At 44.0% G+C, this 288,358-nt stretch overlaps 4 protein-coding genes across 6 annotated transcripts in view; 1 reads left to right on the top strand and 3 right to left on the bottom strand.

Moving 5' to 3' along the window:
- Positions 1 to 7,706: 7,706 nt before the first annotated feature.
- Positions 7,707 to 33,558, bottom strand: L2HGDH (L-2-hydroxyglutarate dehydrogenase). Its single transcript, XM_040333506.1, has 10 exons — positions 33,335 to 33,558; positions 29,001 to 29,116; positions 25,471 to 25,622; positions 24,157 to 24,288; positions 22,555 to 22,717; positions 19,742 to 19,776; positions 17,150 to 17,317; positions 15,078 to 15,235; positions 11,436 to 11,567; positions 7,707 to 8,230 (listed from the first exon to the last, which is right to left on the bottom strand). The coding sequence occupies exons 1-10, from the start codon at positions 33,418 to 33,420 to the stop codon at positions 8,035 to 8,037; spliced, it is 1,338 nt and encodes a 445-aa protein (XP_040189440.1). The 5' UTR covers positions 33,421 to 33,558; the 3' UTR covers positions 7,707 to 8,034.
- Positions 33,559 to 33,635: 77 nt separating this feature from the next.
- DMAC2L (distal membrane arm assembly component 2 like) lies at positions 33,636 to 63,385 on the top strand. The gene is made up of 5 exons (XM_040333507.1): positions 33,636 to 33,742; positions 46,412 to 46,528; positions 56,182 to 56,390; positions 58,355 to 58,526; positions 62,748 to 63,385. Exons 2-5 carry the CDS (start codon positions 46,422 to 46,424, stop codon positions 62,863 to 62,865), a joined length of 606 nt encoding a protein of 201 aa, XP_040189441.1. The 5' UTR covers positions 33,636 to 33,742; positions 46,412 to 46,421; the 3' UTR covers positions 62,866 to 63,385.
- A 9,465-nt stretch (positions 63,386 to 72,850) lies between these two features.
- Positions 72,851 to 152,153, bottom strand: CDKL1 (cyclin dependent kinase like 1). 2 transcript variants are annotated; one of them, XM_040332256.1, is made up of 10 exons: positions 152,050 to 152,153; positions 117,470 to 117,732; positions 105,802 to 105,923; positions 90,341 to 90,413; positions 82,420 to 82,510; positions 80,447 to 80,647; positions 79,037 to 79,119; positions 78,858 to 78,914; positions 76,053 to 76,208; positions 72,851 to 73,543 (listed from the first exon to the last, which is right to left on the bottom strand). In XM_040332256.1, exons 2-10 carry the CDS (start codon positions 117,635 to 117,637, stop codon positions 73,439 to 73,441), a joined length of 1,056 nt encoding a protein of 351 aa, XP_040188190.1. In that variant the 5' UTR covers positions 117,638 to 117,732; positions 152,050 to 152,153; the 3' UTR covers positions 72,851 to 73,438. The 2 variants fall into 2 exon arrangements, with proteins under 2 accessions (XP_040188190.1, XP_040188189.1); XM_040332255.1 differs by lacking the exon at positions 152,050 to 152,153 and adding an exon at positions 128,517 to 128,701.
- A 28,403-nt stretch (positions 152,154 to 180,556) lies between these two features.
- MAP4K5 (mitogen-activated protein kinase kinase kinase kinase 5) overlaps positions 180,557 to 288,358 on the bottom strand; it is a 144,282-nt gene continuing 36,480 nt past the window's right edge. Inside the window, exons 2-32 of one of the 2 annotated variants that reach the window (XM_040333686.1) lie at positions 270,551 to 270,608; positions 251,273 to 251,363; positions 242,111 to 242,175; positions 236,553 to 236,608; positions 233,291 to 233,338; positions 226,522 to 226,564; positions 223,225 to 223,297; positions 219,951 to 220,082; positions 219,247 to 219,309; positions 217,832 to 217,913; positions 217,639 to 217,755; positions 215,872 to 215,950; positions 210,952 to 211,007; positions 208,946 to 209,010; positions 207,938 to 207,980; positions 206,397 to 206,514; positions 201,994 to 202,076; positions 199,911 to 199,952; positions 198,105 to 198,189; positions 196,574 to 196,653; positions 196,239 to 196,299; positions 193,297 to 193,299; positions 192,696 to 192,810; positions 190,392 to 190,450; positions 189,980 to 190,083; positions 188,037 to 188,214; positions 186,463 to 186,531; positions 186,264 to 186,356; positions 186,079 to 186,149; positions 183,820 to 183,875; positions 180,557 to 181,232 (exon numbers count right to left, since the gene is read on the bottom strand). In XM_040333686.1, the coding sequence (XP_040189620.1) occupies positions 181,145 to 181,232; positions 183,820 to 183,875; positions 186,079 to 186,149; positions 186,264 to 186,356; positions 186,463 to 186,531; positions 188,037 to 188,214; positions 189,980 to 190,083; positions 190,392 to 190,450; positions 192,696 to 192,810; positions 193,297 to 193,299; positions 196,239 to 196,299; positions 196,574 to 196,653; positions 198,105 to 198,189; positions 199,911 to 199,952; positions 201,994 to 202,076; positions 206,397 to 206,514; positions 207,938 to 207,980; positions 208,946 to 209,010; positions 210,952 to 211,007; positions 215,872 to 215,950; positions 217,639 to 217,755; positions 217,832 to 217,913; positions 219,247 to 219,309; positions 219,951 to 220,082; positions 223,225 to 223,297; positions 226,522 to 226,564; positions 233,291 to 233,338; positions 236,553 to 236,608; positions 242,111 to 242,175; positions 251,273 to 251,363; positions 270,551 to 270,608 (2,376 nt within the window). In that variant the 3' untranslated portion in view covers positions 180,557 to 181,144. Of the gene's footprint in view, positions 181,233 to 183,819; positions 183,876 to 186,078; positions 186,150 to 186,263; positions 186,357 to 186,462; positions 186,532 to 188,036; positions 188,215 to 189,979; positions 190,084 to 190,391; positions 190,451 to 192,695; positions 192,811 to 193,296; positions 193,300 to 196,238; positions 196,300 to 196,573; positions 196,654 to 198,104; positions 198,190 to 199,910; positions 199,953 to 201,993; positions 202,077 to 206,306; positions 206,515 to 207,937; positions 207,981 to 208,945; positions 209,011 to 210,951; positions 211,008 to 215,871; positions 215,951 to 217,638; positions 217,756 to 217,831; positions 217,914 to 219,246; positions 219,310 to 219,950; positions 220,083 to 223,224; positions 223,298 to 226,521; positions 226,565 to 233,290; positions 233,339 to 236,552; positions 236,609 to 242,110; positions 242,176 to 251,272; positions 251,364 to 270,550; positions 270,609 to 288,358 lie in introns of both variants that reach the window. The other variant, XM_040333685.1, reaches the window with a different exon arrangement.

The raw sequence follows: 288,358 nt of genomic DNA on the forward strand, positions 1-288,358 counted from the left end.
CCAGCAACAGTTCTCGTTGCCACTCTTGCCAGAGTGGGTTCTGCGCACCCGGATAGGTTTCTCTCACTGGTCTAGCAGCCGGAATGGCGCACGGAATAAGGCAGGAGTCGACAAAATCCGGGCGCCAGGTCGCAATTGCGACAAGAAATTGTGACCTGGCGCCCACGGCGGCCGGTAATTGAGGCCGCGGCTGTGCGGCCTACAAGGCCGCGACCTCAATTACCGGCCGAGGTGGGGGCACAGGATCCTGTGTCTCCGTGCGCCCCCACCTCCCCTGCCGGGCGATCGCGACGGCCGGTAATTGAGGCCGCGGCTTTGCGGCCTTGTGAAGTCCCAAGCTCTTCCTTCTGTGAGCTGGCGCCATCTGGTGGTGGGCGTTGGCCTTACAAGTTAAACAGCTGTTCTAATGTGTAATCTTTCACTATTTTCACTGCCACCTTCTTCCCTCTAAGTAGAACCCCCAAACATTATATATATTTTTTATTCTAACACCCTAGGGAATAAAATGGTGATCGTTGCAATACTTTCTGTCATGCCGTATTTGCGCAGCGGTCTTACAAGCGCACTTTTTTGGTCCTCTCCAAGATAGGTCCTTCATCAAGCGGCTTCCTCCCTCCAGGACGGACAGCACAGGATCACCTCGCATACACAGACCCAGTCTGACTACCAGGCCTACTTAGACAGATCACAACCCCGGACCAACGTGGTCCCAGAGCCAGGATTACAGGAGCACACACCCCTGGCCGGGAGGGCCACGAGGTGGTGGGACGACAGACCAATGATCGACGACCTCGGTCCAGCTATGTCTGTTTCTTAAGTACCCATCCCCAGCATGCACAGCGGGATGATCACTCCCACTGACTCACTGCCGAGGGGAAACACCCAATATCACCTTGACTTAGCTGCTGCCACCCTTGGCCTGGGGTGGTAGCGACACCCCCAGGTGAACAATGGTGGTCACTCCCAGCACAGCCATGGTTGGAACAGAGGCCAAATTCAGCCAAAACCATATGTGTCTGAGTCAACTAACACTCAGACCCCCTTCTAAATTTATATAGCGCCAACAGTTTACACAGCGTTTTACAACATGGGGGGCAAGACAGTATAGTTTCAATACAGGAGGAATCAGACGGCCCTGCTCGTTAGAGCTCACAATCTAGAAGGGAGGTTCAGGTGGAACAAAAGGTAATAACTGTGGGGGATGAACTGATGGAGAAAATGAAAATACAGGACCAGATTCACAGAAGAAATACGCCGGAGTATCTACTGATACTCCGGCGTATTTTCAAATTTGCCGCGTCGTATCTTAATTTGTGATTCACAAACAAGATACGACGGCATTTGGCTAAGATCCGACAGGCTTACGGCTTCGTATGCCTTCGGATCTTAGGCTGCAATACTTTGGCCGCCGCTGGGTGGAGTTTGCGTCGTTTTCCAGCGTCGGGTATGCAAATTTGCTTTTCCAACGATCCACGAAGCTACTCGCGTGCTTTACGTCGTTTTTTCCTGTCGCAAAGTTAAGCCTGCCTTTTCATGGCTTAACTTTACACCAGCCATGTTAAAGTATGGCCGTCGTTCCCGCGTTGAATTTAAATTTTTTTTTTTCGCCGTAAGTACTTTACGCACGTCGCCATTCACAAACACGTCGAGGCGCCGTAATTTCGCGCAAAGCACGTCGGGAAATTTACTAACGGAGCATGCGCAGAACGTTCGGCGTGGGAGCGCGCCTAATTTAAATGGTACACGCCCCATTTGAATTAGGCGGGCTTGCGCCGGACGTCTTTATGTTACTCCGCCGCAAGTTTATACTTTGTGAATCAAGCACTTACGAGGAAAACTTGCGGCGGTGTAACGTAAAGACGATACGTTACGCCGCCGCATTTGTACCTGAATAGTTCTTAGGTGAGGGTAGGATAGGCTTCTGTGAAGAGAAGTGTTTTCAGGGATCGTCTAAAAGCCAATAGAGTAGGCGATAACCGGACAGATTGGGGTAGGGTGTTCCATAGGATTGGAGAGGCTCTGGAGAAATCTTGGAGGTGAGCATGGGAGGAGGTGACGAGGGAGCTAGAGAGCAGGAGGTCTTGAGAGGAACTAAGAGAACGAATAGGTTGATTTTTTGAGACTAGGTTAGTGATGTAGCTGGGGGCAAAGTTGTGGATGGCTTTGTAAGAAGTTTTTAGTATTTTGAATTTAATTTGTTGGGTGAGCGGAAGCCAGTGGAGGGATTGACAGATAGGAGTAGCAGACACCGAGCGATTGGTAAAGTAGTAGGTGAGAAGCTTCAGCAGAGTTCACTGTTAAAGCGGTGGTTCCCCTAAAAATAAAATTTTAACATTGCTTTTCCCAAATAAATTACGATTAGAATCCGCCGGTTTTATAAAAAAAAAAAAAAAGGTCCGTACATACCGTTTGTTGTTTTCGTTCCCACCGCCACTTCCGGGTACGATGCTGGCGGTGGGCGTTCCTAATTGATGGACAGGCATCCGACCGACGCATACATCGCGTCACGAGATGCCGAAAGAAGCCGAACGTCGGTGCGCATGCGCCGTATAGAGCCGCACCGACGTTCGGCTTCTTTCGGCATCTCGTGACGCGATGTATGCGTTGGTCGGATGCCTGTCCATCAATTAGGAACGCCCACCGCCAGCATCGTACCCGGAAGTGGAGGTGGGAACGAAAATAACAAACGGTATGTACGGACCTTTTTTTTTTTTATAAAACCGGCCGATTCTAATCGTAATTTATTTGGGAAAAGCAATGTTAAAATTTTATTTTTAGGGGAACCACCGCTTTAAGGACACAGGCCATCCCTACTGCTTCTCAGAAGGTCCAGGTACAGCTTTCCTAGTTGAAGATCAGCTATCCAGAAAGCTGCAGAATTTGCCCCTTTTTGCTATGCAGCCGCTTAAGAAACTTGCTGGGTAAAAATAAAATCTTGATAAAAAAAAAACTAAGAAAATATTTTTCTTCTCTCAGAGGTGACGCCTATTTTCCTAGGGCACTAGAAAAAAGAATCTGAAGCATTTTGGGAGTGGTAGAGATTAAATTGAGCGGTTCTTTTTTTTTTTGTAATGCCAATGTCCAATCTCCTGAAGGCAGTAGCATAACCCAATGTACCTTAAGCACTTAAGGACCGGACCAATATGCTGCTAAATGACCCAAGGGGTTTTTACAATTCGGCACTGCGTTGCTTTAACAGACAATTGCGTGGTCGTGTGACGTGGCTCCCAAACAAAATTGGCGTCCTTTTTTCCCCACAAATAGAGCTTTCTTTTGGTGGTATTTGATCATCTCTGCGGTTTTTATTTTTTGCGCGATAAACAAAAATAGAGCGACAATTTTGAAAAAAATTCAATATTTTTTACATTTTGCTATAATAAATATCCCCCAAAAATATATAAAAAAAATGTTTTTTCCTCAGTTTAGGCCGATACGTATTCTTCTACATATTTTTGGTAAAAAAAAAAATCGCAATAAGCGTTTATCGGTTGTTTTATTGCATTATAAAATTATAGCGTTTACAAAATAGGGGATAGTTTTATTGCATTTTTATTAATTTTTTTTTTTTTACTACTAATGGCGGCGATCAGCGATTTTTTTTCGTGACTGCAACATTATGGCGGACACTTCGGACAATTTTGACACATTTTTGGGACCATTGTCATTTTCACAGCAAAAAATGCATTTAAAATACATTGTTTACTGTGAAAATGACAATTGCAGTTTGGGAGTTAACCACAAGGGGGCGCGGAAGGGGTTATGTATGACCTCATCTGTGTTTCTAACTGTAGGGGGGGTGTGGCTGTAGATGTGACGTCATCGATCGTGTGTTCCCTTTTATAGGGAACCACAATCGATGACGGCACCACAGCGAAGAACGGGGAAGCTGTGTTTACACACAGCTCTCCCCGTTCTTCAGCTCCGGGGACCGATCGCGGGACTCCAGCGGCGATCGGGTCCGTGGGTCCCACAGTCACCCCGCGACCCACGGCTGGGCACTTAAAGAGGACGTACCTGTACGTGCTTGTGCCCAGCCGTGCCATTCTGCCGACGTATATGTGCAGGAGGCGGTCCTTAAGTGGTTAAAAAAAAAAAAAAAACAGCTCACAGAGCACAGTTTAAATCGATCATCCGAAAATGAAAAGCGCGCCCGCGACCCGTTCCGAAGCTCCGTGACCGCGGGACCCGATCGCCACTGGAGTCCCGCGATCGGTCCCCGGAGCTGACAAAAATAGGTAGAAGAATACGTATCGGCCTAAAATTAGGATTTTTTTTTTTTTATATATATAATTTTGGGGGATATTTATTATAGCAAAAAGTAAAAAATATTGCATTTTTTTCAAAATTGTCGCTCTATTTTTGCTTATAGCACAAAAAATAAAAACCCCAGGAGGTGATGAAATACCACCAAAGGAAAGCTCTATTTGTGGGGGAAAAAAAAAGGCAATTTTGTTTGGGAGCCACGTCGCACGACGGCGCAATTGTCAGTTAAAGCGACGCAGTGCTGAATCGCAAAAACTGGCCAGGTCCTTTAGCTGCCCAAAGGTCCGGGTCTTAAGTGGTTAAGCCTTAGAAAAGTACTGAAATCACCGAATCAGTATGACAGCTTGGACACTAGTATTTTTTGAGGGAACGCACGCAATCTCAGCATCCACACACAGCCACTCTCACTCACAACAGGTAAAAATAAAGTACAGGGCAGGGTAAAATTATAGATCAATAATCTTTACTTGGCAACTCTCAATCAGGTGGAAAATTATAGACATTTAATCTGGGCTTTACAGATATGAAACATCCCCATATGAGATTCCAGCAGCTGGACAGAGTATTTGGAACAGTTAACCCGGGTTCACACTTGTACGAACACAAACATTGCATATGATTCGCACCCGCACTGCGATGCCGATCACATGCGCGGTCTTTGCAATGCGAGTTCAGCCATACAGTTGTGCGTAGGGACCCTTTTCCCCGCACTGAAATCGGATCGCACAGGTGTTCTCATCCATATGATCAGATTCCTGTGCGAGCTCACAGTTCACACTGCGATCTGGGAACTGATCTGGGGGTGTCATTAACATTATACTGACACCCGCAGCAGCTCGCAGAGGGCAGTATGAACTGCCTGCGAGTGAGATGCAATGCAAGAACTGGCTCTGTAATCGCGCTGGTTCCCGCATCACTACAGTGTGAGCCTAGGCTTAGAGTCGGTTCACACTGGGGCGACTCGTCAGGTGACTCAGCCGCCTGACAAGTCGCGTCCCATTCTATTCAATAGAACCGTTCTAATAGGAGCGACGCAAGTCGCTCCAAAGGGTTCTTGTACAACTTTGGGGGCGACTTGCATTGACTTCTATACAGAAGTCATTTTGCAAGTCACCTCTGAAGTCGTCTTCAGGACGCCTTGCCGAGTCGCCCCCGAAGTCGTGCCACCCCAGAGTGAACCAGCTCTCACTGTTAGAATTTTAAAACTGGCAGTTTATGATTTCAGAACAGTAGCCACACATATAATATAAACATTCAACTGATCATTTGATGTGACTACTTTGATTAAATCAAATCGCAAACTATAGACCCTCCAATCGGTTTAGAGAGCCCTCAATTGATTCCAGATGCCCCACATCGATTGCCTACGGCAGTTTTCAGTCGTTATTAAGCGCTTAAACACCTGTGTGCCCCCCTAAGAAACAATTGTAATAGAGATCAACAGTACAATCAGTCTTTAATTGCCATTTTCAGTCGATGAATAATGCAAAGTGTTTTTTTTTTTGTCAATTGATATTTTAATCCTTTTGCTGCCACAGATGCAATTAATACATTGGTGGCAGCGCTGGCATGTAAACAAGCTATAGTGGTCGGAAGTTTGTTTACCTATCGACTGCCAGCCATGTAGTAGAAGTAAAGCTGGCCATACACCGTGCAGCTAACATATTCCGCCATCCACGCTAAACAGCATGGATAGAAGAATTCCTCCTGCCTCGGGCTATTTTCTGACACGTGTGGTTTTACAAATTTAAAAAAAAAAAAAAAAACACACACCACAGTATGTTTTGCTCAATAATTACTTAAAACCCCCAAACATTTTTTATTATATATATATATATATATATATATATATATATATATATATATATATATTATATATATATATATATATATATATATATATATATATATATATACATACACATACATACACACACACACATATACATATACACACACACACACACACACACACACACACACACACACACACATATATATATAAAAATACACACACTGTATTTTTTTTTTTTAGCACCGACCCTAAAGAATAAAATGGCGGTTGTTGGAATTTTTGCACTTTCACATGGTTTTTGCGCAGCGCCTTTTAAATGTATTTTTTTTTTTTTTACCAGTTGAGTCTCGGAGGAGATCTAGTGCTAGAATTATTGTTCTCACTCAGACGTTCACAGCGACACCTCACATGTGTGGTGCGAATTTATTTTAAAGTGTTGCCTATGGAAATTTTTAAGTACCGTAGTATGGTGCCATTCCACGAGCGCACGCAATTGTAAAGCATGGCATGTTATCCATTTACTCAGCGTAATATCTTTCATATTCTACAGAAAAAAATAATAATGGGGTGTATATATTTTTGTATTACTTTAAGTGTAAAAAGAAAAACCCATTAAAAAAAGAAAAGGCGCTACGCTAAAACCATGCGGAAATTTTTTTTTGCCATTTTATTCTTTAGGGTCTCTGCTAAATAAATACAGTGCGTGTGTAATATTTGATTATATATATATATATATATATATATATATATATATATATATATATATATATATATATATATATATATATATATATATATATCACACACACACTGTATATAAAGAGGACCTGTCATGATGTTATCACAAGGGATGTTTTCAAGGGAGGTGTACAAGGGACAGTGTAAAAAAAAAAAAAAGTAATTAAAAATTAAAGCGCCCCCGTCCCCATGTGTGGTGTGTGTGTGTGTGTGTGTGTGTATATATATATTTCACACACACACAGTGTGTGTAATTATATATATATATATATATATATATATATATATATATATATATATATATATATATATATATATATATAATTACACACACTGTGTGTGTGTGAAATATATATATACACACACACACACACACACACACACACACACCACACATGGGGACGGGGGCGCTTTAATTTTTAATTACTTTTTTTTTTTTACACTGTCCCTTGTACACCTCCCTTGAAAACCCTTGTGATAACAGCATGACAGGTCCTCTTTATGGAGAGATCTCGAGACATAAGACAAGAAATCTCTCCTCTACCCCTTCCACAAGTGACCCAGTGGCAAATCCGCTCCTCGGCGGCGTTTGAGGGGAAAAATTATATTGGAGCTATAATAATATCTAGACGCAGCCATAACCCTGATATTTAACATTAAAGTAATGATGTATTTTCCAACTTAGGTGGTCGACAAGTGGGCATTCTGGCGCTGGCAAAAGACCCACACAGAAGCTGCATCAGACCACTGGACGCAGGCACAGTTTGTCTGAAATTTTCCGCCCTGGAGGAGGGCTCACAGCTCCACCAACATAGCAAATTTTGATTGGTTCATCAGGAACCAGCCAACATTCACACAGTGTATATAGCCAGCTTTATTCAGGCAGCTTGTCAGCCCCTTACGATAGCAATAAAGTTGTTAAAATTTTTATTTTTTACATTTAACAAAATTTAAAAAAACACCCCAAAAATTAAAAAAGCCCACCCGTGTAGTTTTTCACCGCTTCACGAATGCGTACAATTTGGAGGCTTGACATATTTGGAATTTTTAATTCAACACATCCTAGTTTAATTTTTTTTTCTTTTAATTAAAACTAAAAATATAAAAACACATGGGAGTGCTTTTTTTTCAGTGATGTAGTCCATTCAAAATGAATGAGATCAAGTAATGCATTGCACTGTAATGCATTGCACTGTGGCAAGTCACATAGCATAGTGTGAAAAGGTCCTTTGTCTCTTTCACAGTCCAAACCGTTCTTCTGCTTCAGAGGTGATCATCTCCGCTATAGCGAGAGAGGAGGTGGCCGCTGGCGAAGGGGCGTTCCTCACATGTAGGATTCGGCTTGCAATATCACCAGACCCGCCATCAAACACAAAATCGTCCACTAGGTTCCCGTCTCTGTCCAGGGCCTGCGCTCGCACTCCTGAAGGGCCTCTGTGGGAGAAAGTGGGAGAAAGAGCTGGCTTTATAAGTCTGGTATCGGACATTTTTTTTACAAAGCCAAAAAAGTTTCAGTAATTCTAAGACACTTCTGCTCCTCCGTAAAGTACGGTGAGTGAGCACTGCCACCCTAGGACACAAGTGTGTTACTTGCAGGATCATCAGGTGAAAAAAAATAAAATATATATCATATATCATAGAGAAAACTAATGCAGCCGCCGCACTGAAAGACTAGTAAATTGCAATGTAAAATGTGGTTCTTGGGTTTTAACACACTTTATTTATGGCATTTTAGTGATCAGGCCCGTTATTGGCCGTCAAAGTGGATAAGGACCAGCCCTTCTTTTGCAGCCTATGATAATTGAGCCTATAAAAGGCTGCAGCTACCATCCACTTCAATTTTCTGCCTCGGACAGAGCGCCCTCTTGTGTTAGAATGTACACATCAAAAGGGAATGTAAAATCTATAGTCAGTAGCAGAAATGACTGTATTTATCGGGGTATTGCACGCTCCGGCGTATAGCGCGCACCCCTAAAGTGGACCCGTATTCCTGTAAAAAAAACATTTTAGTACTTACAGTTTTGTTGTCTTGCGCGGCGTCTATCGGCGGCCTCGTCGGGTCCGGCATCCGTCTGCGGCTTCAGTGGTGTCCTTCTCGTCGGGTCCGGCGTCCTTCTGCAGTGTCCTCCCTGCTCGATCCCCGCGCTGAGTTTGAACTACTGCGCCCGCATATACGGAGCGCAGTACACTTGTGTATAGTCGGGCAGGCTCGGCTCCTCTCGTGGTCACGTCCGGTGCGTCTTGTACGTCCAGGACGTGACTGCGAGAGGAGCCGAGCCTGCCCGACTATACACGAGTGTACTGCGCTCGGTATATGCCGGCGCAGTAGTTCAAACTCGGCGTGGGAAGCGGGTATCGGCGTATATCGCGCAACCACGATTTTGCCCTGAATTTCAGGGCAAAAAAGTGCGCGTATACGCCGATAAATACGGTATCTATTGCTCAGGTCAGCTATGGTGGGATTTTTTTTCCGGTCTCTAAGGTGCTTATATACAAGCCTGCTTTTTCTTATTCAGAAAAACAGGTTACACATTTGCAATTTTTTTTCTGTGATATCCAACAAGTTTGTTTGCAAATAATGCAAATACTAAAAACCAGACCGTGGCTCACTGCTCACTGTAAGACCCTCTCATATCCTTCAAATGTATTTCTGTGCATGAGGGGCTTAGTCGTAAAAGGCCACCAAGGCCCACATTGAAGGCAGAGAGCGATGTGGTCTGGCTTTGTGAGTTTGCATTACTTGCAATAAAGATTCATGAAAAAAAAAATAAAAAAAAAACTGTGAAAGTGTCCCGTTTGTATCTGGATACTTTGGGGAGGAATGAATGTCAGTAGGTATGAATCTAAGACTGATGTTCTTTAAGCCCCACTGGGGTAGTAATATCTTTATTAAGTTGCAGCAGCAGCTCACTCTCCTTTTCCTCTTCTCACAGGAGACAGAGGCAGCAGCGGGAGCCATTGGCTCTGCTGCGGTCAATCAAATCCTGTGAGGTGGGAGCAGGGGGCAGGGCCAAGCCACATTGTGTATGTCTATGGACGCACCTAGCCTGGCTCCAGAGTATGCCGGTGTTCCGTCAGAATTGGTAACGGAAGGGACGTTCCGTCGATACCATCTTGCTACACCCCACAGTAAGGATACACTGAGAAGGGGGCAGGCGGACATCTTGTTATACCCACCGGAGTTTCGCACTTCACACTTATTTTTAACAGTAAACGGAACTTATAAAGGTGTAATATAGTATTTAGAAATCCGACGGACTGTTTAGATGTTGAATTTTAAAAGCAGCTGCATATCTGCTGATCTCACAGGTTTGCTAATGTGACAGAACACCGCCGTTTTTATAATTCAACATGTAAACAGTCGATGGATTTCCAAATACTATATTTCACCATATATTCTCCGTTTCCTGTTAAAAATAACTGTGAAATGCAAAACTCCAGTGGGTGTAACAAGATGTCAGCTTGCCCGCTTCTCTGTGTATCATTACTGTGGAGGAGTACAGGGTGTAGCAACATTGAGGCGATGGAACGTCACTTCCGAAACAAATTCTGACGGGTCACCTAATCTGACGGAACACCTGCATGTCTGCCTCCATAGCAGCCGACTTGCTATTGGGGCACTCACAGAAGAGGAGCAGAGAGCACCAGCGAAAGACCCCAGATAAGGCAGCAATGATTGTGCCTGTGCAATAGCGGTGGCCACGCCGTCGGGTGCCACCAATTGCGGGGTGTCATCCTGATGGCTCAAGATCCTGTCCTCCCCTCCCTCCTCTCCTTGCAGAGCGGTGATCTCCGTGTGTCAGGGAGCTGAATTGCCCGGGCCGTAGTAACAATGTCCCGCCTCCTGTGATAGAGGGCACACTGATCCAACGCCGGGCCATTAAATCAGTGTGACATGATCACAGGAGGTGGGACATTGTTACTGCAACCCATGCAATTCAAATTCAGCTCCGTCACACAGCGGGAGATCGTTGCTCTGATCCAGGCACAGGCAGGCTGCATCCACAGGCACTGTCGAGGCTGCATTTGATGGACACTGGTGAGGCTGCATTGTTCTCTTGCATCTGGTCTGCAGTCTCTGACCATCGCCTGTATCATGTCTGCTAGAGGTGCACCAAATGGAAATTTTGCTAACACTATTAGCAGTGTGGACACGATACAAGAGATGGTTAGAGACTGAGGACACGATACAGGAGATGGTTAGAGACTGAGGACACCATACAAGAGATGGTTAGAGACTGAAGACACGATACAGGAGATGGTTAGAGACTGAAGACACGATACAAGAGATGGTTAGAGACTGAGGACACGACACAAGAGATGGTTAGAGACTGAAGACATGATACAAGAGATGGTTAGAGAATGAAGACACGATACAAGAGATGGTTAGAGACTGAAGACATGATACAAGAGATGGTTAGAGACTGCGGACTGCATTTTTCTTGAGCTTTTCTTGCACTAAAGGTGTCAATAATGGGCAACAATAAATTCATATTAAACTGATATTACCGTAATTAAAAAGTTGAATACAATACAATTATATATAAAACTATAAATATTTTTTAAAAACTGTCATTTTCGGTTTTCAGCAAAGTGCAGCCTGCATGTTCGGTTTTGGCACCAAATATCCAATATTTACCTGACAATATCACTAACAGAGAGCTCTGGGATGAATTTCTGAAGTCCCTTAAGCTGCGCTTTTAAAGAGAAAGACCGGTACATCTCTCCCATTCCATATACCAGATTCTTCAGCACCAACTTATGAAGCCCACTAGATAGAAAAAAAAAAATTAAGTTTTATAAAGTAATAAACACATCCAGAAAGGTTGAGATTTGACATAAGATCGAACAATTTGTATTTCTCAATTTTTACGTGATGGCATTTAAAAACTGTTAATATTTCACAGAGTCAAGCAATCTAATTTAAAGAGGAAGGTCACCCTCCCCAGAATAAATTATAATTAAAAGCGATATTAACCCCTTAGAGCCGTCGCCTGCAAGCCCCATAAGAGCTTAAGAATGCTGTGAGGCAGGGCGGAGCTTATGGTCATGGAACCATCACGATTGGCTTTCAAATGATTAGAAAGCTCCCGATCGCAATCAACAAATGAGAGCTTTCAGTTAGCCATGGGTAACTGTGCCAGGAGCGTGATATTGCACGCATATTTGCGCACACACAGGGGTAGAGGACGGCCTAGCCTACTCTTTTTAGGCTACACCGCCTTAAATTATTTAGGTTAAAAGTGATTCTCAAACCACTTACCTTCAAATTTTAGGCGGTGTAGCCTAAAAGGAGCGGGCGTAAGCGCGCCTAATTCAAATGACTGGGAGGGGGGCGTGTATTATTGAAATGAGGCTTGACCTCACGTTTGACGTTTTTTACACTGCGCATGCGCCGGGCGACTACATTTCCCAGTGCGCATTGCGGCTAAGTAGGCCGTACGGGCCTATTGATTTCGACGCGTACGTAAACGACGTAAATCCCGATTCGCGGACGACTTTCGCAAACGACGTAAAAAATTCGAACCTCGCGGGGGGAACGGCGGCCATACTTAACATTGTTATTTCACCTCATAGGTGGAATAACTTAAGGCGGCCTATCGCGTACGGAAACGACGTAACTCGACGGTGTAGGCCCGGCGTACGCTCGTAAATCGTCGGGAATCGGCGTAGCCCCTCATTTACATAATCTAGGCCGGCCACAATGGCAGCGCCATCTAGCGGGCAAAAGAAACATTGCAGCCTAAGATAGAATGGCGCAAGCCAGCCTATCTTAGGTATGTTTAAGTGTATCTGTTTGAGAATACACTTAAACATAGGCCGGCTTAGATTCAGAGTTAGGTCGGCTTATCTGTAGATAAGCCGGCCTAACTCTTTGTGAATCTACCTATCGGTGCCTAGGTGTTAAACCCCAAATCAAAACATGTAATATATTGCAGCTTAGCAGTCATTAGAGGTGCTGGCTTTTTCAAGCTTTCCCCTCCCCCTTCCTGGTGATCTGGCCAGTAAAACACCTCCTGTGCCTCCACTCTGGATGAAAGAGCACAGGGGGCACCTTTGGACAAAAAGCATTTTCAGTTTTGCAAGAGGAGATTGTACATTTAGCAAACAGATTTAGAAACACTAACAAACTAAAGCCAGGCTCCAGCTCACACTGCTATTACAGCAAACATTTTTTTTTAAATGAATAAATAACAGCTGATTGTTGCAAGCACCCGTCACTAGTAAATGGTTTGTCTCAACAATCTTAACTCATAGGTGTCAAACACAAGGCCCGCAAGCCGAATCCGGCCCTCCAGGCCATTTCATGTGGCCCTCGCACCTCCAGCCCTCCTCCAGACCCCTTACTTTCTGCTTTTAAGAAATGCATCCAGCTTCTTCCCAGCAGCAGCATAAGGAAAGGGGGGTACACTGGGATGTAAGGGAGAGTGGGGGGACTCAACTTCTGATGGTGGGGTGGCTCTTGACATCTAATGTAAGGGGAGGGGATGCGCTGGACATCTAATCTTACAGATACAACCGGCCCTTTTGAGGGCAATCATAATGCTGATGCGGCCCACAATAAAATTGAGTTTGACACCCCTGCCCTAACTGCTACATCTGCAGTAGAGCATGTTGTGTTGAACAGACTTACTAGCCAGATCGTGAATATAAAAAGGAAAGAAAGCCTAAAAAAGTAACGCTAATGCAGCCGTCACATTAAGAGCTGGAAAGTTGCAGTGCAATAAATATTTGCTTTTAGGTTTAATACTGCTTTAGTCTCCTATTCCACTTCTGCTGGGTTGACTCAAATAACATCAAGCAAATCCAGCATTGTCTGCAATATTCCACGAAAGCTGATGCATGCTGGGTCCCACACCATCATCTTCTTTGCTGACAGCATCAGGAGCCAGCTGTCTCTTCAGGGTCCTAGCAGCGAGCCCCCAGGTGATGCTCCACTGCACGTCTGCACTGTGTTCTACATACAGTGCCTTGCAAAAGTATTCACCCCCCTTGGCTTTTTACCTATTTTGTTACAGCCTTTAGTTCAATGTTTTTTTTTAATCTGAATTATATGCGATGGATCAGAACACAATAGTTTAAGTTGAAGTAAAATTAGAAAAATATATACATAAAACCATTTAAAAAAAAAAAAAAAAAAAAAAAAAACCTGATAATTGGCATGTACATATCCCCCCCCCCCCCCTTTGTTATAAAGCCCATAAAAAGCTCTGGTGCAACCAATTACCTTCAGAAGTCACATAATTAGTGAAATGATGTCCACCTGTGTGCAATCTAAGTGTCACATGATCTGTCATTACATATACACACCTTTTTGAAAGGCCCCAGAGGCTGCAACACCTAAGCAAGAGGCAGCACAGAGACCCAAGGTAACCCCGGAGGAGCTGCAGAGTTCCACAGTAGAGACTGGAGTATCTGTACATACCCCGTTTCCCCGAAAATAAGACCTAGCGTTATTTTCCAGGAGGGCTGCAAAATAAGCCCTAGTTTAAAATTCTTGTAAATTCCTATAATCTACTCTATTACAGTAGTATATAATGTACAATATGTGGGTTTCTGTAATATAATTGCGGGGGAAGAGAGCTCCGGCGGGTCACAGAAGCGCAGAGCGGCGCTATAAAGAAGGTATTTGGCACAATTATATTACAGAAACACACATTGTACATTATATAGTACTGTAATAGAGTGTATTATAGGATTTTACAAGCATTTTAACTCCGTTCACACTGGGGATTCCTGACAGGCAGGGAGGGAGAGGGGGGAGAGAAGACAGCACATTAAATGGTAAGACCTACCCCGAAAATAAGCCCTACTGTGTCTTTTTTTGCCAAAATTAATATAAGACCCGGGCTTATTTTCGGGGAAACACGGTAGGACGACAATAAGCCGTACGCTCCATAGAGTTGGGCTTTATTGCAGAGTAGCCAGAAGAAAGCTATTACTTTCAGCAAAAAACAAAAATGGCACGTTTTGAGTTTTTGCCAAAGGCATGTGGGATGCCTAAAAAAAAAAAAAAAAAATCCAACAGGATGGGTCACCTTTCCTAAATATAATTCACACAACAAAGCCTGCAACCTCAGGGCTATAGGGTGCTGCTGGGAGATGAGATGCTAAACACAATGGTAGAAGTAAACAGTTTTCTCACTTGACAAATAATTTTATATGCACCGTCTCTCCAGCATTAACTTGACCAAAAAAGTGGACATTTCATTGTCTCTGTATAAGAAATATGGTGTTTTTTCAGCCACCTCACAACCTTACAGAATGTTCCGTTCTTTACCTGTATGCAACAGCTTCAGTGAAATCTCTGGTATTGAAGTCACATAACTTGTAGCCTTCTCTTTTGAAAGCCAACACGGCATTTGGGCCGAGCCAAACGTTTCCATCCATCCGTGGAGTGAAATGGACCCCGAGGAAGGGAAATTGAGGGTTAGGAACCTACAGCCCAATAGAGAGACATATAAACACCTTTTATGTATGAAAAGAAACATGCCTTTCAAGCTTTAAAGGTTGTAAATCAGGATGTGAGAAGAAGGGATAGCGGAACCCGGGCTGGCCTGTGCAGCTGCCAATACACACGTGGGCAGTACAACAATGACAACGCCCAGTGCCCTCAGTGGTCCCTTGGGACTACAGGAATAGGTATGACCCGGAGGAATGCATCAGCCAGGCCAGTAGTAAAAATCGCATCAGTTTCATGTGGATGGCCACAACTTGTGACAGAAAGAGTAAAAAGATAAAAGCCAACGATACCAGGCTAACATCTCCAGGCATAGAAGGGATAAGGTCATCCAGTGCCACGGTGGGGGCTGCAGAGGAAGGTGCCGATCCAAAGCCCTAGACAGATGAACAGCCAACCGTTTGGGAAGCCAGATGAGGCGCTCCTCTGTGACATCACAGTGGGCCAACAGGCAGAAATGAGAAGACCAACAGGAAGCCTGGAGGAGCCAGCATGGAACGCAAGCGTGACTGTTGCCGTGGCAGCACATTTAGCGTGAATGCACTTGATCAAGCGCATGTGTGCGCAACGCGTTGTCATGACAAGAGTCAGGCTTACGTTCCATGCTGGCTCCTCCAGGCTTCCTGTTCTTCTCGTCTACGCCTGTTGGCCCATTGTGCCGCCACCCAGGTGCCGCCACCCTGGCTTCCTGAGCGACCAAGTGTTCATCTGTCTAGGGCTTTAGATCTGCACCCTCCTCAGGGCTCCCACTGTGGCACTGGGTGAACGTACCCCTACTATGCCTGGAGATGTTGGCCTGGTATCATTGGGTTTTAACTTTTACACTTAATTTCTATTACATGTTGACATCCACATAAATAAACTGATGACATTTTTTACTATTGGCCTGGCTGATCCATTCCTCTGGGTCATACCCATTCCTGTAGTCCCAAGTGAATAATAAGGGCACCGAGCGCCATCACCTTTTATGTATGACACACCATGGACACAGTTTGTGTTTAAAGCTAAAAACGTTGGGCATGAAAATGTATACATGTTTGCGTAAAGTGTAATGTACCCTAGTCTAGCCTTACTGTCCCTGGCCTGCCCCTTTCATTCATTGGGTTTTGTTATATCATTCAAGGAGGGTCAGTATCACATGTGGGCATGGTCTATGGTGGTCCGTTTTTAAATGCAATCTGTCTAGGAAGCTCCACTGAGGCCTCGTACACACGACCGAACATGTCCGCCGAAACTGGTCCGTCGGACCAGTTTCAACATACATGTTCGGTCATGTGTAGGGCCGACTGGACAATTTTCTGGCCGACTGGACAATTTTCCGGCCGACTGGACAGGTTTCCAGCGCACAAATGTTTCTTAGCATGCTAAGAAACATGTCCGCTGGAAGCCTGTTCGCCGGACATGTCCGATGGTCAGTACGACTCATCGGACATGTCCGCTGGCCCGAGAACCCGCGCATCGCGTCGAAGTATTGAACCTCCGGGTTCGCGCACGTCGCCGCGTATTCTGTTCACGCGGAATTTGGTCTGATGGCGTGTACAGCCATCAGACCAAATTCTCCCAGCGGACATGTCCGATGAAAACGGTCCGGCGGACCGTTTATCGGACAGTCCCGTCGTGTGTACGAGACCTGACTGACATCAACTCATCAAAGCATTTTGGCCAACAGCCAGACCACTGCTTGCATCAGGGCTGAGGGCTTTTGAGTGGAGTTCTGATGTTTTCAAGAAACCATGTGCAGCTCCCTACCAGACCCTCCCACCAGCCATGATCTGTCTGCACTGCATTGCATAGAGAAGCACAGGAACAGAAAGTTTTAAATGTACCCAGGCAGTTATGTTTTAACCAAGGACCAGTTAGAAATAAGTAATGATTTAAAAATGGATACTTACTGGGTAAATGTTCCCCTTCACGAGATAGCATTTCTCTGGCTTCAGGATCAAGTAATCACCACGAAAGGGAACAATGCGTGGTTCTGGGCTGCACCCGCTAATCTGGGATAGGCGGTCTGAAAACAGGCCACCACACGTCAACGCGTATTTACAAGAAACTTCTTCTCCCTGTCGCAAAAGGATACATTATATGTAAAATTACACTATTTATGCTCAGTTATGGCAATACAGATTCAAAAGGCATTAGAGACATTTGCAATTGGGAGAACCTTAAAGCGGAGCTCCAACCAAAAAGGGAAAGCTACGCTTGTTTGCTACCCCCCCCCTCTGCTGACACATTTTGCACCTTTTGGGGGGAGGGGTTACCCAATATCTGTCAAAACCAGGTACCCGCTCTCACTTCCGGGTAAAATCGCTGCAAGCCTTGTGTGGCGAGCAATGAAATTTCTGCCCCCCCCCCCCACAGCCTTGTGGGAGACACACAGGTCCTAGGAGACAGCGGGAAAGCGCAGTGTGACTTGCCCATGCGCAGTATGAAACAGGCTTCACTTCCTGTTTCCCTTAGTAAAGATGCCAGTGCCTCCAATTGGAGCCGACATCGAGGGATCCCTGGACAGGTAAGTATTTGTAGCTGCTGACTTTTTTTTTATAGGCTGGAACTCCTCTTAAAGGCCAATAAAGGTTCCTTGCTCTGGGCAGGTGGTGACTGATAATACAAACACCACTCAAAATAATGTACAAATTAACGAGGGACTGCAGTCTGCTCACATAATTTGTAATAAAAAAAACATCTTTGCCATTCTGAAGCTTCCCTTTCAACCACTTTGCATATTATTTTATATATACTGCGTGTAACGGAATGACCCGGGACAAACAGAGACTTTGGAAGGATGAGGGGTACTCCTGTGCCAGCTTCATTAATAACTCTTATGTCTAGGGTCACCTTATGTCCGATAGGGCCATAGGGTGTCTGAGAAATTATATCCTAAGTTACAGGACAGGGGAAATTACTGATAGCTCATATTGCAAAGTGTTGGTTTATTCTATGACTCATCTCTCTGTGTAGACTGTTGACATGCTAATTGAGTCTGGTCCAGCATCTCTCATTATGTATGCTAAATACTGTTGTGTGTGTGGAATGGAACTTGTCAAGCTGTATGCGGAGACAGAGCGTCTGTCTAAAGATGTGGATTGAGAAGAAATCATTGTGTGATGGTGTTTTGTTTGAATTCTGTTAATGAAGGAATGTGACTTCTCAGGTGGAGTGATTAGGACATGATAATTATAGACCGGCGCCGACATGTCTAGAATGTTTAGCAATCAGCCATCTGAAGGTGTATTGAAGCCCCCCCCCCAGTGTGTGGGTGGAGAATTTGACTGTTCCTGTGATCACTGAAGCATGCCTTGAAAACTGTATATAAACTTGAGAGCTAGCCATTAAAGTTGTCTTGCATTTGAAACCAGAACACAGAGCAAGTCTCGTTATTCTGGGGAAATGGGATGTCTGTCTGTTGGAGGGTTGGAGTGTCAGATGAGCCGTCGTGGGTTGATGGAAGGTCGTAAACGGTGGTGACCATTACACTGCGATTCTGTACTTGCCAAATATACTGCAGAAATCTCCCTCTACTGAGTCTAGCTGCTTCCATTTTAACTGTGGGCAGTTGAAGCTGCTGCCTGTTCACTTCATGGATTTATACAGATACACAGCACTCAGGTTGACATCCAAAATAATATTCCATTATTAAATACATGTACAGAGCTACGCATTTCGGACATTAGTCCTTAGTCATGGACCGAGTCATCCTGAGTGCCCAACCTTCCCTTTCCTTATTCATATACTAATAATTCTTTGTAAATGTGACGGGTCGATGTGTGGGCAAACCATTAATGATTTTGCACGGAAAAATATTTTTTCCTGAAATTATATTGATATTATGTGGTCAGTTTAGAATGCGATTTGTGCTTAGAGCCTTAGGGCTCATTCACACCATACGTGCCTGAAAACGGATGGGAAAACCGCACAGATTTCATTTGCAGATACATCAGTTTACATTAGTTTCACATCAGTTTTCATGCTCATTTCAGTGAGTTTTTATGCACATCGACATAAAACTTAATGCACTTCAGTTATGTGCCCTGTTCACACCAGTGTTGATGTCAGTTTTTATTTTACGTGCAGAAAACTGCATACACGTTGCAGATTCCTGCACAGAAAAATCTGCGTGTGATACCAGTGATGTGGTGTGAGCAGGGCACATAGAGACCAACTGTTTTATTTGTGCTCTTGCAGAATGCATGCAGTTGATGTCTCTGCACCATGGTGTGAATGAGATCTTAAGGCGAACTAAACCCTCTTATTTTTTAGCTAAGGAAGCTTCCATTTTAGTTTGATCTTTAACTACCATGATGCTGCACATGTGATGGTTTGACCGTCTGGATGAGAAAACAAGCAAATGTGACAGTTACATTCCTGGATTTTTTTTTAAACTATTAAAAAATAAAATTAAATCGATGGGTTTAGTTCCATTTTATTTAGAGGTTTAACTACGTGAAATACAACAGTTTGAAAAAAGTTAAAACGTATTACATTACCTTTGTGTTTCTAAGCATGACCGGGTAGTCCAAACCTAAATGAAGAATACAAAAGAGAAGTGCTTTCTTAATGCAAAGACATTTATCTTGAAAAACTTACTAAAAACTGTAGCCTTTATATAAAAAACAAATTCCTTAACCAATTCAATACCAGGCATTTTCACCACACACAATTTTTTACTTTTTGCTATAATAAATATTCCAAAAAAAATTTAAAAAACACACGTTATACGGGCCTACAAAATAGGTTATTGATTTATGGCATTTACTTTTTTTTTTCACTAGTAATGGCGGTAATCTGAGATTTTTATCGTGACATTGCGGCAGACAGATCGGACACTTTTGACACTATTTTGGGAATATTGACCTTTATACAGCGATCAATGATATAAATATGCACAGATTACTGTATAAAGGTCACTGGCAGGGAAGGAGTGAATACTAGGGGGTGATCAAGGGGTTAAATGTCTTACCTAGGGAGTGATTCTAACTGTGGGGGGAGAAGACAAATCAGCGTTCCTATATACTAGGAACTATATACTGTCACGAGCGATCGCGGGTGTCCGGCTGACATCGTGGCCACACGCATCGGCTCCTCAGTGATGTGGCAGGCGAGTCCTGTATACCGCCGGAAAGCCGAGGACGTAATGACGCCCGCCCAGGATGGGAGATCCCATCTGCGGACATCATATTACAATAGGCGAGCATTGAAGTGGTTAAAGAGATCCTGTCATGTCTCTTAATGAATATAAAAGCCAGAGAGAACAGGTAGTACATTCACTTTCCCAGCAGCCCATGATTCCTACCCTCCCTATGTTTCAGCACTGCAACCTCTAGTCTCGAATATTCAACACTTCCAAGAGAGTTGGATGCCCCTGTCCCCTACTGTGTGCCGGTTCCTTCCTCTCCTCACCTACATTACTACAGGACTTGACAATGATGTAGGGGTTGGAGGAAGGAACCACAGCACAAAGCAGGAGACACAAGCTGTGTATACTCCGGGTATTGCTGAATGCCAAAGAAGACAGCAGTACTGGAAAAGAAGGTAGGTAGGAGTCACAGGTCTCTTTAATACCAACTACTACCTACAAAGCCATCCACAACTCTGCCCCCAGCTACATCACTGTCCTAGTCTCTAAATACCAACCTAATCGTTCTCTTCGTTCTTCTCAAGACCTCCTGCTTGTCTCCAGGACTTTTCCAGAGCCTCTCCAAGCCTATGGAACTCCTTACCCCAATCTGTCCATCCATCTCCTTCTCTATTAGCTTTTAGAGGATCCCTGAAAACCCTCCTTTTCAGAGAAGCCTATCCTACCCACATCTAACAACTGTACTTTAATTTTGTCCATCTGATCACCCCCCACATCTACTACCCTTTGTTCCACTTGACCCTCCCTTCTAGATTGTAAGCTCTAATGAGCAGGGCCCTTTGATCCCTCCTGTATTGAATTGTATTGCAACTGTTCCGTCTTCCCTGATATTGTAAAGCGCTGCGCAAACTGTTGGCGCTATATAAATCCTGTATAATAATAATAATAATTATTAAAAGTGTCTGCAGGACAGTGCCTCTGGGGTGCTGGAAGGTGAGCTGTGCTGTTCCTCCCACCATCACCACCTACAAACTGGAAAACAACAATTCCATTGAGTTCTCTGAAGTGAAGGGCACATCGTTATTGTAAATCTTATGCACAAAAACTAAGTTGAGGGTTCGCTCTAGGCCTGCAACTAATGATTATTTTCATAATCGATTAGTTGGCCGATTATTGTTTCGATTAATCGGATAATAGCCTGAAAAAAAAAAAAAAAACACATTACATGCTTTTCTGCAGCTTCTCCATTGAAGTATATTGAACCAAAAAAAATATAGCACCGTCGTTTTCCGTTAAAAAGTCCTTGCCCTTTCCAAATAGGAAGCAGCGGAGAAAAAAAAAATCATGGATGTGAACGTGTCCCATAGGAAAACATGTAAATGAACTGTAGTGCGTTTCTGCAAAAAGCACCAAAAAACAGAGGTGTGACCCCAGGCCTGAGATGTTTAGTAACATAACGGGGTTAAAAAAACAGAAATAAGTACAAAAAGAGAAAATAATCGCTACTGTAAGGCAGTGGTCTCCAAACTGCGGCCCTAGGGCCAGATGTGGCCCTTTGCCTGCCTTTATCCGGCCCAGAAGACACTATTCTGCCAACTGACACCAGCAACGAAACACAATATCTCCCACTGACACCAATAATGGGACACTATTTCTCCCACTGATACTAATGATGGGGCATTATCACTTTCCAGTGATACGGATAATGGGGTATTATTCTTTTCCTCTCAATTATACCAATGAAGGGGCACTGTTCCTTCCAATTAAACCAATGACAGGGCAATATTCCTCCCAATGATACCAATGACGGGGCACTGCTTCTCCCCCAATACCAATTATGGCGATATTTACTCCCACCAATGCCCCCCTAAAGTCTGAAGGTCAATAAACTGGCCCTTTGTTTAGAAAGTTTGGAGACCCCTGCTGTAAGGGGGTTAATTTTTTTACTGTGGGACACTGAAAGTAATATTTACAGTAGCGATTTGCTTTTTTGTACTATAAAAAGGGCCAATTTTCGTTTTTTTAACCCCATTATGTTACTGGCAGATTAATCGATTAATTTCATAAATCGATTAATAGTTTCGGCCCTAGTTCGCTCATAGAAATTAAGTACATTATTGCACAGGAAACGTGGAAGCTGGAATCAGCATGGCTCTTAACACCTCCAACATTCCATCCTTTATTTACACCGACCCACAAGAGTGAAAGATGTAAGCAACTTACCTCCCTCTGACCCCGCTGGGCTTTCAGTGACCATTTTTAGATCGGATACCTCGAAGCCCGTGAGAACACTCCCTCCAGCATCACGGAAATCATCTGCGTATGCCTGGCACACCTGTTTATAATCCACAATACCGGTATGTGGAGAGTCCAGCGCCATCACCCCCTACAAGAGAAGTACAAATATAGGTGAAGAGCAGAGTGAGAAACTGTGCATACTGTGGTTAGGCTTTAAAAGGACAAAAAAAATAAATAAAAAAAATGTATAGGAATAATAAGAATTGCACTTTTTTTGCAGGTAACAAAAATTTGCATTTACTATTTTTTTCGTAGGCGCCTGGAAAGCATTGTACCCACAATCAGATTGCGGGTGCCATGCAGGACTCCTACAGACTGTCAGTGTAAGCCGTCTTTCAGTACATTTTATGGGCAGGCAGTTTAACACCGACAGGAAGAATCAATGAATTAACGCAGCGCTCAACAGCACCCTGGTAGTTCATTGAGAACTACAAGCCGACAACCGCAAAGGCTGTCGGTACTTGTAGTTTTCCCGTCCACAGAACACGTGCATGAATAATGCAGCCAGGTGGGTGGAGTCCTGCACAGCCGTGTTTTTATTTTATTGAGACTGCTAGCAGGGTGAAAAGATCCCCACTTGCTGTTACAGGGGGGGATAGTGGATGTTGCAGGGGGGCGATGCATTTGTAACAGGTCACACCTTGAATATGGGTGTTACAAAAAAAATCTCAGTTTAAAAAATAAAATAAAAAAATCATGTTAAAAAAAGGTTTGAATGCAAGGAAGATTCTGTGGACAGGTTTCTTTATACACATAACGAGTCGTCTTTAGAAGCACCTTCTTAAATTGACAGAACTAATCTGTGTACTACATACTGTAGCCAGTATTATTGTTGGTTAGTAGGGGGATCAAATACCTTTTTTACTGAATTGCAACTCAATTTATAGCATTTGTATCATGTGTTTTTTTCTTGATATTAGGTCTCTATAATTTAAGAATACACCCATGACAATTATTATAGACCCTTCTTTTTCTTTGTAAAATGGGCAAACATACAAAATCTGCAGGGGATCAAATAATTTCCCCCACTGGGTGCAAAACTTAAAAATAAAGTTTTGAGCCAATCAATATTTGAGATAAAATTTCCTAGATGGCAGAACTGATTTTATGTGAATTACTACTTGGTCCTTTAAGGGCTCTTGTTTGCCTATTTTACATTGCTTTCGTGCCATTTTACCACCATATCCATGTGTCTTCTGAAAATTTTGAGACACTGGGGGTTATTTAAGAAAGGCAAATCCACTTTGCACTACAAGTGCAAATTACAAGTACAAAGTGCACTTGAAAATGCACCGAAAGTGCACTTGGAAGTGCAGCCACTATAAATCTGAGGGGAAAATCTAAAATGAGGGGAAGCTCTGCTGATTTTATCATCCAATCATGTGCAAGCTAAAATGCTGTTTTTTATTCTCCTTGCATGTCCCCCTCGGATCTACAGTGACTGCACTTCCAAGAGGCAGGACCCCCTCCAATGGTCCTGCCTCTTTCTAAGCAAAGAGCTGGTATTGGTAGCTTTGGAGCACCTACCCGGCAATAGGGTTCTTTCTCCCTGATCTGCTTTGCATTGATGATTTGTAGACCCGGCACATTGTTCTGAAGGCCTCTTTCATACAAAGCTTGTAGTCTAGGGATTTCCTGGTGCTGTACAGCCACTATCAGCTGAAGAAAACAGAACATCATAATATTTTAAAGCCAGTTAACATATCATCCTTTCTCAAAACTTTACAACAAAGAGGAACCCTTAAAATAACTTTCCAGTTTCAGAGAAACCCTGCTAAAAAAAAAAAAAAAAAATGACTATACCTACAACATAAGATACATTGGAGGTTATTTACGAAAGGCAAATCCACTTTGCACTACAAGTGTAAACTACAAGTGCAAAGTGCACTTGAATATACACTGAAAGTGCAGTCGCTGTAAATCTGAGGGGTAGATCGGAAATGAGCGGAAGCTCTGCTGATTTTATCATCCAATCATGTACAAGCTAAAATGCGGTTTATTTTCCTTGCAGGTCCCCCTCAGATCTACAGCGACTGCACTTCCAAGTGCACTTTCAGTGCAATTTCAAGCGCACTTTGGACTTGTAGTGCAAAGTGGATTTGCCTTTAGTAAATAACCCCCATTGTGTGGTGGTCATTGGGAAGAATTACCCTCTTACAGGGACAGCAAAACCTTGGATTGCGAGCATAATTTGTTCCAGAAACATGCTTGTAATCCAAAGCACTTGTATATCAAAGCCAATCTAACCATATTGCTCTACTTAGAGGCTCCTCTCCTTTTTTATACTCAGTTGTGACATGACACTACTATTATATCAAAACATCACTTGTATATCAAGGCAAAATGTATTAAAACATTTTGCTTGTCTTGCAAAACGTTCTCAAACCAAGTTACTCTCAAACCAAGGTTTTACTGTAGCTAAAAAGATCAATGGTGTCCGTGTGAACATATCCGAGAAGCAGGAGTTGCTTATTGCTCAAGGAACCCTGCATTATATTTATATGTATTCTGATCAAAAAGTTCTACATTCTAGAGCTACATACTTAACATAACATTTTACTTTTCTCCTGCTGTCCTCTGAGAGCCACACTTTGATTTTTGAAGCTACTTTTTTTAATTTTGAATAGAGCGAGTAAACATTTCTGTTTTTTTGCGTTCATGGCCCCATTGGGGAGATTCCTCTCACTTCCTCCTCCTGTGACACCCAGACAAAATAAAAGAGATAGCAGTTGTTATTTATATGAAAATAACAGCAGTGTCTTGGTTATAACATGTACAGATCATTCTCACCATCTCATATTCATGCACCTTTGTCTGCACCTCTGAGAAGTGTTACTATACCTTCCCACACTGCTTGTAACGGATTCCCTTGCTGTCACAGTATTCGTAGAGAAGAGAGGAACCTCTGACACATAATCTGGCTTTCAGGGACCCTGGTGTGTAATATATTCCACTGTGTATAACGCCGCTGTTATGTCCACTTTGGTGAGTCGCTGAGGAAACAAACAATATGCGACATATAAATCTGGATGACAAAAGTAATACACAAATATCACTTAAAGCAGTTGTATACCCACACAAAAAAAAAGCAAAGGCATCTCAGCTCATTATGAAATACTTACCTTAGAACGAAGCCCCCCCGAGCCCTGTCCACGCTGAGAGAGCCGACATCTTCCCCTTGGCATTTCTTCCGGGTTCGTGGTTCTGGCGCTGCGAGTGGCCGGAGCCACAATGGCCGCCTTTTCCCCGGCATTCAGAGCGCATGCGCCACAGTCGTCAGCGGTTGCATGTAAAGGGAATATATCCTAAACCGTAGAGGTTTAGGCGATATTAATTTTACTTACCTACAGATAAGCCTCATTATAGGATTGCCTGTATGTAAAAATTACAAATTAGGGTATACATCCGCTTTAAGACAGAGTGGGGCAGATTCTCGTAGATCGCCGCATCTATGTGGCGGCGTAACGTATCTCATTTATGTTACGCCGCCGCAAGTTTTACGGGCAAGTGCTTGATTCACAAAGCACTTGCCTGTAAAGTTGCGGCGGCGTAGCGTAAATCCCCCGGCGCAAGCCCACCTAATTCAAATGATCCGGGTAGGGGGCGTGGATCATTTAAATTAGGCGCGTTCCCGCGCCGAACGTACTGTGCATGCGCCATCCCTAAAATTTCCCGACGTGCATTGCACTAAATGACGTCGCAAGGGCGGCATTGGTTTCGACGTGAACGTAAATGGCGTCCAGCTCTATTCACGGACGACTTAGGCAAACAACGTAAATTTTCAAATTTCGACACGGGAACGACGGCCATACTTAACATTGACTGCGCCTCATATACCCAAGGGCAACTTTACGCGTCGCAAATCTAACGTAAACGTCGTAACTTCACTGCGTCGACCGCGCGTACGTTCGGGAATTTGCGTATTTTGCGATGCGCCGTCGTAAGCCCTTTCAGAATCTGGGCCACAGTGTTCAGCTGCCTTAAAAAAAAAAAAAAGAGAAAATAAGGGCACCAGGTAGCGGTACATTTAAAAGGGATACCACAACTAACAGCCTTATACAACAACAGTCCCACTCCACAGCGCTGGCACTCACCTTTTCATAATGACCTCAACCAATGTACTTTAGTCAAATCAATCATGCGTGTACCCATTAAGGGTTATTAATTCACCAAGTTCTTATTGCATTACTGGCACGGTCTACGCCTGCAGATTTCCGTGAATTTCTTACCAGAGTGGTTCTACTAAATCAGCGATTCCATTCACATGTGCTGCTGGCTTCTGTGTTCACCTATGGCTGTTGCCTGCTCCAATGTGAATTTCTATCACCTTCTATCACACACCTTCTCATTCAAAGAGTTTTCTTTATTTTCACGACTATGAAAATTGTAGATTCACACTGAAGGCATCAAAACTATGAATGAACACATGCGGAATTATACATAACAAAAAAGTGTGAAACAACTGAAAATAAATTTCATATTCTAGGTTCTTCAAAGTAGCCATCTTTTGCTTTGATTACTGCTTGGCACACTCTTGGCATTCTCTTGATGAGCTTCAAGAGGTAGTCACCTGGCGCAGCACCCCATCACTCTCCTTCTTGGTGAAATAGCCCTTACACAGCCTGGAGGTGTGTGTGGGGTCATTGTCCTGTTGAAAAATAAATGATGGTCCAACTAAACGCAAACCGGATGGAATAGCATGCCGCTGCAAGATGCTGTGGTAGCCATGCTGGTTCAGTGTGCCTTCAATTTTGAATAAATCCCCAAACAGTGTCACCAGCAAAGCACCCCCACACCATCACACCTCCTCCTCCATGCTTCACGGTGGGAACCAGGCATGTAGAGTCCATCCGTTCACCTTTTCTGCGTCGCACAAAGACACGGGGGTTGGAACCAAAGATCTCAAGTTTGGACTCATCAGACCAAAGCACAGATTTCCACTGGTCTAATGTCCATTCCTTGTGTTCTTTATCCCAAACAAGTCTCTTCTGCTTGTTGCCTTTCTTTAGCAGTGGTTTCCTAGCAGATATTCTACCATGAAGGCCTGATTCACACAGTCTCCTCTTACCAGTTCTAGAGATGTGTCTGCTGCAAAAGGTGGAAGAACCTAGAATATGAAATATATTTTCAGTTGTTTCACACTTTTTTGTTATGTATAATTCCACATGTGTTAATTCAAAGTTTTGATGCCTTCAGTGTGAATCTACAATTTTCATAGTCATGAAAACTCTTTGATTGTGTATACAATATATATATATATATAATATCCTGAGATGTGTGCATACCTGGTAACTACAAGAATTGCCTTACCCCTGTACTTGCCAACAAGGGTTTCTCCACACCAAGTCATTATTTGCTTGGGGATCAAATACTTAATTTTTACTGACTGAATTACAACTTAATTTATAACATTTTTTATCATGCCTTTTTCTGTATTCTGGGTTGATATTCTGTCTCTATCGTTTAAAATACACCTATGATAAAAAAAAAAAAAAAAAAAAAAAATTTATAGACCCCCTCATTTCTTTGTAAGTGGGCAAATTTACATAATTGGAGGGGAGTAAAAAATAAATGTTCCCCACAGTGTGTGTGTGTGTATTATACATACACACACTGTATATTACAAGGGATAAAGTGACAAGTGCTTTTGCGCTAATACAAATCCTCAATGTGCAATACCCTAAACAAAATATATACAGTGCAGCAAAACCTAGTGGTGTTTACAATACACAAAACAGAACATCTTTGTGTTGTTATCCCTTGTAATATCAAAAGTGGATGTGATTCTGCGCAACGTATCTCACAGAAATGGTGACACACAAAAATATGACCACATGAGAACCCAAAAGTTGGGAACCAAAAAATTATTATGATGACTCTCTTATGATATTATATATATTGAATATATTTATCACTCATCACTTTTTTGTTCCCAACTTTTGGGTTCTCATGTGGTCATATTTTTGTGTGTCACCATTTCTGTGAGATACGTTGCGCAGAATCACATCCACTTTTGATATTACAAGGGATAACAACACAAAGATGGTGAACATCTAGGGGTTGATTTACTAAAGATAAATAGACTTCACTCTGCAAGGCAATTTTCCCCAGAGCTTAGTGAATGAGGCAAAGCTTTCCCGACTTCCATCATTCATTTGTGCGCAAACAAAATCATGTTTCTTATTTCCTTGCATGTGATTATTCTTTACAAAGAAAAAAAAAATCTTACCACATTCACTAAACTCTGGTCAAAATTCCCGTGCAAACTGAGCAACCCATTTGTAACTCCATAGTTTGCACGCCTGTTCCTATGGGCAGGGAAGAGGGTAAACAACCCCATCTCACAGAAAATAAATACCTGCCAGCCTTACCGATTTCATTCTCCTTCTCCAGGAGGGCGAATCGCAGGGTTGGGTAGCGAAGGATGAGCTGTCGTGCTGATGCCAGACCCACAATTCCACCGCCAATGATGACAACATCATAAGTGCTGAAATAAAGCAATTTATTATATAAAAAATTAAAAATAAATCAGCATGTTCTCCTTCTGTGTTCACATTAAGATCTTACAGCATCCTGCTGGCTCCTCCCACCAGACGCGATTTGCCGGTATTGCACAGAAAAGAATAGAGAGACCTTTTACAAACTTCAGAGGGAGAGCAATCATTCCAGAACCATAATCAATGACCTGTAAAAACCTTTGAACTGTTGTCTAAAGACAGTTTTCGGAGTCTGTTCACTGCATTGTTTTTTGGGATTTCATTGCTGCTCACAATTTTAAGGGTTGACATGTTTGGTATCCGCTTACTCAATGCAACCCTATCTTTAAGGGGGAATTCACACTCGCAATGCCCGGGTGTCGGCTGGGTTTTTCGGCCGCTAGCGGGGTGCTTTTAACCCCCGCTAGAGGCCGCAAAATGGTTAAAAGCACCAGAAAAGCGCCGCTGCAGCAGCGCTTTGCCGGCGGTGCTGCCCATCGATTTCAATGGGCAGGGGCACTTTAGAAAGCGAGGAGTTTACCGCTCCTAGGGCGCTGCAAAGAAGCTGCTGGCTATTTTTTTAACTGATCACTCTTTTGTTTAAGGCGCAATAAAAAACGCAGAGGTGATCAAATACCACCAAAAGAAAGCTCCATTTGTGGGGAATTTTTTTTATATAAAAATTTAATATGGGTACATTGTTGCATGACAGCGCAATTGTCGAACTGTTACAGTGCTGAAAACTGAAAATTGGCCTGGGCAGGAAGGGGGTGGAAATGCCCTGCATTGAAGTGGTTAAAATTACTGTAGGGTTGGAGATTGCGCTGGACTGACTCCGTTGGTTGCAAGTCGCTGGTTAGGTGATGGTGGGAGTAGGATGGAAGAGTTCTCTTCCAATGTTTTCTGCTCCATTATACCTGGAAGGAGATGGTGAGCCCCTTTTTTAGGAGCCTGGTCTGCTGCCTATAGGTACGGCCTTGAGGTTGTTTCCATATGTGCTAAAAGTAGTAGGAGAAAAGGGAGCCCACGATATCCAATAAAATGCAAAAAAAAGGGTGCAATTGGCATTTGTTTACTGAAAGTAGCAAAACATGGTCACGCCAACGTGTTTTGGGGGAAACGACTCCCCCTTCCTCAGCGCTGTCAGGAAAGTAGTAAGAAAATATACAGACACACATGCATATAAATATATATATATATAAAAAAAACTAAAGATGTAAAATAATATAATTACAATTTTTATATCTTACACCAATTACACTTTTTTTTTTTTTTTTGCATTTCATTGGATATATGGGTGCTCCTTCCTCTCCTCCGACTTTAAACATTGGGACACTTACCTATCCAGGAATCCAGTGTTGTCTTCACCCCAGCCGATTTTTCAATCTTGGCTCTCGGGTGCTGCCGCCACCATTTCTTGTAAGGGAAACCAGCTAGCTGCCATAATCCTGGAATTTTAAAGGAACCGCGTTCACCACAAGATCACTTTTATCGTGGTGGGAGAGGGCCACCCCCCTCCGCCACGCTTGGGTCGCCTCCACCGCTTACTGGAGCCGTCGGTAGCGGCGGAGATGATTGCGTCCGCTCCCCTCACTGCCTGGATGCCGAGTGAGGGAAAGATGGCCCCACTCAGCTCCATAGCATTGGAGGGCGGAAGCGACGTCAAACGTCACTTTTGCCCAATGGTCTTAAAAGGGGATTTTTTTTTTCTTAAATGTATTTATTTTACTGCATTTTAGTGTAGATTTGAGATCTGAGGTTTTTTGACCCCATATTTAAGGAGGACCTGTCATGCTTTCTTTTCTATTACAAGGGATGTTTACATTCCTTGTAATAGGAATAAAAGTGACCTAAATAAAAAATAAAAAAAATAAATAAATAAAAAAAAGAAGAACAGTGTAAAAATAAAATGTATTATAAATAATAAATAAGAAAACATTTTTGAAAATGGTGTTCAAACCACACATGTGAGATATCGCCACGATCATGAGAATGAGAGCAATAATTCTAGCACTAGATCTTCTCTAACTGGTAACCTGTAAAAAATAAAAATAAATGTTGCCTATGGAGATTTTTAAGTGCCAAAGTTCCACGAGCAGGCGCAATTTTGAAGCATGACATGTTGGATATCAATTTACTTGGCGTAACATTATCTTTCACAATAAAAAAAAATAATATATATATATATTATATATATATATATATATATATATATATATATATATATATATATATATATATATATATATATATATATATATATATATATATATATATACAGTGCTTTAAGTGGGCCAAAAGAGGTGCCGGTACTCTATTAGGCGCCGGCGCCGGTGCTCCCCCCCCCCCCAATACTGAACATGAAAATACCCTTGGCTGCGTGTGATGGGCACAGTGGCTGCATTAGATGGGCACAGTGGCGACAATTGATGGTGGCACAGTGGCTGCGTGTGGTGGCACAGTGGCTGCGTGTGGTGGCACAGTGGCTGCGTGTGGTGGCACAGTGGCTGCGTGTTATGGCACAGTGGCTGCGTTTGATGGGCACAGTGGCTGCATGTGATGGCACAGTGGCGACAATTGATGGCACAGTGGCAGTGTGAGTTGGCACAGTGGCTGCATGTGATGGCACAGTGGCGACAATTGATGGCACTGTGGCTGCGTGTGTTCGCACAGTGGCTGCATGTGATGGCACAGTGGCTGCGTTTGGTGGCACAGTGGCTGTGTGTGATGGGCAGAGTGGCGACAATTGATGGCACAGTGGCTGCGTTTGATGGGCACAGTGGCTGCGTTTGATGGGCACAGTGGCTGCGTTTGGTGGCACAGTGAGGCTGCAATTAATGGGGTTTTTTTTTAGTTAGAGAAGGCAAGCTCAAAATAACTCAAAAATATTTTTTTCTGACATTTTTTTATTAAAAAACTGATGGTCACCTCAGTCCAACCCCCCCTCCCTCCAATACAGTCAATTATTTTCTTACTTTCTTCTGTTGCAGTCCTGAGTCCAGGATCCAGACAGTAGCAGCACTAGGAACTGTAGACGCAGGCTGAGCTGAGGCTCCTCGTGACTTGGGCTTCTTTGCTTGCCACCGACACAGCTCCCTGCGCGAGTCCTCCTCTCACCTCGCACCTCGCCTCCGGCGTGACGTCACGCGGCGCACGCCGGGGAATGAACCAACTCTCCTCCATGGGGGGGGGGTCGAGGAAACGCACAGGACAGGAGTGACAGGACAGAGGAAAGGGAGCCAGGAGCGCACTCGGCAGCAGTGAGTCGGCTCTGGCGGGGCGGCATACAGTTTCTATTGTGACTGCGCTGCCTGTCTGACACACATTACCGGCCCGCAACTCGACAAGCCCACCGGCTGCGTTCCGGTACTGTAAACCCACGTACTGGGCGCACGGAGAGGTGCTGGTACTCTCCAGGGCCATTTTTGGAAGTGGCGGTACTGAGTACGGCCGCGTTCCGGCCCAGTTAAAGCACTGTGTGTATATATATATATATATATATATTATTATAATAATAATAATAATAATAATAATAATAATAATAATAATAATAATAAGTAGAAGAATATTTGGGGATATTTATTACAGCAAAAAAATAAATTGCATTTTTTTCAAAATTGTCGCTTTATTTTTGTTTACAGCGCAAAAAATAAAAACCCCAGAGGTGATCAAATACCACCAAAAGAAAGCTCTACTTGTGGGAAAAAAAAAAAAAAAGGACGCAAATTTTTTTTGGGAGCCACGTTGCACGACCACGCAATTTTCAGTTAAAGCGAAGCAGTGCCGAATCGCAAAAAGGGGCAAGGTCCTTAACCTGTATAATGGTCCGGGTCTTAACCGGTTACTAAAAAAAAAAAAAAAAAGAAGTGTAAAATTGCGCTTTAAGACCGCTGAACAAATACAGTTTGACAAAGTATTACAATGACCACCATTTTATTCTCTAGGGTGTCTGAATTTTATATATACACACACACACACACATATAAATAAATAGTTTGGGTGTTCTAAGTAATTTTCTAGCACAAAAACAAAAAAAAAAAAAAAGTTAAACTTGTAAGTTGTAAACAAGTGTCAAAAAGAGACTCGGGACTGAAGTGGTTAACATACGATAGATATATTCAGTGACAGCAACCCGTGTTTGCTATACTGCCCCCAGCGTCCGCCACAGGCACTGCAGTCCAAAGAGTGACCTGCGACCGTATAAATCCCCACCAGCAGCTCTTACTTACCTGAGAGCCCGCACTGTGTGGCCGCCCAGCCCGGAGCTTCTCCGTAGGAGGGCCCCGACAGCCCTCGCACAGTAAAGCCCGGACATTTCTCCGACCACCCCCCCCCCTGGCTGTCAACAAAGTCACACAGCTCCTAGTCCCTAGGTCTACCAAGCCAGCCACCAGCCAATCACAGCGCTCCTTTGCTCCAAAGCCAATCGCACGCAGCCTTGCAAAAACACAGCCCACATGGTCAAACCAGAGGAAGTACACACAGAGTTAGACCAATAAGAAGAAAGAGGCGGAGAGTCTCCAACCAATTGTATGGCACCTGGGTAATTTTCTTAGCCAATGGGCGTTTTGTAAGGAAGGTTGAAGGTAGAAGGGCGGGGCGTTGTAAAGACTAGACACTGACACTGGCCGATAGAGGTGAGCGAGTTATTATGGGAGCTGCATGCGCACTTGCTTGCTAATAATTTTGGCGTTTGTTGTAATTATACAATATGATATCCATGTGTTTGTGTCACACTCCCCTGTCTGTCTTCCACTCACAATCCTTGTTAATGATGCTGTGCACTGTACATACATCTCTGCTGTGTGAAGCACCCCCAGATCTCAACGTATGCCAGGGTAGGCAACACGGGGGCCCTCTGGTTGTTGCAGAACTACAAGCCACCCCCTCTCTTCTGCCACCTCTCTATCACCATAGATGGCGGTGTGTCCATAAGGGGCGCATGGGCACTGCCCCCTCTCCTGCCACCTCTATCACCATAGATGGCGGTGCGTCCATAAGGGGCGCACGGGCACCGCCCCCTCTCTTCTGCCACCTCTCTATCACCATAGATGGCTGTGCGTCCATAAGGGGCGCATAGGCTCTGCCACCTCTCTATCACCATAGATGGCTGTGTGTCCATAAGGGAAGCATGGGCGCTGCCCCCTCTCTCCTGCCACCCCTCTATCACCATAGATGGCGGTGCGTCCATAAGGGGCGCACGGGCACCGCCCCCTCTCTTCTGCCACCTCTCTATCACCATAGATGGCGGTGCGTCCATAAGGAGCGCACGGGCACCGCCCCCTCTCTCCTGCCACCTCTATCACCAAGAATGGCGGTGCGTCCATAAGGGGCGCATGGGCACTGCCCCCGATCTCCTGCCACCTCTCTATCACCATAGATGGCTGTGCGTCCATAAGGGGTGCATAGGCACTGCCCCTGATCTCCTGCCACCTCTCTACAACCATAGATGGCGGTGCGTCCATAAGGGGAGCATGGGCGCCTCCCCCTCTCTCCTGCCACCCCTCTATCACCATACATAGATTCATGCATTGAATCTATGTATGGTCGCCGCTGCCACCCCCTATTCAGGTGCCCACAGGGCCGGATTTGCCACAAGGCCACCGAGGCCAGGCCTGGGGGGGGGGGGGGCAGTGTTGCAGGGGCGGCGCGGCCGGCGCTGCTCCTGCGGCGACTTCTCGGCTTTTGTGGCCGCCCCCCACATATACATAGCCCCCGGGCCCAGCGGGGTGACACCATCCCAAGATCGCAAACGGATCAGAAGAGACTAGGGACTAGCAGAGCATCATGGGACTTGTAGTTCCAGAAGACTGGTAGCCCCAGTGTTATCAACGGAGCAGGCTACAGCCCCCAGAATGCACTCTGATGGGGGGAGAAATCCTGGAACCAGAGAAAAAGCTGAGGGAGTGAGTGCTACAGGAGACAGGAAAAAGAGAGGACTGCTGGGAGAAGCCAGAGAGAGCCACGCTGCCCAGCACCACCAGAGAGAGCCACGCTGCCCAGCACCACCAGAGAGAGCCACGCTGCCCAGCACCACCAGAGAGAGCCACGCTGCCCAGCACCACCAGAGAGAGCCATGCTATACCTGCACCACCAGAGAGAGAAAGCCACGCTGCCCAGCACCACCAGAGAAAGCCACGCTGCCCAGCACCACCAGAGAGAGACCCGCTGCCCAGCACCACCAGAGAGAGACCCGCTGCCCAGCACCACCAGAGAGAAAGCCACGCTGTACCCGCACCACCAGAGAGGGAGCCACGCTGTACCCGCACCACCAGAGAGGGAGCCACGCTGTACCACACCACCAAAGAGGGAGCCATGCTGCCCAGCACCACCAGAGGGAGAAAGACACTACTGACTAGAGTCAGCCCGGGCAACCCAGAGAGAGTGAACGTCCAGCCAGAGGGATCACTGCTTCAGTTTTGCTGGGTCTGGTAAGATGGCTTGTTGGCCATTATCCATTACTGTTCCTAGGGACTGAGCCATTAGGAAGTGCTTAACCTGCTATGCTTTAAGGCTGCTTTCACACTGGGATGGGCAGGCATTGACGGTAAAATGCTGCTAGTTTTAGTGGTGCTTTACCGTCATTTTAGCAGCGCTATTCGGCCACTAGCGGGGCACTTTTAACCCCACTAGCGGCAGAATAAAGGGTTAAATGTACCTGTGTAGCGCTGCCGAAGCACTTTGCAGGCGCTTTGGTAGCGGTGCCTATTCATTTCAATTGGCAGGTGTGGTGTATACACTGCTCCTCCACCGTCCCAAAGATGCTGCATGAAGGACTTTTTTTAAAGCGGTGGTTCACCCTGCAGAACAACTTTTTAGCATAAAATTTGGCATAGTAGCGCGAGCTACAGTATGCCTGTCTTAATTTTTTTATCCCCGTACTCACTGTGTAATCGTACATAGAAGATTCCGACTGCCCGCGGGGAATGGGCGTTCCTTTCAAGAGGGAGGGTGATTGACGGCCGGCTCTGGCACGTCACGCTCCCCGAAGACAGCCGGAGTAGGTCTCTGCTCTTCACGGCGCCTGCGCACAGACTATGCGCAGGCGCCGTGAAGAGCCAAGCCTATTTCGGCTATTTCCGGAGAAGCGTGACAGAGCCGGCCGTCAATCACCTTCCGTCTGGATTGGAACGCCCATTCCCCGCGGGCAGTCGGAATCTTCTATGTACGATTACACTGTGAGTACGGGGATAAAAAAATTAAGACAGGCATACTGTAGCTCGCGCTACTATGCCGAATTTTATGCTAGAAGAAAAAAAAATGTTGTTTTTTTTTTTTTTTTATAGGGTGAACCCCCGCTTTAACGTCTTGCCAGCGCACCGCCCCAGTGTGAAAGCTATCTGGCTTTCACACTGGGACTGGAGAGGAGGCGTTTTTCAGGCGCTTTACAGGCGCTATTTCTAGCCCAAAAGCACCTGAAAAACGCCTCCGTGTAAAAGGGGTCTAACCCTAATACTGCCTACAGGCCTTATTGACCGCCACAATGCACGGTAACGCTGGGATGTCAACTCAAAAATAGGGGGTGGGGGGTGACACCATTTTTTAGTGACACCAACCCTAGTGATGCCACTGGCGGTGATGACTACCTGGTGGGAAAAAAAAGGAACTGGCGAAGGCACCTGGAATCTAGTAGGTTAGTGACTGTGAAAACATCTTCATTATACTGTATCCTGCTGATTACCTGACACTTTTACACACAGCCATATAGATGGTATATGTATATGAGTGTCCAAAGGATCATCCACTGTAATGTGTCTGCAGTCTCTGACAATCTCCTATACCGTCTCCGACTGAACAGTTTAGCTTTACTTGCCATTGAGTCGGAACTTTTAAATACTTTGTCCTACGAAGATATTATTGATGAGTTTGCCAAAAGAAAAGTTAGAGCTAAAAAATTGTAGACAGTTTCTTTCTTACCGCTATAATCTTTAAAAGGCATTTTCAGCCTGTACAATTAAAGCCAGTTATTTTCAGTGTTCTTGTGTGTGGAAATATGTTTTTAATTGATCTATTGTAGCAGTCATCGATAAAAGCCGCGAATGATGGTGTGTGTGTGTGTGTGTGTGTGTGTGGGGGGGGGGGGGGGGCGGCATTGAAGGACTCGGCCTTGGGGCGGCAAAGGGAGCAAATCCGGGCCTGTGCCCATGGTATAGCTGCATAAAATAGCTATAGTGCAATGTCTCCCTGGGGCCAACATGCTGTGCTCTCCTGGCAGAGACAATGAAGTGTTGGGTATGCATGTAAAGAGGTAGCTATAAAAAAATACATATGCAGTATGGTTGAGGAGCGAGGGGGCAGACAGAGCGGGTATGCATGCATAGTATAGTCTGGGTGCAAAGAGGGCAGAGAGCAAGAGATACATACTCGGTATGGCCGGAGAGCAGGGACGCTGGAGGCAGATAGAGTGGGCATACATGCTTATTATGCTCTGAGTGAAAAGGAGGCAGAGCAGGCATAAACAGTATGGTTTGGGTGCAAGAAGGTAGAGCGGGTAAGCATGTTCAGTATGGTCTGGGTGCGTGCCCACAGGAGACAGAGCGAGCATGCATGCAGTGTTGTCTGGGTGCAACAATGCAGGAGTCAGGAAGAGCGGACATGCATGCACAGTATCGTCTGTGCAAGGAGGCAGATAGAGTGGGTACATGCACATTATAGTCAGGGTGCAAAGGAGGCAAATAGAGTGGACATGCACAGTATGGTTTAGGTGCAAGAATGCAGACGATAGATCGAGTGGGTAACCATGTCCAGTAAGGTCTAGGCGCATGGCCGCAAGAGACAGAGCAGGCATGCATGCACAATATGGTCTGGGTGCAACAATACAGAACGCAGGTAGAGTGGACACCCATGCACAGTATCGCCTGGGTGCAAGGAGACAGATAGAGAGGGATACATACTCAGTATGGCCGAGAGCAAAGGAGCAATAATGCATGCACAGTGTCTAGGGGGAGGGACACAGGCGGTAGTTAGAGTGGATATGCATGCACAGTATGATTTAGGTGCAAGAACACAGAAGGTAGAGTGGGTAAGCATGTTCAGTATGGTCTGGGTGCGGGTGTGTGGCCACAGGAGACAGAGCGGGCATGAATGCACAGTATGATCTGGGTGCAACTATGCAGGAGGCAGGTAGAGCGGTGTAACGGAATGGCCCGTGACACCCAAAGACTTTTGAAGGATGTGGGGTACTCCTGTGCCAGCTTCACCAATGACTCTTGGGTCATCCTATGTCCTTTTTGGGCATAGGATGACTGAGAACTGATATTGCGGATTACATGAGATGGGACATTAATAATTCATGTATTGCAGGATCTTGAAATATTACAGGTTGCTTATTCTGACCCCCAACAGGTCAATAAGAATGTCTCATAGACTGTTGAGATGCTAATTAAGGCTGCCTATTATGGGATGTTTAAGTGTCTTGCTGTGATTGCATTCTGTGTCCATTGTGCTAATTAGGTCTGTTTCTACAGACCTTTCATTGTGTATGCTAATGACACTGTATTGTGTGAAAGTCTATTGACGATAGATATGCGTTGGCAGTCTGAAAAGGTCAGATTTCTGATTCCTCAGGTTTAGTGGATTAGCATGTCAATTATGTTTAGTGGACCAGAATGCACCGGACCCCTGCTGTGAGCCGCATGCAGCTCATATGTGAACCAAGCCTAAGACTCTACTACACTAGTTCAGTAAAACTAATTATCCCTATAATCAGCATCTCTCACAGTGAAGTCCAGAGCAGCGCTGGTAACACAGGTGAACAGCTGTAGGGATCCCAGGTCTCAGGATGAAATGCCATCCCAATGATGCACAAGAAAGGACTCTCCACAATAGCTGGGTCTTCTGGAGAAGCTGAGTGCTATTAGGCTCTGGCCCCCTTTCCAGTTCTGACAGTGGAGGGCCTCTTGCCTGGCTGCAGATCACTTGCCCAGCTACCTCTGCCTCATCTTCTATGGATTCTCTACACTTCTGAGGGAGAGAAGCAGAGAAACGTATCTTCTGCGGGTGTGTCCAGGAACCCAGGGAGTTGTAGGAGTTTGAGGGGCGTGCGCCTGCATCGGATTATGGTGAATAAACGGGAACTCCGCCAAGAGCAATGATCTGTGGTATTGCGTGTTTTAACGTGTTGCTGGAATGCTACAATCTTCGCTTTGCGCTGAACTGACTGCAGAGTTTTGTAGCTCACTACTTAATTTTTGCAGCATTTGAAGGGTTTTACAGACTAGGCAGCTTCAGTAACGCTATCTATTCTTTTTTCCAATGCAGCTACAAACCATCATGGTACATTTGTGATTTGTTGTTCCATGGACAAGCATTGTACGTAAGGGGGCTAGAAAATCACCAGAAAAATCAATTTTTAGGTAATATCTGGGTTTCAAGGGCATTTGGGGCACACAAAGTGGATTTGTATCCTTTGTGGTTATTGGGGAATACAATGTCAATTTGTGAGGTCAGGCACTGATGTTGGACGAGAAGGCCTGGCTGACAGTCTCAAATTCATCCCAAAGGTGTTCTATGGGGTTGAGGTCAGGACTCTGTGCAGGCCAGTCAAGGTCTTCCACCCCAAACTCACTCACCTTTGTGCACTGGTCCAAAACATTTGGTGGAGGGGGGATTATGGTGTGGGGTTGTTTTTCAGGGGTTGGGCTTGGCCCCTTAGTTCCAGTGAAGGGAACTCTTAAGGCAGGGTTCGATAAATCCCGGTCGCCAGGTCGCCATGGCGACTAGAAATAGCCTCCCGGACACTTGGCTTGGAAGGTGGGCAAAAAAAAAAAAAAAAAGTTTTTTTTTTTTTTTTTGTGTGAAGTCCCCAGCTCTTCCTTGTGTGAGCTGGCGCCATCTGGTGGTGGCCGTTGGTATTACAAGTTAAGCATTACAAGTTAAAGCGGTTCTCCACCCTAAAGTGGAGTCCCGCTGATCGGAACCCTCCCCCCCTCCGGTGTCACATTTAAAAACCTTTCAGGGGGGAGGGGGGTGCAGATACCTGTCTAAAGACAGGTATTTGCACCCACTTCCGGCCACACGCTACGGGCAAAAGACGGGCATTCCGTCACATCCCGTCTTTCGCCCGATGTGTGCTGGGAACACTCGGCTCCCAGCACACAGCGTGTGAGCCAATCGGCGGGCGCAGCGCGACTCGCGCATGCGCCGTAGGGAACCGGGCAGTGAAGCCGCAGCGCTTCACTTCCTGGTTCCCTCAGCGTGGATGGCGGGGGGAGCAGCAGAGTGACGAGCGATCGCTCGTGCTCTGCTGCGATCGGCGCTGGACTCCAGGACAGGTAAGTGTCCTAATATTAAAAGTCAGCAGCTGCAGTATTTGTAGCTGCTGGCTTTTAATATTTTGTTCCCGTGGCACATCCGCTTTAAACAGCAATTCTAATGACATTTTTCACTATTTTCACTGCCATCTTTTTCCCTCTAATTGGAACCCCCAAACATTATATATATTTTTTATCCTAACACCCTAGAGAATAAAATGGCGAACGTTGCAATACTTTCTGTCACGCCGTATTTGCGCAGCGGTCTTACAAGCGCACTTTTTTGGGAAAAAATTACACTTTTTTTAATTAAAAATTAAGACAACAGTAAAGTTATCCCCATTTTTTTTTAATATTATGAAAGAATAATGTTACACCGAGTAAATTCATACCCAACATGTCACGCTTCAAAATTGCGTCCGCTCGTGGAATGCCGACAAACTTTTACCCTTTAAAATCTCCATAGGCGACGTTTACAAAATTCTACAGGTTGCATGTTTTGAGTTACAGAGGAGGTCTAGGGCTAGAATTATTGCTCTCGCTCTAACGATCGCGGCGATACCTCACATGTGTGGTTTGAACGCCGTTTACATATGCGGGCGCTGCTCACATATGTACGTCCAAACGGTTTGCACTAAGTATATATGTGAAAAAAAAAATATGGATTCACTTATGTCCACTGAAGGATTTATCGGTCATTACATGATGGCACTATTGTTTGCTTTCACGGCCAAATTTTAATTTTAATTTTTTAAATGGCTTTGAACGATTTTTCGTATAGTGTATGGCCAGCATTAGACTGGGATGCCATTAATGTGCATGTAACGGTAGGCGTCCCAATACTTTTGGTAATATATAGGTAGATTCAGGTACATTGTCCTAAACTTGCGGCGGCTTAGCTTAGCGTGTTTAGGCTACGCCGCCGTAAGTTGGCTAGGCAAGTACATGATTCACAATGTACTTGCCTGCTAAGTTACGGCGGCGTAGCCTAAAGCGGGCGGGCGTAAGGGCGCCTAATTCAAATGTGTGTAAGGGGGCGTGTTTTATGTCAATGGGGCTTGACCTTACGTTTTTGACATTTTTCTTTAACTGCGCATGCGCCGGGCGCCTACATTTCCCAGTGTGCATTGCGGCTAAGTACGCCGCACGGGCCTATTGATTTAGACGTGGACGTAAACGATGTAAATCCCGATTCACGGACAACTTGCGCAAACGACGTAAAAATTTTGAATTTCGACGCGGGAACAGCCGCCATACTTAACATTACTATTCCAACTAGGGCCTAGCTCTAACTTTAGGCGGCCTATCTCTAATGTAAACGGCGTAAAAGTACTGCGTCGGCCGGGCGTACGTTCGTGAATCAGCGTATCTACTAATTTACATATTCTACGCCGACCGCAATGGAAGCGCCACCTAGCGGCCATCCGAAATATTGCAACCTAAGATAGGACGGCGCAAGCCGTCGTATCTTAGATATGTTTAAGTGTATCTCTGATTGAGAATACACTTAGGCGCAGATTCTGAGTTAGGTCGGCTTATCTACTGATAAGCTGGCCTAACTCTTTCTGAACCTACCTAATAGTGTATCTTTGGCTAGCCTTATGTGCAGTTATTGTAATGGCCACTAGGTGTCAGTGTTTGGCTAATTTATATTTCCTTTATATTGAGACACTGTAACCAGACGGGTGAGTTTTTGTTGGGAATTGTCCTGTATTGTTTGGACACAAAAAAATCTGCTTATATTTTACCTTCCCTGGTTCCTCCTAACCCCCCCTCATCAACAATTAAATGTTTAAATAAACCTTTCTCTTTTTTATTTGTATTTTTTATTACATTCTTTATTTTAGACCAGTGGTTCTTAACCTTGTTGGAGGTACTGAACCCCACGAGTTTCATATGCGCATTCACCGAAACCTTCTTAATTGGAAAAATAAAATATGATTTTGCGTGTGATAGGCACAGTGGCTGCGTTTGATGGGCACAGTGGCTGCATGTGATGGGCACAGTGGCGACAATTGATGGCACAGAGGCTGCATGTGATGGCATAGTGAGGCTGCAATTCATATATATATATTTTTGCTAGTCAGAGAAGGCTCATTTTAAAATAACACAAAAACATTTTTTTTATCTGCCATTTTATATTAATAAAGTGCTGGTCACCTCACCTCAGTCAGCCTCCTCCCCTCCCCCCCAATCCAGCCATTTAATGATATGCTCTTAACAGGTTCTACTTACTTTTAAACAAGTTCAGTAGTCTTTTTTAGCACACTGTCTGCTGGGTTCAAATTCCACTAGTCAGGCAGGCTCCTCGAGACTAGTCCTTGCCTCTCTAGCTCATCGCAGGCAGCGCCGACACACAGCTCTCTGTGCAGCGCTCCGAGTCCCCCCCTTCCGGCCGTGAGTGGAGTGACGTCACGCCGCTGGAAGGGACCAAGAGACTCCTTCATAGGGGGAAAGGGAGCAGACAGAAAAGGGAGCCGGGAGGTGACGGTCCCAGATGCAGGAGTGCACTCGGCACACATTTTGTACAGTGCCGCTGGCGGCCGCGGCAGAGCTTCACCTGCAACTGCGCCCCCCCCCCTCCTATACGAAATGGTATCGCCCAGGGCACCCGTCCGCCCCTGCCTTGTACCGGCGGCCCTGTGTGACCTCCGCCGAACCCCCGAGACTCACTCACCGAACCCCTGGGGTTCGATCGAACCCAGGTTAAGAACCACTGTTTTAGACACTTTTTTGCATCTGTGTTTCTCTATGCAATGCAGGGAGATCATGGTGAGAGGGTGGTGCAGGGTGGTGTACATTGCTTCCTGAAAGCATCACAATGCCATGCTGCAGTACTTCTCTCACAAGCTCCCAGTCCCGATGCAAGCAGTTAGGATGAGTTCTGTGAATATCCAAATGTCTTGATGGGTGGATGTCAGTCTGGAGGAATTGATGTTCCGAAGCAGGCTGTATTTGTGTGCTACCCATGTGATGCCGAGCTTGGGTGACTAAAAGAACGGAAAAACAATGTACAATGGTAACACAGTGAGAAATAAAGTTTAGATCCCCAGTCAGCTTTTTATTGTTGTTTGCGTCCCTATTGGGGATTTTTCCCTCATTTCCTGTATGTTGTCACTGGAAAAGTGAGGAGAAATCCCACTAATTGAGCCCTTGATCAGGAAGGGCTGGTTTACATTTGCTTCACAATGTGGCATTGGACACGCTTTATTTAAAGCACTCTTAATGCCAATCAAAGCTCCTGTCACTAAATAAAATGGTTACCTTACAGTCCTGTTCACACGTTTTGCTTAAAAAATTATACCCTATGTCACATTGTTGGTGCTTCAAAGTGTCTTCAAAGCCTCCATAGAAGTCTGACAACACTTGATTACAGCACCTGCCGCTTTTGAGAGGCTTTTATTTAGTTAGCTTAGCTTTGCTTTGGAGGTATTGCAGATATGAGATATCCCAGGATGCACTAGGAAACCAACAAGCGAACCAGAAAGATATCATCCGCAGTCATTTCTGGTTCATGTGTATATATTCTGGGAAAATCTGGTGTGGAGCAGCAGGAAGGTGAGCAGGGACTGGAGTGGAGCAACTAGCAGGTGGCACATGTGGTGTGCAACACGGGAACCCTATAGTGGAAGGTGAATGGGACTGGAGAGTGAAGACTGGGCGGCAGAGAATCAGCAGAGCTGGGGAACCGGAGCAGTATGTGAGCAACATAGTGGGAGGTGAGCGGGGACCAGAGAGATTGAGGAGGATAAGAAAAATGGAGGGTCAGCAGAGCTGGGGGTTACTACTGAGTGGGTGATCAGCAGAGCTGGGGGTTACTGCTGAGTGGGTGATCAGCAGAGCTGGAGGTTATTACTAAGCAGGGATCAGCAGAGCTGGGGAACCGGAGCAGTATGTGAGCAACATAGCGGGAGGTGAGCGGGGACCAGAGAGATTGAGGAGGATCAGAAAAATGGAGGGTCAGCAGAGCTGGGGGGTTACTACTGAGCGGGTGATCAGCAGAGCTGGGGGTTATTACTAAGCAGGTATAAGCAGAGCTGGGCAATCGGAGAAGGAGAAACTAGCAGATGTCACATGTGATACGCAGCATGGGAGCAAGATTGCCGGAGGTAAGCAGGGACCAGAGAGAGGAGAATCAGAAAAGCAGGGGTATCAGCAGAGCTGGGGCCTACTACTGAGCACGGGGATCGGCAGAGCTGGGGGTTATTACTAAGCAGGGATCAGCAGAGCTGGAGCCTACTACTGTGCAGGGGGATCAGCAGAGCTGGGGCCTACTACTGAGCAGGGGGATCGGCAGAGCTGGTGCTTACTACTGAGCAGGGGGATCGGCAGAGTTATGCGCTTACTACTGAGCAGGGGTCATCGGCAGAGCTGGGGCCTACTACTGAATAGGGGGATCGGCAGAGCCGGGGCCTACTGCTAAGCAGGGGGATCGGCAGAGCTGGGGCTTGCTACTGAACAGGGGGATCGGCAGAGCTGGAACTTACTACTGAGCAGGGGGATCGGCAGAGCTGGGACTTACTACTGAGCAGGGGGATCGGCAGAGCTGGGGCCTACAACTGAGCAGGGGCATCGGCAGAGCTGGGGGTACCCTGCAGTACCAGGGTAATAATAAACTGGGGTTCTACTGGGGCCCGTTTGCCAAGCTCCACAGAAGCCTAAAAAAACCTGACGGGTCCTAATCCTTCCTCACTCTATGCAAAGTTATCGATCGTTGCACCATTCTCTGCACCACCTTCCTGCGAGTCCACAGCAGCTTGCATGGTGTTTCCATGTCTGGCTGGGCTCCCAGGAAGTTGGTAAATGATGCTGGCCATTTTACAGCTTAAAGGGGGAGCAGCAGTGCTGGACCACAGGACATAGAGTTTGCAAGGGACAGCACTGGAAATAGTGTGAGTATTGCAGCGACAGCTACTTTTTTTTTTTTTTGTATTATAACTAGTGCAATTTATTTTTTAAAGTGTATGTCAAGCCAAAAAACTTTTCTAGTTTTGGACAGGGTGGGGAAGGATAAGAAGTGCTGTTGGGTTTTTACTCCTCTCTGTGGCTTTGTTGGAGAGATTTACACTCACTGTCATGCTCATAATGTCCTGCAGAGGTTCTAACCTCCCTTTACTCTACCATGTAGAGTGCCAAAGGAGAGTCAAAAATGTATTTTATTAGTTCCGCTAATGGGGTAAAACGAGGCAGCCAACGCATTTCAGGGGCCAAGCAACCCCCCCTCATCGGGGCTTTGATGATATCCAATGGACTCTAAAAACCTACAATATATGTATCAATCAGCCAAGAGGGTGAACATTGTTGCTGATGGAGAGTTTCTTTTACTTCCCATCTAGCGCAAGATTGTAAGCAGAACAGTAAGTTTGGGGAAATCTCTCTAATGCAGTGTTTCTCAATTCCAGTCCTCAGGCCCCCCCAACAGGTCAGGTTTTCAGGATTTCCATTATTTTGCACAGGTGATTTGATCAGTTTCACTGCCTTAGTAATCACCACAGCCTTTTCATCTGAGGGAAATCCTGAAAACCTGACCTGTTGGGGGGGCCTGAGGACTGGAATTGAGAAACACTGCTCTAATGGAACCCTGGATAGCAGCAAAAACCCAACAAAGGTTCTAACCCTTTCCATCCAAAATGAAGAAAAATAAATAACTTGGCTGTATATGAGTGAGTGACTTGTATAGCACTACACATGCGAACTGAATCGCCTCTAGGCGCTTTTTGCAGCCAGTGTCTTCCTGGCTGTTGCGGTCATTTACCCCCTGGGGATCTCGACACGCTTGGGACACACAGTCGTACACACATATATATATATATATATACTGGGCCAATTTGGACAGGATCCAATTAACCTACCAGCATGTCTTTGGAGTCTACATCGTTGGGCGTAAACAGGACAGAAGGTCTCAAGTCTAGTTAATTGTCCTATCAATCATTCAAATGGATATCTGCAATACAATGTATCCTATTTGTAGATGCTACTCAGAGCCCCATCTGCTTGTACTGTATTTTAGGTTCATTGGATTGTTAACAGATTATTTGCTACATTCTCTTTTAGATCATAAGCTATGATGATCTTTCACGTTTTGCACCGATCTTTCCTGGCTAAGCAACGTCTTCCACCACTCTCTGGGCGCAGACAGTTTTGGGGCTGGTTAAATGCAGTTTTTAACAGGTATGTATTATTACTTATCATTCTCTTCCTGTATGGAGACATAGTGAGTACGGCCTCTTCCTGTATGGAGACATAGTGAGTACGGCCTCTTCCTGTATGGAGACATAGTGAGTACGGCCTCTTCCTGTATGGAGACCTAGTGAGTACGGCCTCTTCCTGTATGGAGACCTAGTGAGTACGGCCTCTTCCTGTATGGAGACATAGTGAGTACGGCCTCTTCCTGTATGGAGACATAGTGAGTACGGCCTCTTCCTGTATGGAGACATAGTGAGTTCGGCCTCTTCCTGTATGGAGACATAGTGAGTACGGCCTCTTCCTGTATGGAGACATAGTGAGTACGGCCTCTTCCTGTATGGAGACATAGTGAGTATGGCCTCTTCCTGTATGGAGACATAGTGAGTATGGCCTCTTCCTGTATGGAGACCTAGTGAGTACGGCCTCTTCCTGTATGGAGACCTAGTGAGTACGGCCTCTTCCTGTATGGAGACCTAGTGAGTACGGCCTCTTCCTGTATGGAGACATAGTGAGTACGGCCTCTTCCTGTATGGAGACATAGTGAGTACGGCCTCTTCCTGTATGGAGACATAGTGAGTACGGCCTCTTCCTGTATGGAGACATAGTGAGTACGGCCTCTTCCTGTATGGAGACATAGTGAGTACGGCCTCTTCCTGTATGGAGACATAGTGAGTACGGCCTCTTCCTGTATGGAGACATAGTGAGTACGGCCTCTTCCTGTATGGAGACATAGTGAGTACGGCCTCTTCCTGTATGGAGACATAGTGAGTACGGCCTCTTCCTGTATGGAGACATAGTGAGTACGGCCTCTTCCTGTATGGAGACATACGGAATACGGCCTCTTCCTGTATGGAGACATACGGAATACGGCCTCTTCCTGTATGGAGACATAGTGAGTACGGCCTCTTCCTGTATGGAGACATAGTGAGTACGGCCTCTTCCTGTATGGAGACATAGTGAGTACGGCCTCTTCCTGTATGGAGACATAGTGAGTACGGCCTCTTCCTGTATGGAGACATAGTGAGTACGGCCTCTTCCTGTATGGAGACATAGTGAGTACGGCCTCTTCCTGTATGGAGACTTACGGCCTCTTCCTGTATGGAGACATACGGAGTACAGATGGTCTCGGGCGTGTTTGAAATCCCACATGCCTGATCCCACCAGGAAGCCGACACTGCACAATGCTATTTACAGGCCGTGAGACATTTCACGGTCCACAGCTGAACGAATTGGGAAATGTCTCAATGCCTGTGATTAGCATTGTGCAGTGTCGGCTTCCTGACGGGGTTGGACATGTGGGACTTTGAAAACGCCTGAGCCCATCTCTAATACGGAGTACGGCAACTTCCTGTATGGCACAGGTGTCAAACACAAGGTCCGCTGGCCGAATCCGGCCCTCCAGGCCATTAAATGTGGCCCTCGCACCTCTCCTGCAGCTGCAGGAAAACTCCAGCCCTCCTCTGGTCCTCCTTCAGACCCTTACTTTCTGATTTCAAACAATGCATCCAGCTTCTTCCCAGTAGCAGCATAAGGAAAGGGGGGGGCGCACTGTGATGTTAGGGAGAGTGGGGCACTCAACTTCTGATTGTGGGGTGGCTCTTGACATCCAATGTAAGGGGAGGGGATGTGCTGGACATATAATCTTACAGATACAATCGGCCCTTTTGAGGCCAATCATAATGCCGATGCGGCCCACAATGAAATTGAGCTTGACACTGCTGTGTAGACACACGGCGTACGGCAACTTCCTGTAGGGACACATGCCGAGTACGGCAACTTCCTGTAGGGACACATGCCGAGTACGGCAACTTCCTGTAGGGACACATGCCGAGTACGGCAACTTCCTGTAGGGACACATGCCGAGTACGGCAACTTCCTGTAGGGACACATGCCAAGTACGGCAACTTCCTGTAGGGACACATGCCGAGTACGGCAACTTCCTGTAGGGACACATGCCGAGTACGGCAACTACCTGTAGGGACACATGCCGAGTACAGCAACTACCTGTAGGGACACATGCCGAGTACAGCAACTACCTGTAGGGACACATGCCGAGTACGGCAACTTCCTGTAGGGACACATGGGGAGGACGGCAACTTCCTGTAGGGACACATGCGGAGTACGTCAACTTCCTGTAGGGACACATACGGAGTAGAGATGAGCTCTGGCATGTTTGAAATCCCCACATGCCCGATCCCGACAGGAAGCCGACACTGCACACCGCTATTTACAGGCAATGAGACATTTCTAGGTCTGCAGCTGTACGGGTTGGGAAATGTCTCACCACCAGCTCCCCACTACGCATGCGCAAGGTCGTGCTGTGCTTTCACACTGATCCCACAGCCTTGTGGGACATGTCTCAGGGGATTGAGGGTGGGTGGCCCAAGCTTCCATAATTCTCATCTAGGTGAGTATTGCAGAAGTGGGAGCATGTACCTGTCAGGAAAAGGTACACCTTCCTAGGAAAAAACAAAAGCCTACCAATATGGTTACAGTAGAGAGGAGGAGGATGAGTGAAACTCACTTTTAAGTGAAATGTTGCTTTAGTTATTACACATTGAACTCTAGGTTCACCTATGTTTTTTTAGGCAAAACAAAATGAAGGATCACATTTTATTTTTGTGGATTTTTTTTTATTTTACTGAACTTTTTGGGGAATTTTTTAATAGAACAAAAGAAGTTAAAGCGGTACAAAAATGAAGTGTAAACAGAAAGTATCAATACACTTTGTAGTGGATTTATTTTATTTTTTTAAAGCCGTTATACAAGTCCTTATGTCTTGAGCCAGAGGGAAGACGGCAGACCTGGATGTGCTCCGCGATAAGGCATGCGCCATTTCATCCACGCCGTCATCGGCACAATACGACAGACACACAGCAGATACAATGGATTATTGTGTCGGCGGCTCATGTATAGGTCAGTCTTGTTATCTTTTATCTGGAGTCAGTCAGCTCTGGAAGCACCTGTAAGCTGCCCCTGTTTCCTCAGCGCAATAAGATACTCTGCGCCTGTTATCTGGAGTGCTGAGGTAATCAAATCTGAGTCTTATTCAGACTTTGTCTATAATCACTAAACTTAATCCGGGATACAGAGCAACAGCAGATAAACACAGTTACAGCTGACAGCACACTTGGTAATTAGGAATATAGAAGATTCAAAATCGGATATTGCTGGGTGTGTTCCCCGCAGCCTTAACCCTTCAGTTGCTGAAGACACCGATCGTTCCTTTAAGGCAGGGGTCCTCAAACTACGGCCCGCGGGCCAGATACGGCCCACCAAGTTCCTTTGCCCGGCCCTCCTGGCCTTTTGGGCACAGGTCAGGCTGCATAACTGGGCACAGGCCAGACTGCATTACTGTTCACTGGAGAGGCTGGCTGCATTACTTGGTACAGAAGAGGCTGCATTACTGGGCACAGGACAGGCTGAATTACTGGGAAATGGAAAGGCTGGATGCATTACTGGGCACAGGACAGGCTATATTACTGGGCACAAGACAGGCTATATTAATGGGCACAGGTCAGGCTGCATTACTGGGCACAGGTCAGGCTGCATTACTGGGCACAGGTCAGGCTGCATTACTGGGCACAGGTCAGGCTGCATTACTGGGCACAGGTCAGGCTGCATTACTGGGCACAGGTCAGGCTGCATTACTGGGCACAGGACAGGCTGCATTACTGGGCACAGGACAGGCTGCATTTCTGGGCACAGGACAGGCTGCATTTCTGGGCACAGGTCAGGCTGCATTTCTGGGCACAGGTCAGGCTGCATTACTGGGCACAGGTCAGGCTGCATTACTGGGCACAGGTCAGGCTGCATTACTGGGCACAGGACAGGCTGCATTACTGGGTCCTGGAGAGGCTGGCTGCATTACTGGGTACTGGAGAAACTGGCTGCATTACTGGGAACAGGTCAGACTGTATAGATGGGCATTGGTAAGGCTGCTTTGCTGGGCATTGGTAAGGCTGCATTGCTGGGCACTAGTCGGCCTCCATTGCTGGGCACTGGTAAAGCTGCATTACTGGTCAGGCTATATTGCTGGGCACTGGATAGGCTAGCTGTGCTGCTGGGCACTGGTCGGGCTGTGTTGCTGGGCACTGGTCGGGCTGTGCTGCTGGGCACTGGTCGGGCTGTGCTGCTGGGCACTGGTGAGGCTGTGTTGCTGGGCACTGGTGAGGGCTGCATTGTTGGGCATTTATGAGGCTGCATTGATCCGGCCCCCCAACAATCTCAGGGACAGTGAACTGGCCCCCTGTTTAAAAAGTTTGAGGACCCCTGCTTTAAGGGATGGTAATGGCAGCCGGTTGGTAGCCATATTTAACTTCTATTTCCTAAACCACTGCCAGTCATGTTCTTACAAACTGGTGGTCTTCATCAACCCTGAAAATCGCCCAAACTGTGCCTACAAACCAGCACCAGGTGCTTTAGGCCTGGTTCATACCTAAGCATTTTTTAGTGCGTTTATATTTTTGCAGAAACACACGACAGTCCGTTTACCATGGTTTCCTATGGATGTAGTTCACATCTGGGCATTTTATGGAAAGGGCCAGAGACTTTTTTTTCTGGTTTTGGTTCCATAGACTTCAATGGATGAAAAGAGTGTATTGCAATATGCAAACTGCAACCTGCATAGGTGTGAATCAGGCCTTGGCATCCAAGACGAGAAGACCATAGTGCACCTTACCCATGAGCTGTGGTTTACTTTAGCAGCATAGCTGGCCATTTCTCTCTGTATTTTTGTACCATCTGTTGCTGAATCTTTCAAGGTGGCCACCTCTTCCACCTACACTATATTGCCAAAAGTATTGGGACGCCTGCCTTTACACACACGTGAACTTTAATGGCATCCCAGTCTTAGGGGGTCATTTACTAAAGGCAAGTGCACTTATGTTCAACCCCTTGAATTAAAGCCGAAAGTCTGCACTTCACATTCCTTTGGATTGTTATGTTTTAATTTTATTCTGGTGGCATACAGAGCCAAACGTATGAAAATTGTGCCTGTGTCCAAATATATATGGACCTAACTGTATTCACCCAGCATGCAGCCAGTGACCTCACTGGTGCATGCGCTCTGAAGGTCCGGCATACCTTTCCGAAACTTCAGAGCTTCGTGCCGGAATGGAGGGCTCCCATCTCCATGCGAGAGACGTCATTGCGGCTTCGGACATTCACATAGCCGGAGAGCGAACCCGGAAGGAAGACGGGCAACATGTCGGCCCTCTCAGTGGTGACATTACAGCGCTGGAGGGCTTTGATTTAAGGTGAGTATTTCATAAGGTGCTAGTATGCAATACATATGTGCACATTATGCCATTGCCTTGCAACAAAAGTGAGTACACCCCTAAGAAGAAGAAAAAGGCCAAATGGGACCCAAAGTGTCAATGTATTGTGTGGCCACCATTATCTTTCAGCACTACCCTAACCCTCTTGGGCATGGAGTTCACCAGAGCTTCACAGGTGGCCACTGGAGTCCTCTTTGGCCCCGTACACACGACCAAACATGTATGCTGAAACTGGCCCGCGGACCAGTTTCAGAATACATGTTTGGTCGTGTGTAGGCGCGAGCGGGCAGATTTCCAGCAAACATTTGCCCGCCGGGCCTTTTCCCAGCAGACAAATATTCCTGGACGTGTTTTAAAACCGTCCGCTGGAATCCTGCCCGCTCGGACATGTACGGTCGTCAGTACAGACCTACCGTACATGTCCGAGCGCCCGCCGTCCCTCGCATGCGTCGAATGAGTTTGACGCATGCGTGGAAGCATTTAAATGGCAGGCCCGCCCACGTCGCCGGGTCATCGTCGCGGCGACGACGCGGCCACGCCCCGCGTATTGTTTGCGCGCGAACTTCTGTACGATGGTTAGTACAGCCATCGTACAGAAGTCCCCTGGCAGACATGTACGGTGAAAACGGTTCGACGGACGGGTTTCATCGTACATGTTTGCTCGTTAGTACCCGGCCTTCCACTCCTCCATGACGATATCACGGAGCTGGTGGATGTTGGAGACCTTGCGCTCCACCACCTTCCATTTGAGGATGCCCCACAGATGCTCAATAGGGTTTAGGTCAGGAGACATGCTTGGCCAGTCCATCACCTTTACCCTCAGCTTCTTTAGCAAGGCAGTGGTCATCTTAGGTCGCGTTCACACGATCGGTTAAACCGATGAGAATGGTCTGATGGACCGTTTTCATCGGTCAAAACCGATCGTGTGTGGGCCCCATAGGTTATTTAACCTTCGGTTAAAAAAAAGCAAACTTGCTTTAAAATTTAACCGATGGATTGCTAACCGATAGGTCAAAACCGATCGTTAGTATGCAAAACCATCGGTTAAAAACCCGCGCATGCTCAGAATCAAGTCGACGCATGCTTGGAAGCATTGAACTTTGTTTTTTTTCAGCACGTCGTTGTGTTTTACGTCATCGCGTTCTGATACGATCGGTTATTTAACCTATGGTGTATACGCGCGACGGACCATCAGTCAGCTTCATCGGTTAACCTAAGACAACTATCCTTCAGACCGTTTTCATCGGATGGACTGATCGTGTGTATGAGGCTTAAGAGGTGTGTTTGGGGTCATTATCATGTTGAAATACTGCCCTGCGGCCCAGTCTCCGAAGGGAGGGGATCATGCTCTGCTTCAGTATGTCACAGTACATGTTGGCATTCAATGAACTGTAGCTCCCCAGTGCCGGCAGCACTCATGCAGCCCCAGACCATGACACTCCCACCACCATGCTTGACTGTAGGCAAGGCACACTTGTCTTTGTACTCCTCACCTGGTTGCCGCCACACACGCTTGACACCATCTGAACCAAATACGTTTTATCTTGGTCTCATCAGACCACAGGACATGGTTCCAGTAATCCATGTCCTTAGTCTGCTTGTCTTCAGCAAACTGTTTGTGGGCTTTCTTGTGCATCATCTTTAGAAGAGGCTTCCTTCTGGGACAACAGCCATGCAGACCAATTTGATGCAGTGTACGGTGTATGGTCTGAGCACTGACAGGCTGACCTCCCACCCCTTCAACCTCTGCAGCAATGCTGGCAGCACTCATCCGTCTATTTCCCAAAGACAACCTCTGGATATGACGCTGAGCATGTGCACTCAACGTCTTTTACAAGGCCTGTTTTGAGTGGAACCTGTCCTGTTAAAGCGCTGTATGGTCTTGGCCACCGTGCTGCAGCTCAGTTTCAGGGTCTTGACAATCTTCTTATAGTCTAGGCCATCTTTATGTAGAGCAACAATTCTTTTTTTTCAGATCCTCAGAGTTCTTTGCCATGAGGTGCCATGTTAAACTTCCAGTGACCAGTATGAGAGAGTGAGAGCGATAACACCAAATTTACACACCTGCTCCCCATCACACCTAAGCCCTTCTAATACTAACGTGTCACATGACACCGGGGAGGGAAAATGGCTAATTGGACCCAATTTGGATATTTTCACTTAGGGGTGTACTCCCTTTTGTTGCCAGCGGCTTAGTCATTAATGGCTGTGTGTTGAGTTATTTTGAGGGGACAGCAAATTGACACTGTTATACAAGCTGTACACTCACTACTTTACATTGTAGCAAAGTGTAATTTCTTCTGTGTTGTCACATGAAAAGATATAATACAATATTTACAAAAATGTGAGGGGTGTACTCACTTTTGTGCGATACTGCACACCGTATTGTCAAAAGTATTGGGACACCTGCCTTTAGACGCACATTAACTTTAATGGCGTCTTAGTCCGTAGGGTTCAGTATTGCGTTTGTTCACTCTTTGAAGCTATACCAGCTTCATCTCTTCTGGGAAGGATGTCCACAAGGTTTAGGAGTGTCTATGGGAATGTTTGACCGTTCTTCCAGAAGCGCATTTGTGAAGTCCGGCATTGATGGTGAGCGAGAAGGCCTGGCTCTGGTTTTATCTCCCCCTGGCTGTGTGTGCAAGGACACTTCTAGTGATCCTTTTGCTTTCCCCTACATCAGTGGTTCTCAACTCCCGTCCTCAAGACCCACTAACAGGCCAGATTTTAAGTATTACCTTGGGGAGATGCAGACTAGAATACTGCAATCATTGAGCAGCAAAAGATATCACCTGTGATGTATTTCAGTTATCTTGCAAACCTGGCCTGTTAGGCTCCATTCACACTAATGCTTTTTTCTGTTGCATTTTGCAGAAATGCAAGGAAATTTTTTAACATGGTTTCCTATGGAACATGTTCACATCAATGCTTTTGTGTGCCTCTGCGTTTTTGGAAAGGGTCGGGGACTTTTTTTCCAGCAAAAAGCAGTGTTTTGCATGCAATAGAATTCAATGGACCTGCATCCAAAACGCATTTTGCCGCGATTTGCGTTTTTGTGTTTTTTTTTTCCAACCTGTTCATAGCTGGTTGTTAACCACTTAAGCCCCGGACCAATATGCTGCTAAATGCCCAGAGGCGTTTTTACAATTCGGCACTGCGTCGCTTTAACAGACAATTGCGCGGTCGTGCGACGTGGCTCCCAAACAAAATTTGCGTCCTTTTCTTCCCACAAATAGAGCTTTCTTTTGATGGTATTTGATTGCCTCTGCGATTTTTATTTTTTGCGCTATAAACAAAAATAGAGCGACATTTTTGAAAAACAATCGATATTTTCTACTTTTTGTTATAAGAAAAATTGAATAAACTAAATTTTAGTCAAACATTTAGGGCAACATTTATTCAGCCACAGGTCTTTAGTAAAAGAAAATCGCAATAAAAAAAAATTAGCTTCCTAGCGGCAACAGTGACACTAATACTGCGATCAGAAAAATGATCGCTTAGTGACACTGGCAATAGGGAGTGAAAGGGTTAACTAGGGCGGTGATCAAGGGGTTAAAACTTTATTAGGGGGGGTACGGGGCTACCCTGTACCTAACACTAACTGGCTGTCACACTAACTGTCACACTGACACTAAATGCAGTGATCAGTACATATATGATCACTGCATTCAGTGACAGGGGGGCGAGGGGGGGGCTGATCGGAAGGGGTTAAATGTGCCTATGTGTACTGGTGTCAGTGTAGTGTTGGGTGCGACTTACTGTGACTCTTCTCTCATCTCGGCGGTTTGAAAATACCGCCGAGATGAGAGCTGCATCACTTCCTCTGTCTATGTTTACATTTTACAGGCAGAGGAAGTGACACGGCGGCGGCTCACAGGATTGGCTGGAAGCGATCACGAGGGGGCGGACAGAAACGAACAGCCATCCCCTCGAGTCGGATCGCTCCCGGAGGTAAGCTATCCGATCGGACCCCCGACCCGCTAGAAGGCAGGGACGTATATATACGCCCATCTACCTGTACGTGCCATTCTGTGGACATAAATAGTCGTGCGGCGGGCGTTAAGTGGTTAAAGGAAATGTAAAAAAATAAAAATTACTGGCTAAAAAAGAAAAAAAAACGCAAATCGCGGTAAAAACACACGTCAAAAAACGCAGCAAGCACCGCAAAAAGCATTGCAAAAACGCTCGAAAGCAACATGCATAGGTGTGAATCGAGCCTTAGTGGGTCCTGAAGACAGGTGTTGAGAACCACTGCCCTACATGGGCAAAGCACAGGTTGGCATTAGAATCGCTTCATCGCTGAACTGTCATCATGTAATGCTGGGTCTGCTAATTAATTTTTTATTTTTTTTCTCCTAGAGTTGACTATGAACGTATAAAGGACATAGGACCAGACCGGGCGGCCTCAGAGTGGTTATTACGCTGCGGAGCCAAAGTTCGTTATGAAGGATTTGAGAAATGGCAACATGATTATAATGGCCTTCCCACTGGACCTCTGGGAAAATACAAGATCCAGGCCATTGACGCAACAGAGTCCTGCATTATGTACAGAGGATTTGACTACTTGGGTGAGAACATTTCATTTATCATGAAGACAGAAGCCCGGATTCAGATAGGAGATACGACGGCGTATCTATGCGCCTGATTCAGAGAATCCGTTACGCATAGATTTCCCCAAGATCTGACTGGTGTAAGTGTTTTACACCGTCGTATCTTAGGCTGCATATTTACGCTGGCCGCTAGGTGGCGCTTCCGTATATTTCCGCGAGGAATATGCAAATTAGGTAGTTACGCCGATTCAGAAACGTACGTCCGGCCGGCGCATTTTTTTACGTCGTTTACGTTCGGCTTTTTTCGGCGTATAGTTACCCCTGCTATATGAGGCGCATCCTATGTTAAGTATGGCCGTCGTTCCCGCTTCAAGTTTTGAAAATTTTACGTTGTTTGCGTAAGTCGTTCGTGAATAGGGCTGGACGTAATTTACGTTCACATCGAAAGCAATGACGTTTTGCAGCGGAATTTCGAGCATGCGCACTGGGATTTTTTCACGAACGGCGCATGCGCCTTTGACAAAAAACGTAAAATACGCGGGGTCAAGTGAATTTTAAATAAAACATGCCCCCAACATCCCCATTTGAATTAGGCGGGCTTACGCCGCCACACATACGTTACGCCGCCGTAACTAAGGGCGCAGACAGTTTTGCACTGAGCCTACATGGTATTATCTGGGGTGTATGAGTCCCGGTGACCAGCGCTGGATTATGCACAAGGCAAACTAGGCTGCAGACTGGTGCCCGATGGATATTCACGAGGCCCAACTGCAGCCCAGTAATCTGTGAGGTGCACTATATTACCAAAAGTATTGGGACGCCTGCCTTTACACGCACATGAACTTTAATGGCATCCCAGTCTTAGTCCGTAGGGTTCAATATTGAGTTGGCCCACCCTTTGCAGCTATAACAGCTTCAACTCTGGGACCATTCTTCCAGACCTGACCGGCTGACTGGGTTCAACACGGTACTAGCAAGGTGTACCTAATAAAGTGGCCAATGAGTGTATAGTGGCTACATTTTTTTTGGGGGGGGCTCGGTTTAGATATGCTTTAACTTTTCTTCTGAATAACCTTCATAACCTGAAACAGTCAGAGGTGGGAAGCAGTTTTTTGGGCTTGTTTGGATGTTATTGGTGTGTTGATGATCATTTGAATTCCAAAAAGCGGGCAGAAGGTGGGAAATTGACACAGTCCATATATACAACATGTACTGTGGCCCGAATTCAGAAAGGAGTTACGACGGTGTATCTCCAGATACGCCGTAGTAACTCTGAGTGTGAGGCGTCTCATCTCTGCGCCTGATTCATAGAATCAGATACGCCTCACTGTTGCCTAGATACGAGCGGCGTAAGTCTCCTACGCCGTCGTATCTCGGGATGCATATTTACGCTGGCCGCTAGGTGGCGCTTCCGTTGATTTCCATGTAGAATATGCAAATGAGCTAGATAAGCCTATTTAGAAACGTACGTGCGCCCGGCGCATTGATTTACGTAGTTTACGTAAGGCTTTTTTCGGCGTAAAGTTACCCCTGCTATATGAGGCGTAGCCAATGTTAAGTATGGACGTCGGGACAGCGTTGAATTTTGCGTCGTTTGCGTAAGTCGTACGCGAATAGGGCTGTGCGTAAGTTACGTTCACGTCTAAAGCATTGACTATTTGCGGCGTAATTTGGAGCATGCGCACTGGGATACTTTCACCGACGGCGCATGCGCCGTTCGTTAGGAGCGTCAATTACGTGGGGTCACGAGTCATTAGCATACAACACGCCCACTACATGGCTACTTTGAATTAGGCGCGCTTACGCCGGACCAGTTACACTACGCCGCCATAACTTAGAGCGTAAGTTCTTTCTGCCGTTCTGCCCGCCAAAACTTACGCAATTCTATCTGAATCTGGCCCTGTGTGTTTATTTACCTGTTTTCTAGAGATGCCCTATAATGGGTGTCTGATGAGTTATAATTAAATTATATTTGTTTTAAGATAAATTGGAGCACCTGGAGGAGCTGAAACTGTGTCAATGTATATATATTGAGGACACGTGTCTGGAGAGAATAAGCCAGACCGTCAACCTTCAAGAGAGTCTCAGAAGAATGGAAATCATCAGCTGTGGGAATGTGACTGATAAAGGTGTCATAGCTCTGCACTCCTTGAGGTGGGTCAATAGAAGCCTATTCTGCAGATTTGTTTTTTCTCCTTTTATCTTCCAAGACAGCCTCTGAGACATAGCGCACCCCCCCCCCCCCACCCCTCCGGGACAGGAAACATGTTCACCCAAAATGGAGGAGGAGGACCCTTTATCCAGATAGTATTCTGTGGGCCCGCCAAACACACAGGAAGAAAAGGACATTCAGTGCTGCTGGAGAGTTTGTAATGGATCATAGAGTGTGCCTGTCCACAGACTCCGTTGATAGGCACACATTCATAAAAATGAATCAGTCTTGGATCAGCAGCTACCAAGCGCCTGATGCTGATGTAACTGATTGAATTTTCTATGGATGTGGGATCCCTTGAAGACTGCCTATGCTGAGTGACTATCCTATTCCTCCTCAATCTTAATGATGCTAGCTTCTAAGAATATTTTTGGTTTAGGGCACCACCACCACTGCCTAAGGTTCAATTTTTCTGCACCTGTTTAACAGGGGCATGTACTTACAATTTTTGATCTAATATTTCACAGCAGGGCCCATTCCTGTGCCCACCAAGAGTATCTTTGAGGGCTTACAGTGTTTTGGTTCCACCAACACCTCTAAGGCCCAATTTTCTGCAGACTATATAGGACAGGCCGTATAGTGTATATATACTGCTGTTCAGAGTATATGGGGCCTGGGGGACACCACGGCATTTAAAAAAAAAAAAATGTTCCCCTTAATATGCATACCAGACCTAAAGGGACTGGGGAGGGGGGGGACCCATGCCATTTTTTCCTCAATGATTTTCATCTATATTTGCTAGGACCCGACAATACAATGTTCAGCTCATCCCTACTTTGGGAGCAGAGACTGCTGCCTGACCTCACAAATGCGCTTCTGGAAGAATGGTCAAACATTCCCATAGACATACTCCTAAACCTTGTGGACAGCCTTCCCATAAGAGGTGAAGCTGTTATACCTGCAAAGGGTGGGCCAACTCAATATTGAACCCAACGGGCTAAGACGCTATTAAAGTTCATGTGTGTGTAAAGGCAGGCGTCTCAATACTTTTGGTAATATAGTGCACCTCTTGGCCCAGTCATTAAAGTTAATGTGTGTGTAACACTGGTGTGAACACAGACGTTGCATATGAATTGCACCGCATTTCTGTGCAGATCACATGTGATGCAAATTCAGCCATACAAACCATATGGCTGAAATCTCATTCGCACCAAAATGGTGCTGGACCCTTTTTTGTTCCACACTGGAATTGGATCGCATAGGTGTGAATTCCTGTACCATTTGACAGTTCACACTGCGAACTGATCTGGGGGTGTCATTAACGTTCTATTGACCCTCACAGCGATTCGCAGAGGTCAGGGTGAAATGCCTGCGAGTGACATGCGATGCAGGAACCTGCACTGGAATATCGCTGGTTCCTGCATCGCATATGCGTGAACGCAGCCTAAAGGCTGGCGTCCCAATACTCTCTTTTTTTTTATTTTTATTATTATTATTTAATCTGCATGGTGAATGGAAAAGATTTAACAGATCCCTCCATTCATGATGGGTAAATCTTCCACTGCAGCTATCCCCCCCCAGCTGTCAAAATACCCAAATTGTGCCTACATCTGATTGGACACAGGTGCAGTTTGGTTGATGGTTTTCTGCCCAGCTCCTTCGATTTACCAATTGTGGGATGTTGGGCTAGAGGTGGCTAAATTTTATCAGGAATCGGACTACATTTGCTCTGTATATGGCTGCTTGTCGGGTGTCTCGCTTCTAAGTACAGCTCCTGTGCTCCGGAAAGGCGTGTCCCGTGTAAGTTTCTCGTACCGCAAATGAACGCACTGCCCTTGCATTTTTCATGTAGGTTGTAATGAATTGTTAATGGCACTCCAAACGCATCTCGCAAACACAGTGGCCCGGATTCAGATAGATTCGTCTATCTATCTGCGGGCGTAACGTATCTTAGATACGTTACGCCGCTGTAACTTTGGGCGCAAGTTCCGTATGCAGGAAGAACTTGCGCCCTTAGTTACGGCGGCGTAACGTATGTGTGGCGGCGTAAGCCCGCCTAATTCAAATGGGGATGTTGTGGGCGTGTTTTATCCAAATTTAAGATGACCCCGCGTATTTTACGTTTTTTGTGAACGGCGCATGCGCCGTCCGTGAAATATCCCAGTGTGCATTGCTCCAAAGTACGCCGCAAGGACGTATTGTATTCGACGTGAACGTAAATGACGTCCAGCCCTACTCGCGAACGACTTGTGCAAACGACGTAAACATTTTCAAAACTCGGCACGGGATTGATGTCCATACTTAACATTAGCTACGCCTCATATAGCAGGGGTAACTATACGCCGAAAAAAGCCTAACGTAAACGACGTAAAAAAATGCACCGGCGGGACGTACGTTTCTGAATCGGCGTAAATACCTAATTAGCATATTCCTCACGTAACTATACGGAAGCGCCACCTAGCGGCCAGCGTAAATATGCAGCCTAAGATACGACGGTGTAAGACACTTACGCCGGTCGGATCTTAGGGAAATCTATGCGTAACTGATTCTCTGAATCAGGCGCATAGATACGACGGCCCGCACTCAGAGATACGACGGCGTATCTTGGAGATATACCGTCGTATCTCGTATCTGAATCCGGCCCAGTGTGTTTAAGGCCACCAAATTGTTCGGTACCATGTGGTTTGGTGCTGTACATTTTAACCACTTAAGGACCGCCTCCTGCACATATACGTTGGCAGAATGGCACGGCTGGGCACAAGCACGTACAGGTACGTCCTCTTTAAGTGCCCAGCCGTGGGTCGCGCACCCGCGACCTGGTCCGAAGCTCCGTGACCGTGGGACCCGCGGACCCGATTGCCGCTGGAGTCCCACGATCAGTCCCCGGAGCTGAAGAACGGGGAGAATTGTGTGTAAACACAGCTTCCCCGTTCTTCACTGTGGCGTCGTCATCGATCGTGTGATCCCTTTTATAGGGAAACGCAATCAATGACGTCACACCTACAGCCACACCCCCCTACAGTTAGAAACACAAATGAGGTCACACTTAACCCCTTTAGCGCCCCCTTGAGGTTAACTCCCAAACTGCAATTTTAATTTTCACAGTAAACAATGCATTTTTAATGCATTTTTTGCTGTGAAAATGACAATGGTCCCAAAAATGTGTCAAAATTGTCCGCAGTGTCCGCCATAATGTCGCAGTCACGAAAAAAAACGTTGATCGCCGCCATTAGTAGTAAAAAAGAAAATTAATAAAAATGCAATAAAACTATCCGCTATTTTGTAAACGCTATAAATTTTGCGCAAACCAATCGATAAACGCTTATTAGGTAGAAGAATACATATCGGCCTAAACTGAGGACATTTTTTGGGGGGATATTTATTATAGCAAAAAGTAAAAAATATTGAATTTTTTTCAAAATTGTCGCTCTTTTTTTGTTCATAGCGCAAAAAATAAAAACAGCAGAGGTGATCAAATACCACCAAAAGAAAGCTCTATTTGTGGGAAAAAAAGGATGCCAATTTTGTTTGGGAGCCACGTCGCCCGACCGCGCAATTGTCAGTTAAAGCGACGCAGTGCCGAATGGCAAAAACTGGCCAGGTCCTTTAGCTGCCTAAGGCTGGGTTCACACTACTACACTACTTTCATCCTACTTTGCTCTGCTACATCGGTCCTACATTTATCCTACATTGGTCCTACATCCATCCTACTTTCATGAACAGGATACTACTTTGGTCCGACTTCAATGATATTCAATGGGCCTGAAGTAGGATCAATGTAGGACCAAAAGTAGTACAGGGAGCATTTTCAAAGTCGGACCGACTTGTGTAGGACGCTACAAGACGCTCTCATAGGGAAACATTGAACACAGAGCAAAGTAGGATGAAAGTAGTGTAGTAGTGTGAACCCAGCCTCAAGGTCCAGGTCTTAAGTGGTAAAAAAAGGTGCTATTATTTTTTCCCCCAACGTTCCACTGCATTTTGCAGCCCATTCAAATGAATATGCTGGCAAAACTGAACCACACTGGAACTGACCCTAAGGCCCCTCAGTGAGCAGAGAGGGACTTGTCATCCGCCGGCTCAGCGGAGAGATCTCGTGCTGAGCCGGCGGACTCTGTAGCGATGGAATCCGCCTGTGTGGAAGAGGTTTTAATCTGCACTTCTTTACTATACCAATAACGAGTAGTTCATATTTTCCCATTTTGTCTCCACTTCATTTTTAGGAACTTGGAATATTTATTTTTGCGCGATCTCCCTGGAATCAAGAAGAAGGAGATGATCCTGGAGCTTCTGCAGAAATCCCTCCCCTCATTACAGATCGAGTTGGATCTGAAGGATTGACCTTGTCGGTGTACCTGTACAGAGGTCTGGAGCAGCGAATCCCCAGCTCGCTCTTTAGGGTTGCAGCCATTTCAAAGGAAGTATTTAGACTGCGATTTAGACTTGGGTCCAGAAGGTATTTTTCTTTCCAGGAAATGGACATGTCACATGATGTTTTCTTGCCCTGATGGGCATGTGCTTTAAAGCTACTTGGTGTGCTTTCTATAATAAAGACCGCTCACTGCTGCCCTCTCCTTGTGCAGGGAGACTGGTCTTAACCCCGCCCCCTGGTAGTAGTTTTATTTTTGCAGGCAGCCTGTAGTGAGTGTGGCCTGCTGGGACCCTCCCACAGCTTTGCTCTCTGCACAGGATATGTACAGCAAATGGGATGATGTCACTGCTACTTTTACTAGGTCATTTTTGGATTTGAAAAGCTTGCGCACAAAGTGGATTTATATACTTTGAAGAATATATTTCAAGTTTTTGTACTTCAAAGTTCAGTTTTAATAACCAAAATAAATATGTAAATCTAAAGGAAAAATTGTCTATAGCTACTACTATGAAAGATTTTTTTTTTTGTGTGTAAATGTTGTTAAAGTGCTATCTGCAAAGAAAAAAGGTTAGTACTAGGGTTGTCCCGATACCACTTTTTTAGGACCGAGTACAAGTACCGATACTTTTTTTTCCAAGTACTCGCCGCTAGCGAATACTGATACTTTTTTTTAAATGTCTCCCACAGATGCAGCCAAGTCCCCCATACCTAGATGCCGCCGCGTTAATCAGCGTGCGGGGAACATTACAGCTTTCATTTGAGTAGCTGTCTGTTCCCCGCCGCGCCACGTATAGACACTCCCCCTTGCTCGGGATTGGACGGGTGATCTGCACTTTGATAGACATATCATCCGTCCAATCCCGAGCAAGGGGGAGTGTCTATACGCGGCGGGGAACAGACAGCTATTTAAATGAAAGCTGTAATGTTCCCCGCACGCTGATTAACTAGGCGGCGGGGGCGTTGCGGTATGCGGCGGCGGGGGGGCATAGTATCGGATCTGGCATCGGGGGCGTACAAGTACTCCCGCAAATGTTCAGTATCGGTACCGATACTGGTATCGGTACAACCCTAGTTAGTACTTACCTGTCCTGGCGCTTTTCTTCACTTTGTTTTTGACACACTGCCTTAAAGTGTTTGTTAACCCACAAAAAAAAAACCTGCTCCTTTAGGCTGGGTCCACACCTATGCAAATTAAGTGCAGGTTTTCCCCGCATTCAGTTCACATGGTAGGTGATTGTGACCGGATCACATATGCAGCTCCGGTGTGAATTTTGCACAGGGCTCCTGTGCATCTTTTGGTCTTTTTTAGCCCAAAAATTCAAGCTGAAATTGGACTTAAAACGGTGATTGGCGACACCTGCTGTGAGCTGCATGCGGCAAATAGTGTGAACCCAACCTTAAAGCATGTTATACATCACAGTGCTTGTGCTGTGTCATTTGGCCGCCTGTTTTACCTGGCTATGCCCACCCCCCTGTAAACTGACCGCGGTGTATCATGGCTGATGAGTCCCGACACTGTGGTCAGTTTACATACCTCCATTATCTGTCGCTCTCTTCCATCCTCTGTGTTCTCCTCTGTCCTCTCCCCCCTCCCTGCCTGTCTGCTCCCGTGTCAATGCCCACCTCCTTCCCTCCTGCTGCTAAAATAACTTCTATTGTCCTCCCTATATTCCTCTTTGTGTCCTAATGGCAAATGCTCCTGTCTATGTGATTTATAAAAAAGAAGAATGCCTTTAACGTTTTTTTCAGCATTTCCTGGTGATCATGTAACCGGCCGGCTCTCTCTCTGCCCCCTCTTGTCCTGACTGACATCAGCGGGGGAATCTTGGCCCTCTCCACTGCATCTGCCAGATGGGGAGAGGAGAGAGCAGGCTGGTCTTGTGATCGCTGGGAAACGCTCTGAAAAAAGGTTTTTATTTATTTTTGTATATATAAATCACAGACGGGAGCACTTATCATTAGGACACAGAGAGGATTATAAGAAATAGTCAAAGTGGGTTAAAAACCACTTTAAAGTGGAGCTCCACCCTAATTTCAAGATTACATTAATAGTACAGCCGATATTAAAAATGATTAAAATGGTTGTTTATATATTTCAGAAGTGTACAGTACCTTTACTGTCCAGATGCTTCCGGTCAGCACTAATGCGGGTTTTTCTGCGGGCATGAGGTCACTTCCTCTTCCCCGCAGTTTGCTATGGGACCTTCTCTCCTAGCTCCCTGTCTTCCTGTTTAGAGCTGTTTTCTCAAATATCGCGCTACTTCTCTAACAGGAAGTGACGTGCGACATAAACAAAGGAAGGGCGGGTGTTCCGGTCTAGTGTTGTGAGGCTGTGTCACAACGGGGCGGTAACTTTTAATTCCTACGCTTGCCGTTGTCATGGCAACACAGACGCTCAAGCCGCTACTCCGCCGTTGCTAGTGCACATGCGCGAGATCGAGCGGCCACCGGAACAAGGAAGTGCCTGCTTGTGGGCTTATGCCCACAGTTAAAATGGCAACGGAACAGAACGCACAATATAAGTATATGTTGCACAAAGAATGACAGCGCAGCGGCCGTGGGACACCAAAAACGTGAGTTTAGAAAATCAGTGCCATTAACCATTTAAATAGCCCTTAAAAAAAAAATAGTTTTTGCGTGGGAGATCCGCTTTAACTCTGTTTCCATCTGCCACCCTTAACCACTTGAGATCCGCGCTATAGACAAAATACGTCCGCAGCGCGGCTCTCAAGTGCCAAGTGGCCGTTTAAAAACGGCCTTTATGTGCATTACCCGCGCGCGCCACTGGGTGGCGCGCGGCGGGTAAAAACTGTCCCGACGCATCGCCGAAGACCCGATGCGTGTACCTGGCGGCCGCGATGTCCGCCGGGTACACGCGATCGTCGGTGACACGGCAGGTGACAGCAGGGACGTGGAGCTCTGTGTGTAAACACAGAGCTCCACGTGCTGTCAGAGGAGAGGAGACCGATCTGTGTCTCTTGTACATAGAGACACAGCATCGGTCACCTCCCCCAGTCACCCCCCTCCCCCCACACAGTTATAACACACCCAGGCTACACATTTAACCCCTTTCTCACCCCCCAGTGTTAACCCCTTCACTGCCAGTCACATTTATACAGTAATTTGTGCATTTTTATAGCACTGATCGCCGTATAAATGTGAATGGCGCCAAATTTGTGTCAAAAGTGTCCGATACGTCCGCCGCAATATCCCAGTCCCAATAAAAATCGCAGATCGCCGCCATTACTAGTAAAAAAAAAAAATAATAAAAAAAATCATAATTCTGTTCCCCATTTTGTAGGCGCTATAACTTTTGCGCAAACCAGTCGCTTATTGCGATTTTTTTTTTTTTTTTTACAAAAATACGTCGAAAAATACGTATCGGCCTTAATTTTTTAGTTTTTTAAAAAAAAATTGGGATATTTATTATAGCAACAAGTAAAAAAAATATATATTTTTTTTAAATTGTTGCTCTTTTTTTGTTTATAGCGCAAAAAATAAAAACCGCAGAGGTGATCAAATACCACCAAAAGAAAGCTCTATTTGTGGGGAAAAAAGGATGCCAATTTTGTTTGGGAGCCACGTCGCACGACCGCGCAATTGTCAGTTAAAGCGACGCAGTGCCGGACGCTGAGATTTCGCCTGGGAACGAAGGGGGTTTATGTGCCCAGTAAGCAAGTGGTTAACATCACTTACAGGACACAGTAATGAGGGGAGAGGTCAGCCGATGGCACTACAGTGTGCAGCAAAGGACCAGGTGTCCATGGCAGCCAAAGATAATTATTCAGTCAGCTAAGTTGTTCCAAGGAGGATAGATCGGTGATGTGGGACAGGCAAGTATTTGGCTCTTTCCAAGTAGCATTTAAAGCGATTTAAGGGAGACTTGAGGTCTATGAACCTGCATCAAAGTCGGACCAAAGTAGTGCAGGGACTACTTTGAAGTCGGACAAATATTAATGGTAGTCATTGGAAATCATGGGGAACGACTTTTCATGCTACTTTGCAGTCCCAAATCGTGGTACAAGTGTAAAAGGGGCCTTACTGGCACAAGCTGGATACTAGATGACCTCAGTGTAAGATGGTATGTTACCTTGTTTTACAAGCTGTGTGTCTGTACTTGTTAAAAAAAAAAAATCTTGAAAAATGAGAAGACAACTTCAGTAATAATCCGTTTCAGACCACAGAGACCCTTCTTACCAGAACCTGTACTGTAAACTGTTCATTGGGTCCTCTTCCAAACAAAGCAGGCTTTCCACACTCACTGCACAGATGATGACCAAAAGTCCCAAAGCAGTCCTATGCAGTTTATAATATATTTTTCTTTTGGGTACGGACATGTATAGGTAAAGTTGATCCAGGAATAAAAACAAATTTGCCACCCGGGGGGATCAGGAATTTTTTTTTCCTCTGCTGTAGCAAATGGGTGCATGCTTTGCCTTCCTCCGGATCAACTGTGGGTGAAGGCTTGTGTATATGAGATTGTATTTTTTTGGTTGAACTTGTGTCTTTTTTTTTTTTTTTTTCAACCTAACTGTGTAACAATAGCGCTATAATATTAGGCTATAACTGCACTATATACACATATGGCTGATAGAACATAAAACAATGAGCTGTGTGGCTCTGCACTGTCCTGAAATGAGGAATAATCCTCTTATATTTGGAATATGTTATTGAGAAATGAGACACATAAACCCCCCCTGTCCTAGGAAGGCTTTTACTGCACTACCCCAAACCAAACAGAAAAAACACTAAAAACCTTCCTGAGGTTTGTTCAGAAAGTCAAACTTCAAGGGGCAGATCCACAAAGAAATTACGCCGGCGTATCTCTTGATACGCCACGTATATTCAAATTTTGTGCGTCGTATCTTTGTTTTGGTATCCACAAAACAAGATACGACTAAATCCGAGAGGCGTACGTCTTAGTACGCCGTCGGATCTAAGCTGCAATTTTTCGGCGGCTGCTAGGTGGCGTTTCCGTCTAATTTCGAACGTTCGTCCGGCGCATTTTTTAACGTCGTTTGCGTTCGGCTTTTTCCGGCGTATAGTTAAAGCTGCTATTATGAGGCGTACTCAATGTTAAGTATGGCCGTCATTCCCGCGAACAATTTTGAATTTTTTACGTCGTTCGCGAATAGGAATTTGCGTAGAATGACGTCACCGTCGTAAGCATTGGCTGGTTCCGGTTTCATTTCGAGCATGTGAACTGGGATACCCCCACGGACGGCGCATGCGCAGTTAAAAAAAAAAAACGTTGTTTACGTCGGGTCACGATGTATTAACATAAAACACGCCCCCATTACATCCATTTGAATTCCGCGCCCTTACGCCGCCAGAGATACACTACGCCGCCGTAACTTACGGCGCAAATTCTTTCAGGATTCGAAAAAAAAAAAAGATAATTTACGGCGGCGTACCATATCTTAGATACGCTGCGCCCGGTGCAAAGGTACGTGGATCTGCCCCCAAATTTATTTTTAACAAGCAGAAGGGAACAAAGAAAATAGAAAAAATAAATAAATCTATGAACAGTTTTGAAAAATGTTGTGGACTACATGTAAAAAAAAACGCACACACATACTCACATTTTATACATATTTTATTAACATTTGTCCCCAAGTTGAGGAATGTCATCAGTACATAAAATATAAAACAAACAAAAGGTATTTTACCAAATATGCAGGAAGTTGTATTACAATATGAAAGATTTGTATATTCAGCGATCAGATTGTGTTTATGGGAAATCTCTACATAGGTTTAATAAGTAACCAGGATTTATTCTGGGTGGTCGAAGGCTCTGCATAATATATTGGAGAAAACACTGCATAATGTAAAACTGACCCATCTACCAACCAGATAATATTTTTTAATCACTGGCTGAAAGAGATTCAGCTTAATTCACCAAGATAAAACACGTTATTTTCACCTATATGATTGCTGTTGGCATCATTCTTTAGCTGTCTTAAACTGAAAATATAATTTAGGGCAAGTAGCCGTTGTTAGATCTTAGTGACCTGAGCCCAATATCACACCCTGCAACTAACAGACTTCTTACCCAGCCTGGAACCCTCATTAGGAGAAGTGTGCTTCATGCTGCAAAGGATCAGTGTGAGGCGCAAATCGCCCATCATATTACCCCATTACTTTTCTGCACTACTCTGACACAATAAAGATTCAAATTGTTTGCTGTTGGCAGCCTGGACTAATTATTTCTGATACCTTTCTCAGGGATCCTCCAGCTGTTGTAGAACTACATGTCCCATGAGTCATTGTAATACTCTGACATGACTAGGCATGGTGGAAATTGTAGTTCATGAACAACTGGAGGGCCGTAGTTTGAAGACCTATGCTAAATGTTCTCAGCCTATATCCTCTACATTTCAAATGTGTGAATGTGGAAAATACAGCATTATGGGTCACTGGATGGTGCCCTCATAGGAAATAACTACTCTCCTCAGCTCCATCTGGTGGCCATAATGTAAATGTGGTATTTTCTGCATTCACAGAGAATATAGCTTGAGAACATTCGATTTTTGCCCCATTCACTAAGAACAAATTTACATGAAGTTTTCATTGATGAATAGCTTTGTCATATTTTTATATATATGTGTGTGTATGTGTGTGTGTATATATATATATATATATATATACATATACATACCACCAACTGATCCGGATTTAAAATAAATACAGCAAGGGGCAGATCCACAAAGATCTGCCCCGGCACATCGTATCTGAGATACGCTACGCCGCCGTACCTTACCTGGCTTTGGTTAGATTCCATAAAGATTTTGCGCCGTAAGTAACGGGGGCACAGTGTATCTCAAGTGGCGTAACGGCGCAGAATTCAAGTTGGGGAAGTAGGGGGGCGTGTTTCATTTAAATAAAGCACGTCCCCGCGCTGAACGAACTGCACATGCGCCGTCCCTAAATTTCCCGCCGTGCATTGCGCGAAATGACGTCGCAAGGACGTCATTGTTTAGACTTGGACGTAAATTACGTCCATCCCGCGATTCACGGACGACTTGCGCAAACAAAAAAAAAATTCAAATTAAACGCGGGAACGACGGCCATACTTAACATGGCAAGTCAAACTATACGCCGCAAAACAGCAGCTTTAACTATATACCGGAAAAATCCGACTAGAGACGATGTAAGAGAATGCGACGGCCGCACGTATATTCGTGGATCGTCGGAAATAGCTCATTTGCATACTCAACGCGGAAAACGACGAGAACTCCACCCAGCGGACGCCGAAGTATTGCATCTAAGATCCGAAGGCGTACAAAGCTGTACACCTGTTGGATCTAACCCAGATGCCGTCGTAACTTGGTTTGAGGATTCAAACCAAAGATACGACGCCGGAAATTTGAAAGTACGCCGGCATACTCGCTCTGTGGATCTGCCCCCAAGTGTTTACATGACAGTGGCTGAAAATAGACCATCCAATAAAATATTTTAAGTGCTAGAAGCCTAGGACCTCATTGAGAATTCAGCTTATCCAAAACTAGACCAGTGACCTCAAAGAATGCAGCCTATCCATTCACAAGAAACATAGGATCTCACTGAAAATGCAGCCTATCCATAACTAGAGACCAGTGACATCACAAAGAATGAAAACTATCTATCTGACAACACACACAATTCAGCCTATCAAATCACAGTAAAGCCTCATACACACGATCGGACTTCAAACTTTTCCATGGATTTTTGTTTGACGGGAGTTGGCTGGGCACACCCATAGCATACACATGGCAGGACTTTTCTGCAAACTTTCCCAACATCACGTGGTTTTTCTGCTCTTTACCGCCACCCTTTGGTCAACTTCTGCTATTGTTGGTTGATTTAAACATTGGTTCTGGGCAAGCGTATTTGTACTTCGGACAAAAGGCAGATGGATTTCTGTACACGTGATAGGACTTTGCACCGTAGGACTTTTTTGCCGAAAAGTTTGTCCGTTTGCAGAGCGAACTTTTGTCTGATGAAAACTGAAAAAGTTTGTCTGATAGAGCGTACCCACGGTCAGATTTTTTGGAAAACTTGCTAATTTTGACTTTTTTTATCAAAAAGTCAGACCGTGTGTACGCGGCTTTACAGTGACACAACTAAGAATGTAGTGTATGCATTTACCTAAAGCAGTGGTCATCAATCCTGTCCTCAGGGCCCACTAACAGGCCAGGTTTTATGTATTACCTTGGGGAGATGAAGATTAGAATACCGCAATCACTGAGCAGCAAATGATATCACCTGTGATGTATTTCAGTTATCTTGCAAACCTGAAAGTTAGTGTGAATCCGCGCTACGGAGTATGTTTAGAAAATATATGCTGCAAGTAGTAGATGCTGGAAGTATAAAATGATGTTCAATAGTGGCTGCCCCTACATATGTACCCCACCTGGATGGAGTATAAAATGAATAAAAAATGGTTGTAGGTGATGGCGCCTACTAGTGGAGTGTGGAGATATATGTCCAAAGAAAAATGTGAATTTTGTGCTATAATTTCCCAGCTGTCTCCTTACAGTCAATATTACTCTTCTAAAAAGGAATGCACAGCACCTTTTTTAGAAGAGTAATATTGACTGTGAGGAGACAGCTGGGAAATTATAGCACAAAATTCACATATATTTTTCTTTGGACATATATCTCCACACTCCACTAGTAGGCGCCATCACCTACAACCATTTTTTATTCATCTTGCAAACCTGGCCTGTTAGTGGGCCCTAGGGTTGATGACCACTGCCCTAAAGAAGTGTGAGAGAGGAGCTATGTGACTCTGGACATGGCCCTGCAACCTCCCCTCCAACCCCATCATCCCCACATAGGTGCAGGCATTTTTAGCAGCACTGTCCTACTATAACTCATAGGGTGGCAACTGTGTGTGTGTGTGTGTGTGTGTGTGTGTGTGTGTGTGTGTATATATATATATATCCCTGGTGCCCAACGTGAGGCTTTACTATCACTCAATGAGGTCAGTACAGCTGAAGATGCCACCAGCCACATGAAGAGTGGTAGGGGCCATGTGTCGGTCACCAAGGCTAGTAAAAAGCACTGGTGATGAAGCCTATCCAGTCAGTAAGGCTGCTTTCACACTGAGGCGTGCGGTGACGGTATAGCCGCGCTATTTGTAGCGCGGCTATACCGTCGTATTTACCGCGATATTCGGGCGCTAGCGGTGAGGTTTTAACCCCCGCTAGCGGCCGAAAAAGGGTTAATACCGCCCGCGTTGATTTCAATGGGAAGGCGCGGTATAGGAGCGGTGAACACACCGCTCCTATACCGCGGTAAAGATGCGGCTAGCAGGACTTTTGGTGTGCTCCTGCTAGCGCACCGCTTCAATGTGAATGCCTTCGGCCTTTCACATTGAACACTACAGGGCATGATTTTTCATGCGGTATAGCAGCGCTATTTTTAGCGCTGTACCGCATGAAAAACGCCCCAGTGTGCAAGGGGCCTAAAGGTTAGTATCATCACTGAGAATAAAGCCTATTCAATAACTAGAGGCTGGGGACATCATTTAGCATGCTTCCTATCCATTTATTAGAGATTGGTGACATCTGTTAAAATGCAACCAATTCATTAACAAGAAACCGGTGACATCGCTGAGCATGCAGCCTCCTATCCATTCAGTAGAGACCAGTGACATCACTGAGCAGGCAGCCTATCCATTCACTGGTGACATCACTGAGCATGCAGCCTGTCCATACACTTGAGACCAGTGACATCACTGAGCATGCAACCTCCTATCCATTCAGTAGAGACCAGTGACATCACTGAGCTTGTAGCCTGTCCATTCACTAGAGACCAGTGACATCACTGAGTATGCAGCCTGTCCATACACTAGAGACCAGTGACATCACTGAGTATGCAGCCTGTCCATACACTAGAGACCAGTGACATCACTGAGCATGCAGCCTGTCCATACACTAGAGACCAGTGACATCACTGAGCATGCAGCCTGTCCATACACTAGAGACCAGTGACATCACTGAGCATGCAGCCTGTCCATACACTAGAGACCAGTGACATCACGGAGACTATAGCTTATCCATTCAGAAGAGACAGATGACATCTCTGACTGTGTAGCTTACTGAAATTACAGAGTTGCAGTTTAAAAAGCTCAGGCTGGGTAAGTTACCTTCATAGTTGGTGGCTGTAGCAGATCGGAACACGCTTCCTCCAAGAAAGCTCTTTGTACAGATAAATAACACAGTATATGAGATATAGTAGTCAGAAAAGTTGGGTGTCTGGATTCTATACATGGACTCAGCTTAGCTGAACCTGTCTGTTGCACAGGGGAGTGTACGGCATAATTCATTTGTCCATTTCCCGAATACAATTAGATCTTCTCCACTTCAGTGCCCATTATGCCACGGCGTGGTTTATTAGCCTTTAAATCAACCGGATCCTATAAATAACTTTCAAGGGCCGCGCCCGCTGTTTACCAGCATACAAGCTGCCTCTGGTTTTCTGCTCACACATTCCTGCCACTTTGTTCCGAGAATAATAAATATTTTACTAGTCTCTCTGTGCCCGACTTTCTCCCAGTTAGATGTTGGGGAAGCGGTAGTTGAATTTTCTGGTGTTGTAATATTTCTTACACTCCAGGGCCGGTAAGATGTTGCTGTTGGTAAGTTGTGGGAGATGCTGCAGCTGTAGAAAGAGAGAAAAAGGTCATTTATTGGAATTCACAGAAGAAGGGTAGTTGCCTGGCTTCAATACCAGATCAGAAAGACAGAGTCCTGACCTCAACCCAATAGAACACCTTTGGGATGAATCATGCCACGTACACACGACCATTTTTAATGGTCTAGAAAAAAATAATTTTTTTTCAACCCGATTCTTGTCAAGCCTGCCTTGCCTACACACCATCGTGAAAAAAAAATGCTCGACCAAAGCACGGTGACGTACGACGGCGCTATAAAGGGGAAGTTCCATTTCGGATGACGCCACCCTTTGGGCTGCTTTTGCTGATTTTGTGTTAGTAAAAGTTTGGTGAGAGACGATTCACGCTTTCCAGTCTTCGTGCTTTTCAGTCTGTTACAGTGTGATGAATGTGCTATCTCCATTTCAAATGCTAGTTTTACCAGAACGAGTGCTCCCCCGTCTCATAACTTGCTTCTGAGCATGCACGCTTTTTTCACGTCGTTAAAGCCTACACACAACCATTTTTTACGGCGTGAAAAACAACGCGAAAAATAGCATGTTCTAAATTTTTAATGGCCATTTTTCACGTCATTAAAAATGCTCTGGAGCCTACACACAATCGTTTTTAATGACATTAAAAAAAAATGGCATTATTAGAGTGGAGACTGCGAGACAGGCCTTCTCGTCCGACATCAGTGCCTGACCTCAAATGCGCTTCTGGAAGAATGATCAAACATTCCCATAGACACACTCCTAAACATTGTGGACAGCCTTCCCAGAAGAGCTGAAGCTGTTATAGCTCCCTTGTGACTATATCCCTGAGGGGAGACGCTGTGAACTGTAGTCCCAAGGGAGGCGGCGAGCATGCTGACTAACCCCCAGCCATAACGGCTCAGATGATGGGGGCAAGCTTACTGAGGAGAAACAGAAAGTGAGAAATTTAGAAGGGAAATGGAAGGAAAAGGTAAGTGAACCAACAATGCACTAGCTTAAAGGAATGGAAAAAACAAGGGCCTGGATTCAAGAAGCAATTGCGCCTGTGTAACCATAGGTTACACAGCGCAATTGCTTACTTGCCCCGGCGTAACGAATGCTCCCGATTCAGGAACCTCGTTACGCCGACTGCAGCCTAAGATATGCGCGGCATAAGGCTCTTATGCCCGCACATTTTGGGCTGCATTCTTGCGATGGCGGCTAGGTGGCGTTCCCGTTGTGCTCAGCGTATAGTATGCAAATTGTATACTAACGCCGATTCACAACGTTGCGCGAGCTCTGCGTACGCAATTTACGGCGGTTTTTGCGTAAGGCTGCTATTAGCAGGGGCAGCCAATGTTACGTATACCCGTCGTTCCCGCGTCGCGAAATTTGAAATTTACGTTGTTTGCGTAAGTGAATCGTGAATGGCGCTGGACGCCATTCACGTTCACTTTGAAGCAAATGACGTCCTTGCGACGTCATTTGCCGCAATGCACGTTGGGAAAGTTTCCAGACGGAGCATGCGCTCTACGATCGGCGCGGGAACGCGCCTAATTGGGTGCCCCAGGACGAAGTCTTCTAAGACGAAACGGCGTAGGGTAGCGGCGTGCTGACGTCTATAACCGCATACTGTGTCCCGGAGTGAACGGGTTGTGCTAGCCGGCCGGCTACATTATTCACAAGCAAATTTTATCTACATTTCTGTAAGTGTGATTTTAAATTTTTTACAATAAATTGCTATATGGGTTCACACTATGTCAGCTCTTTTCCTTCTCCATATTGGCTTTAAACTACACTGATCATCGGTCCACTTTGGGAGAAATTTCGGCTCTCGGATATCCTGCCACACAAGCCCTTGGCTGGGGAGCAAGCCATCTGCCGTCAGAAGGTCTCTAGTTGGGATCTTCCCTTATGGTAAGGGGCAGTGTGATTGAAAGGTGGAGGTGTCTTGTCTATCCGTGCACTATTCTGAGGTTTTCTTGCATTTGATGTCACCATTTGCTTGAAGGAGAACGATATTCAACTACTATCAATTACATCAGATGCACTTATAGTGTTTTGCACAAGAGACTAATTTTTCACTTTTGGTTTTCCTAATTGTTATTTTGTAATTAGCTGGACATTTTTCATCTCACCTATGGGGCAAATTATTTGTTCCATGCAAATTCAATTTGTATCATATCTCTTTGTGTCTAGCACATTAGAGTGTTCATATTAGTTGCGCAGCTTGTTTTTTCCCATTGCACTAATTTTTGTGGGTATCTCACATTGTAAGCTGCTTGCATTTTATATTTGTTTATTTACCAGACAGCGCAGTATCACTATACATTTTTCACTAGCTTAAAGGAACCTATTTAGAATAAAAAAAAAAAAAAAAACCTTTACAACCCCTTTAATAAGCACCATTTCTACTATAGCTTCTGAAGATCTCCCAACTGCCATTGTGTTCTACTGCAACTACTGATACAACAATAAAACTGTGTGTCAATGAAACCCTACTGCTAGACACCAGTGTTGGGGAAAATGTTGCTCTACGTACCCCTGGAAAGTATTTCCTGTGTAATCTGGTCTGTCTCCGGCTCACTCTCTCTGGATCCCTTGCGGCCTCCGTTTCCTCTCGGATGCTGTCAAAATACGGGTGTTCCAGCAACTGTTCACACTTTAGCCTCTCTGCAGGGTCCATGTGCAGGCAGCCCTGTAGGTGTAGAGGGGAATAAACAATAGTCACACTTGTAAATTGTTTGTGGGTTAAAAAATGTCACCATACAAAAGTGCCACCATTGGGTTGATCTAGTAATGGAGTGCAAAGAGTAATCATGATGTTTTCAAGATTTGTAAGCAACTGGGTTCCATTCTGACAGATCATTCAAAAGTTACTCAACACTACCATATGTAGTAATACAGACATAAGACATACCCAACAACCATGAGATCAGAACATATGTAGCTGGATTCAGAGAGACTGGCTTAATGTTGAGGCGGCGTAGCGTATCGCATATACGCTACGCCGCCGTAAGTCAGAGAGGCAAGTGCTGTATTCACAAAGCACTTGCCTCCTAAGTTACGGCGGCGTAGCGTAAATGGGCCGGCCTAAGCGCGCCTAATTCAAATGATGAACAGGGGGGCGTGTTTTATGTTAATGACTAGTGACCCGACGTGATTGATGTTTTTAACGAACGGCGCATACTTAACATTGGCTAGGCCAGCTATTTGTTCGACTAACTTTACGCCAGAAAAAGCCTTACGTAAACGATGTAAAAAAATGCGCCGGGCGCACGTACGTTTCTGAATCGGCATATCTAGTTCATTTGCATATTCTACGCCGAACTCAACGGAAGCGCCACCTAGCGGCCAGCGTAAATATGCACCCTATGATACGACGGCGTAGGAGACTTACGCCGCTCGTATCTTAGCCTAATTTAAGCGTATCTGGTTTCCAGAATATGCTTAAATTTACGGCGGCGTAGATTCAGAGTTACAACGGCATATCTACTGATACGCCGGCGTAACGGTCTCTAAATCTAGCTAATGGTCTTCACCATGGTGCCTGATCTATTTGCAGAAGACTAGCAAGGAAGCTGAATGCCCTAAACAATCCATTCTCAACCAGGTTTCCATGGAAGCCTAGTGTTCTTCCAGTGGTTGCTAGGGGCTCCTTGAACTGTGGGTGATTGACCTCTTATCTAATGGTGTCTGGATAGGTACAGATTTAATCCCACTTGCCAGGGCACCAATAATCTTTTTAGCTGTCTGGAAAGTAGGGAATTCTGACCACCACTGTAAGGTCATTGGTTTTCCCACTGGCCACCAATACAAAGGGCATTTTCCCCCACTAACTCCGGATTTTAGCAGGGGTTCCCTGCAGTGTTGCCAACCTACCAGATTGAAATTCACTGACATAACACCCAAAATTTACTGGCACAGCCAATTTTTTACTTCCATTTCCAAAAGTCTAAAAAATACTGGCCTAGATTCAGGTAGGGCTGCGCACTCTTACGGAGGCGCAGCGTACCGTTTTAACGATACGCCTCCGTAAATTACCTGCGCTCCGTAAAAATGGCCGGCGTAAGCGCGCGTAATTTAAATGATCCCGTAGGGGGCGTGGATCATTTAAATTAGGCGCGTTCCCGCGCCGAACGTAGTGCGCATGCTCCGTCGGGAAACTTTCCCGACGTGCATTGCGGCAAATGACGTCGCAAGGACGTCATTTGCTTTAACGTGAACGTAAATGGCGTCCAGCGCCATTCACGATTCACTTACGCAAACAACGTAATTTTCAAACATCGCAACGCGGGAACGACGGGTATACTTAGCATTGGCTGCCCCTGCTAATAGCAGGAGCAGCCTTACGCGGAACCCGACGAACGCAAACGACGTAAAATGCGAACGCCGGGCACGCGTAGGGTTGTGAATCGGCGTGAGTATGCAATTTGCATACTCTACGCTGACCACTACGGGAAAGCCACCTAGCGGCCATCGTAAGAATGCAGCCTACGATACGACGGCATAAGAGCCTTATGCCAGTCATATCTTAGGCTGCAGTCGGCGTAACGAGCTTTCTGAATACAGAAAAGTCGCTACGCCGGCGCAACTAAGCAATTGCGCTGCGTATCTATGGATACGCAGACGCAATTGCTTACTGAATCTACCCCACTGTTTTAAGTGCAAATTTCAGTATTTAGGCTACAAACAAGTAATATGATTTAAGGTAGATATTAATGAAAAAAACATATTTATTATTATTTTTCGATATAGTAAGTAAGTAGCTCAGGGACAGGACTCGGGAGGATAAGAAATTAGATTGGGTCAGCACACACATGAAACTGACTCTCACAATGACAGCAGTGTGCAGCACCACAGATCACCGACAACCTTTTACTGGCAGGAGAAAATTGCCTGTTTTTTACTGTCTGCCAGTAAAAATACTGACGGTTGGCAACACTGGTTCCCTGAGACATGAAAACTCTTTCAAGGGTTCCTCTTGGGTAAAAAGGAAGAGAAAGGCTGTCCATCCATAGGACATGGAAACAAGGCTAAGTGACTCAACTACGCACACTTTCCAGGATAAGCGCTCAAAGTTTGGGTGCTACAGCAACAACCAGCCGGATACTGGTTCAAGTCACAAGATAGATATTTGCCAGCACACCATGGATCGACAAAAAGTATTGTCCAAACAGGTAATTTATTGCATGATTACAACATAAGAAGAGTGCAACATTTCGGAGTCACGCAGGACCCCTTCGTCAGGCATGTTGATGATTATTATCCAAAACGTACAAAGTTTTTTTTTGAGTTTTCTCTTGTTAACAAAAATGAAATAAAAAAAATAGATAGACAGATTTACCTTCATGAGTCCCATTGCATTAGCGGAGATATTCGGAAATCTGTATTCCAGGGGCTCCTGAAAATAGAGTAGAGCATTAGCAACAGGAGGGATATGACAAAGCGTGATGGCATTCTGCAGGCATGGATTGCTGTTCTGCCTCCAGTTGGGGGGTGTGTGGGGGGGGGGGGGGCCCCCACCATTCTTTCAGGATCCGGGATGCTGACCCCACTGAAGAACAGATTGGTACTGAACACTTGCTGGTGCCGAGGAATAAGATCACCTGCAAGAGACAAACACCAGAAAAATACACAATCTTAATAAATAAAGTAGTACAAAAAGCAGTGGCAATGCAAAAGTGCACAGATATCATAGCAGCCAATCAGAAATCAGTTATATTGCATACTGCTGTGTATCTTGACAAAGCGTGTTAGTAGCATGACATACATTTAAGCAAAACTGTGCTTTTCTATATCAGGCAAAGCAGTGACTTTCCTTTAATTCCCCTCTCTAGCACCACATACCCAAATTGGCTTTGCTCCCCCATCACTCTGTTCAGCGCCAGGAGTCAACCCCATACTTCTGGGTATGAAGGAGCATGTGACCGTGCTGGGCCATTCATCGCTGTCACATGGGGAGTACACAGCCCTGTGCAAGCCACAACTGCAGCTTGTAAGCTTATACAGGACTATTCGTTTGCCCCGTCAGCTGAACGGAGCAGCTGGGAAATGAAAGGAAGGAAGCCAAGTATATGCAAGTGGCGAAGAACAGATTTATTTCAGACATTACTGCAGTAGCATGCTAAATCTTACATATCCTAAAGAAAAAACAAGGGCCCAGATTCTCGTATCTCCGCGTAAATCTCTGCGGGCGTAACGTATCTCGTTTACGTTACGCCGCCGCAAGTTTTACGGGCAAGTGCTTTATTCACAAAGAACTTGCCTGTAAAGTTGCGGCGGCGTAGCGTAAATCCTCCGGCGCAAGCCCGCCTAATTCAAATGATCCGGGTAGGGGGCGTGGATCATTTAAATTAGGCGCGTTCCCGCGCCGATCGTACTGCGCATGCGCCGTCCCTAAAATTTCCCGACGTGCATTGCTCTAAATGACATCATTGGTTTCGACGTTACCGTAAATGGCGTCCAGCAACATTCATGGACGACTTACGCAAACCACGTACATTTTTAAATTTCGACACGGGAACGACGGCCATACTTAACATTGGTTGCACCTCATATAGCAGGGGCAACTTTACGCGTCGCAAATCTAACGTGAACGTCATATCTTCACTGCGTCGACCGCGCGTACGTTCGGAATTCGCGTATTTTTCTAATTTGCATACTCGATCGGGAAAACGACATCGGCGACACCTAGCGGCGGAAAAAAAAATTGCATTTAAGATCCGACAGCGTAAGAGCCTTACGCCTGTCGAATCTAATGGTTATCTATGCGTAACTGATTCTAAGAATCAGTCGCATAGATACAACGTCCCAGATTAGGACTAACGACGGCGCACATGGCGTTGCGCCGTCGTAAGCCCTTTCAGAATCTGGGCCAAAAACTCATCCACCCTCGTCTTCATTTTTTAATACAACCACATCCATGTCACTCACCCAGAGCTCTCCTGATGAGGTATAACTGATCCACGTCAGATTTGCCCGGCCACAGAGGGATTCCAGATATGAGCTCAGCGAACACACAGCCGATAGCCCAGACATCCACAGGAGGGCCGTACTGGGTATCACCCACCAGCAGCTCCGGCGCTCGGTACCACCTTGTAGCCACATAATCTGTGTAGTAGTCGCTGGGTCCGGCTAATCAGTCACAGAGAACATAAAATGAAAATATAAATATTGCAGGGAACATTTAAAAAGAATGAAATTCTGAAAAAAAAATGTGCAAAGCTCAATAGCTCAAGCTTAATATTCCACCAACTCGATTAGGGAAATTAAAAAAGGATCCATTTGTGGGGTGCAGCACATCAACTTAGTAGATAGATCTATTTCAGGTCTCTCTACGCTACTCACACCAATTACTGTTTCAGGGAAAAATAGAAACCGTCAGTTACAGTAGGGATGCACCGAGTATTTTTCCTGCACTGCTCCTGTGTGAACCCAGGATGAAGTCACTATGACAAGCCTGGGTTCACACAGGAGCAGTGGGGAAACGCATGCCATTTAGACAGGAATCGCACCACATTCCTTTTCAAATCGCATGAGATTCTTTGCAGTGCCATTGATTTTTATGGATGCAAATCGTACCGCGAAAGTATCATTACTCGGTATCAGCAAGTACTTTACCAAAAGTATCCATACTCACTGATAAAAAAAAAACAGTATTTGTGCATCCCTAGTTTTCAGCATAGTAAACTATTACAGATCCCTGCCAGAGCAGACCCGGCATACAGGATGTGTACTGTCTACAGATAGCTCACAAGCTTCTCTGCCCGTGCAGTGATTGCAGTGCAGAAGCAAAGCCTGCAGCGTTAACAGCCCTCTCTTCTCTTTTCCACACAGATCTGAGCAAAGAGACTGGGGGAAGGGGGGCAGCAGAGGTCAGAGTAGCTCCAGGATCCATCTGAACTGCTCTATGTTGTGTCTGTCACAGACTCCGCATAGAATACAAAGAAAATCACTCCTAATTAAAGGGCCCCTTTGTTAGTTAGGAGCAGCATCTGCTCTGTTTTCTCAGGTTAGAAGAGTGGCGTAGGTGTAAATCTTGAGATAAAGATAAAAGGTCTGCGGTCACCGGTGATACACCTCCATCCCTATATGCATATGCAGAAAAAGAGTCGCCCGTGGGGCATCTGCATCCACCCCTGATGAGCAAGCAATGATCTCGCGAAACGTGCGTCGGGTTCTCTGATGCGTGCATTTGTATATACTGCATTGTATAACGTTTGTATCAATTTTAATTACCTTTTATTATGTGCAAATCCATTGGCTGAGCTACCATGCTGTATTATTCATGTATGTACATCTATTTTAATAAGAAATTGTATACTGTTACTATTTTTGTTACTCAGTGGCAAACTGTGACCACCTCATTTAAAGTCCAAAGGGCGACTCTTTTTCTGCATAGGTGTAAATCTTGCACCACTCTTTGTTAATTCCCCACGATGAGTCTGAGGAATGACTCCCCCCCCCCCCCCTTCTTCCCTTTCCAGACAAATATCTAGGCAGTTTAAATTACAGTGAGAAAGTCTAAAAAGTAAACAGCTTTTGCTGCAATCTCTCTGTTAAAGCACTTCATGAGTCCTGTGTCATGGGAGAACCTTTTATTACAGTGGTCTTCAAACCAAGGGCCGGATGTGGCTCTTTACTTGCCTTTATCCGAACCTTGGAGCAGTATCTCTTCCACTGATACGAGACACTATTCTGACATGTGACACCGACAGTGGAGCACCATTTCTCCCACTGACCCCACTAATGGGGCACTATTCCTCCCTATGATACCAACGATGGGGCACTATTTCTCCCCCTAATACCATATGTTTTGTCCCACTGATGCCAGGAAAATTTCCTGGCATCAGTGGCATTTCCTGATCCTTGGTGCAGAACTGTAGTTATGCTAGAAATGTACTCACTTAATATCCTGGCAAATCCAAAATCACACAACTTAATGACAAAGTGCTTGGTGATGAGAATATTCTCTGGCTTGACATCACGATGAATACACTGCAGAGATAGAAACAGAATTATCTTAAAGCATAATAAATAAAGAAGAAACAGATTTGGGTCGCTCTTAAATGGATGAAAAGCCTAGCCCAGCTGTTGTCGGTGATCCTTCCTCTCCCCTGAAGCAGCCAGCAATTGACAGACACGTGGGAGCCGGAGCAGTTGGATCACATAACCAGACTGGAGTGGATTAAGGCTCCATTCACACTTGTACGCCTCCAAAGTTGCTCCAACTTTGAATGGGTGCGACTTGGATAGGGCTTTGGCCTTGACCAGTGATAATGGACAACTGTTGCACTGTAGAACATTCAGGTACGAATTTTCATGCAACCTTTGAGGGTTAACATTGACGTCTATGGCCCTCAAGTTGCATGAAAGTCAGACCAGAGGAGTGCATGGACTACTTTGAAGTTGCTTTTATTGACACCATTGATGGGGAACAATTCGTTCCATTGATACCATCGATGGGGGCACAATTCCTTACATGGACACCATCGATGGGTCATAATTCCTTTCATTGACACCATTGATGGGCACTATTCCTTGTATGGACACCATCGATGGGGCGCAATTCCTTCCACTGACACCATCAATGGGCACAATTCCTTCCATTGACACTGTAACGGGCAGGGGTTAACACCGTTTACGATATTCCATTCCACCAACTCAAGACAGCTTATCCGACACTCCAACAATCCAGCAGACACGATCCATTGGATTTCCCCCAGAAACGAGACACACACAGCTCTGTCTCTGGTTCCAAAACGAATGAATACTTTAATGGTAAACTCTCAGGTTTTTATACAGTTAGAAGCCAAATATGGACAATTACTCAACTCCACCCACAACATGACACAATGGGTGCTCAATACACATTCCGTTAGATAATGACATTCAGATGAGCTAATTGCTAATCATTCCCCAGACATTCTGACTCTGCGATAAATTATTCTCAGCTGCTACATAAAACACATTCCTTTAGTAAACATAATTGACATGCTAATCCACTACACCTGAAAGGTCAGACATCGGACCTTTCAGACTGCCAACACATATATATCATCAATAGAACTTTCACACAATACAGTGTCATTAGCATCCCACATCGAGAGGTCCTTCAGAAGCCAGACTTAATTAGCACAATAGACAATGAACTATCTTAGGAGCCAGGTAGACCTAATTAGCACCTCAACAGTCTATGTTCCACATTGAAGGAGACACTCTATTGACCTGTTGTGTTCAGAAGGAACAACTTGTAATATTTAAAGATATCCTGCAATACATGAATTATGATTATTGTCCCATCTCATGTAATTCATGATATAATTTCTCAGTCATCCTATGCCCCTATTGGACATAGGATGACCCTAGACCCAAGAGTCATTAGTGAAGCTGGCACAGAAGTACCCTGCATCCTTCAAAAGTCTCTGGGTATCACAAGCCATTTCGTTACAGACCCCATCAATGGGCACAATTCCTTCCATTGACACTGTTGATGGTGGCACAATTCCTTCTATTGACACCTTCGATGGGGCACAATTCCTTCTATGGACACCATCGATGGGGCACAATTCCTTCTATGGACACCATCGATGGGGCACAATTCCTTCTATGGACACCATCGATGGGGCACACTTCTTTCCATTGACACCATAAATGGGCACAATTCCTTCCATTGACACCGTCAATGGGGCACAATTCCTTTCATTGACACAGTCAATGGGGCACAATTCCTTCTATGGACACCATCGATGGGGCATAATTCCTTCCATTGATACCAACGATGGGCCACTATTTATCTCACTGACAGGGCAAAGCTCTTCCCACTGACACCAACGATTGAGCAGAATTCTGTCTATTGACACCAACGATGGAGCTCTATTCCTCCACTCACACCACAGATAGGGAATTGTGTACTTCCACCTGATGCCAGGACATTTTCTACTCCCACTGTCCACAGTCCGGCCCCCTTAAAGTCTGTAGGACAGCAAAGAAGCCCTTTGTTTAGAAAGTTTGGAGAGCCCCAATTTAAACGGTGTGTTTTTTTAATGGTGCATTTTGGGTAGCTTATGTCACCAAGAATTTTTTTCTTGTTAAAATATTTTTTTTTTTATTGAAAATGCTGTAGCGTATACAAATCAGTAACATAAAAAGTCAAAACATGGCCAATCAAAACGCTGCACTGCACAGGGGGGATATAGGCTATTTTCCAAAAAACAAAGAAATTCATTTAGTGTTTTTTTTTTGTATTTCTTTTCCTTTTTTATTTATTTGGGCATAATTTGTACACAAATAATCAACAAAGTGTAGATAAAGGAAGCAAATACAGGGTTGTTTTAAGGAAACAGAATTCACTAAGAAAACAAAAAACATGTAAATTGGTTTTCAGTAACACAAAACTCGTAATTTGGGAATTATGGGTACAGCTGGGCAACAGAAAAAAAAAAAAAACCACAACGGTGATAAAAGCCGCTTTGTTGTGACTGCATGTGGATCAGAACAAACAGAAGCATAACAAGTCTTCATAGATAGGACACAGACACTCTTTATAGATATATAAACTGTTTTATGTGTTCTAGTTTGCATGAGAAATGGAAAGCAGATGGTGTGGAGTCTATAGTGTTATAAAGATCAGTTCTATAACAGCCTGGCAACTAGAAGAAGAAGAGTGCATTAAAGTCACAGACCCCGGCACACCATGCATGGTCACAAGTATGAGGTGTGAGTGATTTCCTCACATTTTGGGGAAGCACAAATTCTCTATCTCACCCATGTATCGGTCTAGGCAAAATTTGCATTCAATCTTTTTTTTTCTTTCCTTTTTTTGAACCAGTGGTTTCCAAAGTGTGGCCCGGGGGCCAGATGCCTTTTGCTTGCCTTTATCCAGCCCTTGGGGCACGATTTCATCCACTGACATCAACAATGGGGCATAATTCCTGTTGCTGACACCAACGGTGGGGTACTATTCCTCCCACTGATACCATCAAAAGGGCACAATTCCTTCCATTGACACCAAAGATGGGGCACAATTATTTTCATTGAAACCAATGATGGGGCACAATTCCTTTTATTGACACCAACGATGGGGCACAATTCCTTTTATTGACACCATTGATGGGGCACAATTCCTTCCATTAACACCATTGATGGGTCACAATTCCTTTTATTGACACCATTGATGGGGCACAATTCCTTATATGGACACCATCGATGGGTCACAATTCCTTTTATTGACACCATTGATGAGGCACAATTCCTTCCATTGACACCATCGATGGGGCACAATTCCTTCCATTGACACCATCGATGGGGCACAATTCCTTCCATTGACACCATCGATGGGTCACAATTCCTTCCATTGACACCATCGATGGGTCACAATTCCTTATATGGACACCATCGATGGGTCACAATTCCTTTTATTGACACCATTGATGAGGCACAATTCCTTCCATTGACACCATCGATGGGGCACAATTCCTTATATGGACACCATCGATGGGTCACAATTCCTTATATGGACACCATCGATGGGGCACAATTCCTTATATGGACACCATCGATGGGGCACAATTCCTTATATGGACACCATCGATGGGGCACAATTCCTTATATGGACACCATCAATGGGTCATAATTCCTTTTATTGACACCATTGATGAGGCACAATTCCTTCCATTGACACCATTGATGAGGCACAATTCCTTCCATTGACACCATTGATGAGGCACAATTCCTTCCATTGACACCATCGATGGGGCACAATTCCTTATATGGACACCATCGATGGGTCACAATTCCTTCCATTGACACCATTGATGAGGCACAATTCCTTCCATTGACACCATTGATCGGGCACAATTCCTTTTATTGACACCATTGATGAGGCACAATTCCTTCCATTGACACCATCGATGGGGCACAATTCCTTCCATTGACACCATCGATGGGGCACAATTCCTTATATGGACACCATCGATGGGTCACAATTCCTTATATGGACACCATCGATGGGGCACAATTCCTTATATGGACACCATCGATGGGGCACAATTCCTTATATGGACACCATCGATGGGGCACAATTCCTTATATGGACACCATCAATGGGTCATAATTCCTTTTATTGACACCATTGATGAGGCACAATTCCTTCCATTGACACCATTGATGAGGCACAATTCCTTCCATTGACACCATTGATGAGGCACAATTCCTTCCATTGACACCATCGATGGGGCACAATTCCTTATATGGACACCATCGATGGGTCACAATTCCTTCCATTGACACCATTGATGAGGCACAATTCCTTCCATTGACACCATTGATCGGGCACAATTCCTTCCATTGACACCATCGATGGGGCACAATTCCTTCCATTGACACCATCGATGGGGCACAATTCCTTCCATTGACACCATCGATGGGGCACAATTCCTTCCATTGACACCATCGATGGGGCACAATTCCCTCCATTGACACCATCGATGGGGCACAATTCCTTCCATTGACACCATCGATGGGGCACAATTCCTTCCATTGACACCATCGATGGGGCACAATTCCTTTCATTGACAACATTGATGGGGCAAGATTCATTCCATTGACACCATCGATGGGGCACAATTCCTTGCACTGTACATTGATCACCCAGAGGGATTTTATTTTTATTTTTTTATTTAAAAAAAGTGGAGTTACTATTTAAAGAATTTGTTACCCCAACACATATTCTTGATATGTGCCTGCTGTACCAAGTATGTGTATGAGAAAGCATCCTGTTCTCTTTGCATTGCTTGTGAAATCCCTGGTGTTCCTTCCAGTCCCCTTGCATTCCTAAAAACTGACCACACTATGCAGGAGAGCACATTGTGGTCAGTTCTCTAGCTATGCTCAGTGTACTCTCCTCCAATGATAATACTTGTCCTGACATGCCCATGCTGCACAGCCATTCACTGGCAAGCTCAGTGTGCTGCTGCTTCTCCTCCCCCCAGCTCTTATGCAGCTGAGAACAGAGGGAATGTGATCACCTTTAACCTCTTGACCACCGCCCCATGTCAAAAAGACGTCCTCTTTTTAAAGATGGATATCTCGGTAACGGCAGCAGCTGCTGCCACAACCGAGATGTCCATCTCTTCAGTGGGCGGTCCTGTACACGATAACGGCGGTCTCCGCGGCGGATTCGCCACGAGATCGCCGTTATCGGTGGCGGGAGAGGGCCCCCCCTCCCGCCGCTCTCCGTCGCTTACCGGAGCCGTCGGTAGCGGTGGAGGCGATCGGGTCCGTTCGGCAGCTGACTGGGGTTGCGAGTGAGGGAAAAATCGCCCCCACCCGTCCCCATAGCTCTGCTGGGCGGAAGTGACGTCAAAACGTCAGTCCCGCCCAGCGTCTTAAAGAAGCAAAAAAAACAGTTTTAGTCTCGTAAACACTGAATCTGAAGAAACAAGCCCGGTGGGAAAGAGGTTAAAAAAGTATTTGTTTTTTAATATCTATACTGTACCATTTTTTTTTTCCTTTCAATTATATTTTAAACTGAACGGGTTGTTTTACAAGGTGATTGTTTACAATCCCTTTAATTTTACCTCCCCTTATTGACTACAATGCATTTTGCCAATATGGTGAAATTTAGCCCAAAACTAATTTTTTTACAGAAATTTCAAGGAAATGAGAACTCTAAATTTCGCTCATCCCGGTTTAAAAGAAATGACCAGTGGCAGCTTTTATATTTCCTTTGTTAAGATTTGTTTTGTTATCTTGTATCAACCAAAGAGTTAATTAGTAACTGACAAACTAAAGAACAATTAGCTAAAACCTAAACCCTGGCACATGCAATGATCACAACAGGAGAGCAGGTGTCACAAGAGAGATTAGTGCAAGATGAGACGGGGGGGGGGGGGGGGGAGGACCGTGTAATCCAGCTAGAAATGCTAATTGCTTCTAAATTTGGCCTTTAATGGCTGCGGCAAGAAGAGAGAAGCAAACACAATTTGACAGTTAGGGAGCCTCCGGGTGCGTCACCTGAAGGACTTGTATGAATCACACAGTGACGCTGGCCATACACTAGTACAATTTTGTTTAACCACCTGCCTACTGGACACTTATACCCCCTTCCTGCCCAGACAAATTTTCATCTTTCAGCACTGACACACTTTGAATGACAATTGTGCGGTCATGCAACACTGTACCCAAGCTGAATTTTTATACATTTGTTTTCACACAAATAACGTTTTTTTGTTGTTGTGCTATTTAATCACCACAGCGTTTATTATTTTTGCTAAATAAAGACCGAAAATTTTGGAAAAAAAAACACTTTTCGTAGTTTGTTATAAAATTTTGCAAACAGGTAATTTTTCTCCTTCACTGATGTGCACTAATGAGGCTGCACCAATGGGCACTGATGAGGCGGCACTGATAGGCAGCACTGGTAGGAGGCACTGATAGGCTGCACTGATGAGGCGGCACTGGTGGGCACTGACAGGCACTGATAGGCGGCACTGATAAGGAGGCACTGGTAGGTGGCACTGATGAGCAGCATTGGTGGGCACTGTTATGACATGTCTCTTTAACTACTTCAGTCCCGGGCCATAGTAAAAAGACGACCTCCAGGTGGCTCTATAAATCCGGGAGGCCGTCTTTTTACGGCCTCGGGTCTTTCAGCCACTGGGGGGCGCGTCACCGCGATGCCGATGTGCGTGCCTGGCGGCCGCGATGTCCGCCAGGTACCCGCAATCGGCAGTTTTAGAGCAGGGACGTGGAGCTCTGTGTGTAAACACGGAGCTCCACGTCCTGTCAGGGAGAGAGGAGACTGATGCTGTGTCCCTTGTACATAGGGACACAGCATCGGTCACCTCCCCCAGTCAGTTCCCTCCCCCCACAGTAAGATTCACTCCCAGGATACACATTTAACCCCTTCCTCGCCTTCTAGTGTTAACCCCTTCCCTGCCAGTCACATTTATACAGTAATCAGTGCATTTTTATAGCACTGTTCGCTATATAAATGTGAATGGTCCCAAAAATGTGTCAAAAGTGTCCGATGTGTCCGCCATAATATCGCAGTCCTGACAAAATTCGCAGATCGCCGCATTACTAAAAAAATTAATTAAAAAAATGTCAGAATTCTACCCCTATTTTGTAGCCACTATAACTTTTGCGCAAACCAATCACTATACGCTTATTGCGATTTTTTTATTATTATTTTTTTTACCAAAAATATGTAGAATACATATCGGCCTAAACTGAGAAAAAAAAATGTTTATTTTTTTAAAAATTGGATATTTATTATAGCAAAAAGTAAAAAATAGTGTTTTTTTTTTTTAAATTGTCGCTCTTTTTTTGTTTATAGTGCAAAAAATAAAAACCGCAGAGGTGATCAAATACCACCAAAAGAAAGCTCTATTTGTGGGAAAAAAAGGATGTCAATTTTGTTTGGGAGGCACGTCGCACGACCGCGCAATTTTAATTTAAAGCGACGCAGTGCTGAAAGCTGAAATTTCGCCTGGGCAGGAAGGGGGTATATATGTGCCCACTGCCCAGTAAGCAAATGGTTAAGAGAAGCCAGTTATTGTCTCTCTTCTTTTCTTCCCATGCTGTCAGCATAAGGAAAGGAGTGCCGATAACTGGCTTCTGTTTATAGCCATGATCAGCTGTGATTGGACACAGATGATCACGTCATAAAGAACTGCGATCACAGAGCGCGCTGTAGCCATCATTTGGCTATAGCACAGTCAGCAAGTGGTTAAAAAAAAAAACTGTAGCAATGAAAACATTTAAAGGAATAAGATGGAATTTTTTTTTCAAATAAACCATACTCCCAAATATTGCTGTACTTACATTGTGTTTGTGGCAGAAGTTGACGGCTTGTAACGTTTGCCAGATTATGCTTTTTACAAGATGTTCTGGTACACTAAAGAAAACAGAAAGAAAATAAAACAAATCAGATCAGCCAAATGTCCTTTTTACAGAATGTGCCCAGCCAGCAAGTCAATGTTATGTTCCAGTATGTTCTATCATCGTCTCGTGTTATGTTTTTTTTTTTTTTTAAAGAGATCACACAAACACTTGCAAGTAAAATCAAATAGGTAGATTCAGGTACATGGGTTTAACTTTAGGGCGGCGTAGCGTAGCCTGTTTAGGCTACGCCGCTGTAAATTAGCTAGGCTAGTAATGATTCTAAATCAATTTACCTGCTAATTTACGGCAGGGTAGCCTAAAACGAGCGGGCATAAGGGTGCCTAATTCAAATTGGTTGGAGGGGGGCGTGTTGTATGGAAATGAGGCTTGACCTCACGTTTTTGACGTTTTTGTCAACACTGCGCATGCGCCGGGCGCCTACATTTCCCAGGGCGCATTGCGGCTAAGTACGCCGTACGGGCCTATTGATTTCGACGTGTACGTAAACAACGTAAATCCGGATTCGCGGACGACTTACGCAAACGACGTAAAAAATTCGAACCTCGCGGCGGGAACGGCGGCCATACTTTAACATTGTTATTCCACCTCATAGGTGGAATAACTTTAGGCCGCCTAAGGCCTTACGGAAACAACGTAATTTGACTGCGTCGGCCGGGCGTACGTTCGTGAATCGGCGTATCCCCTCATTTACATAATCTACGCCGGCCGCAATGGAAGCGCCACCTAGCGGCCACACGAAAAATTGCAATCTAAGATATGACGGCGGCGTAGATTCTGAGTTAGGCCGGCTTATCTACTGATAAGCCGGCCTAACTCTTTCTGAATCTACCTAAAACTATATATAACATTTAGGCCCCATGCACACGAGACGCTATTACAAACGCCTCTAATCTCAGCTTTTCAAAGGCAAAAACCGGCATTTAAAACGCCCGTTTTTGCCGCGAATTGCGCAGCGTTTTGCCGCGATTTGCGGCGTTTTACCGCGATTTGCGGCTGTCAGCGTTTATCCCCAAAACACTGTAGACCCTCCCCAAGCTCAGAATCAAACTATTTGTGCCGCGTTTTGCCGCGTTTAGCGGCGTTTTGCCACGATTTGCGTCTAAAACGCAAAAGCTGAAAGTTCTGAACCCCAAATTTTGGGTTTGGAAAAACGGCCCTAAACCCAACTGCTTTGAAACGCCAAAAAACGTGATCGTGTGCATGGACACATAGGATAACATTAAATGTGTTCAGGGGCAGTTGAAAAAAATGCCCAAATGCCTCTGAACTCGAGTTTAGCAGCGTCTCGTGTGCATGGGGCCTAAGGCTTCATGCACTAGTTACTAAAGCTGATAAACTGCAGTTTATTGACGTTTTGGCTTTTTTTTTTTAATGCCCATAAACTGAACTCTATGTTAGCCTATGTGCCCATGCACACCTGGGCGTTTTTTAGTGTTAATGAGCTTTGGAGTTTATTGGCTTTTTTCTGAACGCCCGAAATTTGCGTTCAAAGTGCCGTTTTTTGGTGGGGAAAAACGCTCAAAACCGCGGAAAAACGCTCAAAACCGCAGAAAAACGCTCAAAAGCGCCGGTGCCATCGTTTTTTTAGCGTTTTTTAATCCACTGAAAAAAAAAAAGCTACACTGAAAAATGCTGATTAAGGCTATTTCAAAAACGCTTAAAAACGTTGAAAGGCTCTCTGCAAAGCTACTGGCGTTTTTTTATAGCTTTTATCAGCTTCAGTGTGCATGGAGCCTTATGAAGTAATGATAGATTGAGATCACTAAGTAACAATATTGAAAAACAAGAACAAGAAATGTAGCTATACAGTATTACCTTGGATTACGAGTATAACTCGTTCCATGAGCATGCTTGTAATCCAAAGCACTTGTATATCAAAGCGAGTTTCCCCGGCAGCCCTGGTGAGAGACTAACCTATTCCAAGTTTTGGCTGTGGTATATACAGGAGTAATTGGTCGTATCGACCATTTGTAACCCCTGGAAAGTAGCATGATCTTTTAAAGTAGATTTCACACATTCCATTAGTCAGTTTGTAAAAATGACATTCCTGTAGCATTAGGACAGTCAAGGTAGAACCATCCCTATACCGGGCTTGGGATGCATTCTTATGTATTTATTAATGAGCCAAAATACAGGAAACAAAAGCAGATTTGTTCTAGAAGGATTTTTTTGGGGGAACGAGGATTTGTGCTATGGGGAGATTGGGGGGGGGGGCAGAGCTGGGAGGGGAGATTTGTGCTGGGAGGTGTTTTTTTATTAATTTTCTGAGGGGGTGGGGGTTGTGCTAGAAGGGGTGATTTGGGAGGGGAATATTTGTGTTAGGAGGGGAAACTTTGTCGGGGGGGGGGGGGGGGTTGTGTTAGGAAGGATAACTTGAGGGGGGGATCTGTACTAGTATGAATGATTGAGTGGGATTTTCTGCTCAGAGGGCTCTACTTAGGTAGGTGCTAGAGGTGAGATTTTGGGCAAGTGCAGGTACATTTAGGCAGAATCTAGGCCTGTTTGTTTTGCTCTGTGTGGGCTGGGAGTTGAATGATCATGATTACTGATCTTGGCTCCGTGTACTCGGAGCGGAGATCAGTGTCATGTGACACAGAGCCCCCCCCCCCCCCCTACAGTTAGAAACACAAGGCAGGGAACACTTAACCCCCTACAGCGCCACCTAGTGGTTAACCCCTTCACTGACAGTGTCATTTTCACAGTAACCAGTGCATTTTTATAGCTCTGATCGCTGTGAAAATGACAATGGTCCCAACAATGTGTCAAAAGTGTCCGCCATAATGTTGGAGTCACGAAAAAAATCGCTGATCGCCACCATTACTCGTAAAAAAAATGAATAAAAATGCCATAAAACTATCCCCTATATTGTAGATGCTTTAACTTTTGCGCAAATCAATCAATAAATGCATATTGCGATTTTTTTTTTAACCAAAAATATGTAGAATACGTATCAGCCTAAACTGAGGGAAAAAAATGTTGTTTTATATATTTTTGGGGAATATTTATTATAGCAAATAGTAAAAAATATTGCATTTTTTTCAAAAATGTCGCTCTATTTTTTCAAAAATAAAAACCGCAGAGGTGATCAAATACCACCAAAAGAAAGCTCTATTTGTGGGCAAAAAAGGATGTAAATTTTGTTTGGAAGTAACCTCGCACAACTGTCAGTTAAAGTGATGCAGTGCCGAATCGCAAAAAGTGGCCTGGTCTTTGACCACCCAAATGGTTCGGGGCTGAAGTGGTTAAAGCAGTTGTAAACCGCTGAAGAATAAAAAAAGAAAACCTGTAAGACAACATAATGTGCTAGTATGCATCACATACTAGCACATTATGAAGTACCTTAGAACAAAGCACTTGTAGTGGCAAGCGCTCACCACTAAAATGGCTGACATCTTCCCCCCTGGTGTTTGTTCTGGGTTTACACGTTCCGGCGCCGTTAGTCACCGCTCTCCACTCTGCTCCTGTAGCGCTCCCTTGAGCACCGGGCAGGAGAAGGGGTGGGCATAGCTGGCCCCGGCTCTCAGCTGCGTCCTGAAAGGTGGAGCCAGCTGTCAATCAGGCAGCTGAGTGGATCTCAACAATACTGTCGGGATACTTCGAAAGCCTGGAGCGGCTCCGCCATGTCAGTTGATAGTGGGAAATAGCTCAATATTAACTGATTCTGGGTCACAGGAGAAAAAAAAAAGTAAGGGCACTCCTGTGACCCACAAGGGAAATATGGCAAACAAGCATTGACCATACATCTCTTTTCATGATGTATTATTGATTACAGAGCTGTAATAATTTGTCATGTATGTCTGTTTAGTATTCACGTACAGGCACCTGAAGAGCGATAGCCCTTGACCTCTTTTTAGGTATTTGCTCACCAGAACAGGTATACTCAGTAGGGTAGATTCAGGTAGCAATTGCGCCTGCGTAACCATAGTTACGCAGCGCAATTGCTTACTTGCCCCGGCGTAACAACTTCTCCTGATTCAGAGAGCTCGTTATGCCGACTGCAGCCTAAGATATGCGTGGCATAAGGCTCTTATGCCCTCATATCTTAGGCTGCATTCTTACGATGGCCGCTAGGTGGCGTTCCGGTATGCAAATTGCATACTAACGTCGATTCACTACCCTACGCGAGCCCTGCGTACGCAGTTTACGTTGTTTGCGTACGTCGGTTTTTTGCGTAAGGCTGCCCCTTCTATAGCAGGGGCAGCCAATGCTAAAGTAAACCCGTCGTTCCCGCGTCGCAAAATTTGAAATTTACGTCGTTTGCGTAAGTGAATCGTGAATGGCGCTGGACGCCATTCACGTTTACTTTGAAGCAAATGACGTCCTTGCGACGTCATTTACCGCAATGCACGTCGGGAAAGTTTCCAGACGGAGCATGAGCACTACGCTCGGCGCGGGAACGCGCCTAATTTAAATGATTCCCGCCCCCTACGGGATCATTTAAATTGCGCGCGCTTACGCCGGGCATTTTGCCGGAGCGCCCACGCAATTTACGGAGCTACTGCTCCGTGAATCGTGGGTAGCGCAGAAAATTTGCGGGGGCGCAGGGCAAAAACCGTTCCCTGCGCCTACGTAAAAAAAGGGCAAATGTACCTAAATATACCCCCATGAAGCTAAATGAAACAGAATTGTATTTTCTCTGCTAAAACGTTACGATATTTAGAAAAAACCTATTCAATTTCGTAGTGGGGAAAAAAAACCTGAGAAAGCCGCCGACCATTACACGGAGGACTGCCAGTAATGTGATGAACAAATCTTCAAAGATCGCCGCTATTAACCGTTTCCTGACCTCCCCTGATCACTCAATGGATGGCGCTGCCACAGAAACAGACAAAGGGCCAAGCATTAATGAATTCCTTTCCCCTACATAGAGTCATAAAAACGCTGGCACACAGGATGGGCAGTAAAGCAGCTGTCAATTCAAACCCGGCCTCATAAAGAGCCAAATACTAGGAGCTCCTTTCACCATAGCAGACCGTACAGGCCCTGCTCCAAATTAACCTCTTCCATGCTGGGGGTTAATAGACATTCACATTTATTTTTTTATTTTTAGTGTCTGACACTAAATAGATAATAATATAATAAAAGCCCAGCATTGAAACAAGCTGAGTAGGGCGGTACGACTACAAAGAAAAAAAAACATTGAGCTCATCAACTTTCATTAGTGACAGATACAGAAGCCATATCCTATGCAGGAGCCATAAAGCAATATAACCTTTCAGGGTGTATCTAAACCCAAGAACAAACATTTAGTACACTGCAGCTTACCAGTCGTTACAAGTGTTTCAGTATTTTTGTTTTTATTTAGGACCAGTGGCGGCTGGTGCTCAACATTTTTGGGGGAGGCGCAAACAAACTGAAAAAAAAAACCCTATTAATTGCCGCCACTGTGCCCATCAATTGCCGCCACTGTGCCCATCAATTGCCGCCACTGTGCCCATCAAACGCAGTCACTATGCCCATCAATTGTCGCCACTGTGCCCAAATGCAGCCACTGTGCCCAAATGCAGCCACTGTGCCCATCAAACGCAGCCACTGTGCCCATCAAATGCAGCCACTGTTCCCATTAATTGCCGCCACTGTACCCATCAAACGCAGCCACTGTACCCATAAATTGCCACCACTGTGCCATCAAACGCAGCTACTGTACCCATCAATTGCTACCAGTATGCCCATCAATTGCTGCCACTGTGCCCATCAATTGCCGCCAGTGCGCCCATCAATTGCTACCACTGTGCCCATCAATTGCTGCCACTGTGCCCATCAACTGCCGCCAGTGTGCCCATCAATTGCTGCCAGTGTGCCCATCAATTGCCGCTACTGTGCCCATCAAATGCTGCCAGTGTGCATCGCCCGCCCAGAACTTACCTGTCTCGGTGGGGCAGAGGGTCACGACAACTATGTCCTCCACGCGCCTCAATGTTGTCTCCCGTCCTCTGCTATGATTGGATGCCTGATAGGCATCCAAACACAGCGCCTGTCGTTTCAGCCAATCAAGTGACAGGTAACAGACCCGAGCACCTGATTGGCTGAGAGGTGGTTCAGTGTAAGGAAAGCACTGAACACAACGCTGAGTGAACTGCGAGCGCCCAGCATGGCACCCGCTGTTCATCTTTTTGGATGCCTATTAGAGCGGTAGTGCTTCCAAAAAATACCCTGCTGCTGTAATTCAGGTGCCCGCTGCCCAAAAAGGGGCCGTGCACCTGAATAGGGGGTGGCAGCGGCGGCCATAGATAGATTCTTGCAATGCATGAATCTATCAATGGTGATAGACAGGTGGCAGGAGAGAGGGGGCGGTGCCCGTGTGCCCTTTATGGACGCACTGCCAAGAACATTTTCAGCAAGTACAGAAAATTGATCTGCCCAGAAATGCAGTGCCCTTTTCACTTCCAGCAGGCTGAACTGCAAGCACAAACAATCTTATCTTCTATCTATAAAATACTAATCTCGCCACTCCCCATGAAAAGGAGATGAAGAGAGGAAGATATGTTTGAAATCCAGCCTGGGTGACAACCATGGCTACCTTAAAGCGGAGCTCCACCCTAAAGTGGAACTCGCGCTGATCGGAACCCTCCCCCCTCCGGTGTCACATTTGACACCTTTCAGGGGGGAGGGGGGTGCAGATACCTGTCTAAAGACAGGTATTTGCACCCACTTCCAGCCACATGCCACGGGCAAAAGACGGGTTTTTCTGACTTCCCGTCTGTCCCCCGTTGTGTGCTGGGAACACTCGGCTCCCAGCACACAGCGTGTGAGCCAATCGGCGGGCGCAGCGCGACTTGCGCATGCGCCGTAGGGAACCGGGTAGTGAAGCCGGAGCGCTTCACTTCCTGGTTCCCTCACTGAGGATGGCGGGGGGAGCAGCAGAGAGACGAGCGATCGCTCATCCTCTGCTGCGGACGGCGCTGGACTCCAGGACAGGTAAGTGTCCTAATATTAAAAGTCAGCAGCTGCAGTATTTGTAGCTGCTGGCTTTTAATATTTTTTTTTAATGGCACATCCGCTTTAAAGATGCAATGGAGCGAGTGTAGCCACCCAGGGACAAGAAGTGTTTTTCTTTTTTGGAGGATCATCAGGTGAAAACAAAAGGGTGAAAAGCCTGAAATAAGACTAATGCAATCACATTCATTATACTTCCATCTCCCCCAAATTACAAACAATAATACTGTGCACCCCATAAATAAGGAACCTGGTTTGAATCCCAACCAGGACACTACCGGCATTGAGTGTGCATGCGTGGGTTTCCTCTGAGTACTCCAGTTTCCTCCCACACTCCAAAAACGTACTGGTAGGTGAATTGGATAGTATATGCATGCCGCTGCCAGACTCATCCACCTTACCAACCATTCAGTGTCCGCCACTCCTCTCTGCCAATTCCTCCACTGGCTTCCCATTGCCCAACAAATACAATTCAAAGCCTTGTACACACGACCGAGAAACTCGACGGGCGAAACACATCGTTTTGCTCGTCGAGTTCCTTGTTAGGCTGTCGAGGATCTCGGCGAGCCAAATTTCCCCATTCCCGTTGAGGAAAAAGAAGACACGCTCTCTTTTTGGCTCGACGAGATCCTCGACAGTTTCCTCGTCGAAAATTGTACACACGACCGGTTTCCTCGGCAAAAAAACAATTCTGCCCCGAGCTACATCACCAATCTTGTCTCCAAATATCACCCAAACCGTCCCCTCCACTCTTCCCAAGACCTTCTGCTCTCTAGCTCCACTGTCTCCTCCTCCCATGCTTGTCTACAGGACTTCTCCAGAGCCTCTCCCATCCTCTGGAACGCACTACCCCAATCTGTCTGGTTATCTCCTACTCTGTCCACTTTTAGGCAATCCCTGAAAACTCATCTCTTCAGGGGGGCCTATCCTGCCTCCAGCGAACAACCGAATCTTCTACTTCCCTCATCAGTTCATCCCTCACAGTCCCTACCTTTTGTTTCACAAGCCCCTCCCTCTTAGATTGTAAGCTCACAGGAGCAGAGCTTCTCAAACCCTCTTGTTTTGAATTGTACTGTTGGTGTATTGTCTCCCTGCATTGTAAAGCGATGCGCAAACTGTTGGCGCTATATAAATCCTGTATAATAATAATAATAGAATGCATGACCTTAGACTGTAAGCTCCTTGATGGCAGGGACAGGTGAAGGTAGAATATGTAAAACACTGCGTACATTTTCAGCGCTAGATTAGTAAAATCCCTTAAACGAATGAATAAATAGTAAACAGATTTTCCTGTCTTGACCTAAGGGTCAGTAGCCTTTGCCTAGTCTAAGCTCACATCAACTGTCCCAGTCACAGAAAATCCCACGCAACAACCGTGACGTCTGTGACAACGCTCCGTAATGCGGCTCTCGCTGGCAGTGACACACTATTTACATACACGAGAAGCTAGAGTGTTGCAATTGTTTTATTATGGTCAGATCAGAACAGTAAAATTGCGCAGAGATCTCCTTTCCCTGCATTACCTCTGTTTGTTTTGGCGACCGTTACTTCATATTAAAGATTAATGCGGCTTGCCTAACAAAGTTACAAGCACTTATCCTGCACTTAGCTGGTAACGGTGTCTGCTTATGACAAGGAATTTCAGGCCTTGGCCTTTTATTAAGGTGCACAAGAGACTAAATGTCACTCAGTCATATAATCTCACCAATAATAGCGTGGGATGGAGATAATCTTTTTAAGTTGCAGAATGGTCGTGTGTTGTGCATGACATGTAATTAGGGAACAGGGGCTATATTGTTTTTTAGATGGGTTGGGTTCCGAGACATGGAAGTAGAAACTACCAAAGCCAGAGATAAGCCTTATAAATATGGGAACAAATAAAATCTTTACTGGTTTTTAGGCCTTCTAGAATAATGGTTGTCATCCTCCGGGCCAAGGCCTGAGGCGGGCCATGGCCTCCTTCCTACTGTCTCTCCAGTTAGATGTAGATCCCCTAACCTCCGACAGTGCCTGTCAGCTTCTAAAATGTTTCCCAACCTTCCACAGTGGATTGCAGTTCCCCCAACCTCCCACAGTGCTCTCCAACCTTCCACAGTCCCACCCAGCTCCCTGCAGTGCCCCCCAGCATATTGAAGCGCCTCCAGCCTCCCCGTAGTGTTTCCAACCTACAAAAGCTGTCCCCTAGCCCCTGAAAACCACCATACCCCTGCAAACCACCAGACCTCTCATCTCCTACAGGGCCACCAAGTCTGCTGCAGAGTCCCATAACCCCCTGTGGAGGTATTACATTTTACAGTTGGTGCATGGAAAGTTTTGGAAGAATTTACTGTGCCTTGGTCTCAATAGGGTTGATACCCACTTTCCTAGAAGACCTCTGCCTGACTGACTGGGGCTTTACCACTGCTGGGCATGACTGGGGCTTTACCACTGATGGGCATGACAGGGGCTTTACCACTGATGGGCATGACAGGGGCTTTACCACTGATTAGCATGACTGGGGCTTTACCACTGATGAGCATGACTGGGGCTTTACCACTGATGAGCATGACTGGGGATTTACCACTGATGGGCATGACTGGGGCTTTACCACTGATGGGCATGACTGGGGCTTTACCACTGATGGGCATGACTGGGGCTTTACTGCTGATGAGCATGGCTGGAGCTTTACTGCTGATGAGCATGGCTGGGGCTTTTACCACTGATGGGCATGACTGGGGCCTTTACCACTGATGAGCATGACTGGGGCCTTTACCACTGATGAGCATGACTGGGGATTTACCACTGATGGGCATGACTGTGGCTTTACATAAATTTTATACTGAAGCTAAATTTCACTCAGTCATATAATCTTATGCCGCGTACACACGATCTGAAATTCCGGCAAGAAAACTGTGTGACACACGGTCACACAAAATTCCGACTGTCAAGAACGCAGTGACGTACAACACAACAACGAGACGAGAAAAATGAAGTTTAATGATTCCGAGAATGCGTTGAATTGATTCCGAGCACACCGACGCTCATAAATGGCTTTTGGGAGTTTGGGCTTTCTTTTTCTAAACAGCCCATAAACTCCCCCCTATGTTATCCTACGTGTCCATGCACACATGGAAGTTTTTGGACGTTTTTCAGCAGTGGAGTTTATGGGCTTATTTCTGAGCACCATAAAATCGAGTTCCGGAGTCAGTTTTCTGACCACAAAAAACGCCAAATGCTCATAAACGCTGATAAACATTGATGAACACTCAAAAATGTGTCTCGTCAGTGTTTTATAACGTTTTTTGATCCATTGAAAAAAAAAAAAAAAAAAAACGCTATTGCAAAAAGATTGAAAGACTCACTGCAAAGCTACTGCCGTTTTTATAGTGTTATTTTAATGTCCAGTGTGCATGGAGCCTTATTGTTCATTTATCAAACCTTTGGTTCAGCACTTCCCTATTTTTCCTCATTTGGTCTTCTGAGTCAGGGGGCAGTGGCCTTAGCTTGGTGATTATTTTTCCAATAAGACTTTCTTGGTTATCCATGTTAGCACCTGGTTTCTGTTGATTTTTTTGCTTCCCCACCCAAGCACATATTCCTCCCTCCAAGCTAAACAGTTCAGATGGGCTGTTGGATCTTTTACTGCTGGCCGGTATAGTGTCCAGCTGTGATCATTGCATTCTGCCATTGGGGAAGGCCCCCCACCAGCAGAACACAATAACACTGCTGGAGGAATTCCCCGATCAACACTGACTGTATTGATGGGGAAATCAAGCAATTTTCTTATTTTTTTTTAACACCTACATACATTTAGGTAGATTCGCGTAGATCGGCTTTTCTTTAGGACGGCCTAGCCTAGCCTTTTTAGGCTACACCGCCGTAAATTAGTTAGGCTAGTAGTGATTTTCAAACCACTTACCTGCTAATCTACGGCGGTGTAGCCTAAAACGAGCGGGCGTAAGGGCGCCTAATTCAAATGACTGGGAGGGGGGCGTGTTGTATTGAAATGAGGCTTGACCTCACGTTTTTTTAAGTTTTTTTTACACTGCGCATGCGCCGGGCGACTACATTTCCCAGGGCGCATTGCGACTAAGTACACCGTACGGGCCTATTGATTTCGACGTGGACGTAAACGACGTAACTCCTGATTCGCGGACGACTTGCGCAAACGACATAAAAAATTCGAACCTCGCGGCGGGAACGGCGGCCATACTTAACATTGTTATTCCACTAGAGCATAGCTCTAACTTTAGGCGGCCTATCCCTTACGGAAACGACGTAAATCGACGGCGTACGTTTGCGTTCGTTCGTGAATCGGCGTATCCCCTCATTTACATAATCTACGCCAGCCGTAATGGAAGCGCCATCTAGTGGCCAACAGAAACATTGCAATCTAAGATAGAATGGCGCAAGCCGGCCTATCTTAGATATGTTTAAGCTCATCTCTGTTTGAGCATACGCTTAAACATACGGTGGCATAGATTCAGAGTTAGGTCGGCTTATCTACTGATAAGCCGGCCTAACTCTTTGTGAATCTACCTAATTGATTTTCTTTTGCTGCTAAAAAAAACAGCGGGGAATCCTTCATGTCTTTTCAAATACTACAATTGGGGTGTGCAGCCTTCTTATGACTCTCACATATGTGTTATTTCATTAAAACACACAATTTTCTTTCCTTCAACTTGTGGTTGAAGGAAAGAAAATTGCATAATATGTATGGCCTGCCTAACACTGACATGAGCCTTACTAATTTATGAAGAGTGTAGAATTTAATGACAAGTCTATTTTACAGGGACACAAACCGCAAACATAAAATGTCAACCTGAAACAGGAAACAGAATGCGACTTTAGATCTGTTTTTCTAATCCTCATTATTTGTGATCAGCGAGGATTAAGTGGCACTCCCGCACCCCTTATCTTGTTCATTCATTCTGCCAATACTGTATGTCAACACGACGGATGGGCTCCTGTTTACACTAGGCCTCAATTAATCAGATCCAGGCGAGTCCTTCATCCAATACACAAGCCGCTCCAATGATTTATCAGATATTACCATGGCACCAAGTCGCTGTGCGGGACGAAGGCCAGTGCATTAAAATGAAATATAGCTTGCACAATGCTAAAAGTAAACAGCGATCGCTGACATCCAGGGCCTACAAAAAAAAACTTCTATGGAAGCAAGGGAGGGGAAGAGGTAGGGACATCCATCATTGTAGTGCAACACCCAACCACTCCCTGCTACACAGGAAGGACTTGTCATAAGAAAAGATCACATAGACTGATACATTACTAGCTTAGATACAGCATAGCTCCCAACTGTCCCTGATTTTGAGGGACTGTCCCCGATTTGGAGCAATGTCCTTCTGTCCCTCATTCCTCCTCATGTGTCCCTCATGTTGGTCTGATCTATATAGATGTACATAAAATGAACTTTTTATCTATCAAAATGTGTTTTCCAGCACTAAACCTTTCATCTAAACTGCTGCATCTGTAAATTCCAGAAGCCAATATAAAGGAATAGTAGTGGTAAATAAAGCATTTTTGGGTTTAACCAATCTTGTTTTTTTGTACAATTCTCCTTTAAGGGGGAGTGGCAAGGGGTGTGTCCTATGCCTGCTGATAGGTGTCACTCATTCGCATCTCAAAAAGTTGGGAGGTATGCAAGCATTAGACTGTAAACTACTGCAAGTTACATGTGTTTTCTTTAAAGCGGGAGTTCACCCGAATTTTTTTTTTTTACCCTTAGATTAATGCTCATTTTGTCAAGGGGAATCGGGTAGTTTTTTTAAAAACGAAGCAGTACTTACCGTTTTAGAGAGCGATCTTCTCCGCCGCTTCCGGATATGGTCTTCGGGACTGGGCGTTCCTATTTGATTGACAGTCTTCCGACACGACACGCTTCCGACGGTCGCATACATCGCATCACGAGTAGCCGAAAGAAGCCGAACGTCGGTGCGGCTCTATACGGCGCCTGCGCACCGACGTTCGGCTACTTTCGGAAAATCGTGACGCGATAGATGCGACCGTCGGAAGACTGTCAATCAAATAGGAACGCCCTGTCCCGCAGCCCATACCCGGAAGCGGCAGAGAAGATCGCTCTCTAAAACGGTAAGTACTGCTTCGTTTAAAAAAAAAATACCCGATTCCCCTAGACAAAATGAGCCTCAATCTAATGTTAAAAATTAACATTTCCGGGTGAACCTCCACTTTAAAGACAAATTTTAGGCAATCATCATATGTTAGATGCACTTACATTCATTCTTCCATTGCACACACATCACTGATGACACACAGAGATATCTGCTGATCCCCCCCCCCCCCCCACACGCACACATATCCTTCCTCTACACTCGACACCCTCAATTCCTTTTAATTTTTCATCTTTTTATTAAAAAAAATCCTTTTTTTAATGAGTCAATTTTTCCAAACAAAATGATTGTATCCATTTACTTCCCCCACCCCCCTTTTTTTTATTTTCCCCCCTTTTTATATTTTTCTGCATTTTCTTTTCCTCCTAGAGCCCGACATGTGTTTCATGGGTCTGCCTCTTCTAAGGCCATGTGCCGTGGTTCCTCGGCCCGCCCCTTGGCTGTTCTTGTCTGTGGCTCCCTCCCTGGTTCCCCTCAAGGTCCTGTGTGCCAACGTCCCAATCCATCTCGGGCAACTGCTGGGTCAATTATATATACATTTGGGCTATACCATAGGTAACATAAAAGTTCCCTCTTGCAGAGTACATGGTACACCCTTTAAGACTTGATGTATGTATCTCTCTATTTTACCCTTCAGCCAAAGTCTATGCATCCTACTCCTGATGAGTGGCTGTAATTGCCATGAAACGCGTTGAGTCTTTTGATTCAAGGATGCCAAACTTGTTTTAAAACTATAAATTTTGCTTATTTTATTGTATTATTATATTTATCATGATGATTATATATTATTGGACCTATACGTGTATCTAATCAATCTACTAAATCGCTTTTGTTTGTACAAATCATGTTTAATGACTATTAAATATGTCAATATGATTATTTATTATGTTTCTCTCTGTTGAAATCATGTATTACTTATATGATACATCACACATCACATTGGGTACTGTATTTATTAATCTCTCTTAATTGATTGAATGTTATAAAGTTTAACCAACCATCTAACAGTTACATGTTGCTCCCAACGGGAACTACAACATGTGACCCATTTAATAACTATATACTCTTCATTTTATCATTTATATACACTGATGAGTGATCTGCCGATTTTCTGATCGTTAGTTTGGTCAACAGCGGATTCCAAATCTTGGATGACAGAAACTGGATGTGCTTGCACACTGACACCGACCGTAACCGCCAATCAGCTCCCGCTGTGTCCAACCACAGCGAGAGCAGGCCGCCGGTGGCGCACACATGCGCCTCAGACCCGGAAGAGCAGGAATATGTACTAGGTACGTGATCCTGCACAGGAGAGCTACCTTGCCGCCGTGTATATACAGTATACGGCCGGCAAGCGGATAAAGGAATATGAAATGTTGGGTTTACATATTTTTTAATATTCATCACACTCTAAAGTTCTCTCTCAATGAAAAATCAGGCCACCTATGTTAGATGGGTCCATAGCAAAACCATTAACAAGGCACCTGCCTTTATACACATGGACTATTCCTCTACAAATCCAGAGCACCAATTCTTCCCTAACTATATACATTAATCTATTCCAAATATATTTGGAAAACTCTATTTGCTTCCTGCATAAATCACTGTGTAGCCAAAAAGCTTTGTTCACCCTTTGCTTCTGGACCCCAAAGCAGTCACATGCAGTGGCGTAGCGTGGGCTGTCACCCCCCGGGGCAAGGCAAGTAATTTGTGTCCCCTAACCTGTGGACTTTTAGCACCCAAGACCGGAGATGTAATTTCATTGCATGTCGGGTAGAGCTGGCGCCGCAGCGCCAGTGCCAGACTGGCTGCCACAATGGGGAAAGGGGAGATCCAGTCCAGAGTGGAGGAAGAGAAGACAGAGGCGGCTCACACATTGAGGCTGAGGTGGGATTCCCGGAGCAATCCAGCCCTGCTACCGCACGTGACCCCCATTCTTCCAATCACCGGGCAACTGCTGCCCATCCCTGAACCAGAATCTGGTGGCTGGAGCACAGCCAGTGACACCATCCATACACAGTTAGCATTTGGACAGAGTATCACAGGCACCGAATGCTGCGCCCCCAAAATCTTGCGCCTGTGGCCATGGGGCCCCCCCCCCCACTACGCCACTGGTCACATGGTCTGCTATAGTTATACCCAACCCAACCCAACTTGGGTTGCAAAGTGCCACATCTGTTCTAGATCCAGCCATTCATGACTAAAGGGTAAAAAACAGAGGGGCACCAGTGGTGAAGGTATCATAGTCATTAATAAAAGGAACAGATCCAAGTCATTTCACAGTGCTCCAGTAATACGTCTCCCCCAGTCACTCACCCTCGTGGATGTCGGTCCAGTTCATGAAGGACAGTGTGGTCACAATATTCAAAGACCAAATGTAATTTCCTCTTTCTTCTGAAGACTTCTAGCAGGTTAACGAGGTTTGGATGTTTTAATTGCTGTAAAATAAATGTTTACTATTTTACCAATGAAAGAACATACAGAGATGGTGAAAGACGTTTAAAATATTTTATCTAAAATTACCACATCGCATATTTCTGTAATAATTTAATTTAAAGTTCTACTCCAGGTGTTAGAAAACATATACAAATACACTGAAAGAAAAAAACACAGAGGGAGGCCAGACCAAATGCATCATGTTAATATAAAAATCAAAACAGAGGGCAACTCGCATCTTGAATGATCCAACAGGCATATGCCCGTTGGATCTTTTAAGGTTTAAGTTGCACCTTGTCTTGATTTTAATACATTTTATACTAACTGCACTTAGTCTGTGCTTTCTTTTTGTATGTCTACAGAGTTGTTTTCTTCACTCTACAGGGTGCTGCCGCTGGTGCTGCTCTTTATCATCTTCACTAAAATAAAAAAAAGGATATTGGGCAAAGGGTTCTACTTGTCCTGGGGGGGGTTATGAGTTGCGATTTATTTTGATCCGAGTTAACTTGATTTCACTGCTTTTGATTTGGTATGTGAACATTTGATGTATACTATTGCTGTCCCCCCTCTTTTCCCTTTTTTTTTTCTCCCCCCCCCCTTTTTTTTTTTTTAAACCGGTTTCTGTGTTTTGACCGGTAATTGTTGGTCGCATGTTGAGGCCTAGTATTGTATCTGTGTTGCAAAAATTGAATAAAAATAATTTTCCCAAAAAATAAATGAAAAAAAGGATACAGATGCAGCATTCCCACACAGGGGATATCAACAGTAGGCTCAAGACAAAACAATGTGTGGGCCCCATGGGATGTGTTTTTTGCCCCCTTTTTTTTTTAATGAATAAACTGTTGATCAACAGGGACCATCCGGCCAAGGCCGGGGGTCAACACAGGGTGCCTAAACCTTAATGCACAGGAGCTGGAGTGTGGAACAAACCACATGAATATATGGAAACAAAGCTTAAACTGGTAATTTAATGAGATAAGAAAATAGGGGGGGAGATGAAAAGAAAGAAGATGGAAGGAGAAAAAAGAAAGAAACACGAGGAGAAGTTTCCCACAGGCTGGGAGATGGATGGGGTCATTTAAACAGGCCCAAGCTGGTCGGGTGTAGAGTGACAAGAGCGCAAGTCTACCATGGCGCCCACACCTTGAGAAATTTGATGAGTCGGGGAGGACACTACTGATTTTTTCATTAATCATGAGAATCATCATGATGCTCTTCACCTCCACAAATGAGACAGACGTTTTTTTTTTTCCAGGCCCTGGCTATTGCAAGTTTAGTGGCAATAAATAGATAGGTGGCCAGCTTCTGTTGGTAGGTGGCCCGCTTCACTATATATTTTTAACAGTTTATGAACATTTGTACATTTTTTTGGACTTTTGATCTATGGACTTTTCAGATTTATGATTTTGTAATTATTATTTATTTCATTGTTTATAACGCATCCCTCTTTCTTTATAAAAATACACTGCCCTGCAGCAAGTATGATAATAAATAGTAGACATGTGCATTCGTTTTCGTCCGAATGCATTTTCGTCCAAATTTCGGGTATTTCGTTATCGTTTTAACAAACAAAAACGAATGCGCAGAATCCAAAATCTGAAATATCCGACCTAAAAAAATGCTTTATTTTAGTTTTTGTTGCTACAACAGTTCGATATAGATAGGAGATTCGACATGCCAGTGACAATAGCAATCTGTGTCTATAGAATCTGCGGTCGAATGTGCCTAACCTTAACTCCATTAGTCCAAGATTATTCTACATAGAGAGGAAAGATTCGACATAGAGAGAAACGATTTGACATTATAGAGACAGTGTTGGGGTAGACCATTCGACATGAACGACAAAGATTTGACGAAGTAGCGAAAACCATACAAACGTCAAATCTGTCATTGAAGGCTTATGGTGTCTGTCGAAAGTTCTAAGAAAATTCGACAAGCAGCTAAACTGTACGACGCCGCAATCGTACATTTCCGGTCAAATGCTCGGAACATAGGCTATAGAAGAATTTGAATGTTGGTTGACTAGTAATAATAATTTATACTAGTGTCATACAACATTAGAATTCTTCTATAGCTTGTAGTCGGAACACTCGACCGGAAATGTACAATTGCGGCGTCGTACAGTTTAGCTGCTTGTCGAATTTTCTTAGAACTTTCGACAGACCCCATAAGCCTTCAATGACAGATTTGACGTTTGTATGGTTTTCGCTACTTCGTCCAATCTTCGTCGTTCATGTCGAATGGTCTACCCCAACACTGTCTCCATTTCAAATCGTTTCTCTCTATGTCGAATCTTTGCCTCTCTATGTGTTTGACACCTGTGGCCTAGAGGTTAAAATGGTTGCCCAAGCTGGCCGTTCAATACTTTGTTTATGTTTTCCGTAGTATGTTCTAGTGTCCTACAGCAAGGAAGGACCTTCACTGTCACATGGTACGATATGTCACCTTTTCCATGTCAAAGGGACAAATTAAAGCATCACCTAATCCCGCCAACATCAAAACACAAACACAAGAAATAAAGGGTCCGCCTTTGCTGCTGCTCACAGGACACACAAACATGGTTCCTCTCCATCTCCTCCAGGTATTGTTGGTTACAGCCCAGCGTTCCCCAAATATTTGCTTTCCAGCAGCCCTGTACAGGGAGGATCAGAGCAGCTTAGCTACACAAACAGGTTGGCAGATAGCGCTTTGCATTCCGGAGGATCAATAAACACAGGTTGTTACTATTTACTGTGCGCAGGGAAAACACGGCACCAACAGGTCTCCACATGTTCAGCTAATACTGATAAAAGTCACTGGCCATTGCTGGCTCTTTTTTTTTTTTTAGGAGAGGCGAGAAAGCGCATAAGCGGGGAAACTTTACAAGCCAAGTGAGAAACCAGTAAAACTGCAACTTACAGGAAATGCACATCCTGACAACAGAGATTTATTTTTTCTCCATTTAACTACTTAAGGACCAGGCCTATTTTTCAAACTTGGCGTTTACAAATTAAAATCGTTTTTTTTTGTATAAAATTACCTAGAACCCCCAAACATTATATATTTTTTTCAGACATCCTAGACAATAAAATGGCGGTTGTTGCAATACTTTATGTCACACCGTATTTGTGCAGCGGTCTTACAAGCGCATCTTTTTGAATTAAAAAATAAGACAACAGTAAAGTTAGCTAAAAAAAAAAATTTATATTGTGAAAGATAATGTTACGCTGAGTAAATTGATACGCTTCAAAATTGCGCCCGCTCGTGGAATGGCGACAAACTTTTACCCTTAAAAATCTCCATAGGCGATGTTTAAAAATGTCTCCAGGTTATCAATTTTGAGTTTCAGAGGAGGTTTTCTACTAGAATTATTGATCTCGCTCTATCGATCATGGCGATACCTCACACGTGTGGTTTGAACACTGTTTTCATATGCGGGCGCGACTTGCGCCTTGTTTTCTTATTTATTATACTTTATGGGCCAGATTCACAAAGAGATACGACGGTGTTCTGCCGGTCTTATCTATGCGTCTGATTCATAGAATCAGTTACGCATAGATATCCCTAAGATCCGACAGGTGTAACTGTGTTACACCGTCAGATCTTAGGCTGCAATTCCAGGCCGGCCGCTAGGTGGCGCTTCCCTATCTTTTACGCGCCGGTTATGCAAATGAGGAGTTACGGCAATTCCGAAACGAACGTCCGGCGCTTTTTTTTTTACGTCGTTTGCGTTCGGCTTTTTCCGGCGTATAGTTACCCCTGGGTCAATGAGGCGCAGCCAATGTTAAGTATGACCGTCGTTCCCGCGTTGAATTTTGAAATTTTACGTCGTTTGCGTAAGTCGATTAACAAACGAGCTGGACGCAAGTTACGCTCACGACGAAACCAATGACGTCCTTGCGACGTCATTTGGAGCAATGCGCGCTGGAAAAATTTCCGGATGGCGCATGTGCTGTTCGATCGGCGCGGGGACGCGCCTGATTTGAATAGTACACTCCCCCTAGCCGCGGAATTTGAATTCCACCGGGGGATTTACGATACGCCGCCGCAAGTTTTGAGGTAAGTGCTTTGTGAATTAACCACTTGCCTCAAAAACTTGCGGCGGCGGATCTTAAATCAGATAGGTTACGCGGATCTAAAGATCCGCTAACCTATGTGAATCTGGCCCTATATTTTTACATAAAAAAAATATATATTTGGGTCACTTTTATTCCTATTACAAGGAATGTAAACATCCCTTGTAATAGAAAAAAAGCATGACAGAACCTCTTAAATGTGAGATCTGTGGTCAAAAAGACCTCGGATCCCACATTTACAGTTAAATGCAATAAAAAAAAAACCTTTAAGACCATTGAGTGGAAGTGATGTTTGACATCATCCATTGGTATGGTGCCGAGTGGAGGCCATCTTTCCCTCACGCATCTAGCCTCAGAGGCGAAAGGACCCGATCGTCTTGGCTGCTACCGACAGCTCCGATAAGCGGCGGAGATCACCGAGTCTAGGTGATTAGCTGCACGTTTTAGGAGATATCCCCTATCCTCTGCATGTGCCAATGTAATCGGCACATGCGCACTAAAGCAAAGTGAAGCAATGGCACGTATGTGCCGTTGCTTCAGTCAGTGTGCCGTTACCGGCGGCTCATGCCCGATCACAGCACTGGAGCCCACGACACCCGGAAGTCACTCCGGGAGAGATGTCGCCCTGCAGAGGGGGGTACGAGGACCGCTGCAGGGGCTTTGATGTAAGGTACGTAATTAATAATGAGCTAGTCTTGCACGTATATATATATTTTTTTTTTAGAGGGTTTACAACCACTTTAAAGGGGAGTTCCACCCACAATTTCACTTTTTAAATATAAATACCCCTGTAATACACAAGCTTAATGTAGTCTAGTAAAGTTAGTCTGTAAACTAAGGTCCGTTTTGTTAGGTTGTTAGAGTATTTAGTTAGTTTATAATCTAGAAATCGACCGTGGCCATCTTAAGTGTGGGCATCATGAAGCCAGACTGTATGACTTCCTGGATTTCAGCCTTGCAGATCTCGCACATGCTCAGTGCTGCACAAGCGATTTAATAGGTTTCAGTCAGGTTTCCATAGCAACGGGAGTGTCAGAGGAAGTTGCCGCCCCTTCTAGGCTATTTGCAAGGACTACTGGGATACATGATGCCGATCCCAGAAACCCTTGCGAATAGCCTTGTGACTTAATAGCCTAGGCTAATAAGGAGGAGGAAGTAATGAAGGACTACAAAATAAAGGTATTTACAAGCAACAAAATAAATAAAAATTGTCCATTCTGAACACGATGAGATTAGGGCATGCAGCACAGACAAACATAAAAAAATGGGTGGAACTCCACTTTAAGTCTGGGCTCTGACTAGGCCATGCAACGACATTCACTCTTTTTTTCTTAGCCCACTGTGTGGTCATTTTTGCTGTGTGGTCATTTTTGCTGTGTGCTTTAGGTCATTGTCATGTTGGAAGGTAAACCTTCTTCCCATTGACAACTTTCTGGCAGAGGGCAGCAGATTTTTTTCTTGCAGCCCTCCCATACAAGCCACATTTGTGGAGAATTTGTGATCTTGTTGTCACATGTAAACAATGACCACTCTCTGTCATAAATTCCTGCAGCGTCTTCAGAGTTGCGGTAGGCCCCTTGGTAACCTCTCTGACCAGTTTCCTCCTGGCTCTTTCATCCAGTTTGGAGCAACGTTCTGATCCAGGGAGTGTTTGTGTCGTACCAAAAAACTGTGCTTTTAGGCATTGATAAAGTCTTTATTATTATTTTTTTGGGATCCATCTCCTGACATCGCCAGTCCACAACTTTATCTCAGAGATCTTTTGACAGTGCTCTGCCACCCATGGTTGGTTTGTTGCTTCAGTTGCACTACCAGGGATGAAAATGCTCCAGGAAAGCTCCTTTCATGCTGAGCTAATCAAAATCACCACTGATTACAGCTGAAAGTCAAAATTGTTTTGTGTGCCACCGAGTCTAGGTGATTAGCTACACCTGATTGAGTTTACAAGTCATTTTTGGGAGGGGGGTAATCTTTTCCAACTCAGTGATCCTGTTTTTGCTTTTCTATGACATGTTGGTGTTATATCTTTCACTTTGATTTTATAAGTTGCACAGCTGGATAAAACAAAAACCGTGCCTGTCTTTGTTTCAGGATGCAAAGCAACAAAAAATTCAGATTTTAAAGGGGGGGTGATTTTTTCTCAATACCCATTGTATATAGTAACACTATTCCAAGCTAGACTAATGTAACCATGTACCAACTGAGATACCTACATTGCAGCTTTAGCACAAGCCAACAATAAATAAATAATATATTGGTTGCCACACAGGCTTCTTTCTGACACTTTCAAGGGGCCCTGTGTATGCCTTGGCTGCCCAGTTTCCTCCCCATCAACACTCTGGTTAATCCTCATGTCATCACTACCTTCACAATTAAAGCCAGAGCATTCCTAATAGACAAATCTGATGTCAGCCAATTACACATGAAGCCAAAACTGACACCCGTTTACAGGCCGGTAATCTTCCCGAACAAAGCCTATGAAAAGAAGAGCTCAACCTGAATCCCCGGTGTGTTAATTAATGTTCCTGATACCTTCATTTGCAGCTGAGCAGCCAAATGCCTCCTAATCGGATTGTGGAGGACTCTTGAGGAATAGACCACATGCGTCTATGAACTGCCTTATTAATCCCAGAACACCACGCTGGCCACACTTTCCTCCTAACAAAATTCTTAATCATCAGATACGGAAATGTTATCCATACCGCAGGGAAGCAGTGGTATCAGTGGCAGGCCCGGATTTACTCCCTGTGCCGCCCCAAGGCCGGGTCCTTCAATGCCGCCCCCCACACACACACACAGGCCCATATTTACTCCCTTTGCCGCCCCAAGGCCAGGTCCTTCAATGCTGCCCCCCGCCTGCGCAGTACAGGGGGGACATTTTCCGCCGGGGGACTTTTTCGTCAGGACACTGAGAAGCGGGGGGTGGGGGGGGGTGTTGCTGCCAAAAATGACATTGAGCATTGGGGGGTGCTGCTGCCGAAAATGACATTGAGAACCGGGAGGAGAGTTGCTGCTGCCAAGAACTATCTCACCTCCTCTTTCCTCCTGTTTTTTCCTCCTCTCACCATCCACATGACAGGGGGGAACTCCCGATATGAAAGTAAAAGTGTCCTCTCCTCTCAGCTGCAGTGCCGCCCCTGCACCCACTGCCGCCCCGAGGCCTGGCCTTGTCTGGAATCTGGCCCTGATCAGTGGGCACGTGTGGTTCTTCCCTGCTGCTAGCCCATGTCAGTTTTCCTTACTCTATTTCTGTGCCCATAAAGGCAGAAAGGGTAACTGTGCCACACTGTACATTATTCTCAGATACATGGCACCGCTGGGGCTGTCCAAGTGGTAAAACACTACTCAGTCAGTGATGGTCCTAAATTGAAGTAGAACTCCAGGCAGACACAAATTAATGCAATTCTATCCATTAATACATCACTAAATCTATTTTCTTAGGCCCCTTTTACACCGAGGCGCTTCTAAATTGCCAGTAAAACACTGAGCGCTTTTGAAGAGCTTTTCAGGCGCTTTTGAAGAGCTTTTCAATCAGTTCAATGAAGAGGGACGTTTTTTCACCAACCCGCCAGAGCACTGACCCAGTGTGAAAGCATGAATTGATTTTAATAGAAATACGTTTTCGTAAACTTTTTAGGCGCTTTTTTTTTTTTTTTTTTTTAACATGAAAGCACCTGAAAAGCTCCTCAGTGTGAAAGAGGTCTTAACCACTTACCGACCACCCTATAGCAGTTTTACTACTATAGGGCAGCCACGCTGTGCAGGATCATGTGTATATATGCGATCCTTCATTTCCAGGTATCAGGTGTGAGACCTGATGTCCGCCAGTACCCTCTGATCATTCAGGACACAGATATTGATCCCAGTGGCAGCCGGTCCATAAGGGGCGCCAACCCCCCAAAGTTTCCAAAGTTAGTTTGCCAAAGAAAGAAAGCTACTTTAACATGTTAAAAACGGTATTCATATTATCATTTATTAAAAAATAAATTGTTTCATATGTGTGTGCATTGTGCAGGGCGTCGGACTAATGGGTGTCTATTAGGTTTGTAAATTTTTAAAAAGCATGTGATTTGAGGCTGAGGCTCTAATTGGCTTGTCTCAGGTTGTCCTCAGGGCGCAGAGCACTGCGCCCTGAACCCTCCCACTTTTGAATCTAGCGAATATTTGTCATTGTGTCACTTTTGGTTTCCGGCTTCTTATCCTGTGGAACGCAAGGCATCCTCTGGCAAGTGCAGACCTACAGGGGTTTATTTGTGCCCCCCCAAAGATTTTTATTACCAGCCACCACTGATTGATTCTGGGTTCCTGCAAAGCAGGGACACAGATATATGCCTTCCTCTAGTACAAGCACATCCCCCACTACAGTAAATCACTAGTAGCTAGAAACAAATTTAACCCTTTGATCACCCCGGATGTTAACCCCTTCCCAACCAGTGTCATTAGTACAGTGAGAGTGCATACTTTTAGTACCGATCACTATATTAATGTCACTGGTCCCCAAAAAGTGTCAGTTAGGTGTCTGATTTGTCTGCCACAATCCCACTAAAAATAGCTGATCGCCGCCATTACTAGTATAAAAAAAATCCATAAAAATATCTCAGTTTGTAGATGATATAACTTTGGCGCAAACCAATCAATTTACACTTATTGGGATTTTTTGGACAAAAATATGTAGTACAATACATATTGGCCTAAATTGATGAAGTTATTTTTTTACCTTTTTTTGTATATGTTTTATAACAGAAAGTAAAAAATATTGTTAGTTTTTTTCAAGATTGTCAGTCATTTATTGTTTATAGCGCAAAAAATAAATAATGCAGAGGTGATCAAATACCACCAAAATAAAGTATTATTTGCGGGGAAAAAAGGACATAAAATGTACCGGTATGTCCTTTTATTCCAACACATAGAGCGTTCTTTTGGTGGTATTTGATCACCTCTGCGTTATTTATTTTTTGCTCTATAAACAAACAATTTTGAAAAAAAAAACAATATTTTTGTTACTTTCCGCTATAAAAAAAATATACAAAAAAAAAAGTAAAAAAATAAATGTCTTCATTAATTTAGGCCAATATGTATTCTGCTCTAAAATCGTTGCGATGACAGGGAACAGACGATCAGTCACATGTCACTAGGAAAAACGGGGAGATGTTGTGTTTACACTGACATTTCCCCGTTCTTCAGCTCCGTGACCCGATCGCGGGACACCGGCGGACATAGAGTCTGCGGGTTCCATGGGCATGGTCACAGAGCTTGGGACACACATGGCCGACAAATTAAAGGGGACCTATATATATGCTTATTTGCCCAGCCGTGCCATTCTGTCGACGTAAATAGGTGTGCTGCAGACCTTAAGCGGTTAAATAGAGACGTTGGGACAATGATATGTGCCCACCTGGAATATACTCAAAGGAAGCGGTATATTTAAATCAGCCAAGGATAGGTAGAACTAAGCACCACATCCCAAATTTTTAGATAATTATCATATACAGTGTATAGTAAAAGTAACACATTTTATTTAATTAAAAAAGATATAACAATCTCAAATTTAAATTGCATGTTTGTGGGAGTATACCAACTGTACGTAAACATCGTTCTCGACATGTTTCGCTAGATTATATAGCTTCTTCAGAAGATACATCGTCTTCACTGCAGTGTATAAAAGAAGCTATATCTTATACAACTTATTAGGATGGAGGGCCAGTTCACACCACATGCAGTCCAGTGCATTTTTTTTTTTGCATCAAAAACGCATGGAAAAAAGGTTATATGGTTTTCAATGGCATAGTTCACCCCAGTGTTTCCAGTTCCAGTGCGTTCCTGTAAAAAAGTAAAATATGCGACATTTTTGCTGCACTGGACTGTACTGGAATGCTGTAAAACACATCAAAATCGCACTGGAATTCACGGAAACGCACGTCTTTATTTAAGGTTAAGAAAAAAGAGGGGGGGGGGAATGCACTGGACTGCATTAAAAAAAAACGCACCAAAATTTAAAAACGTGCATGCAGAAAAGCATCTGGAACCCATCTGGACTACATATCATCAATGATCTACCATTACCACTGTGTGGATAAACCATTATGCGGTCAGTCTGTAGTAGGCCCGTCATTCTTATTATTAGAAATAGCATCATGTGTAATGGCTGCAGCAGGCTTCCTCCCCCCTGTCATCCTATATCTCTCGGCGGCTCCAGGGATCTCCCTTCTTAAGTACAGTTGGGAAATGCGAGCAGTGAAGCCGCACAAGCACTAGAACCCTTGTCATGTTTTGGGTTGGCGGTGTCTCCTTGATTAATGAAATATTCACTCTTAACCTTGAGGTCTCCAGATTGAATTTCTGCAGAGACGCTGTGCGTTGTTTTGTACTTGTGCACAAGCATGAATGTCTTCCCTGAATGATAGGAAAGTTTGAGGAGATCGATGCTTGCTTACAGCAACGAGCAAGTGCGTCAGCATGGAAAATGCTAAATATTGCAATGACATGCAATGAAAACCCCTTCGGGAATCCCCGACGTAGGAAAGACCAACGTGGCCATAAAGCGCATGTAATTCGAAGAAACCAACACAAAAGGTTGCTTTCAGGCTGCTCCATCGCATATGCATTTTTGCCGCATTTCTGGTGCGATTTCTCTGTGCCTATTACCCAGCAGGCACTTGTGAAACCAGGACATGCAACTCAAAACAACAGACCAAAAACGCAATCAAGGGTGCGTTTTTGATGTGCTTTCTCTTAAAATGTCAGTGAGAAAGTGTGTTTTTGGTGTGTTTTTTTTTTTTTACATGCACCAAAAATGCAGTAAGCACGACTCTTAAAAATGCAACTGACCGGTGTGAAGAATTCCATAGGATTTTAGGCCTGATTCACACTTATGCGTTTTTAGAGCTTTTTGCATTTTTACAGATTGTTTTTCATGGGAAACCATGTTAAATGGACTGTAATGCAAATCTGCAAAATGCCAAAAGCACTAAAAACGCAAAGGTGTGAATCAGGCCTAAGGCTCGGCTCACACCCATGTGTTTTTTTTTTTTGTGCTTTTTGCAGAAACGCACTGTAGTCTATTTAACATGGTTTCCTATGGGACACTTTCACATCTATTTTTTTTTTTCAGTCAGGGGATATATTTATGGCATTTTTATTCCGTTCCCGAGCCTTTCCCGAGGTCAGCCGAACTGTCCTTGGGCCCTTTCGGCTGTTTCCAAGGCTCTCTGGCGCCTTCCCCCCACCTCTGGCAGCATTCGGTATTGCATGCCACTGAAGTCAATGCGGAACAAATTATTTTAGTTTCCATTGACTTCAACGGGGAAACTCGCTTTGATATGCGAGTACTTTGGATTACGAGCATTCTCCAGGAACGGATTATGCTCGTAATCCGAGGTTCTACTGTATATATAATTGGTGTACTGATTGCAGTGAAAACAGAAATCTAAAATATAACCAGCTATAGAAATATTTACACGCAGGCACCGCATATCAGAAGAACTCTCAGGTACCTTAAGCATGCGGATCTCGCGCAGAGCAATCTTCTTGATCACCGGGTCATCTTCGGATTCTAGGAACTTCTTCACTGCCACAATCTGCCCCGTGTCTCTGTTTCTGCATTTAAAGACAATTCCATAGGAACCTTCACCGATTTTACCAATTTTCTCATACTTCTCCATGAAGACGGAACCCGAAAACTTGATTTGGATCCTTTCTGAATAGGTCCCCTGTAGGTCCTCGTTACGGATGTCTCTTGAGTGTCTCTGGGCGGTACCTGGAAACAGAACAAAGCAGACCGTTGGTGTACAATGCATTGAATAGCAGAGCACAGATAGAGGGGCCTTGATATAACAAGATAATTTATGTCACAAGAACGCTTTTCACTGAAGAGGCCTGCAAGCCATTGTCCCACTCAAGAAAAGTTAGGGAGGGGGAAACAATCCCGAAAAGTCATTGAACTTTAGAAGAACTATTAACCTTTAACTGAAAAGTGAGTGCAACTGTTCCAGTGAAAGAGGCTTCAACTAAGGCTGGGTTCACACTACGGTTTTCCCGTCCGTCAGCCGCATACGATTTCAGTATTGAAAACGTACGGGCCCGGACGGGAAAACGTATAGATAGAGAATGCATTGCAAATCGTATGCACTCAGATGCATCCGGGTGCGTACGATTTGCTGGCAAAACGTTTTTTAAACGTCCGCAAAACCGTGTTCAACCACGGTTTTGCGGTCGTTTTTAAGACAGTATGGCAAACGCATACGTTTTCCTTTAACATTAATGTTAATGGAAAACGCACATGTGTGCGGTTCCATACGTTCCCGTCCGTTTCAGCCGCATACGGTTTTCCATATAAATCGTATGCGGCTGACGGACGGGAAAACCGTAGTGTGAACCCAGCCTAACAGATATAAGAGACCGAGTTCTACATTTAAGTGACATTTGTGTTCTATACATTTATTTTATTATTTTGACTCATTGTGGTATTTTGTGTGTTAATGCATTTTGAATTACGACAACCTTTTTATTGGGCTGCCAACGCACAGCAACTCATTTTCATGCACCATTTTTTTCATAATGCAGAGCACCACAATGCTCATATGGTTCACATCTGAAAGTTGCTCTAAAACCCATGTGTGAGGGTGCCAAAATATGTCAGGATGTCATTTAACCATCTTAAAGTGGTTATAAACCCTTTACAACCACTTTAACCTACAGGAAAGCCTAGATTAACCACTTAACCCCCGGACCATATTGCTGGTCAAAGACCAGAGCACTTTTTGCGATTCGGCACTGCGTCGCTTTAACAGACAATTGCGCGGTCGTGCGACGTGGCTCCCAAAAAAAATTGGCGTCCTTTTCCCCCCACAAATAGAGCTTTCTTTTGGTGGTATTTGATCACCTCTGCGGTTTTTAGTTTTTGCGCTATAAACAAAAATAGAGTGACAATTTTGAAAAAAATGAATATTTTTTACTTTTTGCTATAATAAATATATATATATAAAAAAAAATGTTTTCCTCAGTTTAAGCCGATACGTGAATACGTATCGGCTTAAACTGAGGAAAACATTTTTTTTTTTATATATATTTTTGGGGGATATTTATTATAGCAAAAAGTAAAAAATATAAATTTTTTTCAAAATTGTCACTCTATTTTTGTTTATAGCTCAAAAACTAAAAACCGCAGAGGTGATCAAATACCACTACATATTTTTCGTAAAAAAAATCGCAATAAGCGTTTATTGATTGGTTTGCACAAAAGTTATAGCGTTTACAAAATAGGGGGTATTTTTATGGCATTTTTATTAATATTTTTTTTTACTATTAATGGCGGCGATCAGCGATTTTTTTTCGGTACTGCGACATTATGGCAAACACTTCGGACACTTTTGACACATTTTTGGGACCATTGGCATTTTTATAGTTAACAGTGCTATAAAAATGCATTGGATTACAATAAAAATGCCACTGGCAGTGAAGGGGTTAACACTAGGTGGCGGGGAAGGTGTTAAGTATGTTCCCTGGGTGTGTTCTAACTGTAGGGGGGGGTGGCCTCACTAGGGGAAATGACTGATCTTTTGTTCATACATTGTATAAACAGAAGATCAGCATTTCTCTCCCTGACAGGACTGGGGAGCTGTGTGTTTACACTAGGGTTGTCCAGATACCGATACTAGTATCGGTATCGGGTCCGATACCGAGTTTTTGCGGGAGTACTCGTACTCGCGCAAATGCTCCCGATACCTAAATAGAATACTTTTTTTGTATTTATCAACATGTTCTATGAAAATTCTTTGAGTTTTTTACTACTGCGTGACAAGCAAATAAAACATTTTTATTCATTTTTACTCATTTTTATTCTTTTATAATGTCTTGAGTTAGAGTTCTTCATAATTCTAAAGAAAATATCCTTAGTCTGTATTGTGGTTTGAAAACTGTCACATGACATTTAAAAAAAGTATCGGTATTCGGTATCGGCGACTACATGAAAAAAAGTATCGGTACTTGTACTCGGTCCTAAAAAAGTGGTATCGGGACAACCCTAGTTTACACACACACAGCTTTCGGTCCCCGCTTTGTAACGAGCAATCGCGTGTGGCCGGCGGCGATCGCGCCCGCCGGGAACACGCACAGGAGTCGGGGGAGAGCGCGCACGCGCCCCTGGTGGCCTGCGCGAGAGCCGACTGCGATTTGTTCTGCACATGCGCCAGAGTTAGAAAGGGCACGCAGCTTCTGTAAAGTGCACAATTCACATCCCCCTCTCCTCCTCTCCTCTCCCATCCAGCTCTCCCAGGATTGGCTGTCTCCTGTGTTTTGATTAAATGTTTTTAAAATATGTACAGCCATCAGAATATACATAGACAAGAAGATGTGCATGTCTGCAAGCTAGTGCACAAGATATGTAAATAACCTGTCACTCAAGCAAGGACTTTGGTCTTCATCTGGAAGTCCGTTTTATTTCACTGAACAATAAAAAGAGGATTGCTCAGAGCTGGATTAACTCTGTGTGGCAAGACTGGGCACAGATGATAGGAAATCGTATTCTCTACATTGTGACATCAAAAATAAATAAATACATTTTTGGGTTTACATCCACTTTAAAGTGATTATAAAGGCTGGTTTAAAAAAAGAATAAAATACCAAACATGTTATACTTACCTGCTCTGTGCTGTGGTTTTGCACAGAGTAGCCCAGAGTGCCCCCTCAACCAGCAGCTCTCTATGGGGGCACCCGAGCTGAATCAAAAAAATGTGTATCCAATTTTTTTGGGTTTACATCCACTTTAATTATCAACCATGTAATTTGCTAAATGTTGTACCCTCATTAAATGTAACCATATTGCCACACTTGAGGCCTCTCTTCTTCTACAAATTTATTTTAAAAAATTGCTCGTCGTCTAAAACACTTGCAGACCAAATTACTCGCAATCCAAGGTTTTACTGTATTTTGAAGAATGCTGCCGATTTCTAAAAAATTTGAAAAAAGCCTTTTGAAAGGACACAAGATTTTAGTGATTGGGTTGATGTTTACTTTAAGGACCGCCTCGTGCACATTTAGGTCGGCAGAATGGCACGGCTGGGCACATGCACGTACAGGTACGTCCAGTGCTAGTACCCAGCCGTGGGTCATGGGCACTCCCGCGACCCGGTACGAAGCTCCGGGACCGCGGGACACGTGGACCCGATCGCCACCGGAGTCCAGCGATCGGTCCCCGGAGCTGAAGAACGGGGAGAGCTGTGTGTAAACACGGCTTTCCCGTTCTTCACTGTGGTGGCGGCGTATCGATCGTGTCATCCCTTTACACAATTGATACACAAGGGATACACAATTGATGACGTCACACCTACAGCCACACCCCCTTCAGTTAGAAACACATAATAGGTCATACATAACCCCTTCAGCGCCCCCTTGTGGTTAACTCGCAAACTGCAATTTACATTTTCACAGTAAACAATGCATTTTAAATGCATTTTTTGCTGTGAAAATGACAATGGTCCTAAAAATGTGTCAAAATTGTCCCAAGTGTCCGCCATAATGTTGCAGTCACGAAAAAAATCGCTGATCGCCGCCATTAGTAGTAAAAAAAAATGTTCTTATAAAAACGCAATAAAAACTATCCCCTATTTTGTAAACGCTATTAATTTTGCGCAAACCAACCGATAAACGCTTATTGCGATTTTTTTTACCAAAAATAGGTGAAAGAATACGTATCGGCCTAAACTGAGGAAAAAAAAGTTTTTTATATATTTTTGGGGGATATTTATTATAGCAAAAAGTAAAAAATATTGAATTTTTTTCAAAATTGCCGCCTTATTTTTGTTTATAGCGCAAAAAATAAAAACCGCAGAGGTGATCATATACCACCAAAAGAAAGCTCTATTTGTGGGGAAAAAAGGACGCCAATTTTGTTTGGGAGCCATGTCGCACAACCGCGCAATTGTCTGTTAAATCGACGCAGTGCCGAATTGTAAAAACCCCTTGGGTCATTTAGCAGCATATTGGTCCAGTCCTTAAAGCGGTAGTTCACCCTCCTTGACATCATTATACCATTACATTCGGCATCGTAGCGCGAGCTACGGTATGCCGGTCTTAAATTTTTAATCCCCGTACTCACTGTGCTATCGATCATTGAAGAATCCGACTCGCGCGGGGAATGGGCGTGCCTATGGAGAGGGAGGATGATTGACGGCCGGCTCTGGCACGTCACGCTCCCCGAAGACAGCCGGAGTAGGTCTCGGCTCTTCACGGCGCCTGCGCACAGGCTATGCGCAGGCGCCGTGAATAGCCAAGCCTATTTCGGCTATTTCCGGAGGAGCGTGACGTGCCAGGGCCAGCCGTCAATCACCTTCTCTCACCATAGGAACGCCCATTCCCCGGAATCTTCAATGAGCCATAGCACAGTGAGTACGGGGATAAAAAATGTAAGACCGGCATACTGTAGCTCGCGCTACGATGCCGAATGTAATGGTATAATAAAAAATTTTTTTTTTAATTTTAATTTTTAATAGGGTGAACCCCCGCTTTAAGTGGTTAAATGTAACCATATTGCCACACTAGAGGCCTCTCTTCTTCTACAAATGTATTTTAAAAAATTGCTCATCGTCTAAAACACTTGCAGACCAAATTACTCGCAATCCAAGGTTTTACTGTATTTTGAAGAATGCTGCCGATTTCTGAAAATTTTGAAAAAAAGCCTTTTGAAAGGACACAAGATTTTAGTGATTGGGTTGGCGCCTTCTTTGTATGCTGTAAACGGGCCTCAGAGGTCGCCTTTGGATTTCATGGTTACTTTCCCTGGGGCAGACCTTCAACATATACAGTAGGATCTCTTTCTTTTGGCACGTTGTCAAAGTGTGAAGTTGAGGTGTAATTTAATGCTGCAGAACAAACACGGGCCTTCAGACTGAAGCAAAGGACAGACCACCTGACTCCAGCAGAGCCATTAGCTGCTCTATCGCTGGTGAACCGATACATCACGACTTTGTACCTTCAGCTTCCAGTTTCCCCTGTCACTTTCTTTTTTTTTTATTTCATTTTCTTTTGTATTTTAATCTCGTTTGGAAACACAGTGAGGCCCGTCAGTCACGGTAAATGAAATATGAACACAAAGTATTTCTGCGGTTTTGCAGGTGAAACCAAACACCAGAATTACGAGATCAGTGTACACACGGAAAATGTCACTTAATGATCGGACAATGAATCGGGTCAACATGACACTTCTGAGTGACTTCTATAGAAGCGGAAGAGGAAAAGAATTTTAGAATTAGGCCTCATGCACACAGGATGAATATAAAAATGCCAGGAGAAAGCTACTGTCACTTTTATATTCATCCAGTGTGCATGAGGCCTAATTATAAAATTATTTCTGTAGAATGCTGCAGTAAAACCGTGAGTTTGCTGTACAATGCTGCTGTAAAACCGCAAGTTTTTTTTTTTTTTAGCATTGATTAACTTTTTTAAGCGTTTGCGTTTTTTAGCTTTTTTTTTTGCAAAACTATACTCCCACAAAAAAAGTTATGGCTCCAAATTGTTCATAATGCCGATTAGCCGCACTTTTTAAATTTTGTTTGCTTTTTCCAGGATTTTTTTTTTTTTTAGCGTTAGAGCGTTTTTACAGCTAAAAAACTCTTCAAACCCACTAGTTCTGTTTTTTTTTTCCTGCTGGAAAAAGTCCCTGCCAAAAACTGCTGATAACAGCATATGGGGCAGATCCACAGAGCGAGTACGCCGGCGTATCTACTGATACGCCGGCGTACTTTAAAATTTCCTGCGTCGTATCTTTGGTTTGAATCCTCAAACCAAAATACGACGGCATCTGGGTTAGATCCGACAGGCGTACGGCTTCGTACGCATTCAGGATTTTAGATGCAATACTTTGCCATCCGCTGGGTGGAGTTCTTGTTGTTTTCCGCGTCGAGTATGCAAATTAGCTATTTCCGACGATCCACGAACGTACGCGCGCCCGTCGCATTCTCTTACGTCGTCTCTAGTCGGCTTTTTCCGGCGTATAGTTAAAGCTGCCGTTTTGCGGCGCATAGTTAGACTTGCCATGTATGGCCGTCGTTCCCGCGTTTATTTTGAAATTTTTTTTTTTCGTAAGTCTTCCGTGAATCGGGATGGACGTAATTCACGTCTATGTTAAAAAATATGACGTCCTTGCGACGTCATATAGCGCAATGCGAGAAATTTAGGGACGGCGCATGCGCAGTTCATTCGGCGCGGGGACGCGCTTTATTTAAATGAAACACACCCCCTACTCGCTGATTTGAATTAGGCCCACAGACACAAAGTGGCACATAATTGTGAAGTGCAAGGAAAATTATAAGATAAATGTCTTTTAATTTTTTTTTAAATAAATATCTGAAAAAGTGTGGCGTGCATTTAAAAAACATGTAACCTGTTAAAAAAATTAAAGCTTCGCCTATGTACTTTAAGTACCAAAGTTTTGGTGCCATTCCACGAGCGTGTGCAATTTTGAAGCGTGACATGTTAGGTGTCTATTTACTCAGTGTTACATCATCTTCATGACACATTATGCCAAAAAATTGGCCTAACATTACTGTTTTTTTTTTATTTTACTGCATGAAAAACTTTTTTCCCCTCAAAAAACACCTTAGAAAAATTGCTGTGCAAATACTGTGAAAGATAAAAAGTTGCAACAACCGCCATGTTATTCTCTAGGGTCTCTGCTTGTAGGCAAGTGGTTAAACCGGTTTAGGTGAGTTTAGCAGTTTGGGAGTTTATTTATTTCAATGGCCAGAACTTTAATTTATTCTGGGCATTGAAGTGAATAAATACTGAAGCAAAAAAAATAAAATAAAATAAGACTAATAAAATAATAACATACAAAAAAAAAAAAGTAGCATAAAATAAAAAAAAGCAGTAATGAACATGACTAGAGGCACATCAAACATATCTATGTCGTTATCAAGGTGGGGCACATGTCCAACAGTTAACATACATATAAAATAACATCATGCCATCAAGAAATCCAATCAATATCAACTGCGAGAAGAAAAACACATATTGAGTTTGAAAGTAAAAAAAAGGAAGAAAAGAAAGAAGACAAAAGAGCTTTAGGCTTAAACTGGCTGAACCTTGAATAAGGTAAGAGAAGTGTCTAGACTTGTATGTATTGGCCCCATGGACCCCACATCTACTTAAATTGTTGTTTAGTGTCATTCCCTGTACTAGAAATCTTTTGATGGGTGATAATCCATGAAATCTTTTCTTTGGCTTGACCTAGAGAAACTGAAGGTTTGTTCCACACTACAGTTTGGGTAATTTTAGTTGCCAAAAAAATTTAATAAATAATAATAATAATAATAATAATAATAATAATAATAATAATATCAACCTTTACGAACTACAGGGTACATCTTAAATTTGTTATCTAGTAAAGCTATGTAAAGTTGTCGCTAAATTTGGAGCCCTATTGGGGCAGGGCAAAAATCCAGTTCTAGAACACCCTAATGCCGCATACACACGATCGGAATTTCCGACAACAAAAGTTCGATGTGAGCTTTTGGTCGGATATTCCGACCGTGTGTAGGCTCCATCGGACATTTGTTGTCGGAATTTCCGACAACAAATGTTTGAGAGCTGGTCCTCAATTTTTCCAACAAAAGTTCTTGTTGGATATTCCGATCGTCTGTATGCAATTCAAACGCACAAAAATCCTACGCTTGCTCGGAATCAATTTGATGCATGCTCGCTATCATCGAACTTCATTTTTCTTGGCTCGTCCTACGTGACCGCGTTCTTGACGTTCGGAATTTCCGACATTAGTGTCACCATGCGTATGCAACACAAGTTTGAGCCAACATTCCGTCTGAAAAAAATCCACGGTTTTGTTGTCGGAATGTCCGATCGTGTGTACACGGCATTAGTTTAGGGCAGGGGTCTACAAACTTTCTAAGCAAGGGGTCAGTGTACTCTCCTTCAGACTTTAGGGGGGACAGACTGTGACCCGGGGGAATAGAAATTAGCAAGGCATCAGTGGGAGTAATCAATGCCTCAAACTTGGTGGCCAAGGGGAGAAAAAAAATTGATGTAGGTGAAGAATAGAGCCCCATCATTGGTATTAGTGAGGAGAATAGTGCCCCATCATTGGTATTAGTGAGGAGAATAGTGCCCCATCATTGGTATTAGTGAGAAGAATAGTGTTCCATCATTAATATTAATGAGAAGAATAGTGTTCCACCATTAGTATTAGTGAGAAAAATAGTGTTCCATCATTAGAATTAGTGAGAAGAATAGTGTTCCACCATTAGTATTAGTGAGAAGAATAGTGTTCCATCATTAGTATTAGTGAGAAGAATAGTGTTCCATCATTGGTATCAGTGGAAAAAATAGTGTTCCATCATTAGTATTAGTGAGAAGAATAGTGCCCCATCATTGGTATTAGTGAGAAGAATAGTGTTCCGTCATTAGAATTAGTGAGAAGAATAGTGTTCCACCATTAGTATTAGTGAGAAGAATAGTGTTCCATCATTAGTATTAGTGAGAAGAATAGTGTTCCACCATTAGTATTAGTGAGAAGAATAGTGTTCCATCATTAGTATTAGTGAGAAGAATAGTGTTCCACCATTAGTATTAGTGAGAAGAATAGTGTTCCACCATTAGTATTAGTGAGAAGAATAGTGTTCCATCATTAGTATTAGTGAGAAGAATAGTGTTCCACCATTAGTATTAGTGAGAAGAATAGTGTTCCATCATTAGTATTAGTGAGAAGAATAGTGTTCCATCATTGGTATCAGTGGAAAGAATAGTGTTCTAATATTTACAGTATATCAGTGGGAGGAAAAGTGCCCCACTGCTGTCAGTAGAAGGAATGGTGCCTCATTCATTGGTGTCAGTGGGAGGAATAGGGGTTCATATCAGTGGAAGGAATAACACCCCAAGGGTTATAAAAGCCAGCAAAAAGCCACATCCAGCCTGCAGGACACAGTTTGAAGACCAATGGTCTAGGGCAGTGATGGCGAACCTTGGCACCCCAGATGTTTTGGAACTACATTTCCCATGATGCTCAACTACACTGCAGAGTGCATGAGCATCATGGGAAATGTAGTTCCAAAACATCTGGGGTGCCAAGGTTCACCATCACTGGTCTAGGGCATTCCCTCTATACATGGTACCCTTAATGGCACAACCTCAAAAGCAAAACAGAGAATTGCTCGGGTACAGTTTTGCAAGGGGGAAGGAACTAAGCACCACCTGATTAGCATTTTAGGTTACCACTAATTACAAAAACATTTAGTATTCTCCAATGGGGAGGATTGATGCATTTATGCCATTGTTCAGCATCTAGGACAGCCTTTCTCAATCTTTTCAACACAAAGGAACCCTTGAAATCGTTCTCCAGTCTCGGGGAACCCCTGCTAAAAATTTGAAATCTACGATACATTAGTGCGATGGTCAGTGGGAAGAATGGTCCTTACACTTGTGGTCAATGGGACGAATTACCTCTTTACAGAAAGCTAAAAAGATCAATAGTGTCTGTGAGAACGTATCTGAGAGGCAGAAATTGCCGAATGCTGAAGGAACCCCTAGCGCAGTGGTTCTCAACCTGGGGGGTCGGGACCCCCTTGGGGGTCAAATGATGATTTGCCAGGGGTCACAAAATCCTGGGCTGTTCCTGAAGCCCGCACTGTTCTCCCAGGAAGGGAGATAAGAGAGGAAGGAACAGAGAAAAAAGGGAGAGAAAAGAAAAAAAAGAGAGCAAGAAAGACAGTAAGGCCCCGTAGTACACACGACCAAGTTTCTCGGCAGAATTCAGCCAGAAACTCGATCGGAGCCGTATTCTGCCGAGAAACCCGGTCGTGTGTACACTTTTGGCCGTTAGTCAATGGGGAAACTTGGCTCGCCGTGATCCTCGGCGGCTTCACAAGGAACTCGACGAGCAAAACGATGTGTTTTGCTCGTCGAGTTTCTCGGACATGTGTACGGGGCCTAAGAGGGAGTGATGGGGGGAAAAAAACAAGGAATTAGGATAGAGAGAGATGAAAGGGAAAGAAAGGAGAACAAAGAGAGTGGTACATCCTAAAATTTACCCTAAGGGGTTTTAATACCGTACAAGTGGAAGGCACTCAGGGAGCGCTAAATGTCCGTGGGTTACAAATTACTTGTCTTGCCTTGGGTGCTTTCAACCCACGCTATGAAAATAATTTTACTGTTAGGGGTCCCCACAACTTGGGAAATTTTATCAAGGGGTCACGGCATTAGTGGGTTGAGAACCACTGCCCTAGCGGAACCCTGGTTGAGAATCACTGATCTACAATAACCATTCTGCCATGTAAGACAGTTTACAAAAGGTATGGAGTAAAAGCCCATAGACTGTGAAAACCCCCCTCTCTGACCCATGGCCTGAGCAGGTCAAACTTTTAGGACATTTTGGAGTTGGTCCTAACATATGCAGCTAGAACATGACACAAACTATCCCATCATCTGAGCGTCTCCTCCCTTAAATGCACTCATCATAATTAGCACAAAGTAAGTCCATCATCTAGTGAAGGACCTAGTAAACGAGCGCTAGTAAAGAGTAAGGGTAATTCTACTCACCGGCAATAACCTCTAACCCATAAGCGGTGGACTTGGCCATTGTGCCAGGACACTTGTACGACAAATACACAGGGACTGCGCCTGCCAAGTAACCAGCTATCAGTCAAGCCTTGCCGACAATCTCTCAGCAGCTCCTGTCAACACCATGACATTATTCCAGCACAGTCACAGCAGGACAGCGGAGAGGAGACTTGGCTGCTTTGCACAGGGGCCGGCCTTTTTCTTGGCTCACCAGTCTGGCAAGGTGAGGAGATCCTGGAAACAAGATTAGTCTAATAGGAGTATCTGCCATGGGACTGCTAAAGTGAACCTATCATTACCAAGCCCAGGCATCAAGAGATATCAGGCATTTCACTAAATTGCTACCGCTGTCTAGGAAACGTTTCCTGTACGCTGCAATTTAAGAGGATCAGTGCATTATCAGACAAAGTAGACTTATCCGTTTTGAAACCCCCCTTCCCCGCTCACCTGACTGAAACAAACCCACCCAGACACATACTTACCTTTATCTTCTGGCGTTTGTTTACATCTTCAGTGCATAGCCGCACATGCACAGTAGATCCCCATAGACTAAGGTGACCAGATTTTTAAAATAAAATCCGGGGACATATATATTTTTTTTTTACTAGTAATGGTGGCAATTAGCGACTCTCTGCCCGCCGCCGCCACCGCCCGCCTCACAGCCTGTCAAGTCTTACTCTCCAGGCCATGGCTACTACTGGGTGGGGAGCGAAGGAAGATCAATCCACCACGGAAGGCAAGGAGATAGGCAGGCAGAAGGCTGGCATGGACTTGAGCCAAGGCAGAAGAATATGCGAGCAGAGCTGAATGGGCATGCACCCGAACCAGCACATGATCATCAGAAAGGGGCACAGATAATGGAAAAAAAATGCACCCCCTTAAGCTAGTAGGAGTGGCGGAACGGGGTGTGTAATTCAGAATTATTTTTTTTACTTCTGCACTGGCTGTCTTTGAAATTGCCCCAGCCCCTGTTCAAATCCAATCCAGAGACAAAACCGTGGACAGACTTGGTTTTCCAGCATGTACGTCTGACAGAAGCCTACCAAACAGACCGACTGGCAAACACGGACCGAATGTCGGACAGATTTTATTGAGCTGGCATTCAGTCCGTGTGTATGGACCTTAATACTCTACATCAGGGGTCTCAAACTGGCGGCCCTCCAGCTGCTGCGAAACTACAAGTCCCATCATGCCTTGTAACTTGTAACAGCTGGAGGGCCACCAGTTTGAAACCCCTGCTCTACATAGATCTCTATATTTGTATGGTTAAATCAATTGTATGGTTAGTTAATTTTTTTATTTTTTTATTGATCATTCCAATAATGTTTTTATTGATTTTCTTAAATTTTTACAAACAAAAACATACATACACAAACAAATAGTCATTCCGAATACATATTTAGCTGATATATTGTTTTATTTATACATTTTTTTAACGCATCAGGTAGGTGTTGCAGGGGCCTACTTAAATATAAATGTAATAGGTCATTCAGGTAGGTCCTCACACTTCATAAGGTTTCAGGCTGGTACACACGGCCAATTAAATGTCCAGTTCAACAAAAAACGGCCAACATTCGGCCAGTGGGGTTGATTTACCAAAGGCAAATCCACGTTGCACTACAAGTGCACTTGGAAGTGCGGTCGCTGTAGAACTGAGGGGAAGATCTGAAATGAGAGGAAGCTCTGCTGATTTTATCATCCAATCATGTGCAAGCTAAAATGCTGTTTTTTATTTCCCTTGCATGTCCGCATTTAGATCTACAGCGACTGCGCTTGCAAGTGCACCTGTAGTGCAAAATGGATTTGACTTTAGTAAACAAACCCCAATGTGAGCAGCAGCTTTTCCGACAGTAGCCGATGGCTGCAATCGCTGAACAGCGAGTTGCAGCAGAAAAGCATTCCCCGGCAGAACACAATAGCACAGCAGGAGAGATCGCTGCACTAACATTTAACCTGGCCATACATTACAGTTTTCAACTATGTAGTGCAAGGGCCTGCCTTCTGTGAATCTACATAAACACTGTGCAATAGGTTTGTATAATGTATGGCCAGCCTTCATCCTTGGCAATCTCTCATCCCACTGGGTTGAATAAAAAATAAAAAAACTGACGATGTGTACCAGGCTTTAGACTAAAATGTCTAAGTAAATGTTTTATTTTCTTAGAGTAAAAAGTGTAATAACCTTATCAAGTTTTTGATAAGTTCACACTGGGGAAATTCACCCTATTTGTCCTTTTGGTCATTGACATTGTTACAAAAGTAATAATATATTCAAATCGCCTTTTGCGTTTTAGTGACTACAATATAATAGGGAATTTATGTTGTGTCTCTGGGGCAGAAACTGAAGGGAAATATCCTAAAGGGGCACATACCGCAAAAAAAAAAAAAAAATCCTAGTCTCTGTAAAGCCAAAACTTTTTTTTTTTTTTTTTTTTTTTTTAATTTTGGATAAAGACTGAATCAGACTATGGCATGTGCAACCAGCTTAACCAGTTCAGTGCCAAAAGATTTATGAGTGGAGGACTCTACCCTACAGACATGACGTCTGTGTATGAGTGGAGGACTCTACCCTACAGACATGACGTCTGTGTATGAGTGGAGGACTCTACCCTACAGACATGACGTCTGTGTATGAGTGGAGGACTCTACCCTACAGACACAAGGTCTGTGTATGAATGGAGGACTCTACCCTACAGACATGACGTCTGTGTATGAGTGGAGGACTCTACCCTACAGACATGACGTCTGTGTATGAGTGGAGGACTCTACCCTACAGACACAAGGTCTGTGTATGAGTGGAGGACTCTACCCTACAGACATGACGTCTGTGTATGAGTGGAGGACTCTACCCTACAGACATGACGTCTGTGTATGAGTGGAGGACTCTACCCTACAGACATGACGTCTGTGTATGAGTGGAGGACTCTACCCTACAGACATGACGTCTGTGTATGAGTGGAGGACTCTACCCTACAGACACGAGGTCTGTGTATGAGTGGAGGACTCTACCCTACAGACACGAGGTCTGTGTATGAATGAATGAAAAACTTATATAGCGCGGCACATACGAACTGAATCGCTTCTGGGCGCTTGTTGTTCGTGTCTCATGACATCAAAAGAGCAGAGTTTTGATCTGTCTTCTGAAAGTCAGGTGGTTTTCCTCCAACCGAATGCTGGTTGGTAAAGCGTTCCATAGTCTAGGACCGTGTATGAGTGGAGGACTCTACCCTACAGACACAAGGTCTGTGTATGAATGGAGGACTCTACCCTACAGACATGATGAGGTCTATGTATTAGTGGAGGACTCTACCCTACAGACACAAGGTCTGTGTATGAGTGGAGGACTCTACCCTACAGACATGACGTCTGTGTATGAGTGGAGGACTCTACCCTACAGACATGACGTCTGTGTATGAGTGGAGGACTCTACCCTACAGACATGACGTCTGTGTATGAGTGGAGGACTCCACCCTACAGACACGAGGTCTGTGTATGAGTGGAGGACTCTACCCTACAGACATGAGGTCTGTGTATGAGTGGAGGACTCTACCCTACAGACATGAGGTCTATGTATGAGTGGAGGACTCTACCCTACAGACATTAAGGGCTGTGTATGAGTGGAGGACTCTACCCTACAGACATGAGGTCTGTGTATGAGTGGAGGACTCTACCCTACAGACACGAGGTCTGTGTATGAGTGGAGGACTCTACCATACAGACACAAGGTCTGTGTATGAGTGGAGGACTCTACCCTACAGACACAAGGTCTGTGTATGAGTGGAGGACTCTACCCTACAGACACAAGGTCTGTGTATGAGTGGAGGACTCTACCCTACAGACACAAGGTCTGTGTATGAGTGGAGGACTCTACCCTACAGACATGACGTCTGTGTATGAGTGGAGCACTCTACCCTACAGACACAAGGTCTGTGTATGAGTGGAGGACTCTACCCTACAGACACAAGGTCTGTGTATGAGTGGAGGACTCTACCCTACAGACACAAGGTCTGTGTATGAGTGGAGGACTCTACCCTACAGACATGACGTCTGTGTATGAGTGGAGCACTCTACCCTACAGACACAAGGTCTGTGTATGAATAAAGGACTCTACCCTACAGACATGATGAGGTCTATGTATTAGTGGAGGACTCTACCCTACAGACATGAGGTCTGTGTATTAGTGGAGGACTCTACCCTACAGACACAAGGTCTGTGTATGAGTGGAGGACTCTACCCTACAGACATGACGTCTGTGTATGAGTGGAGGACACTACCCTACAGACACGAGGTCTGTGTATGAGTGGAGGACTCTACCCTACAGACATGAGGTCTGTGTATGAGTGGAGGACTCTACCCTACAGACATGAGGTCTGTGTATGAGTGGAGGACTCTACCCTACAGACACGAGGTCTGTGTATGAGTGGAGGACTCTACCCTACAGACACGAGGTCTGTGTATGAGTGGAGGACTCTACCCTACAGACACGAGGTCTGTGTATGAGTGGAGGACTCTACCCTACAGACACGAGGTCTGTGTATGAGTGGAGGACTCTACCCTACAGACACAAGGTCTGTGTATGAGTGGAGGACTCTACCCTACAGACACGAGGTCTGTGTATGAGTGGAGGACTCTACCCTACAGACACAAGGTCTGTGTATGAGTGGAGGACTCTACCCTACAGACACAAGGTCTGTGTATGAGTGGAGGACTCTACCCTACAGACACAAGGTCTGTGTATGAGTGGAGGACTCTACCCTACAGACACGAGGTCTGTGTACGAGTGGAGGACTCTACCCTACAGACACGAGGTCTGTGTACGAGTGGAGGACTCTACCCTACAGACACGAGGTCTGTGTATGAGTGGAGGACTCTACCCTACAGACATGAGGTCTGTGTAAACACACAAATCCCCATTCTGGCAGGAGAGGGGAGAGAGATCGTCTGTTCCTACTAATTAGCAACAGCGATATGTCTCCTCCTCTAGTCAGTCCCCTCCCCCTACAGTTAGAAACACACATGAGGGAACACATTTAACCTCTTGATCACCCCCACTGATCGCTGTATAAAATGTCAATGGTCCCAAAAATGTGCCAAAAGTGTATGATCTTACTAATAAAAAAATCAATCTATCGCCTATTTTGTAGGCGCTATAACTTTTACGCAAACCAATCAATATACGCTTATTGCGATTTTGTTTACCAAAAATATGAAGAAGAATATATATTGGCCTAATCTGATGAAGAAATTTCTTTTTTGGATATTATAGCAAAAAGTATAAAATATTGTTTTTTTTCCCTTCAAAATTGTCGCTCTTCTTTTTTGTTTATAGCGCAAAATAGAAAAAACGCAAATACCACCAAAAGAAAGCTCTATTTGTGGGGGGGGGGGGGGGGGGGGCGGACGTCAATTTTGTTTGGGTACAGGGTCACATGACCACGCAATTGTCAGTTAAAGCGATGCAGTGCTGTATAGGCCTGGTCATTAAGGGGGGAAATCTTCAGGGGCTGAAATGATTATTTATCTCATTTAGTCCCCAAGCCAAAAAAGACATTTTTATTAGTGTAAAGTATCTCTGCATAGAAATTTGGGCTTTTTAGGAGACGATTCATGAACATGTAGCAGTTAGAGAGGGGCCCTCCTTAGCATTTTTGTTGCTAGGTGTAAATGCAATCTATGAAAAGGTCGGTTTTGCAGCGATTTCTGGCGATTTGTAGCTCAGTCAGCAAGCGCTTGACTTTTTCCAGTGATTGAAGTCACCCACACCATTGACATTCTCATTGGAATTCTCCAATGCAGCTGCTGATAATCCAGGCACACCAGCGAGGTGTTGCTGCATAGACAAGCATTATAGCCAATAAAGCAGCAACTCTGTAGAGTGATAGGGCCAGATCCACAGAAGAATTACGCCTGCGTATCTATTGATACGCCGCGTAATTTCAAAGTTCCTGCGTCGTATCTTGGTTTTGTATCTACAAAACAAGATACGACTGCATCTGGGCTCGATCCGACAGGCGTACGTCTTAGTACACCGTCGGATCTTAGGTGCATTTTTCCGCTGGACGCTAGGTGGCGTTTCCGTCGAATTCCGCGTCAAGTATGCAAATTAGCTAGATACGGCGATCCACGAACGTACGTCCGGCCGGTGCATTTTTTTACGTCGTTTGTGTTCGGCTTTTTCCGGCGTATATTTACCCCTGCTATATGAGGCGTATCCTATGTTAAGTATGGCCGTCGTTCCCGCGTCGAATTTTGAATTTTTTACGTTGTTTGCGCAAGTCGTTCGCAAATAGGGATTTGCGTAGAATGACGTCACCGTCGTAAGCATTGGCTTGTTCCGGTTTAATTTCGAGCATGCGCACTGGGATACCCTTACGGACAGCGCATGCGCAGTTAAAAAAAACGTCATTTACGTTGGGTCACAACGTATTTACATAAAACATGCCCCCATCACATCGATTTGAATTGCGCGCCCTTACGCCGCCAAAATTACACTACGCCGCCGTAACTTACGGCGCAACTTCTTTGAGGCTAAGGAAAATACGCTGTAAGTTACGGCGGCGTAGCGTATCAGAGATCCCAACAATGCGCCGCGCTACGAGGATCTGGCCCATAAACTGCAGAAAACATAATCAGATTTGTTGATGTAACTTATTTCTTCTACAAAGTTGCTGTAACTAGTTACAGAGTTAATCTGGTTGAAAAAAAAAAAAAAGGCAGAATGTCCATCCGGATCAAACCACAGAGAAAAAAAAACAAAAAAAACAAAAACACACACACAAAGAAAACCATACCCACAGTTGATCCAGAAGAAGGCAAAATATTGGTGAGCATTGTTAGTAGCTATTTGTTGAACAAAAAAAAATAATAAAATACTTTAAGTGATTTTAACCACTTGATCTCCAGAAAATTTACCCCCCATCACGACTAGGCTATTTTTGCGATATATGGCACTGCATTACTTTAGCGGACAATTGCGTGGTTGTGCGACGCTGTACATAAATACAATTTATGTTATTTTTCCCACAAATAGAGCTTTCTTTTGGTGGTATTTGATCACCACGTTTTTCTTTTCTTTTTTTTTGCGCTATAAACAACAAAAAAAGTCTGATGGTTTAAAAAATAAGAAACCAAAAAAAAAAACAATGTTTTTTTTTTTTTTAAATTCTAGTCTAAAATACTTCCAATACAAAAATTGAAAAAAAAAAATCAAATTTCTTCATGAATTTAGGCCAATACGTATCCTGCTACATGTTTTTGGTAAAATAAAAAACCCAATAAGCGTATATAGATTGGTTTACGCGAACGGTATAGTGTCTACAAACTATTGGATGTACAAAAGTATTCACCCCCCTTAGCTTTTTACCCATTTTGTTACATTACAGCCTTTAGTTCTTTTAATCTGAATTACATGTGATGGATCAGAACACAATAGCCTAAGTTGGTGAAGTAAAATTAGAAAACTATACACATAAAACTATTTTTCAGGAAACAAAAAAATAATAATTGGCATGTGCGTATGTACTTACCCCCCTTGTTATGAAGCCCATAAAAAGCTCTGGTGCAACCAATTACCTTCAGAAGTCACATAATTAGTGAAATGATCTCCACCTGTGTGCAATCTAAGTGTCACATGACCTGTCATTACATTTACACACCTTTTTGAAAGGCCCCAGAGGCTGCAACACCTAAGCAAGAGGCACCACTAACCAAACACTGCCATGAAGACCAAGGAACTCTCCAAACAAGTAAGGGACGACGTTGTTGAGAAGTACAAGTCAGGGTTAGGTTATAAAAAAATATCCAAATGTTTGATGATTCCTAGGAGCGCCATCAAGTCTATCATAATCAAATGGAAAGAAGATGGCAGGAGACGGCCGCAAAACAAAAATCACGGACCGGGAAAGGAGGGCATTAATCAGAGAGGCAGCACAGAGACCTAAGGTAACCCTGGAGGAGCTGCAGAGTACAAAGGACGACAATAAGCCATACGCTCCATAGAGTTGGGCTTTATGACAGAGTGGTCAGAAGAAAGCCATTACTTTCAGCAAAAAATAAATTGCCACGTTTTGAGTTTGTGAAAATGCATGTGGGAGACTCCCAAAATGTATGGAGGAAGGTGCTCTGGTCTGATGAGACTAAAATTTTACTTTTTGGCCATCAAAGAAAACGCTATGTCTGGCGCAAACCCAACACATCACATCACCCAAAAAAACACCATCCCCACTGTGAAACATGGTGGCGGCAGCATCATGCTGTGGGGGTGTTTTTCAGCAGTCGGGACTGAGAAACTGGTCAGAGTTGAGGGAAAGATGGATGGTGCTAAATACAGGGATATTCCTGAGCAAAACCTGTAGCACTCTGTGTGTTATTTGAGGCTAGGACAGAGGTTCACCTTCCAGCAGGACAATGACCCCAAACACACTGCTAAAGCAACACTTGAGTGGTTTAAGGAGAAACATGTAAATGTGTTGGAATGGCCTAGTCAAAGCCCAGACCTCAATCCAATAGAAAATCTGTGGTCAGACTTAAAGATTGCTGTTCACAAGTGCAAACCATCCAACTTGAAGGAGCTGGAGCAGTTTTGCAAGGAGGAGGAATGGGCAAAAATCACAGTGGTAAGATGTGGCAAGCTCATAGAGGCTTATCCAAAGCGACTTGGAGCTGTGATAGCCGCAAAAGGTGGCTCTACAAAGTATTGACTTTAGGGGGGTGAATAGTTATGCACATTGACTTTTTATTATTATTTTGTCTTATTTGTTGTTTGCGTCACAATAATTTAAAAAATCTTCAAAGTTGTGGGCGTGTTCTGTAAACTAAATGATGCAAATGCTCAAACAGTCCATGTTATTTCCAGGTTGTGAGGCAACAAAACACAAAAAATGCCAAGTGCTGGCGAATACTGTATACTGGAATATTTTTATTTTTTTACTAGTAATGGCAGCGCTCAGCGACTTTTATTGTGATATTGCAGTGGACAGTCGGACCCAGTATGGCCCTAAAACAAAGTGTACTGCTGCACACTACGGGCCAGATCCACGTAGATAGGCGTAAATATAAGTGGGCGTAGAGTATCGTAGTTACGCTACGCCGCCGCAACCTTGAGAGGCAAGTGCTGTATTCACAAAGCATTTGCGTCTAAAGTTACGGCGGCGTAGCGTAAATGTGCCGGCGTAAGCGCGCCTAAATCAAATGAGGAACAGGGGGGCGTGTTTTATGTAAACTAAGAATGACCCCACGTAAATGACGCTTTTTTCGAACGGCGCATGCGCGCGCATGCTCAGTATCACGTCGAATTTTCAAATTAAATTACGCCCGCTCAATGCCTAGACGACGTGAACGTAACTTACGCAATGCCCTATTCGCGAATGTTTTACGCAAATGACGTAAACGACGGAAAATTCGGCGCTGTCCCGACGTCCATACTCAACATTGCGTACGCCTCATGAGGCAGGGGTAACGTTACGCCGAAAAAAGCCTTACATAAATAACGGAAAAAAATGCGCCGGGCGGACGTACGTTCTGAGAATTGGCGTATCTAGCTAATTTGCATACTCTACGAGGAAATCGGAAGCGCCACCTAGCGGCCAGCGTAAATATGCACCTAAGATCCGACGGCGTACTAAGACGTACGTCAGTCGGATATAGCCCACATTCAGGCGTATCTTGTTTTGTGAATACAAAACTAAGATATGCTGGCGCATCGTAGAACTTACGCGGCGTATCAATAGATAAGCCGCTGTAAGTTCTTCGTGGATCTGGGCCTACCTGTCAGCAATTTACTGTCACGCTGCACTGAAAAACAATGGAATCATATTATTCTCTATGGTGCCCGTTCACATGAATGCAACATAGTGCAGTAAGATTTTTGAAAAGGTGTAGGTGCTTCTTTTTTGGTCCCATAGGCTTCAATGGGAACACAAGAAAAATGCATGAATGTACATTTTTGGTGTGTCTTTGGCAGTCTCCATCCCCTACAATAATATTATTATTATACACGCTTTATATAGCGCCAACACTTTACGCAGCGCTTTACAATGTATAGGGAGGGACAGCACAATTACAGTACAGTTCAATACAAAAGGTACAGGAGGGCTCAGTTCATAGAGCTTACATTCTAAAGGCAGGGTGTGGTGGCACAAAAGGTAATAGCCAACATAAAAAAAAAGGATGAAAACGCATCAAAAAGGTGCAAAGACATGATACAAAAACGTACTGCAAAATGCACAATTATGTAGCAGTACTAGAATGAACCTATTCTAAGCTCCTTGCACACTGAAGCTGAAAAACTGCAATTTATTGGCGTTTTGGCTTTTTTTTTTTAATGCCCATAAACTCAACTCTATGTTAGCCTATGTGCCCATGCACACCTGGGCGTTTTTTAGTGTTAATGAGCTTTGGAGTTTATTGGCTTTTTTCTGAACGCCCGAAATTTGCTTTCAAAGTTTTTGCCGGAAAAAAATGCTGAAAAACACAAAACGCTGAAAAACGCCTAAAACGCTCAAAAACGCAGATGCCAGTGTTTTTCAGCGTTTTTTAACCCATTGAAAAAAAAAAAGCTACACTGAAAAACGTTTATTGCAAAAACGCTAAAAAACGTTGAAAGGCTCCCTGCAAAGCTACTGGCGTTTTTTTATAGCTTTTATCAGCTTCAGTGTGCATGGAGCCTAAGGACTGGCAAGCAGAAAAACATCACAGTTATGTGTTTGGATACGTGGCGATTATCTTAGCATTGCATTGATTTCAGTGCGCGGCAAATAAAGTGACTGCCAACAGCCAAATCTCTCAGAAGCAAAATAATTCATTTACTTGTGTAGTTCTAATCTTACTGATCTATGAAGACCCATTTGCAATGCTCTAATACATGTAGACTAACGTATGTTATGTCAGGCATTAAGCAATCCCAAAAGATCGCTATCGTGCATTAAAATGCATGTGCGTTTCCTTAGTGCGTTGGGGTGCTATGCGAAATGAAACACGTTGCATCACCCGATTGAAGTATTACCCAAATATAACAAGATGGCAAATTGACCAAGTGGTTAGCACTTCTGCCTAGCAACACTAGAGTCATCAGCTCAAATCCCGACCATGGCACTACCCCCATGAAGTTTGCACATTTTCCCTGTGCGGGTTTCCTCCGGGTACTCTGGTTTCCTCCCACACTCCAAAGACTTGCTGGTAGGTTAATTAGCTCCTGTGTTAATTGGCACTTGTATATGTATGAATGAGAGAGGACATTAGTGTTGTAATATATCTTGTAATATGTTGGCCGATTTATGTGGAATGTTATTATATATATTTATATATAATGTCGTATTATTGTGTTACAAGTCCAAAATTGACCAGGCCAGATTTCAAACCTGTAATTACATGTTACACATCAAATGACGTACATGATCTATTTTTCACATCAAACCTGTAATTACATGTTAAAGACGCTTGTCAATAGGCAAAGAGACAGGATGAATCTGTTTTTACACATCAAACCATTTCTCAAGCCACATGTAATCCAATTACTTATTAGAGGGAGCTTATTGGTATGCAAGGATGTATACTAGTTAGCTCCCCAATACTAATTGGTGACTCCGGCTGGGAGTGACAATTACCTGTCACTCTGAAAGATAGGATGTAGATCAAAGACGGCCAATCAAATTGCTCAGCTATTCAGTGGATAGAGAATATAATCTTGGAAATGATCCTTGTCACTCTATGTATTCCCTATGTATTCTCTGTATGAATATATGTTGGTCTGGAAGTGATCAGAATCCATCCATGCAGAAAAAGGGAAATAACTAAATAAAAATTAAATAAAAAAAATAAAGAATAATACTGTACCTAGATCAAGGTTTGATCTAGGTCAGTGCCAGGGTCAAGCAGGGTGGATTTGTTTTAAATCATGATTTAAATCACTAGTAAAACAGCTTGATTTAATTTTAAATCATAATTTTTAAAGGACAACTGTCATCTCTGACCCGCAGTTGACTCAATCCCATTCACTTTAATGGGATGACTGGTAATGCAGCAGTGACACAACAAGGTGAGGGACGTGGCGGCAATGACAGGTGTTCTTTAAATGTAAGGACTGATAGTTAGAATTTTTATTATATTCTTTAACCACTCAAGGACCCATTCACGCCGATATACGTCGGCAGAATGGCACGGCTGGGCACAATCACGTACCTGTACGTGTCTCTTTAAGCCCAGCCGCGGGGGCGCGCGCACGCGACCCGGTCCGAAGCTCCGTGACCGTGCCCGCAGGACCCGATCGCCGCCAGTGTCCTGCGATCGGTCACCGGAGCTGAAGAACGGGGAGAGCTGTGTGTAAACACAGCTTCCCCGTTCTTCACAGTGGCACCGTCATTGATCGTCTGTTCCCTAATATAGGGAAAGGCGATCAATGACGTCACACATCCAGCCCCGCCCCCTACAGTTAGAAACACATATGAGGTCACACTTAACCCCTTCAGCGCCCCCTAGTGGTTAACTCCCAAACTGCAATTGTAATTTTCACAGTTTTTGCTGTGAAAATGACAATGGTCCCAAAAATTTGTCAAAATTGTCCGCCATAATGTCGTAGTCACGAAAAAAAACGCTTATCGCCGCCATTGGTAGTAAAAAAAAAAATATTAATAAAAATGCATTAAAACTATCCCTTATTTTGTGCAAACCAATCGATAAACGCTTGTTGCGATTTTTTTAACCAAAAATAGGTAGAAGAATACGTATTGGCCTAAACTGAGAAACATAATGGGGTTAAAAAAACTAAAATTATCCCTTTATAGTACAAAAAAGCAAATCGCTACGGTAAATATTACTTTGACTGTCCCACACTAAAAAAATGAACCCCTTAGAGCTCAGCCGCCTGACGAGTCGCGTCCCATTGAATGCAATAGAACCGTTCTAATAGGAGCGACGCAAGTCGCTCCGACTTAGAAAAAGGTTCCTGTACGACTTCGGGGGCGGCTCGGGGCGACCTGCATTGACTTCTATACAGAAGTCGTTTTGCAAATCGCCTCTGAAGTCGTCCTCAGAGTCGCCCCCGAAGTCGTGCCGCTGCAGTGTGAACCGACTAGCGATTATTTGCTCTTTTTGTACTTATTTTTGTTTTTTTAACCCCATTATGTTACTAAACATCTCAGGCCGGGGTCACACCTCTGTTTTTTGGTGCTTTTTGGGACACGTTCACATCCATGATTTCATTTCAGCTGCTGCCTATTTGGAAAGGGCAAGGACTTTTTAACGCAAAACGGTGCTATTTTTTTTTTTCAATATACCGTATTTATCGGCGTATACCGCACACTTTTTTGCCCTGAAAATCAGGGCAAAATCGTGGGTGCGCGGTATACGCCGATACCCGCTTTCCCGCACCGAGTTTGAATACTGCGCCGACATATACCGAGAGCAGTACACTCGTGTATTGTCGGCCAGTTTCGGCTCCTCCCGCGCTGACGTCCTGGACGTACAGGACGTCAGCGCGAGAGTAGCCGAGCATTGCCGACAATACACGAGTGTACTGCGCTCTGTATATGTCGGCGCAGTATTCAAACTCGTCGCGGTAAACGAGCGGGGAGGACGCAAGGACGCCGCACCCGACGAAGAGGACACCCGAAACCGCAGACGGACGCCGGACCCGACGAGGCCGCCGATGGACGCCGCGCAAGACACCAAAACTGTAAGTACAGAAAAAAAAAATTTCCACAGGATTCGGGGGAACTTTAGGGGTGCGCGGTATACGCGGGAGCGCGCTATACCGCGATAAATACGGTACTTCAATGGAGAAGCTGCAGAAAAGCATGTAATGTGTTTTTTGCTGCAATTTGTGTTTTGTAATCTGCCCAACAACAAATTAGCCCAAGGCTATTATCCGATTAATCGAAACAATAATCGGCCAACTATTCGTTGATGAAAATAATTGTTAGTTGCAGCCCTAATGTACAATAATATATGTATAAAGCACCATGCAAATTGACAGCACTATATAAGTATCTATAATAAATATGCATTAGGTATATAAAAAGGCAAACCTGTAAAAGTGAGCACATAGTGAAAGTGGAATTAATTTCAATACACACAAAAAGCTGGACTTGGCAGACATTTAAACTCAGTATCTGAAAACTCCCAAAAATACCAAGAAGAAGAGAACCACTGATCACATTCCACAACAAAGGACCGCTAATTTTTACAAATTCCCAGCAAGAATGACGCAACAGATATTAAACACAATCAAGAAGCCTAAAGATTTTTCTACCACTTCCCCTGAAACACAGAGGCCATTGTACAAAGTTTTATTCATCTGATCTGCTGTCAACAATTGCAAAACCGTGCACAGTGTTTGAGCAATTAACGTTACGCTACTAAGTAAAGGATATGCCCAACAAGTTGTATTATGAAAAAAATAAACATTAGATAAAAATAAAAAAGATTAGTAATACAAAACATTGTCAGCTGTGCAGAACTAGAGATACTCGGTCACATACATTCCCACAGTTCAGTATTTTCCTGTTCTAGAACACGGCCACTGTCAAGTTCACATTCTGAACTACACCTGCACAGCCAGCTATGAGGCGATTTACAGTGCCATGAAAAAGTATTCATACCCCTTGACATTTTCCACATTTTGTCATGTTACAACCAAAAACGTAAATGTATTTTATTTGCATTTTATGTGATAGATAAACACAAAGGGCCAGATCCACGTACCCTGGCGCATATTTCCGTCGGGCGTAGCGTATCTGTGATACACTACGCCGCCGTAACTTACATTTTTTTGTATCCTCAAAGAATGCGCAATTCAAATGGATGTGATGGGGCGTGTTTCATGTAAATACGTCTTGACCCGACGTAAATGACGTTTTTTTTCAACTGCGCATGCGCCGTCCTTGGGGGTATCCCAGTGCGCATTCTCAAAATTAAACCGGAACAAGCCAATGTTTACGACGGTGACGTCATTCTACGCAAATCCCTATTCGCGAACGACTTACGCAAACAACGTAACATTTTCAAAATTCGACGCGGGAACGACGGCCATACTTAACATAGGATACGCCTCATATAGCAGGGGTAACTATACGCCGGAAAAAGCCGAACGCAAACAACGTAAAAAAATATGCCGGCCGGACGTACGTTCGTGGATCGCCGTATCTAGCTAATTTGCATACTCGACGTGGAATTCGATGGAAACCCCACCTAGCGGCCAGCGTAAATATGCACCTACGATCCGACGGCGTACTAAGACTGCCGGATCGATCCCTCATTCAGTCGTATCTTGTTTTGTGGATACAAAACAAAGATACGACGCAGGAACTTTGAAATTACGCGGCGTATCAATAGATACGCCGGCGTAATTCGTTTCTGGATCTGGCCCAAAGTGGGTTATTTACGAAAGGCAAATCCCCTTTGCACTACAAGTGCAACCTACAAGTGCAAAGTGCACATGAAATTGCACTGAAAGTGCACTTGGAAATACAATCGCTGTAAATCTGAGGGGTAGATCTGAAATGAGGGGGAAGCTCTGCTGATTTTATTATCCAATCATGTACAAGCTAAACTGCTGTTTTTTATTTTCCTTGCATGTCCCCCTCTGATCTACAGTGACTGCACTTCCGAGTGCACTTTGCAATTGTTGTGCAAAGTGGATTTGCTTTTCGTAAATAACCCTGAAAGTGATACATAATTGTAAAGTGGAGGGAAAATGATAAATGGTTTTCAAAATGTTTTACAAATAAATATGTGAATAGTGTGGGGTACATTTGTATTCAGCCCCACTGAGTCAATACTTTGTAGAATCTCCTTTCTCTGCAATTACAGCTGCAAGTCTTTTTGGGGATGTCTCTACCAGCTTTGCACATCTAGAGAGTGACATTTTATCCATTCTTCTTTGCAAAACAGCTCAAGCTCTGTCAGATTGGATGGAGAGCGTCTGTGAACAGCAATTTTCAAGTCTTGCCACAGATTCTCAATTGGATTTAGGTCTGGACTCTGACTGGGCCTTTCTAACACATGAATATGCTTTGATCTAAACCATTCCATTGTAGCTCTGGCTGTATGTTTAGAGTCGTTGTCCTGCTGGAAGGTGAACCTCCGCCCCAGTCTCAAATCTTTTGCATACTCCAACAGGTTTTCTTCTAATATTTCTTCTTCTAAGATTGCCCTGTATTTGGCTCCATCCATCTTCCCATCAACTCTGACCAGCTTCCCTGTCCCTTCTGAAGAAAACCATTCCCACAACATGATGCTGCCACCACCATGTTTCACAGTGGGGGTGGTGTGTTCAGGGTGATGTGCAGTGTTAGTTTTCCACCACACATAGTGTTTTGTTTTTACACCAAAAAGTTTAATTTTGGTCTCATCTGACCAGAGGACCTTCTTCCACATGTTTGCTGTGTCCCCACATGGCTTCTTGCAAACTGCAAACGGGACTTCTTATGTGTCCCTCTCTCTCAACAATGGCTTTTTTCTTGTCACTCTTCCATAAAGGCCAGATTTGTGGAGTGCACGACTAATAGTTGTCCTGTGGACAGATTCTCCCACCTGAGCTGTGGATCTCTGCAGCTTCTCCAGAGTTACCATGGGCCTCTTGGCTGCTTCTCTGATTTAAAACATTAGTAAACCGCAAAAAAAACAACAACCTGCAAGACAATAGCATAATGTGCTAGTATAAATCACATACTAGCACATTATGAAATATTCACCTTGGAACGAAGCCTCCGCAGCACGCCCAGTCACTGCTGACTAAGCCGACATGTTCCCTCTGCGTTTCTTACGGGTTTTCTGGCTCCATGCGTGCGGGAGCCCTCCATTTCGTTAAGGATCTCTGAAGTTTCGGCATGATCTGCCGGACATTCAGAGCGCATTCGCCGCTGACATCAACGGCTGCATGCAGGGTGAATATCTCCTAAACTGTGCAGGTTTAGGAGATATTCATTTTACCTACAGGTAAGCCTTATTATAGGACCAAGTGGGGTTTACTACCACTTTAATGCTCTCCTTGCCCGGCCTGTCAGTTTAGGTGGACGGCCATGTCTTGGTAGGTTTGCAATTGTGTCATACTTTTTCCATTTTCGAATGAGATGTTCAAAGTTTGGGGAAAAAAAAATTATACTAAACTTCTACACAACTTTATCCCTGAGCTGTCTGGTGTGTTCATTGGCCTTCATGATGTGTTTTTTTCACTAATGCCCGGTACACACGATCCGATTATCGGACGAATGATCGTCCGTTTTTTTTTGTATGCTAATCTCACGTCGAATCTGATGAGTTTACTAAAGTCACGTACGGCAGAATAAAAAAAATCGTAAGTGATGTCATGTGTTGTAATGCATTTGTATTGCATTTTCGAACGACAGCTGTACTGATTAAAACGAAAATCGTACGATCTGGCATCGTACGAAAAAAAATTCCGTGCATGTCCGATAGAATAAAATCGGATGAACTGTCCTGATCGGCTCTCGGAAGCTCTGTACCAACGATCCGATTATCGTACGATCGTTTCGAAAGCGGCATTTTTCGTACGATTTTCGGATCGTGTGTACGGGGCTTAAGGTTCTCTAACAAACCTCTAGGGGGGTTGCACAGAACAGCTGTATTTATACTGAAATGAAATTACACACAGGTAGACGCTATTTACTAATCAGGAGACTTCTGAAGGCAATTGGTCCTACTAAATTTTAGTTAGTGGTATCAGAGTAAAGGGGACTGGATACAAATGCACACCACACTTTTCAGAATTTTTTAAAAACATTTATCATTTTCCTTCTACTTCACAATTATGTGCCACTTTGTGTTGGTCTATCACATAAAATCCCAATAAAATAAATTTACATTTTTGGCTGTAATATCAATGTCAAGGGGTATGAATACTTTTTCAAGGCACTGTAGTAATTCCATGGAACTCAGTACCAAAAGAACCATTTATAGGTTTTATTTACGCCAGTCAACATTTCACCTTTCTAAAGAAAAGCTCCCTGTCGAAATGTCAACCTGAATAAATTATACCTATGAATGGTTCTTTTGCTATGGAGACCCGTGGAATGCACCTACCTACTGACTGTTCATTACTGTGCAAACGTTATCTATAGGCTGCACCTGGGCTATATATATATATATATATATATATATATATATATATATATATATATATATATATATATATATATATATATATATATATATATATATATATAGATATAGAGAGAGAGAGAGAGAGAGAGAGAGAGAGAGAGAGAGAGAGAGAGAGAGAGAGAGAGAGAGAGAGATTCTAAAGATATATATATATATATATATATATATATATATATATATATATATATATATATATATATATATATATAGAGAGAGAGAGAGAGAGAGAGAGAGAGAGATATTATATATAGAGATATTATATCTATATATATCGAGAGAGAGAGAGAGAGAGAGAGAAAGAAAGAGAGAGAGAGAGATATTATATATAGAGATATTATATCTATATATATCGAGAGAGAGAGAGAGAGAGAGAGAGAGAGAGAAAGAAAGAGAGAGAGAGATATTATATATAGAGATATTATATCTATATATATCGAGAGAGAGAGAGAGAGAGAGAGAGAGAGAGAGACAGACACACACAAACACACAATAAACACATATATTATGATAAAATTATTTTAAACAAGAAGAAAAAAATACACACACACACATACAAACACACAATAAACACATATATTATGATAAAATTCTTTTAAACAAAGAAGTAAAATAAATACACACACACACACACACACACACACACACACACACACACACACACACACATAAACACATATATTATGATAAAATTCTTTTAAACAAAGAAGAAGAAAATATATATACATACACACACACAAACGCACAATAAACACATATATTATGATAAAATTAATTTAAACAAAGAAGAAGAAAATATATATACATACACACACACAAACACACAATAAACACATATATTATGATAACATTATTCTAAACAAAGAAGAAAAAAATACACACACACACACACACACACTGTGTGTGTGTGTATATGTATTTACACAGCAAATTGACACTGTTATACAAGCTGCACACTCACTACTTTACATTGTAGCAAAGTGTCATTTCTTCAGTGTTGTCACATGAAAAGATAAAATAAAATATTTACAAAAACGTTAGAGGTGTACAGACTTTTGTGAGATACTGTATTTTATTTTTAATCAAGTTTACGTAAACATTTTGGGACTACACCTACACAGTTGGCTCTCCCTATGTGTAAACAGGTGCATCTCATAAAATTTGAATATCAACAATAAGTTCATTTATTTCAGTAATTCAATACAAAAAGTGAAACTCATATTTTATATATAGATGTGTTACACACAAAGCGATATATTTTTTCAATATAGAAAATTTGAATATTAGAGGGAAGCATGAAGTGCTCTAGAATTTCCTGGTAGAGACGGCTGCACTGACTTGATAAAACACAGTGGACCAACACCAGCAGGTGACATGGCTCCCCGAATCATCACTGACTGTGTAATGCCACGTACACACGATCCGAAAATCGGACGACAGATCGTCCGACTTTTTTCGTTTACTAGTCGCAAGTAGAAATTGAATAGGTTACTAAAGTCACGAAAATTCTCGTACGACAGAAAAAAAAATCGAAAGTGATGTCATGTGTTGTAATGTATTTGTGTTGTATTTTTGGACGACAACTGTACTGACCAAACGAAAATCGTACGATAGGAAAATTTTCGTGCATGTCCGATAAAATAATATCGGATGAACTAAAATGATCGGCTCGTCCAGCCCTGTACTAACGATCCGATTATCGGACGATTCTTCCTCAGACGACATTTTTCGTACAATATTCGGATCGTGCATACAAGGCATAAGATTCTCGGAGTCCAGAGAAAGAGTAGAGAGGCACAGAATCCAAGTTGTATGAGGTCCAGTGTGAAGTTTCCACAGTCAGTGATGATTTGGGGAGCCGTGTCATCTGCCGGTGTTGGTCCGCTGTGTCCAAAGTCAGTGCAGCCGTCTACCAGGATATTCTAGAGCACTTCATGCTTCTCTCTGCTGACCAGCTTTATGGAGATTCAGATTTATTTTTCCAGCAGGACTTGGCACCTGCCCACCCTGCCAAAAGTACCAACGATCAAAGTATCACTGTGCTTGATTGGCCAGCAAACTAGCCCGACCTCATAGAGAATCTGTGGGGTATTGTCAAGAAGAAGATGAAAGACACCAGACCCATCAACGCAGACAAGCTGAAGGCCGCTATCAAAGCAACTTGGGCTTCCATAACACCTCAGTAGTGCCGCAGGCACAACGCCTCCATGCCACGCCGCATTGATGGCGTAATTCATGCAAAAGGAGCCCGACCAAGTATTGAGTGCATACTGTACTGTACATGGACATAATCTGGATACACACTATACAATTCTCTGTAGATTTTTTCCTTCTGATTTATCAAAACCATACAATATGAGGTCAAACCTTAACAGTTTCAATTTGTATGCAATCAGCCAAGCACTTGCACTACATGGTTTTGGTAAATCTAAAGGAAATCAGACAACACAAATTGTATAGTGTGTATGGGGTCTTACTTTTCAGTAAGCCAACATTTCTGTAATAAAAAAATAAATAAAAAAAATTGGTCTTATGCAATATTCTAATTTTGTGAGATACTGAATTTTAGGTTGTCACTAGCTGTAAGCCATAATCATCAAAATTAGAAGAAAGAAATGCCTGAAGTATATCACCCTGTGTGTAACACATCTATAATATAGGAGTTTCACTTTTAAATTGAATTACTGAAATAAATCAACTTTTTGATGAGATGCACAAATATATAATATATATTTATATACACACACAATTTTATTTGTAAATTAAGTTTACATAAACATTCAGGGACTACACCTACACAGTTGATAGTATTCTAATTTTAGGAGATGTACCGGTTTACACACACATAGTGAGAGCTAACTGTGTAGGTGTAGTCCCAATATGTTTACGTAAACTTGATTATATATATATATATATATATATATATATATATATATATATATATATAAATAAATATATGTATAATTTTTGTTTAAATATATATACACACACATAAATAAATATAAATATATATATATATATATATATATATATATATATATATATATATATATATATATAATTTATTTATTTATTTATATTATATATACACACAGTTTTTTTTTTTGTCAAAGTAATTTTATTTACAGTAAAACCTTGGATTGCCAGCATAATTCGTTCCAGAAACATGCTTCTAGCCCAAAGCACTTGTATATCAATGCAAATTTCCCCATAAGAAAAAAATGGAAACTCAAGTGATTCGTACCACAACCATTTATTTATAGATCCTTCAGTTTATAGACCATATAAAAAGATTACAGCAATGTGATAGGCTGTGTAACCATAAAATGTCCGGCCACAAATTGAAGCCTCCACAAGGGGATTAGAAGCAAAATCCAGCAGGAGCTACAGAGTATAAGGCTGCATGCACACCTGAGCGTCGGTCGTTTTTTTCCGGCGTTTTGTCGCGCGTATTCATGCTTATTTGCATACAGCGTCGCCCAACGTTTTTGTACTTCGAAAATGATCATCTTTTCATCACTTGTTGCTATGTTGGTAGATTTTTTTAATCTTCTGCCTGGGTGAAACGTTCTATTGATTAAAGCGACAAAACGCCCGTAGCAAACGCTCGTTGAAGCGCTAGTCGCTTGAATCAAGCTTTCCATTACTTTCTATGGGAAATGGAAACGCTCAAAAACGACCAAACCGCACCGATTCGCGTGACAAAAAAGGGTCCGGAACTTGTTTGTGCTTCAGTTGTTCGGCGTCAGGCGTACTGGCGTGGAGATGTGAACCATCTCCATAGGGAATAATGTATTTTTTCCCCTCTAGTGTATTTGAGCGTTGCGCTTCAGGCGACAAAACGCTCAGGTGTGAATGCAGCCTAAAAGAGAAGAGAGGCGCCTCTAAGTGCAGCAATATGTTTCTCAATGTTGTACCTTTATTAGGCTGCATTCACACCTATGCGACAAGTAACGCCGCGTACGCGGTGTATTTTGCCGCAATTTTGTTTACTTTTTTTTATTTTATTTTTTTACAAATAATTAACATCGCTGTCTATGGCCGAACGCCAAAGCCGCCTGAAAAAAAGGGTCCAGGACTTGTTTTCAGGCGGCAGGCGTACGGCGTTTCAGCGTTCGGCGTGAGATGTGAACCATCTCATAGACAGCAATGGAAATTCGACCCTCCAGCGTATCGAGCGTCGGGCGTTTTGTCGCCAAGGTGTGAATGGAGCCTAATATGTAAAAATATTGCTACACTTTGAGGAGCCTCTCTTCTCTTTTTTTTTTTTTCCACTTCAGATTCAACCAAAGATAAAAAGGATCTATTAGACGAGGAGAGGACCACACTTCACTTGCCGATATCATCTCCTCTATGGTATCGCATCATAAGTGGTTCATGTTCATTTTAGTTAAATGTATGATTTCTTTTTCTTTCCTTTCTCTCGTTTTTTTTTTTTTTTTTTTTTTATACTCAGTTGCGAGATGACACTACTTGTATATCAAAAGATCACTTGCATATCAAGTCAAAATGTATTTAAAAACTTTTGCCTGGTTAGCAAAATGCACTCTAACAAAGTTACTCTCAAACCAAAAAAACAAAAAAAACAGTGTGTGTGTGTGAGTGAGAGAGAATAAAATTACTGACAACAAAAAAAAACACAAGAAAAACAAAAAAAATATTTTGTATATATAATTACTTTGTGTAGAGAATAAAATTACTGACAAAAAAAACACAAAAAAGAAAACAACAATTTTTGCCCTTCTTGCAAAACGTTCTCAAACCCAAGGTTTTACTGTATGTATGTGTGATTATATATATATATATAAAATTACTGCCAAAAAAAAAAAAAAAAAAAGACCACAAAAAAATAAACTGTGTGTGTAGATAGATAGATGGAATAAAATTACTGAAAAAGTGTGTGTGTGTGTTTATATATAACATGATATAATCAGGTGTACATCCTGGAGCTCCATGTAATCTATGTCTCTCCATACATGTGTATATATATATATATATATATATACACACACACACACACACACACACACAATCTGACACACACAAACGAGTTGGAATGAGGTCTTCCCCTGGAGCTCCCATGCATATTACACTTTGTATGGACCCCCATAATAAATGACACTTTATATCTCATTGCACCGACTATAGCCTGTGTATATAATATCTAGAAGGGTCCTAAACCCGCAAGGTGTACAGTAAATACATGGTAATGACAGAAGAATGATTGCTGCCAATGCATTGATGAAGAATTCTAGGAGCTCCCAGCAGCACTCTCTATCAGGTAGGTGTCCTGTGCGGTAGGTGAGTGTATAGAGATCTCTGAGGGGGGGAATGCAGCACTCAGTACATTATCAGTCTCACTCAGCCTTGTATAGTATAAAGCAGAGCGCGCACTGACCTGCACACACGGTAGGTAGCTCCGCACACAAGGTAGGTTGCTCCGCACACTCCGCCGCCTCCGGCTCTCTTCTTCTCTGAGCCGCCAGAGCTCAGCCCGCCGCACTAGCAGCCCGGCCGTTCCCTCGGTAACCATCGGCCCGCCTCTGCCTCTCTCGGCCAATCAGCGGATACAGGTGCTGTAGGGTTGCTCCTCGGGCTGGGCTCTCCTTGTGTTTACCATGTCACTGCCATTCATCGTATAGAGGGGGAGAGGGACGTTGTGGTGAGGAAAGCGGCAGCACGGTGTGTGTAAGAGGAAAATATACCGAGAGAGGCATGAGGCAGAATTCAGGAATTGTGTGTGATCACTTGTATGCCATGGCAGAGCAGCTCCACTCCCAGCATGCAGCAGGAAAGAGCCTGGGTGTATCCATTATTATTATACAGGATTTATATAGCTGCAACAGTCTACGCAGCGCTCTACAATATAAAAGAGATAATGCAATAAAATACAAGAGGAAATAAACCCTGATGGGTTTTACTTACTCTTTGTTTCCCTGCAAAGTAAAAGCATATTGGCGGCTGATGCTCAACATTTTTTTTTGGGGGGGGCGCAAACAAACTGAAAAAAACAAAATCAATTATTGCAGCCACTGTGCCCATCAAACGCCACCACTGTGCCCATCAAACGCCGCCACTGTGCCCATCAAACGCAGCTACTGTGCCCAATTGCTGCCACTTGGCCCCATCAGATGCCGCCGCCACTGGGCCCCATCAGATGCCGCCGCCACTGGGCCCCATTAATTACCACCAGTGTGGCGCCCCCTGCCTGGCACTTGCCTGTCTCGGGTCACAGCGCTGTCCTCCACGCTCCAAGTCCTCGATGTCTTCTCCCGCCCTCTGCTATGATTGGACGCCTGATATTCATCCAATCACAGCACCTGTCTCTTCAGCAAATCAGATGACAGGTAATCAGACCCAAGCACCTGATTGACTGAGAGGCGGGTCAGTCTTAGGAAAGTGATTTATTTGCTTCCCTAACACAACACTAAGTAAACAGTAAACACACAGCATTGCACCCACTGTTTACCATTTTGAAAGCCCATGACTCTAATCGGGACACTTATTAGATCCCACGGCTCTAATCAGGCGCTTCCAAAAACACCCCCCGCCGCTGTAATTCAGATGCCCGACCAAGGTTTGATCTAGGGCAGTGATAGGGTTATTTTAAATTAGTATCAATGTGTTTTAGGTAGGATTAAAAAAAAAGTAAAATGCGTACTATTGATTCTGGGCTCTACTACTACAGGTATAAACAATTAATATACACATATGTGGCATCGCTGTGCTTGTCAGGAGCAGAATTTATTTTGGGTCATTCTTTGGTGGTAGGTTATGGTAGTAGCAAGAAATATACTGTGCCTTGAAAAAGTATTCATACCCCCTTGAAAATATACACATTTTGTCATGTTAAAATCCCAATAAAATACATTTATATTTTTGGTTGTATGTGATAGAACAACACAAAGTGGCACATAATTGTGAAGTGGAAGAAAAATAATAAATGGCTTTCTATTTTTTTTTTTTTACAAATAAATAGGTGAAAAGTGTGGCATGCATTTGTATTCAGCCCCCTTCACTCTGATACACCTATCAAAAAAGCTCTGGGAGGAGCTTCAGAGATCCGCAGCTCAGGTGGGAGAATCTGTCCACAGGACAACTATTAGTCATGCTCTCCACAAATATGACCTTTATGAAAGAGTGGAAAGAAGAAAGCCATTGTTGAAAGAAAGTCATAAAAAGTCCTGTTTCCGGTTTGCAAGAAGCCATGTGGGGGACACACATCACCCTGACCATACCATCACCACCGTGAAACATGGTTATTATGGTGCCAGGATGATTGAAATGCATTATTTCTATCATTACATTGTAATGTAAAATGAAATAGTTCAACTCACCATAAAGCAGAATGAGTGGGAGCCCTGAGCGTGTCACTTGCCACACTGCCTGCCACCAGATGGGAATGTCACTTGCCACACTGCCTGCCACCAGATGGGAATGTCACTTGCCACGCTGCCTGCCACCAGATGGGAATGTCACTTGCCACGCTACCTGCCACCAGATGGGAATGTCACTTGCCACGCTGCCTGCCTCCCGATGGGAATGTCACTTGCCACGCTGCCTGCCACCAGATGGGAATGTCACTTGCCACGCTGCCTGCCACAAAATGGGAATGTCACTTGCCACGCTACCTGCCACCAGATGGGAATGTCACTTGCCACGCTGCCTGCCTCCCGATGGGAATGTCACTTGCCACGCTGCCTGCCACCAGATGGGAATGTCACTTGCCACGCTGCCTGCCACAAAATGGGAATGTCACTTGCCACGCTACCTGCCACCAGATGGGAATGTCACTTGCCACGCTGCCTGCCATCAGATGGGAATGTCACTTGCCACGCTGCCTGCCACCAGATGGGAATGTCACTTGCCACGCTACCTGCCACCAGATGGGAATGTCACTTGCCACGCTACCTGCCACCAGATGGGAATGTCACTTGCCACGCTGCCTGCCACCAGATGGGAATGTCACTTGCCACGCTACCTGCCACCAGATGGGAATGTCACTTGCCACGCTGCCTGCCACCAGATGGGGATGTCACTTGCCACGCTTCCTGCCACCAGATGGGAATGTCACTTGCCACGCTGCCTGCCACCAGATGAGGATGTCACTTGCCACACTGGGGTTTGCCACAGTCACCTGGCTGCCACCCAAAAAGTACCAGTTTGTGAAAAAATGGAATGTAAAATCAAGCCCCTCACACCCCCTACCCCAGCATTGCAGAGTGCTGTCAGCCTCTCCTCTCCCGCGCGGGGAACCTAGCTGCAGGTGAAACAGAGGCACATGAGACTCGAGTGAGGGCGGGTGGTGAGAGATGACGTCATTCTCTCTCTTCTGTGTCGCGCAGCCTTCGCGGCCCTGTAAAGTAAGAGCGGAAGTTGGAACAGCAGTGCAGGCAATGAGAGAAGATGTGATCTCTCTGCCACCGCACAGCTGAAAAATGACTTGTCGCCCCTGCGCACAGTGCCGCCCCGAGGCCTGACCTTGTTGGCCTTGTGGGAAATCCGGCCCTGCCTGTTAAAGTCTGCAAAGGACTTGAGACTGGGGTGGAGGTTCACCTTCCAGCAGTACAACGACCCTAAACATACAGCCAGAGCTACAATGTAATGGTTTATATCAAAGCATATTCATGCGTTAGAATGGCCCAGTCAAAGTCCAGACCTAAATCCAATTGAGAATCTGTGGCAAGACTTGAAAATTGCTGTTCACAGACACTTTCCATCCAATCTGACAGAGCTTGGGCTATTTTGCAAAGAAGAATAGAAAAAATTGTCACTCTCTAGAATGTACAAAACTGGCAGAGACATCCCCCAAAAAGACTTGCAGCTGTAATTGTAGTGAAAGGAGGTTCTACAAAGTATTGACTCAGAGGGGCTGAATACAAATGTACCCCACACTTTTCACATATTTATTTGTAAAAAAAATAAAAAAAATTATAATTTTTCTTCCACCTCACAATTATGTGCCACTTTGTGTTGGGCTATCAGATTAAATCCCAATAAAATACATTTACGTTTTTTGGTTGGAACATGACAAATTGTAGACAATTTCAAGGGGTATGAATAATTTTTCAAGGCAATGTACAGATATATATATATTTTTACCATTTACCACCAAATAAAAGCCCAATTTGTCCTGAAAAAAATGTGGTATAATCCACCTGGATGCACAAAGTAGTTATGTTATGTACAGTTTTACTAAAGTTGTAAAATTGGTTTTAGGCATTTTGATTTACCCCAAGGCTGGGTTCACACATGCGAATTGGATGCAGATTTCACCACATACAATTCGCATGACAGAGTGTGACTGGTTCTTAATGGAGCCGATTCACACATCTACGGGGTGGTCGCAAAGCGCACAGCAGAGCGGTCATGTGCATCTTCGGCTCCATTTCAGGCAAAAATTGGGACCCAATTCAGACCTAAAATAGAGAACGACGCCCCTGCTGTGCCCCGCACATAGTGAGAACCCAGTCTTAGGTGTGAAGATGGATAGAGGAATCCGCCCCAGTGAGATATTGTACTGACAGTGGGGCAGTGACAGCCCGTCCATTAGGGGCGCCCGGGCGCCACCCCCCACCATCCATGCATCTGGCCCCCATGCAGGATGCTGGATGCATGAATTCCAACAGGGGAAAGGGCCTGAAAAGGCTTCAAAATAGGGTGAGCTCCCAGGTGTGTTCCAATGGCGATTGGATATTCGCCATTGAAACACTGATCCTCCTCCTGGTCAATCAGGAATCTCGTCCGAGACCCGTTTCCCGATTGGCCAGAAGGAGAGGTGTCCCGATTGGCCGCCAAGGAGAAGGGAGAAAACGGAAGCTGCCCCTGCCGTGATGCCCGCAGAGAGCAGGGGAAGGGCACACCCTAATCACCCTGTGCTGCGGAGATTTCCCTCTGCTGCTTGGCTGCTGTGAAAGAGACTGGGGAATCTCTGTCCTCAGTCCCTTTCTCTCTCTGAAAAGTGAGACATCAGCGGCTACATAGTTAGTCAGGTCGAAGTCCGTCTAGTTCAACCAATAAAAGAGAATAAATCTATTTCGAGCCCTGGTATTTTACCAAAGCCCCATCCCCCATTAATCCTAATTGTAAAAAACTACTAAAAATGTATTATATATATATATATATATATATATATATGTATATAAATTACTGACACCAATCTCTGCCCTACTGACCCCATCCTCTGCTCTACCAACACTGTCCATTGCCATACTGATATATATATATATATATCAGAAAACATGAAGGATTTGACATTTTGGTGCCATGCCGCTAACGTGGGCTCCTGCCCTCTCTATTAAGCATTTCTGACTGGTTACTTATTAAAGCAATAAGACAAAAATCTTGCGGACTTGGAGATTAATATCTAACCAGCTATTTGGCTTATAAACATTTTGGTAATATATAACTCACCTCTACACACCTTGATGCTGGATGGAGTCACCTTGCCAGTCTGGAGTAAGAATTTGGCTTACACAGCCCCGAGCCCGCAGTCTGTAGTAGAGGTCAGGTGACCAGAAGGGAGCAAATGAATCTACTAGGAACAAGAATGGTCTCTGGGATACAAAGCACTTTGACCCCTCAATCATAGCGCACTGACAGGAAGTCAGGTAAATCTGTGGGTGTTGTCACAGACGGAACATACATTTCTGCCTTGTTTAGACAATACACAGATGGTTATCGGGCGTTGGCTACAAATGTGGCCAGGAAGGCTAAGGGCCATTGGAAGACTCCAGCTGTTCAGAATGAGGCAATTAAAGGCCTCTATAAAGTAGCCCAGAGGATAACCACTAATTGGCTGCGTCACTCCTAAGGCTGTGTGAACAGGAGAGCAGTGCCAAAAAAAGCCTTGTGTGAAGGTGAGAAGAGGATTGATTTTTCTGTAAAAATCAAAAGACTATTGTTTTGTGCTGTATGACCAGCACTGTCTATCCAGCGGTAGGCTGTGTTAGACTTCATAGATAGGCTCCTGTGTGGAAGGTAGACGCCCAGAGTGGCTAGGAGTTATTTTAGGTTTGATTTTGTTTATGCTGTTTGGATGTTTGCAATTGTTTTCCAGCAAGATGGAAAAATAAACCAGAAACTTTGTTTTCAACCGTCTTCGACTGCCAGTCTGTATAAATTCAGTGTGTGGTGAACCCAACCAAGGGGTCACACACCCCGCTACCGAGCTAACCCCTCACAGCACTTACAGCAGAACACATTCCCCCCGCCATTCACACCCGAGCTTGTAGCTTTAAAACACTCAACAAGCCAAATCCTATTCATTTCAATGGCCCCTGTTCACATCTAAGCGTTCAGTCACCTGAAGCAAAACGCCTGTCGCTGAAAAAAGTACATGAGCTTCTTTTTGGCAGATTGGATTGGAAGCAAATTGGGCTTCATAGACTTCATTGGGAACGTCTGGAAATGTGCAACATGAGCATTTTGTCGCCCGCTAATCTGCTATGCTACGTGCAGAAACACTGGAACTCTGTCAGAGTGACCATCAGGTTTTTGGTCACCTCCTTGACTAAGGCCCTTCTCCTCCGATCTCACAGTTTGACGGACCGCCCCGCTCTAGGAAGAGTCCTGGTGGTTCCAAACTTCCATTTACGGATGATGGAGGCCACTGTGATTATTTCAATGCTGCAGACATTTTTCTGTGCTCTTCCTCAGATCTGTGTCTCAATACAATCCTGTCTCGGAGGTCTACAGACAATCCTTGGACTTCATGGCTTGGTTTGTGCTCCGACATGCACTGTTAACTGTGGGACCTTATATAGACAGGTGTGTGCCTTTCCAAATCATGTCCAATCAACTGAATTTGCCACAGGTGGACTCCAATCAAGTTGTAGAAACATATCAAGGATGATCAGTGGAAACAGGATGCACCTGAGCGTCATGGCAAAGGCTGAGAATAATTATGTACAGTGGATATAAAATGTCTAAACACCTGTTAAAATGTCAGGTTTCTGTGATGGAAAAAATTTGACAAAGATAAATAATTTAAGACATTTTTCCACCTTTACTGTGACCTATAAACTGTACAACTCAATTGAAAAACAAACTGAAATCTTTTAGGTGTGCACACCCTCTTATATCTGGGGATGTAGCTGTGTTGAGAATTAAGCAATCACATTCAAACGCATGTTAAATAGGAGTCAGTACACACCTGACATCATTTAAAGTGTCTGATTAACCCCCCAAAAAAGTTCAACTGTTCTAGTAGGTCTTTCCTGACATTTTCTTAGTCACATCCTACAGCAAGAGCCATGGTCCGCAGAGAGCTTCCAAAGCATCAGTGGGATCTGATTATTAACCACTTCCATACCAGGCACTTACGCACCTTCCCGCCCAAGCCATTTTTCAGCTTTCAGCACTGTTGCACTTTGAATGGCAATTGCGCGGTCATGCTACACTGTACCCAAACAAAATTGGCGTCCTTTTTTCCCCACAAATAGCGCTTTTATTTGGTGGTATTTGATCACCTCTGCGATTTTTTTTTTTTGCTTAACAACTAAAAAAAGATTTTGAAAAAATTTTTTGAAAAAAAAATAAGTTTTTATTTTTTTCTGTTAATTTTTTTGTAAATAAGTACGTTTTCTCTTTCAATTACGGGCACTGATATGGCGGCACTGATGGACATCGATGAGGTAGTACTGACGAGCACAGATGAGGTGGCACTGATTGGCGGCGCTGGTATGCGGCACTGAGGGGCACTCATAGGCGGCACTGATGGGCACACATAGGCGGCACTGATGGGCACACATAGGCGGCACTGATTGGCACTCATGGGCGGCACAGATGGATACTTATGGGTGGCACAGATGGGCACTGATAGGTGGGCACTGGGCATGGATGGGCACTGTGGGGTGGCACTGATGGACACTGTGGGGTGGCACTGATGGACACTGTGGGGCAGCACTGATTTACCCATGTTGCCAGTCAGTACCCATTTGTGGGCACTGATTGGCATTTTTTTTTTTTAATGCTTTTTTTTTCAGACTTTTTTCCCCCCTTTTTTTTTGCCCTTCCCTGGTGGTCTAGGGTGGACTTCCCTGGTGGTCCAGTGTGGTAATCCAAGGAGGGGCTGCGCTGATAAACAATCAGCGCGAACCCCCCCTGTCAGGAGAGCCGCCGATCGGCTCTCCTCTACTCGCGTCTGTCAGACGCGAGTGAGGAAGAGCCATCAACGGCTCTTCCTGTTTACATCGTGATCAGCCGTGATTGGACACGGCTGATCACATGGTAAAGAGCCTCCGCCGGAGGCTCTTTACTGAGATCGGAGATGCAGGGTGTCAGACTGACACCCCGCATCACCGATTGCCGCGCTGCGCGCCCCCACGGGCGCGCGCGGCATGAAATCCTGCAGGACATCCAGTCAGGATTTCAAAACCACTTCCCGGACGTAAATCGGCTATAGACCGGGCGGGAAGTGGTTAAAAAGGTATCAGTCAGGAGGATACAATAGAATATCCAAGGCATTAGATATAATATGGAACACAGTGAAGACGGCCATCATCAAGTGGAGAAAATATGGCAAAACAGTGACATTACCAAGAAATGGACGTCCCTCCAAAATGTATGAAAAGATGAGAAGAAAACTGGTCAGGGTGGCTACCAAGAGGCCTACAGCAACATTAAAGGTGCTGCAGGAATATCTGGCAAGTATTGGCTGTGTGGTACTTGTGACAATTTCCTGTATTCTTCATATGTCTGGGTTATGGGGTAGAGTGGCAAGGCGGAAGCCTTTTTCATAAAGAAAAACATCAAAGCCCAGCTAAATTTTGCAAAAACACATCTGAAGTCTCCCAAAAGCATGTGGGAAAATGTGTTATGGACTGATGAAACCAAGGTTGAACCTTTTGGCCAAACCTCCAAAAGATATTTTTGGCACAAAAACACCACTGCACATCATCTAAAGAACACCATTCCCACTGTGAAGCATGGTGGTGGCAGCATCATGCTACAGGGCTTTAGTCAAGGTAGAGGGAATTATGAACAGTTACAAATACCAGTCTATATTGGCACAAAACCTCCAGGCTTCTGCTAGAAAACAGGAAAACGAAGAGGAACTTCATTTTTCTGCATGACGACCCAAAGCATACATCCAAAAATAATGGCTTCACCAGAAGAGGATTAAACTTTTGGAATGGCCCAGCCAGAGCCCAGACCTAAAGCTGGCCATACACCTATAGATTATCTGCAGATTTTCTATGGTTAGATGGATCTCAACCTAAACAATGCCTGCACCCAATCAGAATGTTCAGGTATTGTGAGAGCCAGCGGGGCCGACTAGCAAGATATGGAAGCTTGGGCCAGTGGGAGATTCCTCCATCCACACAGTTCAGCGTAGATGGAGAAATCGGTTCCACTTTTTCCATCTGACCATAGAAAATCTGCAGATAATTTTTTTCTGTCTTTTTTTTATTTGTAGCACAAAAAATAAAAAACCGCCAGAGGTCATCAAATACCACCAAAAGAAAGCTCTATTTGTGGGAAAGTAAAGAATTATAAAAATGTTGTTTGGGTACATCGCATGACCGCGCAATTGTCATTCAAAGTGGGATTGTGCTGAAAACTGAAACTTGGTCTGGGCAGGAAGGTGTATAAGTGCCCTGTATTGAAGAGGTTAAATGGGTTGTAAAAGGAAAAAATATTTCAGCCCTGACATCCTCTTCGCCGCTCAGCCTGGCTGTTGATTGGCTAGAGCGAATGGACTGAAAGCAGCGCAGCCTACAACCCCTTTAAGGGTGTGCACACTTATACAACCATATTATTTTTATTTTTATTTCCCTAAAAGATTTCAATTTGTTGTTCAACCGAGTTTATAGGACACATTAACCACTTAAGGACCCCTTCACACCGATTTACGTTGGCAGAATGGCACGGCTGGGCACATAAACGTACCTGTACGTTGCCCTTTAAGCCCAGCCGTGGGAGTGCACGCGACCCAGTCCGAAGCTCCGCACTCGCGGACCCGATCGCCGCTGGAGTCCCGCGATCGGTCCCAGGAGCTGAAGAATAGGGAGAGCTGTATGTAAACACAGCTTCCCCGTTCTTCACTGTGGCACCGTCATCGATCGTGTGATCCCATATATAGGGAATCACAATAGATGATGTCACACCTACAGCCACACCCCCCTACAGTTAGAAGCACAGATGAGGTCATACATAACCCCATCAGCGCCCCCTTGTGGTTAACTCCCAAACTGCAATTGTCATTTTCACAGTAAATAATGAATTTTTTGCTGTGAAAATGACAATGGTCCCAAAAATGTGTCAAAAGTGTCCGCCATAATGTCGCAGTCACGAAAAAAATCGCTGCCATTAGTAGTAAAAAAAAAAAAATGCATATAAAACTATCCCGTTTTGTAAACGCTATCGATTTTGCGCAAACCAATCGATAAACGCTTATTGCGATTTTTTTTTACCAAAAATAGGTAGAAGAATACGAATCGGCCTAAACTGAGGAAATTTTTTTTTATATATATATTTTTGGGGGATATTTATTATAGCAAAAAGTTAAAAATAGTTTTTTTTTTTCAAAATTGTCGCTCTATTTTTGTTTATAGCACAAAAAATAAAAACCGCAGAGGTGATCAAATACCACCAAAAGAAAGCTCTATTTGTGGGAAAAAAAGGACGCCAATTTTGTTTGGGAGCCACGTCGCACGACCGCGCAATTGTCAGTTAAAGCGACGCAGTGCCGAATCGCAAAAACTGGCCTGGTCCTTTACCTGCATTTTGGTCCGGGGCTTAAGTGGTTAAGGGTGTGCACACTTATACAACCATATTTTTTTTATTTTTACTTCCCTAGACCGAAAAGATTTTAATTTGTTGTTCAACCGAGTTTATAGGACACATTAAAAAGGTGAGAACATTTCTGAAATTATTTATCTTTGTCATTTTTTTTTTTTACATCACAGAAACCTGACATTTTATTAGGGTGTGTAGATTTTTATATTATATTTATATTTTTATATCCATTGTACATCCGGATTTTCTTTTTCGTTTTTTTTTTTTTAATACATTTTCAAAGATTTCAAACAAACTTCTTTCGCATTGTCATTACGGGGGTATTGTTTGTAGAATTCTGGGGAAAATAAGGAAATGAATCCATTTAGGAATAAGGCTGTAACATAAAATGTGGAAAAAGTGAAGCACTGCGAATACTTTCCGAATGCACTTTTGTTTTAAGTGCACAAGCCTTTTATTGCAGTAAATGTAAAAGTCACAGATCTAGTTTTTTTTCCCCCTTTCACCCTGTTCAGATAACGACTAGGAAAATGCATCATTAATTAGAATGTAGTTTGTGTTTTTTGTTCAGGAAGAGACTCCAATTATCGCCGTCACCTGGAGCATCACTAAACAAGGTACAAATCCCACAATTCAGCAAATGACTAATGATGTTTGTTAGATTCAAATCCCTTGGGTGACTACCAGGCCAAGGGACCAGACGGTCACATTCGCTTTCAGCTTGAGAAGCACAATAAGTACCGTATTTATCTTGCTATAACGCACCCCGGCGTATAGCGTGCACCCCCGAACTTGAAGGAAAATTCCTGGAAAAAAACTACTTACAGTTTGGATGCCCCTCGTCGGTGTCTTGCCCGTCGTCCATCGGCGGCCTCGTCCGGTCCGGCGTCCTTCTGCGGCCATCGTGGTGTCCTCCCCGGTCGATCCCCACGCTGTGTTTGAACTACTCCGCCGACATATACCGAGCGCAGTACACTCGGGCCGGCTCTGCTCCTCTCGCGTAAAGGACGTACAGGACGCACAGGATGTGACCGCGAGAGGAGCCGAGCCTGCCCGACTATACCCGAGTGTACTGCGCTCGGTATATGTCGGCGCAGTGGTTCAAACACAGCGCGGGAAGCGGCGTATATCGCGCACCCACGATTTTGCCCTGATTTTAAGGGCAAAAAAGTGCGCGGTATACGCCGATAAATACGGTACATGAGGTCTGCAAGAAAAAAAAACCTCCAAAATACTCATTGCATAGATTTGAGGAATAGAAGTAAAAGCAAAACTTTTTGAAAATGTTTATTTTGGATAATGCAAGGGAGGGTTATAACCCCTGCTAAGTGTTCTTTTGCTATCTGTGACCCTTTGGGAAGACTTCCCTACACTTCCCGTTTCATGGCCAAAACAGGAAGTTAGAGGAGATCCCTCCAAAGGGAGTCCCTGGTTGTCACCAGAACTAGTGTCCCCATTGGAAGATTTTCCCTTTATTCCTGTTCTGGTGACAACCTAACATATGGGATCTTCTTTTACATTCAGTGATAACAGTAAACAGGACAAATAGCGAGAGTGAATCTGCTTAATGAGGACACAGCAATAAAAACCTGAACGGTGTTCTGATCTCTCTCTACACTATACAAGTTTTTTTTATTACGTTTAGTTATACTTTAAGTGCCCATTTAATGAGTGGCAACTCACATTACATGCATCATTTTGAATGGTATTCTAACACGGTTTTCCGCAACCAAGCCCCCCGTTGACATTGATTTCAAAGCCGCATGTCAGTGCGACTTGTAAGACATCTGTGCAGCTCCATGCACAAAGGCCTAAGCACGTCGCACCTGAAAAAAGAAAAAAAAAATCGCCAAAAGTTTTCAAATGGGTGTGGCACCACAAAGTTGGTGTAGCGCTGATTTGAACAGAGCGATTGCCAGCAATAGGCTGCAACCTGTCAAATCGCATTAAAAAGTCGCTCCAACTGTGAACGAGAGCAAGTTGGCTGCCCATCTATTTATTTCTTTCATAGAGGCTGCCTTGGGACTGGTTCACACCACAAAAACGCACTCCAGATCCGTTCCGGATGCGTTTATGCATGTGTGTTAACGCGTTTCCGGGTGGATTCCAGATGCTTTTTTCATCATGCGGTGGTGCGTTTTTCCATGTTGCAGTACAGTCGAGTGCAGAAAAAAATGCAACATGTTCTACCGTGTTTCCCCGAAAATAAGCCCAGGTCTTATATTAATTATGCCAACAAAAGACACAGTAGGGCTTATTTTCGGGGTAGGTCTTACCATATAATGTACTGTCTTCTCTCCCCCTCTCCCTCCCTGCCAGGAATCCCCAATGCAAACTGAGTTAAAATGCTTGTAAAATCCCATAATCCACTCTATTACTGTAGTATATAATGTACAATGTGTGCATTTCTGTAATATAATTGTGCCAAATACATTTGTTATAGCACCGCTCTGCACTTCTGTTACCCGCCGGAGCTCTCTTCCCCGCAATTATATTACAGAAACACACACATTGTACATTATAAACTACTGTAATAGAGTGGATTATAGGATTTTACAAGCATTTTTAACTAGGGCTTATTTTCGGTGTAGGGCTTATATTGCAGCCCTCCTGGAAAATAACGCTAGGTCTTATTTTCAGGGTAGGTCTTATTTTTGGGGAAACAGGGTAATTTTCTTTTTTATGGAACTGGAAAGCCCTGGAACAGACCACACTGGTGTGAACTATGCCATTGGAAACTATGGCCCAGATTCACAAAGGAGATACGACGGAGTATCTCAGATACTCCGTCGTATCTCTCAGAGTATCTATGCGACTGATTCATAGAACCAGTTACGCATAGATATCCCTAAGATCCGACAGGTGTAATTTTTTTACACTGTCGGATCTTAGGATGCAGTACCGTGGCCGCCGCTGGGGGGAGTTCGCGTCGTAAACCAGCGTCAGGTATGCAAATTAGGAGTTACGGCGATCCACAACGTTCGCTACGTCGCCGCTAGTCTAGTTTCCCGTCGCAAAGTTAGTCGTCGTTTTGGGTGCCTTAACTTTAGACAGCAAACGTATTGCTGTCTAAAGTATGGCCGTCGTTCCCGCGTCGAAATTTAAAATTTCACGTCGTTTGCGTAAGACGTCCGTGAATACGGAAGTACGCTACGCGCATCGCTGATCGCAAAAATGACGTCAGTTCGCGCAAAGCACGGCGGGAATTTCAAAACGGAGCATGCGCAGTAGGTCCGGCGCGGGAGCGCGCCTAATTTAAATGGTACCCGCCCATTCAATTTGGACCGCCTTGCGCCGGACGTATTTACGATACACCGCCGCAAGTTTCCAGGTAAGTGCTTTGTGGATCGGGCACTAAAACTGAAAACTTGCGGCGGTGTAACGTAAACGGCTTACGTTACACAGGCGCAATTATACCTGAATCTGACCCTATATAACCTACTTTCCATGCATTGTTGCGCAGAAAAAAAAAACCTGCATTGGACTGCATTTGGTACGAACTATCCCTAAATGCAATACACGATACCCTGCATTTTCAATGCATTACCACATTGAAAAAAATGTAAATTGCCTGTTTTTTTACATTCAGTAATAGGGGTCACCAGGATAAATAAAGAGGGCAAAAACTACCCAGCAGGCAAGACAGATAGAAATATAAAGTTGATAAATATAGACTACCAATAGTAAGCAGTAGAAACAGGCAGTTGGATCCACTTTTTTTTACCCCCGACCGACCACCTATAATGGACCATGGCCTGTTTACAATACTGTGGCTGGGATGTACACAGTGTGGCAATTTTAAAGCGGAGGTTCACCCAAAAATAAACTTTCTGCCATTAGATCCAGCATACTGCTGACATCTGCAGTATGCTGTTTTTTTTATTTTGTACTTATCGTTTATCAGCCGTTGTTATCCGGCTCTGAGGGGGGATTTCTGTGGGGAATAGGCGTTCCTAAGCCAAGCGGATTTGATTGACGGGCTGCTAAAGCGCGTCACGCCTTCCGAAAATACCCAAAGTCACACTCGAGTGTTTATGGCACCGGCCGTGTAGAGCCGACTGCGCAGGCGCCGTAAACACTCGAGTGTCACTTTGAGTATTTTCGGAAGGCGTGACGTGCTTTAGCAGCCCATCAATCAACTCCGCTTGGCTTAGGAACGCCTATACCCGGAAGGAATCCCCGCTCGGAGCCGGATAAAAGGCTGATAAAACGATCAGTACAAAAAAAAAAAAAAAAACAGCGTACTGCAGATGTAAGCAGTATGCTGGATCTAATGGCAGAAAGTTGATTTTTGGGTGAACCTCCGCTTTAACTAGGCAAGTGGTCCTTCTTGCCGCTTGCCTTTGCACCCCTCCCCTGACCTAACCTTACCCCCCTCTGCCTCCACAGATGTCAACTTACTTCGATCCAATGGTCACATTTCTACTGTTTACTTACATTCAGAGAAGCAAGTCTTCACTATCCAAGCCATGCATGCGTGGTGCTTCCCCATAGACTTTTATGAGGTGGTTTTTCAAGCCTGGAGACAATGAGAGAGTCATAGAAGTCTAAGGGACAATAAAGTGGTTGTAAACCCTTACATTTATCCAGTGAAGTGACTGGCCTCAGGTGATAGAGATGAAACGAATCCTCCTACATAAGTTGCACCTGGTTAATCATAGCCCTCTTTCCTCTACAACCTTCTAAAACACCTACATCAAAGGCTTTTCTCAGCTCCAGGAGGAGTGTAATCTGAGACCTGAGTGGAGGGAATGGACATATCCCCCTCTACACAATCTCATAGGGAAACATGGACAGCTGAGGCTCTCAATTACCTGTGCTTGGTGGTGGTGGAGGGGGGACGGGGGTCTCCCAAGCTTGTCTGGTGTCTACATAACTCAGAGGTGATTCGTACAGGTAGAAGAAAAAAAAAAAAACACAGCAGAGAGGAAAGGCACCCAGTGCTTTGATTTGGGGACATGTAAACACTATAATGGGATATGCTTTGTTCATTTTTCCTTTCAGAGTTTACAACTACTTTAAATGCACATGTGCAGCCAGGGCAGTGAAGAATTGCACCACTAGATGTAAAAAGCAGAACCGTGGCCATGGATTGGAGGTAAATATACGTCTATGGAGGGGCGGGTGGGTTAGGTCAGGGCAAGTGGCAATCGAAACCAGCTTAGGTTATATTTGCGGAAAGATTTTTTTTTTTAAACTGCACGTCTCCATTAATTCCAAGAGATTTGGATTTAAAAATTCATCCTAGCCAAAGGCTGAAGAAAGGAGCAAATTAGGAAGAGGCACCTTTCCCTTTAACCACTTAACCCCCGGACCATATTGCTGGTCAAAGACCAGAGCACTTTTTGCGATTCGGCACTGCGTCGCTTTAACTGACAATTGCGCGGTCGTGCGACGTGACTCCCAAACAAAATTGGCGTCCTTTTTTTCCCACAAATAGAGCTTTCTTTTGGTGGTATTTGATCACCTCTGCGGTTTTTAGTTTTTGCGCTATAAACAAAAATAGAGCGACAATTTTGAAAAAAATGAATATTTGAATAAATATCCCCAAAAATATATAAAAAAACTATTTTTTTTCCTCAGTTTAGGCCGATACATATTCTTCTACATATTTTTCTAAAAAAAAAAAAAAAAAAATCGCAATAAGCGTTTATTGATTGTTTGCGCAAAAGTTATAGCGTTTACAAAATAGGGGGTAGTTTTATGGCATTTTTATTAATATATTTTTTTTACTAGTAATGGCGACGATCAGCGATTTTTTTCGGTACTGCGACATTATCGCGGACACATTTTTGGGATCATTGGCATTTTTATAGCGATCGGTGCTATAAAAATGCCACTGGCAGGGAAGGGGTCAACACTAGGGGGCGGGGAAGGGGTTAAGTATGTTCCCTGGGTGTGTTCTAACTGAAGGGGGGGGTGGACTGACCTGGGGGAAATGACAGATCGCTGTTCATACATTGTATAACCAGACGGTCAGGCATTTCTCCCCTGACAGGACCAGGAGCTGTGTGTTTACACACACAGCTCCCGGTTCTCGCTCTGTAACGCGCGCGGGAGTCATGAGCGAGCAGGGGGGCGCACGCGCCCCTAGTGGCCGCTTCGAGAGCCGAAGTTGTACTACGGGCTCTTGCGCAGGAGAGCCGTCCTGCCGCCGTAGAACTGCGGCGGCTGGTCGGCATGTAGTTAATGACTAAGTGGTAATTATAAGGTGTGGGTTTGCAGTGCCTGAAGACCTGGGATTTGGCTGATATCAGTTACCAAGTGACACCATGCCTGGAAGCCCTGAGCACACACCGTCCCCGCCTTGGCTTTCATCCTTTGTTCAGAAAGATTCTTTAAATGCTTTCGGCACAAACTCCCACTTTATCGATGGCCTTTCTATATCTATATGGAGGTTCAGCCTGGCCTTGTCCGGTTCAGGTGAAATCTGCGACAATCTCCTTGTTTCTGATTTACCGATCCATTGGTGGTATCCTTGTTTGCTACATATTGGGCCAGATCCTCGTAGAATTCCGCGGCGGCCTAGCGCAAGCCATTTACACTACGCCGCCGCAAATTACTGGAGCAAGTGCCGTATTCTTCAAGCGTTTGCTCCGTAATTTGCGGCGGCGTAGTGTAAATGGCCCAGCGTAATTCAAAGGGGGTGGCTTGTATTTAAATTAAGCGCGCCCCCGCGCCGATCGAACTGCGCATGCGCCGGGCGTTGAAATAGCCCAGTGCGCATGCTCCAGCTCACGACGGAAAACGTCAATGACGCCGACGTGAGCGTCATTAACGTAAAGTCCTATTCGCGAACGACTTAGGAAAACAACGTAAACGACGGAAAAAGACGACGCTGACCCGACGCCATACTTAACATGGCATACGACGGACCTTCGTAAACGTACCCCTCATATAGCAGGGGTAAGTTTACGCTTACGGAAACGTCGTAAATTCACCGCGCGTACGTTCGGGAATCTCACGTAAATAAGTAATTTGCATAGACGACGGGGAAAACGACGTCGGCGACACCTAGCGGCGGAAAAAAAAAAATTACATCTAAGATCTGACAGCGTAAGAGCCTTACGCCTGTGAGATCTAATGGATATCTATGCGTAACTGATTCTAAGAATCAGTCGCATAGATACGCCGGGCCAGATTAGCACTTATGACGGCGCAAATGGCGTTGCGCCGTCGTAAGCCCTTTGAGAATCTGGCCCATTGAAATCAACAGCCATGGACCTCCGGGGGCGAGTCTTCACGGCCCCATTTACTTCACAATACAGTGAGCGAAAAAAAAGTATCTGATCCCCTGCCGATTTTGTTAATTTGCCCACTGACAAAGAAACGATCAGTCTATCATTTTAATGGTAGGTTTATTTTAACAGCGAGAGACAGAATGACAACAAAAATATCCAGAAAAACGCATTTCAATTTTTTTTTTTTTTTTTAAAGAGTGGAATAAGTATTTGATCCCCTATCAATCAGCAAGATTTCTGGCTCCCAGGTGTATTTTATATAGGTAATGAGCTGAGATTGAAGTGGACGTAAACCCAAATTTTGATTTTATTTTTTATGTCACAATGTAGAGTATGAGATTTCCCATCATCTGTGCCCAGTCTTGCCACACAGAGTTAATCCAGCGCTGAGCAATCCTCTTTTATTGTTCAGTGAAATAAAAACAGACTAAGTCCCTTTTCACACTTATACGACTTGTCTCATGATTTTGGACTGCAAAATCGTATGACAAGTCATTCTCCATTATTTTTAATGACTATCATTCATACTGGCACGACTTTAAGTTGTGCCGACTTCAAAGTAGTCCTTGCATTACTTTGGTCCGATTTTGATGCCACTTACACAGGCGAATCGCGGTAAAATCGCGGGACTTTGAAGTCGTACAAGTGTTAAAGGGGGCAGTAAAACCTTTTTTTCACAAGAAATACAGAGAAAAACCTTAGTCTGTTCCGCCCCCTTGCTGTGAATGACAGCTTATTTACATATTTCATGCACTAGCCTGGAGACAGGCATTATTTTTTAATTCCCACCATAGCCTGTTTCCTGTTCTTAGCTGACAGGAGTGGCACCCAGTGTGGTCTTTCTCTGCTGTATCCCATCTGCTTCAAGGTTGGTATTGTGCATTCCTTGGTTGTAACAAGTAGTTATCAGAGTTATTGTTGCCTATCATCTTGAACCAGTCTGCCCATTCTCCTCTGACATCAACACTGCATTTTCCTCCACACAACTGCTGCTCACTGGATATTTCCTCTTTCTTCCCCATTCTGATGCTCGGTTTGAACTTCAGCAAGTTGTCTTCACCACATCTAGATGCCTAAATACATTGAGTCGCATATATATATATTATATATATATATATATATTAGTGCTGTCAAGCGATTAAAATTTCTAATCTCGATTAATCGCATTAATGTCATAGTTAACTCACGATTAATCGCGCGATTAAGGAGGTTCACCCTTTAAAACATTTTTTTTTGTTTTCTTATTTTTTTTTTTTTTTTTTATAATATTAAATTGTGTTTTTTTATTTTTTTACATTTTGATCACTTTTATTGCTGTCACAAGGAATGTAAACATCCCTTGTGACAGCAATAGGTGGTGACAGGTACTCTTTATGGAGGGATCGGGGGTCTAAAAGACCTCCGATCCCTCCTTTGCACTTCAAAGTATTCAGATCGCCGAAAACGGCGATTCTGAATACTGTGTACTTTTTAAATCCGGCGCCATTGGCAGCCGAGAAACCCGGAAGTGACGTCATGACGCCGCTTCCGTGGTTTCAATGCGGAGACAAAGCGGAGAATGAATCAAAGCCGTTTACGGCTTAGTGTCAGTCTCCGCCTGAACACAGAACGCGGCGGATCGAGGATCGGGTCTCCCGGTGGGACGGGAGGCCTGGTCAGAGCGGCGAAAGGCGGCATAACAACCGAGCGGCTTTTAGCCGCATCGGTTGTTATGTTTGGATAGCCGATCGCCCGCTCTAAACAACGGTACCGGGATGATGCCTGCGGCTGCAGGCATCATCCCGCTATAACCCCCGAACGCCGCCTCGTTAATCGCACGATAAAAAAATTTACGGCGTTAACATGGGTTTGTGTTAACGCCGTTAATAACGCGTTTAACTGACAGCACTAATATATATACATACATACATACACACATACACACACAAATATACACCAAAAATGCAACTATAGCAGATTTCTGGATCGCCCTTTTCATAGAAGTCTGCACTGACACAAATCATATTTCAATCACACAGGAAGGAAATTCAATTTCTGGGGTATTTTTCATACCAAAAATGAACAGAACATCTCTAGATTGACGTATTGCACGGAAGTGACCCTTTACATTTCTTTAACAATTAAAAAAATTAAATAAAAAAAATAGACTGAAAATTGAAGACTAAAAAAGGAAAGGTAATTTGTAAGAACAAAAGGTCTTTTGCGGCAATTACATAAATTATGTGTGTAACAAAAGTGGAGTATTATATTAAGTGGGCTCGGTTTCCTTATATCTGACTGGTTAATATATGACAAATAATAATAGGTAAAGATAATAATGATCAGCAAAACTTTATCAAGGAGAAGGATCCAGCACCCATACCCTCATAATGCGGTTTACCTGCATTCTTCATAGGAATGTATAGGAAAACGACTCAATGCAGGCACCAAGCTGGGAAAGGATGAATTCTCCAAGGTCAGCAATCATTGACGACTGGGGGATCAACCCAACTCACTCCATCGGTCATAAAATGTTGTTATATTTAGAGTAATATAAAATACCCAATTTATCTTTGTAGATAGTACTGAAAAATAATTTATGTGGCGAACACCCCCTGCTGGTTGAATAAATTGATGCACGTTGCGTGTTGGTCACTCCAGGACAGTCAGAACATCTGAGCCTAGGTTCAATCACACAGGACCCAATTTGTTTATCAGCACTAGAATTGGATTGCTTGGGTGTTTATACCCATGTGATCTGGTCCAGGCAAGCGCACTGCGTTTGCGACCCACTTTTGGGGTGTCATTAACTTTTAATTGACACCAGCAGCAGATGCAGAACATGATTAGGGGCATTGCTTCTTTGCAGAGATTATGATTACTAAGATAAAAACAAAAATTGGGATAAGATATTTAAAGCCCAGAGACCAGTTTAAAAAAACAATGGGAGAAGTTAAAGAGTGGCACAAGCATAAAGCCTGCACCACTCTTCTAAACTGAGAAAAGGGAGATTCTCATTGACAAAGTCCCTTTGCAATTAGGAGCAATTTGCTTGCTATGCCATATCTGCACCTGACACAGCTTAGAGAGCAGGAGCTACACTCCCTGACCTGCCCCCTAGCCATTCAGCTGAGATGGAGAAGAAAGGCTGTTAACCCTGCAGGTTATCAAAACAGGTATATAGGAAGGAAAAAGAGCTTTCTTTTCCTATATGCAGGCTCTGCTCATGTAATGTGCTCACTGCACGAGCAGAGAAAGGTATGGAAGCTGTCCTGATTACTGGCAGTTTACATCCTGTTCCTCAGATCCAATCTGATGGGGATCTGTGAAGGTTTTATACAGTGGGGAGAACAAGTATTTGATACACTGTCGATTTTGCAGGTTTTCCTACTTACAAAGCATGTAGAGGTCTGTAATTTTTATCATAGGTATTCTTCAACTGGGAGAGACTGAATCTATAACAAAAACCCAGAAAAATCACATTGTATAATTAGCATTTTATTGCATGATGCAAGTATTTGATCACCTACCAACCAGTAAGAATTCCGGCTCTCACAGACCTGTTATTTTTTCTTTAAGAACCCCTTCTGTTCTCCACTCATTACCTGTATTAACGGCACCTGTTTAAACTCGTTACCTGTGTGGGCGAGATGGATTGAGAAGGTCTCGGGAGATGTGGGGGTGTGAGGACGGTACTGGTTAGGCTGGAACTGTAGGTACATGTGGTGGAAGAATGATAGACCAGAGGGTGCCAAGGTGGAATATAATAAGCAACAGGTGACACAAGAGAAACCTCCTTCCCTCAGCAAGAGCATTGAAGATGGGTCGTGGCTGGGTCTTTCAGCATAACAATGACCCGAAACACACATCCAGAGCTACTAAGGAGTGGCTCTGTAAGAAGCATATCAAGGTCCTGGAGTGGCCCAGTGTGTACAAACCTGGTCAAGAACTACAGGAAACATATGATCTCTGTAATGGCAAACAAAGGTTTCTGTACCAAATATTAAGTTCTGCTTTTCTGATGAATCAAATACTTTATGTCATGCAATGAAATGCAAATTAATGACTTAAAAATCATACAATGTGATTTTTCTGGATTTTTTTTTATATAGATTTCATCTCTCACAGTTGAAGAATACCTATGATAAAAATTACAGACCTCTACATGTTTTTTAAGTAGGAAAACCTGCAAAAATCGGCAGCGTATCAAATACTTGTTCTCCCCACTGTATATTAGGGCTGGGTTCACACTATTGCGAATTGGAGTCAGAATTCGCAACAGCAGGAGATTTTGACTGGCTCTCTATGGAGCCAGTTCACACATCTCCGCTGCGGCTCCGGTGCGAATTTACACAGGACCACTGTGCGTCTTTTGGTCCGTTTCAGGTCTGAATTCAGCCAAACATTCTGAAAATCGGACCTGAAAACGGTGAACAGGGACACACCAGACCCCCTGCTGTGAGCTGTATGTGGCTGTGTGAACCCAGCCTAAATGCTAGGGATGCACTGACACTGAGTATCTTCACAAGTACTCATACGCGTCAAAATGCTCCCGATACTGGAAACTTTGCAGAGCGTTTTGCGCCCACACAAAACGAATAGGCGCAAATCAGATGAAAAATAATCGCAGCCAATTTGAACAGGAATGTGGTTTGCCGCACTGGTCCTGTGTGAACCCATGCTGAAATCACTCTAACAAGCCAGGGTTTCACACAGGAGCGGTGGGGAAACAGAATGCGATTCAGACAGGAATTATTTTGGTACTAGGTATCGGAGAGTACTTAACCGAAAGTATCGATACTCAGCAAATACTTAGCAGTATTGAGCATCAGTGCAACCCTATTAAAAACTGCTGCGATCTCCTTGATGATTAGGCATGGAACTCGTACCACTTTCTATTTCACTCTGAAACTGGCATGGGTGGCACAGAAAGACCTGAGACACCCATCTGCTTTGTTGAAGTGCAGCATGCCACTCATGCCAGTTTCCTGCACCATTATAATGGGACAGAAAGCTTTGTTAATTCCCCCAATGTTTTGAACCTTATTCTGCTATATGGCATTAGAGGCAACTAAACAAAACCTAATAAGAGGATTCTTTGTGCAACTCAGTTAAGATGTTTAAGATTTACCTGAAGGGGAAAAAAAAAGGCACTCAAAACAAATAACATTAGCATTGTTTAATTCAGTCTCTCATTTAATAAAACCTAAGTACACAAGAAAGAAAATCCTTGGCATTAAACAGTCAGTTGAAGATACTGCTATGGATATAAACCTTTGGTGATTTTTATACATAAAGGGAAAAGAACCCCATTGAATATCAGGCAAGTTGTGTCATAAAATGACAGGCACTGGGAAACCAGGCAATATTAATGGAATATCACAGGATAACCAGCTCTTTGGTTACAACGTACTGTGCTATTCTGTGGTCTGGATAAGGAAGCAACATCTTCTACTCGACACACCTTGGCTTATTCCACAAGGCAGTGCAAAGAGCCCTACCACAGATCCCAAGTTACGATAATCAGATCCATAAAACAAATATGAATAATTCTGATTGGTTGTTCTGGGTCATTGATTTGCACATATAAAACAAGCCACAATAGACTTAAAGATGACAACTCATAAAAGACCAACGCCACCTAAAACAGAAAATGTTGTATGGCTTTAAACAAGCTTAGCTACGCCTTGCCTTGTTCAGTTGGTTCAGAATGGATATGTACGCTAGAATCTAGTTCTACCAAACTGATGTGGCCGCTATAAAGCTAAACGTTGGGGGAAACCTTTGATTTGGACCTTTAGGCTTCATGCACACTGGGGCTTTTGTAAACGCTTTTCTTCTAGCAGGGAAAAGCAACTTCAAAAATGCTCCCAAGGCCGGCCATACACACAGCAAATTTCTTTCCTGCAAACACAGGTTGCAGAAAATACATTTGCATGTTTCCCCATCAACATAGACAGTGCCGACAGGGGAATCCATCCCGCCGAGCAATTGTTTGCTCCCAGCGGAGGATGCCATCCCTGCAGGGAGAAGACAGTGATTATTGCTAGTGGCTTAAGCAGCCGCTAGCGATAATCGCAAGAGAATGCGTTAGGCTGGTTGTACCCAATTTGGTCGATTGATCAGCTTGGTACATTCAGCCTGCCCATTAACAGTCTGAATTTCAGCTGGTTTAATAGGATTCAAACCATGTACGGCTTTTGCAAACGCATTTAGGCTCATCAAACTCTTGGGCGTTTATTTTATTGGCCAAACACTTGGATTTTTATTTAGTTGGCCATATTTATGGAAAAAAAAAAAACGCCTAGCGCTCAGGTGCTTTTAGAAACAGGTATAACAGGTAGGCCCAAAAGCTCCGCTCTTGAAGGAGATTGTGGTGCATTCAGATTTCTGCCTCTAAACTCCTCCAATAGCCTATGTGTGCATGGACACATAAGCTAACAGAGGGTGTGTAAGGGGCAGCTGCAGTGTGCGATAGGTGAGGGGGGGGGGGGCACTGGATAACTTCGCTGCCATTGTACTATTGCTGGGTGTCCAGTGCATTCCTTTACATTTAAGGAGAGGTGGGCTCTCTATCTGCTCTTTAATCTATTATTATATATGTGCTCCAACTTTGGAGGCTCACCAAATGCATAGTGTTAGGACTGCAGTACACTTGGGTGCCGTAAGGTGGCTCTGCAGCTTACGTATAGATTTGCAAACCAATCCCCTTGTTTTAACGTGAACTGGTAGGATAAATCAGTTTGTTGCAGGCTGGTTGGTAAGTGAGCTGGGAATTTTCTTTGTTGTTTTTTTTGAAGTGTGCACAAGGCCTTATAAGTAGCTGAAGACACAAACTACCCAAGGCCTTTTTCACATCGGTTTTCCAATCAGGCCTTTTTTCAATTAGACCTGATTGGAGGTTCTATGTGGGTCTATTGGTAGGCTGATGTAAATGGACTTCAAGACTCCAAGTCCGCCCAGGGTAAGAAAAAGGACTGCATCTTTTTCCGTTTCTCTGGACCTAATTGTGACAGATTAGAGGTAGCCTGATTTAAATGAACTCAAGTCCGTTAACATCCAGCTGCCCATAGAGTCATCACGGGTCCACTCTTGTCCGTTGTGTAAAAGGGAAACAAATTGAATAAGCACAGAAGCCAAAAAAACGGACATCTGCTCCAAATAGCTCATGGATCCCCTGCTGAAAAGATCAGACCGATTCTCCATGTAAATGGGCCCCTAAGGGAAATCATATAAGCATAGAGATACGAGACTAATGGGTGTTCAAGACCAAAACATTTTTTAACTCACCCAAAATTGTGTAGGTCAATATTTGAAGATTGCACGGCCTAATTATTGTTGTGTACAGGAGGGCACTTCAACAACAACAACAAAAAATATGTATATTAATACTACTTGTTCTGTGTGTGCATAGATTAGGAAGATCAAAAACCTCTAAATTACACATTACATTATCCCTTCTCTCCCTCGTCAAGTTAACAAGTTGCAGTTTAATTATTTACAGTTTGTAAAAATTATCTTATCCTCATTGTAAATTCTGATTGGTACTACACAGACCAGCTCAATGGCGGCATAGGTGAAGCCTGTTGGGCTGTCGGGTGCTGCTTCTTTTAGGCTTTACTGGGACAAATCAAATTATAGGCGACTTAATTCACAGAAAAACAAATCCTTTGCTTGATATGTATTGCAAAATGAAGCATTTTGTCCATCAAACCTCATCGCAGCGTGGCTCCAGTTTGGCCTTGATGAAGAGCACCTTTGGCAAGAAGCCTTGGCCTATCCACGTCTGTTTCGGCTGTGCAAAATGTTTTGTTTTTCAGACTTAAAAATAAGCGTAATAAGGCACTAGCGCTATAACAGATTACACGTCAGAGTTCCCCTATACAAACAGTAAAAAATACAAAACGGAATCTGCTGCAAACATGTCCTATGGATTAGCAGATATATTACCCATAAATAAGGATATAAGGATCTATATTACAGGAGGCAGAGGAAAGACTTGGCTTCTAAGACTCTATGAATACCTACAAAAATAGGAACTGACCTGTAGTGTCAAAGCAAAAGCAAAAAAAATAATTAAAAGATTAAAAAAAAAGAAAACATCCCGTGGCATTATAAATGTACCTGTTATCACACAGCAGAAGCATTTTATATCCATTAGCCAAAATGTAATGGCACCTAGTGACCTCAAACAGACTTGAGACAGCAAGGTTACTATTTCTAGTCAATGTTTGTCCTGAGTATCAAGTCAACTCATATTATTGCCGCTGCATTCAGGTAATGTTTATATGTGAATGCGCTCGTTAATAAAAAATGTATTGTTAATATTAATGTATTTAGAAAATACACAAAGTTATGCCCTGCCAAATGCCTGAGCTTACACGCCGTCTTCCATCATCTGAGTGTGCCTAACAGCGCGTGAGGTCAGCGAGTCTTTAGCTTAAATTGTCAAGGTCTAAGTAAAGCTAAATAAGGAGGAAATCTAAATCTTTAAAGCAGTTCTAAAGCATTTTGTTTTTTCACCTTAATGCATTCTATGCATTAAGGTGAGAAAACTTTAGTGCTGCAGCTCCTCCCCCACAACCCCCCTTTTCCTTACCTGAGCCCAATCCAGCGATGTGCACGAGAGCAGTGGCTCCTGCCACTGTCTCTCTCCTCATTGGGCAACTTGATAGCAGTGGGAGCCATTGGATCCCACTGCTGTCTATCAAATGCTGTGACATAGGAGAAGGGGGTCTGTGTCAATGGACGCAACGGCTTTCCATGGGGCACCCCGAAGAGGAGGGGCCTGGAGCGCCGGCAGGGGATCCCAAAGGAGAAGGATCGGGGCTGCTCTGTGAACATCTATTGTAAGTTATTTTAGTTTAAACAAAAAGGTTTACAACCACTTTAAGTATGATGGGAAAGTGCTAATTACTTATTACACATGCTGGGCCAGATTCATGAACAATGGTGCAGATTTGCACCGGCGTGGTGCATCATTTTTAGACTACACCGGTCCAGCGCGGAGAAGGCAGTTAGGTGATTCAAGAAACTTTTTTTGTCTACGATGCCCCAGCGGGGCGGATTTTAGACGGCGTAAGGCGGGGTAAGGCCAACTGGGAGTCACCCTATGCTAATGAAGTGCCGACCGTGGCGCAGGGGTCACGCCGGGGCGCATCTTAGACCGCACATGCTCAGTGACATCCAGGGGTAAATGCCCCAATCTGCACGTGCTCAGAACTGCGCCCCGGCGTGATCCCTGAGCTACGCCGACGCACTACCAAAGCCCAGTCCATGAATCAGCCCAGACTTCCGCCCTGCAGGTGCAAATGTACTGAAGCTTTTTTTTTTCTAAGCTAGGTCGTTTGCATTGTGGTGGGGCAGTTATGGCTGATGAGGAATCGTCAGGTGGGCGGATGACCAATTTCAGCCCAGAGGAGAGGGCTGTAATTATTGAGGGCCTCTCCCAACATGGGGACCGCCTCTATGTGTTGTCCAGCAAGTGTTGTTGCTCAGTTCGTTTGTAACGCTGCTGCTTTAGCTGCTCTCCAGCTGACCTCTGCAAGTTTGGTGCAAAGTTACCCCTGCTTTTATGAGGTGCACCGGAAATTTCAGCTCCGTTCACCGGGAGTAGCCTGCGCCGGTCAAGCTTAAGTTGATGAATCGGCCCAAAAACCTCATTTGCATATTTAAAACACAAAAACCATGGCTGCGCCAGATCCGACCACCGTAAATCTGCGCCAACGCCGCGCCGGCGTGGAAAGGTTACACCGAGGCGATGAAGTCTATTTGGAGGCGTAATCTGGTTCTCTGGGTAAGGCGCAGCGATCCGCCGGCGCAAATCTGCACTTACGCCGTGCATCTACCAAAAAAAACGGTGTAAGTGCTTCATGAATCTGGCCCTGTGTGTTTCCTGTTCAGCAATACAGCAAAATGAGTAGCTCATCCTAATTTTAATGCCAGTCTAGCAGCCGCCACAGTCTTAGTGGCGGCAAGCCATTAGGTGGCTTATCCTGTTATCTCAACAGCTGTCCGTCGAGGATGCCCCGGGAAACAGGCTGACAAACTGTCCAATAGAAGGAGGACTTAAATATCTGCATAATAGCAAATATAATCATCCAATAGAAGGAGGACCTAAATATCTGCATAATAGCAAATATAATCATCTGTACAAGACAGTAACAATGTGAATGTTACTCAAATACTTTCAGGAAACATTTACAATAATTCAAAATGTGTACTTGATGAAAAACCCAAATAGTTCCTTTAAAGCAGGGGTCTTCAATCTACGGCCCTCCAGTTGTTCAGGAACTACAATTCCCATCATGCCTAGTCATGTCTGTGAATGTCAGTGTGTTACAATGCCTCATGGGAAGTGTAGTTCCACCACAGCTGGAGGGCCGTAGTTTGAAGATCCCTGCTTTAAAGAGTAAGTTCACCTTTTCATGAAAAAGGGAAAAAAGGTGAACACTGTACACCCCCAACCTAAGTCCCTGCTGTACCTGCCTCTGCGGTTAATGAGCTGACAGCGCCCATGCAGCAGTCAGGGGATTTGAAATCTCTGCTCTTCTCCCTCTACTTTTTGCAAGACTTCCAGGGCAGATCAGACACTTTGATCAGTCCTAGAAGCACTGCACAGAGAAGAGGGAGAAGAGCGCTGCTTTTTCCTGGCAGAAGCACTGGCGGTTTTTAAACGTCCCGTGTGCATGAGCCCTAAGAGTTGATAACATTCTTTAAAATTTCATTTAATGTGCAGAAGATTAGAAGCACACTGGATTTCTATTAGAATCAACATTTCTTTCTGTTCTTTCAGAAAATGAACTTAGCCTGAAAAAAAAGAAAACAAATGCAGCCATCACATCTTAGGACCGATAGGCTGCAATATATAACATTTTTAGTTGGGGGTTAAATATACTTTAATTTCCTTTTATGTTGCTTAAGTAAAAACTGGGTGTTTTCATGTTTTTTTTTTTTTTTAAAGCTAAACGAGCCATTAACGAAAATGAAAGAAATAGCTTATAAAAAAGGTCAAAGCTTGGTGCTGCAGCCACTGGGTGAGAATTTACAATTCTACGATGTCCTGCCAAGTAAAATCTACTCAATTAAGTGGCACTGTGGTGAGAAACAGATCATGCCAAATGAAGAAAAAAAAAAGAAAAAAGAAAAAAAAAACAACTAAACAAAACAGCAAAAGCCAGCTGGGCTACTGCCAAAAGGTAACAGAAAAAAAATGAAGGCACCCCTTATTTTCCACTATAAGAACATAATGCTTTGCATCTCCCACCCCCTCCCAACTTATGATAAAAGGGCTGCATGTCACAGCTTTTCGTTTAAGCAATCAATTAAAAACCAACACCACACGGTGGTGAAAAGTGCAGCTGTTTCCAGCATCACAAAAAGGGTTAAAAACAGTCCTACCAAATAATACAGATACCATCAATAAAATACAGGTTGAGTTGCTGTCAGCTTGTAAGAGTCCAAAAAAGAAGGCGTTTATGATGGAATTTATATTCCTATGTCATATTTGTTAAACACTGGTCTGTGATTGGTTTAGTAGCTGTTCTCGTGGCCGGCCAAGATGTACAGGTTGCTGTGAGCCGTCGGGTTGGATGTAGGTCTGCTCTCCAAAACCACCACCCTGTGAGAGAGACAAGGAAAGATCTTCAGTACTGAAACGTCTAGCTACGTTCTACATTCATCAAAAAAAATGTAAAAACTTGCTCTAGATCTAAATTGTGATCACGTGAGGGAACCACTCTGATTGGTTAGTAGGAACCGTCTGTAAACAGCCAGGTTTGATAGCTAGAAGAGAAACGTATGGGAAGCGCCACCATCTAAGTGTAGATTGCTAGTAGCAAGTAAAATAAGTTTACTTTCCTCCATAATTCAAAAATTTGCGCTCAAATTTTTTAGAAAATGTAAAAGCATGTGTATATCCAGAGGGAGGAACTGCAAACTGTGCAGCGATAAGCTGGCTGGAGCGGGGGAATCAGATGTCCGGGAGCGAGCCAGGGCTGGAGCCGAGACAGCGATTCCAAAAGATTGATGTGGAAGGTGTGAGGACATGTTTTGGGGCAACAAGGACTGCAGGTTTGTCAAACAGATTGTTTGACAAAGGGGGCAGTCCTTTTTGCCCAGAAATGCGTAACCATGCCCCCACGCCTTCCATGAATCCTCCTGCGTCGCTGTCTCGGCTCCAGCCCCGACTCATTTCCGAACATCTGCTTCCCGCTCAAGGCACGATCAGATTTTCCGACGGGAATTGTGTGATGACAGGGTTTTGTCGGAAAATCTGACAGTTTGTACGCTCGATCAGACAATTGTTGTCAGAATTTCCAACAAATGTGGAATAGCATGCTTTAAAATTTTCCAACAACAAATGTGTGATGTCGGATTATCGGATCATGTGTACACAAGTCCTTGGGAAAAAAAATCCAAAGTACAAACACGCATGCTCTGAAGCAACGCGAACCATAAGACAACATTAGCAGAAGTTGCCCAAATGGTGGCACTAAAGAGCAGAAAAAAACATGTAGTTTCTGTTTGTTAGCCAACAAAGTTTTGCCGTTTGTATGCAAAACAAGTTCACGGCCAACGCCCTGACAAAATGCCACGGCTTTGTCCGATGGAAATTTGATCGTGTGTAAGAGACCGACACCATTATTCCAGCTGCTTCTACAGCCAGATCCAGCCACAACCCTGCCAAGATCTGAAGTTCTGTCATCTGGATACACACGTTTTTAAACTAGCAAATTTCAGAATTATCCTTGGTTTACTTACTACTAACAATCTACACTTAGATGGTGGCGCTTCCAATACCTTTCTCTTTATACAGATTCAGGAGTGTTCTCCAATGCTCTTCAGCCATTGTCTGTGTCTGCCATTCTTTTTATTGTCAGTGACCTTTTATTCAAATTCAAAGGAACCACATACGGGACTCCCATCAAGAACTTCATCCTGCTCAGCACCATAATCACCTTTTTTCCGTGATAGCTAGAAGCAGTGCAACGTTTGAAGGCTAGGTTCACACTTGTGCGGGTGGTCAGCGTGTTAATCGCACCCGTTACCACCCACAGCCAACATGTGATGCTCTTCTGCAGACGTGTGGAGCTGCAATTCATTCTTAAGGGCACCCCCACGTATCTGAAAAAAGGTATCCGGATACCTAGTTTTTGTAGGTACCTGCTCCCACTTTCGGTTAGATCGCCACCAAGCGTTCCCTTGCCCCCTTCCTACAACCTCTAGGGACAAGTCACAGGTCGCGAAAGGCTGCGGGACATTCGCATAGCACGGCCCACCCATGCGCACTGAGAAACTGGCTGTGTAGCCGCAAGGAGTCAGGTGGCGTCCCACACTACACATGCCAGCAATGGGGACCCAAAAAACACTGAAGAACCATACTGCACGAGGATAGCGCTGAATTCCTGGACCAATAGATACACAGGAAACTCACCCAAGCTCTACTGCAATGTTGAGATACATATGAGGTGAGCATCAGTGCTGTCACGTCCAATGTAAATCCATAAAGTCAAGGAGCCAGCAACACGAATGCATTTTATCTTTCAACTTTTTTCAAGCACTACAGCAATTGCAACATTGTAACATCATAAAATCGAACGCGTTGTGGCCAAAGCCTTCCTTGTATGCTATGAGGAAGGCTTCGGCCGAAACGCATTAGGGTTTACGATGTTACAATTGCTGTAGTGCTTGAATAAAGTTGAAAGATAAGCATTTGTGCTGCCTTCTCCTCGACTTTATGGATCCCTGGACAGGAAAGTGTCTTTTTTATTTTTTGCAAACTGGTTGAAGATCCTCTTTAAACACAAAGAGGTCTCAAAGGCCCCTTAGTGAACTTTGGAAAGTGAAGAATAAGAGTATTTAACACAAAAACAACTGTGAAGTCCAAAGAAAGCAAACCAATGCTTTTCAGGGGCTACGAGGTTCTTAAACTGCTGGTTTGTAATGTTTGACTTGGGCTATTAGAGTGTTAACTGAATTCTGAAATAAATTGGCTCTGGTAATTCCAAAATCAGTGGGCAAAGTATGCTTTTGGAATAAAAAGAGCCAAGTTTGCTTTTAAATAAACAGCACAAAAATGAAAAGCATTTTTTTTCATGGTTTCTATGGAATGGAAGATGGCACAGTGTAAAATAATGTCCACAAGTCCAATACAAATGCTAGTACTGTACAGTCAGGTCTTCTAATATTTGGTTCTAGAATATTACCTGTCCGATCCCAGCAGGCGAAACACTCTTGATTCATCTGAAATCTCTTGCGTAACCTAAAACAAAGGAGAGAACTTATGTTTATTTTTTGCAGTTAAAGTGTACTTAAAGCGGAGCTCCACCTCCGCTAATCGGAAGCCTCCCCCCTCCGGAGTCACATTTGGCACCTTAGACAGGTATTTGCACCCACTTCTGGGAACACACTGTGGGGACGTGAGGGTAGTGCGCCACATTCTCCCCCCGTTGTGTTCTGGGAAGCACACGGCTCCCAGAACACAGCAGGGGACCAATGAGGACGGTGCAGCGCGTCTCGCGCAGGCGCAGTAGGGAATCATCAGGAAGTGAAGCGTTGCGGCTTTACTGCCCGATTCCCTCTCCGAGGATGGTGGTGGGGGCAACAGAGAGACGATTGATTGCTCGTCTTCTGCAGCCGACGTCGATGGACTCCAGGACAGGTAAGTATCCCTTTATTAAAAGTCAGCAGCTGCAGTATTTGTAGCTGCTGGCTTTTAATTTTTTTTTTTTTTTTTTTTTAACAACGGAGCTCCGCTTTAAAGGTTTATTTTTTTTTTCTAAAATAACAGACGTCATACTTGCCTACTCTGAGCAATGGTTTTGCAAAGAGCATATCCGATTCCTCGCCTCCTCTGGGGGGGTCCCCAGGCAGTACTCCTGGCTTCTCTTGCCTTCTGGGTGGCCCCATAGCAAGCTACTAGCTATGGAGGCACTCGTGCCAACTCAATCTCAAGCCACACTGTGAACGTCTATTAACATACATTGACATACACAGTGGCTCAGCTCTGTCCCCCCGATTCTTTGCTCACGGAAGTTGATTGACGTCAGCACAGGAGATTATGGCTTCCACGGCTGCCGACCCTCCTGCGAGAGAGATCAGTGCTGCTGCAGACATGCACAGTGCTGAATCAAGATCAGGCCCAGGTAAGTATTTAAAGTGAAGCTGAGGGGAGCAGAGCATGATGATTTTTTTTTTTTTTTTTTTTTTTACCTTAAGGCTGAGCACGCATTAAAGTAAAACACCTTTTACCTTTATAATCACTAAGTAATACAGGTAGGTTGCCACCAGGATATGAATGGACAGTAAAAGGAAAACCAGCAGATTGATGAGCCCTTCTTTCTGCTCTTTCCTCATATCAGCAGGTTTCTTGTTAGCACACGGGCACTGCTGTACACCCGATTGGCTCCTTTTGCTGCTTTTCTATCTATCTCCCTGCCTGAGCTCTTTAGTACAGGGATTGCAAGAGGTGGATACCTAGTCAAATTCATGTACTCATACTGCTTGCATTTACAAAAATAAATTTCATAAGATATTAATGTACAGAACCGAATAATATGCGTCTTATATTTTCATGAAGATCGACTTTAAAGACCAACTTTCTCACAAAGTCTCCTTACCCTTTTGCTCCCACCCTCTAAAGCAGATGTAGCTTACCCTTCCTGATCAAACCACTTTACTTACCTGGATCTCGCTCTGGGGCCTATGGCACCGTTTTACAAAGCTTCTATCAGCCCCACAGAAGTCAACGGAGCTGAATTGCACAAGTGCAGACATCACAGTGGGCCTAGGACTGAGATCCAAATATAGTGATTTAAAGGGGAAGGTTGGGCTACAACTGCTTTAGGGGATGAGAGCAAAAGGGTAGGTAAACTTTGCTTGAAAAGTTCCTTATCCTTTATAAAGAAGACACGTTTGTGTACAAGCAGAATTATATGCAAAACAAGAAAAAGGTCTGTTAGGGCAGTTTGCATTGCCGCTGTTAACTGAAGTTTGATTAAAGGAGAAGTATGGCCAAAGCTTTTTGGGCCCCACTTCTCCCATGGATCACAGGGGGGGCAGTTTATTCTTCCCAGTCACCCGTTTTCAGTTGGTCAGCCGACGTCGCTCAGCCGGTCCAGCCTCTGGATTGATTCCGACTGTACAGTTAGGATCCACTCAGATGCCTGGACCGTCAGCTGGCTTAGCCTCTCAGTGACCTGCTGAGAACCTGAGCCAGCCGCTTCCACCCCCTGCACAACCCAGACCAGAGAGCAGTGACTGACAGTCACCAGCTTTCTGCTCACGGAGCCGTCAGGGGACTGATGCTGCATCCTCCTAGGCAAGTACGATTCAGAAAAACAAAACAAAAAACTGCATGCTTCTCTTTTAAGGATAAAGCAATCAATTTAAGGATAAAGTAATAATTTAAGAAAGCTACACAATGCCAACACACAAATTTAGGTGTGAATCCATCTTAAACTCACCTCATTGGATCTGAAGTTCTTTCCTTGCATGCCATGCTTCCAGAAGGCCAGCACACTGTCCTGCAGGCATACTGCAAAAACATACATGTCATTAAGGGAGGTGCCAGAAAATCTCCACTTGTTCCAAACTATACGCATAGACCGCAAATTACACCGCACTGAAGGGCGCCATTTTACACACTCACCAACTGACTCGATGTGGAAGTCAAAGCTGAGCTCTGAGGCCAGTTTTCGACTAGACTTTAGCCTTCCATGGAGGTTTACTATTTTCACATAACCTAAAAACAGATCCAGTATAGGACATTATAAAGTACAGCAGCGAAAAAAAGTCGAAATCAGGCAGAAACATTAGCAAGCTGATGAAGCAAAGGCTGCATGACTTACGGTCCAGGCAGACCAGCACGGTGTCTCTCTCCAGCTGCGTCACATGTATCGAATCGATCTGGTGACCCTCTGCCGAGAGATATAAGCATTGAGAAAATCATCAGGTTTAGAAGTGGAGAGCTAGAGAATGTCAGTTTTTCTAGGGGCTTTAAAAGAAAAGATTAGGAAAAACTGTGCTATGTAGTGCATATGACTAGGCTACTGTATATAAACTATTATTAAATAGTAATAGTAATCCTTCATTCAGTGTAGAAGGACACATTATGGATCAATAGCCACCCAAGTATAACATTATTAGGTGTTAAAGTGAACCTGTCCTTTGCCGCTGCTCCTCCCTACCTCTTTCCTCACTCCAAAGTGATTTATTAGAGCTTACAAGGGGCTATGGACTTCTTTTTATGACCCCACGTCACAGCGGTAAGTCAATCATGGGAAGCCTATTACTATTTCATGGGAGAGAGGCAGTAGATCACATTCTAACCATACCCAGGAGTTGCAAGTGTTCCTCCACAGTCCTAACAGCTGTTCTAAAGCCGACCATAGATGGATCGAATCTCGTCTGGTTTAGCAGGGACTGGCCAAGATTTGATCCATCTATGTGCAGGCTGATTGGATTGACCTGGGTACAACCAGCGGCTGCTAGCCTTATTCAGTGTGTTCTGTTACCCAGGAAGGCTCCCCGCCGGCAGAATACAGCATCTCTGCCATCAACACTGATTCCCCCATCAACACTGACTGTGTTGATGGGTGAAACAGGCAATATTTTTCCTTCCACTCATGGTGGAAGGAAAGAAAATAATCTATGGGCTGCTTAAGGGGCCATGCTGCTGGGGTGCAAGAGATTAAAATGATTTGTTTCATTTGGCAAAAAATGAAAAAATTTTAATTAAAGCGGAGTTCCACCCAAAAGTGGAACTTCTGCTCATTTGTTTCCTTCCCCCTCTACGGTGCCACAATTGGCACCTTTCGGGAGGGAGGGGGGACAGGATACCGGTCTTTTGTCTTCGAAGCCTCGCGCATGCACAGTAGGGTTCCTGGCGTAAAGCTACACTGCCGAGTTCCCTTACCCCGCAATGGTGGCGGTATGCACCCGACATCGCTGGACTCCAGGACAGGTAAGTGCCTATTATTAAAAGTCAGCAGCTGCAGTATGTGTAGCTGCTGGTTTTTGATTTTTGCAGTGGACCTACGCTTTAAAATGTATGATGTACTAGAGCCCTCTCCTGATTTGGAGTACAAACACCCCCCCGCCCCCTCATCTTAATTACATAGGGGGAAGTGTTCTGTACATTAAAAAAGATACCTAAGAAAGCTGATAACATTGTTTGAAATTTCAGATTGCTGCAAAGGAATTTACTGGCAGGATCAAAAGGTATTTCTCTATACTTGGAGAAAATATTCTTAGCCTGAAAATTATCTGGCCGTGTTCTTCAATGAAGTGAAGAAAAATACTACAGCCACCACATCTAAGAACTGGTAAGCTGCAATATTATACATTTGGATACCCTTTAAAAACCATGAAAGTTTTATGTTTTCACGACAGATTCTTCTGAAGTCAGTGAAGAGGCGGGTACCTGTTCCAATCTTTGTAAACCAGGAGGAGGCGGAGCTCAGGTTAATGGTCTCAAACTGAACAACCTGGTTGGATTCTATTCCTCTGCTGACCGCCACACACACCATGGGGTATTCTTGCTCTGGAATCACCAGCATTTCAAACACCTTCAGTGGGCTTGGAAGAGGGAAATCAAAGTGCTGCAAGACAAGAAACAAACCATAAGAACCTGCAGATGACAAGCAGTACATGATCCTACTTGCATTTAAAAATAGAGATAAAATATTAAAGAAAAAGGGCCAAAGCTTTTTTTGGCCCTACTTCTTCTAGGGATCACAGAAATGCACTACGTTTTGCACTCCTGTGACTCATTCAGCAGACAGCAAGCTAAAGCCCGCTGTCGGCCGATGTCACTCAGCCAGTCGACGTTAATATCAGGATCCACCCAGATGCCTGACCAGCAGAGTCTCAGCACGCTGTTGGGAGCCTGAGCCAGTTGCTCCTACCCCCTCCACAGCCCGGCGCTTTAGTGAGTGCCGGAGGAGCTCTCTGCTCAACAAAGACCAAGAACTGCACAATCAGCCCTCTTTGATCACCCAGGTTTCGGTCTTAGAGGTGGCGAGGGACCGATGCTGCATCCACCTAGTTAAGTGTGTTTCTTTTTTTCATGACTTTGGTTTTGTTTTCTCCTGGGAGAAAAATTCTTTGTTCTATTTGATAGCTAGAAACTTGCCGAGCTGGATTGAAGTTTGATTTTTGAAGGTTCACAATCCATCTCAAGGTTTCCAAATGACTGTGAGCCCTGGCAATTTTTCTCTGGAAGGGGCAAAGAAGAGAAGGTCGTCCAGATAAGGTATTTTACCGCAATTCCCTGCCGATGGAGAGGAGCGGGAGTTTACGCCATTATCTTTGAAAAAATTTGTGGGGCGGATGAAAGACCAAAAGGGAGGGCCTTGAACTGTAGAGGCAGCACCTCCCTCCCCATATTTATCGCCAGCCTGAGGAACTTTTGATACCGAGGCTATAGGCACATGCAGGCATGCATCTCTTAAATTGATTGATGCCATGAAGCATCCATTGGTTAAGAGATTTTTGACCGTAAAGATGGAGTCCATGGGGAATCTCCTGTTTTGGGCTGACCTGTTTAAAGATTTTAAGTTGAGAATGAGACGAAAGGTACCCGACCGTTTCTTTACTAGGAAAATATGGGACTAGAAACCCTGATGACGTTCCTCTGGGAATTGCCGGATACCTCACTTCCGGCCGGCCGAGTCTCTACTCTACCACCAAAAAGATTGTGGCGGTCTGTAGTGCCGACATGCTGTGAATCCTGCGAACGGCTGCCGCCGCCTAGGAGCGACCCCCAGAACAGTCAAGCTCTCCGAGCTGAAGGGGAAAAAAAGAACCCACTTACCAGCCACACTTGGTGCGGCGTGGGAGGGGCAGACTCTCTGGAAGCAAAGATGATATGGTGGGGTAGGCAGTCTGGCTTCTCAGGACAGCACCTTCGAGACCCCGACTCCCACTAGGTGATCCCTTGCTAGAGGAAACACAAAAACTGACGAGATGTGGGGTGAGACCTCCCTTTAAAGTTTGGTGGAGTTGGGGTTTCCCGTTTCCTAGTGGGTGGAGCCACTCTCTCATTTAGGGAGAGAGTGGAAAGACATTTAGGGAAAGTGTTGTATACAGAACATTCTTTATAAGCAATGTCTCTATAAGAAAAGTGCAAGTCAGCATTGAAGTCTTCCACGTATCATTTATTTTTTATTTTTGTTTTGGTGATGATCGAGTCGCTTTAAAGTTTTTATGTACATTCATTGCGTGGGAGGGGGCGATTCAGTTTGCATGTGTTGCGCTATATAAGTTTCTCACTCACTGCAAAAATCGCACGTTTTACTGATAAATGTTTAAACACACTGACAATTAAATAGGTTAAAAAACTCACAATAACATGCATTTACTAACCCGTATCAACATGAACTTCTGCATGGGCTCATACCACTGTAATAGCACAATACCAGAGGGCAGTGCCCCACACAAATACTTGTGCCCTGTGTATGGGTTACGTACTGTAAGGAGAAAAAGATAAGGCGTCAGTAAAATGTCACTTTACGGGGACTAATCAAAAATCGGTTACAAGAGTTTAAATACAGTTTCAACTTTATTGAATGCTTAAACAATCTGTACAGATTGATTAAAAAAAATACCAACAGACCGGGTAAACAGAAGTCAATCGGTAGGCCAACCACAGTGGACACAGCTGGATCTAAATTCAGTCGGTCCCTGATAAACTGGCTGAATTTCAATTCATGTATGGCCAGCTTAAACTCCCCTAACTTCTCAGTCTTGTACAACATCCTCATATGTCGTTACTTACCAATACAGCACTTGTGGCAACCCTTTGTTTCTGGGATCTTTGTAGTGAGTGAAAACTTCCTGCAAGGGGAAACACAAAACCAATTACATAGTTAAAATATTACTAAAAGCCAGAATGTTACTATTATGATGCATACTTCCTTAAAGCGCTAGTAAACTGCACAAAAATGTAACGTTTTAGGAGATATTTACTCTACTTATAGGCAAGCCTTACCTGTAGGTACAAGTAAACAAGGTAAGCTTGGGTCGTTTTATTTTTAGCAGAGTTTGGAAGTGTTAGGTTTTGCTTGGTTTGTATGATCCCATTGGGGAGATATGCTCTCACTTCCTCTAGTACAGGGGTCTTCAAACTATGGCCCTCCAGGTGTTCAGGAACTACAATTCCCATGCCTAGTCAGGTCTTTGAATATCTCGAGTTTTGCAATGCCTCATGGGATTTGTAGTTCTGCAACAGTTGGAGGGCCTTAGTTTGAGGATCCTTGCTCTAGTAGAAGCGATAGTGTTTTCATTTAAAAAGGTAACGTTTTCTGTGTGTCAATTGTGTAATAATAATAAAAAAAAAAAAATCAACACATTTTAGAAACCTCCGCTGGTTGGGTCCCTGCCTGAAGTTTCCAGATTCTGCACCGTGCCCTTTCGGAGAGAATATGGTTGCAGTACTTGCTTCAGTTACTCACTGTGGTACCTGGTAAAGGCGATTGGTCCCTTTGTGGTGACAGCTTCCCTTCAACCTCCGACCACTGACAGGTTCTCCGGCCAGCAGAACCATCACTTCTGGTTGGACTGCAAGCCGCAATTCCAACCCTGCGCTGCTTTCTCACTTCTAGATAGGGCCCTCAGAAACCCTGGGATAGGCCCAGTCTCTGGGATAGCAGCCTGGGGTGTACGACACACATTCACCCAGACAGCCATCCAGGTGGCACAGAACATGGATCACTTGACCTCACCCGAATATATAAGCTCTCCCAGCAGGGCAAGGGATTCAAGAAAACCCCTGCCCATTGGCTGAGATTACCCGTAAACCTGACCTTGGGTTGCTTTTCTCGTATCTAGTACAACCAAGTACCCGGCCACCTAGTGGTAGAAGAGAAAAATGCAACAAGGCCAAACGTAGGGAGAAATCAAATCTCAATCGACCAAGATAACTACTTTTTGTCAAGTAAATTTGAGGAGCTCCCTGACTTAAGTCCAGGGTGCTACACATGCTAAAAATCTACCAGGCTGGTCGTACTGAAAATGATTGGTGGATTGACTTAAGTACAACCTTGACTAGTACCTGTTGAATCGGCCAAGATTTGATCTATCTATGCCTGACTTGCGTGTGCCATAATTTGAAAATATATTATGCTTACTTGCACATTAAAAAGAGAAGCTCCAGCCTCCTTCAGTAAAAATAAAAAGTCAGCAGCTACAAACTTAGCTGCTGACTTTTAATATTAGGACACATAACCTGTCCAGTATCCAGCCGGGTCTTCAATGCAGCCGATTTTTAATTTCTTGTAAGGGAAACTGGCTGGCAGTGAAGCCTTGTGGCTTCACAGCCGGTTCTCTACTATGCATGCGCAATCAGTTGGAAGTGGGAGCGTGCATCTGTCAAAGCCAGGTACCCACTCCCTCTGAAAGGTGCCAAATGTGGAAGGGGGGGGGGGGGAGTGGGGGAAGACAAGCGATGCATCCCCTTTTAGGTGGAGCTTCGCTTTATTGCAGAAAGCTCCTTGGGCCCAAAATCTTGCATTTGCCCTGGCGGGTTTACTTCCATTTTAACTTGCTGCATATCTGATCTCACCATCTCAAATGGAGTAATCTGCCCTATGGATAATGTTGCTGGAATCTCCTAATGAGACTGCCGGCTCCAATGTCAGTGTTCCCGTATGTTAACAGAATGTTTTGCTCTTGGGGCTAGTTAGTGCACTCAGTTTCCCTCATTGTATGGGTTCCTCCAGGTAAACGTACCAAAGAACATCAGTTCCACTTTTGCAGCAAAGTAACAACTTAGTCAGCACTAGTTGAGGTTCTTTCAAGTAAAGTGCTGGTTTATTTTCAGGTCTGCTACAAGCTATTCATTTATGATCCAAGTGGGAATCACCGACATTTTACCGGTTCTGCTCATTTTTTTGTATACGGGCAAGTTAGAACGCTCAGATTTGAGAATTTTTTGTTGACGTTACTTTTAAACATTTTTTGTTCAGCTTTCTTCAGCTTGATGGGGGTTCAGCAATGTATTCCAGCAGGGTATGAGTTACATGCTAACAAAAAAACTTCAACACATTTAAAAGATGGGTAAGAGATAAAGTGGGTAGCTTACCTGGGTAATATCCTGTCTGGAAAGCGATGCGTTTGCATATGACCTGCTAGACCAGGCTTCTTGGCTTGTTCAAATAAACCTATTAGATTGTGTGAATACAGCTGCAGAGTTTTCCCTGGAGTGCAAAAGAGAGAGAGCAGAACAAAATTATAGACTGTCTGATCTCTGAAAGCTGGACAGTAAGGCAGGCCATAGACGGCTCGAATTTCGAAAGAATTTTCATTTGAATTTCGTGCCATTAGTGGGCTACAGCGACAGCCGATTTTCGTGCGGCAAACAAATTTGAGTAATCGGACATGTTGGAAATGTTTTGAAAAATTAACGATTTTCTAATCAATGATGGGAGAATCGTGCGAGAAATGTAATAGAAAAAGGAATGCACATGTGCAAGAAAAGAAAATTCCCGGAAAGAAAAGAAGATTCCCAGCCACGAAAATTATATGAGGTGAAATTGAAAGTTTGGTTGGCGAAATTTCGAAAATCAATGGTGGCGCCATCGGATCAAAAAATGCACAAAATTTCGGACTTTGAAAAGAAAATTTGTTCGGAATTCGACCCGTGTATGGCCTGCCTAAGAGACACGTTATTGGCAATTCTTTACCTTCTGCGTTTCCATCAGGTGAGAGCATTCATAGAGAAAAGAAAAGACAATTAATCAGAAACATTTTTAACTGAAAACATTTTAGGCATAATATATAATGTATTTCTCAGTGATATTCTATAATAATTCTTATTATACCCTAAATCTGGATAGTGTACAAGAAAAAGCAATGTTACCAATTCACAGTGTCTGTACTCTCCAAGTGTGCCAACTCCCACCCAGGGATCTAGGCGCGCCACCCAACACCCAGGGCTCTCGGTGCGCCACTCCACACCCAGGGTGCGCTCTCTCTATACATCTATATACGGGCACCACCTCAGACCCAGGACTGCCAAGGGCACCACCACAGACCCAGGACTGCCAAGGGCACCACCGCAGACCCAGGACTGCCAAGGGCACCATCGCAGACCCAGGACTGCCAAGGGCACCATCGCAGACCCAGGACTGTCAAAACCCAGAGCTGTCAGCACACCACCTCAAACTCAGAGATATCAATGATCTTCCTCAGAGACCAGACTGTCAGTGCATCACTTGACACACAGGACTGTCATCTCAACGTTGCTAAGTAAAGAGATTGAGTCCTTTAGTAGTACAGGAGAGGAGCCAGAGCCTTCTGTTCTCATGTCATTTATTAGCTTCTCCTGTCTTCATTGTAGTGTGTAAATGTCACATCCCGCATTTCAATGAGCCCACTGGAGCTGTGCCATCTGACATCCAATGTATCCTTTGTTCTATGCACGCAACCACCCCTCCCTGCAGGAACAATATACCCTCCAGACTGCTAGCCGGGTCTCCATCTCACTCCAATCCCCTCATCTGTAATGCTATTAACCCTTTGAGATACCTACTGCTCCATACCCCAATATATGGATACATTTCTGAAAAAAAACAAACTGTATTTAAAATTGAATGGGGCACGATCATCTTTAACCAATTAACATGCTGTTAAAATATATAGCTTTCTTAGCCACTTGAGCTCCCAAAAGGTTTTACTCCTTCATTGTCAGACCATTTTTGCTACTTAGCACTGCGCTACTTTAACTGACAATTGCTCAGTCGTGCAACACTGTACACCAAACCAAATTTATATTTTTTTTTCACACACAAATAGAGTTTTTTTTTTTTTTTTTTTTTTTTTTTTTTTAAGTATTTGATCACCACTGTTTTTTTCCTCTCAATATAAATAAAAAAAAGATCGTACAGTTTGACATTTTTTTTACTTTCTGCTATAAAACATATCCAATAAAAAAGCGAAAAAAATAAAAAATTCCTTAATAAATTTTGGCCAAAATGTACTCTGCTGCATGTCTTTGATAAGAAAAAAACAATCCCAATAAGTGTATATTGATTGGTTTGCATGAAAGTTAAAGCAGCTAAAAACTATGGTATATATACACAATGTAATTTTTATTAATACTGATAAGGATGGTGATCAGCGACTTATAATGGGACTGCGATAGTGCGACGGGTAATCTGAATCTGGGTGGGAAATGTCCAACTGCCACCGACATCACCAGTAACATTAATACAGTGATAATACGTACTATACACTGTCATTGTACTACTGACACTGGCTGGGAAGGGGTTAACTAGGGTGATCAATGGGTTAATTATGTTCCCAACTATATCGCATGCAACATACGGGTACGCTGCTTTGCCTACACCAACGGCAGCACATTGTGGGTGGGCTAGTGGTTAAGGAAACAGTTTTTGCGAGTCTGTTACAAAGTTTCTTGCCTGGAGATCCTGTCGGTATCCGCACATCCCATTGTAAGTGGACATTGCTAAGCTTCCGCCTTGAAATGAACAGCATTGCTGTCAGCCTTCTATGCATGCTCTTTCAGGTAGCTGTTGGGCTGCCCATCTGATAAGCCAGATGGGCAGCCCAATGGGCAACTGGAGGGGTGCACACAGCAAGCTGACATTAAAGCAGTGGCAGGATTTCCAGGTAAGGAAGAAAACTTTTTTGTGCATTTGTTGCAGAGCGCCTGCAATCCGCCCTCAAACAGCTTCTCCATTGTCTCCAGTGTGAAAGCCCGAGGGGCTTTCACACGGGAGCGTTGCGCCAGCAGGATGGTAAAAAAAAAGTCCTGCTAGCCTCATCTTTGGAGCAGTGTGTTTACCGCTCCTCTACCGCTGCTGCCCATTGGAATCAATGGGACAGCGCGGCTATACTAGCTGCTGAAGCAGCGCATTGCGGGCGGTTTTAACCCTTTTAAGATCGCTAGCGGGGTTAAAAGCGTCCTGCTATTGGCCAAAATGCGCCGCAAATCCGCCAATATCGACAGGGGTAAAATAGCTGCGTTTTAACGCCGACGCTATGGGCGGCTCAGTGTAAAAGGGGTCTTAGACAGCAGAATTGTGTTATTTGTATTGTATTGCTGCAGCCTGAAAAGATTGTGCTCCATGGGTTACAGAATAATTTAAATGAATGTGGGAGCTAAGACGACATACATTCGGCATCTATCTGAAAAACAAACATACCTGTGTATAGAGAAGGCTATAATTGACATATCTTTCGTATACTTCTTTGTGCACATACATACAAAACACAGCCTGCTGTCTAAGCTGCAATCACCAAAATGTAAAGATGATGATGTCATTATGGGGAAGGAGCACATCACTAGACACTGCTCAGGAGAGGAGGAATTGTTTCCTTGATTATTATTATTATACAGGATTTATATAGCGCCAACAGTTTGCGCAGCGCTTTACAACATCAGGGAAGACAGTACAGCAGGGATATGGCTGTCAGAGTCTTGCTATGCCGCATGGGACTTGTAGTTTTGAAACAGCTGGAGGTCCGCTAATTGCATATCCCTGCAGTACAGTTACAATACAATTCAATACAGGAGGGATCAAAGGGCCCTGCTCGTTAGAGCTTACAATCTTGATGGTGAAAATCCCCCAGTAAATAACATTACGCCAAGTGAAAAACCTACCTGACAAGGACATGAGGGTATTATGAATGACATACAGCCAAGTGCACTTCCGAGGAAACAGCTGCAATGCAAAGAAAAATAAATCTGAGGATGAGGAGACAAAGAGCACCTGTCCCAGATGACTGTGATCATATAACAGGCAGGGCCGGGACAAGGTAATCAGGCAGACTAGTGGCCAAAATATTTTGTTGGGGGGAGAGGAGATTTGATTGTACTGACACACAATGCTCAAACATGTTTGGGGGGTGGGGGATTGGCATGTTCACCCTGGGCTCTAGGTGACCTTGCCCCGGCACTGATATCAGGTAGCCAGTCTGTATATTATTAGCCATTACCTGCTCCATTGTGGCTTCATGAAGCTCATTTAGATTCAAGGTGTAAATTCCATCCTCCGTACCAAAGATGATATACTGATCTAATAAGGAAAATATGTTATTAGTAGGTTAAACAGACTATAATTTTTACATATTTTCCTACATGACAGAGAAGAAATGTTGTCAGGAAGGGAAGGGATAGAAAAGTTGGCAAAGGCTAGGGCAAAATCAGATTCCCCCATTCACATACTCAAGCCTTCACCACAGGTTCAGTAGTGAGCCTGATCGGGTGCCCCCATAGCAAGCTGATTGTTGTGGGGGCACTTGGCAGGAGGGAGGGGCCAAGAAAGCTGGCAAGGGACACGAGAGGAGGAGGATCAGGGCTGCTCTGTGCAAATCCAAATGAAACCAATATTTTTTTTATTTTCTTTTAAAAGCCTTTAATATCACTTTAAGGATTGTAGCAGGAATAAAGTTGGCTCAGCCAAAGTGAATTTCCCACATCCTCACAGTGCATGTATGGGAGAGAAATAAGTCAGTGTTTTTTCATTCAATCATCTGGAAGTGAGAAGGAAGATGGCCGGTATATAGCAGAGATAAGCCAACACAGATACATAGGTCAGGTCTCAGATGATGGCGAGGACATCAGTTAAGGCAGAGCATAAAACAGCAAAGTAGAACGTTTTATAACTTATACCAAATATCTGGAATCATACCATTTTAAAACCAATCTTTTTTTATTAAATCATAATATATGGTACAGTGGCAGAATGAACCGAAACAGAAATCCCCGGCTCAATAGGTAACAAATAAAGATGAGATTAAAGCATTTGTGACCCCAACACTTCATATTCCTGATATGTGGCCATGTACTTGCATGAGAACGTATCCTGTGTGTTCCTGTTACTCCCTCTGCCTTCCTATTAAAAACTGACCATACTAAGGAGGAAAGCACATCATGCTCAATTTTCTAGCAGTGCTGGAAACTCAACCTGCTTTTCTCCAATAATCAACACCCCCCTGCACAGCCATTCTCTGGGAAGCTCAGCATGCTGCTGCTGCTTCTCCTCCCCCCAGATCTTAGAGGGAATGTGATCACTTCTTAAAAAAAAAAAAAAAAGGGGGGGGGGGGAAATAAGTATATCTATCTATCTCTCACTATATATATATATATATATATATATATATATATATATATATATATATATATATATATATATATATATATATATATATACATATACACACACACACACACACACACACACACACATACATATATACATACCTATCTATCTATATATATATACACACACACACACATACATATATATATATGTGTGTGTGTATATATAGATAGGTATGTATGTATATATGTGTGTGTGTATGTATATATATATATAATATATTCAATTTAAACTGAATGGGTTGTTTCACAAGGTGGTCATTTACAACCAAACTAAGTCTCTAAACGTACACTTTAAAAATATGTCTGAGCTCTGACAAGTTTACTGTAAGCACCTGTGTGAGGTTTTGTTTAATGCTAAATTACCTTTAGTATCTGGGTGTATCCAGGATGTGGCACAATTTATCTTCAAAGGGCACCCATCGAAAACCTTTGAAAAACAGGCTCCCATCTAGGAAAACATGGCAAGACATTGCAATGATTACAGGCAGAATACACAGGAGAAATCAGGACACCAATACAACAGTCAACAAGACAAATCAACAATAAATATTCTCACTAAAATAACATGCTACATATACAGCAAACATGAGGATATTGGGCGATTGTTCTTGGCTGCTTTGGATGCACATCCAATTTTTAAGTGCACCTGTGCCCAGACTGAACAATAAAGGTTAATCTGCTTATATTTGTCTTCCCTGTTCCCCTGAAAACAGGAAGTTGTGGCAATGCCGACAAGTGATGCTGAGCCACCATGACTGAAATCCAATGAATAAAAGGGCCGGGGAGGAAAAAGCTAAATGATGGATATCCCCCAGCTAGAAGATGAGGCAGGCTTTATCCGTCTTGCTGCAGCTTCTAAGGCACATTCTGAGCCGTTTACAGTGTGCAGTGCAATCCGCGCAAGCAATTTCAGTACAGGAGTCTAGAACTGTGCAAGGGCAAAGGTGAGGCTGCAGTTCAGCCTTAAAGGGGCTGTAAAGGTAAAAAATGTTTTCCCTAAATATCTTCCTTTACCTTAGTGCAGTCCTCCTTCACTTACCTCATCCTTCCATTTTGCTTTCAAATGTCCTTATTTCTTCTGAGAAATCCTCACTTCCTGTTCTTCTATCTGTAACTCCACACAGTAATGCGAGGCCTTCTCCCTGGTGTGGAGAAAGCCTCTTGAGGGGGCGAGCAGGCAAGTCAGGACACTCACTACTTTGCAGATAGAGAAAGGAGCTGTGTGTAGCTGTGGGCGTCCTGACACTATTGCTCGCGCCCTCAAGAGGCTTTCTCCACACCAGGGAGAAAGCCTCACATTTAAAAGCAAAACCGAAGGATGAGGTAAGTGAAGGAGGACTGCACTAAGATAAAGGAAGCTATTAAGGGAATTTTTTTTTTTTTTTTACCTTTACAACCCCTTTAAAGTACCTACATATTGTTAACAGACAGTATATAAGGAGCTTTACCGGACTCTCTTGCTGCTTATATTGTAAACCAATTCATTCTCAAAGATCACCTCAAACACCCTGGTGTTTGGGTCAGTTTCTAAGTTGGGCTCCTTTCTTATTAGCCGACTCCAAAGTTTTTCTTTGTCTGAATTTCTCACTTCCTGTTCCTCCTCAGTAAGCTGTTCTGGCTGACTATCCCCCAGCCAGAATGGCTCGGATGATGGGGACAAGCTTACTGAGGAGAAAGAGGTGAGAAATTCAGACAAAGAAAAAAACATTTAGAAGGGAAATCGAAGGAAAAGGTAAGTGAACCCACAATGCACTAGCTTAAAGGAACCTGTTTAGGAAAAAAAAAAAAAAAACTTTTACAACCCCTTTAACCTGCTTTGCGTTTACTTAGAAAGCTGGCAGCCTTCCAAGATTCTGGTGTAATAGAAAAAAATAAAGATAAATGTGACTCAGTTGTGAAGATTAATTTCTCATCAATGCCTATAGCCATGTTGGTGAACCAGGACTTGCTTTAAAGTGCTTTTGCTATCCTATCTGAATATGTAAATATTTTAGTGTGCCCAGTGTGGGCACAAGTTCCCTTTAAGCCCAGTTGAAGTCGCAGAAATATGCAATCGTATAGATGTTGTACTAACACCTCTATTTTTATAGTTTTCCCCATTATAGCAGTTGTGTTGGGTGTGAGTAGAAATAAACCAAACATGTTTTTCAATAGACATTAAATACTCACAAGTACTTTTGGAGTGGGTGGTAATCCATTTATTGCTGGTTTCTAGAAGACAGATATTCTAGATTAATTATTTGCGGTATATATGGCACAAAAACTCCATTGTTAGCCTACATCTGTTCCAGGTAACTGAGTTAAGCAGAGTATAGACTGACTGGTTTAACAAAAAAAGTGACAGATCTTCCCCATTCACACAAGCAATGTGGATGCAGTGATCTCCCCCGCTGCACTATTGTTGTATTCTGATAGAGAGGACTCTCCACTCCCCTCTGTCAAAAAACACTGATCAGTTCTGCAAGCCATTGGCTGCAAACGCTGATCGAAGGCTGGTTTTCCAGCAGTACCGTTTAACACAAGCCAGCCTAACAACCAGCATGGTTGAAGGTAAAAAAAGAGGGAATATCTGAACAGCAGCATTGTCAGTCTTGTGGAGGGGAGAGTTAGATGTATTAGCAGATTTAAATACAGTAACAAACTGAAGCTAAACTCCTGCTAATACTTTATAGGCAACATTTTATTTTCCTTTTGTGATAAAGGTTTTACACAAATAAACAAACTCGGATTTTAAGCACCCATGCCAGTATTAAATGATCTGTCTCATCCCTGTAATTGCAAAACATTTATAAAAAAAAAAAAGTAAAAAAAAAAAATTAAAGCGGAGTTCCATCCATATAAAAGTCAGCAGCTACAAATTGTAGCTGCTGACTTTTATTAAATCGGACAGTCGCCTGCCCAATGGTTCAGCGATGTCGGTGTACAAAGCCCCGCTCCTCTCTGCGGTGCCGGCATTGTAACTGTGGGCGCCTGGCTGTGGCTTCACAGACAGGCATGCACTGCTCATGTGCGAGCCGTGCTGCGCACTGTGACTGGCCAGGCAATCATCTGGGACCCGTGAAATGTCCCAGATGATTGCAAAGAGGGAGGGGGATGAACTTTCTTCTGGGGCAGCGGAGCCCCGGAAAGGAAGTGGGAGCTGGATCTGCGCCCCCTCCCCCAAAAAACAAATGACATGCCAAATGTGGCATGTCAGGGGCTCATCTGCTCTTAAAGCGGAAGTTCAATTTTTGGGTGGGACTCCGCTTTAAGGGCCCTTTTCACACGGACGATCTGATCAGGTCTGCCTGTCAGATTTACAGGTGGACCTGTTCGCAAGGTCAATGCATTCCTATGGACTGGCAGGTGCAAACGAACTTGTGTCCGTTTACAACTGCCTACCTCCGGGTCCAATCAGGCCCACTAAAAACATTAAAAAATAAAAACGGAGGACTGTGTCCTCTTCCAATTGGGCGGACCAGATCTGAGGCAGCCGCGTGTAAACAAATAGCGGAATCCGTTTACTCCAGACCACCCATTGACCAGAGCGGGGTCTGCCTGTGTCTGAATGGACTGGATCTGTCATCCACGCTGCTCTGATCACAGATCCCCTGCTGATTGGAATGGAAGGCACCCATGTGAAAGGGCCCCAACAGATTCCTCCCACCCACACAAATGAAGTGGATGGAGGAATCTCCCCTCGTATAGAACATTGTATTCTGGCAGTGGCAGCTGGATGAATGTTGATCAGCTTAAGGCTCCATTCACATCTAGGCGGACGAAATCGCGGCGATTTGTCGCCGCAAATCGCGATACAAATAGCGGCATTTTGTACCGCGATTTGCGGCGACAAAACACCGGTATTGTCCGCCTAGATGTGCCCCAGATTGACCCCCTCTATGGAGATGCTTCCCATCTCCTAGCCGAACGCCGAAAGACGCCTGAAAAAAAGGTCCGGGACCTTTTTTCAGGCGGCAGGCGTTCGGCGTGGAGATGTGAACCATCTCCATAGAGGGAAATGTGTTTCCAGCCCTCTGGCGGCAGCAGCGTAGCGCTACAGGCGTAAAAACGCCTAGATGTGAATGGGGGCTAAGTGACAATGTGGTCTCAAAATTTGGAGCATGCACAGTTGCATGCTCATAGCTGTGAATATACAATACCATTCTCTCAGTAAAGGGCATTATACTGAGGATAATTAATCTACAGTTTTCAGTGACAAATGGGTTTAAACACTGCAACAAAGCAAAAAAAAAAAAAAAAATGATGTACTGACCGGAAAATCCTTCTTTTCCTTCTTCTGTGGCAGTTGTGGCTTATGTGATTCCCCAACTGGACTACCTAGTCTCTCCCCATTGCCTGCACAGAAAAAAAGGTCAATTAAAACAATGAGAATCAGTATTAAATGGGACCCTTATAATAAAATAAAAGTGTCAGCAAGTAAACAATGGTGGAGATTAAAGCAAATGCAAGTAGGCAGCGCAATGGGAGTGATGAAAGCTGCCAAACCAGTATGAGAAACTTTAAGCACCAGCCCACACCTAGGTAGCACCTTATCCTCCTACACAGCTATTGGAGAATACCCATTTTCTTCTAGTACAGGAAGAATGACTGCAATAAGCTTATTATTTCCTGGCAGTGCCAGTTACAACTGCCACCAAGGACACAGATAAGGCTGGAAGGTGCTATGACGCAGTAAAGCCACAAAGCAGTAAGCAGGGAGATGTATGGAGGCATTCCCATTCTATAAGATGGCGGAGGTGAGAATATGGAATGTTACATGTGTGAAGATGCAGGCGCCATTGGCCATCTCATACAATGAATAGTATGTGAAATGCAAGGCCTGAAAATGAACAATGTGACATGAGTGAGAATTGTAATAAGCTTCCAAGAACTCAAACTCTGCAGATCATTCTCAACTAACAAACAGCCCCACAAGAGACAGAGGGGGGGCTAAAACCTCTTCTCTCAGCCGTTAACTGCCGGTTGTGTCCCTGTCTGAGAGATTTACCTTCACTTCCTGTCTCCATGACACAACATGAATTGAGGAGAACTCTTCCAATAGGACAGTGAAATACCTGATAAATGTCATAATACTTCCTCATGCTATTGTATTGATGCTGGAGAGTTGTTCCTTCGGGTTCTGTGACCACCTGTAATCGGGTGAAGAGGTGAGAGGAAATGTCTGCTAGGAAGACTGGCAGCAGTAAAAATATGGAGGTTATAATCCTTCTCCAAATAAAGAAATCAGTTGACTGGGGTTCCCCTTTAGGCCTGGTTCACACTATTGCGATGCTAGACATCACATGCAATTCGCACCGTCTTGCTATGTATGTCTCATACAATGTGATTTCAGCCAAACTGTATGGCTGAAATCGCATCAAAATGGTGCATGTCCCCTTTTTTTGGTCCGCACTAAAATCGGATCGCATGGGTGTCCACACCCATGCGATCCGATTCCTGCACCATTTAACAGTTCGCACTGCGACCCGATCCGATCTGGGGGTGTCGTTAACTTTACATTGACACCTGTAGCGGTTTGCAGATCTCAGTGTGAACCACTGCGCGATTCGGGTGCGATGCAGGAACCCACACTGGATAAACGGGGTCCTCGCATCGCACAAGTGTGAACCGGGCTTTAAAGTTAACATGTCACAAATCTATCATTAAACAGAGTGCTTAAAAAAAAAAAAAAAACTTTTTTCACTACACTGTAATGGTGTGAACTCGGTCCATAAAATAACCTAGGATTTCGATACAGTGAAAACAAAGTAAAAAATGCATCAAACTGCATCTGGTGTGAATGGGCCCTAAAGGAAACTTGAGAGGTGATGAGTCAAACTTGTCTTTATCCAAATGTATTCCAGGATCTTCCTGTCATTTGACCATGGAGGACTTACTAAATGGCAACCTCTACTTTACCTATAGATCTGAACTAAAAAAAAAAAAAAGCCTACATACGATCGTTTTTAAGGACCAATTTAAAAAATTGCATTTTTCACGTCATTAAAACAATCGTGTGTATGTGGTATAAGGCCCCTTTCACACTGGGGCGGGAGGTGCAGTGGCGGTAAAGCACGGCTATTTTTAGCGTAGTTTAACTGTTGGAATTGCGGCGGTATTCGGCAGCTAGCGGTGCGGTTTTACCTCCCGACAGCGGCTGAAAAAGGGGTCAATACCGCCCGCAATTGCCGGCAGTATGGCCACGGTTTCTCATTGCTTTCAATGGGAAGAAGCGGTGGAGGAGCAGTATACACACCGCTCTTTCACCGCTTCAAAAATGCGGCTAGCAGGACTTTTGGAGCGGTCCTGCTGGCGCACCTCTCCAGTGTGAAAGCCCTCGGGCTTTCACACTAAAGAAACAGAGGCCGCCGTTTCAGGTCGGTTTGCAGGTGCTATTTTTAGCGCAATAGCGCCTGCAAAATGCCCCAGTGTGAAAGGGGTCTAAAGCAGAGCTCCAGTTTTTGTGTTTATTAAAAGTCAGCACCTAAAAAACTGTAGCTGCTGACATTTAAAAAAAACACACTCACTTGTCTCAGGATTCAGCTCACCCGAGCAATCCCTTCTATCCATCTTCTCTCTCTGGCATCTCAACTGTGGGCACCCCGGCTGAGACAGCTTGCGGCTTCACAGCCAGGTGCCCAAGCAGCATTTCGCGTTGTAAATGGTCTTCCAGTTTTCTGTAGCCTGTGACATGTCCCAGGTGACTTGCGGGGAGGGAGGAGGATAGGAGTGGAAGTGCGTACCTATCAACCCCCACCCCCCCAAAATGCCATCTGGATAATAGAAGCGGGGGTAAGAGGCCTTAAGGGGGAACTCTCCCTTTTGGGTTGAGATGTGCTTTAATATGGTTGAGATGTGCTTTAATATGGTTGCAGCGAGTAGGATATATATTACCTACACAATGCAAGCACAATAGTTTCAAAAAGAGTGACACTGGTATTTATTAGTAGGGGACACTGACCTGCTAATATTCCAAGAACAAACAGTGGTCTATATGCTGATCCTTTAAAGAAGTGCTCCAGGAAGGGGTTAAACTCATTCCACTTGCTTATGAAAATAGGCCATTCAGTGATTTGCAAGAGTGTGTGGGTGAGATGAAGGCTTTGTGAATTCTGAGCGCATAAACTGGAGCAATAGCCCAACAATGAAACCTTTATGGCAGGTAGGCTTTTATTGCAGAAGAGAATCTGTGCGTCTCTTTTTTGCAATACAAGCTCCCCCTCTGCCTGCCAGTAATGTTTATTTTGAATGGCTATCGAAATGCGCATGAGCAGCTTAGTGTGCATTCTTGACATGCCTTGGTGCTGGGATGAAATTACTCCCATGTAAATGCAGGGGGGGGGGGGGGGGGGGCTGCGCAAACAGGATGGCTAAAGATCATGGACCCAGAAGACAACAAGTCCAAGATGGAAGTGTCACTGGAGGAGAAAGTACAGTAGAATTTAAAATTCTGCTTTAAAGGCACTCTTATGGCCACTACCTCTCTTATGGATCACGGCACTGCTTTGTTCTGCACTCCTGTGACCCATTTTCAGCCTACAGAAGGCTGACGTCACTGAGCTGGTCCAAGCTTTGGAAAAATCCCAACTTTAAAGTTTGGATCCACCCAGATGCCTGGACCAGCGGCTGGCTTTGTCTTCCAGCAGTTCACTGAGGGGGTGAGCCGGCTGTTTTAAAGTTGGGATCCACCCAGATGCCTGGACCAGCGGCTGGCTTTGTCTTCCAGCAGTTCACTGAGGGGGTGAGCCAGCTGCTTTAAAGTTGGGATCCACCCAGATGCCTGGACCAGCAGCTGGCTCACCCCCTCAGTGAACTGCTGGAAGACAAAGCCAGCCGCTCCCACCCCCTCCACAGCCCAGAGCTCCAGTAAGCACTGAAGGGGCAGAGCAAAGAGATTGTGACTGACAGTCACAGGAAGATAAAGAACTAAACGATCAGCTGTCTTTGATCGCTCAGTTCTCGGTCTTGGAAGTGGCGGGGGACCAGTGCTGCATTTTTTATTATTCATTCCCCTAACTCCCTTTTTAACTGAAGCCAATTGTATTGAAACAGACTAGATGTTGGTGAAATTTCTGTCACAGTCAATATAATTGACACCAATAGATCCAGTAGATTTAATACAGCCCTCTGATCTTCCGATAAAATTAACCAGTGCAAGACTGTAAATCACTGAACAGCCTCCATCAATGGGCAAGTGGAAATTACATTGGTTTCCTAGACTGCCTCTTTAAAATGGACAAGTACTTGAGGGAGGGAAAGGAAAGTGTCAGATGATTGACCTCGGTGATCGAGGAGGCACCAGACTCCTGCTGTGAGACGTTGTGTGCTCATATGTGAACCCAGCCTGAATGGGCAAATTACAAGTTTTCCTTAAGACCTCCTTTTAATAAGCTGTACCTACGGAGAACATCCATTCCCCCCTCATCCACTGGAAGGATCTGCAGAGTTAGAAAGCTGAAAAAAAAAGCAGGTGTCATGGAGTAAATGATTTAATTTTCAGGCAGCCAAGTGGCATGGTGTTAACCCTTCTCTAGCAGGGCTGCAGTGGAGTCTCCGGTCTCCCTGTCACTGCTTTGTGCTATTTACCCATCTCAAAGAATTTACTGCTGGTCAGTCCAGGGCTGCTGATGCTGCTAGACAGCAAATTATTGGAAGGTGCCGTATGGCGACCACAACCTGGCGAGCTCTGCCTCCGGTGGAACTGGGAAGCCCTGTTATCGGGTTGTTGTTTGATTGTGCTGGATCTCTCCTCGTCATCCATATTGCTTTCTGGATAGCTGTTCATCCTCACCGGCTGTAAGAAGAGAGGTCAGTTGTTAGTTCCTTCATGGCAATGCAGCTATGCAGATTTATTTATAAATTATATAATCTAACCCAAATCAAATGCTTCACATTCTCCAGTAAACTAAAAAGTATGCATACATTAAAAGGTTTCAGGCCCCATTCACACTGACTGACTGGCAAGGTCAGCAGCAGATTACAGCAGACATGTTTCCACTGACACAAGCCGGCATCTGATACTGTCCACTAAAAACAGACAGACGGGGATCCATTTCCCATCTGCCTGGCAAGGGTCCGCTTCCATCCAACTGCCCCATAGAGAACATTGGGCTGTGCCCGCTCTGCATAGTGGAGCAGACATGGACCTGACATCCGCCTGCTCAGCAGGGATCAGAGAGATCCCCGGCTGAGCAGGCGGATCCGCTTGACAGAGTTCACCTCATCGAAAAGGGGACCGAATTTAATGTACAGTACACTACTTAAAAGCATTTTAGGTATGAATTGCATTTTAGTCTAAGGCTCCATTCACATCTATGCGACAAAACGCCCGACGCCGGACGCTTCTGCCGCTAGAGGGGAGAATTCCCATTGCTGTCTATGGAGATGGTTCACATCTCATAGACGCCGATAGCCTGAAAAAAAGAGTCGGACCCTTTTTTCAGGCGACATTGGCGTTCGCCCATTGACAGCAATGGGAAGAATCTGAAAAAAAAAAAAGACACACACTCGCGGCAAAATACGCCGCGTACGCCGTACGCCGCTGTCGCATAGATGTGAATGCAGCCTCAATATGAGATCTGAGGTCTTCTTGACCCCAGATCTCATATTTAAGAGGACCTGTCATGTTTTTTTCTATTACAAGGGATGTTTACATTCCTTGTAATAGGAATAAAACTGACCCAAAAAATTAAAAATAATTTTTTTTTCAAAAATAAATATATATAGTAAAATAAATAAGAAAACTCCCACCAAGTTTGCATGCAGAAGCCTGCAGTGCTGTCAAGTGTATTCTGAGGACGGAGAACTCTCCCTGCTGTTAGAATACAGTAGCTCCGCGAAAGAGGAATTGATTAATTTTGTAAAGTGTAAGGCTCCAGTCACACCTGATTGCAAGTGGAATCGGCATGATTCCAAATTGCTGCAAAACACGGGACATGTTTGTGATGTCATGCCTTCTAATGGCACCCCAATCAACACGTGATGCTAGCACCCAAAAGAAGCTCATGTTCCTTTTTACGCAACAAACATCACTTGTTACGATTGCAGTGCGATTTGCTGCACGATTGAGGTACTATCAAGAAGTAATGGCATTGCAAATGCGTCCCGCATTTTGCAGCAATTTTGAATCGTGCCGATTCCGCCTGCGATGAGGTATGAATGGAGCTTAAATCAGGCAGAACTATGTACAAAAAAAATAAATAATAATAATACATTACCTTAGGAGGAAGTGGTGGCGGAACAGCTTTTTTCATGGTGGAACTGAAATAAAACACCATAACAATAAGATAAAAATATAAACCATCGGCCTAAAGTAACTAAACCACACTGAATATTCCATATGACTTGCAAGAGCGAAGGTTTCACCTTTTAGAGTGTTTAACCACCGCTACTGTTGGAAACTACTGTAATTGTTCAAATAGCATATGATTGATTACGTGCCAATTTTGAAAAAATTGCCAAATATTACATACAAGCAATGTAGAATAAAACAACTTTTAGTCTTGGTTCACAACGATGCGAGGCAGGCTTTGCATCGATTCCTGTGCGTTTCCCGCACCACATACACTCATGAGAACCACTGCGGCTGTCAGGTCGCAAAACAATTGCGATTGGCTGAATGGGATCGCATTGGTTCTGAACACCCAAGATCTGATTCCAGTGCGGGTGTGGTGCGATTTGAGCCATACGAAGAATCGTTTGTGATTTGAACAGGAATGCAGTGCAATTCCTGTCCGAATTGCATATGGTTTCCCGCACCGCATTAGTGTGAACCACCTAGGATAAGCACCTAGGATTACAACCATTTCCAGATACTTCACTGAATCTTCCTCCAGCTTTCTAACTGAAAGCCTATACAAAGGTATGGGCAGAATGCTGGTGGGAGAGTATGCAGGAACAAGACATTGCACCCACCGATCGCTGGTGCAATGCTTTACAGGCTGCTGTAAAAAAAAAAAAAAAAATGTGTGTGTGTGTGTGTGTATGTATATATGTATATGTATATATATATATATATATATATATATATATATATATATATATATATATATATATATATATATATATATATATATATATATATTCTGCACATTTATTATTTTTAAGTGAATGTATCCTTTAATGAACTAAGAGCTGCACATTATTCATTAGATCCCTTTTTTAAGCATCTGGAAAAGGCTTAAGCCTGTGTTTGATTATTCATTAAAAGTCAGTAACTTTCTTACTCGCTGTTTGCACCATTGGCAAAAGGATTCCAACTATGCGAAAAATCGTTATCCTGACTTCCTCCCTAAAAGGGTAGAGAGAGAGAAAAAGACAAATTTAAGCCTTACATTAAAAAACAAAAACAAAAAAAATGTAAAAAGTCTTGGCATATTTAAATCAGATGTGCAGTAAACAGCAATAAAAATACTAACACGTGTATGACATACAAGGTTTACACGCAATGCATGGGTCCATAAAGAAGGAAAACACAAGAGTACTAACAGCAATGCAAAGACATATCAAAGCCCAGCTATCAGATTTCTAGTGTAAGTTCCAAAATGAATGTCAGGAGCCACTTTTTCACAGTTCCATTTGTTAGAAAATTAGCCCAAATGTTCTTGTAACAAATGAAGCATGTGAGAGAAAAGATTCAAAAATAAAAGAAAAAGAGAAAGAAAAAAAAAAAAAAGATATAACATTTCTACAATTTCCCAGCAGATGGCACTAACACAATGTTGGTGTGTATATGTGTTGATGGTGAATTGAGGACTTACGATATAATATTGAAGCAGCTAAATGAATCCTTTATGGCCTGTTTACACCCCCATGCTAGGGATCCCATACTAATTAAATGGGCTCTAATGCACCTCAATGCAGGAAAGTTTAGTGCATGCCGCAACTTTTTGCACTTTGTTGTCATGGTGTGCCAAGGTGTGTTGGGGTGCCATTTATCTATAAAAGGCACCAAAACACACAAACAAGCTGGTGTAAACTTGCAAAGTAAAATTCTAGATTAATACCTGCAGAATCACTGAGTGACAAAGGGTACAGGAAACATTTTAACCACTTCGAGCCTCTTTCTGAGATTTGTTGTTTACAAGTTAAAAACGTAAGTAAAAAAAAAAAAAAAAAAAAAAAAAAAAAAAAAAAAAAAAAAAAAAAAAAAAAAAAAAAAAAAAAAAAAAAAAAAAAAGAAATAAAAAAAAAAGCATAAAAAAAGAAAGAAAAATGATAAAAAATATGAAAAAAGAAAAAAATATAAGGAGAAAAAGAAATAAATAAATAACAAGAAAAAGGAAAAGAAAAATAGGAAAAGTAAAAAAAAAGTGAGAACATTTTATATATATATATATATATATATATATATTATATATATATATATATATATATATATATATATATATATATATATATATATATATATATATATATATATATATATATATATATATATATATATATATATATATATATATATATATATATATATATATATATATATATATCCCTTTAGGAGCTATGGTATGGAGACGGGTGGGGGACTTCTTCCCTTCATTCCTCTCCATACCCAGCCACAGGAAGGACCATCTACCGCCGCCGATAACGGCGATCTCATGGCAAATCCGCCACAGAGACCACCATTATCGGAAACCAGACCCTCCCCCGCTGAAGAAGAGGATATCTGGGTTATGGAAGCTAGCTGCTGCCATACAAGAGATATCCCTCTTCAAAGTGCTGACGTGTGTATATATAGTGGGCGCTCCGGAAATGGTTGAAAAGGTAAACATTCTTTTTGTTCCTGTAATCTTGCAATTATATAGATTACCCCAAATGTTTTTCTGTACTTTTTACAGAGGGGTATGGAAAGTGTTTGCCTCGTTAAGGTAAAGGGGGTCAATCACCAAAGTTAAAGAACGACAAAAAAAATGCAGTAAAATAACGCATGTGGTAAATCAGTTGTAAAGGTTCAATTCAAAGAATTTATCGCTAAATAACAAATGCAGTATTTTTTCAGTAATTGCCACATTTTCTCATGCAGTAATTTAGCGCACGTGTTGGTGGTTATGTGCCTATTAACACTGGGAGACACTGCACGTCTTTTCTGCAATAAATAGCCTGCCTGCTCACAAAAATGCCTTAAGTTCCGCTTTAAGTCGCTCACATGGATTGGCATATCTAGGTCGTAAGAACTAGAAGATGAGGGTATATCCTAAAAGATTCCCTATTTGTAGAACAAGAAACTCACAATTTCATTGGCTTCGGTCTCTTTCCTGAGTGGTGGTTCAAACTGCAGTTTGTCAACTAAAAAAACAAAAACAAAACAGCATGAGTTAGACAAGAACTCTGTTACTATGCATCAAAATGGGGTATTAATATTTAAAACCGGTGCCGATCTTAAAGTGTATACAAATCTAACAAGACCTTCTCCTATTTGGTCCTTTCTAGTCAGTTAAATATTCCACCTATTGGAAGCGTTGTTTTATTTTCATAATATGTTCCAAAAAGAAATGCCTGTTGACCCTGCCAGAAATCTTGTGGTCAGATAATTTCCTGTGCCGACTGTTATTACATTGTTCTCTGAGGACTAGAGAACCATATCCCTCTACCTTAGTGTGCTAGGGATAATGTTAGAGGTGCACCGAATGGAAATTCTGGTGCCGAAACCGAAAATTCAGGATGCACTTGGCCAAAACCTAAAACGAGTTTAGAGCAGGGGGTCTCCAAACTGTAGCCCAGGGGCCGGATGTGGCCCTCTGCTTGCCTTTATCCGGCCCTTGGGGCACCATTCTTTCTCCTGATACCAATGATGGGACACTACTCCTCCCCCAATACTCAATATGGGTCACTATTGAAGCCAGGACATTTTCTGCTCTCACTGGCCACAGTGTGGTCCTCTGAGGTCTGAACAGAAAAGTGGCCCTGTTTAGGAAGTTTGGAGACCCCTGGTTTAGAGGGGGAAATTTTTTTTTAGATACAATTGTATTATATTCGACTTGTTAATGAATATAACAAAGTTAAAAGAATATGAATTTATTGTTGGCCATTATCGCCATCTTTAGCGCAAGAAAAGCTCAAGAAAAATGTATTCCTTTAAATTCTATGTATGTCTTCGCCTTCCATTGTGGTCTGCTGCGCCTTCCATTGTGTTAAAAATCTTGCTCGCTGCATTTAGACAGTTAAAAAAAAAAAAAATGCACTAAAACACATCTCCTGGGTAAAATACAATGAAAATGCAGCAAGAACGCATCAATAACATACCTGTGTTACCTTTTTGATGCGGTATTTTCACATGAAATACAACATAAGCACAGTAAAACAAATGTAATGCGATGAGTTGCTTACAAGAATGAAGGGTGATAAGCGAGGAAAAAGCGAGGAAGCAAAATTCAGCCAACCCTTTTACCCGATTTGTCCAGTCTTGGCAAAATTGAAGCACGAAGACCATTTAAATTATTAAAATGTTCCTTAAAGCGGAGTTCCACCCAAAAATTGAACTGCTTTTCGAAATCCTCCCCCCATACAGTGTCACATTTGCCACCTTTCAGGGGGGAGCAGATACCTGGCTAATACAGGTACTTTGCCCCCACTTCCAGGCATAGATAGCCGAGCCACCCACGGCTATATACACCACATCCGACGCCTCCTCCGTCCCCCCCCTGCTGTCTTCTGGGAGACACACCGGCCCCAGAAGACAGCAGGGAACAGTGGAATTGCGCAGCTTGAGTCGCGCATGCCAAATAGGGAACCAGGCTGTGAAGCCGCAAGGCTTCACTTTTTGATTCCCTTAACGAAGATGTCGGCGGGAGCACTCGAGAGCCGAGGGACAGATCGGCTTCGGGTGCCAACATGGTGGACTCCCTGGACAGGTAAGTATCCTTATTTAATAAGTTAGCAGCTGCAGTATTTGTAGCTGCTGACCTTTAAGAATAAAACAACATTGGTGGAACTCCGGTACTCATTTTTGACTCAGACGTTTTCCCCGCAGCCGCGCCATTTAGGTTCAATAAGTATTTATTAACATTTTTGACAGATCAACTGTGGGTATGGAGTTGGGTGTATGGGATTGTACTGTGTTTTTTATTTTGTTTGTTTTTTGTGGTTGAACTGGATGGACTTGTGTCTTTTTTCAGCCCGGCTAACTATGTAACTATGTAACAGAAAACAGAAGACATCAGATCAGGAACCCGACAAAGGGTAACCCGATCGGTACAGTATAACACATGCATATAGCGATACCAGATAAACGAGCGTGCACAAGTGAATAACCCAAAGGCACTTCGGTGGTACAGACAAAAATATGCACTGCAAACCTACGTCGGGCTGGGGCTGCAGCCGCGCCATTTAGAAAGCACAGCTTGCTTATCGCATGTGTAGTAGTGAAACGGCTGTGAAGCCAAAAGGCTTCACTGCCGGGTTCCCTTACTACGAATGGTGGCGGCAGCACCCAAGGTAAAGAAAAAAAAACCCGGCTGGTGTGCGGACATCGCTGGATTCCAGGACAGGTAAGTGCCCTAATATTAAAAGTCAGCATCTTCAGTATGTGTAGCTGCAGACTTTTTTGCTTGGGGGGAGGCGGAACTCCGCTTTAAACTGAACAGAATTGCTTTTGTACAGCGATCTACAGGAAGTGCATAAGGTGAACTGGGACACTTCTGACAATAGGACACAAAGGAACTATGTATAAAAGACGCATCCAGTGACAGCTGTTGGTGTGTTTAGTTCCTGTTTTAGGAGATTGGGGGGGGGGGGGGGGGGATACATGAAATACAGGACTTCAAATATCACAGTCCTGCATTCATCACAACACAATGGCAAGAGAAAAACTGCAAAGGAAGTATTAGAAAAAGTCTGAACACGGCATCTTTGTTATGCGTTTGTAATTAGGACAGAGAGGATCAGATGCATTTCCCATTACCTCTGAGAAACAAGAACAGAAGACAAAACAAACAGCTCAGCAAGGGAACCTATCATTAGGAAATGACGGAAAGCGCACTGCAACTAGCAGTTACTCTCATCATAATTGTTCTCCAGAGGCCTGTGATAAATGTAGAGTATCAAAAACCCCACTTTGCTGCAAGTGCATCCCACAATGCAATGCAGGCACCTAAGTGACATATTGAAAGGTGACTGTGCTACATTACAGATGCAAAATTGAGATTTGCATGCTACCCTTCATCCTTATGTTCAGTGGCAGAAGCAGCAGCGTTTTTGATCAGCTTAATCATGGGAGATTAAACATGACATGAAGCTATACTGCCTGCTCCTAGTCAGATCTATAAGGCCTCATGTACACTGGGCTTTTTATTTTAGCCAGTAAAAGCATCTTTAGCGTATGTGCCCATGCACACACAGGCATTCCCAGGCATATTAGAAGAGGAAAATTCACAGGCTAAAAAAGTATCCGACAAAAGGTGCGTTCAGGAGAGGAGCTGAAGAGCAGAAAAATTGCTTTGCTTGTTTAAAAAAAAAAAAACGCTAGACGTATCTAGACGCATTCGGGCGTTCATGCACTACAATGTTTAGTATAAATTATTATTCGGCCCAATGGGATATTATTAATGTTCAAATGCTCGATGCTGCTAAAGGTGCATGCAATACGCAGCTTTTACCACTTTTTGAAGCAGATTTTCTCCAGTCGGTGGCTAAAGACGCCTTAAACTTAACCACTAATTTCTGACACAGATGGAACGATTTGTCGCCAGACATGTCTGAAATTCCAACGTCTATAATTATCTTAGTTAGGCTTTTTTTTGGCAATTGTAATAATGATTAAGTGTAGATACAGAATGATTCCAAAGAACAAAGTGTTGCAACAGTCAGAATTAAAAATGGAAAAAACAAAATAGGCATTCACAGCTCAAGGCAGGAGTAGACCACTACAGTTCTCAGCCAGGCAGCGACAGAGCCACGCAGTTCTCAGCCAGGCAGCGACAGAGCCACGCAGTTCTCAGCCAGGCAGCGACAGAGCCACGCAGTTCTCAGCCAGGCAGCGACAGAGCCACACAGTTCTCAGCCAGCCAGCTACAGAGCCACACAGTTCTCAGCCAGCCAGCTACAGAGCCACGCAGTTCTCAGCCAGCCAGCTACAGAGCCACGCAGTTCTCAGCCAGCCAGCTACAGAGCCACGCAGTTCTCAGCCAGCCAGCTACAGAGCCACGCAGTTCTCAGCCAGCCAGCTACAGAGCCACGCAGTTCTCAGCCAGCCAGCTACAGAGCCACACAGTTCTCAGCCAGCCAGCTACAGAGCCACACAGTTCTCAGCCAGCCAGCTACAGAGCCACACAGTTCTCAGCCAGCCAGCTACAGAGCCACACAGTTCTCAGCCAGCCAGCTACAGAGCCACGCAGTTCTCAGCCAGCCAGCTACAGAGCCACGCAGTTCTCAGCCAGCCAGCTACAGAGCCACGCAGTTCTCAGCCAGCCAGCTACAGAGCCACGCAGTTCTCAGCCAGCCAGCTACAGAGCCACACAGTTCTCAGCCAGCCAGCTACAGAGCCACACAGTTCTCAGCCAGCCAGCTACAGAGCCACACAGTTCTCAGCCAGCCAGCTACAGAGCCACGCAGTTCTCAGCCAGCCAGCTACAGAGCCACACAGTTCTCAGCCAGCCAGCTACAGAGCCACACAGTTCTCAGCCAGCCAGCTACAGAGCCACGCAGTTCTCAGCCAGCCAGCTACAGAGCCACGCAGTTCTCAGCCAGCCAGCTACAGAGCCACACAGTTCTCAGCCAGCCAGCTACAGAGCCACACAGTTCTCAGCCAGCCAGCTACAGAGCCACGCAGTTCTCAGCCAGCCAGCTACAGAGCCACGCAGTTCTCAGCCAGCCAGCTACAGAGCCACACAGTTCTCAGCCAGCCAGCTACAGAGCCACACAGTTCTCAGCCAGCCAGCTACAGAGCCACACAGTTCTCAGCCAGCCAGCTACAGAGCCACACAGTTCTCAGCCAGCCAGCTACTGAGCCACACAGTTCCACAGAGATGGTCAGAGATGCCTTGAGGTTGTCAACTGCATATCATGTGAGGTTTGTTTTGGATGCATATCTTCTCGTTTTTAGTTCCTTTTAAACTGTTGAATCCCAGATGTTCGGCTTTAATCCAGGTAAGTCTCATTGCTATAGTAAAGATCTAGTACAATAAGATAAAATAAAGATGGATATGGAACTTACAGTTAAGCTCTGACGCAGTCCTCTCTGCTCTCATTCCCTTGTTTGTAGAACGGATGGTGTGTCGCACCGCCAAGACTGGCTGCAAGAAAACCACAATGAAAAAGATTACTCCTCCCCATAACCAGGCAGGGATTCCCCACTCCAAAACTATTTTAAAAGCTTCTGGCCTGAAACTCCAGCTGCAGACAAAAGGAATCATAGCCACTGTTTACCTTTTATATGAGCTCATAATAAGCACTATCCTCAAAATATACCTTTTGTGTGGAATTCCCCCTGAAAAACAGTACACTTCCTAATATGTGAGGGTTCCTAGGCATTACAGCCTCACAATTGTTCATCCGCAGTGTGAGATCTAAAGCACTGCTGCCTCTGACTGCTAGCCTTGGGAGATTTGGTGATGTCACTAATGTACTGCTCACGGTTCTCCTTGCTGGAGGCTCTCACATGAAAAGCCCTGCCTCTACCAAGATGGCCACCTCAACACACATAGAAAAAGGAATATGTCTAACAAAAAGATTGGCTTCAAGGAGACCACAGACAATGCTGGTGTCTAGTCCTTTGCCCTCTGTTCAATTTCTCTGACACCCAACTAAAGTCTCAAACCATTATCTCTTTATAGTCCCTTCACTCCACATAGTAGGATTTGTAATTGGACCTGAAAATTCTTTAGGATACCTTTTGGTCCCCACTGCTCTGTTTAGCAGCCTGGAGCAAAGAAAACAAACTAGGTTCTTTCAAGTATGGGAGAGCATTCAACTCCATCCCATTCCTCCTACAATATAGTGCTAGCGTTTGGGGCTTGGCTAATCAGGCACCAGAACAGTCACGTGGAGCAGGTAAAGCCTAGAGCTTACATGGGGCTTACTCTCTTTGCACCCAGTGGCTGAATGGAGCACAATGGGAGCAAAAGGAACAGATGATTATGTGCTGTTAATAGGACTACCAATAAAGTAAACCTGTTTCTATGCACTGCATGGGAATAAACAATTTAAACACAAACACTAAAGCTTAACTACTTGCCGACCAGCCGCCGCCGTTATACGGCGGCAGGTCGGCTCCCCTGCGCGAGGTCACGTAGATCTACGTCACCTCGCGAATCAGCCACTAGGGGCGCGTGCCTTCCTTCCTCGCCCCCTAGTGTAAACCCCTTCCCTGCCAGTGGCATTTTTATAGAAATCAATGCATTTTTATAGCACTTATCGCTATAAAAATGCCAATGGTCCCAAAAATGTGTCAAAAGTGTCCGAAGTGTCTGCCATAATGTCGCAGTACCGATAAAAATCGCTGATCACCGCCATTACTAGTAAAAAAAAAAAAATATTAACAAAAATGCCATAAAACTATGCCCTATTTTGTAGACGCTATAACTTTTGCGCAAACCAAACGCTTATTGCGATTTTTTATAGTTTATAATATTTTTGGGGATATTTATTATAGCAAAAAGTAAAAAATATTATTTTTTTTTCAAAATTGTCGCTCTATTTTTGTTTATAGCGCAAAAAATAAAAACCGCAGAGGTGATCAAATACCACCAAAATAAAGCTTTATTTGTGGGGGAAAAAAAAAAAGGACAGCAATTTTGTTTGGGAGCCACGTCGCACGACCGCGTAATTGTCAGTTAAAGTGACGCAGTGCCGAATCGCAAAAAGTGGCCCAGTCATTGACCAGCAATATGGTCCGGGGCTGAAGTGGTTAAACCAATGATGGACAAAGTATAGCATAGACCCGATTAATGATCCCCACATCATGAAGAGATAAGTCACTCACCTCCAAGTCATCCTCATCAGGCTCAATATAATGGTGGTGATGATCTGGGTTGTTGACCTTATCTAGGAGCTCCAAAGCCTGAAATCTGGAAAGACCACCTTGTGCCACAAGTGTATGCTGAGAAAGAGAAAATCAGGGTTAGATGGGAAAAGATGAACCAAAACTATACATGGTGCAGCAGATGGGAACTTACTGTCAGCAGTCGCTCCGCGGTTGGCCTTTTCTTTGGGTTCTTAGTGAGAGCAACTTTGATAAAGTTATGAAACACTGGAGTCCTAAAGAAAAGAAAATGGATAGGCATAAGAATATGCATAGTTCAAAAGGAAAAATATTTTCCCAAACTTAGAAGGCATTTATCCATTTAAAGCGTAGTTCCGCCCACTTTTAAAAGGTGGTCTTAAACTAAAAAGACCGCCCTATAGTGGATTTACTGCTACAGGCCGGCCATTCTGTGCAGAATCATGTATATACACATGCGATTCTAAACTTCCCAAAAGGGGGCGCGCTGCTTCTGCTGTGATTTGTCACAGCAGAAGCCATGCCGGTCAATGGATGTCCACCGGCACCAGCTGATCGTCGAGCAGAGACACAGGACAGAGCTTTGCCTATGTAAAGACAAGACAGAGCTCTGCCTATGTAAACAAGACAAGACAGAGCTCTGTTCCAACAGCAGGCCATGGATTTTGTGACTCTGCAAAAAAACAAAAAAAAAAACACATCACATCCCTTAGTGACAGCACCTCACACAGCACACAAAAACACCACCTAGGCACAAATGTAACCCTTTGATCGCCCTAGATGTATAACCACTTCTCAGCCAGTGTCATTAGTACAGTGACAGTGTATATTTTTAGCACTGATCACTGTATTAGTGTCACTGGTTAGGGTCGCACCGATACTAGTATTGGTGCCGATACGGAGCATTTGCCCAAGTACTTGCACTTGGGCAAATGCTCTGATGCTTGATTCGATACCTGGGCAATCAGAGATGATCAGTGCGGCCATGGGGGGAGTTACAGTCACTGATCTCCCTGTATAGATTTCAATAAAGTAGCCGACAGCTGCTTCTCCTCCTCTCCCTCCCCGTGGCTTTCAGCTGCTTTATTGAAATCTATACAGGGAGATCAGTGATTGTAACACCCCCAGCGCCGCACCGATCATCCCCAACTGTCCCCCTCCATGCTCCTCCTGTCAAGATGGAGAGCGGAGGAAGGAGCTTGTAAATTTGTCATTTACCGGCAGTGACTCTATCCATTCATAACTGAGCATCGAAAACTGTGTTTACGATGCTTCAGTTTATGAATGGAGAGGAGCTCCTGCCTCCTGTCCATTCATCTTTAGTGTAGCTGAGGCTGCAGAGCAATGGACTGGGGAATCTGTGTCCTTAGTCCCTTTCTCTGTCTCAAAAGGGAGATGTCAGGGGTCTGTTAAGATCACTGATATCTCACCAAAGCCCCTCCCCCAACATGGCTGATAAAAATAACAAAACAAAAAAAAAAAAAACACACCGACACTGTGCACTCCGTATATATTGACAAAGCCAGACATTTTATCCCTTCTCTATCCAAACTGAGCGCACATGACTGGAGTTAAAAACACACAACTTACCATCTCAGTTTCTCTTTTAGCTTGGGAGGCTGAAAGTTGCTCTTTGACATTAGAAACAAAGCTCTAAAAAAAACAAAAAAAAAACCCAGGAATTAAAAAAAAAGAGAAGAAAAGTGGCACTTTACCAAATTCAGTCATGGAATAAAAATATAGATTAGCGCAATACAGTGTGATCTCTTTGTCTGGATTCATATCAATTTTGGAAAAGTAAGATTGTCCTGGCCGCAGCGGGAAGGCAGCATACCCCGCCGGGAAAACACAGTGATTATTGCTAGTGGCTATAGCTGTAGCTAGCAATAATCACATGTAAAATACGACAGGCTGGTTGTACCCAAGTTGATCTACCAGCCTGCCCACCCCCCCTCCCCCAATACATGGTTCGAATTTGGGCCGATTTCTGCTGAACTGGTCAAGATTTTAACCGTCTATGGCTTGTTTAAGCCAAAACAGTTATGATGCCTGCATAGTTACTAACTGTATTAAGAAGGGTCTAAATCATTCTAGGTTCACAACTCCTTTAATTAAATCGATATGTGGGCTTATCTGCTAATAAGTGACAAACAAAATGTCAATGCTTGCTGCAGGTTCATTTTAAAAAGACAGAATGCCATAACGGGTAACAAATGCACTACATTTAGTGCAGACAGAACAGTCACACGATCTGTTTTACTCAGCTGACATCTAACACTATAGTCAAAACAGACCTCATTGGATGCAGATCAAATAATGGCGGCTGCAGCTCTGCAAGCTCTATAGCGGTGATACCGACAGCCCAGATGTCACAGAGCTGGTTGTAGCCTCCGTTCTTCTCCACGGCAGCCACTTCTGGGGCCATCCTGCGACAGAAAGAGCATGGTCAAACATGTATTGCTATATGCTGAAGTCAAATTGTTTAATTCTTTCTGGAATGTTCTGGTTTATCACACTCAGATATTGTTCAGAAGGCTTGAACCTCCAGTTTAAAAATAAAAATAATTGTTACAATACACTGTATTGCAGGGATATGCAATTAGCGGACCTCCAGCTGTTGCAGAACTACAAGTCCCATGAGGCATAGCAATGACAGCCACAAGCATGACACCCAGAGGCATGATGGGACTTGTAGTTTTGCAACAGCTGGAGGTCCGCTAATTGCATATCCCTGCTGTATTGGCAAAAGTTTGTGGACATCCGACCATCACACCTAGAAGAGCTCACTGGCCACCCCATTCCAAAACTAGGTGCATACAATCAAGCACAAAGCCATACAATTTCCATTCACAAACTTTAGAATACAAAGACATTTTTAGACAACTATGTGTTTCCAACCTTGTGATAACAGTTTGGTAAAGGCCCCTTTTGTGTTCCAGCATATCTGTGCCCCCGTGTACACAGCCAACTTCATATAGACATAGTTTGACGAGTTTGGTGTAGAGGATCTCGGTGATCTGCACAGAGTCCTGATATCAATCATACTAACCACTAGAGATGGGCCTCGGCGTGTTCGGGATCCTAGTCCCAACCCACATGCCGATCCTTTCAGAAAGCCGACACTGCACACCACTAATCACAGGTAGTGAGAAATTTTCCGATCTGTGCAGCTGTGGACCGGGAAATGTCTCACTGCCTGGGATTAGCAGTCTTCTCATCCAACATCAGTACGTGACCAGCCAAATGCTCCTAAATCTTCAGGAAACCTTCCCAGAAAGGTGGGATCTTTTACAGTTACAAAAGGGGGATAACTCCAAAATAAAATTACTGTATATACTCTAGTATAAGCCAAGGCACCTAATTTTTACCACAAAAAAATGGGAAAACGTATTGACTTGAGTATAAGCCTAGGGTGTCCATCTGCATGCCTCACTGTGTCCATGTGCATGCCTCACTGTGCCCATGCCTAGACTGATGTTTAACATGAAAGTCTATGGAAGGGGTGCCCGGGTTTGAAAAAAAAACAAAAAAAAAACGGTGCTCCCCAGCCGTAGGTCCCCCAGACAACAAACTTTGCACACTTGTAGAGGAGAAATGGGGCTACATGTGTGCCAAGTTCCGGGTCCAGGGGACCTACGACCGGCGGGTACCGGATCCCCAAAGTCACAGGAGAAATGACCGTTTAACATGGTAGTCTATGTAAGAGTTGCCCGGCTTTGAAAAATAGGTGCTCCCCTACACTTGTAGAGGAAGAGTGGGGCTACATGTGTGCCAAGGTTGGGGTCCAGGGGACCTACGGTCGGCACCGGGTCCCCAAAGTCTGGGAGATCAGGCGCAAAAAGGTGACTCGAGTATAAGCCGAGGGGGGCATTTTCAGCACAAAAAAATGTGCTGAAAAACTTGCCTTATACGCGAGTATATACGGTACAGTCCTTAGATGTGATGTCGGCATTAGTTTTCTCGTTTCAAGCTTTTTCTTACTTTATGGTCACCTAGTGAACCCTGCCTGCCCCTTCTATTCCTCATAACAGAGGGGTATAGTTATGTAGTCTTCAGAGAACAATGTAATTGATACAAATTTGCAAAGGACATTACCAGCTCACAAGATTTCCAGCAAAATCAACAGGTATTTATTTGAGATGATTAAACAGATAAATATTCAATTAAAAGTGTGTTCCAACAGTCTAAAAGGAACCAAAATAAGAGAAGTTCATTGTAAAGCCCCGTGCACACGGCCGGGTTTCCCGTCGGGAAAACTGCTGGGAGAGCTTTTGGCCGGGAATCCCGGCAGTGTGTATGCTTCCTCGCAGTTTTCCCGACAGGAAAACTGCTGGGAATCTTTGCGGGAAAATAGAGAACCTGCTCTCTATTTTCCCGCCGGGATTCCCGGAGGTTTTAAACCCGGCAATTTTCCTATGGGGAAACACTGCGAGGGAGTATACACAAGGCCGTGATTCCCAGCCTAAGCTCTCCCCGTAGTTTTTCCGACGGGAAACCCGGCTGTGTGTACAGAGGGAAACTTACCGAGCAGGTTCTCTGGTTTTCTCGGCGGACTTTTTACCGACGAGAAAACCAAGCGTGTGTACAGGGCTTTAGGGTTTGCATATTTATTGCCCATGGTTTTGTAAGGGGATGTCCAACAAGCTCATATATACCGCAGTTATGATGTTAAGGTGTCCACAAACTTTTGCAGATAAACAATACCCAAGCACAACTGCAAATTCAGTTTCTGGTGGTAGCAGACTGGTGCTCCAGTTATAGTGCTCCTGCACTCTGACGATCAGATCTGTAGTAAATTCAACCCGACAACTAAATGTAACCTCTAAAATCGGAATTTTGGGCTACATACCGAAACACACTGGTACCAAGCCAACGTGTTTCGGCTGTGACGGCCTTCATCACAGTGCACAAAGGGGAAACACGTTAGCTTGTTACCACTGTGAATTAGTATGTAGTCAATAAAGGTTTGGAATTTACAGACTACACCAAGTTCACAAACTTTTGGCCAAATCGTGTAGCAACCAATCATTTCTCTATTTCTTCCTACCACAATAGACCAAATTGTCCCCTCCGCTCCTCCCAAGACATCTTGCTCTCTAGCTCCTTTGTTGTCTCCTCCTATGCTCGCCTTCAGGACTTTTCCAGAACCTCTCCCATCCTCTGGCACTCCCTTCCTCCAGTATGTCAGGTTAGCTCCTACCCTATCAGCCTTTAAGCAATCCTTGAAAACAAATTCAGGGAAGTCTACCCCACCGCCTCATAAAAACTGTATTTGGATCACCACCATCAGATCATCCCCTACAGCCATTATCTTTGTGCCACCACCTCCTGCATTTAGATTGTAAGCTCCATGAGCAGGGACCTCATACTCCTCCTGTATTGTAATTGTACTGTCCCCATTTATAATGTAAAGCACTGCACAAACTGATGGTGCTATATAAATCCTGTATTATATATTATCATTTTAAGAAAGGAATGATGCAATTGGCCGATATGGACAGGGTTCCTTTAGACTCTTGCAGTAACGAGGCCCACTATACCCAACGGAGTGGAAGAGTATATTCTTACCAGTATGGGGTTCCAATAAAAGATTTCCTTTTGGCAATTGTTGCTGTTATTTTTGCTGCCACACCAAAGTCCGCTGTGAAAATAAAAGTTCAAAGAAAAATCCATGAGAGATGGCAAGCTTACCATTTTAAAGGGTATCTGCTCACTTGACACAGGCAACCATTTTATTTTTGATGCAACCGAACCCTGAATTTGCAAATAGTGAACGAAAAACACACAGCCTTTATAAAAATATGTGGCCCTTTGCCCAAGTAAGGGTTTGAGATTCAGGCATCCTTGCTGTGATGATACACAGATGCTCAGAATTAGGAATGGAGGGTTCACAACACTTTTCAGAGCCTAAAATAAGATGGTCTGTTGCAAACATCATCTACTACCTGCCTTGTATAGAAAAATAGGCTTCATGAGACATTAGCTGAATCATATACTGTACTGACTTTGGAAGGAATAAATTGCCTGAAAAGTATCTTAAGAGTCTTTGGGGTTGATTTAGCTCTGTGTGGACGTATAGAACAGGGCTCGGGAGTGAGCACGCACTATAGCAAGCAGCTGGGGGGGGAGGGGGCAGGAGCACTGGCAGGGGCCCCGAGAAGAGGAGGATGGGGGCTGTTGTGTGTAAAACCACTACACAGAGCAGGCAAGAATGAGGCCTCGTACACACGACAGAGTTTCTCGGCAGAATTCGGCGAGAAACTCGGTCAGAGCCGGATTCTGCCGAGAAACTCTGTCGTGTGTACACTTTCGGCCCGATGGAGCCGCCGAGGAACTCGTCGAGAAAATAGAGAACATGTTCTCTATTTTCTCGTTGTTCTATGGGAGCTCTCGGCCCGCCGAGCTCCTCGGCGGCTTCAGGGCTGAACTCGCCGAGGAACTCGACGTGTTTGGCACGTCGAGTTCCTCGGCCGTGTGTACGAGGCCTGACATTTTAAGTTAAAAGCCGTTTGGCTATCATGCACAGTGGCACCAAAATTTTGCAGTTTTGGCAAATTGATCCCAATGTATAAAAATGTTGCCTGTGCGAAAAGAACATTCACACAATCAGGATGAAAATTGCTGTATTCTCTCCAATACAGGTAGCCCCCATATCATCAATGCCACATAGTTGCCACAATGCAATACAATACCTCAATCAGGGGGAAAAAAAAGCATATTTGGTGAAATTTACTAAAGCAGGCACAGAATCTGGCGCAGCTCTGCAATCAACTTCTAGATTTTTTTGTCAAAGGTTAATTGAACAAGCTGATGTTAGAAGACAAGTGGGTACAATGCACAGCAGCACCAGATTCTGCGTGCTCCAGTAAACTAAGTACACATAACAGAGGAAGTACGGCAATTTTCATCCCGACTACACAAGCTTTTTATTTTATACATAGACCCCCCAAGTGTACCTAAAGCACTAGGATTAAGCACCAATTTATAGTGCGAAACGCATCAGCTGTTCTACTCCCGTGTTGTGTGCTGTGACTTGTAGTGCATTTTTCCTTTTTTAAATAAAGACAACCATCAAGGTTTTTTGGAGTACGGCTGTCCATATTTTCTTTTTCCATTTGTTGCCTTGTGCATTGCCAGCACCCTTGATCTCCTGAGACTACACTGATCATCCTAACACAATCCACCTGGAGCGGTAACTTTCTTTCAAGTGTACCTAAACCAAAGAACAAAAATGTAATATATGCTGAGTCCTCAGATGTATTACTGCATTACTTTTTCTATCAGGCTCTTATCTTTTATTCTTCCCAGTAACACACTTCATGTCCTAGGGTGACAACACTCAGTTACTGCATTGTATTTTGGGAGGCGCAGTGTTGTCTCCTAAGACCCCTTTCACACTTGTGTGATGTCATGCGACTCATGTCCAAAGTCACAGGAAGCAAGTCGTACCCCCACGATTCCCAATAATAACCATTCATTTATGTGTGACTTCAAAGTAGTCCCTTTACTACTTTGGTCCGACTTTGATGTGAGTTGAGGTCCATAGACTTCAAGTTCACACAGGCATTCCCTGAAATCCGGTCAAAATCGCAGCCGCAAAATCGAGCAACTTTCAAGTTGCGGCAGTGTGAAAGGGGCCTCTGCCCGCTGTAATGAATTGTACAACTCAACCTCTCCTTAACACTGTTACATGGGGGTGTGTACTAAAACAAAACAAGGAATGCTCAGAGAATTTAGATTTCAGTTCAGTGCACAGAAAGTTACAAGGACACCAATTTCTGTTAGGATTATCAGGTATTTCTCTGCACTTGCAGAAAACGTACTTGGCAGAAAAAAAAACAAATGTAGCCACCAGACCGGGAGACTGGTAAGCTGACTATACTACACTTTTAGTCAATTTGGAAGCTCCCTGCCGCCGCTTTGCAGCCACTTCAGCTCCCGGGGATATGATCTCTCAGCCCCCAAATGCCTTCTATCAGTTTTGCTACTGCTTATACTGTTTTACCAAATACCCATAGGTAAGATTGTTAGGAATCACTGTGTAGTGTTCCCTCTTTTCCCTTTCTAATTAATTACCATTAATTAGTTTCTCATTATCAACTATCATTTACTGTAGGTTACCCCAGTCCCTAGCTGCTCCTGATGAGTGGAAATATTCCACGAAACGCATCAAGCATACGAACATACAATATAGCTGTCAAGTCACAGTGAAGATGCTTTCTACTATGGGCTTGATATTGTCTGAATCATCAATTGTATTTTACTATTTATCATGGTTATATGTCTGGGTCACATTGCTGGTTTCATTGTTCATCATGTGTTATTATGTTTGTTAATGTTACTATCAGAATGCTATATGATTTACCAATCATGCTTCTGTTATACATTGTAACCCATTTATTGATCTACCCTGTTTACCTACATTGCATTGTGCCCTAGCAAGCCATTAATAAATATTTTTTATCATATTGATTGATTCAGTCTGCCCTAGTGTTCTGTTTCAATTAAAGTCCCAACAACTTATTTTCCCTATTTCATGTTGCCGGGGATGGAGGCTTACATGCCGGATGGCCATAGCATCATTTAAAGTCCCACCCTATTAGGTTTTAAATTTAGCAATTTAAACTCCATATTTATACTACACTTTTGTTCTTTGGCTAACATATACTTTTAATGAACAGTTGCACCTTCCTAAAGTTCTAGGAATCGCCAAAAGCCATTCAGTGAAGGAACTACAAATTCCAACATGCCTTATCAGCCAGTGATTTGCCAGTGGGTTTGCCAGTGGGTTTGCCGAGCTCTGCTGTAGGATAACAAAGCTCCTTCTATACAGCCCTGTAAAATCAAACGTTATATAGGAATTACCTAGTTTGACATCGCCATTGTCTGTGAGTAGTATGTTGGCACCCTGCAAGAGACATAAAACTTGTTTTAGCTGCATTTTACTGTTACAACCATCAGCAGAAATATATTACACACACACACACACACATAAAAATTATATATATAAGTGCCACGCTAATCAAGTGTAGAAATAGATATGCCGGGATCCCATGTAGAGGATACACCTGTAAACCTAGTAATTGTCTTGAAAATTCATGTGTTAATATAAAAACATATAAACAGATAATAAAGAGTACACCATTTTTATTTATTTTTTTTCCCACAATTTCCCCTTCTTTTCAATATTGACCTGAACTCTTTAAACCCTTTAAAGCAGAGTTCCGCTGGAAAAAATAAAAAATTAAATATAAATTTAGAAATATACAACATATGCTGTGGCCAGGGGATATTCACTCACATTTTTGGATTATTTAAGCAAGATTTTTTGTTTATTGTGATGCTATGTGTTATTTTTGTGAGTTTCATAAACACAGATTTTATTTGTGTCTTTTTTTTTTTTTTTAACAAGAGAATTTTATTTGTGTCTTTAATATTCAATATTGACACACAGATTATATTTTTGTACTTTTTTGTACATTTGCACTGAACTTATTATCCGTTAGGATTCTGTTTTAATATTAAAACATACATTTTCAGGACAACAATTACTAGATTTCCAGGTCTATCCTCTAGATAGGGTCCCCAGTATATCTTTTTCGACACTTGATTGACTCTGCACTTATTTTATACATTTTTTTGTAAACACATATTGTCCTTTGTGGTGCTGGCTGCTTTTTATTCACATTGGGATACCAGCGCAGTATTTCTTTTTACATCAGCAGAAATATAGACTGCGTCACCAATCTACACACCGCAGGGACAATTATCATTCATGAGAATGTAGTCACTAATTCAGCGGTTCAAAAGATCATACTGAGTAATAGGGCTAATCTTGTTATCAGCGAGATCTCTTACAATATATGCAGTAATGCTACAGGGTGTGTATTTGGGTGACTCCAGGGGAGATTGCTGTCAATTCAACTTAATATACGTCCTTTTACATATGTTGTCATTGATTCAAGGAGGATTGAGTGTTACACAGCCGTCTTCATACATTCCATATATATTTGCACTCAATGATACAGCATGTGCTTTTTTCCTCTATTTTTTGTGCATTGGGTAAACAGCCTTCCCACAATGTAGCATCTATATAAGCTTCCCCATAGTGTATCTTCCATTCTAGTCCCCCAAGGTCTTTAAGTGCAAAGCATTACCAATTCTGAAAATCTGGCCAAAACAAACCACAGATCACACATCATACAGATACAGATACACAGATACAGATACACAGATACAGATACACAGATACAGATACACAGATATACAGATACACAGATACAGATACACAGATATACAGATACACAGATACACAGATACACAGATACACAGATACAGATACACAGATACAGATACACAGATACAGATACACAGATACCAATTCACAAAAGTAGTATATAAAATTCATATGTTTAGTTTTCTCCATTAAACCTTTAGCTGCCAGAACCGTTTTTGCGCGTAAAATTTTTTTTTTTGGTCTGAAGATTACACAAAACTCCCAAAAATCATATATTTTCTCAAAGCAGACACCCTAGAGCAGTGATGGCGAGCGTTGGCACCCCAGATGTTCTGGAACAAGATTTCCCACGTTGCCCATGCATTCTGCAGTGTAGTGGAGCATCATGGGAAATGTTGTTCCAGAACATCTGGGGTGCCAAGGTTCGCCATCACTGGTCTAGAGAAAAAGAAAAGTGGTAGTTCTAATTTTTTACGTCACACGATATTACTGCAATATTTTAGCATTAAAAAAAACACCACACAAGTGAATTTTAGGGAAAAGAAACGCAATAAATCACCCAAATTTTGGGTAAAATATGAAAGACGAGGTTGCGTCAATTAAATACCCAACTTTGGCCAACCATAAATTTGCGTGTGCCCGTAAAATGACGACAAGCATCAAGTATTTTCTATAGTTGATGCTTCAAAAGCCCCCTATAGGTATCAGTTTAGTGTTATGGAGGAGGTCTTGTGTTAGAAATATTGCTTTCCCTCTGGTGTGCGCGGCGATATGTAACCTGTGTATTGCAACTGACATTTTCACAAGTAGGTGCTCCTGAAGGATGCACTTACTATCATGTTAGTATATTTGGGGGTGGGCCTTGAGAAAAAAAAATGGGGGGGAGGGGATTTACAGTGGAGCAAAAAAGTATTTAGTCAGCCACCAATTGTGCAAGTTCTCCCACTTAAAAATATGAGAGGGGCCTGTAATTGTCATCATAGGTATACCTCAACTATGAGAGACAAAATGTGGAAACAAATCCAGACAATCACATTGTCTGATTTGGAAAGAATTTATTTGCAAATTATGGTGGAAAATAAGTATTTGGTCACCTACAAACAAGATTTCTGCCTCTCACAGACCTGTATCTTCTTCTTTAAGAGGCTCCTCTGTCCTCCAACAGTCACACTCCAAACTCCACTATGGTGAAGACCAAAGAGCTGTTGAAGGACACCAGAAACCAAATTTTGACCTGCACCAGGCTGGGAAGACTGAATCTGCAATAGGCAAGCAGCTTGGTGTGAAGAAATCAACTGTGGGAGCAATAATTAGAAAATGGAAGACATACAAGACCACTGATAATCTCCCTCGATCTGTGTCTCCACACAAGATCTCACACCATGGGGTCAAAATGATAACAAAAACGGTGAGCAAAAATCCCAGAACCACACGGGGGGACCTAGTGAATGACCTGCAGAGAGCTGGGACACACTACGCCGCCAGGGACTCAGATCCTGCAGTGCCAGATGTGTCCCCCTGCTTAAGCCAGTACATGTCCGGGCCCGTCTGAGGTTTGCTAGAGAGCATTTGGATGATCCAGAAGAGGATTGGGAGAATGTCGCATGGTCAGAAGAAACCAAAGTAGAACTGTTTGGTAGAAACACAACTCGTCGTGTTTGGAGGAAAGAGAATGCCAAGTTACAACCAAAGAACACCATACCTACTGTGAAGCATGGGGGTGGCAACATCATACTTTGGGGGTGTTTCTCTGCAAAGGGAACAGGACGACTGATCTGTGTACATGAAAGAATGGAGGGGGCCATGTATCGTGAGATTTTGAGTGCAAACCTCCTCCCATCAGCAAGGGCATTGAAGATGAAACGTGGATGGGTCTTTCAGCATGACAATGATCCCAAACACACCACGCGGGCAATGAAGGAGTGGCTTCGTAAGAAGCATTTCAAGGTCCTGGAGTGGCCTAGCCAGTCTCCAGATCTCAACCCCATAGAAAACCTTTGGAGGGAGTTGAAAGTCCGTGTTGCCCAACGACAGGCCCAAAACATCACTGCTCTAGAGGAGATCTGCATGGAGGAAGGGGCCAACATACCAGCAACAGTGTGTGACAACCTTGTGAAGACTTACAGAAAATGTTTGACCTCTGTCATTGCCAACAAAGGATATATAACCAAGTATTGAGATGAACTTTTGATATTGACCAAATACTTATTTTCCACCATAATTTTCAAATAAATTCTTTCCAAATCAGACAGACAATGTGATTGTCTGGATTTGTTTCCACATTTTGTCTCTCATAGTTGAGGTATACCTATGATGACAATTACAGGCCTCATCTTTTTAAGTGGGAGAACTTGCACAATTGGTGGCTGACTAAATACTTTTTTGCCCCACTGTATGTTTTTGGGTGTAACAATTAATTTATTTTTTACGTAAACTTTATTTTTTTAATTACATACAAGACAAAAGGGTACCCTGTATCCACTTCCCACTTCCAGGAGATGCTCCTTGTCATTGCTGCGACTTTAATGCGGTTGGGATGCCGGTGCCATCTCCTGGGGCACTTGGGTCACCCTACAAACAAGTTGTACTTTGTGCTCCCTCCTATGTGTTGTAGGTTTGATAGATCTGCTGATGTGTTTGATAAACTACTATGTACCAAGTTTTGTACCGTTGATTAGAGTTTGCATTCAGTTATTACATGTAATGTGTCGGGCCGTGCGGGTCCTGCCCTTGTTATAAAAAAAAAAAAAAGGGTACCCTGTGTGATATTATTTAGGTGACAGGTCAGCTTGACCGGGAAGTGATATCAGAGACGTTGCTTTCTGGGTCACAAGAAGGGGAGGAGAGGGAAGGTGTGTCCTCTGCTTCCTCTTCAGCCTTTGGCAGCAAAAGGGTTAAAGCATTCATTAAAATATTTAAGAGGTAGTAAAGCCTGCTTTGTGATTTTTAGAATAAGGCTTACCTGTAGGTAAAATTAATACTAAAGGGGCAAAGTTTAAGACAAAGTACCCCCAACAGGTCATGTTTTCAGGATTTCCCTCAGATGAAACCAGCTGTGGTTATTTATAAGGCAGTAAAACTGATAAAATCACCTGTGCAATATAATGGAAAGCCTGAAAACATGACCTGTTGGGGGTACTTGAGGACTGTAGTTGAGAAACATTGGTTTAGGAGATAGTCACACTTGATGCGCTCTGAAGCAGCGTGCCGGAACCAAGGGCTCCCGTGTGCATGCCTACAGAACTGCAGTCTGAACCCAGAAGGAAGGCCGGGGGAAGATGGAAGCCCCGTCAGTGGTAACAGCAGGGCCGGACTTTGACTTGACTGGGCTCAAGCCCATGGGCTCCGCCCAATAGGGGGCCCCTTACGTTTAAATTCTTTAAATAATATGCCAGCCATTTAAAGTGGTTGTAATGTAAACCCTTGGAAACAACAGTCTTAAAAAATAGCCCATAACACAGGCAGCTGATCATTTGCATGACGTCACCGCGCTTGCGCACATTAGCCCTTCTAAAGCGGCATTTAAAGCTTGCTGGAATGCAGTATGTGAGAACTTCCCCTCTGTCCGGCACAGAGGAGAAGTCTTGTGGTGTTTAGCTCCTTCCACTCTTCCTGATACTTCGCTGTGTGACTAAAGAAGACGTCACAAAAGCAGGTGCACGTCTGACAGAAGCCGACCAAATGCGCACCCCCCAACGGACCGGCTGGCGTAAACACAGGCTGAATGTCAAATTTGGCCTGTGTGTACGGGGCTTAAGGGAGCCCGTCTATACCTGCTCTTTCTGCCTGGGTTCGCCATTTATTGAAGCTGTACTATACTATCAAAGGAAAAAAAAAAAAAAAAAAGACACTTAAAAAAAAAAAAAAAAAAAGTACTCGACAAACCAATATATAGTTACCGTTTTTCCTGAACCTAACCTCTTAAGGTTAAGCTAAAACTTAAACCAGAAGCTAAACCACTAAATCTTCATCTATATCTCAAAATAACTCCTAAATCTATTAACCTCATCATTACAGCTAACCTCAACCTCGCCCCCAAATGTAACCAATAAGCTTACATAACTCCTTAAGCTAATCCTAAGGGCTCAGTTTCATTGCTGTTATTACCTGCCTTTTCAGAAAGAAGTGAAACGGCACAAAAACAGCAAGGAAAGGTGTAAGATAGTAACAGATTTTATGTCTTGCACCTGCTATGAGGCTTCAGCAGCAGTCCAACAGGGAGACCATGACTTACTTGTCCATGTCACTGGTCCCTATATTGGGTACAGGTTTTTACCATAATGGCGCAAGTACCAATAGGGATCTTCAGGGTCTTGGTTCCATAGGAATGGACCATGGCCCTGGACCTGTATAGCACCCTGTGGCTAACTATAGGTGAGGGCTCAAGCTGGATCCAGTGCTCGAAGCAACTTTACAGGCCGTCCCTTCATTGGGTATGCTTCCTAAGGTTTTACCAAGGTTGCACCAATGGGCATGCATGGCTTCTACGGTTTCTATTTCTGTAGGAGAAAAAAGTGAAGGGCTGATTGAAGAATCAAAAATAAAATAAGAAAGGAAGCAGAGAGTGATTTCTACTAGGAGGGAGAAGAGGTCCATCATACTGGGACACTCAAAAAATGTTGGGCTAATAGATTAAAGTAGCGTTATAGGCGGGTACCAGGAGGGGTCCTCAAAGCTTTGTCAGTGTCCAGTCACCTGAAGTGACCAGCCTATAACCCAGGGTCTAGGATTCTCACAGCCTGTGTCCTGTACAATTTAAATATAGTCTTTTTATTGGTATTCAAAAGGAGGATTGGAATCTATATGATTTTTTTTTTAATACCATAACAATGAATATGGACCCTAAATGTGCACCCAACCCCATTATCAGAATGAAAAACAATACTATCCTATTACTCATATTCTCAAAATCACTTAATGGCCTTACGGTTACTTAAAATGCTCACCAAAAAGAGCGCTGCCTATGTAAACAAGGCAGACCCCCGGCGCTGACAGTGAACAAGTGATGGATTTTCCATCCATACATACATCCATCCCATAGTTTGTAGACGCTATAACTTTTGCACAAATAAAAATGCGCTCAGGCATTTTTTTCTGTAGCAGAATACGTATTGCCCTAAATTCATGAAGAAATTAGATTTATTTTATTTTTGGATGTGTTTTAAAGCAGAAAGTAAAAAAAATATATTTTTTTCAATATACATCAAATACCACCAAAAATAAAGCACTATTTGTGGGGGGGGAGTTTACAAATTTTATTTAGGTACAGTATAGCATGACCGTGCAAATGTTTAGCTAAAGTAACGCAGCGCCGTATCGCTAAAAACGGCCTGATCATGAGGAGAGACAAATCATCCGGAGGTCCAAGTGGTTATACTGTACTGTTGTGACACTCACCTTAATATCTCTGTGCATTTTCCCCTTACTGTGCAAATATGCCAGACCCTGTGTAAGAAATCAAACATAAGAAAGTAAAATTTAGATTGCGTCATAAAGGCAGTTACTGACAGCGAGATTCTGATAAGATCAAAGGCAAAGGTCTTCCACAAAAGAAAAGTCATAAACAGAGATAAGAGGTGATAGTCCCGATCTCCCCATTTGTCTGGTCTATAGTTACATATGCTGTTGTCTGGTTGCAGACAAGTTAAAAAACTTTTCCGATTGGCTACCGATCTCCCAATGATTACCCGATACCTGCAGCTCCAATACTATCTACAATAACTTATCAGATCAGCACAGATCAGTTGACAAGTTCTCTCATGTTGCAACCACGGGATGCTTTTATTTCCTCCAACCCCAGCTACACATACCTTCCTTTTGCTACTATGCCCCTCTGCTTAGCAACCTGTAGCAAAAAGGAAAGACCTATGGAATGCTACGAGCGAGGACATTCATAGATTACACAGGACGGCTCCCAATGCAATAGCAATGATTGGCTCAGTGATGCAACGTGCTCCTCCATACCCAGAAGTTCAAGAGATTGTCTTCAGTTTCCGGTACAGAACAAAGTGGCGAGGGAGTAAGGGCTCTTTCACACGGAGCGGATCCGTATTGATCCGCTCCGTTAGCCCGTTTGGCTCAGCGGGGATTTCTCCGTTAATCCCCGCTGAGCAGTCGGCGGACAGGGCGGTCCCCGCACACAGTGCAGAGACCGCCCTGTCTCTCCTCAGCTCTCCCCTATGGGGAATCGGATGAATACGGACCGCGTGTCCGTATTCATCCGATCCGTTCCGCCGGACGGAAGAAAATAGGGTTTTCTTCCGTCCGCAAAAGCGGATCTTTGCGGGCGCGGATGCAACATCCGCTAACGTCTGCAATCCCATAGGGATACATTACAAGTCCGTAAACGGACTTGTAATAAACGGACCGTTTGTCCGTGTGAAAGGGCCCTAAGGGTCAATTCACAACGCATGCCGTCCAGTGCAGTTTTTTTTCCTGCATCAAAAATGCATGGAAAGTAGACTATATGTTCCCCAATCACATAGTTTACACCAGTGTGGGCAGTTTCAGTAATAAATAAATAAAAGAAACATGCTGCATTTTATCTGCACTGGAATGTGGTAAAATGCATAAAAACGCACTGGAATGCATAAGAAATGCATCGAACCCCAGTACAGTGAAAAAAACACACACACTATATATATATATATATATATATATATATATATACACATACACACATATACATACATACATACATATACACACACACACACACACACACACATATATATGTGTGTGTGTACAGACCAAAAGTTTGGACACACCTTCTCATTCAAAGAGTTTTCTTTATTTTCATGACTATGAAAATTGTAGATTCACACTGAATGCGATAAAACTATGACGTAACACATCTGGAATTATACATAACAAAAAAGTGTGAAACAACTGAAAATATATTTCATATTCTATGTTCTTCCACCTTTTGCAGCAGACACATCTCTAGAACTGGTAAGAGGAGACTGTGTGAATCAGGCCTTCATGGTAGAATATCTGCTAGGAAACCACTGCTAAAGAAAGGCAACAAGCAGAAGAGACTTGTTTGGGCTAAAGAACACAAGGGATGGACATTAGACCAGTGGAAATCTGTGCTTTGGTCTGATGAGTCCAAACTTGAGATCTTTGGTTCCAACCCCCGTGTCTTTGTGTGACACAGAAAAGGTGAACGGATGGACTCTACATGCCTGGTTCCCACCGTGAAGCATGGAGGAGGAGGTGTGATGGTGTGGGGGTGCTTTGCTGGTGACACTGTTGGGGGTTTATTCAAAATTGAAGGCATACTGAACCAGCATGGCTACCACAGCATCTTGCAGCGGCATGCTATTCCATCCGGTTTGCGTTTAGTTGGACCATCATTTATTTTTCAACAGGACAATGACCCCCAAACACACCTCCAGGCTGTGTAAGGGCTATTTGACCAAGGAGAGTGATGGGGTGCTGCGCCAGGTGACTACCTCTTGAAGCTCATCAAGAGAATGCCAAGAGTGTGCCAAGCAGTAATCAAAGAAAAAGGTAGCTTCTTTGAAGAACCTAGAATATGAAATATATTTTCAGTTGTTTCACACTTTGGTGTTATGTATAATTCCACATGTGTTAATTCATAGTTTTGATGCCTTCAGCGTGAATCTACAATTTTCATGGTCATGAAAATAAAGAAAACTCTTTGAATGAGAAGGTGTGTCCAAACTTTTGGTATGTATGTATGTATGTATGTATATTATATACAGAAAAAAAACTAAAGAAAAAAGCAACTGGAATGCATCTGGAAACGCATAAAAAAAAAAAAACACAACAAAATCAAACTCACCAGAACGCAACAAAAACGTGCATGCAGAAACGCATCCGGAACAGATCTAGAGTGCGTTTTTGTGGTTTGAACCAGCCCTAAAGGCCAGTTCACACCACATGCAGAAAAATAAAAAATAAAAGAACATGCTGCTTTTTCTCTGCCACAGACCTGTACTGGAATGCATAAAAAAAATGCATCAAAAAAGCACTGGACCCTAGTTTCACTTTTTGAACTGAATTACTGAAATAAATTTACTTTTTGAGGATATTCAAATCTTTGAGACACACCTGTATGAGAATGAAAAATCCACTAGGGAGCGATCTGCAATACAATATCACGATTCGCTGAGTGAAGTACAGTAATAGCGCCCTCTAGTGGCACTATTAATAGTGGAGCCCTGGCTTCTAAAGCAGGATCAGAAGTGACATGCAATTTCCTCCATGAAAATAGTAAAGACACTTTATCCATAAACTAAAAACTTTCTTTGAAAATGGCTTAGTTTGTATTTTTTGGCATCACCGAATAAACCCAGCCGATGTTTTTACCTACCAATCACAGGTGGCCAAGATGTAAAGCCACCTTCACAAATGATGTGCTTACACCTATATACACCTGCCAGAACAGAGGAGTGACCAGCCTATGGTCCTGGTTCAGGCCTGTTCATCCATTACAGGCTGGAAACAAATGGAAAATCCTTGGCAAGATATTCATGCGCGTCTCAAAAAGCTGCAGATTTTCTAAACCGATGACAATATTAAATTGGCCATTTTACAAAGCTCTTATTTAAATGAAGTTAAAATTCCATTAAAAAAATTCCATAAAAAAAAAAATAATGAGGGCACACCATGGATTCAGCTTAACATTTGTTACCTGCAGGGTCTCCCGGCACATATAGGCGATCTGGTTTTCTGACAGCGGTCCAGTAACTATAGAAAGAAATAAAAGCACATGACACTCAATAATATATCAGTAGATGGCTCAATTACCAAGAAAAGCTTTTAACTAGAGCCAGCACCCAGGTGCCCACTTACCTCTCCCGACAGTCAGTGGCTTTCCATGGTGTTTACATCTCTATTGCCCAACCTGTAGCCCTTTAGCACTTACTAGGCAGCCCTTGCCGTCCATGCAGACAGCAGTCTTGTGTTTTGATGGTTTCTCAAGCTAGTGATGGAAAGATTTCTGTATACCAACTTCCATTTACAGTAGTGTCAAATTTCTGATATGAAATATAAACAAAGCATATCCCTCTATAGTGTGTACTTGTCTCAATCCAGAGTGCCAAGTGTATTTTCTGCTACTGCTTTATGTACAAGTTAGACATGTGCAATTTGTTTCATTACAAAATTGTTTTCTCATCGAAATTCGTCAAATTCGTTCATTCGGAAATATTTCTCCCCTTTCACCGCCCGTAAGAACGATCAAGTGGCGGAAGAGCCGCTATGATCATTCCTATGGTGTAGGGAATCACCGTCTGAAAACGGCAATATCTGAATGATGCCTGTAGCTGCACCAATCATTCAGATATCACCGCACAAAGCCCAGGACGTCATATGACGTCCTCTGGGCGCCAAGTGGTTAAAGCAGAATGTCAGATGAAAATAAGATACAAATGAACAGCCCATTAAAAAATTAAATACCAAGACTTGCTTTTTCTGCAATACTCGGCTTGCATCTAATGACCCCCCCCCTGCTAGATGTTCTTAGTCTGATTGCCAGCATCATTCAACCCACTTCTTCTGACACCAGGTCATCTTGGACCTGTCCTGGCCTGTGACTGGACAGTGAAAGGAGAAGCAGCTCATCTCTCTGTCACTCACCTTGAATCGGCATTCTTTTAGACAACAAATGAACTGATTGGCTTCTTGTGGCTGCTTTTTCCTCTCACACTCCAGCCCTGCTGCACAGGGACTAAAATAGGCTTATTCCAGGTCAAATGTAGGTACTTGACTTAAGGATTACAGAGCTGCATTAATTTTTCATACTATATCTACATAGAGTTCAGAGTTACAAACAATACTGTTACCCTTTAAAATATATATATATATTTAAAATATATACCCCCCCCCCCCCCCCTTGACACACTACTGTATGAATTACTGAAAACATCTGTCCGACAGTGTCTTGTAAAGGAATGCTGATGGGGGAACATGTAAAAAAATCATTCCCAAACAGAAAAACTGCTTCTGCTATTCTTTATCACCCATGAGTGCCGATGAGGGAGAATTTTATTGGCAGTATAACAGAAGAAAGCATTCCTGCCTGGCCGGACATTGACCTTTGCTGGACGTCAATAGAAAGACTTTTATGGAAGTGTTAAAGAATCTCGGACTTGGACAGTGTGAAAAATTTGAGAATAAGTCACTGAACTGGTTTGGACGCATCTAAAATTTGGCATAACAAATGTTAAATGAGAAGCATGGCCAAAGCTCTTCTGGCCATAATACATTTTTGGGGTTACAGTAGTGCCGTTAACCACTTCCAGCCCTGGAAGAAGTGGCTGCTCAATGACCAGGCTATTTTTTGCGATTTGACACTGCGTTGCTTTAATCGGCAATTGCAAGAAAAAAAAATCCCCACAAATAGAGCTTTCTTTTGGTGGTGTTTGAACATCTCTACGATTTGTATTTTTTGCACTATAAACAGAGCGAAAATTTTAAAGAAAAAAATAAAACTATATTTTGTACTTTTTGCTATAATAAATATCCCCATTTTTATTTTATTTTGTTAAAGTGACTTTTTTTTCAGTTTGGGCCAATATGTATTCTTCTACATATTTTTGTTAATAGGAATCGCAATAAGCGTTTGTTTGATTGGTTTGCGCAAAAAGTTATAGTGTCTACAAAATAGGGGATAGATTTATGGCATTTTTATTTATTGTTTTACTAGTAATGGTGGCAATCTGCGATTTTTAATCAGAACTGCAACATTATGGCGGACACATCGGACACTTGACACATTTTTGGGTTAATTGCCATTTGTACAGCGATTAGTGCTATAAAAACACACTGATTACTGTGAAAATGTCACTGGCAGGGAAGGGGTTAACACTAGGGGGTAATCAAGGGGTAATTGTGTTCCCTAATGTGTGTTCTAACTGAAGGGGGAAGGGGACTGACCTAGAGGAAATTACAGATTGTGGTTCCTAGCTATTAGGAACTCATGCTCTGTCTTTCCTCAGCTCACAGAAAACACACACACACACACACACACACACACACAGAAAACACACACACACAGAAAACACACACACACAGAAAACACACACACACAGAAAACACACACACACAGAAAACACACACACACAGAAAACACACACACACAGAAAACACACCTCTGTTCTGCCTCTCGTGCCCGGAGATAGCTTGTGGCTGTCTTTCATCGCAAACCGCCGGTCACGAGCATTGGCACCCGTGATGCAGCGTGCGCCTGCTAGCGGCCGACATACAGTTACGACTGTTCGTTAATCAGAGCCAACCTATCGCAGTATAACTGCGGCGGCTGGTCTGCAAACCGTTAAAGTGGTTCTAAAGGCTCTATACCGTCATTCATGCATTCTATGCATGAACAAGGTTTTTTTCAGCGGAAATGCAGGGGATTGTAGTTCCGGCTCCTCAAGCACTGAATGTATATTGCCAAGGGGAACTGCTAAAGTGCTGGAGTGTCTACTGATGCTGGGTGCTCTATTGTAGCTGGGGGATCGATTGATGCTGGGGGATATATTATAGTTGCTGCTGAGGGCATCTATTGCCTTCAGAGCCCCACTAAGCCATCCACTCTGGCCCCCTTCCTGGCTGCACTGAGCGATCAGCAGTCAAGTGATTACTCAGTTCAAGAACTTAGAGCCAGCGTGGGACAGCTGCAGCATCTTACCAATGCTGCAGCCATATAGGTGAGTATATGTATACATGTGTGGAGATATATATATATATATATATATATTACACACACATATACACATACATACACACACACACACACACACACACACATACATACATACACACATATATATTTTTATTTTTGTGTTTCCCACACTTAACTTTAAAGCTTTGTTAACATTCCGGTAAGTTCTGAAATATTTACCTTTCCATTTATCATCTTCCTCCACTTCAAGTGGGGGCTCACCCAAAAAATGTTTTTTAACATTAGATTCAAGCGAGTTGTTAGAATCACAATCGGGTGTTTTTTTTTTTTAATCGTTGGCGTACATACCGCTTTATAGATATATGTTCACCGCGGCTTCCGGGTATAATCTGCGGGACTGGGCATTCCTAATTGATTGACATGCTTCCGACCGTCGCATACAGCGCGTCATGAGTTGCCGAAAGAAGCCGGACTGTGAGTCGGCTCTATAAGGCGCCTGCGCACCAACGTTCGGGTTCTTTTGGCAACTCATGACGCGCTGTATGCGACGGTCGGAAGCATGTCAATCAATTAGGAACGCCCAGTCCCGCAGATTATACCCGGAAGCCGGGGTGAACAAATATCTATAAAAAACGGTATGTACATGAACGATTTAAAAAAAAAAAACACCCGATTGTCATTCTAACAACTCGTCTGAATGTAATGTTGGGTGAACCCCCGCTTTAAGAATTATGTGCCACTTTGTGTTGGTCTATCACATAAAATCCCAATAAAATACATTTATGTTTTTGGTAGCAACATGACAAAATGTGGAAAATTTCAAGGGGTAGGAATACTTTTTCAAGACACTGTATGGGTGAATTTGCTTTGAATATTAAAAATGAATGAAATAGAACTTTCAGTTTGCGGTGCTCAGACACAATTTAGTTCTGCTTTCAGATTTGACTGTGGGTCCACTTTAACCACTTCCTGCCTGCGATATGGCTGAAAGATGGCTACAGCGGACATCCTCCCACGATTGCGCTGCCCACACACTTTGTGATCGCCGAATCAGCTGATCACAGATCGGGGTAAAGAGACATTTATAGCCGCCCTTTACCACATCATCAGCTGATCACAGGATGTAAAATACAAGCTGGTTCACAGTGTGAGGAGAGAAAAGGAAAGCCGATAACCGTCTTGTGTTAAAGGACATCGGCACTGATTTTCAGTGTTCTGATTAACAGTGCCACCTTATCAGTGCCCATACGTGCCGCCCATCAGTGCCCATACGTGCCGCCCATCAGTGCCCATACGTGCCGCCCATCAGTGCCCATACGTGCCGCCCATCAGTGCCCATACGTGCCGCCCATCAGTGCCCATACGTGCCGCCCATCAGTGCCCATACGTGCCGCCCATCAGTGAAGGAGAAAAAATGTAATTTGGGTACAAGGTTACATGACCGCGCAATTGTCATTCAAAGTGTGACAGTGCTGAAAGCTAAAAATTGGCCTGGGCAGGAAGGGGGTAAAAGTGTTGGATAGGCAAATGTTAAAAAGCAATTCTCATTTAATGTAAAGAAAGATAAACGGTTTCCACTGTAAACATCAAAAGCATATTTTTTCTCCCTAACCCATATTTTTTCCCCCCATTTTGCCTCCTTTACCCTCTGTTCACACCGCTGCGACATCCCTGCGAATCCAGTTTGGGTTCCTGCATCGCATACAACTCGCAGGCAGTTAACACTGCCCTATGCGAACTGCTGGAAGTGTCAATACAAAAAGGTAATGACACCCCCAGAATGGTTCGCATATCGCAGTGCAAACTGTCAGTTTGAACAAAAAGCGGATCGCATGGGTGTGAACACACATGCAATCCGATTCTAGTGTGGACCAAAAGAAAGAGTCCTGTGCGTGTTTGGTCTGAATGCGATGCAAATTCAGCCATACAAGGAAGTGTGGTCGCAAGAAACGTAAAAAGCAGAATTTTAGCTTGCACATGATTGGATGATGAAATCAGCAGAGCTTCCCCTTTTTTCAGATCCACCCCCACATTTTTTTAAGCACACTTTGCACTTGTAGTTTACACTTGTAGTGCAAAATGGCTTTTCCTTTCGTAAATAACCCCCAGTGTGTCATGTAGTACAACAACTTTCTCTGGGTCATTAACTCCAGATGAGCTGGAAAACGCACGCACTAATGATCGTTGACATGTGTTTCCAGTTGCGCTGCGTGGCAGTCACACAAATTGGTTTTTCGGGATTTGGAAAATGCAGGACACCCTTTTTTTCAAGAAAATCTCCATGCAATATGCTTGTGTGACTAGGCCAGGGGTCTCAAACTGGCAGGCCTCCAGCTGTTGTGAAACTACAAGTCCCATGAGGCATTGCAAGGCTGACAGTTGCAAGAATGACTTCAACAGGCAGAGGCATGATGGGACTTGTAGTTTTGCAACAGTTGGAGGGCCGCCAGTTTGAGACCCCTGGACTAGGCTGTACAAAAAAGAAAAAATTGATTTCCTTGCATGTACTTTAAGTATTTAGTCTGTGCTGGAAAATGACAGTTCATCCAGTATAAACAACTCACCATGGTATATATCCTGCAGGGATCCCCCACCGCAGTACTCCATACAGATCCATAGCTTCTCCCGGCTGCAATGTAAACAAGACAGACTGGAGATTATTATCAGAATGGGACTCATTTAGTACAGGAAGATTCAGATTTACCACAAGCATACAAACAAATGTTAAACTTAAGGTTTATATATAAAAAAGAAAAATAAATTGCACAGCTATTCATCCAGCAAAACTGCACATACATTCGCTTTGTGAGAATTAACCAGCATTCTGCAATTAGACAAGGGATTTTTCTCGCTTTGTATAAAGCTGCGTGTGGCTTTTGTCCAAACGGGGATGCCCTAAATCTGACTTGTAACTAAGGCCAAGTTCACACTGGCATTAAAAGCAGGCATTAAAAAACGCCTATGCAAATGATACAATGGACAACATTAGCGTCGCTCTAAAATCAAAGCCTTATGTGGGGTCAGAAGGCATTTAAAGCATTTCAACACTTCCCATTGAAGTCTATGGAAATGCTTCGCCATCGCCCTGGCAGGCAGTTGAGGGGCGTTAAGATTTGTTTATTTCCTGTAATGGAATGGGCATTTGCGGAGCACTTTTAAACGCACCTCAACGCTCATCAAATGCTTAAAAACTTCACGCCTATCAATTTAGAACGATCAGCTGTGTCCACTTCCCATAGGTTGGTTTTTCTGTCTAAACCGATCGGAATAATTTCAATGCAATCCATGGGTTTTGCTCAAAATCGCACACTATGGGGGAGATGGATTAAAACGGAGATTGACAATGAAACCTGGAAGCGTCTCAAGATTTTGCAAAGTTTAATTCAACAAGCTGAATTTAGAAGCCAATTGGCTACACAGCTGCACCAGATTGTGAGTGCTCCACTTGTAATAAATCCCCCCGATACATATTCGTAATAATTGATAGATTTGATTGTATTGTCTGATTCTTTGAAGAATTAATTCAGTGGTCTCCAAACTGCAGCCCTTTGGTTGCTTTTCTCCATCCCTTGGGCACTATTCCCTCCACTGACACCCACAATTGGGCATATGTCCTCCCACTGACACCAGTGAAGGGGCACAATTCCTACCAATGATGGGGTACTATGCCTCACAGTAACAACGGGGCCCGAGTCCTCCCAAAGACACCAACAACGGGGCCCGAGTCCTCCCAAAGACACCAACAACGGGGCCCGAGTCCTCCCAAAGACACCAACAACAGGGCCCGAGTCCTCCCAAAGACACCAACAACGGGGCCCGAGTTCTCCCAAAGACACCAACAATGGGGCACAAGACCTCCCAAAGACACCAACAATGGGGCACAAGACCTCCCAAAGACACCGACAATGGGGCACAAGACCTCCCAAAGACACCGACAATGGGGCACAAGACCTCCCAAAGACACCAACAACGGGGCCCGAGTCCTCCCAAAGACACCAACAATGGGGCACAAGACCTCCCAAAGACACCAACAATGGGGCACAAGTCCTCCCAAAAATACCAACAATGGGGCACAAGTCCTCCCAAAGACACCAACAATGGGGCACAAGTCCTCCCAAAGACACCAACAATGGGGCACAAGTCCTCCCAAAGACACCAACAATGGGGCATTGTTTACTCCCACTGACTGCCGGACATTTTCCACTTCTACTGGCCTCAGTCCAGTTTGGAGACCACTGAACTAATCGATCAACGTGTTAACGTGTATAGCCAACGTTCATGAAAGAGAACACCACACCGAAAGTCCGATTACTACTCCTAAAGCTGGTCTAGGGAGTAAATCCAGGCTGCAGCCTCTCTGCCCCCATGGGTTAAATATGACCTGCGTCAGGGCCAATAAACCTGTTAATACTACAGACTCAACACTATATGAATTAGGCTCATTCACACTGAGCATTTAGCTACTGTGCATGAGATTCCAGCGTTTTTGTGTGGGCATTCGTCCCTGGGCACATACAGTAGGTGCACGCGATATTGTGTCAATCTCGCTCCCTTTCTCGGCGAGATTGAGCACCTACGAGCCCCATCGCGGGAGCCAGCGCGGAGCTGGCTTGCCGCGTTAGAGACAAAGCCGTCATAGAAGCGACGGGAGATCCGACTTGGATTCCCGCCAATTCTACACGTGTGCAGCGTTTGTTATGAATCCTGAGGGGGAAGTCCCCGCCGGATTTTAAATAAAAATCCGGCATGGGTTCCCCCCTCAGGAGCATACCGGGCCCTTAGGTCTGTTATGGGTTGTAAGGAGAGCCCCCCCTACGCCGAAAAAACGGCGTAGGGGGTCCCCCTACAATCCATACCAGACCCGTATCCAAAGCACGCTACCCGGCCGGCCAGGAAGGGAGTGGGGACGAGCGAGCGCCCCCCCCCCTCCTGAGCCGTACCAGGCTGCATGCCCTCAACATGCAGGGGGGCGCACTGCGGGGCCCCCCACCTCAGAGCACCCTGTCCCCATGTTGATGAGGACAGGGCCCCTTCCCGACAACCCTGGCCGTTGGTTGTCGGGGTATGCGGGCGGGAGGCTTATCGGAATCTGGGAGCCCCCTTTAATAAGGGGGCCCCCAGATACTGGCCCCCGACCCTAAGTGAATGGATATGGGGTACATCGTACCCCTAACCATTCACCTGTAGGAAAAATGTCAAAGTTAATAAATACACCACACAAGGGTTTTTAAAATAATTCATTTTTCTGCTCCGGAGGCTCCCCCTGTCTTCTTTATTAGCTCTTTTACCAGGGGGAGCTTCTTCTTTGACGTCTTCGGGTGGGTGGGGGCCGCCGTCTGGTTCTCTTCCACCACCGGGGGGGGTCGCTTTTAAAAAAGCCCCCACCCCCCGGCGGGTTTCCTCCGGCGTCTTCGGCGGGGGGGCTTCTTCTTCCGCTATCCCGACGGGTCTTCTCCGCTATCCGGGGGTCTCCTATGTTCGCCGCTCTCCGCTGTTGACTCGGCGCAGCCCGGTTCTTTCTCCAGCTGTCCGGTGCCTTCTCCTTCAGCGCTGAACGTCTATCTTCTTCTTCCGTGCTGTGACGTATTCTTCTTCTTCCGGGCTGTGATGTCATCTTCTTCTCTTCTCCAGATGTTGACACGCCGGCTCTTCTTGCTGAAATGGCAGGTGCGCTGCTTTCATCGGACCTATATAGGCCTCACAGTCCCATCATGCTCTGTACCTACCCATGTGATACCTACCCACGTGGGTAGGTATCACATGGGTAGGTACCAGAGCATGATGGGATTGTGAGGTCTATATAAATCCGATGCAAGCCGCGCACCAGTCATTGCAGCGAGGAAAGGCGACGTGTCAACATCGGGAGAAGAAGAGAAGTGAAGAACATGACGTCACAGCACGGAAGAAGAACTCACAGCACGGAAGGAGAAGAAGACGTACAGCACGGAAGAAGAAGGCACCGGACAGCGAGAGGAAGAACTGGGGTGCGCCGAGTCAACAGCGGAGAGCGGCGAACATAGGAGACCCCCGGAGAGCGGAGAAGACCCCCCGGATAGCGGAGAAGACCCGTCGGGATAGCGGAAGAAGAAGCCCCCCCGCCGAAGACGCCAGAGGAAACCCGCTGGGGGGTGGGTGCTTTTTTAAAAGCGCCCCCCCCGGCGGTGGAAGAGAACCAGACGGCGGCCCCCACCCACCCGAAGACGTCAAAGAAGAAGCTCCCCCTCGTAAAAGAGCTAATAAAGAAGACAGGGGGAGCCTCCGGAGCAGAAAAATAAATTATTTTAAAAACCCTTGTGTGGTGTATTTATTAACTTTGACATTTTTCCTACAGGTGAATGGTTAGGGGTACGATGTACCCCATATCCATTCACTTAGGGTGGGGGGCCGGTATCTGGGGGCCCCCTTATTAAAGGGGGCTCCCAGATTCCGATAAGCCTCCCACCCGCATACCCCGACAACCAACGGCCAGGGTTGTCGGGAAGGGGCCCTGTCCTCATCAACATGGGGACAGGGTGCTCTGAGGTGGGGGGCCCCGCAGTGCGCCCCCCTGCCCCAGAGCACCCAACCCCCCCATGTTGAGGGCATGCAGCCTGGTACGGCTCAGGAGGGGGGGGGGGGGGCGCTCGCTCGTCCCCACTCCCTTCCTGGCCGGCCGGGTAGCGTGCTTTGGATACGGGTCTGGTATGGATTGTAGGGGGACCTCCTACACCGTTTTTTTCGGCGTAGGGGGGGCTCTCCTTACAACCCATAACAGACCTAAGGGCCCGGTATGCTCCTGAGGGGGGAACCCATGCCGGATTTTTATTTAAAATCCGGCGGGGACTTCCCCCTCAGGATTCATAACAAACGCCGCACACGTGTAGAATTGGCGGGAATCCAAGTCGGATCTCCCGTCGCTTCTATGACGCGCTTTCTGGGATGTGCTGTCACTATTCCAGTGAGTGCGAGATGTCGGCGAGATCTCGGCACCATGTCGCCGAGAATCAGCGCGATGCTGTCGTGCTAAAAACACAATATCACAAACACCTACTGTATAGCCATAAACATTAGTAACACTCAGTACACCATCCAGCCACGGCAGCTTTCAGCCTCTCCTAGACTTTACCAGGCTGCCGACATTGGTGCTGGACGGCACACCTGTGACTTTTCCTCGCACAAAAATGCCATAATCATACTCAAAAAGGGGCTTAAAAGTCCAGTGTGCATGAGGCCTTGAGTGTACCCAATCACCACATAAAACCTCAGGGGCACCGTGTCTACAAATAGCAGAAAATGTCTCAACACAGAACAGGACACAACAAGGAAGGTAAGTAGTGGCAGACAGCGTGACGAGTTTTATGCCTTGCTACACTCTTTATCGGAAGCAAGTGATGACAGGTGCTCATTATATAGGGCTGTAGTGTTAACAAGAGTATACACTATAGGAGACCACATCAAAGCTGCAGCACTATAAATCTGCAGGAACAAGCCAAGAAGAAAGGCTGGGCACGTCTTAAAATGATGCCAGAGCATGAAATGCCTCCTTCAAACTACACACCCATCAGCAACGTGAAACTTTAGAGCTGGGAAGGGGGATCAAATGGATTTAAAGAAGTATTAAATCCAAAATCAAACATTTATTACATTGCAGCTCACCAGGTCTTAGATGTAATGGCTGCTTTTGTTTTCTTATTTAGACTTTCTTCCATTTTCATTTGATGATCTGCCTACCAAGTCTGTTTTTCAAAAGAACACGCTCTCCTGCCGATGTGTCATTTACAGGGATGAGACAAACCATTTACAACCGACAGAAGTGCTTACAATGATAAGCTTTTATTTATGTAAAACTTTTTTCTGTAACTACTTATATTGACTGGAGTTTGGCTTTAATTTGTTAGTGTCTCTAAATCTGCCATTAGTACAACTCCCTTCCCCCAGGTTGACAATGCTGCTGCTTAAAGTGCCCATTCAGCCAGAGTGTGGCGCTCTAATACAGGTGGTGTGTTACTGGCCAGATCCCCAGGTGAAAACAGGGGGGGGGGGCATAAAAAGAGAAAACTAATGCAGTCACCACATCTAATGATTGGTAAACTGTAATCTATCACGTTTTGGGTTTAATATTGCTTTAAGTAGAACTCCAGGCGAAAATCGCTTATTAAAATAGTGCTTGCCTCACCAAATTCAGTGAGAACTGGAACCCTTGCTCTACCCTGCGGAACCTGGTCAGCTATCTTATTAAAAAAAACAACCCAAGTGTCAAACACGTTAAATCAGAATTCTAGAAAAACAAGTTAAACATTAAAAGATAAAACAAAACCAGTTTGTGTTGCAATGTTAAAGTGGTTGTTAAAGCGGAGTTCCACCCAAAAGTGTAACTTCAGGAGGAGTGGGACATCCTGTGCCACTTCCTCCTTCCGCCGAGGGGCCGGTAAGGCGATACGTCATATTACCTTTTGGCGGCCCCTCCCTGTAGACGATTGCCTGTGACACGTGACAGGTGCCAGGCAATCGCCTGTCCAATCGAATAGCGCAGCGCCACTCGCGCATGCGCAGTGAGTGCCCGGTCGTGAAGAGGTTTTGCCTTTAGTTATACTTTAAGCCACTTGTATAAAAAGCTCGCATTCCCTCTGTATTAGAACAATAAGTTCTCCTGTGTCATATCACAAATATGCTTATCTGTACTGATGACACACCACCTTCCTGCGATCAGGTGCCTCCTCTCTCTTCTGCCCGGCTGACAGTTCCAGTGGGCGGGGCAGAGCACTGCCGCTGACGTCAGCCGGGGAGGAGAGAGAACAGAGGAGTCACATGATCGCAGGTAGTCTGTGTGTCATCAGTACAGATAAGCATATTTATGATATAACACAGGGGAACTTATTGTTATAATACAGAGGGGATGGGAGCTTTTAATGTTAAGTATAAGAAGAAAAAGAGAGGGGAGGGAAGGACACAGGAGACAGAGCAGGGCTGCGGCAGATGGAGGCATGTACGCTGGCAACAGTGTCAGAGCTCAGCAGCCCTGATATATCGTGGACAGCGTACAGGGGAAGGGCATAGCCAGGCAGGATCAGGCAGGTATTACAGGTGATACAGGGGGCCAAATGACACAGCAGAAGCACTGTGCTGTATAACATGCTTTAATGGAACAGGATCCTGAGCGAGCTGCCAGGCCAGGCTTCTGAGCAGATCCTGGCCATATGGTTGGGATCTTTTTAGAACCTGGACCAGCTCTGTGACGTCAGCCGACAGCAGGCTTTAGTCTGCTGAAAACGGGTCACAGGAGTGCAGAATGCCAAAAAAGCATTACTTCTCCTTTAAATGTATTTTTAAACTGAAAGGTTGTGCTTAATAAATTGCTGTGCTAATATTGTGACATAAAAAAATGTAACTACCAACATTTTATTCTCCAGCGTCTCTGGTTTCAGAAACTATAAAATGTTTGGGGGTTTTAACTAATCTTCTAAATCTAAAAAACTTTATTCACTAGTTTTTTTTTTGTGCACTTTTAAGTTTGAATTGATTTGTCTTTTTTTTTTTTATGTAGCTCACATTTTACGTACATCATTTGGTTTAGGAATTGTGCCATTCTAATTTATTGTATTGCACACCTGTGAGCTGTTTAATTACTTATAAAAGCTGCCAAAACCCAACACACTCCCTGTAATAAAATCACCAAATTAATTGGTGCAGCGCCAACTAAATCACACTAAGTCCTGGTTCACATTGATGCGGGATTAAACTTGCAAGATTTCATTCCTGCCTGTCAGTCCAACGATTTCGGAGACATCTGTGCGGTTTCCTGCACAAATGTCTACTGAAATCGCCAAAAGTAGTACTTTTGGGAATCATCGTAATGGCGCACCGATTCAGGCTGTTCCATTGTGGGCAATAGCCGCCGATTTGACATGTTAAATCGTATCAATGTCAACCAGGGCTAAATCTCCTCTGTGATGCTTAACGAGTCACACTTTCTATACATGTGCATTCAAAAAAAAAAAAAAAAAACATGTAATATGAGCAACTATATACATCAAAATCATGAACATAATCTCCAAAATGCATAAAATCCCCCAAAAAATTAAAAACAAAAAAAATAATTTTAGTTTTTGGATTTTAAGAATTTTGCAGAATGTGCTCATTATTATACTTTTTTTTTTTTTTTAAATCGCGCAGACAGTTTGAGTAGCGCTTTACAACATTGAGGCAGACAATACAATACAGGGGGGAATCAGAGAGAGCCCTGCTCTTTAGAGCTTACAATCTAGTATAGTATTAGTATAGCACAGGCTATCCCCCGGGGCACACGGTGCGATATTTTCTGCCTTATTACTCCGGCTTTATTGTCTTTGAGGGCTTCCCAGTACATATCTGTCTGCATCCAGGTTTAATACACTTGGTTGTAGTACACTGGGTGCTTATTTGCTCCCGTTGTTCTTTCGCTGGACTGCCCCGGAACGAATGTTCCTCTACTTCCGAGCCAAACCGGCTTGGCTTCTTTAAATATATGGTGCCCTCCCGCAATTGATACTCTGGATAGAGGGAGCTTTTTCTTTGGAGCTTTTTGGAGATATTTCTGGCCATTTTCTACTATGTATGGAACTCCTTGATCTTCCCGACATATATTTATATGATACGGATTATTCCAAGATAGTGAAATTTATTTTTCTACTATTCCTTTCTTCCGCTCGTCCTGAAGAAGCCTCACGGCGAAACGTGTAGACGACGCACAGAGGATATTTTCCATACCTTATATCCTGTATGTTTTTTTACTGATCTGTTTTGTATATTTTCTATTTTTTTTAATAAAATATTTTTTTGATATTCCTGTTTTGCCTCCAAAGTCCGACATGGATTACCCTTTTTTAAGTATTTTTATTTTTTTCGTCTTACAATCTCGGAGGGAGGGTCAAGTGATACAAAAGGGTAATTCCAAAGTCCGACATTGATTACCCGTTTTTCGAGTAATTTTTCTTTTTGCGTCTTACAATCTAGGAGGGAGGGTCAAGTGATACAAAAGGGTAATAGCTGTGGGGGAAGAGCTGATGGAGAAAATAGAAGTGCAGTTGTTAGATGGAGGCAGGATAGGCTTCTCTGAATAGGAAAGTTTTCAGGGATCGCCTAAAAGTGGATACATTTAGAGACAGTCTGACAGATTGGGGTAGAGAATGAAAGACTCGGGAGAAGTTCTGGAGGCAGGTATGGGAGGAGGTGATGAGGGCACTCCTTAGTCTAGATTTTCTACAGATCAAATATTAAAAACTGGGGGGTGGGGACACATTGTAAACTAGAATACAGCGTTATGGCCACTAGATGGTGCCGAATATCACAGGAAATAAGAATACTCCTTCGCTCCATTAGTGGCCATGATTCAGTATTTTCCCCAATCACACATTTTGTTTTTTTAAACAAATGAAGCTCAATTTGTTCATGATTTTGATGCATACAGTTGCACATAATACATGTTTTTTTGAATGCACATTATAAAAGGTGTGACTCATTAGGCATCACAGAGAAGATTTAGTGTGATTTAGTTGCACCAATTAATTTAGTGATTGTACCATTCTAATTAGCGCTGCACTGTTTTCCCAGTGAAAAGGTTTAACCCTACTCTATCCAAAATGAAAAAGCAAAGTTTGGGCCAAGCATTAACTGCTCAGTAATTAGAGTTGGCCTTTACTTTAAAAGAGAAAATGAAAATCATTAAACAAGCCCCAGAACATGAATGTGTGTAAATGTTTGGACCATACCAGAGATAGCTGCCAAAGTAGGCCACAATATTGGTCTGTTTACATTCCTTCACCATAAAGATCTCTTGTTGGATTAAGGAGAAATCATCACCTGAAATGAAAGAGAAGACCGACATTACAATGCAGCAACTGAAGACATAACAACAACAACCACCACCGCAACTTACCACACTAATACTGCTACCTTAAAGAGACCCTGTCACCAACATAGATTGGAGGAGCACTTTCTGTTCTAAAGCAGTTGTTTCTAGAACTAAAAATTAAAAAGGGGTTGTAAAGGTACAATTCCCCCCCTAAACAGCTTCCTTTACCTTAGTGCAGTCCTCCTTCACTTACCTCATCCTTCCATTTTGCTTTTAAATGTCCTCATTTCTTCTGAGAAATCCTCACTTCCTGTTCTTCTGTCTGTAACTCCACACAGTAATGCAAGGCTTTCTCCCTGGTGTGGAGTGTCATGCTCGCCCCCTCCCTTGCACTACAGGAGAGTCAGGACGCCCACTAACGCACAGCTTCTTTCTCTATCTGCAACGTAGCAAGCGTCCTGACTCTCCTGTATTTCAGGGGAGAAGGCGAGCACGACACTCCTCACCAGGGAGAAAGCCTTGCATTACTGTGTGGAGTTACAGACAGAAGAACAGGAAGTGAGGATTTCTCAGAATAAATAAGGACATTTAAAAGCAAAATGGAAGGATGAGCTAAGGGAGGAGGGCTGCACTAAGGTAAAGGAAGCTATTTAGGATTTTTTTTTTTTACCTTTACAACTCCTTTAAGCCATGGATTCAGTTGAGCAACTGGAAGCCACATTTTATCTTTTACACACTTGGGAGGTGTATTTATAAAAAAAAAAAAAAGTCAACACACATTGCTGTTAGTCCATCGAAGCATGTAAATGACTTCTGTGTGAATGAGACAAAATCAAATGCCTTTAGGCATTATTTTCTACAGATCAAATAATAACTGTGAAGAAAAAAACAAAACAAAAAAAAAACATGTGAATTATAATCCCGCATTATGGCCTCTAGATGGTGCTGAATATCACAGGAAATAAGAACACTCATTAGCGCCATCTAGTGGTCATGATTCAGTAATTTCCCCAATCACACATTTTTTTTTTTTTTTTAACAAATGAAGTTCAATCTGCAGAGAATATGGCCCGAGAACAATCAAATTCACCCTCAAATTTACATGCAGTTTCAATGAATAAACAGCTATGACATTTTGCTGTGAAATGTAGTAAAAAAATATATATATATTTTTTTAAATCCTCTTTAGTTTACAACTTTTTACTGTAAGCCGTTTACAGTAAACAGTGAAAATGACAATTAAAGTTTTACTTCATCACACACACTTATTATCCCACAATCCAGTTTCCTTTCATCACAGGAAAGAATTACAAAAAAAAAAAAAAAAATCATAATACATGTAAAGAGGCTCACGCAGTCTACCAGCTCTCTTACCCAATGGAATCACCACCTTCCTGTGTTGGGGAAATGACGCCTGTTCTGGTCACTGATAAGCTGCAAATTTGGGGTGTCTGATGAGCAATAATGAATTGCCCCTTGCCTGATTTTACAGGATCTGGGCCAACAGACTGTATGTGCCCTTAGTGTCGTTTGGTTACCAAGCACCAAAATTGTATTGTTGGCATCAAGGTCTACCGCAGTGCATCAGCAATGGGGCATCAACCAGCTGTGCCGTTTGGCTCTAATTTAGAGACGTCTGGCAGGGCACTGGCTGTTTAGAAGCCAATCATAAAAGGTAGCCAGGTCCTTGACAAATAATCCGGCTATAAAGCCATTGACAGGAATGGTCTCCCCAGCATTACATCTCACGAGGGCTCTGGTCTCAGGAACTTGGCACCTGGGTAGTCAGATACACCCACTTGCCTTGGTCGATAGAATTAAAATTGGCACTAAAGTCTAAGGCAGGTAAAAAAAGGAAGGCCATAGATAATACACAGGATGATGGCCATAGATGATACAATTTTCTTTACTTCAGCCAAATCGCTCCCCCATCAACATAGTCAGTGTTGATAGGGGGGAATTCCTCCCACAAAGCTATTGTGTTCTGCCCACGGGAAGCCCTAGCGGACGGCAAGACACAATGATCACTGCTGGCCGCTATATAGCAAGCGGCTGGCAGTGACTGCATGCAAAAACTCAGACAGACCGGGGGTACTGAAGACAATTGACTTCAGTACCACCAGCCTTGCCCATAGATTTAGCAAATCTTGGTCAGTCCCTGCTGAACCGGCCGAGATTAAATCCACCATTGACTGGATTAAATGTTTTTTAACTGAATGCATTCTCTGCATTAAAAGGTAAAAGACACTCGATAACCTGCCTTACCCCCTTCTGTCCCCCAACACTTAAAGAGGAGGTAAACCCCAAAATCCTCCTACGTTCCATCCACCGCCGCCACGTCCCCTCAACGCTTCTTCCTGGTCTCGCCGCTCCGGTGCTGTGATTGGCCGGAGCGGCAAGGACATCACTCCCGCGCGGGACCGGCAGTTCCCCCCGCATGCGTGGAAATACGGCATTATCTACAATAATGCCATTGACAAAAACGGCACGGAAACCGAACTGCGCTGTAGACATTGGCGCCTGTCAGTTAGTGTAAATCTCTCCTAAACCGTGCAGGTTAAGGAGATATTTCTTGCACCTAATCTAGGTTTACCTGTAGGTTCAAGTTGTGTGGTTGGGTTTACAACCACTTTTTTTCTTTTTTTTAAAAAAAGTGTATTTTGTGTGTGTACTCGAGAAAGGAACCTGACTGCAGGACTTGGGAGTAGGCAGGCCTCCCCCAGAGGCAATCTGCCACCTTTCTCCATGCCCCGGGTGGCAATGGTGGGTGTGAGGGGGTCCTCCCACACAGCCCGCCCTACCTGCTCCGCTTTGAAGCCCAACGGGGCAGAGGGACTCCCTATAAAGGGAGTGAGAGGATCTAGCCTGCTCAACCAGCCCCGTTAGTCCTTCGCCTCTCTTTTTAGAGACCGCGTGGTCAAAGTGCGTGCATGTTAACCCAATTTCGAGTGCGTGTAAGTGTGGTGTTTTTTGCGGGAGGGGGGTGGGCGTACTAAGCGCAGGCTTACCTCGCATAGTACACCCACCGGGAGCCGGGCTGAGACCACCAAACTCAATTCACATGTAGCTGAGACCGGGATCCGAACCTCTAGCTGCAGAGGTGAATGGCTTGTCAGCGCAGTGCCAATCACGTTGAGCCACCGCAGCTCCAACCACTTTAACTGGCTCCTGTGCTGCAGCACCTCTCCCTTCACTTCATGTAACCACAGGAGAAAACAAAGGCAGCGGAGCTATAGTCAGTCAAGCTCCTGTGAAGAGGGAGTGGGGGTTGTGCATTGTTTTAAATGCTGCTTTATGCACTGGATATACCTCCTTAGACCCTGTCTGTCTGGGACTGTATAGTCACCTGCTGATTTGGCACCATCCACAGGCAGTTTAACCCAAAAAGACACAGAAGTTTAATCCAAACGCAATTTTACTGCTGACTGCCGTACAGAAAATGTTTTTCTAGTCTTTAGAAGTCTAGGAAGCCAATTTAAATTTTTTCCCAAATTTTCAATATTGTTTGTTTAGCAACAAATAAAAAACCCAGTGTGATTAAATACCACCAAAAGAAAGCCATCTCAAAAAAATTATAATAATGTCCCTGGGGGAAAGCATTGCATGGCCGCGCAATTGTCATTCAAATTGTCACTGAAATCTGAAAATTGGCCTGGGCAGGAAGGGGGGTGACAGTGCCCGGTAGACACATGGTTAAATGATTTAGACAGGCTCCGGCAGGAAGAAATGCATCACTGGAGATCCCTACAGATGCAAGGATGGCTCAGCCACAGCTGATAATTCCAGGTTTGGGTGGACTGACCCTTTAACGTATATTTTTAAATAGAATAGGATGCTTTCAGCATGTACATACAAGTATCATTACACCACTATTCCCTGCATGGAGCCATGCTTTCCCAGTAAAGACTAAACTTTGCTCAGCAATGCGGCTACACAAGGAAAACAAGCCTGGACGTGCCATTAAATGATTTGTTTACATAAGTTCTGACAACTTTGAGTCGATCCTGTCCTACGCCCTACGAGCTGCGCAGATCGGGAGGAGATGCTTCACCTGCTATTCCATGACAAACACCAGGGAGCGGCAATGTCTGCATGAGAACATGAGATCTTCCTGTAGAGAGGCTCAGGGACATTAAAAAGGGGGGATGACAACGCGTGCCATTGAGGCGACAATGACAATAATCCTCATTACTGTGCAAAGAGTCAGACCAGCGTTTATTTTTATTTTTTTTCTGTCATGGCATCCTTTAAACCAGGGGTCTCCAAACAAAGTGCCAGTTTACTGCCCTCAAACTTTAGGGGGGCCAGACTGTGGCCAGCGGGAGTAGAAAATTACCTGGTGCATATTCACTAAATGCAAACTACCCGTGTCGCTTTGCCATCATAAAGGACTCATACTTAAAGACTTCCCAGGATCATAGAAATGGCTGAGGACCATTCAGGCCATGGCCAGCTCTATAATAATCCGGTGTCGCCGGATTGTTTTTCTGGGTCCCCCCGATTGCACAGGGGGCACCGGTGGCTCATGAGATATCTGTAGCTGCAGGCATCATCCAGATTTCACCACTTCAACCTAAGGACGGCTTTCCAACAGGAAGTGGTAATACAGTATTGTCCTGGGTTAGTTTGGAACATGTATGATTCTCCTTGTTTAACAGGCAGTGTTGAATAAAGCTTGCATTGTTCTCACTCTTGCAGCACTCGCTTATAACTTGTTGGCAGTTTAAAGCTGGCCATACATTAGATTTTCTTATTTCCTTTAGATTTACCTTTAACTATATAGTACCAGGGCCTGCCTGACGGCATACAAATTAAAAGGGCAGTTTGGGAATGACCTCATATTATATGGTTTTGGTAAATCTAAAAAGAAAAATTGTACAATGTATGGCCAGCCTGTAACTTGGTCTTTAACATAATCTCCTAACCTGACAGCATTTTATTTTAACCACTTAAGGACCAGAAGATTTAAACCCCCCCCCCCCCCCGGATGACCATGCGACCATACTTTAACCGACAATTGCACGGTCGTGCAACGCTGTACCCCCAAAAAAATGATGTCCTTTTTCCCCACAAATGGAGCTTTCTTTGGGTGATATTTGATCACCTCTGTAGTTTTTATTTTCTGCACAACAAAAAAGGGTAATATTTGGAAAAAAAATATATATCCAGAGAAAAAAAAGTAAAAAAAAAAAAGTCTTCATCAATTTAGGCCAATATGTATTCTGTTACGTATTTTTGGTAAAAAGAAAATATCCCAATAAGAGTATATTAATTGGTTTGCGTAAAGGTTATTGTTTAAAAAGTAGTAGGGTTGTCCAGATACCGATATCGGTATCGGTACCGATACCGAGTATTTGCGCTAGTACTCGTACTCGCGCAAATACTCCCGATACCAAAATAGAATACTTTTTTTTTTTTTGTGACATCGAACACAAATTGGATGGCACCATTGGATGGCACTGATAGGTGGCACTGGCATTGATTGAATGGCACTCATAAATGGATGGCACTGATAGGTGGCACTGGCATTGATTGGGTGGCACTGATGAGATGCACTAATAAGCTGCCTCCCTGCACTGATCTGCACTGATAGCTGGCACTGGCTAGCTGCACTTTTGGGCACTGGCACCGATGAGCTGCACTGACAGTGATCACTCCTTCAATGATATGTAGTTTTCCAGTACCGTATGCTAAAAAACAGCCCCACACCATGATGTACCAGTTCTTCATAATTCTAAAGAAAATATCTTTGGTCTGTATTGTGGTTTGAAAACGGTCACATGACATTAAAAAAAAGTATCGGTATTCGGTATCGGCGACTACTTGAAAAAAAGTATCGGTACTTGTACTCGGTCCTAAAAAAGTGGTATCGGGACAACCCTAAAAAGTAGAGTAATGATTTCGGGACTTTCATTTTTTTTTTATTGTTTTTACTAGTAATGGTGGATCTCAGCAATTTTTACTGCGAAAATCAGAGGACCAGTGACACCAAAACAGTGATCAGTGCTAAAAAAAAAAAAAAAAAGTAACTGATCACTGTACTGACACTGTCTGGGAAGGGGTTAACACCAAGGGCAATCAAAGGGTTAACTGTGCCCTACAGAGGTGCTTTCTAACTGTGGAGAAAGGACTGACGGGGAGTACACAGAGATCGCTGTTCCCAATGACTAGGAACAGATGATCTCTCTGTACGGTCAGAAAGGGGATTTGCCTTGTTTACATAGAGCGATCCCTGTTCTGCCTCTTTGTACAGCGATCGCGGCAATACCTCACATGTATGGTTTGAACACAGTTTACATTTGCGGGCACGACTTATGTATGCGTTTGCTTCTGCACGCAGGCACGGAGGGATGGGGCAGATTTTTACACTGTCCCTTTATTTTTTATTACTTTTCTTGCCGTCACAAGGAATGTAAACATCACTTGTGACAGTAATAGGCAGCGACATGTACTCTTCATGGAGGGGTCTGTGCTCCAAGACCCCAAACCCCTCCTCCGCACTTGAAAGTATTCAAAATGGCAAGATCTGCATTTTTGAATACTTTTGAAAACTGGTGCCGTTGGCTCCTGAGTAAACTGGAAGTGATATCATGACGTTACCATATACGAGACCTCACTGCTTGCAATAACAGCCAAGCTGCTTAGCCGCATCAGTTGTTATTACAAGAGAGTTGACCATTGGCTCTAAAAAAAAAAAAAAAAAAAAAAAAACACACGGTACTGGGGTACAATCCCTTGAAGCGTGAAATGATGTACAGGTACGCGATTTGGCGGCAAGTGGTTAATATAGCAAAAAAATTTAAAACCCAGTGTTGATTATTTAATAAAAATGTTAAATGTTAAAGACTTACTACCAAAAAGAAAGCTCTTTGAACAAGATGATAAAAATTAAGTTTGAGTAGTGTTGCATGACCGTGCAATTGTCATCCAAAGTGCGACAGCGCTGACAGCTGAAAATTGGCCTGCGCAGGAGGGGGGTAAAAGTGCCCGGTATTGAAGTGATTTAAACGATTTTTAGATTCCATCACTTCCTGTAGATCACCGCTCAGCATTCACTTCCTGTAGGTCATCTTCAAGAAGTCTTATTTCCTTGTTGCATCACAGGAGAGGGTGTGATTGGGTGTTTTCATAGCTCTAGACCACACCTTCCACCCACATCTCATTTCGATCTCCTAGCAGCTATGTAGTACAAGGGCCTGTCTGATTTGACCAATTTGATACAAATTGAATTGATTGTTCAGGTGGGTCCTCCTATTCCATAATTCTGGTAAATCTGAAGGAAATTGTACAGATTGCATAGTGTATGGCCATCTTTATACAAGTACTTGAGAGGGAGTGAATGGAGACACTCAGACCTTAATGCTCTGTCTAATTGGGCGACTAAGTGGCAGATGAGGTTTAATGTAGATAAATGTAAAGTTATGCACTTGGGGGCTAAGAATAGTCATGCATCATACATACTAGGAGGTGTACAACTGGGGGGATCTGTAGTGGAGAAGGATCTGGGGGGTTTTGGTAGATTATAAGCTCAATAATGGCATGCAATGCCAAGCTGCGGTTTCCAAAGTGAGCAAAGTCCTTTCTTGTATTAAGAGAGGTATGGACTCCAGAGAGAGAGAGAGATATCATTGTGCCCCCCTATACACATCATTAGTAAGACCTCATCTGGAATATGCAGTTCAGTTTTGGGCACCAGTTCTCAAAAAGGATATCAGAGAACTGGAGAAAGTGCAGAGAAGGGCAACCAAACTGATAAGAGGCATGGAGGAGCTCAGCTATGAGGAAAGATTAGAGGAACTGAATTGATTCACTCTTGAGAAGAGGAGAATGGGGGGGGGGGATATGATCAACATGTACAAATATATAAGAGGTCCATATAGTGAACCTTGAGGTCTTTGCAGAGGACAAGAGGGACTCTTTACGTCTAGAGGAAAAGAGATTTCATCTCCAAATACTGAAAGGTTTATTCACAGTAAGAGCTGTGAAAATGTGGAATAGACTCCCTCTAGAGCTGGTTCTGTCTAGCTCAGTAAAAGAATAATAGGGAAATCCGCGCTTAGGACGAATAGAGCTGCTGCCTCCCTATGAGGTCCCAAGTAAGAGACCGAAAAAAATGGAAAACAGAAGGGATGATGGCGCTGCTAGGATAGTATAAACAGGTATATGTAGGATAACCTGAAATAGGGCTAAGTCCAATGGGATGTGGACGCCCTAGGATCACACACTAAGAGAAGTATCAGTGTGTACAGGTTGCCCCATTTATGGTACCAAAAAGGTTAAATTTGGACCTCCGGATCGCGGGTGGAATTACTGCAATTTCCTGAATTGCCGCAAAACGTGCGACATGCTAGGGATCCCGTTACTTTCAATGACAACCCAATCATGGGACAATATTGTCACCTGACAAATCACTCAAACAAAATGATGGGACGCCCGATTCCTAAAAGCAGTCCTGCGATTTGTCAGGTGACAATCGTGGCAAAATCACGCCTCGATTGGGGCGATATTGAAAGTAAGGGGAATGCATACTCCACCCAGCGGGAATGTTACACCACCCCCCCCCAACTATCTAGAGTTACATTAAAGTTTCAAATACATAAATCCTTTATTGCTGCAGACCTCAGCACACGCCATGTGTGATGAAACCACTTATAGACCACAACAAATATATACAGCATCTCATAAAAGTAAGTACACCCCTCCGTGTGTGGGAGATCACATACAGTATGTCACAAAAGTATAACCCTCGCATTTGTGTAAATCTTTTTTCATGTGACAACACTGTAGAAATGACACTTTGCTACAATTTAAAGTAGTGAGTGTACAGCTTGTATAACAGTGTCAATTTGCCATCCCCTCAAAATAACTCAACACACAGCCATTAATGTCTAAATCTGAAGAATTTTATACAAGACAGTCAATGGAAGAAAGTGTAGAACTCTTGTCATTTGGAAGCTCAACCAGCCAAAAGTAAAAGGTGTATCACAAAACTGAGCACATTGCCCAAAACTAGACAAAAATACATACGTCTTGATGTATAAATTGTATATGACAAGTAGATCTTGTGGGCGTGAGAGCAATTTGTTCCTTCTCTATAAATATAATTTTTTTAAAGCTCTGTGCTGTAGTGAGGACATCATCCACTCTAACCTGCCCCATATCTTAAACTCAACGGAGCGAAAACAGAACTTCTCCTGTTTCACGCCAAGCGTATAAATCAACCTGCAACAACTTGGATACCCCCGCCCATTCTGTGCAAAATCATCACCCCCTAGCGCCAAAGTCAAAAGTCTCGGGGTCATCTTCGACTCCTACATGACAATGGACGCACAAATAGGGTCAGTAGTCAGCGGATCTCACCATCTGCTGCGTCTACTACGCAAACTTACTCCTTTTATTCCCAAAGAAGACATAGCGGCCGTGGTGGGAGCTATTGTAAACTCAAGATTGGACTATGCAAACGCCCTTTACCTCGGAATCCCAAAGTACCAAATCGCTCGTCTGCAAGTCGTTCAAAATACGGACGCCAGACTAGTGACTGGGAACAAACCCTGGGAATCAATCTCACCTTCGCTGAGAACTCTTCATTGGTTGCCAGTAAAAGACAGAATTGTTTTTAAAACACTCTGTCTAACACATAGATGTATCCATGGGAATGCTCCCCGTTATCAATGCGAAAAAATAAAAGCTCACAACCCCAATCGCGTTCTGCGATCCACCAACCAAAATCTGCTCCAGATACCGAAAGCCAATTACAAGTCCAAAGGAGAAAGAAGATTCGCGGTCCAGGGTCCCAGACTATGGAACGCTTTACCAACCAGCATTCGGTTGGAGGAAAACCAGTTAGCGTTCAGGAGAAAGGTCAAGACTCATCTCTTTTGATATCAAAAGAGACAGGAACAACAAGCGCCCAGAGGCGATTTAGTTCACATGTGCCGCGCTATATACATTTGTCATTCATTCATTCATTCCTTTATTCATAGAAACTCTGTTTAATCGATAAAATTTCCTGAAAAAAATTACTAAAAACTTAAAACAGGTTTTCACACAAACTGTAAAAGATATCAAACTGAAAAGATGGTGTCTGTAGGTAAAAGTATGAAGGAGCTGAAACTTTTGATAGCGGAAGACTGTTTTAAGGATTTGAAGCATGTGCTCATTGACTTCAATGTTTAAAAAAAAAAAGTGTCTAAAAGCTTAATATTTTAAAAAGTATAAATAGTACAAAAAAAGTTGAAGAAGTCCCATCATTAGCTGAACGAGCTGGACATTTTAAAAGTTGAATGGTTTCAATAGCTGAAAGTATGCAGAAGTTACGCAGAGCCAAAAACGTACGGAATAAAATTAAAAATAAAAAGAATAATAAAAAACAAATAAAAATACTGGGAATGCTATTTAGCATTCCCACTAATAATAAAAAACAAACAACAATACTGGGAATGCTATTGAGCATTCCTACTAATGAATGTAGAGCACAGAAGGAAGAATGGGACAGTGGGGAACAGTGCACAGCATGAGAGTGCAAGGAGCAAGAACGCAAAACATGGGGAAGCAGGGGAAACTTTTTTTTTTTTTTTATAAAAACACATCACAGCAGAGGAAAAAACATCACAAGACAGGAGGGAGAACAATACACAGCACAAGACAGCAAAGAGAAAGAATGCACAGCAGAGGAGAGCAAAGAGAGAGTACAAAGGAGAGGAGAGAAGACAGAAAGAATGTGCAGATGGAAAATGCTCAGCAAGAAGGAGCAAGTGATAGAATGCTCTTCAAGAATCACAGAGTAAAGTCAACAGAACCACATATAGTAAAAGATGTAATAAAGTAGACAACAAGGGTTAGAGCTGTACAAAGACGGAGGAGATCAGAGTAAAGCGTTTTCTAAAAGGGACACAATTCAGAAACATATGGCGTGACGACAAAAGAACAAATTAATTATCAGACTGTTATTACATTCCAACTTCACCGTGATGTGAAGAGCAGACAGGCAATACTACACAGAGCGCAGCTAAATAAAATAAATAAATAAAATAAATGAAAGAGGAAGACAGAAGACTAGAAAAGGCGTGACCCAAGTGTGGCATCATCAAAACAAGGATGACACCAATTAGAGGGAGACCGCATTATAGAATTCTATTATTGCACCATATTGGTGTGGGTCAACATACCCAGCTTAAACGGCAACAAAAAAAATGTAGGGTAAAGAAACCCTACACAAGTAGCTATTAAATGCAACCTCAAACGGTAATTTGTAAAAAAAAATTAAGACATATAAATAGAAGAAAAAAAGTAGCACAGAAAAAAGTGTCACCAACACCTCCACCCATCACTAAGACTAACAATGTTCTTACCACTAAAACCAAAACAGTCAGGACACAAAGGCAACATAATGTAACCAATATAGCAAGTCAAATATACTCCATTCCCCAACCTTATTCCCCAGATCCAATATAGAGCATTACAGTGCCTTGAAAAAAATATTCATACCCCTTGAAATTTTCCACATTTTGTCATGTTATGAACAAAAACAAATGTATTTTATTGGGATTTTATGTGATAGACCAACACAAAGTGGCACATAATTGATAAGTGGAAGGAAAATGATAAATGGTTTTCAATATTCTTTACAAATAAATACCGGTATGTGAAAAGAGTGGCGTAAATTTTTATTTAGCCCCCTTTACTCTGATACCCCTAACTATCCCTATGGAATCTGTTGTGGTTTGATGGACTAAGTGACAGGATCCCTGCCATTGGATCCTTCAGGCTACACTTTATTATCTGTGTACCAAGAACAACAACGTTTCAATCAGCAGATCGTGTTCCCTTAAAGCGGGAGTTCACCCGAAAAAATTTTTTAACATTAGATTGATGCTCATTTTGTGAAGGGGAATCGGGTAGTTTTTTTAAAATCGAAGCTGTACTTACCGTTTTAGAGAGCGATCTTCTCCGCCGCTTCCGGGTATGGTCTTCAGGACTGGGCGTTCCTATTTGATTGACAGGCTGCGGCTCTATACGGCGCCTGTGCACCGACGTTCGGCTACTTTCGGAAAATCGGGACGCGATGTATGCGACCGTCGGAAGCCTGTCAATCAAGTAGGAACGCCCACTCCCGCAGCCCATACCCGGAAGCGGCGGAGAAGATCGCTCTCTAAAACGGAAAGTACTGCTTTGATTGTAAAAAAAAAAAAACACCCGATTCCCCTTGACAAAACGAGCCTCAATCTAATGTTAAAAAAAAAGGTTTTTGGGTGAACCTCCGCTTTAATTAGTATCTTGCAAGTCTATGCCGATGGAATCTGCTGCGTTATGATGGACTAAACGATACAATTCCCTGCCGCTGGATCCATAAAGCTACATTCAATATTTGTAGATCAGCAATGGACAATGTTTCAAACTATCAGCTGGATCATGAACTTGGTCCGATACAGGGGTCCTCAAACTATGGCCCTCCAGATGTTCAGGAACTACAATTCCCATCATGCCTAGTCATGTCTGTGAATGTCAAAGTCTCACAATGCCTCATGGGAGGTGTAGTTCTGCAACAGCTGGAGGGCCGTAGTTTGAAGACCCATGGATTAGGACTTTCTACTAGCCTGTATGGACCCATCCAGATCCCCCACGATTCCTTTCGGCAATAGAAGTGTAGCTCCACTTTTGTTGAGAAAAAAAAAGCACTTCTCCCTGGGTGATCTATGTACACTGCAAAGATTTGAACAAACTTCAGATTCCTAACTTTTGTTATTCTGAAGAAATCCCTCTGTGTTTGTGTCCACGTGGAAAGTTAATCTAATAGGAGTGGTTTCTTAATTCTCAACCAGCTGCTGCACCGTCAAGGCTCTAATAAGGGAAAATTGCAGGGCCTGCATCCCTTTAGATGTGATTTTCCTTTGAGAGTAAATCACCAAAAATGAAATGAAAATTATGTTTCTGGGGGACAGTCTGTATACAGAACACCTCCAGGTAGCCATATTGCATTTTACAGAAAATTACAGGGCTGTAGATTGAAAAGGAAAAAGGGGAATTTTTAATAACATTCAATTACAATATGACATGTGTTGTAATCGTTTGCCTATATATATATATATATATATGCTTTTATTCCCCCCCCAAGAAAGCAGCGTTCCCCTTTAACTACTTGCCGCCGTCATTCTACGGCGGCAGGTTGGCTCCCCTGCGCGAGAGCCCGTAGCTCTACGTCGGCTCTCTCGCAGGATACTAGGGTCGCGCGGGGTAAACACACAGCTCCCGGTCCTGTCACCTGGGGAAATGCTGATCTTCTGTTCATACAACGTATGAACAGAAGATCAGTGATTTCCCCTAGTGAGGCCCCCACAGTAAGAACACACACAGGGACATACTTAACCCCTTCCCCGCCCCCTAGTGTTAATCCATTCACTGCCAGTGGCATTTTTATAGTAATCCAATGCATTTTTAAAGCACTGATCGCTATATAAATGCCAATGGTCCCAAAAATGTGTCCGAAGTGTCCGCCATAATGTCGCAGTACCGAAAAAAAATAGCTGATCGCCGCCATTACTAGTAAAAAAAATATATTAATAAAAATGCCATAAAAATACCCCCTATTTTGTAAACGCTATAACTTTTGCGCAAACCAATCAATAAACGCTTATTGCGATTTTTTTTTAACGAAAAATATGTAGAAGAATACGTATCGGCCTAAACTGAGGGAAAAAAAAGTATTTTGATATATTTTTGGGGGATATTTATTACAGCAAAAAGTAAAAAATATTCATTTTTTTCAAAATTGTCTCTCTATTTTTGTTTACAGCGCAAAAAATAAAAAAAACGCAGAGGTGATCAAATGCCACCAAAAGAAAGCTCTATTTGTGGGGAAAAAAGGACGCCAATTTTGTTTGGAAGCCACGTCGCACGAACGCGCAATTGTCCGTTAAAGCGACGCAGTCCCGAATTGCAAAAAGTGCTCTGGTCTTTGGGCAGCAATATGGTCCGGGGGTTAAGTGGTTAATTACTCTGAGGTTCCTCGATTTAAGTGCGCTTTTTATCTTCCAGCATGATGGCCTTACATCTCGCACAATTATTTCATTTTTAGCTATAGACACTCCTATGGCCAAATAATTAGGATTAGTTTATCCACTATGCATATGAGATGCCTGGAGACGTATCCATTACTCGTTTTCCACCGATCATTTCTCCATAGCATTTCTTTATATACACAGTTCGGTCCATAAATGTTTGGACAAGGGCACAATTTTCATATTTTTGGCTCTGTATGCCACCAGAATAAAATTAAAACAAAACAATCCCAATGAATTTGAAGTGCAGACTTTCAGCTTTAATTCAAGGGGTTAAACATAAAATATTAAGTAAAAATTCTAGGTTTACAGTCCCGTCAGTGGCTCAAAAATAAAGTTAATCTTAGTGACAGGTGGAGGTGCTTTTGACACTTAAGTAGCTTTTTTCTATTTATTAAAGTCCTTATAAAGTTTTTGCAAACTTATTCACGCCTCCTACATTTTTTTTTCCTCGCCGCCAGAAGACTAAAGGGACATTTGCCAAAGTGGAATTTGAAGCCTTTTGGCTATAGAGACATGCTCTGTCAGCCTGCCAGCAGGGTGGAAGATGGTGATGTCATGCGGTGATGGTTACATGAAACCACCAGGGCCTCCTAGTGATACCAGTCTACCTATTGTCCACAAATCACACGTCCGGATCAGTGCGGATACACCCTGCACACATTTACACACAACACATCCTGGAAAACAAGGAGATGGAAGGCATCAATGACACACGAGCATGGCTCACTGCTCTTCACGTGTTTGCAGGGAACACTTTGGTCTCAGGGGTGGAAGGCGACACTCAAGACACCTTAAACTGTGTAGATGCAAAAAAGAAAAAGAAAAGCTGTATTTTTCTGACAAACAATGGCTACAGGAAACTTTACTCACCTCTGAATCTTAAAGGAGGCTTTGGATGTGCTTCTGTAGATCACAGGAGTGCAGTTCGTTTTTAGCAGACACCGGTCTGAAGCCCGCTGTTGGCTGATGTCAAAGAGCTGGTCCAGGCTCGGGCAAGATCGACAATGGAGTCGGGATCCCCTCCACATGCCTGGACCGACACCCAAGCCGCTGAGTACCTAAGCCGGCCACTCCCGCTCCTCCAGAGCCCAGCGCTTCAGTGAGTGATGAGGAGGCAAAATAAAAAAAACTTTTGGCTGTAGGTACGGTTGTTTTAAATTGCACGTGTCTGCCGCAGCTCCACCAGGATCACCGGACAAGCAAGCAGACACAGGCAATCAGCATGTCTCTAGTGGTCATTTACGTGGTAGTAAGCCCTTGCATATACCCAGTAAAGTGACTGACCTCAAGTGATGCACAGGGATTAAACAAATCCTCCTACATAAGTTGTACCCGTTTATCTACAGTCTTCTCTTTTCTACCTCCAGTCAAATTACAGGATGTACAAAGCTTGTCTGAGCTGTCACAAAACAAAGAGGGCAGAGAGCTGAAATTGTACTCTGCAGAGCTCAGTGAGGCAGTGGTGTATTTAGATTTTGTGCTGCCCGACGTGTGCACCCCCTAATTTAAATATGGCCCACCCCTTCCTGTCAAGGCCACACCCCTTTCCGTTTAAGCATCACCCTGACATTTTTGAGTGGGGACACTAATTCTTAGGGCCTGGGTGGGGGGCATTGGATTCCCTTAATTTGCATAGATTTCCTCTCACTTCCTGTTTGGCTATGGGGCAGGAAGTGAAGGGAAATCTCTGCAATGGGACAGGGATGGTAAAAAAATAAACTGACAGGGGCAATAAGATATAACCATGCCAATGGTGCAGCAGAAAACCTATAGCACAGTGAGGAAGGTTTGTGGTCCAGGATGATAGGACAGTCAAAATTAGAAGCTGCTTGGGTGACACTAACAGTGTAGCGCAAGCCGGCGGGGACTCTTTCCGTGCTGCCCTAGGCCTGGGCCAGGATACAGCGTTGCAGTGAGGAGAGCTCTGAAAGCTGATTGGGGGGGGGGACACACCCCCCTTCACACAGGAACAAAGCCAAGGCTGTCAGTAAAGTGGAGATCCCTCCCGTGTCACCTTTTTTTCTCTTGGTGTCAGGAAAACTTGTCAGAAGCGATTCATGCTGATAACAGAGGAAGGGAGCAGGATACAGAAATAACACTTAGTGATCTTAAAGTGGTTGTAACCCCTTTACCCCATTTTCGCCCACTTCCTGTTTTGGTTATGGGACAGGAAGTGAAGAGCAATCTCCTCAATGAGTCACAGATGGCAAAAATAAACCTTACAGGAGAGATAACCCTCCCTTACTCTATCCCAAATGTAAAAAAAGTTTTTAGTTCCACTTTAATGTTTATAGCAGGTTGTTTAATAAAAGAAGAGCTGCCATCAGATCTTAAAAAACTTGCATGTAAAAAAATAAAAAAATAAAAAATAAAAATGGCAAAACTGACTTGACTCAAAATGTGATCACTGGAGGGTACAACATAGAAGGAATCAATCAACAGCACAAAACAATCAGCTGCCTTCCTGAACACACAGGTGACGGTTCTCACACAAGGGATCGTGGTGAAAGTACAAACACAAGAACACAACACACTTCACTGATCTCTGCAGAAAACCGTTTCGTTTTTTTTTTTTTCGTTTTTTTTTTATAAAGAGGAAGCCATAATTAAGGGCATATAACAAAAATATCAGAATACAGGAAAATGTCAAGTATCACTCCCCAGAACAATGTGACCTCTGCTTCAGCATTAGTCACACTAGCAGACATGTGCCCATTTCAGAACAAGCAAGGTTGGGGAGATTGCGAAAAACCTCAAAGAAGTGTTATATATGGCAATATGTGCAGGAGAGGAATGTGGAGGGTCTGATGTTGGATATTCTGTAGAAGAGGGAAGTGCAGAATGTATGACAGCAAACAGTATGTAAAAGAGAGGAGTATGGAAGGTCTGGCATGGGGTGGTATGTGCAGGAGAGGAAAGCAGATGGTCCGACATAGACCAGTATGTGCAAAGAGGAGTATGGAAGGCCTGCCATGGGGTGGTATGTGCAGTAGAAGAGTGCAATTACTCTAACAGCTCAGTATGTGCAGAGGAGTATGGAAGGTCTGGCATTGGGAAGTATGTGCAGGAAAGTAAAGATGGTCTGGCATGCGGCATAATGTGCAGGAGAGGAAAGCAGATGGTCGGACATGGACCTGTATGTTGAGGAGGGCACGACAGCATGTACTATATACAAGAGAGGAGCGTGGAGAGTCTGTCATGGTAAAGTATGTGTAAAAGAGGAGTGTGGAAGGTTTGACATAGGGCAGTAGGTATAGGGGACAAGTGCGGAGGGTTTGAGGTGGTGCTGTACATAGAGGAGAGGCGTGCAGAGGGTAGGACACTGGCAAATAGTATGTACAGATCATATATTTTTAATAGTTTGCTGACAAGGAGATATCAAGAGTATCTGAGCCGTCTCAGGGCAGAACATGCAAATGATAAGTGCTGAAAACCTGCAGGTTTTCTGGTTGCAGAGGAAATCGGCATACAGCAGTTCTCAGATCTCATCGTATTCAGTATCCTTATTGACTCCCAATCCAGGACAGCTGGCAAAGTGACTCCACATAGCGCTGGCAGAGCAGCAGTTCAGTTAAATGCGCAGTGCTGAGCGGTTCCTTTCACAGCTAGTCTGCAGCAGAAGAAACCGTTATCATGGCGGCTTGTAGAGTGGGCAGAGCAGGGGACTGCGGGCAGCAAGCTTTGCTCAAGCTGCTGAGCACCGGGCAGTGTACCCTGTAGCGTCATTTGCCAGCAGTACAGATGCCGGGGAGCTCGGAGAATTAGGTTGTGGGAGGGAAGCTTGCCAATGCTGGTCACCTACAGGATGTAGCTCTGGGGACACAGCGGCAGCCCCTCCTCCCTGGTAACACATACTATCAGATATAGAACATTTGTCTCCATTTATTTTCCATTTCCCTCTCCACTCTGATCTGTGTACATATCAAAAAAGAGAACCGAGAAAATTTGAAAAAAGTAGGCAGAAACAAAAAGGAACACGGTAAAGGGTAAAATCATGAAAAGGGGGGGAAAAGATAATTATACACCAAAAAAAAAAGGGGGGGGGGGGGCTACACAGAAAGCATATCACAGGTAGAACATATGAGAAAGATTCACTTTCTCCACAGATACCAAGAAATATGAAAATATAGACCTAATACATCTGACTTTTTTCTCCCGTGATTTGAGAGCTATCCTGACATGTCCGTAAACCAGGGGTGAGCAACCAGTATATTGCAGCCAGGTGACTGGTACATCGCAGTCTTCCTGACGAAAAGCTCTCATAGCAGTTTTCCCGTCGGAAAAAATGGTCGTGTGTACGAGGCATTACTTGCGCAGTCCTTGTTGCAGACACAGACAGTCTAAACTTAAAGCGGATGTCCGGCCAAAAAAAAATATTAAAAGCCAGCAGCTACAAATACTGCAGCTGCTAACTTTTAATATTAGGACACTTACCTGTCCTGGAGTCCAGCGCCGTCCGCAGCAGAGGACGAGCGATCGCTCGTCACTCTGCTGCCCCCCCGCCATCCACTGTGAGGGAACCAGGAAGTGAAGCGCTCCGGCTTCACTGCCTGGTTCTTTACGGCGCATGCGCGAGTCGCGCTGCGCCCGCCGATTGGCTCCCGCTGTATGCTGGGAGCCGAGTGTTCCCAGCACACAACAGGGGGGCGACAGGATGTGATGCAATGCCCGTCTTTTGCCCGTGGCCGGAAAAGGTGTCAAATGTGACACCGGAGGGGGGAGGGTTCCAATCAGCGCAAGTTCCACTTTAGGGTGGAGCTCCGCTTTAAGCAACTCAAACTTGGACTGGACCTGCAGTGACTGCTCTCAAAACACATGGGAATCAAAAACAGAAGTAAGTAGCTAGTTCTGTAAAGTTGCTTGGTAAATCTGCATATGATAACATAGTATTTACATCATTAGGTCCATTGTTCTAAAATAAAATGAAATAAGGTAGTGGTAGGTAACAAATTTAAGGCGAAACACTCTTGGCTTTAACCCCATGGTGCTTTCACAAGATTGATGTCTCAGAGCTGTTTAAACACTTCCTGCAAGGAAACCACGAACATGCTGAAGACACAGGATAATGAAACTCTGCACAGCGACACATTAACCATTCACGGGAAAGCGTGCAGAATAACGCAGCGTCAACTCACCAGGCTCCAGCTTAATAATCTTCACTGCGGCCAGCTCTCCCGTCTGTAGATTTCTAGCCTGGAAACAAAACACACATAATATTCTGGTTACTCAACCAATTCCGGGAAAACACACTAAAAATAAATTTCTACTCCAGAGACTCACCTGGACAATAAATGAAAAACGGTAATATTTAAAGCAGACCTTTGGGGAAATAAAAACAAACAAAACAAAAAAAAAAACACACACACACACACACACACACACACACACACACACACACAATGCCGCCCAGATATGGATTATAATGGAACTGAATACAGAGCAAAAAGTACTTTTACCACCCCAAACTCTCCTGATAAAAATTGTAATGAATATACATAACACAGATACAGAACTGTCATGCCATGGGCAGGCTGGGGCAGGAAAAATATATACCGTATTAATCGACGTATACCGCGCACTTTTTTGCCCTGAAAATCAGGGCAAAATCGTTGGTGCGCGGTATACGCCAATACCCGCGCCGAGTTTTGAATACTGCGCCGACATATACCGAGCGCAGTACACTTGTGTATAGTCGGCCAGTCTCGGCTCCTTCCGCGCTCACGTCCTGGACGTACAGGACGTGAGCGCGAGTGTTGCCGAGCCTGCCCGAAAATACACGAGTGTACTGCGCTCTGTTTATGTCGGCGCAGTATTCAAACTCGGCGCGGGAAACGAGCGGGGAGGACCCGAGGACGCCGCAGAAGGACGCCGGACCCGACGAAGAGGACACCCGAAGCCCGCAGACGGACCCCGTACCCGACGAAGAGGACACCAGAAGCCGCAGAAGGACGCCGGACCCGACGAGGCCGCCGCGCAAGACACCAAAACTGTAAGTACAAAATAAACTTTTTTTCCACAGGATTCGGGGCCACTTTAGGGGTGCGCGGTATACGCGGGAGCGCGTTATACCGCGATAAATACGGTAATGGTCTCAAACTGAAGTATCCAAAAAATGGTGGCCACCTGCACACAGACATCAACTCCCTACTGCATAAATGTAAATGAAATGGCCAAAAGATGGCTTCAGCTCTTGTTCTCCACCTATAGAGAACTCCTGCACCTATAGATGCGTTTCGCCCTTTTCGGGGCTTAAAAGGGTCACTAAAGGAAAAATGCTGAAATGACTGTTTACAGGGTATAGAGACATAATAGTTAACTGATTCCTTTTAAAAATTATTAAAAATAGATAAAAACCAATCATATAATGTACCTACAGTTTAGTTTCGTTTTTGCTGTTGATTCCTGGTTCTATGATGTACAGAGCCAGAGAGCCAATAGAGGGCAGGGAAGGTTTTTCAAAACGAAACTGGATTGGTGCTGAGGGGTTTTAGACACACCTCCTTGATTAGTCACCACAGTGAGAAATCTCCCAGTACTGTGGTGATCAGGAAACAGACAACCAGGAAGTGTCCAGAACAGAGAGGAATTACAGTAACATCAAAGCAAAAACAAACAATGAGGGCATGAAACCAGGACTGCAGTAAGGTAAAGGAAGCTATTTAGCTAAAAAAAAAAAAAATCCTTTAGTGACCCTTTAATCATAGAGGCCACAATGGGAAGTCAGCAATCAATTGTGATGCAGGGCTTAGCTAACCCCATGCAGGAACTTGTCTGCTTCTTGCAGTCTGCGGTCTTTAGCGATTACACGATTGCAGAGCAGTACAGTGGCTCCTTACACAGATCACACTGACTGATAAACAGAAAACTTTCTTTGCTCTCAGTTCTTGCTGCACAGTGCAGACAGTCTGAAGAGACCTCATAGAAGGACCTCTACAATTAAGCCCCAAATAGGGCAAAACGCATCTGAGGAGTTCTCTACAAGTGGAGCTAAAGACATCTTTTATCCATTTACATTTATGCAACAGGAAGTTGGTGTCTGCACAGAGGCGGCCACCATTTTGTTGAAGTCTACTGGAGCTTGATAAGCCAATTCTGTCTTGCACCAGTCTTTTCACATACTGATCCAACTGACACAGGTTTGGGAGGGGTATACAAGCAGTATTAGATTTAATCAGAGGTTGTTCTAGTCAAAGCTGAACTCTAGGAATTTTCTACCTCGGCGATCTAAAAATGCCAAGATGGGAACGGAGCCTTAAAAGTTTTTTATCAGCAGGGCGAAGTGCTTTTTGTTATAAATTTAGCTCCATCTTCCTGATAATTTCCCAAACACACCAGTAAACAGGCTGAGAATGAATGTGTTAGCAAGCTGACTTTACTGTACTTCACCGTTCGTAAACCAAAAAAGTGCACTGTGGTGTGTCATATGGTCCTCTCCCAAAGAGGAAGGACCCTTTCTTGCTCCTTCGAGGCACTCGTGTCCACCTAGCCGAAAGGCCCGGCAGACCCCTTTACCGTCATCACAAGAGGACAAGGGGGCACTCTTTACGCCTAGAGGAAAAGAGATTTCATCCCACAAATACGGAAAGGTTTCTTCACAGTAAGAGCTGTAAAAATGTGGAAAAGACTCCCTCCAGAGGTGGTTCTGGCCAGCTCAGTAGATTGCTTTACGAAAGGCCTGGATACTTTCCTAAATGTACATAATTGGGTACGGACATTTATAGGTAATGTTGATCCAGGTAAAATCCGATAGCCTCTTGCGGGATCAGGAAAAAAAAATTCCCCTTCTGTAGCAAATTGGATCATGCTCTACTGGAGTTTTTCGCCTTCCTCTGGATCAACTTGTGGGTAAAGGATTGTGTATATGGGATTGTACGATATTTTTTATTTATTTACCGTATTTATCGGCGTATACCGCGCACTTTTTTGAAAATAAGGGCAAAATCGTGGGTGCGCGGTATACGCCGATACCCGCGCCGAGTTTGAATACTGCGCCGACATATACCGAGCGCAGTACACTCGGGTATAGTCGGGCAGTCTCGGCTCCTTCCGCGCTCACGTCCCGGATGTACAGGACGTCAGCGCGAGAGTTGCCGAGCCTGCCCGACAATACACGAGTGTACTGCGCTCTGTATATGTCGGCGCAGTATTCAAACTCGGCGTGGGAAACGAGCGGGGAGGACGCCGCAGAAGGACGCCGGACCCGACGAAGAGGACACCCGAAGCCGCAGACGGACGCCGGACCCGACGAAGAGGACACCCGAAGCCGCAGAAGGACGCCGGACCCGACGAAGAGGACACCCGAAGCCGCAGAAGGACGCCGGACCCGACGAAGAGGACACCCGAAGCCGCAGACGGACGCCGGACCCGACGAAGAGGACACCCGAAGCCGCAGACGGACGCCGGACCCGACGAGGCCGCCGATGGACGCCGCGCAAGACACCAAAACTAAGTACAAAAAAAACTTTTTTTCCACAGGATTCGGGGCAACTTTAGGGGTGCGCGGTATATGCGGGAGCGCGTTATACCGCGATAAATACGGTAGCTTTATGTTTGAACTAGATTGACTTTTTTTTAACCTGGCCAACTATGTAACCAGTCTCCTCGTGATCAGCTGAAGCCAACCAAGGAGTACTAGACTAGGGGCTCTCCTGAAGGAACCTCAGGGCCACATATTTCCTCTTAGGACTTCAGGGTAGGCCCAAAAGACCCACACCCTACCATCCTGTAGTGAAAAACTTGAAGAAAAAATTACCAATTTACAGTACAGCCCATGAGTTGGGGTGCAGATAAAAGCAAGTTGTACTGTGAACTAATGGTCATTCTCACATAGTGGGGTCCCAAACCCATAGACACAATAGGCCAGGTAGCAACGCTCCAGTCAGGAGGCACTGGGCCCTCAGAGTACTCCACACCAGGGAAATACTCCTAATCTCCAGCTTACCCCGTGGACACTAAATTTGGCTTCTTTCACATTGGATAGAACCCCCAGGACTCCCATCATACTTGCAGACCACACCAGGGAGAAAGCCTCGCATTACTGTGTGGAGTTACAGACAGAAGAACAGGAAGTGAGGATTTCTCAGAAGAAATAAGGACATTTAAAAGCAAAATGGAAGGATGAGGTAAGTGAAGGAGGACTGCACTAAGGTAAAAGAAGCTATTTATGGGGAAACATTTTTTTCCCCTTTAAGTATATTTACCAAAAGAAAAAAACTGTACCAATTAAATGAATGAAATGATATCTGGTATCATACAAGATTTTTTTTTTAGCTCTTGTCCCTTCGGATAATTTCCGATTAACTGTCGTGACTGCCTCTCAAAAGCTGTGCACCAAAGATCAGGTTATGGTTTGATCGATTAAAAATAAAATTTCCATCTGATTTGCTGATCATGTGTACTAGTCTTTACACGTAAGCACAGCACCTCTCTGCACAAAGCTCCAAACACATTTGCTCTCTTTTACTTACTTACATGTTAATGCATCACTGCAGTAAAAGTCATGTCAAATGTTTGTAAGCCCTGGTTCACACTGGGTTGCGGGAGTGAAGCCGTGCGAGTTCAGCTGAACTCGCACGGCTTCACTCCCGCCGGCAGTCCCGATTTCGGCCGCGATTTAAGAGACATCTGTGCGGGTTTCTGCACAGATGTCTATGTAAATCGCGGCCAGAAATCGCAAAAAGTAGTACAGGAACTACTTTTTGAAATCGGTGCAGCGCCGCAGATGCAGCGTCGCACCGATTAGGACGGTGTCATTGCCGCCGATTTGAGATGCGATTTCACACCTAGTGTGAACCTGGGCTGAGATACACTTATGGTCATTCCTTCCAAGTAATCCACCATCTTCTCTCTTTCCAGTTATTACAGTGAACAACAAAATGTTAAGTAGAACTATAGGCAAAAATGTATTCTTCATTTTGGATAGAGTAAATGAGGGTTATAACCCCTGTCAGATTTTTGTTTCGCCATCTGTGTCCCATTCCAGAAATTTCCTTTTACTTCCTGTCCCATATCCAAACAGGAAGTGAGAGGAAAATTAAGGAAATGCCTTGGGGACCCCCCAGGTGACCAAATCTAGTTTCCCCATGGTAGGATTTCCCCTCCATTACTTTTCCTGGGACAGCCCAAAATTTGGAATTTTCTTTTACTTTCACTTTAAATGATAATGGTATACGGGACAAACAGAGTCTAAGCCTAGGTTCACACTGCTGCGAATTCAAAATCGCGGTAAAATCGCGATTTTACCGCAATTTTGCGGCGATTTTGGCCGCGATTTAAGAGACATCTGTGCAGGGTTCAATGTAAATCGCGGCCCGAAATCGCAAAAAGTAGTACAGGAACTACTTTTTGAAATCGGTGCAGCGCCGCAGATGCGGCGTCGCACCGATTAGGACGGTGCCATTGCCGACAAATGCCTCCGATTTGAGATGCGATTTGACAACATGTGAAATCGCATCTCAAATCGTACCCAGTGTGAACCTGGTCTGAATCTCCTTAACGGGGGCGCAGACATCAATAAAAACTGACAGGTGTTCTAATCCCTCTGCATGCTATCCAAAGCTAAATAAAAAAAAGTTTTGCCTTTAGTTATACTTTAAGACTAAGTGTGAGGTTTTAATTACAAGTGCCAGTATATGAAAAGATTTGGCCCAACTCATTAATCCAACATGACTCAGAGCACAGAATGGCCATTTTCCAATGCCGTGGGGTACAGGTAGATGAAGACATGAGCCATCAGATCTACTAGAAACCATGTACAAAGTGGTAAAAAAAAAAAAAAAAAAATTGCATGTGCCAATATGTAAATTGTACAGGATCAACAGACACACAGATTACCAACATCGGCAACATAAACAGACCTTAGGTTGGCCAAAGATGGACCAAAATTTTGATTCATCTATGGACAGGCTGGTTTTCCCAAAGTCAATCCATCGATCGATATGGGTACAACCAGCCTGTAGTATTTTTTTTTGTTTGTGCAATCGATGCCAGCAGTGATCATTGCGGTCTGACAGCTGGGAAACATCCCAGAATCCCAGGGGTGAAGGAAAGAAAATGATATAATGTGTGGCTTGCTTTAGAGTCAACCTAGACGTGACCATACACAGAAAAGCCCACAGGCTTATCACGGATCACATAAAACCTCTGTGATAAGCACTGAGGCATGGCACACAATTGTTTTAGGACTTCCAGAAAGTATGGCTTGATCATTACCGTACCAGAAAACAAAAAAATGCATTTGTATATAGTGGGCAAAGCGTGCGTCACATTTCTTTCTCCATGTAATGGTTTTTAAGTTATTGCACCTGCTTTAAAGTGGTTGTATAGGGGTTTTTGTAACTTTTACCTACATGTAAGCCTATAATAATAAGGCTTACCTGTAGGTATAAAGAATATCTCCTAAACCTGTACGGTTTAGGAGATATTCCCCCCGCAATGCGCTGCTGATTGCAGCTGTGCATGCGCAGCGGGGATCCTCGGCTAAAGGGCCGGCAGCCGCCGGACCTTGCCGGTTTGAAGTCTCCCGGAAGACACGCCGAGTCAAGATGACATCTCGCTCGGCGTGGACCAGGTAAGTTCTCTTCACCTCGTTCCGAAGTAAGTATTTCATAATGAGCTAGCTCATTATGGCTTTTGCCTTTCAGGTGAAAAAAAATCAAAATTTATCGCGGGTATACAACCGTTTTAAGGAGAGAGAGAGAGAGAGAGGAGAGAGGAGGAGAGAGGAGAGAGGAAATATAAAGGAAGGGGATGTATATGACATGAAAGACATGGGGTAGGGGGGGCGAGGAGGAAATGGGTAGAAGCGGAAAGAGAGTAGGGAAAGGTGTGAAGGAGGAAAAGGGCCAAAGAAGAGTAAGAGGGCCAGAGAAGAAGGAGATAGGAGGATTGGGCAGGAATACTGTGAGGGGGGGGGGACAAGTAGAAAGGGAGGAGAAGAGAAAGCAGAAAAGAGTATATGTGAGTGAAAGAGAGGAAATGACCCAGGGCCTCAAAGACAAAGAAAAGGAAGTAAAGAAAGATGGGTAAGTAGTGGGAGAGAGAAAAAAAAATTGGGGAGGAGGAGAAAACCAGGATAAAAAGAAAAACAAAGGGAGGGGAAACAAGGGCCGATGTGGGGAAGTAGAGTAAAGCTGGGTATTGAAGTTCCTGCTGAACCGGCTGAATTTCGGTACATGTGTACCCATACCTGTAGAACAGACCGGCTGTACAACCAGCATTGACCAACGTTGGCAGTCATTAGCTGCGACGTTGATTTGCTTGGTTTTGGGGGGGGGGGAGGGGGGTTCGCTGTCAGAATACATTAGTGGAGGAGATCCCTCCATGCAACAATCGCCTGTGTGGATGTGTGGATGCGTCAGCTTTTTCATTCAAGCCGCTAGTTGAATGGAAAAAAGAAAATATCCAATTTATGAAAACTTAAACGAAAGAGGGGGGGGGGGGGGTCGTTTAGTAAAGCAATAGATATACAGTGCAGGAGCTGATGAGAAGGGGTCACTGAAACCTCAGCCGGTGCTTGAAGTGTCCCGGAAGCCCCAGCTGTGTGCCAGAAGACTCGGCTATTTGGCTGGATCGGGAATCTCAGCTGCTTGTGGATTAGCGCAGGGAACAGGCTGCAAAGGGGTCGCAGTAACGCAATATTCCTGGCTAAGTCCCACCATCATATCACACTACGGGCAGACATTTCACATGGGGCACACACACCACACGGAGATATGCCACTTCCAAACCGAGCCTTACAAATCACAACGTCCGCGTGTAAACAACGGCTAGCTAGTGGAACTCCAGATAAAAATACAAGTTTACTGGGTTTGTCATCCTGTGCGGCCAGTCTTGTGATACACACATCTGTCGCACTGCACAGCCTAGCAGGTGACAACCCTATTTCCTGTTTCAGCCGTGCAATTTCCTGTGTCACCAGGGTATCCAGGCTGGACAATGAATCGGCGTCATCACCTTTGTGTAATCTGCAGGCTATTGGAATAATCTTCCTACCTGTGCAGAGAGTGAATGTCAACAGTGACTGAACAGAGCTACAATCTTTTGGCAGGTAAAGCATAAAAAATTGATTACGTACTTCACCCATTTAGCTATTCGCCTGCAGTTTCACTTTAAACTGGGCACGCCGAGTTTGTGGTTTGTGCCAGTAATAATGAAAACAGAGAATCATGTAATCATTGCCTCAGACCTCAGCAATGTCACCACTTCAGAGGCCTGCGATTTTGTAGGCGCCTTCCACTATGCAGTCAAGAGACTTAACCTTACGCAGGATCTGCTCACACCTCTACGCACAAAAATTGCACAAAATACCTTGTTTTATTGTATTGCACCAAATTGCATGATACTTTGTTGCTATGCATTTTTGCATGCAACTTCTAATGCACATTAAGGTGTGTTTGGGTGCCATTAAGAATTAGCCACCAACAAAAGTGTGTAAAAAAAAAAAAAATGAAGCCCACACCAAACGCCCAAGATTTTGCTTGATCAGCCGCCATTGAACAGCTTTACCCGGATCTGTGATCTATTTTGTACTATAACCAAAAGATGGCTACAGCGTGGACTTAGTATGCCAAAAGGGCGTACATGGATGTCCTCCCGTGATCGCGTTGCCTGCGCACCCCCTGCACCGCACGGGCCGAGCTGCTGACGTACTTCGCTGTGGCGCAGTCTCCCGGATGTGTAAAAACAGGTACCCGCTGCCCCCGAAAAGGTGCCAAATGTGGCATCGGAAGGGGGGGGGCGAATCATAAGCGGAAGTTCTACTTTTGGGTGGAACTCCGCTTTAAAGAGGTTGTAAACCAACCCCAAGAAAAAAAAAAAACCTGTAAGACAAAGGCATAATGAGCTAGTATGCATCGCCAAGACAGCCGATATCTTCCTCTGTGTTCCTTCCGGGTTCGCAGGCTGCGAGTGTCCGGAGCCGCAATGATGTCACTCCCGCGCATTCCTTCAGAGCGCATTTGTGCAGACGACGTTGGCGTATATATTAAATATCTCCTAAACGGTGCAAGTTTAGGAGATATTTACAGTACCTATAGGTAAGCCTTATTATAGGTACAAACAAACCAGGGGAGTTTACATCCTCTTTAAACAGGGACACAGACAGCAATAAAAACTGACAAGTATTCGAATGCCTCTCCACTCTTTTCAAAAAAATGGAATATTGCCTTTAGGCCCCTTTTACACTTGTGCGACTTGTCCTGTTACTTGGGACTGCAAAGTCGCATAACAAGTCATACCTCATGATTTCCAATGAGTACCATTCATATCTGTTCGACTTGGTCTGATTTTAATGTGACTTGAGGTCCATAGACTTCAATATTACACAGGTATTGCTTCAAGTCGTGTCAAAGTCGCGCAACTTTTAGGTCGTACAAGTGTGAAAGGGGCCTTAGTTATACTCTAATGCAGGGCTTGACAAATCCCGGTCGCCATGGCAACCAGAAATAGCATCCTGGCGAGTGGGGTCTTGGTTGGGATGGTGGACATGGCCCGGTCCTCGTACTGCCCGTCACTGTTATTTTGGAATGCGATTACTGCTCCATCCCCGCTGACGCCGGTAAGAGAGCAGAGCGGCAGCCACTGCTTTTTTTTTTTTTGTTCCATAGGACCGGCGCCAGTCCCAAGTTTTTAGTCCGTGGCCTTTTCCCAGGATCGCGGCGGACTAGGCCGAAGCCGCGGCCTCGCCTAAAACTTAGGACCAGCGCTCCGCGGACTAGGCCTCGCCTAAAACATCCTGCCCGCAGCTCGCCGCGATCCTGGGAAAAGGCCTGCGAGCGGCATCCGGCCGTGAGCTGCGGGCAGGATGTTTTAGGCGAGGCCGCGGCTTCGGCCTAGTCCGCGGAGCGCCGGTCCTATGGAACCGCCGCAGTGTCCATCAGGAGAAAAAAAAATATTGTCACTGGGATTCATGGAAAACTGAAGAACTCAAGTCCCTTTTCCAAATTACTTCGAAGCAAATTATAGATGGGTAAAATTTCAGATTCACATGCTAGAAACTGTTGACGGCATCCATATGCAAATACTATGATTGACATCCCTGTGCCCCTTGGCTGTGCTGGCAGCAGTAAATACATGCATTTAAAAGTAGCTTAGAGGTGGGGATTTGACACAGTTATTTTTACTTCTGGGCTGACTTTTTCTTATGATGTTAGAATTCTCGAATTTTTTTTTTTTATCTATTTGAAATTGTGAACGTAGCTCATATTTGTACTTTTGACCAAGGGAGGGAGCTGGATTGGTCCAGTTATGTGATACATCAGCTAGGTTCTTCAGTAGCTTCACCCTGACCTTGTAAATTTGAGTGAATTATCTGGGAAAGAATGGAACTGCTTTTCCAGAAGATCAGAGGTTCCTGTAATGGGCTCAGTATTGGAAAGTCTTAGAGCCCTTTCACACGGGACGGATCTATTAAAAAAATTCTACGGGTTGCATGTTTTGAGTTAAAGAGGAGGTCTAGGGCTAGAATTATTGCTCTTGCTCCAACGATCGCGGCGATACCTCACATGTGTGGTTTGAATACAGTTTACATATGCGAGCGCTACTCGCGTATGCGTTCACTTCTGCGCAATTTCTGTCTTTTATACCTGCCTAGAGTTCAGTTTGAAGAATACCTATAAATACTGAAAAATACTTGACACAAAGCAGATCATTCTTCTTTTGGGAATTGATATTCTACTTGGATGATAGTTTGTTTATCTGCAAATTCTGAAATCTATTTAGCCAGCTGACATGAGTGACAGCCACTTCCAGCAGACATGCAAATGGGTGGGTACAGGAGACGGTACACAGCGACGCAAGGTTACCATTAATCTCTGTCTGTTTAGACATGTTTGATGTGATGGATTGTGCTTGTCATGTGTTCCCTTTAAACAGGGATGACAGGTCATAATTCACAATCATCAAATCCTTTCCTACCCTTACACAAAGGAACATAAACCCGCATGCGGCCTCCAAAGTAGCCAGTGGACCTAAATACCAGCCTGTGTGCCAATGATTAGCCTACAGGGAGTTGTCTGCCCTATTGTCACCGAGACAGAGAGAGGAGTGTTTGTCTAGTAATAGAGAATGGGGTACCAGTGACATCTCAGTACAGACAGTGACTGTCACAGAATACACACAGACTCTACATTCGATTACACAATACAGATTCCTGACCTCTTAACTGATCACAGATGTATGTGTCAGCTCTACGACTGAAACACAACACAGATACTGATCGGCCCTTTTAAACATCGACAGGCCAAACAGGGTAACTCCAACAAAAGAGCTAAATATACACAAACCAGGACTCTACTACCTGGAAAAAGACTGTAAAAGAATGCAAATACTCTGTGATCCCACCAACTACACTACAGTATATGTCTGCACAGCAATAAAAATAAAAAGGAGCAACACAATCATTCTGAAGACTTCTATAAACCCAATCACTAAAATCTCATATGTGCCAACGCATTGTGAGCCGACGAGGAAACCTGGGTTAGTGGAACTTACAGATGCCGCCACCCTATGGGGTCTTGTGTTCCAAATGGGGGGTTCAAGATACAATAGTGACAAGGCTCTTCTTCAGCTCTATTTTTCTTCAAATTTATTTGTATTAGTTCTTTTCTTAAAGTGGTAGTAAACTCTGTACTACCACTTTTACCTACAGGTAAGCCTATAAGGCTTACCTGTAGGTATAAAGAATATCTCCTAAACCTGTGCGGTTTAGGAGATATTCCCCTCGCAATGCGCCGCTGACTGCAGCGGCACATTCACAGCGGGGATCCTTGGCTAAAGGCCCGGCATGCGCATGAGTGCACAGATGTGCCACAGGACCCTAAGGCCCCTTTCAGACGTCCGCTCCGCTCGTCCGTGTATTACAAGTCCGTTAACGGACTTGTAATACATCCCTATGGGATCGCGTCCGTTAGCGGATGGAGCGTCCGCGTCCGCCATGATCCGGTTTTCGGACGGAAGAAACCCCTGTTTTTCTTCCGTCCGGCGGAGCGGAACTGATGCAGACGGACAGACGGTCCGTCTGCATCAGGTTCCCCATAGGGCAGAGCGGAGCTGAGACAGGGCGGTCCCTGCACTGTGTGCGGGGACCGCCCTATCCGCCGACGGAGACTCACGGAGCGGACCCAGAAACGGTCCACTCCGTGTGAAAGAGCCCTAAGCCTTGCGGCACATCTGCGCGTGCAAAGGGGGTGGGAGGAGAGTTGTAATGCTCACCTAGGCGAGAAATGTGGCGGTGTCAAATACATGGCACCAGCTTATGCAAAAAATATTCATGTCCAACCGTAAGAGAGGGAAGGGAGAGGAGGCAGGACGACATGACCTATAAATGATTACATGTGATCGTAATAATTTGGATTACCATCAACTTTAATCAGGCGTGGGAAGATTAGCTCATGGTAATGCTTTTAAGGACTCAGCTACTTGTTAAATATTTGTGTATGGGCTTGCATCCATTATTTTTATTTAAATGTTTTTATAAAATAAAGTTCATAGAACACGTAGAGGTTTTTTAGCAACCTACAGCAAACAAACAATTCAGAACAACCTCCTGGCTTGCTCTTGCAGTTTCACTACTCTGACCTCAAACTTGGACGTTATCTGTCCTCTCCACAGTCCTCCCAGCTACTTTGCACCCATACACTGCTGGCTGCTCCCTTATAGCCCCAAAGTCAGTGTGAACGATGAAGCCCTGAGCCACACACTCTCCCAAACTAAAGGGTTTGTGCGCAATCGCCTGGAGCTGATCACTCACAAAAACATGTGGACCTAGAGTTGGAAACTTCTTGCCTCCAAAGTCTCTATGAAGCCAACATGCTCCAGGATCAGAATTTCCCAAGCATAAAGATTTTTTTTTTTTAGGCGAGGGTCGCAGATGACACAAACCGTTTACGATTGTGCGATTTGGTCTCACCTCCTTTGTCTCACTCTGCCATTGTCCACCATAACACAGCGTCGTCCTGTCACGTAGGCTAAGGTGTTATTTCCAACATCATACTAGCCAATATAATAAGGTTTTGGCAATATTCATACAATACCCTCCTGTTGATGGCACACACCGGTCCCTCCCGCCACTATACTGTCTGCTGTAGATCCTGTATTGCCTCATAGAATACCTGGGAAGAGCTGGTTTTCCAATATGGAGCTAAGAAACAAACAGCAAGATTATACTGCTTCCAACACTTCCATTACTGGAGTTTGTGTGCAAGTCCAATTTGTTCACAAGTCAAATTAAGTGAGGTTTATAATACTTTTCACGCAAATACATAAAAAAAAAAACTACTACTTTAAAAAGATGTTTAAACTGATACTAAAATCTCCTTTTGTTTTAAAAATACCAAACATGTTATACTTACCTGCTCCGTGTAGCAATTTTGCACAGAGCAGCCCCCGATCTTCCTCTTCTCGGGTCCCTCGCCGGGGGTTCCTCTCTCCTTGTTATGGGGGCACCCAAGCCAAGCTGATGCTCGGTGTGTCCAATAAAGGACAGAGTTTCGCCCCCATTCTCTCTCATTGGCTCACTAACTTGTCAATGAGAAGGGACAGCCGAGCCTCTGGTGGGACATCGCTGGATTGAGCCCTCAGGTGAGTATTAGAGGGGATGAGGGTGGCTGCGGCACACAGGTTTTTTTTAATCTTAAAGTGATTGTAAAAAAAGATTCTCTTTAAATAACATGTTATATTTGCCTCCTCTGTACAAGAGTTTTGCACAAAGCGGCCCTGAACCTCCTTTTCTGGGGTCCCCTGGTGGCACGCCTGGCTCCTCCTCCGCATTGAGTGCTCCAACGTTGAGACGCTTTCCATGGGGGCACTCGTGCGGGTGCGCTCCCGAGTCCTGCTGCTGCGCCCATTGAAACAGACAGCAGGACTCGGCCACGCCCCCTGCTCCCATGTCACTGGATTTGATAAACATGCCCATAGCCGCCAACAACAGGACTCGGCCCCGCCCCCCTGCCCTCTCATCACTGGAATGGCTGCGCTGCCATCAATTTATCCAATGAAGAGGCGAGAAGCCTGGCCAAGAAGCCAGCGTGTTAGACACGGGACTTTCGAGGGCTCAGGTAAGTAAATGATGCATTCAGGTGAAAAAACAGGAAGCTTTACAACCCCTTTAATGCATAAAATGAATTCAAAATGAAAAACCTCAATACAGGGGTCGACAATATCCGGGCGCCAGGTCGCAATTGCGACAAGAAATTGTGACCTGGCGCCCGCCGGTAATTGAGGCCGCGGCTTTGCGGCCTACAAGGCTGCGAAGCCGCGGCCTCAATTACCGGCCGCCGCGATCGCGGGGAGGTGGTGGCACACGAAGGCACAGGATCCTGTGTCTCCGTGTGTCCCTGCCGCGCGAGTTTTTGAGGAAAGAAAAGAATTAACAACGCTCAAATGCTGAAAAAATAAAATGTAATAAAAAAAGAAACAAATTAAAATCTCCATAGGCGACGTTTAAAAAAATTCTACAGGTTGCATGTTTTGAGTTACAGAGAAGGTCTAGGGCTAGAGTTATTGCTCTCACTCGAACGATCGCGGCGATAACTCACATGTGTGGTTAGAACACAGTTTTCATATGCGGGCGCTACTCACGTATGCGTTCACTTCTGCGTGCAAGCTCGTCAGGACGGGGCGCGTTTTCTGGCTCCAAACTTTTTTTTAGCTGGCTCCTAGATTCCAAGCAAATTTGTCAAACCCTGCCTCAATACTTTACAACTCCTTTAAAGGGAAGGTTTTATTTTTTTATTCTATGCATTAAGTTAAAAAAAAAAAAAACTTCAGTGTGCAGCAGCCCCCCTCTCCATCCAAGGATGTGCACCAGTGCCTCGGCCATCCCGGACTCTCCCTCCTGATTGGCTGAGCGGTGCCATTGGTTCGCACTGCTGTCAAATTTAGTTAGCCAATCAGGAGAGAGGGTGTGGGGCCAAACCGCAGCTCCATAGCAAGCTACTTGCTGTTGGGGGCACTCAACAGGAGGAAGGGGCCAAGAGAAGAGGAGGATTGGGACTGCTCTGTGCAAAACTGCTGCACAGGGCAGGCAAGTATAACTTTTTTTTTTTTTGGTTAAAAATAACATAACAGGACTTTAGTATCATTTTAATGCATTAAAAATAAAAACCCTCTGCCTTTACTACCACTAATCTTACAGTACCTTAAAATGTACAGTACAACAGCTGGCATACAGGGGCTGGCATGGAGTGAACAGACAAGACCGCTGCTTTAATGCTTAATAGTTATACACTATTGTATTATACAGTAAAGTACAGAGCAGCACAATGGCTTGTGGCAGAGGGTGGACACACACACACACACACACACACACACACGTTAGCTACTTTTGTGCTTTGACATGCAAGTGCATGTTTGCGTCTTTGAAAGTTTGCAACCTTAAGGTTTGCAAGTAGGGGACTTGCTGTAAAGTTATTGCCAGACACCTTGTTGGATGTTCTGCTGGGGGGGGGGGGGGGGGGGGTGCTGCTGCTGCTATTTTTTTAGCTTTAAGAAATCCCAACCAGGATCACGTTGCATGACGGTCTCTCTAGTCGAAACCCAACAAATGCAACATTGAGGTAATAATCATTGTTTTGTAGGAGAGTGCTGGAGCGTGCAAGGCAGATTTCCAACAGGATTCCACTTAATCCCTAACTAATTATATAGAGAACGGCTTACTGCAAGCAGATAGTTAGTAGGACCTGCCAAGTCCCCGCTATGCTTCACGCTGATACGGCCCTACAAAGGCTTGTTCGATGTGCAGATCGCGGATCATCATTTTCGTACACATAATAAAAGATTCATGATGCATTGACTCTACGAGATCATACATGTAATTGTATTTTATAGTACATGTGATCCCTCCAATGAACTCCTCTTATTTGCTCCCGCTTGGACTTTAAAAGTGGAAGTAAACTTTTTTTGCACTTGTACCTTTACATAAGCCTATAACGAGGCATACCTGTAGGTACAGTGAGTATATCCTAAACCTGCACTGATTAGTTGATATTCACACTGCATGCAGTTGGTGATGTCACCGGACACCTGTCCCTTCAGAGCCCTGTGCCGCAGTCCTCGACTCCTGCCACACATGCGCTGGAGAGACGTCATTGTGGTGTGGCCAATCAGATAGTCAGAGCACGCGAACCCGGAAGGAAGACAGGCTGACGATGGAAGCCCTCTCAGTGGTGACAGCGTACTGCTGAAGGGCTTCTTTTTAAGCTAAGCATTTAATAATAATAATAATAATAATAATAAAGCTGCACCATTAATCATTAACCACTTCGGACCCGCGCTATAGCCGAATGACGGCTACAGCGCGGATCTGAATATCCAACATGCCGTCAATTGACGGCCGCCCCTTTGGGCGTTCCCCGCGCGCGCTCCAGAGCGCGCAGCGGGGAAACTCTGTGTTGGCCGTGTCCCTTGGACACAGCCAATCACAGATCGCCGCGAACGGCCAATCAGAGTGGCCGTTTGCGATGCGATCTGTGCGGCCAATGAGAGATGATCTCCTATGTAAACATATGAGATCATCTCTCATTGCCGTTTTACACAGAGACAGCATGCTGTCAGGGAGAGAGGAGACCGATCTGTGTCTAACTAATCGTTCGTTGCAGCCCTAATAAACGCAGGTCATTGCTAGGGCACACAGAGAACAACTGTTTTCTATGTGCCCTGTTCACACCACGGTGCTGGTGCGACAAACAGTGCAGAAAAAAAGCGGCATCTGCAGGTTTTGCAGCACACAGATGGGCACCGCACTAGTACTGTAATAATAGTACTGTAATACATTTCTGTTCCTGAAAACTACTTCCTGAACCGCCTTTAATCACATTCCATGAAGCCGTTCAGACAGCCAGAAAATAATTCAGTCCATCATGTAAACAAAAAAGGTGAATGATTTGCATAGAAGCACAGGAAGACATGTCCCAACTTTGCTGCTTCTTCAAACACAGGCATCCACTTCAGTCAAAAGTGAAATTCCAGAAGCTCCGATATTCGTAGACTTTGAGGAATCCCCCTTGGGGGGCATTTCATACATGTGAAGGTTGTAGTCTGTGTAAAAGTGAACCTTCCACTACAGAGGCCATCAAAACAAAAGCACTGCAATTAAAGAGACCCCCATCCAAAGTGCAAAGTGCCTGATCACCAAAGCCATACGAGACCCAATCATGCTGCACAGGCTCTACTCACCTAAACTGAGAACTACCCAACCACTGAGAGCTCCCAGGGCCTGAAAACATTTAGTTGTATTCCAGGTGGATGTAAACAATACAATGAGCGCACTTCTGTATAGATGAAGTTATTAGAAGTAGTTTGTAAACCTGAGACATGAAAGGCGAACAAAGCATATCTTTCTATAGCGTGTACTTGTCTTAATAAGAGCACTAAGTGCAATTTCTGTCCAATGCTTCATTCCTCTGCTATCAGCATGAATGACTTTTGACAAGTTTTCCTGACACCAAGAGAAAAATGGTGACAGGGGAGGGACCTGCAGCTGATGGACAGCCTCAGCTCTGTTCCTATGTGAAGGGGGAGTGTGTCTCTTCCCTCCAATCAGCTCTCAGAGCTCTCCTCATTGGGCTCTGCAAAATAACTTCAGTTCTCCGCTTGTTTTTCTGAACTCTCAGACAAGCTTTAAAATTCAGCACTTTATTTGCAGGCCTTTCATCTTTAGAGCTGTTCAAACAGGTACAATTTATGTAGGAGGATTGGTTTCATCTATGTGCATCAATGGGTCACTTCACTGGGTATATGGAAGGGTTTACAACCACTTTAATCTGTAATATATAAATACAGCTAGTACCTAGACAGGGATATGCAATTAGCGGACCTCCAGCTGTTTCAGAACTACAAGTCCCATGAGGCATAGCAAGACTCTTACAGCCACAAGCATGACACCCAGAGACAGAGGCATGATGGGACTTGTAGTTTTGCAACAGCTGGAGGTCCACTAATTGCAT

The sequence above is a fragment of the Rana temporaria genome, chromosome 13, assembly GCF_905171775.1.
Source record: "Rana temporaria chromosome 13, aRanTem1.1, whole genome shotgun sequence".
Classification (NCBI taxonomy): Eukaryota; Metazoa; Chordata; class Amphibia; order Anura; family Ranidae; genus Rana; species Rana temporaria.

What these genes read in the sequence shown, in the direction of transcription:
- L2HGDH (XM_040333506.1), bottom strand. Translation starts at nt 33,420, where the DNA reads ATGTCCGGGCTTTACTGTGCGAGGGCTGTCGGGGCCCTCCTACGGAGA. An exon ending in GGAGAAGGAGAATGAAATCG is followed by an intron (nt 25,623 to 29,000) that starts GTAAGGCTGGCA and finishes TTGTTTCCTCAG; the next exon opens with CGACTCACCAAAGTGGACAT. An exon ending in AGAAAGAACCCTATTGCCGG is followed by an intron (nt 22,718 to 24,156) that starts GTAGGTGCTCCA and finishes CTTCTCTTGTAG; the next exon opens with GGGGTGATGGCGCTGGACTC.
- DMAC2L (XM_040333507.1), top strand. Translation starts at nt 46,422, where the DNA reads ATGATGATCTTTCACGTTTTGCACCGATCTTTCCTGGCTAAGCAACGT. An exon ending in TTAAATGCAGTTTTTAACAG is followed by an intron (nt 46,529 to 56,181) that starts GTATGTATTATT and finishes TTTTTCTCCTAG; the next exon opens with AGTTGACTATGAACGTATAA. An exon ending in ATAGCTCTGCACTCCTTGAG is followed by an intron (nt 58,527 to 62,747) that starts GTGGGTCAATAG and finishes CTTCATTTTTAG; the next exon opens with GAACTTGGAATATTTATTTT.
- CDKL1 (XM_040332255.1), bottom strand. Translation starts at nt 128,556, where the DNA reads ATGGCCAAGTCCACCGCTTATGGGTTAGAGGTTATTGCCG. An exon ending in CCTCATCAGGAGAGCTCTGG is followed by an intron (nt 79,120 to 80,446) that starts GTGAGTGACATG and finishes TGTCTCTTGCAG; the next exon opens with GTGATCTTATTCCTCGGCAC. An exon ending in ACAGGAAATACTTTCCAGGG is followed by an intron (nt 73,544 to 76,052) that starts GTACGTAGAGCA and finishes CTCTTTCTACAG; the next exon opens with CTGCAGCATCTCCCACAACT.